The sequence below is a fragment of the Balaenoptera ricei genome, chromosome 3 (genome assembly GCF_028023285.1).
Source record: "Balaenoptera ricei isolate mBalRic1 chromosome 3, mBalRic1.hap2, whole genome shotgun sequence".
Lineage (NCBI taxonomy): Eukaryota > Metazoa > Chordata > Mammalia > Artiodactyla > Balaenopteridae > Balaenoptera > Balaenoptera ricei.
In genome coordinates, this window is record NC_082641.1 from 102,724,790 (window position 1) to 103,013,147 (window position 288,358).

At 36.2% G+C, this 288,358-nt stretch overlaps 1 protein-coding gene and 2 non-coding genes across 8 annotated transcripts; 1 reads left to right on the top strand and 2 right to left on the bottom strand.

Moving 5' to 3' along the window:
• The first annotated feature begins 5,312 nt into the window (after window positions 1-5,312).
• Window positions 5,313-138,188, top strand: CSNK1G3 (casein kinase 1 gamma 3). 6 transcript variants are annotated; one of them, XM_059916959.1, is made up of 14 exons: window positions 5,313-5,761; window positions 43,275-43,700; window positions 52,242-52,282; window positions 63,152-63,221; window positions 87,276-87,424; window positions 88,957-89,191; window positions 105,975-106,060; window positions 106,178-106,262; window positions 108,811-108,959; window positions 111,897-111,992; window positions 115,730-115,825; window positions 125,500-125,606; window positions 126,141-126,164; window positions 136,182-138,188. In XM_059916959.1, exons 2-14 carry the CDS (start codon window positions 43,523-43,525, stop codon window positions 136,234-136,236), a joined length of 1,371 nt encoding a protein of 456 aa, XP_059772942.1. In that variant the 5' UTR covers window positions 5,313-5,761; window positions 43,275-43,522; the 3' UTR covers window positions 136,237-138,188. The 6 variants fall into 6 exon arrangements, with proteins under 6 accessions (XP_059772942.1, XP_059772944.1, XP_059772943.1 ...); XM_059916961.1 differs by having other exon boundaries at window positions 108,814-108,959; XM_059916960.1 differs by having other exon boundaries at window positions 5,313-5,531.
• On the bottom strand, window positions 74,198-74,304 carry LOC132364241 (U6 spliceosomal RNA). The gene has a single exon (XR_009502780.1). It is a non-coding gene; the product is annotated as a U6 spliceosomal RNA (small nuclear RNA).
• Window positions 138,189-187,731: 49,543 nt separating the features above from the next.
• On the bottom strand, window positions 187,732-187,838 carry LOC132364240 (U6 spliceosomal RNA). The gene has a single exon (XR_009502779.1). It is a non-coding gene; the product is annotated as a U6 spliceosomal RNA (small nuclear RNA).
• Between the last annotated feature and the right edge of the window lie 100,520 nt (window positions 187,839-288,358).

Here is a 288,358-nt window from a genome sequence, read left to right on the forward strand (position 1 = left end):
CCCATGAGCTAGGATGGGCTCTTGAGGAAGATATTGGGAAATATAATTATGGAAAGCAAAAGGAGACCAGGGGAAGGAAAATGGAACAGGGACCAATGATTATGGCCATCTCTAAACCTTAGATTCATATACGATCCAGAATTCAAACTGTTCTTGAAAACATTACCAAAAAAAAAAATCACAGCTTTAGCTAACTCTTCCATTTATCACAAAACACCATCTTTCAAACAGCCAAACTTGCATAAAAGCAGCCAAACTTCAGGTCTGTTAATGGAAAAAAACCAAAAATTAAATTGCCTACTTAGAGATTTAACCACTTTTTTTGGCAAGACACTTTTACACTTTTTCATGGTGTTTGTAGCTTTTCTCTATAGACAGTTTTCTTTATTGAAGTTCTTTCTCTTAAGGATGTATTCTTTTCCTCTACGAGGTTTTAATGTTATGTTATTTACAATTGTCTTTCCTTATTTTTATCCTGTCTAACCTCTAGCTTCTCTTTCATTTATAGATGACATACTCTCTACATAGAAAGTATTCCTTTGAGGAATGCTATGGACTGAATTGTGTCCCCCCAAAATTCATATGTTAACACCCTAGCCCCTAATGTGATAGCATTTTGAGATGAGGCCTTTTGGAGATAATTAGGTTGAGATGAGCTCATGAGGGTGGGGCTCTCGTGATGGGATTGGTGCCCTTTTAGAAAGAGGAAGAGAGAGAGAGATCATATACATTGAGGAAAGGTCATATGAGTACACAATGAGAAGGCAGCTGGCCATCAGAAAGCCAGGAAGAGAGCTCACACCAGAATCTGACCATGCTAGCACCCTGATCTCAGACTTCTAGCCTCCAAAACTGTGAGTAAATAAATTTCTGTTGTTTAAGCCACCCAGTCTATGATATTTTATGTCAGCCTGAGCTAAGACAAGGAGTCTTAAAGATGCGATTATAAAATACAATACTGGAGATTATGATAATAAAATACGATAAATCCTCTCAGAAAAGTTCTGTGATTCTTCTACTTTCATTTTTGCCAACTACAGAATACTTAAAATCATCCTTCCTGGGATGTATAAAACAGTGTCTTGACCCTTTCTGGCTTTACTCATGTAACAATCTGAAGGAAAGCTTGCTAAGTGACAGCTTTCCCCAAACCTGACCTAGCTGCTGTCTGTGACTGGCTTTCTCCCAGAATCCTTCCTTTGCCTCTCCTGACTGCAGGCTTGACTGGGGAAGAGGTTATTTTCCTAGTCTGAGTAAAATATGCTGCTTTGCTCCCAGGCTCTGGCTACTGTTACAGTGTCTCATTTTGCACTCTTCCTGTTTCTACTTGACTATCTACTTCTTCTTTTCCTCTTATTATTATTATTTTTTTAATGTTTAAAAAAATAAAATTTTTTGAGGGCACATACCTTAAAATTTTTTTCTCTTCCAGTTTTATTGATATATAATTGACATAGGGCACTGTATAACATTGTGTACAGCATAATAATCTGACTTACATATACATCATGAAATGATTACCACAATAAGATTAGTGAATATCCATCATCTCATATAGACACAAAATAAAAAGAAAAAAATATTTTTCCATGAGATGAGAACTCTTAGGATTTACTCTCTTAACTTTCATATATAACATACAGCAGTGTTAATTGTATTAATCATGTTGTACATTACCTCCCTAGCAGTTATTTATCCTATAACTTCCAGTTGTAAGATCATTTACTTTTTCCTAATTACATCTGTCCTCCAGGTGAATGAACGTTTCCTCTGTTTTTATTTTGAAAAGTTTTGGTAAAGATTTTAATCACATAATTTTGTATTTTACATTTAACAGGTTATCACTTATATCATCTTGGGCAAGTCAGTTCATCACTTTGAGACCATCCTTCCTCTTTCCTAACAGGGAAAAAATAATAATGGCTGCTATATTACTTCATAGGTTGTTGTCAGAATCAGACAGAAGCATATAAATCAGAGTTTGTGCAAATGTTGGTTGTTACATTGTTAGTTGGGAAATATCTGCCTGTATTTAACTCAGCCAGATTGGCCACATAGTTGAGTGTAGATTAGTCTTTGGTGCTTATTTGTATTTTTAGGGTATTTCTTGACCAATCTGTGCAAAACAAGTTTGGCTTAGGAGAGTATTTTAATGGTATGAATGAGGGGTGGAGGGGAAAATGATTATAACACAAATCTATGTGTTAGTGCTCATAATCTTTAATGGTACCCTGGAAACTTATATTTATCAAATTTCTCTTTTGACAAATGCTTTCTTTTCATGTCCTACAAGTGCTTTGCTTGAGAGAGAGATTGGTAGGTATATTTTGCGGAAAGTAAAGCTGGTCTTTTTTTCTTTTTTGGTAAGCAGTAAGATTTCAAGGGCTTCCCTGGTGGCACAGTGGTTAAGAATCCATCTGCCAATGCAGGGGACACGGGTTTGAGCCCTGGTTCGGGAAGAGCCCACATGCCGCGGAGCAACTAAACCTGCGCACCACAACTACTGAGCCTGTGCTCTAGAGCCCGTGAGCCACAACTACTGAAGCCTGTACACCTAAAGCCTGTGCTCTGCAACAAGAGAAGCCACCACAATGAGAAGCCCGCGCACTGCAACTAGAGAAAGCCCGCACGAAGCAACGAAGACCCAGTGCAGCCAAAAATAAATAAATAAAATAAATAAATTTATTTTAAAAAAAAGATTTCAACTGGGAGAAAGAAAGAAATGGAATAGTTTTCCTGCTCTAATTGAAGATCTTATTCCTACAGTCTCTCCACTCTGTTTGTATGGGTGTGTCTATGTGTGTATGTTGGCATGGCTGGGCAACCACAGTGAGTGTGCAGAAGGGTGAGAAGAAGAGAAATAGTAACAGAAGTAAAGAATCAAAAGATGTAAGGGAGATATTGGAACACTTACACTATCTCAGATATGAAATTAAAGGCACCCAGAAATTTTACTTTCTTTTTCTTCCCTTTTCAAATTCCCACTTGATAAATTGTTTTTTCCTAAGGAATTCATGATAGTTTTAGACTGAAGTTATTTTGAAGTAACTCTCCCACCCCCGCTTGTTTTAATAGAAATATATTAGTAAAGCTTCTTTTGCTTTTATCCTGTTTTTCATAGTAATCATAACAGTTGTTGCATGCCCAAATGTTGGGACAAATATTTACTTATATGTATAGAGATATAAATTCAACAGAATAAAGTTCTGGGTAATAAAAAATATGACACTGCTTTGGGAAACATGAAAACATATTAATAGTATATAAACACTTGAAGAGTAGCAAATGCTAGGAAATATGGGGGTGACACAAAAAATTAACTATATCTGATGTACAATATAGCAGATGGAAATTATGATCTGTCTGCTTATGCTGAGACATCACGCTACAGAACAAAGAGTTTTGATTGAGATGCAAGTAATTTGGTCTTTCCCTCTTTAACACAGGCTGTTTTCATATTGCCAGTTTTTTCCTTACAAGTTAATAGAATGACATGAAATTTTTTTGGCTTCCTACCTAGGCTACCTGCGAATTTTAATCTATAGGAGCTTCTAGGTCAAATTTTAACAAAAAGCAGTCTTTACTGAGGTGTTTAAAAACATAAATATTTATTCCTATCCATATATAATTTAAAAATGTGATTTGATGATCTATTTATATGCTTGTATTTCTTAAACATTTATCAGAACTTTGAGGGGTCAGTAGAGGTGTTCTTGATCTAAACTGAGGTTTTTGAGGTGTAGAGTATAAAATGGTTTGTTGGTCATTGATGACAATATTTAGAGTTCCCAGTATTGCAGACATTTCTTCTCCATTTAGTGAGATAGGGTTAACTTTGTTTCTTGTCTAGTATCGGGTCCTGGGATATATCAGAAAAGTGGAGATGTTTTATTTATTAGGCAAATTATTCTCAAGCCTGAGCATGCACAAATCTTAGTTGCTTTTGAGTCTCTAACAGAAAGATGGTAGTGTGGTAAACACAGAAGCAGTCTTTACTATCACTTTCCTCTAAGATGGGTGATACCAGTCACTTCATAACCTCCAGTTTGAGAAAGCATGAGAGTAGAGAGTTAAAAAAAAGGCACTGTTGTATTACAAAAACAAAAATGGCATCTTTCCATACTAACTACCCCCTGCAGATTACACATCGACCCTATCATCAGTCTGCTAAAGTAGAAATGGAGAATGAGATAAATCCTCAATTATTTTAAAGTGCATTTGTTTCACTGGAGCCTTTCAAATTTTTCATGTGTGTGTGTGTATGTGTGTGTGTGTGAGAGAGAGAGAGAGAGAGAGAGAGAGGGAAAGAGATAGAGGGAGAGAGAAGAGACTGAAGACTTCCTTGATGCAGCAAGTGTATTGAAAATATAAAAATATGTTTGATAAATAAAAATTTAAACATAGCACCAGACTATGATTTTTCTTCAGGCACATCTTTATGTCTGACTTTTGAAAAGTCTTTAGACACAATTTTAAAAAAATGATAGTTTCAGAGTCTTCTACAATGCCTTCATGGTGGATCGATTTCCATACAGGTCTTCCATAGTAACACATCTTCATCCCAGTTAACCAACCATAAGAGAAAGAATGTAATCTTCTGCCTCCCCTCTGTGGGCAGAGTGGACTGGAGAGTAGAGTCAGAAAACATCGGTTCCAATTTGTGTCTACAATTTGATGACTTGAGTGATGCTTGGCCTCTAGGAACTTTAGGAGGTTCACTAGAAAAACCGAGATAATAGCTACCACATTATATAGTCGAGAGGGTTACCTCACAAACGAAGTTCTCTATAGACAGCAAACGGAATGCAAACGTGAGCCACAGTTTATATTTCTAAGCAGCTGAATCGCTGATACAGCCCTGGATTTACAAGAAAGTGGGGGAAAACGTCAACCCAGTGAGGTCACTCCCTCTGGCCGGGCCCTAAAATTCTTTGGCACCTGAAGGGCTGTGCTCTGCACACCCGGAAAAGCCTCGGCACCCTGACTTGGCACAATGGCGCCCTTAGGCTCTCTGCTCATTCAAGCAGCGGGGAACTTTCCGTAGCTCCTCTAAACCATGGGAGCGTTTTCTCCCAGCTGTCTCCACAGACCTCGCCAACTGTCTCCTCCCAAGGCCTCACCCAGGGAGACATCGCGCATCCACAATTACTCCACGCTCCCTACGTTCACCGCCGGTGCGGAGGTGGGGAGGGAGGCGTGGCTTCGCCTTTATAAGCCTTGCCAGCCAATGAGCGTGCTGCCTTTCTTCCGGTCGGCGAGCCAACCAATCCGAGCAAGTCGGTGTAACCTTCGGCTCTACTCGGCTCTTTTCGCTGATGCGGGCAGCTCGAGTGGCCGCCGCCGCTAGAAAGACGCTTTCCTTTTTAATTTTTTTTCCAAGCGTTCACTTCCGGGTCCGGCGCCGATCCGGATGCCCGAGGCAGAAGGATGTTTGACCTCCGGATAAGCGAGGCGCCGCTGTGCATTCATTCCCGGCTGCATTGGTGGCGACAGCCGCGGCCCGGGCGGCGACTCTCCGGCCAGAGGCGGCGGTAGGACGCACCGGCAGTAGTGCGGGGACCGAGTCCGAGCTGCGTTATCTCCCTCGCTCGTTCCTTCCCCCCTACCTCGCTCGCTCCCTCCCTGCGTGCCTCGCTTTCCTCCTCCGGCCGCCGGCGGGTGCGATGTGCCGCCGCCGCTGCCCCAGCCGCCGCTGACCGACGGACCGGGGGGCGCCGCCCGCGCCCGGGACCGACCCGCCACTTGCGGCCGCGCCTTTGAGGTAAAGCCCCGTTCGCGTTGGCGCCTGGCCGGGAGGCCCCGGCCCGGCGGCTGCCTCGGCGCGGCCGCGGCGCCCTCCTGCCCGGGTGGGGCTGGGCGGGCTGGGGTCCCGGGCTGGGTGGGGTGGGGTGCGGCGGGGGCGGCGCCGCCGGCGCGGGCCCCGGAGAGGGGTGGGCGAGGACCCGGGCGGGCGGCGCGGAGGCGCGGGCTGGAGACGGCCGCGGCCGGGGGGCGAGGGCGTCTCGGGCTCGCTGGGCAGGGAGGGGTCCGCGGGCGGCGGGCCGGGCTGGCAGTAGAAGTTGCCCGAGTGGTGCGGAGCGAGTGGGGACGGCGGGGAGGTGGGCGAGCTGGGAAAAGGCAGAGGCTTTGGGGGGGAGGGTTGAGAGGTCGGGAGTGCAGCCACCAGCGCCCCGCGATTGTGTCCAGACAATTCCCTTCGGAGCGGGGATTTTAGGCAGGCCCTTCAGAGTGGGGATTTTAGGCAGGAGGGAGGGAGCCGTCGGTCGGCTGGAGGAGGTGTCAGGGGCCAGCATTCATTTCTGGGAGAAACTTCCCGATGGGGTGTTTGTTTTAAGGGGGGGTGGGTAGGGATTTACCTATTCGATAGAGCTTTTGACTTAGCTCAGAACTTATCCAAGGCATTAGTCGGGGGCTCAGAATTACTCTGATGGTTACTGTTAGGGTGCTGCTTTGTTTCTCCCACTTGCAGAGGGGAAGTGACCCACAGGAGCGTCGGCTCTCTTGGTCCACAGCCCCCGCGTTTCTTTTCTGCGGGGTGGTGATGGAGATGTGTGTTTGCTCCTGGGGTGGATAGTTAGGCCTGTGTTACGATCATTCCAGTTCTCCCAGGGAAGGAGGGAAAGTTAATGGGTGGGAGTGTGTGTGGGAGATGGCTACTGTTGCTACACTGTGCGAATTAGTTTTAACTCTGTTGTAATGAGTACCAAGGCTGGTCAGCAAGTGACCCTTTTTTAACCTTTGGTTTTAGAACATCGACTTTAATTGGACAATTAAAAACCTACTTATTTTTAATAAGTTAAGGAAAGAAGTTAGTACTTATTTCTTTTACGTTTGCAATTACTTCTTGTGATAGGAATGACATTTGCCCACAGATAGTAAAAGAGGTTAGACTATATCTGAGTTGGAATACTTTTTAAAATTAAAAATATCTAATTAGTAAAGCCATGTATATATTTTTGAAGAATATTTGCTTTTCCTGTAAATAAGCAGATTGTGAAAGAAAAATATCACAAAAGTTATAAGATGTGAGGCCAATTTAAGAAAACATTTCCCACCAAAAATCAGATCTGGTTTGTGACATTCTTAATAACTTTTTTGGCAGAGGAGAGTGGAGAGTTGTGTTTAGTGTATTTTGTAATTATTCCCAAACTTTGCTCCAACTATATTCTGAGCTAAGATCAATTATTTTCTTATTTTATATACATTAGCCTTTATAGTTGCACAAAAGATGAAAATCATATTTATGGGAATTGGAAGAAAGGTGTAATAAAATAAATTGCATGGCTTTGGTATAGATTTGTAGCAGAGTGTATAGACACTTTTGCATTCAGGGTGCTTGCATTTCTGGATATGCCTCAGGTATAAGGAGTAAGTAGTTCTTATTAGAATGGGGGACAGAAAGTTTAATTTTAATGTTGATATGTATGAGACTTTTGGGGGAATCTTGGAAAATGATTATCTTTTCTGATGGCTTATTGTGCTCACTGACCTCTTGTGCCATTCATCAACTTAAAAACTAATGCATTATATAATTATTGACATTTTCATTGTTAGATTTGCAAGCATTAACTATTAACAAAATCTTCAGCACACAGAAGTCACTTATTCCTTCAAATAAAAGAACTAGGATTAGAACAAAGGAATAGTTTAGATCAACCTGAACCTTTACTTTGTGCAGGTGACTTTTACTGTGTGGTGAGGATGGAGGAGTGGTAGAAACATGAGGAGGACTAAGACCCAGTAGCTACCTTTAAGGGAGAAGCAGACACGCACAGAAGTAATTGCAACACAGGACTCCTGTGGGGTTTATTAGAAATGTATGGAAGCATGCGTGCGTGTGTGTGTGTGTGTGTGTGTGTGTGTGTGTGTGTGTGTGTGAGATACCAATTTTGACTGGGGAATTATAAACGAGTTTAGAGCTAGTAATACCCCATTTGGGGCTTAAAATATTTTAATGGTCAAAATGGGTCTGTGTGTGTGTGGGGTGGTGTGGGTAGTTTTGTAGGTGAAGGGAGCAGTTGAGAACCGGCATGCTGGTTTGGTATGATGGGGCCTGTTGAGCTGGACCTAAGGCTGCTGTGCCAGGAGGTCTCTGTGGGAATTGAAGCTGTAAAATTAGGTGGAGATCAGTCCATGGACATCTAGAATGCTTTGTATTTAAAAGTGAGTCAGTTTAAAGTATGAAGGTCCAAGTGTATAGATTCTATGCTGATAGCAAGTAGGTAGGCAAATAAGGCTAGTAAGTTTAAAGGAAACAAATTAGAATAGTCAGTTTGTTATCATTCATGCTAATGGAGGAAAGCAGAAGAGTATATAATCTAAAACAGTTCCTGCATGGCTTTGTCATATTTCTTTGCTTGCATTTGGATATGAGTGTGTGGTAACCTGGTAATTGGTTTTATATGAAATAAATCTAGATTTTAAACATATGACTTGGGAAGAAATGGGAATCTTTCCATTTTCTTCTCTGGGTCCCCTCTGTAATCGCCTTCATGCTGGGAATAGACCATCATTCTGGTGTGGTTTATTGGTTCAGATTTTTTCAGAATGGAACAAGTAGTTGTTTAGTTTCAAAGGGCTTCCCAAAAGGATGTATCAAACTAAATAGTGGGAATGCTGAAACAATAAATAACAAAATACAGGTCATTGGATAGTTATATTATTGTTAATACACTTTAAGGTGAGATTTGCTCTGGGTAAAGTGAAATGTGAAGAATCTACATAGGAAGAGAATTGACTATACCAGTAAGATGACAACATGAGAAACTTCCACAGTTATGGATAAATATATACAGGGATTTTAGTCATCTTAAATATTGACGACTCTAAAAAATTTAATCCCAAACTTAATCATTATCAAAGGAGTGCATAGAAAAATATCACCCTTATGACACCATTGTTTAATCATCCAGTCATGTAACAGGGGAGATTGTTTGATAGTTTTTTACTGACTATTCCCCTCTTAGTGTTCAATAAGGATTTACATTATAACTGAATTTGTATCTTGAACCTCCCGATAATAACAATACCTATTACAATTTATTAAGTGCCCACTTTGTCTAAGGACCATAAATGATAACTGTTAAGACGACTCTGTGAGTTAGGTGGTGTACGCCTTGCTTTTGACAGTAGGAGGCAGAGTTTTCTAGAATTTAAGCAACCTGTTTAAGATATATCTTGGAAGTAGTAGAGTGCATATTTAAATCTTTTTCTTTTTTTTTCTGACTTCACAGTCTTAGACCAATGATGTCCTCTCTAATCTTCCATCTTCTTCCTTTTTGTCTTTTCTCATGCAGGTGGCACTTAGTGGTATTGATTGGTGTTGTTAGTATGTGTTTGGGTGCTTGTTCTTTAAGATATAATTTCTTTGGAAATGGCGGTTTTGGGATATCTGTAGTTCTCTACTAGTAGTGAGTCTCTAGGAGCAGGAGATATGGTTCTAGTAATGTAAGCTACCTCAGAGTATCATTTTTGTGCTGATCTGTAGGAAAGAACCATACATGAGATTGTTAATGTGTGGAAATCAAGTGTGTATTGTCTATTAATGTGAAGTGACTTTGGAGAGCCTCTGAACTAGTCAGAAAACATGGAATGGGACAGATAAGCGGGGATGGGTAAGTTTTAGAGACACAGTGGAGACTGCTGTTAGCCATGTTTTTTCTAGCTCCCTTCTCAAAGCTGAGATTTAGGAACTATAAATGTTTGGGTTTCCTTCTATAATGGGACCTATGGAAGGTGCATAGTGATTTGTTCTTAAACTCTATTATATTATGTTCTCTCCTTCTACTCCCTGCCAATCATCCTAGTTCTGAGGAAGAATTCTTAACAGTGAACTTGAAGTGCTTGTGTATTTGGTAGATAAGACACACGTTTTGATCATTTTCTTTACTAATGATATATCACATAGTTATAATTTAATTAAATGAAAATCTATAGCTAAAATCTATGTCCACATGACTATATCACGTCCACATTTTTTATAGCTTTTACTGTAATTAGTAAAATCTCATGATGTATATAATCTTTTTCTTAAACACAAATTTCTAATGCTTTCTTCTTCAGTGAGGTAATGCAGATTTTAACTGTATTCAAATTTATTACATATATTTAGTTGATTTTGTGTTGAACTACTTTCCTTAGCTGATAGCTATGTTAGAAAAACAAGGGGGCGGGGGAGAGGGTTTCTCTGCCATTATATTCTTCATCACGATTGAGAAAATTTATATAAAGTGCCATGATGTGATGCCTGGCACATAGCAGGCACTATGCAAATCTCTCTTAAATTTAGGAGTTGCTGATCTATATGAGTTGTCAGAGTGTTGATTGGTGCGTAGAATGAGCAAAGACTTTTGGGGATAGCCTATTACAGGAGAATCTCTGAGCTCACCTCTCTTTAACCCACTCAAAAGATTAAGTTATTACTCTTCATTCATTTACTACTTGATGTCCATGCTACATTAAATGGCAGTAGACTATCCTCTAGTTTGTTCTTGAACTTTTATTCCCACCGGTTATTGTATACCGTGTATACCTACCAAGAATCATTTGTCTGTGTACCCAACAAATTGTTAATGGCAGTTGTACTTGTTGTAATTACATAGTTTAATGAGATGTTATTCAGTGAACTATGAAGGCGAAAAGGTGTTTGTATGAGAGCCAGTGGCTGCTTTGGAAACAGGTGAGTAGCTGAAGTCACTTACAGTTAAAATCGGTGTAGGTGAAATTAAATGACTAGGGAAAAAACCCTAAAAGTTGTAGATTTTGCAATAAGATTCTGCAATAAAATTGCTTATAAGTGTTTGTGAGATGTCTTTCCATGTTTAAGAAACAAACTGGAAATCACAGGTGATGTACTATGGGTGTGGTTTTTGCAAGAAAGATAAAGTAGAACTATAATCCGTGGACTCATGCTTGAAGGAAAGGCCTTGGCCCTGCATTAAAAGACTGTTTTGTGATTGTATATTTTTGTGTTTTAGTTGCATTAAAATGTTTAAGGTAGATTCTTTTATGATTCCCCTTTTTAACTAAGTTATGAACTTTTGGTTAATAATAATATATTAAAGGGGTATCTACTTCTAAAGTAACACCTAGTTTATACTCTCTCATAGAGATTTGTTTAACAGCATCCTCTTTTAAAAAAGAGAAATACTGGTATTCCTGAACATATAGTCATTCATACGTTAGGGTGAATTGTTTAATTATCAGGTCACATGGTTCCCACATGTTTCCTGATAGGATCCCTCGTCTGATTTCGTATGTTACCTTTCAGCTTTTATTACAGCATCAGGGTTGGAGAGAGCCTTCTTGTAATTCCACCATCTCCTCAACCTGAGTAGGGACTGCAGGAGTGAATTGGTAGAGGAAATTGTCCTTTGGAAGAGGAAATGCCATACCCAGGAGCAGTTGAGCTTGGTGCAAAGGGTGCTGGTCTAACAGCTTACAGTAACTACTTGCCTTTCTTGTCTAGCTCAGCCCAAAGGCAAAGGAAAGCTTATAGGTGTTGAAAAAGGAGGTCGAAGTTGGAGAAGGAAAGGTAAATGGGGTATACTATTTATCTTGGTGTCACCACATTACAACGCCTGAAATGCAGTAGCTCCTGAAATGGAATGCTGAAGTACGAAGGCAGGGTTCGTTTTTCAGAGCTTTGGTTAGCCTCTGTGAAATTTACTTGGCTCTGCTTTCCCATGTGTGTTGGATTCATCCTCAGACTGGTAGCAAGATCCTGGTGCACTGGCCAGGACATCTTTTGCGCAAGCCTACCAGCATATTTTCCCCTTCATGTTTTATTGACCAGAATTAGGTCACGTACACTTCCAAACCAGTTATGACAAGGGGGACAGGGTTATCATAGTGAGTTTCTACCAATCAGGATACATACCCTTGCAATTGGCGACGGGGTCACATTTCCCTGAGTTACATGGTGGAGGGAGGATATTTTAAAAAATTGTGGGAAGGAGGAATATGGGGGAAACGGATGTTAGAGAGGCAATCAATAGTGACCACCACATCTACACAGCTACTTGTTTTAAGGATGAAAATAAATAATGCATCTAAATGCACTTTGAACTTTAAAGTGTTGTACAATGTAACGGATGAAAGATTAGAAGGCTGCTTCTATGTGACTCTCTTAAATATGCTCAGGTATGAATATTTTAGGAACTGAAATCACTGCTGGTTTTCTTATTGACTAACTTTGAGTCAGTAAAATCAGTTAAAGATTATACTTTTTTTCATGGAACTCATAAAGCTATTTTAACTTTAAATTAAACATTTGTACTTGTAAACTTATTTAATTTTTTTCTGTGTTGCTACCCTCCTTCTTGGACAAAACTTGTCCACATCTTTGATCTCATCAGATTTCTTTGTCATACCTGGAGGAGAATAGATGCCTTGAGGAAATGGGAATTTATCAGTCAGAGAAATGGTTTATGTTGAATCAAGGAATCTGATTGAGGTAGGAGGGAAAGATAGGTGTTACATATCTTGAATACAGCAAAAAAATAAATAAAAATTGTGGGGGAATAGGGGCAGGGGAGAATCACAGACTTTTAGAATTGAAATGAATTGTGGGACGGTTGAGTGAAATGCTTAAGTTACACACCTGGTTGGTAGAACTCTCCTATCCTCATTGATAGTGTAGTGTTCTTTCTGACCAAAAGGTGGGAGGCCATGAAAAGTTTTGTCTACTTTGCAGTTTTGCTCAGGACCATGGGCTAGTTACGTAAAGCAGTCGGCCAAGTACCTTTAATACAGATATCTGGGTTCTCAGGGTTTGGAAAATTGTAGCCAGAGTTGGTGTGTGTGTGTGTCTGTGTGTGTGCGTGTTTAAGTAAAACAAGCAAACAGACAAATCTTTTAATCTTCTCGCAAGCAGTCGACAAAAACAGCGTGCGTACACACACACAGACACAGACACACACACACACACAAAGTAACCTCAAACCTGGACTGCTGAAATGAAAATGCAGAAGCAGAATGAGTGCTTGGAACAATTCATATATTTTTATTTTCAAGAAAGTTGTTATCTTAAAGATTTCTTTGTTTTCAGTATATGTAAAAGAAAATTGTGTGTGTGTGTGTGTGTGTATGGGGACATACATGGAGATACATGTATGCATAAATACATAATTAATATACAGAATTAATTGTTGTAATTCTAATTGTTGCAGTGTTGTTATAAATATACAGAGTAAATCCATCCATGCCCTGAAAGGATATTTACGTTAATGACAGATATTTATAGATTTGGAATGATTTTTATTTTTATACTTCTCTGTAGTGTTTGGATTTTCAGGTATGATTGTGCATTATTTTTACCATTGGAAAAAAATATTACTTTTTTTTTTTTGAGGGAAGAAAATAAAATTCTGGGGTGGGATGTTTTCTACCAACCTAGAATTTAACATATAATTCTGCTTTCATTGTATATTACCTTGAATAGAGTGTGCCTTGAATGCATTGATACTTTGTAATAGTATTTATTTTAAAAATTGGACTTACTACAAATTATATATCTTAAAATTTTAAGTTGAAATTGGCCGTATGATACCATTTGATATAAGTATATTTTATAAAAGTAGTGGACTTCTGAATTTTTCTAATTATTAATTGTGTTATCTATTTTTTTAACTTGTTTGGTTTTGACTTCAAGTGGTACACTTGGCAAGGTATCAGTATGATATATTGGAGTCAAAGTTATAGTCAGAGTTTCCTATAGTAAAAAGGGAAGTGAAAATGTTATTTTCCCCTTACACCCAGTCTGTGTTATGTTTATTTTCTATTTCTGTGAAATACTTATTATATATTCTAGCAATGAATACTTTCAAATGGCAGGCAAATATAGTAGGTAATGTTATAGGGAGAGAAAATTCCCGTAAGACTATTCCACTAGTCTTACAGTGTACACATGGCTATAAGGCCTTTTCATAAAATCCTAATCTGGTGTGCAAAAATAACCTAGCATTGTTTTGGAGGTGAAACTAGTAGGTATCAGTTGTTGGTGACATTTGAAAAAGAAACTGGTATTTGTAGATGCATATTTTTGTAAAACATTATTTTATTTTCTCCTTTTGTTCCAAGGATCTGAAAACAACATGAACACTGCCCCCCCCCCCCCAAAAAAGTGTAAATCTTAAAGATGTGGAATCTTGTAATGCCAGTTTTTATTTTAAAAAGTGGTAGATTATTTACTGAGTTCTTTTTCTATCATATTAGAGTCAGGGCATATTATGGCTAATATTTCTTTATATATTTGAGATTCTGAAAATATTTGTAGTTAAAGTATCAAAATGTAATCAGCTCTTTAAACTCATTCCCTTGAGTATTTTCTGATAGTCTGTTGAAAGTTGATAACTGGAATGTGTATTGTGTGTTTATTGTATACTGTTAATCTAAATACTCTACTAATGAAGGTTGTTTTTTGAAGGCTGATTGAAAAATAAAATCCTGAGCACTGGGAATGAGAATTTCAAATAAGTTAAAATAAATTTTACCGTACCCACTTTAAAAAAAATCTTCCAACTGAAAATTAGTAAATTTTTTTCTGTGACAGAGTAAACGAGAGAACAAAATAGGGCAATTTTAAAGACAGTGCTTTCAGTCCTTGCTGTAGGGCTGGGAGTGCTAACTTACTAGTAGATGAGAGAAAAGGATTTGTGGAGAAGGCAGCTTGGACCAGTGGTTCTCAGCCCTGACTTCACATTAACATTTTCTGGGGAGCTTGAAAAAATTACAGATATTGGGATTCTACCCATGCTACTTTATATTTGAATCTGGGGATGGGGCCAAGGCATTGATCTATTTTAGGATTTCTACAGGTGATTCCAGTGTGCTTCAGGGTTGAAAATGACTGATTTCTCCTTCTTTTTATACACATCTGTTAGCTTTTTTTTGAAAAAGCGTTTTCCTTATACTTTCAAATTCTCTTTTTAATCGGAGATGGAGGTGTGAAGATGAGATAGAAATGCATAGAAAATATATGCAAGAGGACCAGGTTAATGAAATGACTTCTCTTCAGGGTTTCATACTCAGAATGCTTAGTGAAGCTACTATATTCCTTGTTCATTAGCAGCTTTTGAATAGTATAGCACCAAAATTAGAGGAGTTTTGAAGTTTGGAAAATTTGTTAAAGGGAAATTTATCTAGAATAAATTAAGGTACCAATTCAGATGCTCCTAGGAATCTTAAGAAACCTAAGTGATGAAAGCAATCCTATCTTTAAAGTTAGTATAAGAATGTTGCTCATCAAAATTTGATTAGTTTTAGTTATCATATTTTATTAGTTATATTTATCATATTTGCAGTATCATTGAGTTGTATTTTTCATGGAACGTAAGGATGGAAGGGGCCTTAATGGTTATTTAGTATAACTGTACTTCTACCGCTTTACTCTCTTTTATACCGTTGTTGATGAGGTACTGTCTCTGTTTTTCCCCTCGGTAGAAATAGTTTAGTACTTCAGTTATAGTATATTGTGCGTGTAGTATATTGTTTATATTGTATGAAGTCAGTAAATGTATACATATAAATGCACTATGATAATAGGGTTTTATGATTATTGTATCTTATCATTTATGGCAAATCAGGGTCCATGGTAACTCATTTGCTACTGCTTCCTAGGTCAGGAACACTCTTACCAGTTTTAGCATTTTTCTTGTGACAACATAAGAGCAAGCCATTTTATGAGTTCAATACATTAAATTCCATTCAATGAACATTTTTTGCATGGTGGCAAAATTGGATTTGCATTTCTTCTATAAATTTCAAGGGTTAGATTTCTGTAAACTGCCCTGATAGGAGAATTTGTGTTAGAGAAATTTAAGGGTGGATAGAGTGTAGAGGGCATATTATGTGTGAACCATTGGGAGACTTTTAGAATTATTTTGAGTTCATCAAAATACTACAATGAAAGCACATGATAAAGAGGTTACCAGTTACATTTTGCACATATAATTAGTAATAGAGTAATGGGTACTGTTCTGTAGGACCACAATTCCTTATCAACAATTCTGACATCTAAAATGTTCTGAAAACCAAAATTCTTTTTTTGTATGTTTGGCACAAATTGGTTTTCTTCACAAAACCTGTTGTGAACTGTTTGTCTTTATTTCATGTATTTGTAGGTTTCACTGCAAAAATAGTAAATGTTTAATCATAGTGTGCTGTCCCAGACTTCTCTGTGCCATTACAGCTTTCTCTATGGGTGTTCAAAAGTATATGGTGTTTACACACTGTATCACCTGTCAAAAATGCCCTGAAATTCTGAATTCCAAAATGTTTAACTGCAGGAACTTTGGAAAAGGAACTGTGGAACTGCATTAATTTGCTTCTACCATTTATTTCTTGATAGAAACTACTCAGCATCTTAGTACTGTGAGATGGAGTTTGAGTAAGATCCTGGTAAATTTCTTTTGCTTTTTACTCTTGTAAATATGTATATACCAAGAGGCACTTTATTTTAATCTGTGATTATTTCTTTAGCAGTTGAAAGTTTTTCTGGTTTTTTGACACTATGTCTTGTGTGGCCCACTGTGGTCCCAGAAGCATTGTGTAATTAGGATTCTTGAGATGGAAAATGTTTCGGGTAACTTTGGAATAGCTGAGTATTCATCACACTCTCTTTAGTCCTTGGGGTTATGTAATTTTACCTCTGTACATGGTAACTTCATGCCACAACACCTGCAGGCAGCCCTCTTTTTACGTATCTTGGCTTCCTTTTTCATAACAGAAAGAAGGGGTGTGGTTGCAGTGCCTCTATTTTAGTTTCCTTAAACTTCCTTAATTTGTTTTTAAGAGTTCACTGCAAAAATCTTTATACCTACTCTGGCTTCTTTTTTTTTTCCCCATCCTGTCTGTTTCTTTTTCTCTTTTTCTTTTCTTTATTACTTCCCTGCCCCCACCCCTTTTAAAATAATATTCCTCAGCCAGAGAAGTTCATACTTATGGTATTCTGTATCAGAAAAATACAGAAAAATGTTTGCTGGAAAGGTGACAGAAGTAAATCTGCATATTCTGGTATTTCCGTAAAGAGGACCTTTTGTAGGGGAGTGATTATTGTACTGCTTGTTCAGTGATAGTGTTCTGTGTATATGGTTTTTGCCTTCTTTCCATCTTTAAATACTGAAGGGTAATGGGTCGTGAGCACTGTGGTACATGTATTTTTGTGTTTACCAAGATTCCAGGCACTTTAAGGTATAGATCCTGATGGGAAATTTAGACTTTATATGGTTAGGTTATGTGCACTTGCTATGTGCTCTGAAAGCACTATAATTCTCTTGTAGGACAAATTATACCTTGTATTATTGTTTGTTTAAGCTATGTGATGTCAGGGATTACAATGGTCTTATTTGCCATTTGTATTTCCTGTGTTTGGTACATAATAGGCCTCTAATGATTACTAATTTGTTGAATGAATAGATTAATCATTTCATCTCTGTTAGGGAGAATTTTAACATGGAAGAACCTTGATTAAATGCCTCCTGAGGCACCATGCTCATCCCAGACCAATTTAGTTGGCATCATCACAGCTGTATGAGACAAATTTCAAACAAATAAATTGGGCCTAATTTAAATAAAAGGATAAACACAAGCCTGTGACTTATTTACTCAGGCTTAAAAGTAGAGAAACACATTATAGAAAGATTTCTGAAATGAAATGCATTCATGGGCTATCCAGAAAATTTAGTTAGAGGAAATATTCTGTTTTTTTGAGCGTTTCAGTTAACTGTGATTGTGTTGTAAGATATTTTTTATATTAAAGTTTTTCTCTTTTTTCTGTTTTTCACACAGGAAAATTCATTCCCCCTCACAATCAAATTAGAAAACAATTTCATCACCTTAAAATATTCCCTCATGCTGCTCCTTTGTAGCCAACCCCTTTTCCCACTCTAGCCCCTAACAACCACTACTCTATTCTTATAATTTTGCCAGATATCATATAACTTATAGGAATAATGAATCATGAATATAATATAAATTATAGGAATCATGTGGTATGTAGCCTTTTGAATCTGTCTTCTTCCACTTTGCAGAATGCATTTGAGATTCATCCATGCTGTAGTGTGTGTCAGTACTTTCTTTTTGCTGCTGAGCAGTATTCCATTATATGGATGTACTTCAGCATGTTTATCCATTCACCAGTTGAAGTATTTGTTTCTAGTTTTTGTGATAATGAATAAAGCTGCCACAAACCTTTGTGTGCAGTTTTTGTTTTGTGTGTGAATCTAAGTTTTCATTTCTCTTGGGTAAGTTTCTAGGGGAATTGTTAGGTCATATGGCAAGTGTATGTTTAACTTTATAACAAACTGTCAAACTGTTTTCTAAAGCAGGTATACCATTTTGCATTCCCACCACTAATGTGGGAGAGTTCTAGTAATAAGCAGTTCATAAAATTTAAATTGGCTATATTGAATTACTTTTTAGTAATTCGTTGGTTTGATTGCACACCAGAATATCTTGACAATAATACTAGTTCTGAACATGATGTTTTTATAGCTGTAGATCTGTCAGACAGAGATGTAATTTAGGGGAACCTCACTTTTCAGTGAATACAGTCTTCCATATGCTTTGGTACTGTTCTTTCCTGCTGAGATCATGCAGCCCTGATCTTTGTAAGAAAAACTAGGCCTTAACTAACCCTGGTTCATATTGGGGATTAAGGTGCCTTTGGATCAATTCTGTGTTATCTGTCTTCAGGTTTACAGCACTTACTTTGGATTCTTGTCGTTTGGACTGGGCAGAAGGAAATCCTTCCTGTGGAGAAGTGGTTGTACTTTCAGCTTATTTTTGTCACCTGTTGCATGTTTCATTCCACAGTTTTGTAGAAGTCAACTTGCTTATTCATGGTTTACTGTCAGTCATACTATTCAGTCCTTTCTGTGTTGAGAGTTGACAATATTAGCTTCATAACTGAAATTTCCAAATGCTAATACCCTTGAATGACTGTTTTAAGTCTGTGGCCTTTGCCTATACTAGACTGTTGTTTGTAATTATATATTTTTATAAATTAAGAAATAAGCATTGTAGTTAAGAAGAAAGGATATAACTTTGTTATGAGAACCATGCATGAAACAGCTACTGAGGTTCCTGAAGTATTTTCTCATTTATCTGGCATTATTAGGGAAAAACCTGTTAGATAAATTTAGAGCTTGAATTTATACTTAAATATTTTCTTATTTAAATTTTTTTAAATGGTAAACTTTACACGGTAGTACTGTTTTCTCAGTATTTTCTAAACATATCAGATCTTGCTGATGCAGGGCTCTCATTCTGAACATCACTTATAAAGTATGCTATTATGCATAGATGTCTATGAATTTATTGAGGTCTATAAGGTTGTTTTCTTCCTGTTCTCTCATGTTTTTACTATTCACCTCATATTTTCTCTTTTAAGTTTGATTTCCAATGTAAACTTGTTAGAATTATATTAAAATTAAAATGGAGTTTAGGGGCTCTTATTTAATGAACAGAATATGCCTTTTGTGACCTCCTGTAGTGAATTTTTTTTCTTCTGATTCATAGCTCTTGGAGAGTTGAAATTACAGTATAAATGACCTTTGATTTGTGAGGTGGTATTCCACTTGCTTGTAGTATCTCTCAGACCTATAAATTGCTGCCTGCCTGCCCATACCTTTTTCTTTCCTTCTTTATTTGGAAAAGAGATGATCATATAAATTAACATTCTTAAACTTCTAAGACAGTTCATTTGTTCCTTCATTCATTTACTTGTTTCTTCAACAAAGTTTTAACCAATGTCTGCTGTGTGCTATGTATTATAACAGATAATGGGGAGACAGAGTCGAATAAATTATGATCCCTGTCCTTGAGGACATCAGATTAAAAAATGGGCTATCTTAAAACTAAAGAGTAAAAACATTGTCCCCTGTCTTCCCTGTAAATTGGTTGTGAGATGTAGAGATTTGATCAGATTCAGTTTCAATTTTTTTCTTCCATCAGGAAGATCAAAGGTTGTTTTTTTTTTTTGTGATGTTAGTGGCAATTGATGATCCTTGCCTAGTTCCATTAATTCATTAGGAGTTGCATAATGATGAGATTTGAATTCTATCATTTCTTACTTTATTAGACTGGAATACATTTAAAGAAAAAAATTCCCTTCATCAATTAGCATTGATTGGTATTATTCCCAGATTCCATATTTGCACATTTGTCTACTTGCTAAAATTTATTTGTAACCCCCAAATCAGTATCCCTTGTGCTTTGCCATTCATTAATGGACATGAGCTTGGGTAGAGTGGCAAAAACTTTGAGTCACTGGAGGGGCATGTTCCCAGCTGAAGTCAAACTAGGTGCTCTGCTGTCTTGTTTTGTTTTTTAAGGCCTATTTAGTGCTTTTTGGGTGATTTTACTGTTTAAATTGGCCCCCAAGTGTAGTGCTGCACTGCTGTCTAGTGTTCCTAAACCCAAAAAGGCTGTGATATGCCTTATGGAGAAAATACATTAGATGAGCTTAGTTCAGGCATGAGTTACAGTGCTGTTGGCTGTGAGTTCAGTGTTAATGACTCAACAATATGCAGTTGACCCTTGAACAACAGGGGTATGAACCATGTGGGTCCACTTACATACTGGGATTATTTTCAGTATTAGTACTACAGTACTATACGATGTCCAGTTGGTTGAATCTGCAGGTGCGGAACCACGGATCGGGTGAGGGAGGGACTGTGTATATGGAGGGCCACCCACGAGTTATATGTGAATTTTCAACTGCGTGAAGGGTAGGTGCCCCAACTCCTGTGTTGTTCAAGGGTCAGCTGTATATTAAATAAGGTGTCTTTAAACAGAATCACACATAAAACAAGGATATGTATTGATCAGTTGATGAAAATGTTGTGACCAGAGGATTGTAGGAACCTAACCCTGTATTTTTCGTAGGAGCAATGGTTCAGCGTTTGCAACCTTTATAAAACGTTAACAACTATGAATCAACTGTTTTTGGTTTTGCTGAGGTACAGAAGAATATCCTTTTTTAACTGATGTAAAAAATATACTACAGAAAGTTGGAAGTCATGGAAGTAGAGAGTCATTAAGAGGCTTGGTGAGACCTTTTCTGGGGAAGTTCATTGCTTCTTGGGTTATTTCTGTGCCTGGTACAGGGTAAATACTCAATAACTATTTGTTGGATGTAAGTAAGTGCGGCCAGATAGAACATGATTTTCTTTGACAGCTTGGAGTTTAAATTTAATATCATTCCTGTGATTGGGATTTGCAGTCAAGTTTGTGCTTAGAGGTAGTGAGATACCTACTCTTAGAGATTGATATTGGGAGTATTTCAGTAATGTAAATTTAGTATGATGTCTACTTGATATTTGATTTCCATCACGTAGGAGATGCGGGTGATCTATGCTTCTCTCGTATTTATAATAAGTGCTTAAGGGGCTGGACATTTTCAAATTAAACATTCCCTTCTCTTCCAAATATTGAGACTCATTAGCTATGATAAGGGATATTACCAATGGGAGTATAAATTCACCTGGAAATTGAAAAGAGGAGGCACAAAAAGACATTTTGAGGCCCAATGAAACAGTCATATCCTAGTTACTAGAGAATAGTCAGACCTGGATAATTAGAAAATTTACTTAATTAGACTTTCAGTAATATTTATGTATGTTAAGAAAGTTTAGCTTTTAATACAATTTCCTATTCAAAATTGACTTAGTTATAACTGATTATAATATAGTATGTTTTGCTATTCCTTTGCTATTATGTATTATACAGTAGCTTTCAAACTTAGAAATATTTTTGACTACAACTCATCGAAATATATTTACCACAACTTACAGAAATATATTTTACATTGTGACCTAGTGATACTTATGTATTCATATAAAGAACCAAAACACAATCTCACTAAACAAAACTATTCTTACTACATTTATGCACTCCATTTTCTTTCTTTTTTTGATACTATTTTATTTAAAAAATTGTTGCTTAAGACCCATTAAGTTGGTTTAAAGACCCAATAATGGATCATAGTCCACAGTTTGGAGAACACTGCTCTCTTAGTAGGAATATACAAGGGACATCACTGAAATCAGGTTTCAAAAATGTAAAGTGTTGTAGATGATAGTTACTAAACATTTCTGAGACAAAATAAGTTTCCCTAGTATGTAATTAGAAAAATTGATCTCCATTTTTGACATTACAGTTAATGATTTAGCTTTTAAAAATAAGTGTTTAGTCTTTTCTTAGACAACCACAGTTGAGCTCATGCCAGAAACCAGTAACTGGGACACTTGCTGCTAATAGAAGCATGTGATGTAACGGCTAGCCGTCACATCACAAATATCCTTACTCATTTAAATTTTGGAGAAGCTTGTAGACATGTATTGTAGTGTCATTTTTATAGAGACTGAAACACTGAGTGGCTCCTTTCGTGTATTAAAAATGGATTTTTTAATTTAAGATAACAAAGCAGTGAGAAATCAATGCTGTGACAAGTAACTTGTGAAAAAAATTAATTTAAAAATTTCCATTCCTTGTGATTTTTTATTTACAAAGGACACTGAATAGCATGCTGAACATGAAAAGATACCTGTAGAAACTTTTAATATTTAATATCACAGGTACATGAAACAATTCTATATTGATTGCAATAATATTTTGGAAGATAGGTAGAGTACTAATAATTATTTTTAAAAATTTAGAACTGCTCATTAATGTTTACTTGAAAGCTTTAGCTAGCTGTGGTGGAAGTAGAACATACATACTAATATGTTCTCAGACTACTTTGATTTATCTAGTTGCAACTTCAAGGAGGTCAGTTGGCTCTGTAATGTCCTAAATTATTGGGCCATGCAGATTAAAGAATCTGATTTTCTGTTTTCTGTTTTGAAGATTCATCAGTGATCATCAAATTAGAAGTATGCCTGTGGCCTACATTTCTACTCATATAATCAGATTATATCTAATGTTTTCTGTATTTAGCAGCTCATTTTTATCTTTATTAGTGGATGATACTCCATCAAAATTGTAATTGTTTATGAAAGCAAAGTAATTGATTATTCATCTATTCTCGAGGATAATTTGAAAATTCATCCTTTTGATCAATTCCATCTTTTTAATATAGATATTTAAGTAAGTCAGTGTGCTGAGAATTATGATAGAATCAAACATAATTTTAAATATTTTGTTACCATTTGTGTGCATTCATGTCAATTTAATCACATTAAATACATGTTTATTCTTTTTGGTTTTATAATGTTTAAGGTTTCAGTTAAAGAGGTAATATCTCTTATAAAAATTAAAATATCCTTAAGCCCTGTAAATCACTACTTTATGTTATCAGAAGTTTTAAGCCAGGCATATTTCTATGAAACTGTCTTTTCTCAGTAGTTTTTATTTCTATGGTTGTCTAATTTTTAAGTTTTCAAGCTGTATTTTTCTATTCTCTTCCTTGTAATTTTTGAATTTAAAGCTTCTGAGAGACATTTTCAGTTATTACTATTGACTGAATCTGTAGATATAATACAATACTAAGATTAATTGTGGGCTTTTTATCAACTGGTATAATTTTAATGGACACTCTGAATCTTACCTACTCATATTTCTGTTTTTGCTTGTCTACTAGAAAGTGGAAAAATTAAGTATGGGTGCTGAACTGCATGTTATCCATTTCCTGTTAGTATTACATAGTTTTATTTCTAATATTATTTTACTTCCCTCCTGATTTCTTTACTTAAAACTGTTCTCAGTCTTTTGGTAGTGTGTGTGTATTGTGAACTGCCCTATATACTTTTCTATAACAAGGTTGGCTTTTAAATTAAGTACAAATGTTATTTAATTTTAGGATAAATTGTTTCTAAGAATATATTTATAAAGTAATACAGTGAGAAAATAACAGTGTACTTTTCAGTGGTTCTTAACTTTTTTAGCGTCATACAATCTGTTGAAAGCTGTGGATTCTCTATTGAGAAAATGCTTAGGGAGGTCCATGGATTTCAGGTTAAGAACTCTGCACCTGTCTTTAGTATTGGTGGACTCTATTATCATGCAAAGCAAAAGCAGGGCAAACCAAATCAAAACAAAAACTATAATTTATAGAAGGGCTTAATACTTTACTATTCAGTTATTTGAAATATTCTTATCAAGTTCTGACAGTATGTTTTAGTTATTTATTTTAGGATGAAAGTTACCTGTTCATAGTAGAGTTAATCTTTTTATTAAGTTAATGCCTATATATGGTAGAATATTAAAATAATACAGAAAGATGTATAATTAATAGTCTCTTGCCTCATGTCTTTGAATTTTTCAGTAGATGAAACCACTTTTTTTTTTCTTGAGGAAATATTAAAAGCCTGTCATTAGATGATAAAAGAAGAAAAGAACACTACTTTGAATAGGACCATTTAATCAGGATCCTAGACAGAAGAAAATTTGATGTTTAAAGGATGGGTCATTTTGATATTTTTCAGAGTACTCTAAAGTGAAAAGGAATTTATTGTTTTCACAAACTTTAATATTTAAGTATATAGATTGTAAACTCTCCCGTGTCTTGTTCTAGATTCCTTCCTGTCTCCCAAACTCCATATCTAAACTGTCTCTAAGACTGAGCATGTTTGAAACCACTTTTAATTACTTCACTTTTTTTTTTTTTTAATTTTTTATTTATTTATGGCTGTGTTGGGTCTTCGTTTCTGTGCGAGGGCTTCCTCTAGTTGTGGCAAGCGGGGGCCACTCTTCATCGCGGTGCACGGGCCTCTCATTATCGCGGCCTCTCTTGTTGCGGAGCACAGGCTCCAGACGCGCAGGCTCAGTAGTTGTGGCTCACGGGCCTAGTTGCTCCACGGCACGTGGGATCCTCCCAGACCAGGGCTCGAACCCGTGTCCCCTGCATTGGCAGGCAGACTCTCAACCACCGCGCCACCAGGGAAGCCCCCTAATTACTTCACTTTTAAATGCTTCAGGTGGTTACTGACATAACTTAAAATAATGTGCATACAGTTTTCTCTTTGATTCTGTGTTAAGTTTTGCATTCTTTTTTTTAAACTAATTTTAACTTTATTTTTCCAGCTTTTTTGAGGCAAATAAAATTGTATCTATTTAAAGTGTACACTGTGATGTTTTGGTGTATGTATGCATTGTGAAATCATTATCAATATCAAGTTAATTAGCACGTCCATTATGTCACATGGTTACCTTTTTTTTCCCCCCCATGGTTAGAACAGTTAAGATCTACTCTGTTAGCAAGTTTAAAGTATACAATACAGTATTATTTACTATAGTCATCAGGCCGAACATTAGATCCTCAGAACTTATTGTTTTTATAACTGAATGTTTGTATCCTTTGATCAGCGTCTTCCCTTTCTCCAAGCCCCTGGCAACCACCCTTTCTACTCTCTGTTACGATGAGTTTGACTTTTTTTTTTTTTTTAAGATTCCACAAACAAGTGATATCATACAATATCTGTCTTTCTCTGGCTTATTTCACTTAGCATAATGCCTTCCAGGTTCATCCATGTTGTTACAGTGGCAGGACTTCCTTCTTTTTTATGACTGAATAATATTCTGTTGAATAGACCATATTGTCTTTATTCATTCATCCTTTTTCATCATTGCTTTGGCTATTTGGGGTCTTTTGTGTTTCTATCTGAATTTTTTTGATTTTTTTCTATTTCTGTGAAAAAAAGCCATTGGAGTTTTAAGGATTTCATTGAATCTGTTGATCACTTCTTGTAGTATAGACATTTTAACAATATTAGTTCGTCGAATCCAAGAACATGGGATATCTTTTGATGTAGTTGTGCCTTTTTCAGTTTCTTTCATTAATGTCTTACAGTTTTCAATGTAAAGGTCTTTCACTCTTTGATTAAATTTATTCCTAAGTATTTTATTCTTTTTGATATGATTGTAAATGGGATTACTTTCATAATTTCTCTTTCAGAGAATTCATTGTTAGTGTATGGAAATGCGACAGTTTTGTATGTTGATTGTGTATCCTATAACCTTTACTGAATTTGTGTATTATATCTAATAGTTTTTTGGTAGAGTCTTTGGAAACATATTGTACCAAAACTTATGGGATGAAGCAAAAGCAGTTCCAAGAGGGACATTTATAGTGATATATGCCTACATTAAGAAAAAAAACAAAGGCCTCAAATAAAACAAACCTAACTTTACACCTCAAGGAACAAGAAAAAGAAGAACAAACTAAGCCAAAAGTTAGAAGGAAGGAAGGAAATAACAAAGATCAGAGCAAAAATAAATGAAATAGAGCCTAGAAAAACAATAGAAAAGTTGAATGAAACTGAGTTTTTTTTAAAAAGATAAAATTGTCAAACTCTTAGCTAGACTAAGGAAAAAGAGAGAAGACTCAAATAAAATCAGAAATAAAAGAGGAGATATTACACCTTGATGCCACAGAAATACAAAGAATCCTAAGAGACTACTGTGAGTAATTAGATGCCAACAAATTGGATAATCTGGAAGAAATAGATAAAGTCCTAGAAACATACAACCTACCAAGACTGAATCAGGAAGAAACAAAATCTGAATAGACCTGTAATTGCTAAGGAGATTGAAACAGTAATCAAAAATCTTCTAACTAACAAAAGCCCAGGACCAGATGGTTTTACTGGTGAATTCTACCAAACATTTAAAGAAGAAGTAACATCAGTTTTACTCAGACTCTTCCAAAAAATTGAAGAGGAGGGAACACTTTCAGACTTACTTCTGGAGGCCAGTATTACCCTGATACCATAGCCAGATAAGGGCATTACAAGAAGAGAATATTACAGGCCAATATCCCTGATGAATATATATGCAGAAATTCTCAATAAAGTATAAACAAAGTGAATTTAACAGAACATCTGAAAGATTATACACCATGATCAAGTGGGATTTATCCCTGGGATGCAAGGATGATTCAACATACACAAATCAATAAATGTTATACATGACATTAACATAATAAAGGATAAAAATTGTGTGAACATCTTAATAGGTGCATAAAAAGCATTTGACAAAATTCAGCATCCCTTTATGATAGAACTCTTAACAAATTAGGTATAGAAGGAATGTGTCTCAACATAATAAAGGCCACATGTGACAAGTCTACAGCTAACATCTTACTTAATGGTGACAGGTTGAAAGCTTTTCCTCTAAGATCAGGAACATACAAGGATTTCCACTCTCACCACTTCTGTTGAACATAATACGGGGGGTCCTAGCTAGTGCAATTCGGCAAGAAAAAGAAAGGTACCCAAATTGGAAAGGAAAAAGTAAAATTGTCTGTGTTTGCAGATGCATTATCTTTTGTCTACTGAGTGATGAGATTTTAGCTCACATACTACCTCTTCCCCTTCTGTGTTTAAATGTTTGGATAGTTATTATGTTTATTTCATCTTTTGCTCACCTTTTTTTGTTGTTGTTCTAGCAAATTTTACATTATCTCTTTAATCTGAATTTAGTAAGGTGCAGATGTTCATATCCCTGTCTTTCCCTCTACCTCTTCTACTCCCCCTTAACAGCTGAGCATCTGTCAGTTGTAGTGTTATTTTAACACTGTTAAGGTTGGAAAAATTTATATTTTCTTCAATAACATTTATCTTGCTTTTTGGGGGGATAAGATTGATTCTAAAAGCTGAAAATCAATTAAGCTTGCTTACACTTTTAGGACTTACAGTAGAATGCCAGGGTTAGTTTTCTTTCTTGATTAGCCCTCTGGGCCGTTTTTGCTATAGCTCAGGAAAAATTTCTTTTTCTTAACTTCCTCTGTCCTTCATATTAATTTCTCTTATTTGGAAGTTGGAGGTATTGGATTGCTTCTTTCTGTCTCTTTTCCTTTATTTTTTGTTTCTTTATATTTTTGTTTCACATAATAGGATCGTTCTCCCACCTTGTCTTTGATCATTCCATATAATATAGCATGATTTTCTTATTCTGTGTATATATTATTGTCCTTCTCAAAAGTGTCTGAGGATTTTTTTTTTTTTAGTTTTCATATTTTTTAAAATTTGCTTTTTTGGGGGTATTTTTCTTTCATATTGTTACATTTCTTCATAAATCTAGCGATTCTTGATTGTCAGTTCATATTTGTGAAGGAGTGATAGGTTAATATTTCTGCGTAAATGGCTTGGGTTTTCTTTGTCGTTCTGTTTGCTGCTTTTTTCTTTATCAATCTCTTGGCTCTTGTTTACACAGATGGGGCTTACTGATTGGCACATTCCACATCAGGTATGCACTCAGGGAATTAGTCTTTAGGCAAAGAGTTCTTTAAAATGCCAGATGGGGGTGGAGAAGAAGATGGCGGAAGAGTAAGACGCGGAGATCACCTTCCTTCCCACAGATACATTAAAATGCCAGATGGGGACAGGTTTTATTCTGTGATGCCAGCAAATACTCCCCCCTCCCCACTTCTTTGGAACGTCCTTTGATTTCTTTAGAGATTTATTTTTCTTTTTGTTTTGTGTTGTTCTTTTACATAGGAGACAGTAACAATAGTTAGTAGCAATTATCCACCTCCCCCCATTTTGTCCCTGCCTCCCTTCCCTTTTTCACTCCTGCTTATTACCTTTTCACCTAACTTCCTTTAGGAAGACTTTTGGAAGTCTGTCTGGCAGATCAGCTCCTTACTCTGCTGTGGTCTTCTCCAGTACTTAGTTTGGGCATTAGCTTCCTTCATTGCTTCATCTGTCAGTATATGCTTCTGGGCTTCCCTGGTGGTCCGGTGGTTAAGAATCTGCCTGCTAATGCAGGGGACACAGGTTCGAGCCCTGGTCCGGGAAGATCCCACATGCTGCGGAGCAACTAAGCCCGTGCCCCACAACTACCGAGCCTGTGCTCTAGAGCCCGCGAGCCACAACTACTGAGCCTGCGTGCCACAACTACTGAAGCCCGCGCACCTAGAGCCCATGCTCAGCAACAAGAGAAGCCACTGCAGTGAGAAGCCCGTGCACCGCAGCAAAGAGTAGCCCCTGCTCACCGCAACTAGAGAAAGCCTGTGTGCAGCAACGAAGACCCAGTGCGACCAAAAAAATAAATAAATTAATTAATTTATTAAAAAAAAAAATATATATGCTTCTTTTCTTCCCATCTTCCAAAAGTTTTTTAATATTTCTTGTCTCCCTTTAAGCCTTCTTATTGATAGGGAAATACAAAGTTGCAGTTGTTAACTCAAAAAAATCTAATATCACCACAGGAGGGTGTATCATAGTAAGGAAACACATTGCAGTTTTGTGGGTTAACGTTTCTTTTGCTGTTGTGTATATATATTGTCTTTTTGTTCATAAATGTCTCAGAGCCCTGTGCACATGCACGGGGCTTATTGACTGGTGAGTACCCCCTCCCATCTCCTATGTTGGCTCAAATTAGGATCTGGCGACGTTGAGGTATTGTAGGGAGAGACAGTATAGGTTGGCAAGAAGGGACAGAGCGACGGTGCTGATCCAGAGAGAAAGGCACAGTTCAGACTTCGGGAGGTCAGAGAATTAGCAAAAACATCACCAGAGGTAAAGTGGGTAAGAATATGAACTCAGGAGTCTGACTCTTTGTAGTCATATTCTCACTATACCATTTACTGACTTTATGATGCTGGTCAAGTTGTGTAACTTCTCTAAATTTTAGTTTCCTTATTGGTAAAAATAGGGATTGAAATAGTATCTTATAACTGTGAGAACTGGTGAGTTAATCTATTTAAAATACTTAGCACAGTAAGTGCTCAGCAAATAGCAACTAGAGAGATTTTATGTAAAATCCAGGTTTCTGGATTTTCTTCAAAAATTTGAACATCTGATGTTCCTGAATGGCAGCAATTGTTTACAGCTGAGTAGTAGGTGCCTTTTTTAATTGGGGTATTTGCTTTCCAGTTTGCCATACCCCTAGTACTCCTTATGGTCTCATACTCAGTTTGATTCACTCTGTTTATGTTACCTTCCTCGTCTCTGGGCATTTGGATTTGTGACTTCTGATGTACTGGTATTAGCTGTAGCTGAAAGAATATCTGCAGTTTTCAGAGCTGATTTTTCTTTGGTGTTGGGATGAATCAGTACCGAAGGCACAAACATAGACCGTATTAGAAGAGTAATTCAGGCAAGGGAATGCTGTCACCTACAGGAAATTCTTGGGAGTACTTGGGAGTATTACACTGGTTGGTGAGGTTCAGCGATGTGCTTCAGGTGAATGAAGAGACTGATGTTAGGGGGTGTGGTGATATGTAACTGAGAGAGCTCTAGGTGGGAATCACGCAACTAAAACCTAGAAATGTTTAGAGATAGAAAAAACTCATTTCTTAATGTATAATATCTATTGACTGTCCTAGGTGCCTGGCAGTGTGCTAGGTTCAGAGATCACCAAGTTACATATAACAAGAGTCCTTGTCATCAAATGCAACAGGCAGTTATAATATTGTGTATAATACAAAAATATCCTCAGAAATCTCCTAGTCTAATCCTCGTATTTTATAATTATTAAAATAAGCTTAGACAGATTAAGCCTTGCCTAAGGCTTCACAAGTAGTTGGGACTCTTAAGACTTCTTTTTTCTAATCCAGTGCTCTTTCTAGTACATAGACAGGCAGGCAGCATCAAAGAGGTTTGGAAGCAGATGGCAGGGATTCCAAGACCTGGGAGAACTGGTGTATTGGAGCAGGGTACAAACATTGGGATTTAGCTGTGAGAGAAGGTTATGTTGCCTTATTTAAGACTTACTCTTAAAAGATTGGAGCTAGAGATTTTTCTTAGGGGCATGAAGAAGTAAGTGGCCATGTTGGAGAAGTCCATGTGGCAAGGAACTGTAGGCAGCTTCTAGGAACTGTAGATACCATGTAGGACTTGAGGGTGGCCTGTGAGAGCCAGCAAAAAGCTGACGCCCTCAGTTATACACTGCAAGGATATGAATTCTGCCCGCAATCTGAAGGAGCTTGGAAGAAGATTCTTCCCCCCTTTCGCCTCCAGATAAGAATGTAGTCTAGCTGATACTTTGAATGAAGCCTGTGAAACCCTGAGCAAATGACTCAGCTGAGCCGTGCCCAGACTTCTGATCCACGGAAACTGTGAACTAATAAATGTACTGCTATAAGCTGCTAAGTTTTGGGTAATTTGTTACACAGCAATAGAAAACTAATACTTTTGGTCATGTCCAAGTATATTATATTCTTTAGTGTAGTTTCGTTACATAATAAACACAGTGCTTTGCCATCTATTATAATTGGAAATACATAATCCAGACTTCACTGTGCCTTAAAAGCATGAAAATCACTGCAGTTTGTGATGCTCTGGGCAGCACTGTGAAATGATAAGAGTGCCACATATGGTCTCAAAACTACTTTTCTCTGGTAGTATGAAGCAGCTGTAACAATGCATAAATGAGTTAGCATGGATTCATTCTTATGAAAGTTTATTTATGAACACCAAAATTTGAATTTCATATAATTTTTATGAGTCACAAAATATTATTTTAATTTTTTCCCCAAATATGTAAAAATATAAAGACGATTCTTAGTTTGCAGACTGTACATAATAGACAATAGGCTGAATTTAGCCTGCAGGCTGGAGTTTGCTGACCATGGCTATAGACAAACTTGTCGATACTAATACCGTTTGATAGGTGCAACAACAGGGAAAGTACTAGCACTCTTTGAGATCCTTAATAAAAAATATTTTAATAAAAAATCCAATTTGTTAAATATATTTTAAAAACTAAAAAAATCTAGTATGACAAGTTTTTGAACAGTTTCTTGAATGTGGTAAAAAGGATGGAGTAAAATACGAAACAGCCTCATTTCTCACTAACCACTACTTCTATACTTCGATTATTCTTTTTTCCCCCACTCATAAATGATATCCTGGTCAGTTTCCATTGATTCTTGCCACATATTTATAGGAATAAGTTCAGTTTTGGCAAGATTTATTTTGGGGTGTTAAAAATACTTGGGCCATTTTTTTTTTTTTTGGCATTAAAAAAAATTTTTTTTAACATCTTTATTGGAGTATAATTGCTTTACAATGGTGTGTTAGTTTCTGCTGTATAACAAAGTGAATCAGCTCTACATATACATACATTCCCATATCTCCTCCCTCTTGCATCTGCCTCCCTCCCACCCTCCCTATCCCACCCCTCTAGGTGGTCACAAAGCACCAAGCTGATCTCCCTGTGCTATGCGGCTGCTTCCCACTAGCTATCTAGTTTACATTTGGTAGTGTATATATGTCAATGTCACTCTCTCACTTCGTCACAGCTTACCCTTCCCCCTCCCCGTGTCCTCAAGTGCATACTCTACGTCTGCACCTTTATTCCTGTCCTGCCCCAAGTTTCTTCAGAACCTTTTGTTTTTTTTTAAAGATTCCATATATATGTGTTAGCGTACGGTATTTGTTTTTCTCTGTCTGACTTACTTCACTCTGTATGACAGACTCTAGGTCCATCCACCTCACTACAAATAACTCAATTTCTTTTCTTTTTAGGGCTGAGTAATAGTCCATTGTATATATGTGCCACATCTTTTTTATCCATTCATCTGTTGATGGACAATTAGGTTGCTTCCATGTCCACAATGAACATTGTGGTACATGACTCTTTTTGAATTATGGTTTTCTCAGGGTATATGCCCAGTAGTGGGATTGCTGGGTCATATGGTAGTTCTATTTTTAGTTTTTTAAGGAACCTCCATACTGTTCTCCATAGTGCCTGTATCAATTAACATTCCCACCAACAGTGCAAGAGCGTTCCCTTTACTCCACACCCTCTCCAGCATTAACTGTAGATTTTTTGATAATGGCCATTCTGACCGGTGTGAGGTGATACTTCATTGTAGTCTTGATTTGCATTTCTCTAATGATTAGTGATGTTGAGCATCCTTTCATGTGTTTGTTGGCAATCTGTATATCTTCTTTGGAGAAATGTCTATTTAGGTCTTCTGCCCATTTTTGGATTGGGTTGTTTTTTTGATGTTGAGCTGCATGAGCTGCTTGTATATTTTGGAGATTAATCCTTTGTCAGTTGCTTCTTTAGCAAATATTTTCTCCCATTCTGAGGGTTGTCTCTTCGTCTTGTCTGATATGAGAATTGCTACTCCATCTCTCTTTTGATTTCCATTTGCATGGAATATCTTTTTCCATCCCTTCACTTTCAGTCTGTATGTGTCCCTGGGTCTGAAGTGGGTCTCTTGTAGACAGCATATGTATGGGTCTTGTTTTGGTATCCATTCAGCCAGTCTTTGTCTTTTGGTTAGAGCATCTAATCCACTTACATTTAAGGTAGTTATTGATATGTATGTTCCTGTTACCATTTTCTTAATTGTTTTGGGTTTGTTATTGTAAGTCTTTTCCTTCTCTTGTGTTTCTTGCCTAGAGAAGTTCCTTTAGCATTTGTTGTAGAGCTGGTTTGGTGGTGCTGAATTCTCTTAGCTTTTGCTTGTCTGGAAAGGTTTTAATTTCTCTGTCGAATCTGAATGAGATCCTTGCTGGGTAGAGTAATCTTGGTTGTAGGTTTTTCCCTTTCATTACTTTAAATATGTCCTGCCACGTGCTGCTGTCTTGCAGATTTCTGCTGAAAGATCAGCTGTTAACCTTATAGGGTTTCCCTTGTATGTTAATTGTTGCTTTTCCCTTGCTGCTTTTAATATTTTTTCTTTGTATTTAATTTTTGATAGTTTCATTAATGTGTGTCTTGGCGTGTTTCTCCTCGGATTTATCCTGTATGGGAGTCTCTGCGCTTCCTGCACTTGATTGACCATTTCCTTACCCATATTGAGGAAGTTTTTAACTATAATCTCTTCAAATATTTTTCTCAGTCCCTTTCTTTTTCTCTTCTTCTTCTGGGACCCCTATAATTCGAATGTTGGTGTGTTTAATGTTGTACCAGAGGTCTCTGAGATTGTCCTCAATTCTTTCCATTCTTTTTTCTTTATTCTGCTCTGCGGTAGTTATTTCCACTATTTTATCTTCCAGGTCACTTATCTGTTCTTCTGCCTCAGTTATTCTGCTATTGATTCCTTCTAGAGAATTTTTAATTTCATTTATTGTGTTGTTCATAATTGTTTGCTCTTCAGTTCTTCTAGGTCCTTGTTAAATGTTTCTTGTATTTTCTTCATTCTGTTTCCAAGATTTTGGATCATCTTTACTATCATTACTCTGCCTCTTTTTCATGTAGAGTACCTATTTCCTCTTCATTTGTTTGGTCTGGTGGGTTTTTACCTTGCTCCTTCATCTGCTCTGTGTTTCTCTGTCTTCTCATTTTGTTTAACTTACTGTGTTTGGGGTGTCCATTTCGCAGGCTGCAGGTTCGTAGTTCCCATTGTTTTTGGTGTCTGCTCCCAGTGGGTAAGGTTGGTTCACTGGGTTGTGTAGGCTTCCTGGTGGAGAGGACTGGTGCCTGTGTTCTGGTGGATGAGGCTGGAGCTTGTCGTTCTGGTGGGCAGGACCACGTCCGGTGGTGTGTATTGGGGTGTCAGTGAACTTATTATAATTTTAGGTAGCCTCTCTGCTAATGGGTGGGTTTGTGTTCCTGTCTTGCTAGTTGTCTGGCATAGAGTGTCCAGCACTGTAGCTTGCTGGTCGTTGAGTGAAGCTGGGTCTTAGCGTTGAGATGGAGATCTCTGGAAGAGCTTTTGCCATTTGATATTACTTGGGGTTGGGAGGTCTCTGGTGGACCAATGTCCTGAACTTGGCTCTCCCACCTCAGAGGCTCAGGCCTGACACCTGGCCAGAGCACCAAGAGCTTGTTATCCACACGGCTCAGAAGAAAAGGGAGAAAAAGGAAGGAAGGAAAGAAGGAAGGAAGGATGGAAGGAAGGAAGAAAATAAAGTTATTAAAATAGAAAAAATTATTAAGAGCCTGAGGCGCAGTGTGTTCTCCAGGGGAAATTGTCCCTGGATCACGGGACCCTGGCAGTGGCAGGCTGCACAGGCTCCCGGGAGGGGCGGTGTGGATAGTGACCTGTGCTTGCACACAGGCTTCTTGGTGGCTGCAGCAGCAGCCTTAGTGTTTCATGCCCGTCTCTGGTGTCCGCGCTGATAGCCGTCACTCGCGTCTGTCTCTGGAGCTCGTCTAGGCGATGCTCTTAATTCCCGCTCCTCGTGCACCCCGGAACAATGGTCTCTTAACTCTTAGGCAGTTCCGGAGTTTTTCCCGGATTCCCTCCCGGCTAGCTGTGGTGCACTAGCCCCTTCAGGCTGTGTTCACGCAGCCAACCCCAGTCCTCTCCCTGGGGTCTGACCTCCGAAGCCCAAGCCTCAGCTCCCAGCCCGCGCCCGCCCCGGCGGGTGAGCAGACAAGCCTCCCGGGCTGGTGAGTGCTGGTCAGCACCTATCCTCTGTGCAGGAATCTCTCCGCTTTGCCCTCCGCACCCCTGTTGCTGCGCTCTTCTCCGTGGCTCTGAAGCTCCCCGCCTCCGCCACCCGCAGTCTCTGCCTGCGAAGTGGCTTCCTAGTGTGTGGAAACCTTTCCTCCTTCACAGCTCCCTCCCAGAGGTGCAGGTCCCATCCTTATTCTTTTGTCTCTGTTTTTTCTTTTTTCTTTTGCCCTACCCAGGTACATGGGGAGTTTCTTGCCTTTTGGGAGGTCTGAGGTCTTCTGCCAGCATTCAGTAGGTGTTCTGTAGGAGTTGTTCCACCTGTAGATGTATTTCTGATGCATTTGTGTGGAGGAAGGTGATCTACACGTCTTACTCCTCCACCATCTTGAAGGCATGCCCCACTTGTGCCATATTTGAAGTTCAATTTTAAGCTAATTGATCACTTCTTTCTGCTTCTGTTTTCCCACCTCCTAGTTTCAGGCTTGGCCACTGGTTCTGGGATTTCTCTTGGGGAAGGAATTTGGCATTGTCTCTTGACTTTTCTTCCTGCCTCCTCAGCCATTCATTATGCTGGCCCTTGCTCCTCCAGGGTTCATGTGGAGTGGTGGGTTATGAAAGGGAAAAGGCAAAAGTTTTTCAATGATATGCTTTCAAATGCTGTTTCTTTTGTAAGGAAGTTTTGGTTCTTCAGAGGCTTTACACTGACCTCTTCTGTAAAACAAACAAGCAGACTTACAAATACTGCTGTACATAAATATATTACAAAAAAGGTCTGGACCATACAAACAAATGGAAAATAATGTTTACCTCTGCGTAGAGCAAGCGGAATGAGGGACAAGGGGTATGGGCATCTCAAGGGTGTTTTTACTTTGTATTATTTGAATTCTTATAACATGTAGAATGTATTTTGGATATTTGGTAAACAAAAAGCTATGTATTGAAAATAACATGAAACATTGCAAATGGGAAATTACTTCTAAATAGAAAAAGTGTAGAAGGGCCATTTTAAAGAAAACAGTCTAAAATAAAATATGTGTATGTTCATTAACTTTAAAAAACTGTAGTGTTTTCAGGTGAGTTTTATGATAAAGTTATAATAGGGAAAAAACATGAACTTAGAGATATAGCTTTGATTTATTTTTGGTGTGGGTTATTTCTAAAAATCATGTTTTAAAGCATCATCTACATATAATATAACACATAGATTTTTAGTATAGTTTGAAGAGTTTAGACAAATGTATACACCTGTGTAATCCCCTCCCAATCAAGATATAGAACATTCCTTTCCCACCATAAAGTTCCCTTATACCACTTTCCAAACTTCCCACCACCCTAGGCAACACCTGATCTGATTTCTGTCACCACAGCTTATTTTTGCTGATTCTGGAACTTCATATAACAAGAGTCATATAATATGTACTCATTTGTGCCTGACTTACCTCAATCTCATATCTGAGAGATTCATCCATGTTGTTACATGTATCAGCAGTTCTTTCCTTTTTATTTACTGAGTAGTATTCCATTGAATGAATATATCAGTTTATATATCTATTCTCCTGTTAATAGACATTAGGATTGTTTCCAGTTTTTGGCTGTTATGAATAAGCTGCTATAAATACTGGTGTACAAGTCTTTCTCTAAACATATGTTTTCAGTTCTCTTGAGTAAATACCTAAGAGTGGTATTGTTAGGTCATAGGATAGGTATATATTTTAATTACAATAAACTATCAAACTTTTCCCCAAAGTTGTACTATTTTATGTTTCCATCAGGAATTGTGAATTCTATTTATTCCTCAGTCTTGCCTGGAGTTTTCTTTGTTGGGAGGTTTTTGACTACTGATTCAATATCCTTACTTGCTATTGTTCTGTTGAGATTTTTCTTTTTTTTTTTCTTTAATGATTCCCACAGATTCCCTCAGTAATCCTGATGAGGCGAGATCTGAGTGGGCCTCCCAGGAAGCATCCAGCCATACCTGGGGAGCTGGATGTCCGTCTTGGACTCTTGTTTTCCTGCTGGAGAAACCATAGGCTTGGGGGGCCCTGTAGGTGTGGTGCTATGCCAGGCTTGGGGGAGGGACAGTGTGGTCAGAGTGTAGCCACTCCTCTTACCCTTCTCTGTCTCTCTGGTCCAGGAGGGTGCTTTAGCCTTACCCCCGGGTTCTGGGATTTTTTTTTTTAGTGTTGTCGGTGGATAGTTGCTAGTTGGTCTTCTTGTGAGGGGGACTGAAGTTTGGAATGACCTGTGTTGCTTTCTTGATGACGTCACCCTTTAAGGTTTTCTGCACACACAATCATGATGTCTTTGAATAACAACAGTTTTTGCCTTTTCCTCTCCAGTTTTCATGCCTTTTGCATCTTTTCTTGCCTTATTGTACAGGCTAGTTCTTCTGTACAATGTTGAATAGAAGATCTGAGAGCAAACATTCTTGTGTTTTCTCCTAGTCTTGGTGAAGAGTTCAGTGTTTCACCATTTAAGTGTGATATTGGCTGTAGTTTTTTTTGTAGGAAAAACCCTTTTATTAGGTTGAAGTTTGATTCTCTTTCTGGATTACTGAGAGGTTTTAATCATTAACGGGTTGAATTTTGTCAAATGTATTTTCTTGTCGAGATATTTTCTTTTCCTACTAATTTGGTGAATATTTCAAATATTAAGTCTTACATTTCTAGTATTAAACCCTGTTTGATTATTATTTATTAAACTTTTTATATATTTGCTTATATTTTGTGAAGAACTTTTTGTATCTATTCTTATGAGAAACACTGGTCTAATTTTCTTTGCTTCGAGTGTTAGCCAGGCTTTTTATCAGTGTTTTGCTGATCTCACAAAGTAAATTGACAGGTATTCCTTATTCTTGTTTTTTCTGAAAGTTTTTGTAAGAATAGTCTTATTTTTTTCCTTAAATATTTGATAGATTCACCGGTGATACTGTCTTTATGGGAAGATTTTTTTTTAAAGAAATTCAATTTAGATTCAGAACTATTGATATTTTCTGTTTCATCTTGTATCCCTATGGTGGATTTTTCAAGGAATTTTTTCATTTCATCTAAGTTATCAAATTTATTGTCATAAAGTTGCTTATAATAGTTCTTTATTCTTAAAGTATTTATAAGATCTTTAGTAATATCCCTCCTTTCATTCTTGTTATTGGTTATTTGTATATTTTCTCTTTTTATTCTTGATCATTTTTACTAGGCAGTACCAATTTTATTGACTGTGTTCAGAGAGTAAACTTTGGCTTTATTTTCTCTGTTGTATTGATTTTGCTCCCTGGATAATTTCTTTAGATCTCCTTTCAGGTCTGTTGATACCTTCTGCTTTATCCAGTCTACTTTTGAGTGTATCCAATGATGTTTTTCATTTCAGATATGATCCTTTTTATTCTAGCATTTCTGTTATTTGTTTGTTTTGTTTTGTTTCTTTGATATTCTCCTGTTTATCTGCGGAGAATTCCAATGTTTTCACTTGTTAAGACTATGTTTTCATATAAGCCTATGGAATATTAACAATAGCGCTATTAAAGTACTTCCTCAAGTTATGTCTAATTTTTCTGACATTGTAAGGAGAAAATCTAGATCATTGATTAAAAACTTCTTTTCTAATGTAGGCATTTAAAGTTTCTAATTTTGTTCTGAGCATTGCTTTAGTTGCAACCTACAAAATTTAATGGTTATATTTCCTTATTATTCTGTGAAAAATTTTTTCTAGTTTCCCATCTGACTTATTTTTCAACTCCTGAGTTACTTAAAGGTGTGTTTAAATTTCAAATATTTGGGGATTTTCTAGATATCATATAATTATTGTTTCCTCATCTAATTCTGTTTTGATCAGAGAGTATACTCTAATGTTTGAGTTATTTGAGACTTAAATAATGACAGCATATGATCTTTCTTGATGAACATTGAAAGGGAATATTATTCTTCAGTTTTGGATATTGTATTTTATAAATGTCAGTTAGTTCAGGGTAATCGATGGTATTATTTAGATCTCCTGTGTCAGTATACATACTGATATTTTTGTCTTCTACTTTATCAGTTATTGAAACAACAGTGTTAACATTTCAACTATGATGGTCTTTTTCAAACAATCATTTCAAACAAATCATTGTTTTTTAAAGTCTTTGCTTCATTTTGCTCATTTTTATGTCATTTTAATGATTTTTATGTCTTTCTGTTGCATTGATATTTTTGTCATTATGAAGTGGACCTCTGTATCTTCGGAGATACTCCCTTGTTTTGGTGTTTACTTTGTATGATAATATAGCCTCTCAAGCTTATTATACTTGATGTTTGCATAGTATCTCTTTTTCTATTCTTTCTTTTTTTTAAAAAATAAATTTATTTTATTTATTTTATTTTTGGCTGCCTTGGGTCTTCATTGCTGTGCGCAGGTTTTCTCTAGTTGTGGTGAGCGGGGGCTATTCTTTGTTGCATTGCGCGGACTTCTCATTGTGGTGGCTTCTCGTTGCAGAGCACGGGCTCTAGGTATGTGGGCTTCATTTGTTGTGGCGCACGGGCTCAGTAGTTGTGGCTCGCAGGCTCCAGAGCACAGGCTCAGTAGTTGTGGCGCAGGGGCTTAGTTGCTCCGTGGCATGTGGGATCTTCCCAGACCAGGCCTCGAACCCATGTCCTCTGCATTGGCAGGAGGATTCCTAACCACTGCGCCACCAAGAAAGCCCTCTTTTTCTATTCTTTCACTTTCAGTCTATCTGTGTCTTTGTATTTAAAGTTGTTTCTTAGAGACAGCATATAGTTGGATCTTGATTTTTTAATATAGCCTTTTGCCTTTTATTAGGAAAATATGATCCATTTTCATTATATGTGTGTGTTTTTTTGTTTGTTTGTTTTTAAAAATTAATTAATTAATTTATTTTTGGCTGTGTTGGGTATTGGTTTCTATGCGAGGGCTTTCTCCAGTTGCGGCGAGTGGGGGCCACTCCTCATCGCGGTGCGCGGGCCTCTCACTGTCGCGGCCTCTCCCGTTGCAGAGCACAGGCTCCAGACGCGCAGGCTCAGTTGGTGTGGCTCACGGGCTTAGTTGCTCCGTGGCATGTGGGATCTTCCCAGACCAGGGCACGAACCTGTGTCCCCTGCATTGGCAGGCAGATTCTTAACCACTGCGCCACCAGGGAAGCCCTATATGTGTGTTTTTAAGTCTATTCTCTTGCTGTTTTCCTTTTTGTCTCATATCTCTTATTGCTCTTCTTTTGTTTTAATCAAATGTTTGTCATTCCACTTTATTTCTTGTGTTAACTTTTTAGATATTTCTGTTGTAATTAATTTTTAGTATTTGGTCTAGGTATCACAATATGCATTTTTAACTTGTCATGGGCTACTTAAAATTAATACTGAACCACTTCATTCTTAACAAATATAAGACTTTTAAAATAATATAATTCCATTTACTACCTGTCCCTGCCATTTCTGTTGTTATACATATATTTTATTTCCACATATGTTATAAGTGACACTAAGAAATTATTTGTGCTTTAAAGAGTAATTTATCTTTTAAGGAAATGAATACACATGCATTTCCCATTTCTAGTGTTCCTCATTTCTTCTTAAAGTTTCAGATTTCTATCTGGTATCATGTGATTTAATTAAGCCTAATGCACTATTTAAAAAGTATTTCTTGTTGTGCAAGTGTGCTGGTGACTAATTCTTAGCTTCCTTCATCTGAAAATGGCTTTCTTTCACTTTCAGTTTTAAAGACTAATTTTTATTGGATGTCATGTTCTGGGTTGAGAGTTCTTTTCCTCCTTTCATTGCTTTGAACGTATTCTCCCATTTTCTTTTGGGTCTCCATTGTTTCTGATAAGAAGTTAGAAGTTCACCTGTATGTCGTGTAGTTTTTCTCTGTCTGCTTTCAAGATTTTCCCTTTATTTTGGGGTTTTTGCACTTTGATGTACCTAGGTTTAATTTTCTTTGTACCTATCCTTTATGGGATTGCTGAGTTTCCTCATTTTGTAGGTTAATGTTTTTCAGTAAATTTGGGAAATTTTCAACCACTATTTCTTCAAATATTTTTTTCTGCTTCAGTCTCTTTCTTTAATGTAATAGGACTTTAACAGCTATTTAGTAATTTTGAAGTCCTGTCTTCTAATTTCAATATCAGGGTAATTTTGGAGTCTGTTTCCTTTGATGGCTTTGTTTCCTGGCTGCATGTCACATTTACTGCTCATTTTCATGTCTGGACATTATGAATTCAACATTGTTGGAAGTCTGATTTTGGGGGTTTTTTTTCCTCTGTTTTTTTAAGCATGTCAAGTTTCATTCTGGAATGTAGTTAGTGTAATTGGAGGTATTCTTGATCCTATCTAGGCTTGGTTTTAGGCTTTAGTTGGGCCAGTGTATAGTAGTCCTTACTCTAGGGTATGGTCCTTATTCTAAAGACGTGGTCTTTCTGGTATTTCAGCTGAATTCTGGGATATTAATGAGGTTCCTCCACCATGACTAGATAGGAACTTTAAGATATTCTAGCACTGCACAGCCTTTAGTATCTCCATTCTTTATTTAACCCCATAGTAGCCTTTGTCTGCTAGCCTAGCTTCTGCCCTGTCACCTCCTATCCCTAAAACTGTACAACTGCCTCACCTTCAGTACTGTGAGTTCCTGCAAATTCCACTAGCTTCAACAGTCCCAAACTCTGATCTATGATCACTGTGCACTGCCTGAGCCTCCATTTCCCTGTGCTGTAGTCAGAAAATTGTCCCTAGCTGGAGATCTTGGGTGATGGTGGAAATCACCTTCTGTGTTTCTGTTTTCTCTTATACTGCCTATTATCCAGTCCCTGAAAACAGGTGCTTCATATGTTTTGTCCAGTTTCATAATTATTTATAGCAAGAGGGGAAGTTCAGTATTAGTTACTCTATTATAGCTGGAAAGAGAGCAAACAGTATATGTAAAAATGATTCGATTTTACTTATACCAAACAGATGCTTATAGTTTCATCTGCAATACTGAGTATAGCAAATATAATAAGAAACTTTATAAATAGATTAGGTGTTAGGAATAATTGCATATTTGGTGGGTTGCTAAAAGCTGATCAGAAAATACTATTTATTTCAACCCTTGTTATGATTGCTCCATTCCCATATATAGTTATGGATAATATATACTTAATGGGTAATAAATATTTGAATAAATGAAAACCAAATTAGAATGTATGTTTGAAAAGCCTTTGAAAATTATTAAGTGTATGAATATGTGGAAGATATTTTTATTAAGATCTTTTACTAATTTGCGAAATATATTCTCTTTTTTTGCTTTAATTTAAATTGAAAATCTTATATTGACTTACTGGAATTCTTTGAGTATTTTTTTTTTAATTGAAATGATTTTAAGTTGGAAGGACTTGGTTAGTGAATGTATATTGGCTTATGAAACACTCAATACATTTTTTTTTAAACAGTGATTTTATTTATTTTTCTTTTTTCTTTTTTTTTGACCATGTTGGGTCTTAGCTGTGGCATGCGAGATCTTTCGTTGTGACACGGGCTCTTCGTTGTGGTGCGCAGGCTTCTCTCTAGTTGCGGCGTGTGGGTTTTCTCTCTCTAGTTGTGGTGCACTGGCTCCAGAGCGCATGGGCTCTGTAGTTTGCGGCATGCGGGCTCTCTTGTTGAGGCGTGTGAGCTGAGTAGTTGTGGCACGCGGGCTTAGTTGCCCTGTGGCATGCAGGATCTTAGTTCCCCAACCAGGGATTGAACCTGCGTCCCCTGCGTTGGAGGGTGGATTCTTTACCACTGGACCGCCAGGGAAGTCCCTCTCAATACATTTTTGTTACTTTTATTTATTTTTAAGAAGTAACCAAATCCCTGATTTCTTTGTTTGGTTTTAAAACGTTTTTGTGATCCCTTTGGTATTAAAGTATAGGAATAAAGGGTAATGACTAAGAGTCTACTGAGGTTTGATTTCAGTGGGCATCAACAAATAGTAATAGTCCATTGCCTAAACTTTGGTTATGTTATTAATTTCCCAAACATATGTTTTTTAATTCTCTAAGTTGACTGATTTTCTTTTCTTACTATTCTAGGTCACTATCAATATTAGCTCACATCATTGAAAAGATAATTTTGAAGACATGTTTTGCTGAAAAGAAAACTGAGAAAAATTTTACGAATGGGATGAACACGCACCAGTTAATTGACTACCTACTGCAATTTGAATGTTAACATTACCCACCTGGTACAGTTACTTAGTGATGTACCTATTCTCACGATACCCTATTTCAGTGTGCTCGTCTTGATTAAAGAATTCAAAGTGGAGTACCGCAAACTTGATATGGATAATAAAAAGAAAGACAAGGACAAATCAGATGATAGAATGGCACGACCCAGTGGTCGGTCAGGACACAACACTCGAGGAACTGGTTCTTCATCCTCTGGAGTTTTAATGGTTGGACCTAACTTTAGAGTCGGAAAAAAAATTGGATGTGGGAATTTTGGAGAATTACGATTAGGTAAGACTATTTTGTTTATTCCATAAAGTTGGGAGCATTTTTTAAAATGAAAGATACTTTTTAATGAAATGATTTAGTTACTTAATTGTTTAGTTGTTTAATTGTGGTAATTTTAAAGAATATAGATATTAGGAATTTCTAATATACTTCTGTTTTCATTTGTCAGTAATTCCCTAGTATAACAATGTCTGTTTACTTGAGATAAAGCGTCCAGAATATGAGAAAAAAGAAAATAAATTTAAAAGCCCCAGCAGGCTGAAATAGATACCAGGAAAGCCTTTGCAATGTATTTCTTAGGAATGATATTTAGGCTACCTTTTCTGATTTGAAAACATTTAGTAACTGGTTACTTTAGGAGGATATGTATGGCTTAAAGTCAAGGTAATATGCTGAAACTGCATCAAAAATCAGTGAAATTTACAGTGTTGTAATCTATTCTCCCATTCCCCCAAGTATATCCAGGGTAGTTTAAGAATCTATATTCTTAATAAGGGACACAAAGTACTGACTCAGTTTATTCTTATAATCAGGTAAGTTTGGGAAGAAACACTGGTCTAATTTAAACCTCCTAACTCTACATTTAAGGCATTTGAAACTCAGTGAGGGAAGGTTTCTTGCCAAATGTCACACAGCAATTTAAGATGGACTCGTGATCCAAATCTACATTTTTAACTCCTAGTGCAATAAAGATGTGGCTATCTTCACTGAAGAGAAACAAGAAGGAGGGTAGCACAGTTTTATGGGAGTCAGTATTGAGGTACCCTGAGGGCTTTTTGGTCAATGCAAGAGTGTAAACTTCGGAAATAAAAAGAAAAAACTTGGCTTCACAATTTTCATTAGATTCAACCCTGGTGTTAGAAATATACACAATTGTATGTTCATCTACTCGACTTCTTCTCCTTTTTCATCTCGTAAAACACTCTAATTTGTAGTTATTCCTTCATTTTATTACTGTTTTATGTAGCTAATGTACATTAAATCTTTGAATGAAGCAAGGCAATAAAAGGCAATGACATATTTTGTACATTGCTGTTAAATGATGTGTCTGACAGACTCTTCTGCATTTTAGAAGGGACACAAATATTTGTAAGGGTGAATGTTTTACATTTTATTTTTTGAAGGATATTGAATTAGATATTTTGAAATTCTTAAATTGTTTCTCATTTTGGCATTAGAAAAAAAACTGGGTTGTTTACTTATCCAACCTTGAACTATTATACATCCATCTATCCATTCAAAATTTATCGCATGTCTACAGTATTATGTATGAGGCATGATTAGGCACTGATGATACACTAGAAAAATATAAAATTTGTCTCTGCCATTATGGAATACATAAGTCATTTAACTATGTGGGGCTTCAGATTTCTCAACTTTAAAATGGGATTATTTCCACTTCCTAAATTATTGTGAAGATTAAATTTAGATAATAGTGTAAAAGGACCAGCACTGTACTTGCCTGTTTTAGGAAAACAATGATTGTTCTGCTCCATTAAAAGATATCAAGATATTTGTTTTTAATTAAAATTATAGCATGTTATATGTATATTTATTTAAATTTATTTATATAAATTTGTTTTATAGCTATATATTTTGTCTTATATAAATATTTGTACTTCACCTGTCACTCTCTCTCTCTTTGTGTATATGACTATAGTACCGTAGTACTTCGGCCTTTTTTTATTCAAAATTGGTTTCATGTAATTTATTTCAAAATAACTATGTATATATACATCTGTGTGTGTGCATGTATGTATATATGTGTGTGTGTATGTGTGTGTATACACACAAAGCAATCTAGTGGAGCATTTTAACTAGGGCAATATGAGAAACTATGTGTACCCATATATACTGAAACTATATATGCTGTGTACTGAAAAAACAGCAAAATAACCCTTTCTTTTGCAGTCTGTGACTGAGCAGGAATAGGCATAAGATGACTTACTAGTCCATCCATCCATCCATCCATCCATCATCTATTTATCTATCTCTCTGTACCTAATCTATCTATGGGTTTTTATTATATATTTGTGTACATCTATTTATTTAAATGTATTATCTATACATGTAACTGTGTTTTATGTGTACTTATGATACATGTAACATATACACTTGCAGAACTAATTTAATCATATTTTTCTTTCTTGATAGACTACTAAATAAAGGGACGTTTTATTCCTTTTTCTAAAGGTCCCAAGTGATTTCTCTGTACAGAAAAAGTTGTGATAAGTATCATTCTTTCTGTACCTGGATAAGCATGCTAATGTTAAAAGCTGGTTTGAATTCTTAAGGTGCTTTCTTTAAAACCATGTTAATAGACATTTGATTTTTGGCACTGAAATTTTTGTGCTTAGTATTGGGTAAGAAAGAATATAAGGTATATATGTTACAGGTAAGTGATTTTCAACAAAGATGCTATTAGCACCTTGGGCTGGACAGTTTGTTGTTGTTGTTGTTTTTTGTAGAGGACTGTCCAGTGCACTGCATGGTGTTTAGAACTTCAGACTTCTTGGGCACTAAATAGGAGTTGCATCTCCACATACAACCCCAAATGCCCTTCCCCCAACCTCCACTGCCATTTCTAAATGCCCCAAGGAGAGACACTATTACCCTCTGTTGAAAGTACAGGAAAAAAAAAGAAAGCTGGACATAAAAATTGGCCTTGAGATTAAAAAAAAATTGTTGAACTTTTGAAGTAATCTAAAATTAAATTTAAGTAAATGTATTTACTATCATTTTTATCTGTATTTTTAATTGTTAAATGATGAATTGATATATTTTTGGTTTTATTTTATCTTTGTATTGTGGTAAGGCTTGCATCCTGCTGCATGTTAGATGTATTTCTAGCTTAGACAGTCAACCAAAACCCCTAGAAATGCTTTTAACAGGCACTGAATGAGACAAAACAAAGCTAGCTAAAATGTGGGGTTATACTGTATATATTTTTTATTTTCCCATGATGCTTTAACATCTTAAAAAAACCTTTCTGGTCAACCATATTTCAATTTAAAAAAAAAAAAAAAACCTGAGGTGAGACCTCCTACTGCAGATGTATTCCAGAATATATAGAATACCTTTCTGCTTTACAGTTCAGCCAACATAACATTGCTTTAATAACAAAAACAAAAAAACCTCAAAACCTTTTTAGCTGTGGAGAGACTGCTCCTCTACAGGCTAGCCAGTTCTTAAAGATAGCAAAGGACTCAACTGGGAGCATGCCTTGATCTGCAAACTAACCAATCCGGAGCCATACCTCCTCTCTGGCCCATACACTCCAGGAGGCAATTTTCCTCTTCCTTAACTCATCCCATGGCCAAGTACAAGACAACTAGAGCCTGCCCACCAAAGGCTAACAGAATTATTCAAATTACCCAGTCCTAAGCTGTTTACCCTGCCCTGCCTTGCCTTTCCTGCAGAAACACCAATAAAGGCCTTGGCCTAAGCTCTTCCCTTGCTCTTGTCTTCTACCACCTGACCAAAACATGATGCTTCTTCTGTGACCCCCTTTCTAGGAACTGGAGTATAATAAACTTTGTTTTCCTGAGCTTCTTCTGTGTCCCCTCTTGTGGCTACACCTGACTGACCATGACGCAAAGGAACACAGAACAAGGGTGTTATATATTTGTCTATGAATTCCCATTATCTGAAATAAGATATTGTAAATTTTGATATAATTAAGTAGACCACAGGAGTTTTTATAACTTCTTTTATTTTTGTTTTTTCTCCTCTTGTTCCTGTATAGCTTATAACTCTTCTTAATTTATTGTTTATATTTAAGAATTGTTTTGTTGAAAATTCTGCAGGCCTTACAGTATATATCAAGTAAATATACAGATTTGAGTGGATTCATCATTTTTATGAATGTTTATTGATTTTCTACTTTTACTAACTGAAGCTTAAAACTTACCTGAAAAATGTAATAATAAGGAATAGACTATGATGCTATGACAAAGAGAACCTAGAATATAGTGGTGTTAGGCAAAATCGTTTCTTTCTTTTTCACATAACACAGACCAGAAGGACAGCACCCAGAGCTGTCAGGGTATCTCTGCATCCTCAGTATGTGGCTTCAGTCTCTCTTCCAGCCAGCCAGCCAGCAAGAAGAAGAAAAAGGGCCAGAAGAGCACATGTTCATTCTTGGAAGTGGGGAGCGACATACCTTAACATCGACTCATATCCAGAACTTGATCACATGGCCGTACCAAGCTGAGAAAGAGGCTAGAAATTTAGTCTAGCTGGACAACCATTTTAAAACTTGGGCATTCTATTATTAGGGAAGGGGCACAGGTATATTTTGGTTAATTAGTAATCCCTGATATAAACATATATGTAGTTTCTGTAGAACATAGTTTTATAATAATGACCACCCAAATGCCACAGAATTGGTAAAACCATCTTTTCAAGTTCAGTGTGGCACAAAGCTCTATTGGAAATGTCTTTTGAAATTGGATTTAAAACATCAGTTAACTGGAACCAGTCTACTTGCAGCCTTCTCTTAACTGCATTCCCTCTATACATACACTGCCTCTCTTTCGCTCGTATTTTACCCACAAACACATATTCTGTGCAGTGTTAGTTCATATATATAACAAATATCGATTGAAAGCCAATTATTTAAGGCTGTGCCTATGCAAGGTGACAAAAATGCATTGGTAGTGTTGTTCAATCTATGTTCATCTTTATAAATATAACCCTCAAAGTTCAGCAAAATCTCTTATGTTCAAAAAAGGTGACGCTTTTAGGATTTTGTACTTTCTGCTGCGACTTAAAAGTAGACATTTGACCATGTAAATGCCAACAAAAACAGTACTTTTAGAAGTATATGGTTTATTTTGATTCTGTGGAATTTGTGTTTAACCTAACTTCTTGTCCTATGAATATTTTTCCCTGTGCACTTGCGAATAAATATCATATACAGGATAATTATGAAAAGATGATAATGTCTTGAGGAAATATAAATTCCATATTTAGACTCAAAACACAATTGTTCCTTTGTTAGACACCAGTTCCTCAAGATTAAGTTTTTCATTGTACCATTAAATTATTCACCTCAAGCTTACTAGAGGAAGACTACAATTTTATACATAACGCATTCTTGAAATTATATATGAAGGCACATCTAAATGCTGAACTTACTGGCTAAAAATATGGTATGTTTTCTAAAATTTGTTTATATTTATGGGCTCAGTGAGTACCTCACTATAGCTTAGCATTCACCACTTTGGGTACTCCTATTTGAGCTCCATCTTTATGATAAGGGTGATGGGTTTATGAGACTCATGCTGTTTAGCATTAGAATGAATGCTTTTTTTTTTCACTAATTTTTATAAAATAAGGACAAAACTCAAAAAAGCATTATAATATTTATACGAACAAACACTGCTGTACAGTGGTGGCAACGGTTCTAGGTATTTTCACCATAAGTCTTTGCTGCAAGCAGTTTTACTGTTTGGCCATACAACTCATTGGCCATAAGGCAGTTTTGCTGTAAAGGGTGAAATAAATGATTGACAATTTGGTTTCAATGCTGTAAAAGATAAAATAACTGGTTGACATTTTGGTTTGACAGTTTGGTTTTGACTGGTTGACAGTTTGGTTTCACTTCTCCACTGATGCAGTGCTTTCATTTTTTTTAAAAAATTTTTATTTTATATTGTAGTATACTTGATTTACAGTGTTATGTTTCAGGTGTACAGCAATGTGATTTAGTTATATGTATATCTATTCTTTTTCAGATTCTTTTCCCATATAGGTTATTACAGAGTATTGAGTAGAGTTCCCTGTGCTATATAGTAGGTCCTTGTTGATTATCTATTTTATATATAGTAGTGTGTCTATCCCAACCTCCTAACCTCCTTATATTTTTATTTTATATAAAGCTTAGGCCTCATAATGGTCTAAATAGCAACGAGTAGCGTGGTGGTCTTAAAATAGTGAATAAAACAACTACATATATTGACTTGATAGAAAATAAAATGATAAGAAAACTTACTAGAGGTATGACATAAGAGAGTGAAAAGCCAGATTGCATACAATACTAGAAAATGAGAACATCACTTTGCAGATCCTTCAGGGAACGCAGTCATCCCTGCCACACCTCAAACCAAAAGCTTACCAAGCTATAGCAAATATAAAGAAGCAGCTAGTAACTCACAACAGTCATCCAGAGCATTGTCAATTCTTTGGCTAATTTAGATACAACAGCTTGCGCTCTAATGCTGTCTTTATCAGATTTATCATGCAATATTAGAAGTTGGAGGCAAAAGAAGAATCAAGCTCTTCCTATCCCCCGTAAAGAAATGGTTACGTGATTCCTGATGAGTGTAAGTTTCTTGAAAATGGTGAAAATTTTTGCTCTTTGATAGTGGAGAACATTATGGAGACAGAATTTTTGTATTTGGTACAGAATCTGGCTTAGATGATTTGATAAAACATAAAGACTGGTCATGTGATGGAACATTTAAATGTAGTCTAGAGATTTACTACCAGTTATATAGGTTACATATATTGATAATAAATAGGAACATCCCTCGATTGTTCATTTTATTTCCAGGGATATCTGTGGAGACTTAGAGTTAGTTTTTTTTTTTTTTTAATTTATTTTTATATTTATTTTTGGCTGTGTTGGGTCTTTGTTTCTGTGCGAGGGCTTTCTCTAGTTGCGGCAAGCGGGGGCCACCCTTCATCGCGGTGCGCAGGCCTCTCTCTTTCGCGGCCTCTCTTGTTGCAGAGCACAGGCTCCAGACGTGCAGGCTCAGTAGTTGTGGCTCACGGGCCCAGTTGCTCCGTGGCATGTGGAATCTTCCCAGACCAGGGCTCGAACCCGTGTCCCCTGCATTGGCAGGCAGATTCTCAACCACTGCGCCACCAGGGAAGACCGAGTTAGATTTTTTATGTCGTAGGGAACTTAGGTCCAACATGAGATTCTGAATCCTTAATGATTGACTTTGACAAAGGAAGTGTCACCTTTTCTCAGATATACCATAATACAACTATAATCATGAATCTATACACGTTTTAAATGTATTCAGATATTTTTTGTATTTTCATTTTGCACAGTAGAATCTTTAAAATATTTTATTACTAGTCTTTCATGTGTCATTGTGTCCTTTTTAATGTTCATTTTAAATTTTATTTTCATTGTTTTATCTTTTCCAGCAAAATTGCCTCATGGGCAATTAGCTGTGCTGCGATACTGCTTGTGGCAAAGATTCTTATGGTGAAAATACTGCTCACTGTGGCAGCATATCCAAGACTGAAATTTTGTCTAGAAGTTTTACTGCCATTTATTAGCTGTTGTATAAAATGAAGTTAGGAGTATTATGTTAGAAAAATCCCATGTGTGAAAGTTGATGATTACCTATTTTGTGTTAAGTAGCCAGTGTGACCAGGGCCAGTTACTATCACAGTTAAAAACAACAATGATCAGTGTTCTGTTTTTCTTACTATAAAAATAGTACATGCTTATTGAAAAAATACTGGAAATCCAGAAATCAAATATTGTTCTGTTTTTTATTCTTTGAACTGTACTTGTAAAGAAGCACATTAATTTCTGTATCAGATTTTCTTCATATACTTAATTCTCCATAGTATTTTACTTGAACTACAGATGTTGACCCCTTGGAATTTTCTAGATTATTTTCAACTTGCTGGTGTCAATGATTACTGTAATTCATTTGAATTCTTTACATATTAATTATATTAAATCTTTATTCTGATTTGTCTTTCACCTGTTCTTTGTATATAATAGTTTTTTTCAACTTACAAAAGTTTAAAATATTTTAAGCTATCAAATCTGTATAAAATCTTCTGATCTTTTAATCTTTTTCCATTTATTTTTAATGCTCAAAAAGGCTTCTATATACTGGCCTGATAAGTATTTTTTCTTGTTTTATGGGTTATATCTAACTCTTAAAATACCTGGAATTTAATTTGGTTATAAGGCAAGTTATTAATAACCCTTCTTCCCCTCAGAGTAATTAACTAGTTTGTCAAAGCCAATTATTGAATAATACTTTTAAAATTTTATTTTATTTTAAAGGTATTCCAGATTTTTTCTATATATTTGATCTATTTACTAGATTGCATATGAGCCCTATTAAGATCACATCCCATAATAATGAAGGATTTAAAACGAGGTGGTGATCGAGAAAGGAATTTTGTACTCCTGTTTCTATATAGGGTTCTAGTTTTGAAATTTAGTTTAGCATGTGTTTGCCTACTGCTTACTTTGTAAATTGTATGCAGTATTCCAACAAAACAAGAATTTTTCTTTTTTTTTTTAATAAATGGACTAAAGTATTTATTAGTATTGCTTTCTACTCTGAATCCAGGTGAAATACTAAATATGTTATGGAGTTGATCATAAATTTAAATATTTCCTTGTTATTGAGACTTCTGCTAAACAGTTGGAAGCAAAAACCCATGTTTCATTTAAATGTGTTATGTGCTTCCCCCGACCCCCCCAGAGTACAGTTTTACATAAGGTATCTTTAAAAATTCATTGCTGGTAGAATCTGACATTTTTCTTTTTTTTTCAAGGGAAAAATTTATACACAAATGAATATGTGGCAATTAAACTGGTAAGTTCATGTTTCTTATTTTTCTTTAATTATTTTCTTGTTATTTCTTTAATGATTAAGTTGCATTTTCACTACATTTTTTTCATATCATTTTAACTTGAGTGTTTATTGGGAAAGTGGTAAGTGTAACTGATCTTTTGTTATTAAGCTCCTAACATCATCATGCCCCTCAAGTGTATGATAATGTATATATAAGATATCTGTGTCTTTGTGTGTTACAAAAACTTAATCCCTTTACTTTGGCAGCATTATAGAACTGAATTTTAAAAAGTTTGAATTTAAGGAAGCTGGCGTATTGGCATTTTTAATTAGATAAAAGTTAGAATGCAAGATTTTTCTTCCTGATTCAAGCATTTGGACAAAGGTGTCCTTAGTATTCAGGATTACATTATTTGAAAATGTATTTGAGGTACCTTCCAAAATCTCGTTTTCTGTTGATGTTTTTATATTTGGTAAAACTTGGCTATTGCTTGACCTTCTAGGATTCAGAAATTCTTGATGTGGGTGGATACTCAGGCAAGCAAACTCCCCTGGGACTGTTTTGAAGTCCCAAATGTGCCTGGTATGACAGCTATAAGGCAGCTTTTTTTTTGAATAGTTGGGATCTGGGAATTTTCATAAGATATAACTTTGTCCTGGCACATCTGTTCTATCTGGTTTGCCAGCCATGTTTCCCTGAGGTTGAGCATGGCTTGGTTTTCCCAGCCTGCCTGCTAGTCTCAATCTTGTCTCTGCCAATATAACCACTGTTATTAGAGTAATGTGCTTTAATATAGAAGGAGAGACTACTTGAGGAAGAGGCAAGTGGGAGAAATTTAAAAAATTAAAAAAAAAACTTTTGGGATGAGATAGAAAACTGTGCTACTTAATTTTAAGTGTCCTGTGAGTGTAAACCAAGTTTCACTGCAACAAATGCTGTTTACTTTTACTGGTAAATAAAAATGTACAGAAGGGTTGTGGTGCCAACAGGAGAGACTAGCTGGCTGACATGTGAGTTGGGACTGGCATTTACCTGGCATGAGTTCACCTAGGTTTAAGTTCTGGTCCTTGACTTTATGACAGAAAATCTGGTTAGGTTGTCTCATTAAGATTGTCACTGTTAATCAGAAGTGGATTCACAGTATTAATTCATGCAATCAGTCAAGCTCTCAGAGGTGTAAATATTTAGGAAGAGTTAATTTCTAACTTACAGTGAGGTATTTTACTATTATGGGTCCGGAATGCCGACATCAGTATAAATAATATGCTTTCTTTCTGTAGGCTGATATACATAGAATGCTAAGTTAAAATTACAAGGTTCCCTCATGAGTGTGAAATCAGGACGAGGGGAGTTAGTTTGTGTGAATCACAGTAGGGAGGCCCAGGATGCAGGGAATGGGCACTGCTGACTTTTTCTTTGGATTTCTTTCTTTTCCCATGTTCTAGGCCAGTGGTCTGGGATCTAGATGTTGTACGGTGTTGGGAGTTGGGGAGGCACACCAGAATGGAAGTGTGGCAACACCCATATTCTGTGTTATTGATGGCCCGTAGTGAGTAGCTTCAGATATTTAACTGATATGTTAGGGCAAATAAGCCGTTGTGTCAAAATAGGAGCCCCTCTAGGCTGACCTTTACTTGTCCATTTCAGTCATTAACTGGTGACCCTTAGGTCCTGTTATTTTCAGATTTGGAACTTGTTTACCCTGTTGACATCTTTGATGCCTTAGTAAACACGTATTATGTCATCTTTTAGCCTTCTTATGTATACACACATAAGTCACTTTTTTAAGTTTACCTTCATGCCATATCACTATCCCCTTATTTTTCTTCTTTTTTTGGCGGGCGGACATTCTTTTTCTGCTCTGATTTATCCCTTTTTAAAGCACAGTGATCAGGACTACATATAATAATTATGGTTATTCGGTATTCTTTGGGAGAACTGGGAATATTTTTGGATCTCTTTGTGGTACTTTGAGGTTGAAGTATGGTATAGAGTCATGCTTGCCTCAGACTCATCCAAAAAATATATTGGCAGGGCAAAAAATTTTTCACATAAACTGTTGGACCAGGGTTTGGTACTTAGTTTACTAAATATTTGTGTGTGTGTCTGCATGTGTGTATGGGTATGTATTATATATATATAAAGTGTCCTTATATATTTTTTTGTATCTTATGTTATCTGTTTGTATCTATTGTCTCTGTTTATTGAAGATAATGTAATTTTGTTCCGAACCTCCCTAAAAAGTAACCACTTGAAAATGTTATGTCTGTATACCTTCAGTGCTATCTTATTTTTGTACGTTGGTACAAATAAAGGCATTATTTGTTGACAGTGGTGTTCAGAGAGCAAACTTCAGTGACTACTTTTAGCTCTGTTATCTCCTATAAAGGTTTTCACATTTATTTAATGTTACCCTAGTTCGTATTGATAGTATGTTTCAAGGTAATTTGTTAAATTTGACCTCAGCCACCACCCTCATATCTTGTTGTTTGTAGTTATATAGTAACCCGTCGTTCATGAATAATGAAAAATTCATCCTGTGGTGAGGTGACTTTTGTTATATGGTGGCACAATAAAATTTTACTGCTAGTAAAGTATTGGAATCAAGTTGAACTGACTCAACTAAGTTAGATCTGAGTTTCTGTTTTTACCTACGGAATATTAGTGATTGAATAAGTTATTTTTTTTTAAATTTTATTTTATTTATTTATTTTTGGTTGTGTTGGGTCTTCGTTTCTGCGCGTGGGCTTTCTCTAGTTGCGGCAAGTGGGGGCCACTCGCGCGGGCCTCTCACTATCGCAGCCTCTCTTGTTGCGGAGCACAGGCTCCAGACGCGCAGGCTCAGTAGTTGTGGCTCACGGGTCTAGTTGCTCCGCGGCATGTGGGATCCTCCCAGACCAGGGCTCGAACCCGCGCCCCCCGCACTAGCAGGCAGACTCTCAACCACTGCGCCACCAGGGAAGCCCAGTTATGTATTTAATTTTACTTGTGATTTCCTGAGTGGGCATCTTTTATTATATCTTATGGTTATATACTTTTATATAGTTAACTGAAGAATTCCACTATGTGGAAGGAGCTATTTTAAGTCATATATATGTGTATATAAACAAAATGAGAAAGAATATTCTATCCCTCTTTCGTAGATGAGGGAACTGAAAAGTACAAAAAGATTAAGTAACTTGCCAAAGTCTCTACAACAGCTAGTAAGTAGTGAATTTAGAATTCAAACCCAATACAATTTAGTTTCAGTGCCTGTGCTTTTAACTAGAGTTGTACCCTACCATTCTGCCTCTCAAGAACTAAGCTGATTGTTTTCTCTTATAATAATCTTTATGATTATAATTGTTCCACTGGGATTTTACAGGTTCTTTATCTGAAGTCTTTGTCGTTGGTTCTTTCACTACGATATATCTTAGTATAAATGTTTTAGTTATTCTGTTTGGGATTCACATTCCTCTTGAATCTCTGGTTTATCTTTCATCAGTTCTTGCATTTATTTCTTCAGTTATTCCCTCTGCTCACATTTCTCTCGAGACAATTATCAAATGCATATTAGACCTTCTCATTATATTGTCCAGAACTCTAATCTTTTTCCTATATTTTCTATTTTTCTTCCTTCATAATGTATTTTGTATACTTTATATAGATGCAGTCTACAAAATTTTCTCATTCTTTAGACATTTTTCTATCTCCCAGTTTCCAAATTCTCTTTTCTGTTGTGTTAATGTGCTGGTAGATTAGTTTTAAATTTTGTTATTGTAGTTTTTTTGTACTTCTTGAAGTTTTGTTGGTTTTGTTTAAATTTTGTTAGCTTGCTGTACTTTCCTGTTGAATCTTGTTCAATGTTCCTGTGTTATTACTTGGTTATAGTTTTGTTTCCTGCAAATATTTTCACACATTTATTATTTCTTATATGTTAAATCTATTTTGCTTCTGTTTATGTTCTCTGTGTGTGTGTGTGCGTGTGTGTGTAAAAATCTCAAAAACATTATGTTGAATGAAAAAAGCCAGACACATACATATAAAACATATATTGTATAATGTCATTTGTATGAAATCCAACAACGGACAAAACAAATCCAAAGGTGATAGAAGTCCAAAAGTGATTATCTCTGAGAGAAGGGTGATTGAAATGCTCTAAACTTTAGAGGCTAAAGGTTTTTTGAGATGGTGGTTGCAGGGATATATACAATTTACAAAGCTCATGGGCCTAATACTTAGGAACTGTGTGTTTTATTGTAAGCTGTACTCCAGCTAAAAATTAAAAAAATATATATTGTTGCTACTATCAGAATTTTCCTATCTCTGTCTTTGTTCTTTCTTACTTTTTTGTAATTTCTTACTTCTCTTTACATTAGAAATGTATAGTTTAGAGGTGAATTCCTGGGAACAGGAGAAATAGAATCAGGGCCACCATTCTAGTCATGAATGTTCACAGTATACTCTTCTTCAGGGTCAAAGAGTCAAACACAGATTTCCCTAATGCTTGATCTAATAGCCACTTAACCTTGTGTACATTTATGGCATTAATTTATTTTACACTGCGCTTAAAGTTGACTATCTGGATTTAACCTTAGGGAGACAAAGATGGCTAACAGAGTATTACATTACATAAGAGTTGAGAGTCCCTCCCATCATGAAAACTGCACAAGCCTCTTAGATAGCCTCATCTACCAGAGGACAGAGAGCAGAAGCAAGAAAAACTACAATCCTGCAGCCTGTGGAACAAAAACCATATTCACAGAAAGATAGACAAGATGAAAAGGCAGAGGGCTATGTACCAGATGAAGGAACAAGATAAAACCCCAGAAAAACAACTAAATGAAGTGGAGATAGGCAACCTTCCAGAAAAAGAATTCAGAATAATGATAGTGAAGATGATCCAGGACCTTGGAAAAAGAATGGAGGCAAAGATCGAGAAGATGCAAGAAATGTTTAACAAAGACCTAGAAGAATTAAAGAACAAACAAACAGAGATGAACAATACAATAACTGAAATGAAAAATACACTAGAAGGAATCAATAGCAGAATAACTGAGGCAGAAGAACACATAAGTGACCTGGAAGACAGAATGGTGGAATTCACTGCTGTGGAACAGAATAAAGAAAAAAGAATGAAAAGAAATGAAGACAGCCTAAGAGACCTCTGAGACAACATTAAACACAACAACATTCGCATTGTAGGGGTCCCAGAAGGAGAAGAGAGAGAGAAAGGACCTGAGAAAATATTTGAAGAGATTATAGTCGAAAACTTCCCTAACATGGGAAAGGAAATAGCCACCCAAGTCCACGAAGCGCAGCGAGTCCCATACAGGATAAACCCAAGGAGAAACATGCCGAGGCACATAGTATTCAAATTGGCAAAAATTAAAGACAAAGAAAAATTATTGAAAGCAGCAAGGGAAAAACGACAAATAACATACAAGGGAACTCCCATAAGGTTAACAGCTGATTTCTCAGCAGAAACTCTACAAGCCAGAAGGGAGTGGCATGATATACTTAAAGTGATGAAAGGGAAGAACCTACAACCAAGACTGCTCTACCTGGCAAGGATCTCATTCAGATTCGATGGAGAAATCAAAAGTTTACAGACAAACAAAAGCTAAAAGAATTCAGCACCACCAAACCAGCTCTACAACAAATGGTAAAGAAACTTCTCTAAGTGGGAAACACAAGGGAAGAAAAGGACCTACAAAAATAAACCCAAAACAATTAAGAAAATGGTCATAGGAACATACATATCGATAATTACCTTAAACGTGAATGGATTAAATGCTCCAACCAAAAGACACAGGCTTGATGAATGGATACAGAAACAAGACCCATATATATGCTGCCTTCAAGAGACCCACTTCAGACCTAGGGACACATACAGACTGAAAGTGAGGGGATGGAAAAAGATATTCCATGCAAATGGAAATCAAAAGAAAGCTGGAGTGGCAATACTCATATCAGATAAAATAGACTTTAAAATAAAGACTGTTACAAGAGACAAGGAAGGACACTACATAATGATCAAGGGATCAATCCAAGAAGAAGATATAACAATTATAAATATATACGCACCCAACATAGGAGCACCTCAATACATAAGGCAACTGTTAACAGCTATAAAAGAGGAAATCGACAGTAACACAATAACAGTGGGGGACTTTAACACCTCACTTACACCAATGGACAGATCATCCAAAATGAAAGTAAATAAGGAAACAGAAGCTTTAAATGACACAATAGACCAGATAGATCTAATTGATATTCATAGGACATTCCATCCGAAAACAGCAGATTACACTTTCTTCTCAAGTGCGCACGGAACATTCTTCCAGGATAAATCGCATCTTGGGTCACAAATCAAGCCTCAGTAAATTTAAGAAAATTGAAATCATATCAAGCATCTTTTCTGACCACAATGCTATGAGATTAGAAATGAATTACAGGGGAAAAAACGTAAAAAACACAAATACATGGAGGCTAAACATTATGATACTAAATAACCAAGAGATCACTGAAAAAGTCAAAGAGGAAATCAAAAAATACCTAGAGACAAATGACAATGAAAACATGACAATCCAAAACCTATGGGATGAGCAAAAGCAGTTCTAAGAGGGAAGTTTATAGCTATACAAGCCTACCTGAAAAAACAAGAAAAATCTCAAATAAATAATCTAACCTTACACCTAAAGGAACTAGAGAAAGAAGAACAAACAAAACCCAAAGTTAGCAGAAGGAAAGAAATCATAAAGATCAGAGCAGAAATAAATGAAATAGAAACAAAGAAAACAATAACAAACATCAATAAAACTAAAAGCTGGTTCTTTGAGAAGATAAACAAAATTGATAAACCATTAGCCAGACTCATCAAGAGAAAAAGAGAGAGGACTCAAATCAATAAAATTAGAAATGAAAAAGGAGAAGTTACAACAGACACTGCAGAAACATAAAGCATCCTGAGACTACTACAAGCAACTCTATGCCAATAAAATGGACAACCTGGAAGAAATGGACAAATTCTTAGAAAGGTATAACCTTCCAAGACTGAAACAGGAAGAAATAGAAAATATGAACAGACCAATCACAAGCACTGAAATTGAAACTGTGATTAAAAATCTTCCAACAAACAAAAGCCCAGGACCAGATGGCTTCACAGGTGAATTCTATCAAACATTTAGAGAATAGCTAACACCTATCCTTCTCAAACTCTTCCAAAAAATTGCGGACGGAGGAACACTCCCAAACTCATTCTATGAGGCCACCAACAACCTGATACCAAAACCAGACAAAGATACTACAAAAAAAGAAAATTACAGACCAATATCACTAATGAATATAGATGCAAAAATCCTCAACAAAATACTAGCAAACAGAATCCAGCAACACATTAAAAGGATCATACACCATGATCAAGTGGGGTTTATCCCAGGAATGCAAGGATTCTTCAATGTACGCAAATCAATCAATGTGATACACCATATTAACAAACTGAAGAATAAAAACCATATGATCATCTCAATAGATGCAGAAAAGGCTTTTGACAAAATTCAACACCCATTTATGATAAAAACTCTCCAGAAAATGGGCATAGAAGGGAACCTACCTCAACATAATAAAGACCATATACGACAGACCCACAACAAACCTCATTCTCAATGGTGAAGAACTGAAAGCATTTCCTCTAAGATCAGGAACAAGACAAGGATGTCCACTCTCACCGCTATTATTCAACATAGTTTTGGAAGTCCTAGCCTCGGCAGGCAGAGAAGAAAAAGAAATAAAAGGAATCCAAATTGGAAAAGAAGAAGTAAAACTGTCACTGTTTGCAGATGACATGATACTATACATAGAGAATCCTAAAGATGCCACCAGAAAACTCCTAGAGCTAATCAATGAATTTGGTAAAGTAGCAGGATACAAAATTAATGCACAGAAATCTCTTGCATTCCTATACACTAATGATGAAAAATCTGAAAGTGAAATTAAGAAAACACTCCCATTTACCATTGCAATGAAAAGAATAAAATACCTAGGAATAAACCTACCTAGGGAGACAAAAGACCTGTATGCAGAAAACTATAAGACACTGATGAAAGAAATTAAAGATGATACCAACAGGTGGAGAGATATGCCATGTTCTTGGATTGGAAGAATCAATATTGTGAAAATGACTATACTACCCAAAGCAATCTACAGATTCAATGCAATCCCTATCAGATTACAAATGGCATGTTTTACAGAGCTAGAACAAAAAATCTTAATATTTGTATGGAGACACAGAAGACCCCGAATAGCCAAAGCAGTCTTGAGGGGAAAAAATGGAGCTGGAGGAATCAGACTCCCTGTCTTCAGACTATACTACAAAGCTACAGTAATCAAGACAATATGGTACTGGCACAAAAACAGAAACATAGATCAATGGAACAAGACAGAAAGCCCAGAGGTAAACCCACGCACCTATGGTCAACTAATCTATGACAAAGGAGGCAAGGATATACAATGGAGAGAAGATAGTGTCTTGAATAAGTGGTGCTGGGAAAACTGGACAGCTACATGTAAAAGAAAGAAATTAGAACACTCCCTAACACCATACACCAAAATAAACTCAAAATGGATTTGAGAACTGAATGTATGACCGGACACTATAAAAGTCTTAGAGGAAAACATAGGAAAAACACTCTTTGACATAGATCACAGCAAGATCTTTTTTGATCCACCTCCTAGAGTAATGGAAATAAAAACAAAAATAAACAAATTGGACCTAATGAAACTTCAAAGCTTTTGCACAGCAAAGGAAACCATAAACAAGACGAAAAGACAACCCTCAGAATTTGAGAAAATATTTGCAAATGAATCAACGGACGGAGGATTAATCTCCAAAATATATAAACAGCTCATGCAGCTTGATATTAAAAAAGCAAACAACCCAATCCAAAAATGGCAGAAGACCTAAATAGACATTTTTCCAAAGAAGACATACAGATGGCCAAGAAGCACATATGTAAGGCTGCTCAACATCACTAATTGTTAGAAAAATGCAAATCAAAACTACAATGAGGTATCACCTCACACCAGTTAGAATGGGCTTCATCAGAAAATCTACAAACAACAAATGGTGGAGAGGGTGTGGAGAAAAGGGAACCCTCTTGCACTGTTGGTGGGAATGTAAATTGATACAGCCACTATGGAGAACAGTATGGAGGTTCCTTAGAAACTAAAAATAGAGCTACCATACGACCCAGCAATCCCACTACTGGGCATATACCCTGAGAAAACCATAATTCAAAAATAGTCATGTACCACAATGTTCATTGCAGCTCTATTTACCAGGACATGTAAGCAACCCAAGTGTCCATCAACAGATGAATGGATAAAGAAGATGTGACATATATATACAATGGAATATTACTTAGCCATAAAAAGGAACGAAACTGAGTTATTTGTAGTGAGGTGGATGGACCTAGAGACTGTCATACAGAGTGAAGTAAGTCAGACAGAGAAAAACAAATACCGTATGCTAATACATATGTATGGAATCTAAAACAAAAAAGAAAAAAAAAATGGTCAGAAGAACCTAGGGGCAAGACGGGAATAAAGATGCAGACCTACTAGAGAATGGACTTGAGGATACGGGGAGGGGGAAGGGTAAGCTGGGACAAAGTGAGAGAGTGGCATGGACATATATACACTACCAAACGTAAAATAGATAGCTAGTGGGAAGCAGCCGCATAGCACAGGGAGATCAGCTTGGTGCTTTGTGGCCACCTAGAGGGGTGGGATAGGGAGGGTAGGAGGGCAGGAGATGCAAGAGGGAAGAGATATGGGGACATATGTATATGTATAACTGATTCACTTTGTTATAAAGCAGAAACTGACACACCATTGTAAAGCAGTTATACCCTAATAAAGATGTTAAAAAAAAAAGTGAAAAAAAAAAAAAGGCACATGCACCCCAATGTTCATTGCAGCACTATTTACAATAGCTAGGTCATGGAAGCAACCTAAATGCCCATCGACAGATGAATGGATAAAGAGGATGTGGTATATATATACAATGGAATATTACTCAGCCATAAAAAGGAACGAAATTGGGTCATTTGTTGAGACCTGGATGGATCTAGAGACTGTCATACAGAGTGAAGTAAGTCAGAAAGAGAAAAACAAATATCGTATATTAACGCATATATGTGGAACCTAGAAAAATGGTACAGATGAACCGGTTTTCAGGGCAGAAATTGAGACACAGATATAGAGAACAAACGTATGGGCACCAAGGGGGGAAAGCAGCGGGGGGGTGGTGGTGGTGGTGTGATGAATTGGGTGATTGGGATTGTCATGTATACACTGATGTGTATAAAATGGTTGACTAATGAGAACCTGCTGTATATAAGAAAAATGATCAAATGTATTCTATTGGAACGAAGCAAAAATAGACCATATGTATTGTCTAAAAATATATATATATATATATATATATATTTGATCTTTAAAAAAAATCAACAGAAATTAAAACTTCACCTTTGACCTTACTCAAACCTAGATTCCTCTCCTGAGTTAACTACTGGTTTATTATGTAGCTTTTAAAGACCTTTTCTAATGCATTCATATGCTTCTGAATGTTTGAAATATTAAATATTATTTTGCTTTATTGAGGTGGGTCTTTTCATATGTATGGATACTATATGTATTTCTGGAAATTGTTGAACACCGTTTTACTCTGTCTCAGATTGTATTTTAATCAAGGCAAAAAGTTGAAATATAAGGAACAATGCTTGGAATACCAAAAAAAAAAAAAAAAAAAAGAGTTGACACCAAGATTTATAAATTCAGAATTAGGGCCTAGTGATGTTTTAATAACTTAAATATTTTTTGTTGTTGCTTTTTTTTTTTTAAATTAGGAGCCCATGAAATCCAGAGCACCACAGCTACATTTGGAATACAGATTCTACAAGCAGTTAGGATCTGGAGGTAAAGTCTTATATTAATTTTTAAATTTGTAATAAAATGGATTGTCATGATAATAACTCTGTAGTTTCAAAGAATAGTATGTTAAATTTAGTTAATATTAATCACTTCTTAAGGCAATGCTTAGTAGATATTTTCTTACTAGAGTCTTCCCTTTTTATTCTAAACATGACATTTTTGGAGCTTTTTGTGTTGGTACTAATATAAGTAGAGAACATTGTAAAAAAATTTAATTTGAGAATATAAGGTGCATATAGTTTCCAGATGCTTAGCCTTTTTGGTGGTATTATAGTTATTGAAATGACTTACTACGTGGTGGTAGGCTGAAAAATGGCTGCATAAAAAATATCCATATCATAATCCCTGGAATCTGTAAATGTTAACTTATAGAAAGACTTCACAGGTATGATTAAGTTAAGGATCTTGAGATCAGGAGGTTATTCTGGGTTATCTGGGTGGCCCCTAAATGCAGTCACAAATGTCTTTGTAAAAGAGAGTCAGAGGAACCATTTACATACACAGAAGAGGAGCAGGCAAAGTGCCTACAGAGGCCAAGATTGGAGTGATATAGCCATAAGCCAAGGAATGCTGGCAGCCATGGAAACCTGGTATAGGATTGTCCTATAGAACCTCCTTGATTCAGCCTGTTGAAACTGATTTCAAATGTTTGGCCTCCAGAACTGTGAGAAAATAAATTTTTGTTATTTTAAGCCACAGGTGTGTAGTAATTACAGTGGCTGTAGGAAATTAATACAGATATATTTTTACATAAACTCTAAATCTAAATGAGAATGGATATTTTGTGCCATTGGAAAAAACTAATGAGAAAATTTCCCAGTTTACATTGCATTTACTTTATGTTAACGTTTCTCTCAGCTCCACTTTTTCTGTTCACTACTATTCTAACTGTAATGATTTTATACATACAGTTTCTTATCAAGTAGGGATATTTTGTTTCCCCAGATTTAATAAAATGGAATTGTTTCATGTGTTTTTTTTGTAAGCACATGTTTACATTCTACTTGTTAGAGTTGTACATTTTTAAATACATTATCAATTTTGCATTCTTTTTTTTTCTAAGAGCATACTTTCCGAATGAGTAGTCATTGTGGAGACAATAAGTTGACATTTTGTAATAATGTTTTTATCATTATAAATGTTCTATAGTGCATGTTTAAGTCTGATACAGACAGGCCTCCAGGACTTATCAAAATTATCACTGACAACTGAGATGTAAATGATAAGGGGACACAACTAATTATATGTGAAACCATACATATTAGTTAGGACTGGCAAGTGACAGAAAGCCCTGAGAAGCTAAGTGGAAAAAAAAAAAAAGGAGTTTATTGACTCATGTACTGTAAATTCAGGGAAAGGACTTATCTATAAGACATTGCAATACTGTCATCAGGGACATTCTTGAGTTTGTCTTTATGCTCTGCCTTTTTGTGTGTGTGTAAGCTTTGTTCTCTGATTGGCCCTTCTTTTTTTTTTTTTAATTTTATTTATTTATTTATTTATGGCTGTGTTGGGTCTTCGTTTCTGTGTGAGGGCTTTCTCTAGTTGCGGCAAGTGGGGGCCACTCTTCATCGCGGTGTGCAGGCCTCTCACTATCGTGGCCTCTCCCGTTGCGGAGCACAGGCTCCAGACGCGCAGGCTCAGCAATTGTGGCTCACGGGCTTAGTCGCTCCGCGGCATGTGGGATCTTCCCAGACCAGGGCTCGAACCCGTGTCTCCTGCATTGGCAGGCAGACTCTCAACCACTGTGCCACCAGGGAAGCCCTGATTGGCCCTTCTTATGAGACGGCAGAGGTGCTTACCAACAGCCCAGCTTAGCAGTTTTAAAAGTATCTGTTAACTAAAAATTTCAGCAAAAGTTCTAGGACTGAATCTTACTGTCTTATTTTGTGTCTAATGATTTAATCACTGAATTTGATTGCCCAGACTTACTCATCTCAGGCACTACCTGTGAAGTTCAGGGACTGAGAATGGGGAGAGGTGTTGTCTAATGGGAAATTGAGGTGTTACCAGAAGAAGGAAGATTGGATGCTGGGGAGATGAAAATAAGAGATCTATCTACTTAAGTAGTAAAACTATCATTTGGAAAAATAGGATTGAATACTTTAATTGGATAAGAATGAATAAGTTAATTTAGAGTTTAGGGAGTCATTGAATTGAATACCATGGTGCACTTTTATTATTATATTCTTTACTTTTTTTAACTTTAAAATTTATGTCAGGGATAGTAATAATAAAGTGGAACATACATCTGTTAGCACTTGAATGCCAAAGGTCTGTTGTGCCCCACGACTCCAGGGACCGCCATTTAGTCTGCATATATAAGGGTGCTCCCCTGTACTCCAGGGCATAGCACTTACATAAATTGAAATTATGTTTTCCTCTAAGAGTTTGATAGTGTCTGGCCTTACACTTAGGTCTTTAATCCATTTTGAGTTTATTTTTGTGCAGGTGTCAGGGAGTGTTCTAATTTCATACTTTTACATGTATCTGTCCAATTTTCCCAGCACCACTTATTGAAGAGGCTGTCTTTTCTCCACTATATATGCTTGCCTCCTTTATCAAAGATAAGGTGACCATATGTGCGTGGGTTTATCTCTGGGCTTTCTATCCTGTTCCATTGATCTATATTTCTGTTTTTGTGCCAGTACCAAACTGTCTTGATTACTGTAGCTTTGTAATATACTCTGAAGTCAGGGAGCCTGATTCCGCCAGCTCCATTTTTCGTTCTCAAGATTGCTTTGGCTATTCGGGGTCGTTTGTGTTTCCATACAAATTGTGAAATTTTTTGTTCTAGTTCTGTGAAAAATGCCAGTGGTAGTTTGATAGGGATTGCATTGAATCTGTATATTGCTTTGGGTAGTAGAGTCATTTTCACAATGTTGATTCTTCCAATCCAGGAACATGGTATATCTCTCCATCTATTTGTATCATCTTTAATTTCTTTCATCAGTGTCTTATAATTTTCTGCATACAGGTCTTTTGTCTCCTTAGGTAGGTTTATTCCTAGATATTTTATTCTTTTTGTTGCAATGGTAAACGGGAGTGTTTTATTAATTTCACTTTCAGATTTTTTTGTTATTAGTGTATAGAAATGCAAGAGATTTCTGTGCATTAATTTTGTATCCTGCTACTTTACCAAATTCATTGATTAGCTCTAGGAGTTTTCTGGTAGCATCTTTAGGATTCTCTATGTATAGTATCATGTCATCTGCAAATAGTGACAGCTTTACTTCTTCTTTTCCGATTTGGATTCCTTTTATTTCTTTGTCTTCTCTGATTGCTGTGGCTAACACTTCCAAAACTATGTTGAATAATAGTGGTGAGAGTGGGCAACCTTGTCTTGTTCCTGATCTTAGTGGAAATGGTTTCAGTTTTTCACCATTGAGGACAATGTTGGCTGTGGGTTTGTCATATATGGCCTTTATTATGTTGAGGAAAGTTCCCTCTATGCCTACTTTCTGCAGGGCTTTTATCATAAATGGGTGTTGAATTTTGTCGAAAGCTTTCTCTGCATCTATTGAGATGATCATATGGTTTTTCTCCTTCAATTTGTTAATATGGTGTATCACATTGATTGATTTACGTATATTGAAGAATCCTTGCATTCCTGGGATAAACCCCACTTGATCATGGTGTGTGATCCTTTTAATGTGCTGTTGGATTCTGTTTGCTAGTATTTTGTTGAGGATTTTTGCATCAATGTTCATCAGTGATATTGGCCTGTAGTTTTCTTTCTTTGTGACCTCTTTGTCTGGTTTTGGTATCAGGGTGATGGTGGCCTCGTAGAATGAGTTTGGGAGTGTTCCTCCCTCTGCAATATTTTGGAAGAGTTTGAGAAGGATAGGTGTTAGCTCTTCTCTAAATGTTTGATAGAATTCACCTGTGAAGCCATCTGGTCCTGGGCTTTTGTTTGTTGGAAGGTTTTTAATCACAGTTTCAATTTCAGTGCTTGTGATTGGTCTGTTCATATTTTCTATTTCTTCCTGGTTCAGTCTCGGCAGTTTGTGCATTTCTAAGAATCTGTCCATTTCTTCCAGGTTGTCCATTTTATTGGCATAGAGTTGCTTGTAGTAATCTCTCATGATCTTTTGTATTTCTGCAGTGTCAGTGGTTACTTCTCCTTTTTCATTTGTAATTCTATTGATTTGAGTCTTCTCCCTTTTTCTCTTGATGAGTCTGGCTAATGGTTTATCAATTTTGTTTATCTTCTCAAAGAACCAGCTTTTAGTTTCATTGATTTTTGCTGTTGTTTCCTTCATTTCTTTTTCATTTATTTCTGACCTGATCTTTATGATTTCTTTCCTTCCACTATCAAACTCTTAGAGGAAAACATAGGCAGAACACTCTATGACATACATCACAGCAAGATTCTTTTTGACCCAGCTCCCAGAGAAATGAAAATAAGAACACAAATAAACAAATGGGACCTAATGAAACTTAAAAGCTTTTGCACAGCAAAGGAAACCATAAACAAGACCAAAAGACAACCATCAGAATGGGAGAAAATATTTGCAAATGAAGCAACTGACAAAGGATTAATCTCCAAGATTTACAAGCAGCTCATGCAGCTCAATAACAAAAAAACGAACAACCCAATTCCAAAATGGGCAGAAGACCTAAATAGACATTTCTCCAAAGAAGATATACAGATGGCCAACAGACACATGAAAGAATGCTCAACATCATTAATCATTAGAGAAATGCAAATCAAAACTACAATGAGATATCATCTCACACCGGTCAGAATGGCCATCATCAAAAAATCTAGAAACAATAAATGCTGGATAGGGTGTGGAGGAAAGGGAACACTCTTGCACTGTTGGTGGGAATGTAAATTGATACAGCCACTATGGAGAACAGTATGGAAGTTCCTTAAAAAACTACAAATAGAACTACCATACGACCCAGCAATCTCACTACTGGGCATATACCCTGAGAAAACCATAGTTCAAAAAGAGTCATGTACCAAAATGTTCATTGCAGCTCTATTTACAATAGCCAGGACATGGAAGCAACCTAAATGTTCATCGACAGATGAATGGATAAAGAAGATGTGGCACATATATACAATGGAATATTACTCAGCCATAAAAAGAAATGAAATGGAGGTATTTGTAATGAGGTGGATGGAGTTAGAGTCTGTCATACAGAGTGAAGTAAGTCAGAAAAAGAAAAACAAATACAGTATGCTAACACATATATATGGAATCTAAGGAAAAAAAAAAAAAAAGGCCATGAAGAACCTAGTGGCAAGACGGGAATAAAGACACAGGCCTACTAGAGAATGGACTTGAGGATATGGGGAGGGGGTGGGGTGAGATGTGACAGGGTGAGAGAGTGTCATGGACATATATACACTACCAAATGTAAAATAGATAGCTAGTGGGAAGCAGCCGCATAGCACAGGGAGATCAGCTCGGTGCTTTGTGACCACCTAGAGGGGTGGGATGGGGAGGGTGGGAGGGAGGGAGGTGCAAGAGGGAAGAGATATGGGAACATATTGTATATGTATAACTGATTCACTTTGTTATAAAGCAGAAGCTAACACACCATTGTAAGGCAATTATACTTCAATAAAGATGTTTAAAAAAAAAAAGAAAAGAAAAAAAATTGAAATTATGAGTGTTATTGCTTGAAGGTGTGTGTTATGGTGGCTCTGAAACTCTGACAGGTGTGTGTAGTTTTGAGTGTTTCATGTGAATCATGTGAATTTTAGTTACTTGTTAGTGTTTTTATCAATCATGAATTTTAAAAACATTTTTGAGTACTCATATGAGCTTTATAGAAAAACAAGAGTGTTTAATTGTTTTGAGGAAAGACTGATGACTTAAAAATGATTTGATTTTGGAGTTGCTACTTGAAAGGATTGTATTTTCAGACTGCTCTTAATCATAAGTGGGGCATTCATAGTAATTTAATCTATAATTCTTTTATGATATTGTAAGTTTCATTTAAGTAGCAACTTGCTTGTTAGTGTTCTCTTTAAAAATAGATATACTGGGCTTCCCTGGTGGCACAGTGGTTAAGAATCCACCTGCCAGTGCAGGGGACATGGGTTTGAGCCCTGGTCCGGGAAGATGCCACATGCTGCGGAGCAACTAAGCCCATGCGCCACTACTACGGAGCCTGCGCTCTAGAGCCCTTGCTCCGCAACAAGAGAAGTGACCGCAATGAGAAGCCCGCGCAGCACAACAAAGACTAGTCCCCGCTCTCCGCAACTAAAGAAAGCCCGCGCACAGCAATGAAGACCCAGTGCAGCCAAAAATAAATAAATTTTTAAAAATAGATATATTTTATCAATATTCAGAATATATAAAGAAGTCCTAAAACTCAACAAGAAAAATACAAACAATCCAACTTTAAAGTGGGCACAGAACTTGAATAGACATTTTTCTAAAGAAGATAGATATACAGATGGCCAATAAGCACATGAAAGGTTGCTGAATATCAGTAATCATTAGGAAAATGTAAGTCAAAACCACAAAGACATACCACTTCACACCCATTAGGGTGGCTGTTATTAACTAAATAAAGGAAAAGCAAACCAAAAACCAGTGAACAACTAGTGTTGGTGTGAATGTGGAGAAACTGGAATCTTTGTGCATTACTGGTGGGGATGTGGATTGCTGCAGCTGCTGTGGAAAACAATACGAGTGTTCCTCAAAAATTAAACATAGAATTACCATTTGATCCAGCAATTCCACTTCTAATTATACGCATAAAAGAACTGAAAGCAGGGACTTAAACAGATAGTTGTACACCCATGTTCATAGTGTGATTTGCAATAGCCAAAAGGTGGAAACAACTTTGAGTGGATATACAAAGTGTGGTTATATACATAGAAGGGAATATTATTCAGCCCTAAAAAGGAAGGAAATTCTGACACGTGCTACAATATAGATGAACCTTGAGAACGTTATGCTAAATGAAGTAAGCTAGTCACAAAGGGACAAATGCTGTGCGATTCCACTTTTTGAGGTATCCAGAGTAGTCAGATTCATAGAGACGGAATGCAGAATGGTGGTTGCCAGGGGCTGAGAGGAGAGGGAAGTGGGAAAATATTGTTTAATGGTTATAGAGTTTCAGTCTGGGATGATGAAAAAGTTCTGGAGGTGGATAGTGGTGGTGGTTGCACAACAATGTGACTATACCTGATGCCACTGAACTGTACATTTAAAAATGGTTAAAATGATAAATTTTCTATTTATATTTTGCCACAGCAAAAACAAAATAGATTTATTTAGAATTATTTACTGAGATATCTGTGAAATAATATACAGTTTATCTAATTCTACTCTCTAGGTTTTGATTCTCCTGTAAGTCTTTCTCCTTATCTAACCTCCCTGGCAGTATCTCACTTTTCTCTCTTATTTGTTCACTGAATCTGTTACATATATACAGTAGGACTGTACCGCTTTACTGCAGTGTGCATATGAGGGTTGACTCTTTATATTATTTATAGCTTTCCATAGGATTAGAATATTGTTTTATACCATTATCACTTTCTCTGATAGCAAAAATTTAATGTTTCAAATGGTCTTGTTTTGTAATATCCACTCAGCATTTATTGAGTAAAATGAAGATCTAGATTTGGGAGTCATCAACACATAGGTGGTTTTTAAAGCTAAGGGAATGGATGAGGTCTCCCATAGGAGAGTGTAGAGAGTGTCAAGAGAAGAGGAACACAGGCAAAACCATGATGACCACTGGATTGGGTAGGAATAAATTTGACTGTCAGTATCAAAAATCATGACAGCAGTAGCTTAAACAAGTAAAGCAATGTTATGTGAGGAAAAATAAACAAGGAGTCCTGAAGCAGACAATTGTAGGATTGATATGGCTACACAGAAGTAAGCCATCAGGCTCACTCTAGCTTCTTCCTTCTGTTTTTAGTATGTGGCTTTCATTTTTATGATCCTGGATTTTTTTGTAACAGGAGGGAGGAAGGAAAGGATGAAATTACTATCTATATAAGGATAATTTCCCATTCTTTATGCTAGCCTTCATTCTTAAAATCTAGTCATACATGTATGTCCCTACTAGAATCAGAAATTCTATATACCCAGAATTTCTCTCCCTATCTTCTTTCCCCTTACTTTTCCAATGATTTCTCTCTCTTCCAAAAGACCTGTTTGTTTTTCTGGATTATCTTGTTCCCTTAGTGCCTCACCCATTCGAGCTGAAAGTGTTAGGTGCCTTTAATTTTGACTTTTTGGGATAATCATCAAAAAGGTACGTCAGTTATGTCTCTTAAGAGATCTCTTGACTTCATTCTCTTCTCCCAGTCTTCATTGTCACCTTTTTTTTGAATTGGGCTTCTTTTTGTGCATCTCACTTCCTTCTTCCCTCCATTCCTCTTAGAGACTTGTCATTTAGTATAAAGTCCACATTTCTTTCTCTTTCTACTTGACCCATTTTTTAGTTGCTCTAAACTTAGTGTTCTCTGAATAGATCTTATTATTTTCATATATCTGTATTCTTTCTGGCATGTCTTTCTTTCTCAATGAATTTCTTCTTTCTTCAGTCCCCAGCTAAAGTGTCTCCTCTTTTGCAATGCATTTTCTGGTATCTGTTTCGTTCCAGACAAAGCTTCTTCTTTGACCTGAAATTATTTTGAATATATCTTCATTTTTCTTTCATCATACCATATTATATTTCTATTTGCTTATGTCTCTCTCCTCCATTAAAATTTGAACTCTTTGAGGGCAGTGAGAATCATATTTTTATCCTTGAAACTGAGCAGAATGATTGACGATTGTGGGCCCTTGGTAAATGGTTGAAATGGTAAATTCTTTAATGAGAATAGTAGACTGTTTTCTATCATCAGATGTGAAGTTGCAGTACATAATCTCCAATATTTCCTATAGCTTTTTAACTTTTGTGATCGTATGTTTAAAGTTTGATATATTAATATTATGTAAAATCATATTATTACATTTTGAGTTTATTCCACTTCTGACAAATAGACATAACCATGTAATTTCAAAAACTTATTTATTTTAATTAATATCATTTGTATCACCCTATGATTAGGTAAATTTAATTTTAGAGGTCCAGAAATAGAAGGAAAAAAAGTCAGTGATGAGTAATTTTTAAATGATCAGAAACGATAAACCAAGGACATATGCAGGTAGTTATTTAATTAACTGACTGTACAATTCAGGTGCCTAAAAATAATCACTTTCTAGAGAAGCATAGGTTTTAATTATTAGAATTAATTCAGTTTTTTTTTATTTACTTGAAAAAAAGTTTAGTTGAATTGTTGATATGACACTTCATGAAAATGCATGGGACAGATTTTGCAATTTATGGGGAAAATTTTTTTGAAGATCTGTGATTCCGAATAATGCTTCTGTGTCTTAAATTATTTCCTTGACATCAGATGGTTTATATAGGCCATATTGACCTAATTTGCAATCATTTATTCCTTGGAATTTCTTTATCAGCTGATACTTCATCACAGAAAGTCAAATAACCTTTTTTTTTTTCCTGTCATAAATTACTATTCTTGGAAGATCTCTAACTATGGAAATGATATTAAATATACTATTTGAGACCGTGCATATGTTAAATTGTTAAATAATTGTTTCTCAAGTGAGTGGCTTGATTTTTTTTTAAATTTATTTTTAACATCTTTATTGAAGTATAATAGCTTTACAATGGTGTGTTAGTTTCTGCTTTATAACAAAGTGAATCAGTTATACATATACATATGTCCCCATATCTCTTCCCTCTTGCATCTCCCGCCCTCCCACCCTCCCTATCCCACCCCTCTAGGTGGCCACAAAGCACCAAGCTGATCTCCCTGTGCTATGCGGCTGCTTCCCACTAGCTATCTATTTTACGTTTGGTAGTATATATATGTCCATGCCACTCTCTCACTTTGTCCCAGCTTACCCTTCCCCCTCCCCGTATCCTCAAGTGCATTCTCTAGTAGGTCTGCATCTTTATTCCCGTCTTGCCCCTAGGTTCTTCTGACCATTTTTTTTCTTTTTTGTTTTAGATTCCATATATATGTGTTAGCATATGGTATTTGTTTTTCTCTTTCTGACTTAACTTCACTCTGTATGACAGCCTCTAGGTCCATCCACCTCACTACAAATAACTCAGTTTCGTTCCTTTTTATGGCTGAGTAATATTCCATCATATATATGTGCCACATCTTCTTTATCCATTCATCTGTTGATGGACACTTAGGTTGCTTCCATGTCCTGGCTATTGTAAATAGAGATGCAATGAACATTTTGGTACGTGACTCTTTTTGAATTATGGTTTTCTCAGGGTATATGCCCAGTAGTGGGATTGCTGGGTCGTATGGTAGCTCTATTTTTAGTTTTTTAAGGAACCTCCATACTGTTCTCCATGGTGGCTGTATCAATTTACATTCCCACCAACAGTGCAAGAGGGTTCCCTTTTCTCCACACCCTCTCCAGCATTTATTGTTTGTAGATTTTTTGATGATGGCCATTCTTACCAGTGTGAGGCGATACCTCATTGTAGTTTTGATTTGCATTTCTCTAATGATTAATGATGTTGAGCATTCTTTCATGTGTTTGTTGGCCATCTGTATATCTTCTTTGGAGAAATGTCTATTTAGGTCTTCTGCCCATTTTTGGATTGGTTTGTTTGTTTTTTTGATATCGAGCTGCATGAGTTACTTGTATGTTTTAGAGATTAATCCTTTGTCAGTTGCTTCATTTGCAAATATTTTCTCAAATTCTGATGGTTGTCTTTTGGTCTTGTTTATGGTTTCCTTTGCTGTGCAAAAGCTTTTAAATTTCATTAGGTCTCATTTGTTTATTTTTGTTTTTATTTCCATTTCTCTAGGAGGTGGGTCAAAAAGGATCTTGCTGTGATTTATGTCATAGAGTGTTCTGCCTATGTTTTCCTCTAAGAGTTTGATAGTGTCTGGTCTTACATTTAGGTCTTTAATCCATTTTGAGTTTATTTTTGTGTATAAAAATATGGAACGCTTCATGAATTTGCGTGTCATCCTTGCACAGGGGCCATGCTAATCTTCTCTGTATCGTTCCAATTTTAGTATATGTGCTGCCGAAGCGAGCACGGCTTGACTTTTTGATGTTGCCTGAACTATGTAGTTCTAAAGAATAATTTTGTACTTCTAAAGAATAATTTGATAATAGCAGCAGTGGCTGTTTCTAAAATTAACACTCGTCATAGTATTGTCTTCAAAGAATTAGAAAAACTTCTCTTCATTCTTCATACTGACCCTTCTGGCTTCTTGGTTTATGTCTTGTTTATTGCTTTATTTAGCCCTGTCTCCTAGCTAAGTGGGCTTTGGTGATTCCATATTGTATGAACACTTTATCATACTGTTCACTTTGGAGAAAGGTTGTAGGTAATAGTATAAGCCTTTTAAACGTGGGTATATGCATTAAATAATTTCTAAAATTTCTTTTATTCATTAAGTTGCCAGATTAGAGTTTCTCTGACCATGTTTTAAGAATTTAAGAAATTCTGCTCTTTCTGTATATCTTATAAGTGTCTTTTTGAGAAAAAAGAAAGAAAATATTGTCAAAACCATGAAAGTTAAGTGAATAAAATAATTAGAACATTACCTATTATATTTTGGTATTAACAAAAATAATGAAGAATACTATACAGGTGAGGTGGTAGTTAGTGTAGACTTATTTCAGCCTAAATAACCAACAGTTTATGTAGCAGCTTCTTAGACTTCCTTTTTCTGTATTAGCTTAATTGCATTTAGAAGACATCTTAAGTATATGTAATATTTCTGTCTCTTTATAGAGGCCTTTCTGTATGGGAATTTCTATAAGTTATGCATTGCTAAACTTTTACTAATTTATATGTGAATATGTATATTGGTACTGTTGGATAGAAGTGTACAAAGTTTTTCTGTTAAATTTGTAGTTTATGGAGAATGTGTGTGTTTAAAGAATGCTATGCATTATCAATATAAGAAGGAAAGGTTAACAGATAGTGGTTTCAATTTGGTTTATATGGTCCAGGTATTAGGATAGTTTATGTTGTGTGGTAATTATACTATTAATATTTTCAGTGATTAATTAATCACACAATAATCTTACATAAAAAACAGACCTTATTTTTGAATAGGGTATAACTAAATGGTGATGAAGGACTTAATATTCTGAAATACAGCATCATTTTTGTAATTCCCTATGTAATCATAAGAAGTATAAAGCCTTGAAAAATAATATGATTTCATGTTTTATTTTTATTTTTGATTTAAATATAAAGAAGCATATTGTGAGAAGAACAGATTTGTAAGCTTGCAGATTGAGGGTAAAAGTGGTAAGAGAGAATCCATTTTTTCTTAACTGTTTATGCCTAAAGAGGATAGTAACTGAATAGTATATAATATATAATATTTATTCAATATTCCATATATTGTAATAAACATTACTTGTTTGTAGGTGATGTTATTTTTAATGTTCTTTGAAATTAAGACTAATTTTTAAATGTGTAAATATAGAATTATCACTGAAAGGACTCTTTTCTTCTGTTTTACAGTGGGGTGGCTTTTCCTTTTATTTGGGGTTAATTGCTAGAATATTACTACTAAATGTGGGTGATATGGTGTTTTAATGGAATGACTGTTACCAAGTCTGGAACTCATTGCACCTATTTGTTCATATTAGGGCTTCCTAATCAGACAGAACAGTAATTCTCAAACTTTTGGGTCTCATGATCCTTTTAGACTCCTAAAACTTTTTGAGGATCCCAGAGGGCTTTTGTTATTGTGGGTTATAGCTATTGATATTTACCATATGAGAAACTAAAACAAATATAAAAATATTGCTATATTAATTCATTTTAAAATAACAACAATAGTATTTTAAAATCACAACTGATGCTATTTTCCAAATTTAAAAAAATGTGAGAAAAGTGGCCTTGTTTTACATGTTTTGCACATCTCTTTAATGTATGGCTTAATAAAAAACAATGGATTCTGCCTTCAATCCATTGCCATGTCACATTCACATAGCCTCTGGAAAACTTGACTTTCACTTGTGAGAGAATGAGAGTGAAAAAGGTAAATAACATCTTGGTGTTATTATAAAAATAATTTTGATGTCACTGCCCTCCTGAAAGAGTCTCATGGACCACCTACCCCTGTCCCTAAGTGTCTCCAGACCATGTGTTGAGAACTGCTGAGCTAGAAGTATAAGCATTTGTTCTAAAGGTTAAGAATGCCTGAAAGCAAAACTTCCTTGGAAAAGAATATAGCCTATGTGATAATTCTGTACTTAGTTATTTCTAATCAGATTTTAGTTTTTCTTTCTTTCTTTTTTTAATGGTCTTAGTTGCAGCACATGGGGTCTTTTGTTGCGGTGTGCAGGCTTCTCTCTAGTTGTGGCACATGGGCTCCGGAGCACATGGGCTCTGTAGTGTGGAACTTGGGCTCTCTATTTGTGGCGTACAGGCTTAGTTGCCCCGCAGCATGTGGGATCTTCGTTCCCCGACCAGGGATCGAACCAGCGTCCCCTACATTGCAAGATGGATTCTTAACCACTGGACCACCAGGGAAGTCCCAGATTTTAGTTTTTCTTGACCAAATCTGTAGAGTTTAAATTTCCTTTTAAGAATGTTAATACTGTTGTTCTAATCCTTCCTACATGAACAATACTGGACCTGAAAATGGAAAGAAACATCATGATAATATTTCTTTTAATAACATGCTTAACTGTTGCCCACCTATAAGGAACTGAAGTACCAAGCAGTATTGAGAGTATTAGACCTCCAAGTGTTATTTTGTGACTTTAATTAATTAATGTTGTTTTGTCACTTAAGTGGAATGCTGAAATATAAAATGAAGTGTTCAATTAAATTAATTTTGGGAGAGTGATGGTGACATTGTATTTTCATACAATATGTGAATTTTGTATTCTTGCCAATTCTTGAGCTTTTCTTGGGAAAAAATATACTTGTCTTGAATATTGGGGATGCTGATAAGCATCACTGAAAATTAGTGGTGTTTGAAGCTATCAGACTAACTTTCATCACCTCACCATCAATGACTTTTTATAGTAGTCTCAAAAATACTCTTAGAACAATTGGAATTGGGTGGAGTATAAGTTTATAGTTGAAAATTCACTGGGTGTAAGAACAAATAAAAAAGCTTGCTTTTGCCCATGCGTTGGATTGCATTCGTGCAGTTCAGTAGCCAAAAACTTTGATCAAGAGACACAGCTAGTAACTTAAAACCTTCATTACTCTTTGTCCTCAGCCTTCTTTCTGAGCCTCTCTCTTCTTTCTTGCCCTCTTGTCCTTCACCTCTCCCACTTTCAAAAACCCTCTTTCTTGTGTATCATATTTATATTGGTGTGGTTGTTTTGTTTGGTGTTTGCTTAGGGTACTCCTCAGCCCCTGTTTGTTAGTTGCAACTTTTCCTAACTCATAACAGTTTAATTTGTTTGCTCAGTGTTAGAAAACTGCCTAGCCTTGTCCTGGGAAATGAAATTTTAGTTTGATCTTTACAGTGTTTGCTTTATATTCTTGATTTTTAAAAAAATATGACTCTTGATCCTATACTTCAATGACAAAATATGTGTTGAAATACATTAGTAGTTATATAAGAAGTTTTTGCATTCATTGACTCATAAAACAGTATGTATCTCAAAGAATCAGAGTGAGATCGTCTTTTTTTTCACCAAAGATCTGTGCTGAGTCATGTTTTAAGGTAAAATTATGTTGCGTGATAAAGCTGAGGTACTTTTATTCGGATTGGAGACTAAATGTCTGTTTAATTTACTCAGTGAAATGTAATGCTGTTTATGGAATTTAGCCATCTTGGGTAAGGTAGAGATAAATATTTTTGAGACACTTTGAAACCATTAAAGAAAGGAAGTTTTGGAGAAAATTGAAGCAGTTCTCATTTGTCCCTTTATTGATCTTTTTCTTGGTGTTATTTTAGAAACCCAAAGTTATATTATGTGTATAGCTTGATTGAATGTACATGTTAGGTACACAGTAATTCTCTCAACAATGAGTTGGCTTATATGAAATACAGCAGAGCAGATTTACTTATGCTTATATCTCTTCAACTCTGAGAAATTCTGTGTGAATAATTATGAATTTTGAGTCATGCTTAATCGACAAGTTTGAGAAGAGGAGACTTGAAGGTTGGGTAAAAGGAAAAGTTGGCAATTTGGATAGCAGAACTGTGGTAGAAAATTTTGAAATGCAGCCTTAGAAAAGCTCAAACAGTAAGGCAGAGTAAATCTGAGCCCTAGGATTGATCCATTTCTTCTGTTAAGGAGGTATGGTAGGAAGGGAGAGGAAGCCAAAATTATTTTATAGGGCGACAGAGTCTGAATAGTACACAGTTGACCTTTGAACAATGTGGGTTTGAACAGTGTGGGTCCACTTATACATGGATTTTTTTCAATAGTAAATACTACAGTACTATACAATATAAGGTTGGTTGAATCCAAGGATCTGGAACCACAGACACAGGTGAACTGAAATATGTATATGGAGGGCCGACTATAGGTTATACATGGATTTTTGACTGCATGGAGGGTCAGTGCCCCTAACTCCTGTGTTTTTCAAGGGTCAACTCTACTTTGCTTAATTCTGAGTAGCTCCAAAATGAAGTTAATAGTTAAGAGTAGAAGTAAGGCTCTGTAACTTTAAATATTAGGGAGAGTGTTTGAGAAATACTTGCTCAGTTATAGTTAATACTTGGATTAAATAAATGTGGTCTAAATCTTTTTCCAATTCAAGTTTTTCTTTGTAGTCCCAGAATAATATTTTTAAGTTATGTAAGTTTCAGGTGTGCAGCATTATAATTTGACATCTCTACAGGCATACCTTGTTTCATTGTGCTTTGCTTTATTGTGCTTCACACATTTTTTTTTTTTTTTTTTTTTACAAATTGAAAGTTTGTGGCAACCCTACAATGAGCAAGTCTTCAATGTCATTTTTCCAACAGAATCTGCTCACACCTTGTCTCTGTGTCACATTTTGGTAATCTTCACAGTATTTCAAACTTTTCCATCATTATTATATTTGTTATGGTGATCTGTGATCAGTGATCTTTGATGTTACTACTATGACTCACTGAAGGGTCAGATGATGGTTAGCATTTTTAGCCATAAAGTGTTTTTAAGGTATTAAGGTATGTACATGGTATTTTTAGACAATGCTACTGTACACTTAATAGACTACAGTATAGTGTAAACATAACTTTTGTATGCACCAGGAAACCAAAAAATTCGTGTGACTTTATTTCGGTATTCTCTTTATTGTGGTGGTCTGGAACTGAACCCAAAATATCCCCTAAATATGCCTGTACACACTACAACGTGATCATCAGCACATTTCTAGTTACCATCCATCACCATACAGCTGACGCCCTTTACCCATTTCACCCATTCCCCCCAACTCCCTTTCCCTTTGGTAAACACTAATCTGATCTCTGTATCTATGAGTTTGTTTTTGTTTTATTTTGTTTGTTCATTTGTTTTTTTACGTTCCACACATGAGTGAAATTTTACGGTATTTGTCTTTCTTTGCTTAACTTATGTCACTTAACATAAAACTTTCAGGGTCCATCCATGTTGTCGCAAACGGCAGGATTGGATTTAATTCTTTTTTGTGGTGGGGTAATTTTCCTTTGTGTATATGTACCTCATTTTCTTTATCCATTCACGCACCCATGGACACTTAGGTTATTTCCATATCTTGGCCATTGTAAATAATGCTGCAATAAACGTAGGGGTTCATATATCTTTTCAAATTGTTTTTGTGTTCTTCAGATAATACCTAGAAGGAGAATAGCTGGGTCAGATGGTAGTTCTATTCTTAATTTTTTGAGGAATCTCTATACTGTTTTCCATGGTGGCTGCACCAATTTTCAGTCCCACCAACAGTGTACAAGGGTTTCCTTTTCTCCACATCTTCTCCAATATTTATAATTTTTTTCTTTTTGCTAATAGCCATTCTGACAGGTGTGAGGTGATCTCTCATTGTGGTTTTGATTTGCATTTCCCTCATAATTAGTGATGTTGAACATCTTTTCATGTACCTTTTGGCCATCTGTATGTCTTCTTTAGAAAAATGTCTATTCATTAAAAAATGTCCATTTTTTAATCACCTTGTTTGTTTTTGAGTTGTATGGGTTCTTTATATATTTTGGATAATAATCTCTTATTGGATTTGCAAATATCTTCTCCCATTCAGTAGGTTGCCTTTTCGTTTTGATGATGGTTTCCTTCACTGTGCAGAAACTTTTTAGTTTGATGTAGTCCCATTTGTTCATTTTTGCTTTTGTTTCCCTTGCTTTTGGAATTAGATCCACAAAAATATCTCTAAGACTCATATAAATGAAGTTACCTCCTATGTTTTCTTCTAGGTGTTTTATGGTTTCAGGTCTTACATTCAGGTCTTTAATCCATTTTGAGTTAATTTTTGTGTGTGGTGTGAGATAGTGGTCTAGTTTGATTCTTTTGGCTGTAGCTGTCCAGTCTTCCCAGCACCATTTATTGAAGAGACTATTCTTTCTCCACGTATGTTCTTTGCTCCTATGTTGTCAATTAATTGCCCATATATTTGTGGTTTTATTTCTGGACTCTCAGTTCTGTTCCATTGATCTGTGTGTCTGTTTTTGTGTGAGTTCCATACTGTTTTGATTACTGTAGCTTTGTAGTGTACAGTTGACCCTTGAACATTATGGAGGTTAGGGTTGCCACTCTCTATGCAGTTGCAAATTCATGTATAACTTATAGTTGTCCCTTGTATACACAGTTCCTCCATATCCATGGTTCTGCATCCTTGGATTAAACCAACCTCAGATTGTGTAGTACTCTATCTAGTATTTATTATTGAAAAAAATCCTTGGGTAAGTGCAGTTCAAACATGTGCTTTTTTTTTTTTTTTTTAATTAATTAATTTATTTATTTATTTTGGCTGTGTTGGGTCTTCGTTTCTGTGCGAGGGCTTTCTTTAGTTGTGGCAAGTGGGGGCCACTCTTCATCGCGGTGCGCGGGCCTCTCACTATCGCGGCCTCCCTTGTTGCGGAGCACAGGCTCCAGACGCGCAGGCTCAGCAGTTGTGGCTCACAGGCCTAGTTGCTCCGCGGCATGTGGGATCTTCCCAGACCAGGGCTCGAACCCGTGTCCCCTGCATTAGCAGGCAGATTCTTAACCACTGCGCCACCAGGGAAGCCCCAAACATGTGCTTTTTAAAGGTTTGCTGTAGTTTGAAATCAGGGAGCATGATAACCTCCAGCTTTGTTCTTCTTTCTCAAGATTGTTTTGGCTATTTGGTGTCTTTTGTGGTTCCATACAAATTTTAAGATTGTTTGTTTTAATCATGTGAAATATGCCATTGGAATTTTCATAGGGATTGCACTGAATCTATAGATTGCTTTGGGTAGTATAGACATTCTAACAGTATAAATTCTTTCAGTCCATAAGCATGAAATATCTTTCCATTCATTTGTGTCTTCTTCGATTTCTTTCGTCAGTGTCTTGAAGTTTTCAGTGTATAGGTCTTTCACCTCCTTGGTTAAATTTATTGCTAGGTATTTTATTCTTTTTTATGTAGTGGTAAATGGGATTTTCTTAATTTCTCTTTCTGATAGTTCATTCTTAGTGTATAGAAAAACCACAGACTTAAGTATATTGATTTTGTATCCTGTGACTTTACTGAATTCATTTATTGGTTTGAACAGGTTTTATTTGTGGCATCATTAGAACTTTGTATGTATAGTATCATGTCATCTGCATATAGTGACAGTTTTACTTCATTCTTTCTGATTTGGATCACTTTTATTAATTTTTCTTGCCTAATTGCTACGGCTAGGATTTCCAGTAGTGTGTTGAATAGAAGTGGTGAGAGTGGGTATCCTCTTATTCTTGATCATCATTGAGTATGATGTTAGCTGTGGCTTTGTCATATATGGCCTTTATTAGGTTGAGGTATGTTCACTCCATACCCACTTGGTTGAGAATTTTTATGATAAATGGATGTTGAATTTTGTCAAATGCTTTTTCTGCATCTATTGAGATGATCATGTGATTTTTATCCTTCATTTTGTTAATATATGGTATCATGTTGATTGATTTGCGGATGTTGAACATTCTTGCATCCTTGGAATAAATCCCACTTGATCATGGTGTATGATTCTTTTAATGTCTTGCTTGATTTGGTTTGCTCATATTTTGTTGAGGGTTTTTACATCTTTGTTCATCAAGGATGTTGGCCTGTAATTTCCTTTTATGGTGTCCTTGTCTGGTTTTGGTATCAGGGTAATGCTGGCTTCATAAGATGTGTTTGGAAGGTTTTCTTCCTCTTTAATTTTTTGGAAGAGTTTGAGAAGGAGTTTGACAAGGATTGGTATTCTTTGAATGTTTTATATAATTTGCCAGTGAAGCCATCTGATCCTAGACTTCTGTTTGTTGGGAGCTTTTGATTACAGTTTCAGTCTCCTTACTAGTAATTGTTCTACTCAAATTTTCTATTTCTTCATGATTCAGTCTTGGAAGCTTGGATGTTTCTAGGAATTTTCCATTTTTTCTAGGTTGTCTAATTTGTTGGCGTATAATTGTTCATAGTAATCCCTTATGATATTTTGTATTTCTGTGGTATCAGTTGTAATTTCTCCTCTTTCATTCTGATTTTATTTGTTTGAGTCCCCTCTTTTTCTTTTTTTTGGGGGGTTAGTCTAGCTAAAGATTTGTCAATTTTGGTTATCTTTTCAAAGAACTAGCTCTTAGTTTCATTGATCTTTTCTGTTGTTTTTTAAATGTCCATTTCATTTATTTCTGCTCAGATCTTTATTATTTCCTTTCTTCGAATGTGGAGCTTCATTTATTCTTTTTATGTTTCCTTTATGTGTAAATTTAGATTATTTATTTTGGATTTGTCTCGTTTCTTGAGGTAGGCCTATATTGCTATGGTCTTTCTTCTTTGAACCGCTTTTGCTGCATCTCATGGATTTTGGTACGTTGTATCTCTGCTTTCATTTGTGTCTAGGTATTTTTTTGATTTCTTTAGTGACCTATTGGTTGTTTGGTAGCATGTTGTTTGATTTCCACGTTTCTGTGGTTTTTACTATTTTCTTTTTGTGATTGATATTTAGTTTCATAGTATTGTGGCCAGAGAATATGCTTGATATGATTTCAGCCTTTCTGAATTTATATTGAGACTTTTTTTGTGACCTAATATATGATCTATCCTGGAGAATGTTTCATGTGCACTTGAGAAGAATGTATATTTTGGTGCTTTTGGATGGAATGTTCTATATGTTAAGTCCACGTGATCTAATGTGTGATTTAAGTTTGATGTTTTCTTTTTGATTTTTTTTCTGGATGATCTATCCATTGATGTAAGTAGGGTGTTAAAGTCCTCTGTTATTATTGTTTTGCTTTCAATTTCTCCCTTTAAGTCTGTTAATATTTGTGTTGTATATCTTAGTGCTCCTCTACTGGATGCATATACATTTATAAATGTTATATCTTCTTGCTGGATTGACACCTTCATCATTATGTTTGCCCTTCTTTGTCTTTTAATATAGTCTTTGTTTTAAAGTCTGTTTTGTCTGATATGAGTATAGCTACTCCACCTTTCTTTTTATTTACATTTGCATTGAAATTTTTTCCATTCCTTCACTTTCAGTCTGTGTGAGTCCTTTCTCCTGAAGTAAGTCTTGTGTAGGCAGCATACAGATGGATCTGGTTTTTTTTTTTTTTTTTTAATTCAAACAGTCCCTCACTGTCTTTTTCTTGGCTATTTTAGTCCATTTGAAGTAGTTATTGATAAGTATGTACTTGTCATTTTGTTAATTGTTTTCTGGTTGTTTTTGTAGTTCCTCTCTGTTCCTTTCTTCTCTTTCCCTCTTCCTTTGTGTTTTGGTGGTTTTCTTCAGTGTTATATTTAAAATTCTTTCCATTTTCTTTTGTGTATTTACTGTAAGTTTTTTTCCCTGTGGTTACTGTGAGGTTCATATATAACATCCTATGTAAGTAGTAGCCTGTTTTAAGCTGGTAGCAAATTAAATTTGAACACATTCCAAAGCTTTATCTTTTTACTACTCCAGCCCCCTGCCCCAATGTTTTATACTTTTGATGACACATTTTACTTCTTTATTTTATGCATCCCTTAACTAACTATTGGAATTTAATTTAAATTTACTACTTCTTGTCTTTAAACCATCATGTTTGCTTTATAAGTGATTGATCCACTACCTTTATTATATATTTACCTTTTCCAGAAAGATTTTTTACTTGCATATGTTTTCTTATTATTAATTAGTACTTTTTCTTTTCAGCTTAAGAAATCTCTTAAATATTTCTTGTAGGGCCAGTTTTGTGGTGATGAACTCTTAAAAGCTTTTGTTTATCTGGGAAATTCTTGATCCCTTCTTCAATTCTGAATGATAAATTTGCTAGGTGGAGAATTCTTTGTTGGGAGTTTTTTTCCTTTTAGCACTTTGAATAGGTTATGCCACTCACTCCCGGCCTGTAAAGTTTCTGCTGAAAAATGTGTTGAGAGTCTTATGGAGTTTACTTTGTATGTAACAAGTTGGTTTTCTCTCACTGCTTTTAGGATCCTCTCTTTATCCTTAACTTATACCATTTTAATTATAATGTGTCTTGGTGTATGTCTATTTGGGTTAATCTTTTTTGGAACTCTCTGGGATTCCTGGACCTGGATATTTGTTTCCTTCCCCAGATTAGAGAAATTTTTGGCCATATTTCTTCAGATAGTTTTTCTGCCCCTTTTCTCTCTCTTCTTCTTCTGAGATCCATATAACGCAAATGTTATTTTGCTTGATGCTGTCTCAATGGTTTCTTAAATTAATTTCACTTTTTAAAATTCTCCTTTTCATTTTGCTTCTCTGTCTGGATGAGTTCAGTTGTTTTGTCTTGCAGCTCACTGATTCATTACTTCATCCAGTCTACTGTTGAACTCCTCTAGTATATTTTTCAGTTGAAATATTTCAATTGAAATATTTACCAACCTCTTTGGTACTTTCCTATATTTCAGTCCCTGTTGAAGCTCTCACTGTGTTCATCCATTCTCCTCCTGAGTTCGGTGAACATCTTTATGACCAAGAAGCAACAAACTAAAGAGTGGAAATGGGTTATTAAGAGATTGCTAAATTAAGAGCATAAAAGTTAGCACTTTCAGTGGAATAGAGGGGGGAAAGAGCATTGTAGAAATATTTTTTAAAACTTAGTAGCTGAGAGCTGTTGGTAAGTCTTAATTGCATCTCTAGGCTCTTGATGTATATAGCATACTAAAATCAGTATTTCAGAGTTGAATAAATGTTAAGAGTCTCTCATCCACTATTTCTAAGCCTTTTATCTGTTTTTACTCATAATGGGGGTAGATATGACTCAAATATGATATGAGTGGCTCTAGTAAGAGAGGCTTATGCTAAGATAATGATTCTCAGTGGCAGGGGGAAGTGTGTGTGTGTGTGTGTGTGTGTGTGTGTGTGTGTGTGTGGTGATGTGTACACATGGGGGTGTATGAGAATCTATATTTTGGGGGAGGGGACCATGTACACAATTTGAACTTGTCTCCTTCCCCTACCCCTATCATGATTATATTATCTTACCTTCCTATCTTCAGCTGTTCTGCTGCCTTTTTCATACTCACATTTTAGAAAAACTGGTCTTATCTAAACTACTAATATAGGTAAACTGAAGTCTGTTTGAGAGGTTGAATAGTTAGTATTAAGCCAAACTAAGAACCTAGTTATCCTGGCTTCTAGTTCAATGTTTTGTTTTGCCCATGCAATAATTATTATGCAAAATGATAAAATAAACAACAGAGTGAAATTATGTTTTCCATACTCTTTATTTTAAAAAGGATGGGAAGGTTTTAGTATATTTTAGAAAGTTTTTTTCCGTTCTAAAATCATTACACAAAACAAAACAAAAAATACTTGTAAGTAAAACTGAGACATTTAAGATGGAAGTTGTTCATTTCCTCATAACAAATAAATAGATACAATGTTAAGATAAAATGACCCCCTATTATATGTTAGTTTATTGGGAGTCTGTTAGTTTTAAAAATAAAATACAGGTGATTTCTGTGTATTTAGACTTTATATTTGGAGTTTGTATTATTTTGTGTTGTTGCATAATGACTTATTTAGTAATTAGTGACATAGAATAAGAGACTTTATTATCTCCCAATTTCTATTCGTCGTGAGTCCAGGCATAGCTTAGCTTTGTCCTTTGTTGAGGGTCTTTCCAGGCTTAAATCAAGGTGTAAGCTTGGACTGAAATCTTTTCTGAGCCTCTGAGTCCTTTTCCGAGCTCACTGGTTATTTCTAGAATTCAGTTCCTCATGGCTGTGTGATGAGGCTCTCAGTTCCTAGGGCCTGCCCACCATTCCCTGGCATGTGGCCCTCTTCCACAACATAGTAGTTTGTGTCTTTAAGGTCAACAGGAGAACTACTCTGCTGCTTTGATTATCTCTGACTTCTAGACTTGCTTTTTAAACATCTTACCTGATTAAGTCATGCCCAACAGAATAATCTCCCTTTTGATTAATTTAACCTCCACTAACAGGGATCTTAATTTTGTTACCTTTGCCGTATAACATAATCTAATGACAAGAGTGAAGTCTGGGAATCTTGCCCACACTTGGGGGGAAAGGATTATATGGGTTGTGTACACCAGAGGATGGCAGTCTTGGGGGTTGAACTTAGCATTATGCCTACCACAGGGTTAAGAAAGAGTGCAGTAATTCCTTTGTTCAATAAAAATAAGATCTTTCCTATGTGCCAAGCATTTCTGTACGCCATGGAAATACAAGGCTCAAGGGCACAGTTCCTTTCTATAGTGAGGTTGGTGGAGACCAACAATGAAGCACTGTTTATAATGTACTTCAGTAATGCAGGTTCAGTAGAAGTGTAACCAGGCTACTCTGTGAACATGAAGGAGAAGGTATAGGGAGGGAGGAGGCTGGGTCAGGAGTTTATTGTTTGTATGGAAAAAATAAAAATACTGCTGCAGTTCTTAAAGCTACAAAATTATTAAAAAATTGTTTATTGTTATTCTTTTCCTCCAGATGGTATACCTCAAGTTTACTATTTTGGCCCTTGTGGGAAATACAACGCTATGGTGCTGGAACTACTGGGACCTAGTTTGGAAGATTTGTTTGATTTGTGTGACAGAACATTTTCTCTTAAAACAGTTCTCATGATAGCTATCCAACTGGTAAGTAAAGCAGGATGTTTTGAAGCTGTTTGAACAATTTTGTGGTTCGTTTGGTCACTAATTTACACTGAAAGTTTAAAGTTTTGTGACATTATCTTCCACAGCATTTGACCTAATAAAAATGTCTGCTTTTCATATCATTGTCCTTTTAGGATGACTGTAACTTAAAGTAACTGAATCAGGTGTATTTTATTTGTATGAAAAAATTAATATCTTACTACTTTAAGGTCAGAATGCTCAGTTTGAGAATTAAGTTGTTTCCAGCACTCTTTTCATGTCGAAAATGAATACTTAGAGAAGAGAACCCTCAGAAACATGGGTTTTTAATCTTGGTAATAAATTAAAATGGTCTAGAAAAAGAAGAAATAAACTAATGAGAAAGTCATATAAATCATTTAAATTTCAGGGAGCCTATGGGGAAGTAACTTAGAGGATAATTTTAAGACAGTTTTGAAATAAATGCCAATAAGTGTATGCTGCAGAAGTCTTAAAATTGTTTTTATCTGTTGACTCATTACTTCTACTTCTATAGATTTATCCAATGGAAGTATTCAGATGTACTTAAAGCCTTTTGTGCAAAGACGTCTATAATAAAGTGGGAAACAACCCGAATGCACAGAAATAACAGTGTTAGTTGGATAAATTATTAATAGCCATAAAATAATATGCAGCCACTAAAAAGTATATATTAAAAGAATGTTTCATGACCTGGAAAATGCTCATAATATATTGTTAATGAGAAGTATAGGTCATAGAATAGTATATGTTATATGATCCAAAATTTGTTAACAAACTAAAATGGCTTGAGTGACTGTGTTCACTTACATTGTATTATCAACCATGAATATCATTAAATGAAGCACTTTTATTTTTTGTAATGTTGTATTTTCTGACAGTTTATACAATGAACATTATTTGAGAATGTGTAAAGCAATGAATAAAAATGTCTTATATTATTATTAGAGTTGAATTCCAAAGTTTTCTAGTCTCAAGATCTTTTTAAATGTTTAATACCTAAGGAAAAAAGTAAACAAGTTATAAAAAAGATAACAAAGTGCTCTGTTAATTCTTTTTATTTAACAGTTTAGATTCTTTAAGTTTCTTTAGTGTAATTGTAAAACTTTCTCCATTATTGAACTGATAAGGAAGAATAAATTGCAACTTTGTGAATATATCTGTTTATATTTTTGAGTTCAAGATTTTGTACTAGTAAAGCTTTTTAATTCTATAAGGTAGCATCATCTGAAAGTGTTGATTGAATCAGGCTTCCTGATAAGAAAGGAATTCATAAAATTCAAGTACTTTCCTTTATAAGTGACCAAAATAGTAAAAAGCAAAGATATTTAATCATAATTGGACATATATTTAAGAAACTATAGAGTGATATCATGTTGCTTTTAAAGGGTTGAAACAATTTCTGATTTTTTCTTCTTAATGTTGTTTTCATTGTAAAAATTGTCTTGCCTCTATCATACTATTTTATGCTAGTCAAAGCCTAAAATAAAATGTATCTTTTTTTTTTCTGAATCAAGATTTCTCGCATGGAGTATGTCCATTCAAAGAACTTGATATACAGAGATGTAAAGCCTGAGAACTTCTTAATAGGACGACCAGGAAACAAAACCCAGCAAGTTATTCATATTATAGATTTTGGTTTGGCAAAGGAATATATTGATCCAGAGACAAAGAAACACATACCATACAGAGAACATAAGAGCCTTACAGGAACAGCTAGATACATGAGCATAAACACACATTTAGGAAAAGGTATGTGTACCTTTTGTAAGTATGGAAGTTTGAACTCAGTACGCTAATAGTGTGGGTTTTTATTTGTTATTATGGTTCAGTTTTTGCAGGTTACAATCGCTTGTATTGTAATTTTTATTTTACACATCTAACTAGAGTTTACTTTCATTTACATTTAATAAGTCTTTTAAAGTAAGTGGCTTTAAAATAAATGAATGACAGATATCCTTATAGTCACTATATCTTTTTTATTTTACTTGAAATGTTCAACTTTGATACACTTAGGGTGATCCATTTGATTATTTCTGTTAAAGAATGTGATAGAGTACTTAATTTTAACTGAATTTAATGTATGTAAAGATTTTTGATTGAGACTATAACTCTTTGATACAGCTGGCCAGGGTGGTAGCCACCTGCCTAATACATTGAATACTGAGAATACATATCTTACAGGTACTGTTTACTTTGTACTAGCTATTATTCAACCTTTTTAAGAGGGTTCCTTATTTGTAAAAAGGGTAAAATATCAACTGCACAGGGTTTCTTATAGCTTTTTTTTTTTCCTGGTCCAGGATCCAATCCAGGATCACATATTTCACCTAATCATCCTATCTCTTTAGTTTCCTTTCATCTGGGACAGTTCCTTGCCTTCTTTATGGTTAATGAACTTAATATTTTTGTAGAGTATGGGTTGTTTTGTAGCATGTCCTGTGTTTGAAGCTGTCTGATATTTCTTAATGTTTATATTTGGGTATCCAGTTTTAGCACAAGTATCATAGAAGTGATGTGTTCTCAGTGCATCATGTCAGAAGGCACATGTCACTTGGTTCCAAGTAGCTTTGATCACTTGCTTAGGGTAGTGACTGCTAAGTTTCTCCACTTAAAAGTTTCTTATTTTCCCTTTGTAGTTAGAAAATATTTTCTAAGTCAGTTTTTGAGATTATGTAAATGTGTTGTTTCTCATCAAATTTTTACCCACTAGATTTAATATCAATTGATGATTTTCTAACTCCATCGTTCCTTATGAATTTACTAGTTTCATTCTAGTGTAGGCAAAAGCTTTCCCTTATTTATTAACTTACATCAGTATGGACTCATGGACTCATGGATTCTTAATTGGATGTATTATAGTCCATTACTATCATTATTTATTTTGATGCTCAGATTGTCCCAGATTTGGCTACTGGTTGCTCCATCAAGCTGGTTCGGCTGTTCCTTTGGCATGTTCTCATGATTCTTTGAAAACTTCTCTCTTTTCTTGTGCAACAAGTTGTTCCAGGCTCATCTTACAGTTTCTTGGCTCTAGCCCAGATACAACATTTTTCTAAGAAGCCCTGGTTCCTTTTATTGGATAATGGTATGTAGAAACCAAGATTTTGGAACACTAGGTGTATTTATTGCTCCTAGTATGTTACTGTTTCTAAGGCCTTTCTGTAGCAGAACTAGGAAATGTGTATATGTCTGTGTGTGTGAACATACACATATATACTCATTTGTGTGTATATACAACACACATTTATGTACACGTACAAATATGCCTACACATGTGTATGCACTTATATGCATATATTAATATCTATCTATTAAAAACTATGAGTTTATACTGACACTTCTAATTTCAGTCTAACAGCACAAAGTAGGATCCCCTCCTTTTCATATTTGTAATTCCCTTCCCTTTTCTATATTTATATCTTCCTTTGCCAACATTGAGAAATCTGGCTACCACTACTCTAGTATATTTACTCATTTTTAGAAGCCTAGGATACTCAGATTGTAGTTTCAGAATTGGTAACTGATAACACTGTGTTAATGCAAGCTTACTAGAATTGCGATGTTTGTAATTCTTATTTTATTGAAGAGTCCTTTTTAAAATTGACTCAGGTAGGACTTCCATGGTGTTACAGTGGTTAGGAATCCACCTGCCAATGCAGGGGACAGAGGTTCGAGCCCTGGTCTGGGAAGATCCCACATGCCGCGGAGCAACTAAGCCCGTGCGCCACAGCTACTGAGCCTGCTCTCTAGAGCACACAAGCCACAACTACTGAGCCTGCGTGCCACAACTACTGAAGCCCACGCACCTAGAGCCCGTGCTCCACAGCAAGAGAAGCCACTGCAATGAGAAGCCCGTGCACCTCAATGAAGAGTAGCCCTCGCTTGCCGCAACTAGAGAAAGCCTGCGTACAGCAATGAAGACCCAACACAGCCAAAAATATAAATAAAGAAATAAAGAAATAAAATTGACTCAAGTAAAATATACATTGAGTACACAACGTTTGAGTGTATAACTTATGAGTATTAATAAATGTATACACCTATATAACCCACAAGTCTACCAAGATTTAGAACAGTATTCATCACTCCTTAGACTTCCCTCTTGCTGTTCCTCGGTCAGTCTACAAAAGCAACTGTCGATCTGATTTCTATCACCATAGGTTAGTTTTGCTGACTCTAATTCTTATAAATGAAATCATATGACTTCTTTTGTTCAGTCTAATATGTATGAGATTCATCTAAGTTGATTAGGGTTTGTTCCTATGCAACGGAGTAGTATTCCATTACATAAATATGAATATACCACAAATTGTTTATCCATCCTAACGTTGATGAGCATTTTGATTATTAACAGTATTTTGCTATTATGAATAAAACTGCTATGGCATCCTTGCAAATCTTCCAGCACACATATGTTTTCAGTTCTTTTGGGTAAATACCTAAGATTGGAATTGTTGGGTCATATTGTAGGTATTAACTTTATAGGAACCTGTCAATCAGTTCCCCAAAACATTCATACCATTTTCTGTTTCTACCAGCAGTGAATGAGAGTTCTGTTTGTTTCACATTCTTGACAACATTTGGTGTTGTCAGTCTTTTTCATTCTAGCCATTCTGGTGAATTTGTGTAGTGGTATTGTATTTTACTGTGACTAATGATTGTGAGCGCTTTTTGTGTGCTTATTGACCACTTGTATGTCTTCTTTTGTGTTGTGCACATTGTTTTATTGTTGATTTGTAGGAATTCTTTATATATTCTGGATATAAGTCCTTTGGCAAATACATGCTCTGTGGACATTGTCTTCTAGTCTGTGGCTTGTCTAGTCATTTTCCTAGTGTTGACAATTGATGAGCAGAAGTTGTAAATATTTATGAAGTCTAATTTATCAAATTTTTCTTTTATGATTACTACTTTTTAAATCCTAAGAAATCTTTACCCCTTGTAATGAGAACATTTTGTGTTTTCTTCTGCCATCTAGAATTCATTTTTTTGTATGGTGTGAGATAGGGATTGAGATATTCTTTTTATGATATCATATTCTTTCCCATCAAATTACTTTTGTGTGTTCCTAAAAAAAATCAGTTCTAGGTTGTGTTTACAATAGGTTATTCCTAAGTCTTAAGCCACGGTTGGTTTTTATATCACAGGAAGTCTAATAACTTAATTTTCTGCTTTTAGATTCTATATCTAACATCTCACTTACAAGGGAGAATAGACAGGAATGTAAACTGATCAGTACTTATCCACTGTCACTGCTCAGGTGTACCTTACAGTACAATCACAATTTGTCCAGAACCTTAGAAGTCATCTAATCCAACCTATAACTCCTAGTCTTAGCTTCTTCTCTAACCATTCTCCCCAGGCCTATCTGCTGCCCACTGTGTTTCCCTGCTTCTGCATCTCAATCAGAACTAAATAGCACTTGGCATCTTCCCCTGATGGCTTACCTGATAGTAGGCTCATGGTATTTTTTCAGGTGTTTGAAATACCTGAAAATGTAGGTTTGCCTTTCTTTAAGAAAAGTCAGTAGTATTTACATTTCAGGTGGCATTTGGGCAAGTGCGTTTCAATAGGAAACTTTCCTGATAGATTTAAAATATGATTGGGTAGATATACAACTTTCAGGATTGTCTCTTCTGTTAAAACCAGGCATATCTGTGTTTATATGAACAGTGTCTGAGAAATTTTCATTTCATGGTAGTTGTTAAGACTGTTTTATAACAACTAACAAAGGTTCACCACCATTTTATTGTGAGCCATGAAGTCACGACTTCCATCTGGCCTGGTGTTCTTTATCTGAACAATGGTAAATATAACAGCATTCTATTTGTAGAAAGGGCAAAATAAGTCTGATATGTTTGTCCTTGTTAGGAAAAGCCTTCAGAGCTTGGGAAATGGCATTTAACTATTGTAATAATCTCTTTTTACTCTTCTTTCAGGAAGAAAACAAAAAATTATTTCTTTGGCAAGTACTGCAAAGAACAAAAGCTTTAATCCTTACTTTCTCTCATTTGTAAAAGCCCTGCTTCTCAGTTTTGATGTAGAACTTGGGAGTAGATGGGTAAAAATAGAAAATTTGACAGATTACATGATTTCCCTTTTTCTAAAATTAAGAGTAAACTAATGTACAGTGAGTTTGAGTGCTAAAGAGTTAAAGTATTCTGTAAGTTTGAACATGAAATATTTAGTGGTGTTTTGAGCTTAGAGCACTTGGCTTTGTGAGGAATCAGGAAGAGATTAAGAAAGAAGAACAGTGAAAACGTGACCTTTTAGTGCTGATTTTAATTTGTGTATGTATAATTTCTTCCTTTCCTGCTTCACCTGAACTTTGGTTGTTACTTTTAAAGCCTTCTTATTCATTCATTCACTCTTTGTGCATTCAAGGACTTCCTACTCACATGAACTTTTCAAAATAGAGAATTTGGTCAGAGGAACATTTGTGCAGGTTTATATGTACTTTTCCTTTGTGGAGATGGACACTGTATCAGATTCGAAAAGGAAAGAGTTGTCCCTTAACATAATAATAAGGAGGAATAGTGTAAAATCACATTGTAGAATTTAGCATCTTTATTCCTGTGGTGTGTGTCTATTGATCTTAATTAGGTGATTTCTGTTCAGAAGGCAGATGTAGTGATTCATTTGTACACCTTTCGTATATACCTCCTGAAGTCACTGATCAAGATGAAATCTCAATAAAGCTGCATGTGACAGATGTGGATTTCCTTGGTCTGCTTTAATGGAAGCATTCTTTAGTACTGTTAGGTTGAATTGTTATTTTTAATTGTGTCTCATCAAGTATCTTCTTTTTAATATCTTTTTAAAGGCTTTTTTTTTTTGTCAAGTGCTTTCAACCTCATTTTATAATCTTCCTTTGGATTACTTTTTTTTCTTTTATGTCTTAATTGAAGTGATTTGAAATTAAGTAAATAAGAGAAATGTATTTCTCTTTAGTGTCTTGAAATAAAATGGTCTTTTATTTTTAAATATTATTGAGTATTCATGAATAAAAAGACTAGGATTTGAGGAATAAGTTGCCAGTTGCTTTGTAAGTGTCAAGAAAAATCTGTGTTCCATAGAAGAATGACATTTCAAGCCCCTAAGTGGTAAGCTTTCAGAGTGGGAGAGAAGTAATCACAGAATTATGGTGTTACAAAAATGCCTTCTTTCTGTGCTATCATTCTGTGATGTGTTTCATATAATTTCCAGCTAATTGCTCCAATACTGAGGCCTACTCTTTAAGCCTCCCAAACAGCTTTTTAACAGTTTAAAACCATGTATTTACATTTTATGATTACATTTTAACAGTTTAAAAATGTATTACACAATTCCTTGCTTTTTGAAATAAAGTATGATAAATCTAATTGATGTTTTCTTGGTATTTCAGTGTTATAGTTTTTGTATGATTACTATTATATAGTGATACCTTCAAGGTCATTTGGAGAGTGTTAGTATGTATATTTTAAAAAGTTTAGAGAAAAATGCATTTGAATAGTAGTGTATTTTTTAAAATAACATTATTTTTAGAGCTGTTTTAAATTCACAGCAAAATTAAGCAGAAGGTACAGAGGTTTCTCCCCTGTCCCCACACGTGCTCACTATCATACTATCACGCCAGAGTGGTACATTTGTTATAATTGATGAACCTACACTGACACATCATTATTGCCTAGAGTCCATAGTTTAAGGTTCACTCTTGGTGTTGTATATTATCTGGGTTTGGACAAATTTATAATGACATGTATTTACCATTATAGTGTTCTACAGAGTAGTTTCACTTTCTAAGCATCCTCTATGCTTTACCTAAGCCCTCCCTCTCTCCAGCCCCTGACAACCACTGGTCTTTTTCCTGTCTCCATAGTTCTGCCTTTTCCAGATGCCATATAGTTGGAATCATGCAGTATGTAGCCTTTTCAGATTGGCTTCTTTCACTTAGTAATATGCAGTTAAGTTTCCTCCATGTTTTTTAATTGCTTGATAGCTCATTTCTTTTAGTGCTGAGTAATATTCCATTGTCTGGAGATAACACAGATTGTTTATCCATTCACCTACTGTAGGTCCTCTTCATTGCTTCCAGGTTTTGGCAATTATGACTAAAGCTGCTATAAACAACCTTGTGTAGTTTTTGTATAAACATAAGTTTTCAACTCTGTGTAAATACCAAGGAGCTCTGTTGCTGGATCATGTGGTATGAGTGTGTTTGGTTTTGTAAGAAGCCCCCAAATTGTCTTCCAAAATGCTATACCATTTTGCATTCCCACTACCAATGAATGAGAATTCTTGTTGCTCAACATTCTCATCAACATTTGGTATTGTTAGTGTTCTGGATTTATACCATTCTAATAGGTGTGTAGTGTTACCTCGTTTTAATTTGAATTTCCTGATGACATATGATATGGAGCATCTTTTCATATGCTTATTTGTCATCTGCATATCTTCTTTGGTGAGGTGTCTACTAAGGTCTTTGGCCCATTTTAATCAATTTGTTTGTTTTCTTATTGTTGTATTTTAAGAGTTCTTTGTCTATTTTGGATAACAGTTTTTTATGAGATGTGTCTTTTGCAAATATATTCTCCCAGCCTGTGGCTTATCTTTTTATTCTCTCGATGGTGTCTTTTGCAGAGTGGAAGTTTTTTTTTTTTTTTAAGTATTTGGTTTTTTTTTTTTTTTAATTTTTATTTATTTATGGCTGTGTTGGGTCCCCGTTTCTGTACGAGGGCTCTCTCCAGTTGCGGCAAGTGGGGGCCACTCTTCATCGCGGTGCGCGGGCCTCTCACTATCGCGGCCTCTCTTGTTTCGGAGCACAGGCTCCAGATGCGCAGGCTCAGCAATTGTGGCTCACGGGCCCAGCCGCTCCATGGCACGTGGGATCTTCCCAGACCAGGGCTCGAACCCGTGTCCCCTGCATTGGCAGGCAGACTCTCAACCACTGCGCCACCAGGGAAGCCCCAGAGTGGAAGTTTTAATGAAGTCCAACTCATCAATTATTTCTTTCACGTATTGTGCTTATGGTATTATATCTAAAAAGTCATTGCCAAACCCAGGATCATCTAGATTTTCTCCTATGTTATCTTCTAGGAACTTTGTAATTTTGTGTTTTACGTTCAGGTGTCTTATCCATTTTGGTTAATTTTTGAACAGTGAATGGTGTAAGTTCTGTGTCTAGATTAACTTTTTTACATGTGGATGTTCAGTTGTTTTAGCACCATTTGTTAAAAAGACTTATCTTTGCTCCCTTGTATTGCCTTTGCTTCTTTGTCAGAGATCAGCTGACTATATTTATGTGGGTCTATTTCTGGGCTCTCTATTCTGTTCATTGATCTATTTGTCTGTTCCTTAGCCAATACCATACTATCTTGAGTGCTGCAGCTTTTCAGTAAGTCTTGAAGTAGTGTATTTTTTAACAGATTTTTTTCCATTCAACTGTATTTTTGCTTACTTTTTGTTATTACTGCTGGCAGCACTTTCTCATCCTTTGATTTGCTTCTTCTGACCTGATAGACAAACTTACTGGAATTATATCTAAATTAAGAGAACTAGATTTCAAGAGGACTTCTTGAGGAATCAGATGAATGCATGTTCTGAGTTCCATTGCTCAGAAATGTATTTTTTCTTTCTGAGTTCTTGATATTGCTAGATTAGGTATCTGGATTATTGGGTTATTGCTGTGAATTGTCTTCCATAATAGTGCTTTTTTCTTTTGGGTTTGTGTTCTCACTTCTAAAAGACTCAAATTATGTCATTTTGAAAAATGTAAATGAGCTCAGTGAATCTTGTGGAAAAAAATTTTTTTTTCTTTTGTGAGGTGCCAAGGAAATGTACCTTTTAACATTTTAGAAGGAAATATAAAGTGAAACTTCTATTTGCTTATAGTAATTTTTGTTTTTATTGTTTTGGTTACATATAAAGATTTAAACCTTCTTCAGTGAGAATTTTTGTTGTTCAACTCTCTTGTCATGCCTGTATTTAGTTAACTAACATGTCTTTTGGCCTCATTTTTTATTTTTGCAGGGAAATGCAGTAGTAAATTTATTTTTGCTAGTATACACTTGTATATTAGAAAGTTTCCCACTTTTAAGTGAGGCTTTTGATCTTTTGGGGGGCGGAGAGGTAAATTTTAGCTCATTTAAAACAATATTTTTCTGTTGTTGAAAATTGAATAGAAATTCAGTTGAAATGGAAACAGTGCTAGGTAAATGAGGTATAAAATCAGTTTTAAAAAGAGAAAAATAGGGCTTCCCTGGTGGTGCAGTGGTTGAGAGTCTGCCTGCCGATGCAGGAGACATGGGTTTGAGCCCTGGTCCGGGAGGATCCCACATGCCGCAGAGCAACTAAGCCTGTGCACCACAACTACTGAGCCTGCGCGTCTGGAGTCTGTGCTCCGCAACGAGAGGCTGCGACAGTGAGAGTCCCGCGCACCGCGATGAAGAGTGGCCCCCGCTCGCCACAACTGGAGAAAGCCCTCGCACAGAAACGAAGAACCAACACAGCCAAAAATAAATAAATAAATAAATAAATAAATTTATTTTAAAAAAAGAGAAAAATAATGTTGAGAAGCAAGAGTAGAATTTTTAAATAGAAAAGGATTGCAGAGGTTTGTAATAAACATTTGATTAATTGATTGGTTCTACCTTGTTTTCCGAAATGGAAAAAATTCCAGATACGTGGTCTGAAATCCTGCATAGTTTTGAGCTAGTCACAACCATTCTGAGCCTTAGTTTCTTTATTGGGTTATTACTGACACTTTGAGTATAGCTACAGTGTTTTTTTGTTTTTTTTTTTTTTGATCCTCAGCCCCAGTCAAACCTTCAGATGACTGGAGCTCCATCTTTTTTTTTTTAATTTTTTTATTATTATTATTTTTTTTACAATGGTGTGTTAGTTTCTGCTTTATAACAAAATGAATCAGCTATACATATACATATATCCTCATATCCCCTCCCTCTTGCATCTCACTCCCACCGTCCCTATCCCACCCCTCTAGGTGGTCACAAAGCACCGAGCTGATCTCCCTGTGCTATGCGGCTGCTTCCCACTAGCTAGCAGTTTTACATTTGGTAGTATACACATGTCCATGCCACTCTCTCACTTTGTCCCAGCTTACGCTTCCCCCTCCCTGTGTCCTCAAGTCCATTCTCTAGTAGGTCTGCGTCTTTATTCCCATCCTGCCCCTAGGTTCTTTATGACAATTTTTTTTTTTTTTAGATTCCATATATATTTGTTAGCATACGGAATTTGTTTTTCTCTTTCAACTTACTTCACTCTGTATGACAAAGTCTAGGTGCATCCACCTCACTACAAATAACTCAATTTCATTTCTTTTTATGGCTCAGTAATATTCCATTGTATATATGTGCCACATCTTCTTTATCCATTCATCTGCCCATGGACACTTAGGTTGCTTCCATGTTCTGGCTATTGTAAATAGAGCTGCAGTGAACATTGTGGTACATGACTCTTTTTGAATTATGGTTTTCTCAGGGTATATGTTCAGTAGTGGGATTGCTGGGTCGTATGGTAGTTCTATTTTTAGTTTTTTAAGGAACCTCCATATTGTTCTCTGTAGTGGCTGTATCAATTTACATTCCCACCAACAGTGCAAGAGGGTTCCCTTTTCCCCACACCCTCTCCAGCATTTGTTTCTAGATTTTTTGATGATGGCCATTCTGACTGGTGTGAGGTGACATCTCATTGTAGTTTTGATTTGCATTTCTCTAATGATTAATGATGTTGAGCATTCTTTCATGTGTTTGTTGGCAATCTGTATATCTTCTTTGGAGAAATGTCTATTTAGGGCTTCTGCCTATTTTTGGATTGGGTTGTTTGTTTTTTTGATATTGCGCTCCATGAGCTGCTTGTAAATTTTGGAGATTAATTCTTTGCCAGTTGCTTCATTTGCAAATATTTTCTCCCATTCTGAGGGTTGTCTTTTCATCTTGTTTATGGTTTCCTTTGCTGTGCAAAAGCTTTTAAGTTTCATTAGGCCCCATTTTTTAATTTTTGTTTTTATTTCCATTTCTCTAGGAGGTGGGTCAAAAAGGATCTTGCTGTGATTTATGTCATAGAGTGTTCTGCCTATGTTTTCCTCTAAGAGTTTGATAGTGTCTGGCCTTACATTTAGGTCTTTAATCCATTTTGAGTTTATTTTTGTGTATGGTGTTAGGGAGTGTTCTAATTTCGTTGTTTTACATGTACCTGTCCAGTTTTCCCAGCACCACTTATTGAAGAGGCTGTCTTTTCTCCATTGTACATCCTTGCCTCCTTTATCAAAAATAAGGTGACCATATGTGTGTGGGTTTATCTCTGGGCTTTCTATCCTGTTCCATTGATCTATATTTCTGTTTTTGTGCCAGTACCATACTGTCTTGATTACTGTAGCTTGGTAGTATAGTCTGAAGTCATGGAATAGCTACAGTTTTAAAAGATCATCTGTATGAAGCACTGACACATACTAGGCTATTAATATGTGTTGGTTGTATATTTTATGTGATACATATATTCCTGAGGAGCAAAATTTTAATTGACTCTTTACATAACTTTAAAATTTATTGGAGAACCTATTTAAAATAATCTTTAATGGTACCCGTTGTAAAGAAAATTGTCACGTTTTAATGTTTTAGTTGCTTAAAGCAAGGGTTCCTATGATAAGGATTTTTGCCTTTGGGAAAAACATCCATTTTCAAACAGACCTTTGTAGTTAAGTGCTTTAAAAATGTGAACAGGGTTTACTAAGGGCCAAATTACCTTTGGGAGAATGTTTTTCATCTAACACAACTGTTAAAAACCAGAAGGATGTATTCTTTAGTTACTGTGTTTCAAAGAGAAAGCCTTCCTCGTGACTTATATTTCTTGGCAAAATTTACCTCCAAATTTGTCAGTTGGTGATAGAACACAAAGAAGGGAATTATGAGGGTAAGGAGCATTAGCAGACTGAGTTTCAGTAGTACATTTATTTTACTAGCTCATAGTTGTGGCTTGAATTTTTACGTTCTGTGTAGGTTATGAGACTAATACTGTTCTCTGAGACAAGCATGTAGGCAAGATCACCTTATGATCATGGCTTATTGTCACTGTGGTAACTAAAGCCCCCCCTTGGATTGAATTCAAAGAATTGCCTTTATGGTGAATTCTTTTCCTTAATAAAGAATCCTACTGTAGGGCTCAGTACACTTGTCCCTCGGTATCCACGAATTGGTTCCAGGACCCCCTGAGGATACCAAAATCCGGGGGTGCTCGAGCCCTTAATATAAAATCGCATAGTATTTGCATATAACCTACACACATTCTCCCGTATACTTTAAATCATCTCTCGATTATTTATAATAACTAATACAATGTAAACGCTTTGTAAATAGCTGTCAGCCCATGGCAAGTTCAAGTTTTGCTTTTTGGAGCTTTCTGGAATTATTTTTTCATGGATATTTTCAGTCTGTGGTTGGTTGAATCCACAGATGTAAAACCCATAGATATGGTGGGCTCACTATATTTATATATCACTTAGCATTTAGCTTTAAAACCATATGCTATAATATACAGATCTTGCTTGTAATTGATAAATCTGTCCCCACATGTTTCATGTTTTTTGATGCTGTTGTAAATTTTATTGCTGTTCAAATTCATTTTCCAATTGTTCATTGCTAGTATAGAAATACAATTAATTTTTATATGTTGACCTTGTATCCTATATTCTTGCTAAAACTCATTTACTACCTCTAATAGATTTTTTTTTTTTTAGGATTTTTTTACATAAAAGATCATGTTGTCTGCAAAGAAGGATAGGTTCATTTCTTTTTTTTTTTTTTTTAAAGATTTATTTATTGATTGATTAATTAATTGACTGATTGATTGCTATGTTGGGTCTTCGTTTCTGTGCTAGGGCTTTCTCTAGTTGCGGCAAGCGGGGGCCACTCTTCATCGCGATGCGCGGGCCTGTCACTATCGTGGCCTCTCTTGTTGCGGAGCACAGGCTCCAGATGCGCAGGCTCAGTAGTTGTGGCTCACGGGCCTAGCCGCTCCGCGGCATGTGGGATCCTCCCAGACCAGGGCTCAAACCCGCGTCCCCTGCACTAGCAGGCAGACTCTCAACCACTGCGCCACCAGGGAAGCCCTCATTTCTTCATTTACAATCTGAATATCTTTTAATTTTTTTTCTTGCTTTTTTTGTACTGACAAGAACTTCCAGTACAACATTGAATAGAAAATGTGAGAGTGAACACCCTTGCTTTGTTTCTGATCTTAGGGGTGCCTTTCCTCATGTAAGAATTATATCGGTTGAAGGTTTTTCATAGAAGGCCTTTGTCAGAATGAAGAAGTTTCCTTCTTTTCCTCATTTGATGAGAGTTTTTATCATAAATGCATGTTAGATTTTCTCAAGTACTTTTTCTATGTTTTTTGAGATGATCTTATGATTTATATCTTTTCTTCTTTAATTATGGAGAATTACGTTGATTGCTTTTTGAAAGTTAAACCAACCTTAAAGTCATAGGATGAACCCCACTTAGTCATAGTGTACTGTCTTTTTAAGTATTTTGCATCTGTGTTGATGAGAGATATTTCCTGTAGTTTTCTTTGCTTATAATGCCTTTGTCTGGCTTTGGTAACGGTGTAATGAATTAACTTGGGAAGGGTTTCCTTCTCTTCTATTTCCTGAAAGAGTTTGTGTAGAAATAGTATTGTTCCTTAAATGTTTAATAGAATTCACCAGTGATGGCATCTGGGCTTAGGGTTATATTATGGGGAGATCAGAAATTAGAAATTAAATTTTGTTTAATTGGTATAGAGCTATTCACATTTTCTTCTTGAGGCAGTTTTGGTAATTTGTAGCTTTCAAGATATTTGTCCATTTCATCTAAGTTGTTGAATGTATTGGCATAATGTTAGTTTGTAATACTCCTTTATTATCCTTTTAATGTCTGTAGGCTCTGTCCTGATGTCCCCTTGTTGCCCCTGATATTAGTAATTTGTGTTTTCTTTCCTGTATCCTAATGAGAGGATTAATTTTATTGAACTTTTCAAATAACCAGCATTTGATTTCAAAATTTTTTCTACTGGTTGTCCATTTTCTGATTATTGGTTTTCTGATTTGTCATTATTTTCTCCTTCTACTTATTTTGGATGGTCTTAGCATCAACATAGATAAGTGAATCATAATACAGTCTTGAAATAGACCCATACATAGATGCTCAATTGATTTTTGAGGATGGTGCAAAAGTTATTCAAGGGGAAAAGATAGCCTTGTCAAGAAACTGTGTGAGAAAACTAGGCATCAATATGGAAAAAAAGGAATCTAAACCCTTACCCCACAACAAAAGCAAACAAAAAAAAAATACTTCAAATGATTCATAGATTTAAATGTTAGAACCAAAACTATAGGATTTCTTGAAGGAAAAATAGGAGAAAATATTTGTGACCTTAGGTTAGTCAAAGATTTTCTGGTTAAGACATAAAAAAGCATAAACAATAAAACAACAACGGAAAACCCCAAAAAATGGGTTTCATCTAAGTGTAAACTTCTGTTCTTTGAAAGATACTGTTAAGAAAATGAAAACAAGCTACAGTGTGAGAGAAAGTATTTGCAAAACTTATATCTTAAAATGACTTACATCCAAAATATACAAACAGCTCTTACAGATTTATTATAAGACAAATAGTACAATTTTTTAAAAAATGGGTAAAATGTTTGGATATGCGACAAAAAGATATATGAATGACCAGTAACGCACATGAAACAACATTCAAAAAAGGTCACCAGTGAAATTCAAATTAAATCACAGTGAGCTAACACTTCATGGCCATTAGCATGGCTAAATTTGAAAGAGTGACCATACTAAATGTTTGACAGGCTCTGGAGCAACTGGAAGTCTCATGTATTGCTGGTGGAAATATAAAATGGCACAACCCCTTTGGAAAACAGTATAGAAGTTTCTTTTCTTTCTTTTTTTAAAAAATAAATTTATTTATTTATTTTTGGCTGCATTGGGTCTTTGTTGCTGTGCATGGGTTTTCTGTAGTTGTGGCGAGCGGGGGCTACTCTTCATTGTGGTGCACGGGCTTCTTATTGCTTGGCTTCTCTTGTCGCAGAGCACGGGCTCTAGGCGCATGGGCTTCAGTAGTTGTGGCATGTGGGCTCAGTAGTTGTGGCTCGCGGGCTCTAGAGTGCAGGCTCAGTAGGTGTGGTGCAGGGGCTTAGCTGCTGCTCCGCAGCATGTGGGATCTTCCCGTACCAGGGCTCGAACCCATGTCCCCTGCATTGGCAGGCAGATTCCTAACCACTGTGCCACCAGGGAAGTCCCTAGAAGTTTCTTATAAAGTTAAACCTACACTTTCCATATGACGCAGTAATCCCACTCCTGGATATTTACCCAGAGAAATGAAAACATATGTCCACACAAAGACTTGTACAAGAACGTTCCTAACAGCCTTATTCACATTAAGTCAAAACTGGAAGTTACTCAAAGGTCCATCAATAAGCGAATGGATAAATAATTGTGGCAGTTAAAAGTAATGAGGTACTAATGCATACAACAACAGGAATGAAGCAAAAGAATCCGCACACTAGGGTCCATACTGTATGATCCTATTCATGTGAAACTCTGTAAAAAATCAAATTTGCTATAGAGTGACAGAAAACAGGTGAGTGGTTGAGACCAGAGGAGGGGGAGAATAACAGGCAAGGGGTAAAAGGGAATCTTTTGGAGTGTTGGAAATAATTCTTGATTGTGGCAGTACTTAGTTGTGTGTATTGTCAAAATTTATCAAACTGTACCCTTTAATAAGTGTATTTTATTATATGTAAAATTATACTAAAGTAAAAGAAGTTTCTTGTTTAGTGATTATCAAATCTGGTTGTATTTCAGAATCATCTGCTAAGCTTTTTAAAGTGTACATTTTTCTACCCTATGTCATACCCAAAGAATCAATGTTCAGCATTAGGCCTGCTCATTTGAGGTTCTTAAGAGTTTCAGAGGTGATTCTGATTCTCAGTGGGACTTCAAAAATAATTTTTTTTCTTTCCATGACTTTTCATTCTTAAGACTCCTAGGACCTAATAAAGTGAAATTTTAGTTATAAAAGGCATTACTGATTTTTTTCATGTTTTTCACATCCTGCTTTCAGTAATGGCTTTTAGAAGAACTTTATATTACTTATTTTGAAAGTTTGCTATTTTTAATAGCATATGCTTACATTGTTAAAATATGAAATATAAGAAAAATTCCCATTATATCACATTTTTGAGTATATGAAATGAGCTATTGAAATGTCCTGTCTAGTCCTCCAGTCTCATACCCCTAATTACTAATGATTTGATGCATATTTTTCTAGATATTTCCCTATGCTTATAGAAAAGAGATATATTCTAATCTAGTTTTATATGTTTTTAAATAGTCATTTATATATTTAAGTAGTATGCGTTGAGTGCCTGCTCTGTGGGAGCCGTTACACTAGGCCCTGAGGCTATTGAGCCAAAGAGATACCTGCTCTCCTGTGATGTTGTCAGATGGGAGGATAGATGTTGATTAAATAAAAACACAAACATATATATTAAAACTGTAGCAAGTGTTACAGAAGACAATTATAGAATGTTGTAAGATTACATAGTAAAAATTAAAACCTTTTTTGACCCTTTTACCCTAGTTCAGTTCCATCCTTTGAAAAGTGTGCTTTTTCTAAAGTATTTAGTACTGCTTGGGTAGTATGAGTATTCATTTGGATGAAACAACTTGCACATGAACATCCCCATATTAAAGTATTATTTTCTCCTCTTATTGTTAGCATTTTTATATTATTTTAAAATACTAAGAAAACTTAAATATTTAACTTAAGTGACAAAAAATTGAAAAAAGATTCACTCAGCAAATATTTATAAGTACCTCCCTGAGTCTTGGTCTGTGATTATCATTCAGTTATATGCTATACAACATTTTGTTACTAGAACAACAATAGCAACTAGAAAATGGCAGTTTGTTCTGGCGGCATATTTTTGGTGCTGTCAGAGGAGTTATTAACTGTTGGAATGTGTCAAACACAGTGCTTTTAAAAATATGTTACACAATATACTAATTGTATTTGATATTAATAGAGAGTATGTGGGGTGGAATTTTTGTGCTCATACAAGTTTAGGAAATGGAGAGCTAAAGTTAAACATTTTTAGCTCTAGGTATTTTCAAAACTTTTAATATGTTACATTCTGAATCTTTTAAGATGGAGCTGTAGTACACAGTGACTCTCTTTTTGATCATGGAACCCTTTCCTCCTTGCCTTATAGTTCTATGAATAGATATTTAAGGAAAGAAAGAAATCTCCAGTAGTATCTAAAAAAATCATAGTGGCATGTTTTAAAGATGCATGATAAATTTAATGTAAAACATTATTGTTTAAACATGATTTTTCTCTCTCGTAAGCACCAGATCTGTATTTTATATTTATATGCTGAGCTTTGGGGAATTAATTTACATATAAGGAAAGAATCATTTCTCCATTCTTGCATCCTAAACTGGGAAAGGAAAATGAAATTTATGTTTCTCTTATATTTCAGAACAAAGTAGAAGAGATGACTTAGAAGCTTTAGGTCATATGTTCATGTATTTTCTGAGAGGCAGTCTTCCTTGGCAAGGTTTAAAGGTAATTGTTTTTGTGTTTCCTTATTGAATTTCATAAATTGTTAATATATTAAGATACTCGCTTCCACATATTTAATTTTAAAATTATGTCTCAAGATTCTTTTTCTTTCTGTTTTAGGCTGACACATTAAAAGAGAGGTATCAGAAAATTGGAGATACAAAACGAGCCACACCAATAGAAGTGTTATGTGAAAATTTTCCAGGTAATGAATAATGCTGCTTGATACATGTGCGTATTATACACAGAAAACTAGAACTGTTCATTTTCATTGCTTAAGTTGATAAGTACCTTTTTCATGCTTAAAAAATATGATTCAAAAGATGTCAGCAGGACTTCCCTGGTGGCACAGTGGTTGGGAGTCCGCCTGCCAATGCAGGGGACATGGGTTTGATCCCTGGTCCGGGAAGATCCCACATACCGTGGAGCAGCTAGGCCCATGCACCACAACTACTGAGCCTGAGCTCTGGAGCCTGTGAGCCACAACTGCTGAGCCTATGTGCTACAACTGCTGAAGCCTGTGTGCCTAGAGCCCATGCTCCACAGCAAGAGAGGCCGCTGCAATGAGAAGCCCGTGCACCACAACAAGTGGCCCCTGCTCGCCACAGAGAGGGCCTGCATGAAGCAACGAAGACCCAAAGCAGCCAAAAATAAATAAATAAATTAATTAATTAAAAAAAGAAAAAAAAAGATGTCAGCATTTGATACACAGACCACAGGGCAATGTGTATATTTGCTTTTGTAAAATGGTATTAATGGAAGAAAATTCATCTTTTAATAGTGTTGACCAGTACCAGCTAAATTAATATTTTCTTCAATAGAATACTTTTAATAAGTTGAAATATTTGCTTAGAAATACTAACTAAAGTTTTGGTATCCAATATTAGTCATTTGAGTCTCAATGTCAAGCTCAAAGGAGATATGTGATGTATGATTTAGTCTAGTTTTCCAAGTGCAGTAAAATCTTACTAACCTTACTACTTTTAGGCTAATTTTGTATTGGGGAGCTTTATGAAGATAGCTTTGCTCTCATGTAGATTTTTGGCAACTCACGTGAAATCAACAAAAATTTATTTAAGATTCCTAAATCAATTAAGGGATAAGAATAATGTGTCCCTAATGTGTTAAAATACCTGTTGTGATTTATGCAATAACATTAAATGAGAACCAAACTTGAAGATAGAAGATGGAGCTTATATCTCACTTCAGTATTTACAGGTTCTCCTGTACAGGGCTGGCATTATTATTGTATTGTATTGTATTGTAGTATCAGCAGCATAATCTCAGGTAGCCCTTTTTCAAGTTTGCTTTTATTATTCATTGACAGTAAACTTTAATTATGTATTTTGCTTTCTTGCTATAACATCTAGAACTGGAAGATTAAAAGAAAAAATCGGTTGATAGTACTAACAGTTTAGGTGTAGGCAGATTGACTATACCTTATTAAGAAGCTTATACAAATTTCTACAGGAAAAATAAGGGTGCCAAAGTAAATTAGCCAGGTGATTAGCTAGAAGGTGGAATAGTGGGAGAGTCACCATGTGACTGGGTCACTGGATGCTACTTTCATGCCTGTTAGGCTATGGGTGATCCTTTTCTTATTAGCTGCCATGAATAAATGGGATCAAAAAAGCAGCTAGGTGTAACCTACCATCTCTTATGATAGTGCTTTTATGTGCTCTGACGGTTAAACACTGTTTTACTAATTGCTGACCATTTTGCTTATTGATTTTTATGGCTTTTGCTTTCTTTTACTTCTGGAAAATATGACCTTTAAAAAAATACATATCTCTAATATATTTGGGAATTATAATAGCATGCAAAGGTTTACGTATTACGAAATAATTGTTACATTTATGACCAGAAATTAAGAGAAAAATTAAACCGTCCTCCTGAATCTGTTTTAGCTTTATGTTGCTAGGTCAGTTGATTAGAATACCATTTAGCCAAGGTTAAGAATTTGAATCTTCTATTGGTCAGTTAGTGTTACTGATTCTAAAGGAAATCCAGCAAGGTAGTGCAAATGCTTTCATGTATAAATCAATTCCTATGAGTATTTAAAATAATTTTTTAAAAATATGAGCTTAGGGGCTTCCCTGGTGGCGCAGTGGTTGAGAGTCTGCCTGCCAATGCAGGGGACATGGGTTCGGGCCCTGGTCTGGGAAGATCCCACGTGCCACGGAGTAACGGGCCCCGCCCGTGAGCCACAATTGCTGAGCCTGCGCGTCTGGAGCCTGTGCTCCGCAACAAGAGAGGCCGCGATAGTGAGAGGCCCGCGCACCGCGATGAAGAGGGGCCCCCGCTTGCCGCAACTAGAGAAAGCCCTCGCACAGAAACGAAGACCCAACACAGCCAAAAATAAATGAATTAATTTAAAAAAAAAAAAATATGAGCTTAGTATGGTGTTTTGTGATTAAATAATTATGCATTATTAAGTTTCTATTTCAACCTTGAATACTGTCCAAGGTTTCTATTAAAAATAATGTAAAATAAAAATTTTAGCCTTTCCTAATGAATTGAAGCAAAAATAATGTTTGTTAAATCTCTGATTTATCTTTTGTCCCTATTTCCTTTCTTCCCTTCTTTCCCGCTTTTAATTTCATTGTTATTAAGTTCATAATATTTTAAATTTTAGTAGAATTTTGTTACTTTTTCATGTTTTTATAATATCCTGTGCTTTTAGATATTTATAATTTTATTATTAATGAGTATTAGAAAAGTTTAATGAGAGAAAATTTTTATTTCCTTTCTAGAAGAAATGGCAACATATCTTCGTTATGTAAGAAGGCTAGATTTTTTTGAAAAACCAGACTATGACTACCTAAGAAAACTTTTTACTGACTTGTTTGATCGAAAAGGGTATATGTTTGATTATGAATATGACTGGATTGGTAAGCAGTTGGTGAGTAGTCTAGGCTATATAATAAAAATAAAAGATTATTTGTAGTACTTAACCTTCTTTTTCATAGTACAGATCCTTTATTTGAAAAGAGTTGAGAACAAATAATTTTTTATTTTGAAGTATAGTTGATTTACAATATTATACTAGTTTTAGGTGTACAACATAATGATTCAATATTTTTATAGATTATACTCCATTTAAAGTTATTACAAAATAAAAGCTATATTTTTCTGCGCTGTACAGTATATCCTTATTGCTGATTTATTTCATACATAGTAGTTTGTCTCTTAATCCCATACTCCTGTCTTGCCCCTCCCCCCTTCTTTCTCCTCACTGGTAACCACTAGTTTGTTCTCTATATGTGTAAGTCTGTTCCTATTTTGTTATGTACATTTGGTGGTTTTATTTTTTTAGATTCTACATATCAGTGATAACAGAGTATTTGTCTTTCTCTGTCTGACTTATTTCACTAAGCATAGTACTCTAGGTCCATCGACATTGTTGCAGATAGCAGAATTTCATTCTTTTTTTTATGGCTGAGTAATATTCATATATGTGTGTGTGGGGGGGGGTGTGTGTGTATATCTATATCTATACCTATATCTGTATCATCTCCATATCTTCTTTATCCATTCATCCGTTGGGCACTTAGGTTGCTTCCATATCTTCAGTATTTTGGCTATTGTGAATAATGCTGTTATGAACATTGGGATGCATTACTGTTTTCATTTTCTTTGGATATATACCCAGCAGTGGAATTGCTGGATCATATGGTAGTTCTGCTTTTAGTTTTTTGAGGAATCTCCATACTGTTTACCATAGTGGCTGCACCAATTTAAATTCCAACCAATAATGCACAAGGGTTCCATTTTTTCCATATCCTCACCAACACTTGTTATGTCTTGTCTTTTTTATAATGGCCATTCTGACAAGTGTGAGGTGATATCTCATTATGGTTTTGATTTGCATTTCCCTGATGATTCGCAGTGTTGAGCATTTTTTAATGTACCTGTTAGCCATCTGTATGTTTTCTTTGGAAAAATATTTATCCAGGTCATCTGCCTATTTTTTAAGTGGGTCCTTTGTTTTTCTTGGTATTGTGTGAGCTGTTTATAAATTTTGGATATTAACCTCTTGTAGGTTGTATCATTTGCAAATATTTTTTCCCATTCAGTAGGTTGTCTTTTCATTTTGTTGATGGTTTTCTTTGCTGTGCAAAAGCTTTTAAGTTTAATTAGGTCCCATTTGTTTATTTTTGCTTTTGTTTCTCTGCCTTAAGAGACAGATCTAAAAAATATTGCTACAATTTATGTCAAAGAGTGTTCTGCTTATGTTCTCTTCTAGGAATTTTATGGTTTCATAGATAAAGGTCTTTAATCCATTTTGAGTTTATTTTTGTATATAGTGTTAGGAAATGTTCTAATCTCATTCATTTACATGTAGCTGTCCAGTTTTCCTATCACCACTTATTGAAGAGACTGCCTTTTCTTCACTGTATATTCTTGCTTCCTCTTTCATAGATTAATTGACCATAAGTGTGTGGGTTTATTTCTGGGCTGTCTGTTCTACTCCATTGACTTATGTGTCTGTTGTTGTGCCAGTACCATGCTGATTTGATTACTGTAGCTTTGTAGTATAGTCTGAAATCAGGGAGTGTGATACCTCCAGCTTTGTTCTTTTTTCTCAAGATTGCCTTGGCATTTCAGGGTCTTTTGTGGTTCCATATACATTTTAGGATTGAGAATAAATAATATTTAAAGGGTTCATTTTATTTCTTTTTTATGGATGTTTCAGGTAGCATAATATAAAAATTATTCTTTGAATTTTGTAAAAACCTTACATTTGGAGTCTACTTTTTAGAGTGATGAGTTATTTTGAACTTTTTACTTCTGATTTAGTTCTTAATGTCAAATATACTTTTTAAAAATATAATATTCTAGTGATTACTTTTAAAAGATCAGCTAGTTTTTTTCCTTTAGTCATCTTTCAAAACATTTGTAATTTTAAGATATGTTTTAATTATTCTAGCAGTTTTAGGTTATCTTGGAATAGACTGATACTTATATATTGGAGCATGTTTAGGTTTTTAAAACTGTACCAAGTTTTCATAGTTAAAAAAAAAATTGTCTTGATCATAACTGTGGGATGGGTGTCATTACTTAAATGAAATTATCATTAAATTCTTTCTTTGAAGAGACAACTTCCAGAAAATCAAATATGTATTCTCACTAGTCTTTTTTTTTTAAATAAGTAAGAATGCCTTACAAAATTTTCTATAATTATGGCTCACTGTTAGCAAATTTTTTTCCAAATTTGGAACTGCGGAACTCTCAGATTCAAGTATTTTTGAACAACTGACTTACTTAAGCATTTAATCTGTATTTTTCTTAACTCCAAAGTGATTTGAATATATATGGTATCTAAAATGCAAATCTGAATATACTTTGATTAAAGTATTTATATGAAGTTTTGAATTATACTTGAAAATTTAAATTTTTATATAAGCCTCTTCTGAGTTAAAATATTGACAGTAAACAATTTTATTAGCTTATTTAAAAAATTATTCCCTTAATTTTCTTAAAATAATTTTTTCTGTTTATATATTGGCTTTGGAAATGAGAAACATAAACAAATACACTTTCATTTTTTGATATGAAAAAGTAACCTAAAAGTAATGACAGTATTAGAGGGTCGTTTGTTGATATAAAAATAAATACTTGATAAAGTATTTAAATATTTTGAAAATACTTTAAAAAGTAGCTATAATCTCTTTGTTGTATTTAACAACATATTTTAGGAAAGATATCTTTTCTTAAGGCCTTACTTTATTTAACAGTGTCTTTTATTTTTTTTCCTTGATTATGTTAAGTAGCTAAATAATTTTAAATAAGAGTTCTGAAATAGAATGCATTGATTTTAATTGTTATTGTATTGTAGCCTACTCCAGTGGGTGCAGTTCAGCAAGATCCTGCTCTGTCATCAAACAGAGAAGCACATCAACACAGAGATAAGATACAACAATCCAAAAATCAGGTTTGCTGCCCTTTTAGATATGAAATGTCTTAATTTGCTTCTGTATTACCTTCTCACAGTTTATAAATATATTTGGTGTTTTATCATGCACAGGTGACAGCTTTATATGTGTATGTATTTGCGTGTGCATATGTGTCTATACATACTTGTATATACGTATTGAAGGATTGAAACACATATTTTTTATTTTATAAAGCAGACTATATACACACATAATAAGGATAGAAAATGCATATATTTTCAATAGCTAGACTATTTCCCCTAATGTTCACATTAAAAATGTTTAATCATAAATCCAAATTAGTGGTGTAAGTTAGTATAATAAACTTTGAGCAATGTTTGATATTCTGTTAGAATGGAAGTATGTGGATACCCTGTTGGAATGAATTGTAATAGCGGTTGGTCTTTCTAACTATAGTGTAGTTTAGTGTACTAAATTATTTACTGAGTTCCTGTTATTTGAAAGCTACTATTCTCCACATTGCAGAAATTCAGAAGTAAGGAAAACATATAACCTGTAAGAAATGATTTTGTAATCAGTGGCTAAGACCTCTCTCAGCCTCTGGAATCAGTCATACCTGGATATGGCTTGACCCTGGGCGGTTTACTCATTCACTCAAAGCCTCAGTTCTCATCTATAAAATAGAAATAATGCATTTAATTCCTAGCATATAGTAAGCTTTCATTAAGTCTCAACTCTTGTGGCTGGTATTACTGTTATCATTATTACAATAAATTCACAAGTAACTACATTACAATGCAGAATAAACTCTACCACAGGAAATACATTAATAAAGTGCCAAGGAGGATCATTGGAATATGTAGGATCTATAAAGATTTTATGGCAAAGGTGGCTTTTGAGATGAGCCTGAAGAATGAATGGAATTTTTAAAGGCAGGTGAAGGAATAAGAGCATTTTGGGGAGAGTGAACAGTAAAAAATATAAAGCAGAAGTTTAAAAATGTAGAATATGTTTGAGGAGAAATAAGCAGTTGGCTTGGAGCAGAGAGTAGGTTCAAGACAAGGCATAGAAGATTCATTGAAGAGTTTGTATTTCCTGGGTAAGGTATATTGGAAGCTGTTGAAACTTTTGAGCAACGTTTTCACTCTTCTCATTTTTGTATAAAGAAGCTTTATTGAATCCTTTTGACATAAAAAGTTTTGCTGTCACCCTGAGTTAAACAGGGCCTTTAGAATTTTTGGTTATAACCCTTTTTGGAGAAGGATAGTGTGTTATCCTTTTTGTATCCCATCAGGGTTCAGGTGAGGGTTAAATAAGAAATGAAATTAAAGAAAAAGCACAACTTATTAAAAATAATAGCCAAATAAAATGCTGCATTTAAGAAATATTTAACAACATTATGCTTTAAAGTATAGAGAATTTAAAAAGATTAGTTTTATAATTTCACCTTAGAAAAATTGGGACAGTAAAGGGTCTTATATATAAATTACTTCCAATATAAATTACAACTTGTTGATAGCTTGAGTACTCTGATAAGATGCTGTATATAGAGAGAAATGGGAGAAATCAAAACTTGGGAGTTTGTGTTTTATAAATAAGTTAATTTCTCAAATGTATATGGAAGAAGATCAGTAATTCATGTTCTGTGAAGATCTCCACTTGAGCTGTTAGGTATTGTAATAAGTGAAACTCTTCTTTTATTGTTGAATTAAATTTTTGTTGAAATAGATTTAAATGTTTTAAAGTTTAACTTTCTACATGTTTCAGATATATCTTGCTAGCTCGATTGCCAGCTCACTGAGGGTGGGAACCATATTTTGTTGATGTAGTCCTTGTTGCACTAAATGTAGGGAGTCAGTTTTTTTCTCAGGAAATCCTTTAGGATAGCTTATATATTGAATTTGAAACCAGGACATGCAGATTCTTACCATGATAGAAACATTGTATATCTAGAAAAAATTTCTTAACTATCTGTGATGCAGTAAACAGCTTAAGTTGTGTGATAAACCCATAGTTCACAATCCCAAAAGAAGAAAGGTTAATTCTTTAAATGTCTGAAACCTTCATAATGTCCCTAGATAAACAATTGTAACTTAGAGTCAGTGGTTGAAGTACAATGGTTTATCCCCAGATAAACAATTGTAACTTAGAGAGTCAATGGTTGAAGTTCAGGGAATCTGGAAATTTTACAGAAAATGTTGGGTGCGTGCAAATGTTTATCCTGAGGCGAGGTTGCAAAGCTCTTACTGTCTTCTTAAAAGATCCATGGTTCCCAAATGTTGCCTGCTGTCCTAGGCAACATTTAGATCTTTGTCTCTCTTTTAGTATGATTTTCATTCTTTCATCTTGTTAAGATTTGGCCTTGTCTAATTTATTTCACTTTAACCTACAAATCTGCTCAGTTCTGGTGATAAATTTGGAGGATTTAATGAAAAGATATTATAGAACTGTCATAATTGTTTTGATGACATATTTCATGCCACAGAATGTAGTTTTTCATTGTACAGTTTAATTTAGGAAGTTTAGTGCTGGAACATTTATTCTTTGTGTCTACTTGATTTCAACATCTCTTCCCCTAAAGGGTTACTCTGGCTCCTGATATGCTTAGGCTCCGAATAGCCCAGTGTACTTGGCACTTTGTGGCAAGATTTTCCTTACTTTGGTTGAAAAAGAAAGAAAAGAGCCCTGAAGTCTTTAGAACATAATGTAATTGTGATAAGGAGCTAGGTAGTAATATTGGAAGAGCAGTAGGCTCTCAGTTTGAATCCTTTGTGTACTCTTTGCTACCTCTATGACCTTAGAGAAGTATTTGTTTCAGTGTCTTCATCACTAAAATGAGGGTGATACTATCTATCTCAAAAATGAGATAACACATATAAAGCAGCTAATGCAGAACCAAACATGTAATAGAAACTTAAATATTGTATACCTTCCCCCTCTTCTTATTAGTGCTGTCCACATTTTCCTGAAACATAGAAATTGACCCCTATTAAGCAGTTAACTCCTAATTCTGTTAGTAGATTATTATTAGTTCGTGGTTATTGCCATACAAGTTTGCCAAGTCATCTAAAAGCTTCAAGAATTATCAGCCTATTTCATGGAAATGGGTTTCTTAATTTGAACCAGATAAAAAGATCAAGGAGGCAAAGAGATTCGTATATGTAAGATTGTCACTTAAAAAAATTGTTTACCATATCCTCTTGGTATTCTATATAGCACTTCTCGCTTTTTGAAGAATTTTTCTGTTTTCTTGTATTATCTTCACAATCAGAAACAGGGTACTAAGCAAGAAGAGAAAAGTTTTCTGGGACCTAAGTATGGCTATTTGAGTACTATCTTTTTTTTCACCTTGCTAGAAGTAGTTCCTCATCAGAAAACTAATGGGGACCTCTACTGTAAGAAAATATAGTGGATGGCTTTTTAAAACATTTCATGGTTTATTTGGAGTACTTTCTTGACCATGTCATTTTTACCTCTCTAGTTTTTGTTAACTTTATAAAGTTAGCGAGTGGAGTCTATGATATCTAAAGTCCTTTCTCTTCTAAAATTCTGTGATTCTATTTTATTTTTGTGGTTGATCATTACATTATTGTAACATTTTAACTGAAATCTCTCCATGTTCAGTATGCAAAGATAACTGCATCTGTGACTCAGAATAGTAAGGGTATTTTAAATTTCCTTTTATACGTTTGTTTTCTATATTATAAGGATGAGATGTTTAACATTTTGGGTTTCTCTTCTTCCATGCATGCCACATGCATTAAATAAATGGCAGTCGGCAGACCACAGGGCAGCTTGGGACTCCCAGCAGGCAAATCCCCATCATTTGAGAGCTCACCTTGCAGCAGACAGACATGGTGGCTCGGTACAGGTATTTTCTGATTTTTGCATGAGTGATTATTTCCCAAATTTATACAACTAACCCTTTTTGGAACTCATGGCATGATTTCATATCCTAATGAAAAACTTGTTGCTGAACCTCCATAATTCTATTCCTTTGTATTTAACCAAAAAACAGAATTAACATGGTCTAGCAAGACCACCAGGGATACTAAGATTTTGCCTTTGTTCATTTTTGCAAGCATATGCAACAGTATTTAAGTTAAGTTATACTCACAATAGGTTAGAAAAACAAAATGTATTACTTGAAATATGTGTTAAACTTGATTTTCCAATAATAAGCTCAGTCTTTTTTCATGCTTTAAGTAATAGAACATTTTTTATATCTTTTCCCTTTCATTGATTTTGCCTCCTTCAAACTTAGTTAAGTAGATATCTAACTTTTTCATCCTCAGTCCTTAGAATGTACTTTCTGATTAATTGGTCAAATAAACATGACCCTACATTTATCATGATATGTTTTGTTTGTACTTGGAGAAAATAGCACATGGAGAAAATAATTTCAAGGACAAGTATTTATTAAATATTTCCCTGGGCTTCCCTGGTGGCGCAGTGGTTGAGAATCTGCCTGCCAGTGCAGGGGACACGGGTTCGAGCCCTGGTCTGGGAAGATCCCACGTGCTGCGGAGCGGCTGGGCCCATGGGCCACAGTTACTGAGCCTGCGCGTCTGGAGCCTGTGCTCCGCAACAAGAGAGGCCGCAATGGTGAGAGGCCCGCGCACCGCGATGAAGAGTGGCCCCCGCTTGCCACAACTAGAGAAAGCCCTCACACAGAAACGAAGACCCAACACAGCCATAAATAAATAAATAAAAACAAATACTTTAAAAAAAAAAAAAAGATCCACACATAATCCTCAAGGTGAAATAAGCATTTCCATTTAAAAAAAAATATTTCCCTCAATTTTCTGGATATTTACAAAAATTTAATGCTGTCCCTTATTCTTTTTGATGTGTTCCTTTTTTTCCCCCTTTTCTATATATTTAGAGATAGCTACTATATTCTGCCCTCACATGCCCCCCTAAATCTTAACCTTTTGTATGTATTATAAAAATAGAAAAAGATTACTGAGTCTCTTATTTCTTTTAAAAATGTCAGTTTAAGGTAAACTGAATGCTGGTTTAAAGTAATTGAGATGATAAATGTTATCTCAATCCATTTCAATCTAGAACCTAGATTTGATTTTTTTTCCTCCACATATTTCCACTTGAACAATTTTCTATTATGTTTTACCAAATCTGCATTTTTCTTAGTATGTATATATACATATACATACATATATATATATATATACACACACATACACACACACACATATACATAATCTGAATCTATGCTTGGGTTTTATTCTTTCTTGATTTGAATTCTAAAAGATCAGTTCTTACTAGTTATCATGTTTTTCCCATCTTTAACTTTTAGAGGTAATTTAAATTGTGAAACCAAATATTTTTAAAGAACTTCGTAGTCTATGGAACTTTCAGTCGTGTGTAACAGAAGTATTTGAATAGTGCTGTCAAAGTCTAGAGTGAGGGATTCAGAGGCAAGGGTGCCTAAATTGTAAAATTTTTTGTGACCCAAATTCATATCACTGGAAAGTTAATTGAGAAAATTATGTTTAATTCCCATAAACACAAACTGGATTGTGTATGTATCTGTATACGTTTACATGTTTCTAAGTGTTGTATGTTTTTATATCAGATGTCTTGCTCAGTGTTCAGGGAAATCTGTAACAATGAAGGCACTATTAGAAAGCTTTCCTACCACTTCTGTACCATTACCACAAATTTACCTTTAGTTTTTTCTTAAGTTTTGGAATTCCCAGAGATGGCTCATGGGATCTCTTTGGACTATCAAAGGGTGAATGAGTTTGATTATTGGCTCATCACTCAAAAACTTTGTTCTATTTTTTCACATGTTCTCAAAGATATATTTCAACTCTGCTATCTCTCATCATCTCTTTAAAACTTTTCTGCCTTGTAGAGATTACATCTGGCTTCATTATAATATTCTGTAAGTGATCAGTTTACTTACTAGAATTCTGGTAATACATAAGTAAGACAAAAAATTTTACACTATTTTTCATTTACTTCCTGAATTAACTAACTTGATGTGATGAACATTAAGGTAGTTTTACTGTCATGAAGAATTTGCTAGCAGCCTAAGTAAAGATCATGCCTGAATCTTGCCCCACTCCAAAATGTTGAATTTATTTAAAATTTTTATCCTACCCACTTTCAAAATTTGAAAAGTTATAATATGACACTGGTATAATTGGACTAATGAAATTGTAATTTAAAAATTAATAATAGAGGAAATAAAAGTGCCTTAAATCTGAGCTAATATTATTACGATAATTGAATACTATATTTGACTTTGAATGAAGGAAGAAAGGAAAACAATGTGTTCTTTCTTTCTCATTATCTGAAAGAGAAAAATCTTATTGCTAATACAAAAGTATGAGTAGAATTTGCCTTGAGGTTCTTTGTTCTATGGTTCTTAATCCACCTGTTGGACGAAGTTTCAAGTATTAGCTTTGCAAGAAATATAAAGACTTTAAATGGCAATTGAAAAAAATTATCCTCAACAAATACTAAGGGCATGTCATCAAATAGTTTCTCAGGAAAGACATTTCCAAAATAAGTAGGTTGGTATCTGTTAATAAAATGTATACCAGCACCTCTTGCCTTTTTGACTGGACCTACAGAAAAATCCTCGGATACTCATTATTTCACATGTTCTTTTAATAGGAACTGCACGTTGGAGTCTACATTTGAACTCCTTATCTTTTCACAATTATTATGTGTATTATTACAGATCAGACATATAGGTTACCAAGTTGATTTAATTGTGGTGAGCAGCATAAGTTCAAATTCTGTACCTTAGATTATTCATCAGTGACATGGAGATAATAATAGCTCTACCTCATGGTTTTGTTGTGAGAATTTTTTAAAGTATTTAGCATAGAGGCTGAGGCTTAGGAAGTACTAAATAGTAGAATCTATTGCTTTTGCAAATTAAGAAACTTGACTAGTATTTTTATCCACCTCTGAGAAGTGAAGTATAGAGATACAGCCAAACGAATGCATTGTGAAATGGGATTTATCTAATTTTATTCTGTCTCTTTAGTGAAATCATGTTAATTTACTAACCAGAAGGATAATGCTATACATTTGATAAACTTTTCCCACTTAAGAGACTACGAATAATATTCAAATACCTTAAAGAGTTTATTTTGAATCTGTTCTTGGCTTTTATGTGTTTTGGAAAAGCTCTTCAGGGAACAAGTATGCCCCCTCCTGCTCCCCTTAGAATCACTGGTAATAAATATGGCTGAGAAGCTTAGACCTACCACTTTCAGTTTCTTGGCTATTCATTATTCAGCAAATATATATAAATGTCTACTAGGTGCTCGGCACTGTGCTAGGTTCTTTGAATAAAAGGGAGAATAACAAATATGGTGCCTGTCCCCGTGGAGCTTTCAGTTAATGGGCAAGGCTAATAAACAGACAGTGTGATAAGTGGAGAAAGTACAAGGTGCTATGAGAATGTATAGTAGAAGCACCTAACTTGGGTTTAGTGGGTTAAGTTTTCCTGGAAAAAATGGTATTATTTATATTCTATTTTTTCATACATTTTCAATGAAGAATCAGTAGGGCTTAGCAGTCGAAGAAGGTAGAAGGGGTTAAGAAAGGAGTGTACCAGGCAGAGAAAACAACATACCTAAGACTGTGGAGGAGAGATTGACAGATTGAGGAATTAAATGCAATTTGGTCAAGCTGGTACGTATTGAGAAATGAGACTGACAGGTAGGCAGGAGGCAAATCGTGAAGGACCTAAAAGGTCTTGTTATTAAACTTGGACTTTGGTCTTGAGGGTATTGGGTAGCCATAAAGAGAATTAGATAGAGAACTAACTTGATTAGGTTAGTATTTACAAAGCTTACTTTTGCTGGAGACTAGATTGAAGGGAGACAAGTCTAAGGCAAGGACACAACTCTCAAAAGTCCACAGCTGAGGAGAGATGATGGGTAGTGGAGATGAAGAGAAATAAAAGGACTTGAAAGATAATTAGAAGATAGAATTTAGTTGGGTATGGGGGTTGAGGGAAAGGGAGGGGTCAGTACCTGGCAAATCAGGATTTCCAAAATTAGGTTTTAAAATGTACCGCTGGCAGCAGATAGTACTAGTCTCTAATTCCACTGTGTCGAGCCTTTCACTGTAACACAGTCCATGGAGCTCGATGCTAACTAAAAATCTGATCCAAAAAAAGCTGAGAGGGCATGGCAAGCAGAGGGAAGAAGACAGCTGTTAAGGGCACTACTATTTTACATGGTATGGGATACCTTCTGATTGTTTGGAAAATCCTCTGCTTTGCATCTAAGGAACAATGTGACGCTGGGGGAAAAAGGACAGAATCACAAGTGGTGCAGATGTGTTATGCAGCCAGAATAACATTATGAAATATAAGAATAACATTAATTGTTGTAATAAGCAGTCTGATATTTTAGTCGGTGTCACTTCAGAAATACAGATACAGGTGATGATAACAGAAAAAAGAATTAGACAAATGTATCATGAAACGTAAGAAAACATATGTGATTAAAAGTCAGAGGAGTAATAGATGTCATATCTGAGTCAGTTCTCCATCATGCTAATTGTTAATGCAGACCTTTCTAAAATGTTTCAGATAACCAGTTTCAGTTTTCTTTATCAAATCTTTGAAAATACTGAGGTACTAACAAGAAAAAGAATTGAGTGACTAGAACAGTCATATCTTTCTATTCATTGTTTTCAGGGGTACTGAAGTCTGAATACGAGAGGGAGGTTGTGGAAGGGGAGTAGTTACTGCCTTTATTACATAAATAATTTCCAGTTCATCTTTTTTATTTAGTTTAGGGAATTCCTTGTCTAGTTATAATTGGGGTAAATCAGCATTACGCATTTGTTTCGATATTTTTTTTTTTTCTGGCAGTAAAGAAAGATTTTAATAACTACTATAGTAGGGAAAAGAATATAGTGTAAACTGAGCTTGCTTTTCCCAAAACAAAAGGCAGGAGACTTTTTAAATGCTGGGGTTTTGTCGACTAAAAATATATATTCACAACCTAAAAGTTGAGAGTTATGTTTAATTCGGCAGGAAGTTTTAGGATGTCAGGCCCAGAAGGCAGCATGTCAAGTAACCCTTAGAGAACTGCTCCGAGGAGGTGATGGGGGGAGCTAGGATAAATAGGAGTTTTGCAACAAAGGGCAGGTAGTGTTAACATCAGAAGATTATTGTTAATTAAAGAAAACCAGATATCTCAAGTTAAGGAATTTAGCACTTTGCCTGTAACAGTTACAGTAACATCTCTGAAGACTGAAATACTCAAAGAATAGAGTGCTCTGCTTAATACTTCTGTAAGTGAACATTAGATTGAGAATCCGTTTTGGTTTCTCTTTGCTGAAAGTCAGTGAGTGTGTCACTGGGCCTTTGGATTATCAGTTGGAATATCAAGAATATTAATTGTAACTCTATAGCTTTTAGAATATGTTGGAAAGTTGGTTTCATATAGTTATGTGAACCCTAGCACAGGTCCAATAAACTCTTTGGAAGTTACTCTTTTAACTATATCTTATTTACTAGTGTGCTTTCTTATAGATGACTTTTAGAAAAAGCTGAGTGGGTAAGTAAAATAGATAATCTTTTAATGTTTCTAATATATTTATTGGATAGATGAAGATCTGGTTAATTAATATATTGTGCCTCTACTGAGCGCTTGGTAACATGCTTACAAGACTCCAAATTAGGAAGATAGTAGTATAACTAATTTGAATTCATTATATTTGGAAACTGTATTAATTGGCTGTTTGACATGGTTGATCACAAAGATACCATGTGTTATCTTTGTACTCAAGTCCTTGAGAATGACTTCTTTTGGAATTAGATTGGGCAGGCAGCCATTAAATGGACCATTGTTTTTCTCCCACGCTTAGCTGCACGCTGTTTCCCCACTGCCTCCCCTTCAACTCTGATACAGTGATAGTAAAACTGTGGCCTAGTTGCCTTTTTTATAAACCTCTTAAAACAAGAATTGCACTAAGTTTCTTATCAAGTGGGAATAACAGAAATTTTCTTTAAGAACAAGAACAGCAGCAATAAAACCCCTGAATTTTCTTTTGAAATGTCAGACCTCAAGGCATCTGTGATTTTTAGATATACTTTCGTTAAGGAGCCTGATAAACACTAATATTTCAGAGACTCTTATGTTCTAGTGTGAGTTATAATTCTAGAAATGTTACCTAAATGGAATCATTCTTCAAAATTTGGCTTACAAAAATAAGCCAAATTTTGGTTTCCAGGAAGATATTGACACATTATTTATAATATTATGTCTTTGTTTCTTCCTCTAAAATCTGTTTGCAAAAAGACCACTAGTTTTCTTAAGTGGAAACAATTTTAATGCTGTGATACATTCTCACATCACTACTTTTAAGTGGGTCAGCTTCACAGAAATCCGTCACCACATTGCTTCTCTTCTGACCCTGGGATATTGGCCTTTACTCAGAGGGTTAGGGAGTCTGGGAAGCCCAGGGAAAATTACATTAAAAAAATTCATAAAGTCAGATGTTACTTCCTTTTGATCTGGTTCTGATCAGCCAGGAAGAATGAAACTTGAAACATTTCACTAAAATAAAGACTATTAAAGTCACTTATTACTGTGTGTGAAGTGACATAAATCAGATTTTATAATTATAATGCATATATAATTACTGTTGCTGGAAATTTAGAGTACTTGAGTTTCAAATTCTCATTTGTGCTGCTTAAGTAGGGGAAGACACTTTTGGGGAGCTGCCTGTAAGTCTCCCTCCACCTATTTAGGGCCATTGAACAAAAGTGGGAAAAGAAACCCATTGAATAATTATGTTAAGGAAAGAACAATGGAAATTGTTCAGTGAACTGTTTCGATTATCCACTACATGCGAGGCACTCTGCTAGTTAAAGGTGGTGGAGAATACAAAAGTATAGGATAAGAATTCTGCTTTCTAATTCCTTTCCAGTTCATTGCAGAGGCTCTGACATTTTAAAAATTAAGAATAAAGAGCCCAATTATATTCAGTAATTAGAACAAATAAGTATTTTTTAATGTGTTCAGAAAGAGGGAGAATTTTAAGAGAAAAAAATTGACACAGAGCCACAGAGATCAATAGAATGACAGAAAGGAGGAAGCAGGTGCCACAGAAGCAGAGAGGGCGACTTAGACATAGGAGTATTCCTCCATTGGATTGCCTCTAAAGATGATCAAGGCAGTTTTATATTTTCAGCTGTAGGCACAAATGCATTTCTATGTACTTGTTCCATATAGGATATATATAAATCATGACTTAATCTAGATACATTGATTAATTTCTGGTTATTTTTCTTGAGTTGATGGAGAGAGAGCATATTTCTCCAAACTAGACTATTAAGTCCACAAGGGCAGGGATGTTTGTCTCTCTGTTTACTATGGTATTCCAAGTTCCTAGAGCAGTGCCTGACGTGTTGTAGCCTCTTAGAACTTAAGTTTTAGAAATATGGGCTTCTGTAAATGGAAGTCTTAAGTCTAGTAGTCACCTGTCAACTCTGATGCTTAGGCCCTTGTTACATTATAAAGAGATCAGGTAGAGAAAGCATCAAAAATGATTCTTAGATTTTGAGCCTGGAGGTCTGGGAAGAAGCTAGGGCTTTAATAGAAATAGGAACTATAGGGAAAGTAACAGATTTAAAAGGGAGTATGATAAATTTGGTTTTAGAAATACTGAGTGAGGTGCCAAACTTGGTCTAGCTAACTGGCCATGTGGGTGAGTGGTTAGGCTCAGGGAATCCTTTACATAGAGATGACAGTTGAAGCCACACTTTAGGTCAGACTGACAGTAATAATGATGGCCACCATTTGTTGAACTCTTACTATATGCCAGTCACTGCACTTTATATACTCATTTCATCCTGATATCAACCTTATTAAATGGATACTTCTGTTTCCAATTTCATAGTTGAGAACACTGAGGTTTAGCAAGGTAAGATGTCTTTCCAGGGTCACATAGCTGGTAAGTGGTAGAACTAGGTTTTGAATCTAGATTCGTCTTACTCCAAAGTTATTAGCTGGTGCCAAGTCATAAGGGAGATGTACAGGCAAATGAAGACTGAACAAAGACTATTAACATATTTTCTAGGAATCGTTGGCAACCTTCAAATAAACTCTTGTTTGAGTTCTGATATAGGGACAGAGTGTAGATTGGGAGGAGTTAAGGAATAAATGGAGAATTTTATAAAAATGGAAGTGGTAAATTAAGACAATAGTTTTCAAGAAGTTTGGAGGAAAACAAGAGATAAGACAGTAAGGTGACTTTGTAGGACCAAGAGAATTTGGGAGTTTTGTTATGGTTTTTATCTTGCTTTAAGATTTCATACATGCATGCATGTATTCATTTATTTCAACAAATATTTATTGAGTGCCTATTCTGTGCCAGATAGAGTGGGGAGATCTCTTGGGGAACAACACAAGGCTCTTGCTGTTACGGAGCTTAATTTTAATGGAGATGGGGGTGGGTATCAAGAAACACATCAATCAGTCAATCAGAAAAACATCGACATGGATAAATGCTATACAAAGAGTTAAAAGTGAAGTATAACATGTAAGAGTGTGTCTGCATGGAAGTTCTAGATTGTATGTTGGAAAAGTCCTGTTTTAGAGATGTTCTCTGAGAATCTGAAAGGTAAGAAGACAGACAATAATCAAGAAGAGAATTCCAGGGAGTGAGAATAGATAGTGCCAAGGCCTTAAGGTGGAAATAACCTTGACATTGGATGGAGGCTAGTGAGTAAAGGGAAAGTGTTATGAGATCAGAGAGGTAGGCAGGATTCAGATCTTGTGGGGCTTTGTAAATTGGAGTAAAGAGTATGGATGTTTATTTTAAATGAAACCAGGAAGTTGACATTAGAAGAGCTTTAAGCAGAGAATTATGTGTTATCTAATTTACATCTTAAAAGGAGCACCTTGGTTGTTGTGTAGACAATCCATTAATGGGAGGTGGACACGGGTAAAAGCAGACCAGTTAATAGGTTTTTGCTCTTCTTCACTCAAGAGATAATGGTGGCCTGGACTGCAGATCTGGTAGTCATAGAGTGGGGAGGACCAATTAGGTTTGGGGTGTGTGTCAGGGGAGGATTTAACAGGATCTGCTGATGGTTTAAGTCAGAGTGGAATCACGGTAACTTCTGGATTTGGAGCTTGAACAACTGGGTGAATGAATGGGCAACATGAGAGTGAGACCTGAGCATGATTACAGATTGAAATGAAGGATCCATTGGAAGGAACAATATTGAAGTTTCCAAAGGAAGTAATTCATGATGTAGCAAGGTACCAAAAGATATTGGCACACAAGAGGGAACTGATTGCATTAGCCTTAAAAACCAAATGACAGATTTCAAGATGAAAAGGAAGCAAGTTGCAAAGCAAATAATGAGTGACCTTATCATTAATAAAATGTAGACCTATTAGTATATTCAGTTATGAACAACTGCATACTAATTGTTTTGTGTTCCTCATATTAACTTTCTAATTTAAATACTTTATCATTGTATAACCTATTACTTTGTGTGTGTGTATGTGTATTTTTTCTTTTTTGCAGGTTGTAAGTTCTACAAATGGAGAATTAAACACAGATGACCCTACTGCAGGACGTTCAAATGCACCTATCACAGCCCCTACGGAAGTAGAAGTGATGGATGAAACCAAGTATGTATTGGTTTTGCCTGATCTAGTAACTTTTTTTTCTTAAACTGTGCATGTTTGAGATTTATAGTCATTACAGTTATTTAAGGAAATTTTTTTCAAGGAATAGATGCATGCAAAACAAGTGGTATGTTTATTTTAATCACTAAGTTTAAAATAGCGCTATTTCAGTAGATGTTTTAATAATACAAAAATAGTTATTTAAGAACTATGCTCAAATTCTTATTTAGAGTTAACAGCATATTTTTAGCTTTTTATTTTTAGGAATGTTGATGCATGAAAGTTATTGCTACACTATATAGATGCTCATTTTTTTCTGTAAACATAAGAATAAATAACTATTAATTTTGTAGTATGCTGCATGTATTAGTATTAGTTTTAAGTTACTTTTTTTTTGTTAAAGTAAATTATAATAATTCTGCTTGGAAAAAAATTAAGCGTGAAAAACAATGTGATAATTTCAATGTGGGCAGTTTCTGATGATCTCTCTCTCTCTCTCTCTCTCTCTCTTTTTCCTTGTATTTTTTTTGTGTTTAGCTGCCAGAAAGTGTTGAACATGTGGTGAGTTCTCAAGTGTAGGCAGGCAGAAATAGCTCCGTTGACTGTTATTTCAAAGATTTAGCACCATTTTGTGTTTTTTAAAAACAAACTTTTCAACATAGAAATTATAATTGGTAAAAGTTGTCCAAAAGTATTTGATGTCATTTACATTAGCTCTGAAAAGCAAGAAATAATTGAGGAGCTCTTTTGCCTGCTGCAACTTTTTTGCTTCAAGTGACATAGATTTGGGGGCACTTTTTTATTGAGTAGATGATACACCAACCTTGCTTGCGCTTATGCATTTGTTTTGTAACACAAGGCTTTATTTGCTATTTTAAATAGAAAGGCAAGTTTTTGAGTTAAGCTTTCTTTTTTTCCTGTTTGTAATTGTTAAATACACATAGCAATAGTATCACTAAACCAGTATTTCATTTACTAATTATATTGCCATTGAATACACATGGTATACATTGATAAATTTCATGATAAACTATAGTGAGAGAGTGTTATGAAAAATCCTCATCTAAATAGTTCCTGCTAATTACAGATATTATGAAAAATAATATTCTTATCTGTTGCAATAATGTTGAATTTAAACTATTTTCCTGCCCTTGCCTTTAGTCATAATGCTGTGTTTAAAATGCTTCTCTCAATTTCAGGACAAATTTTGAGTCAGCCTTGGAGTGAATAAAGAAAGTTGTTTAAATTAGTAAATTTTGGAACATTTACTCATCTACTCATATCCAAAGGGAACCTTACATAAATGCTCATTTGCTGGCTGCAAGATGAGGAAACTTTTGTGGATATTTCTTTTTAAAGAGTAATGATCAAATGTCCATTTTAACCAGTTTGACTGTGGAATTAATTCATAGTCAGTATGACTTAGTTTGGTGGATTTCAGGATATAATTAGTCAGCTACATACTTTTGTATTTTTACGTCAAAAATAAAAGCAACAGTATATATGTGCTTGTGCAATCCTAAGCACGGTTATAAAGGTGGGTGGCATGTGGCAGATAAGAATGCACATGGCCTTTGCAATTAAACATAGGTTGTAGAATCCTACTTCTGCCACTGTTTGTTTCCTTCAAGCTTGTTTCTTTTCCTGTAAAATGAGGCTAATAATATCTGCCTCATAGGTTGTTGAGAATATTAAATGTGATAAAGCACAGGTATTTTGTCTGGCACATGGCAAGTGCTCAGTTGCCATTATCACCCCTATCTGTTTCTCCGCTTCTGGCTGCCAGTGACCTCTCATCTGTGCTCTTCCCAGGCTTGTGCCTCTTCCGTCAGTATTCTGTGTTTTTACCTCCACACCACTCTTCACTGAAACTGGCTCTTCTGTGTTCGCATCCTCCGAGAGACCTGCTTTCCACCAAATCTATTACATTTTTCCATGTATTCATTCAACAGTTACACTGCTTGGATTTCAGAAATATCTGATAGTATCCTTGCCCTTAAGTAGATCATACTCCAGTGGGGGTGATTGCAGTTGTATTAGCATTTATCAATGTATGATAAATACTATGAAAAAGGTATGAAAAATCCATTAGAGCTTGTAAAGAAAAAGAGTGTTTACTGACAAGATGATCAGAGAATGCTTTTTGGAGGGGGCTTTGAAGAATGAGTAGTAATTTATTTAGCTGAGATGGGCGTGAGTGTGTATATTTATGGTTTGGGTTTTTATCTGTAGGTGTTGGAAGATGAGAAAAAGGAAAATGGTGGGAAGACTCTTCCTGAAGTGAGGTTCTCTTTTGCATAGAGTGTCAAGTCTAGATCACTTGGCAAGGCACCCTTCATGCCTTTCATGGTCTGGCTCCTGCCTGTCTTTCCCAGCCTCATTTTCCATTCTGAAGTCTATGTTCCGTCAGTTCCTTAAGTCTGCCATTGATATATGTTATTCTCTTTATCTATCTCCCACTTCTTGAAACTTCTTGGATTTCTTAAAAACAAGGTCTTTTTTATCTTAAGATCCCCAAGACCTCAACAAATTATTACTAAATAATTGACTACATAATGTAGTCTATCCATACAATGGGCTATCAGTTAACAATATAAAAAATGAAATTGAAAACACGATGCTAAGTGACACAAGCCAGACATAAAAGGCCACGTATTATATGATCCATTTACATTAAATATGCAGAATAAGCAAATATATAGAGACAGAAAATAGACAGTGATTGCCTAGGGCAGCTTTGAGGAAGATGGGAGTGACTGCTGATAGGTTATATGGTTTCTTTATGGAGTGAAGAAAATGTTTTGAAGTTAAGTAGCGGTGAGGGCTGCAAAACTCTTTGAATACATTAAAAACCACTGAATTATACACTTTAAAAAGGTGAATTTAATGATGTGTGAATTATATCTGAAAAAAGCAGTTATTTAGAAAAATGGATAGCAATCCATGATTTCAGGGAAGCTTTATTCCAGATGGGCTACAGAGATCCTCAGATCTTCCCCAACTCTTCACTAGTTAAAAACTCCTTTAAAACACACAGCATTTTGTCTTGTCTTTAATCAGGGTTATTCTGACATTCCTACAGGCTTATTATTGCATTCCTTGTATCCTCTTCGTCTGTGATTAAGAAATGTGAGCGTGATTTCTTTTTCTAAATTGCGTCTAATGCTTCTCTTCTCTCTTCCACCATTTTATGGGTAGCTAGAGACCTGCTTAGAATTCTTTTTCAGAATTTGTTTCCTACTTCCTTCTTTTCTTCTTACCTCTGATTGGCAGAGATCCCTCTCACCCCATCTCATTACTAGAATGTATTCTACAACGGATATTTTAGAGTCTCATGTTTCCTAGAATAGTACCTCATGGGGTAAATGTATGATTTCCAAGTGATGGAAAATAGTCTCTTCCCCCAAGATAAAGTGGCTCCTTCATTAGTAATGAGATTTTGCCTTACCTTTTTTTACTGTAGCGGAGAAATTTTTTTTTAAGGCAGGTGATACAAATGATAGCACCCTCATCATTTCTTCCAGGAATTTAGGAGAACAAGGCTTCTTTTAAGTTTAGTTATTGAGTTTTTAAGTACTGTGAAGTCATCTTTTTTCCTTTGTTTCTCTGTTTCTCTGTTTTTCCCCCTTTCCATCATTTACTGAATAGTTATTGTGTGTTTGGTAATACGATGATTATGAAGATAAGTCAGGGCCCTTTTGTTCCATTAGAGAAGATAGTACGTACACCAGTGAATTTTACATAGTGGTTCTCATCCTGGCTTCATATCACAATCATCTGGGGAGTTTTAAAAATATGCCAGTACATAAGCTGTACTTTCTGAGTTGTAGGGTCTGGTTACCAGTATTTTTTAAATGCCTTTAAGCCGATTCTAAGGAGCAACCAGGATTGAGAATCACTGGTCTAAAGCAAGGTATTATAGGATTAGCAGTATGGAGTTCAGAGACTGGAGTATGCACTGCTAGCTGAAGATCAGGAAGTCTTTGTGGGTAAGGATACATTTGCACTAGTTCTCAAAGATGAGTATGATTTGGCAAGGGAATGGGGGTCAGAGAGAAGAAGAGGTTGAGCAACAATGTGGAGGAAGGAAAGAATGGGTTAGTTTGAGTAGTAACCTGTGCACATAGAGAGTGTGAATATATTGGGAACTGAGATAGGCTAAGTGCCCAATCTTCAAGGGCCTTTAGTAGCAAGGTAAAATATAAATAAATTGGACATTATCTTTCTTAGCACAAGAAAGCATGCTGTGGGTTTTAAGCCAAGAAATGGTATAATCAGATTGAATCTTAAGAAAATTAATTCAGCAGCAGTTTGAGACTTATGTTGCTTCCTGGGGTTCCTCAGATTGCAGAAAATCTCCATTCCCTCTTTCCCTCCCTCCCTTCCTCCCTCCTTTCCTTCCTTCCTCCTAAAGTACAGGCTGCCTGGTAAGGAAGGCTGATGGAGGATGAGACTGAGAGGAGAATAGAAATAGGTTGGAACCAAATTTTAAAAGCTGTGTGGACTTAATGCCTCAGACAGTGAAGAACCATTGCTGAGATTTAAGAGGAAAAGGGCATGGCCATATTATGATGGGGGAAGTTTGGATGGCAGATTGGAGAGAGGAGGGTCTTAGGCTAGAAGTTAGTTAAAAGGCTCTTAATGGTGGAGGCAAGAAGTTATGAACTAAGCCAGCATGAGAGGGTGGGGAGATTTTAAAAGTCATTTCAGACTTGAGGAACTAATTGCACGTGGATGGAGAGGAAGAAATTGAAGGTGAGGATGGGTCTGCAGGTTCTTAGTTAGAGTAGTTATGTGGTCTTGCTCTCTGATCTAAACTTACTTGCCTAACCAAACAGTTTCTCATTTTTATAATCAAGAGACCTAGAGAAATGAAATTACATTTCAAGTATAAGTTTTCAGGGGAAAAATCCTTTGTCAATGTACTAAAGTTTAGATGTCATAAAAGATATTTTCTGTATACTCATCAACCAGACGAGGAGAGGCTAGGTTCTGGAGTCCTAAGTGGGTGGGGTCTGGCAGGTACCAACAGTCCCTCAACCGGCAGATGAGCCAGTGAGTCATTGTAGGGACAGATAAGAACTTCAGATCCAATAAACCCACACACATATGGTCACCTTATTTTTGATAAAGGAGGCAAGGATGTACAATGGAGAAAAAGACAGCCTCTTCAATAAGTGGTGCTGGGAAAACTGGACAGCTACATGTAAAACAATGAAATTAGAACACTCCCTAACACCATACACAAAAATAAACTCAAAATGGATTAAAGACCTAAATGTAAGGCCAGACACTATCAAACTCTTAGAGGAAAACATAGGCAGAACACCCTATGACATAAATCACAGCAAGATCCTTTTTGACCCACCTCCTAGAGAAATGGAAATAAAAACAAAAATTAAAAAATGGGACCTAATGAAACTTAAAAGCTTTTACACAGCAAAGGAAACCATAAACAAGACGAAAAGACAACCCTCAGAATGGGAGAAAATATTTGCAAATGAAGCAACTGGCAAAGGATTAATCTCCAAAATTTACAAGCAGCTCATGCAGCTCAACGTCAAAATAACAAACAACCCAATCCAAAAACGGGCAGAAAATCTAAATAGACATTTCTCCAAGAAGATATACCAATTGCCAACAAACACATGAAACGATGCTCAACATCACTAATCATTAGAGAAATGCAAATCAAAACTACAATGAGATATCATCTCACACCAGTCAGAATGGCCATCATCAAAAAATCTACAAACAATAAATGCTGGAGAGGGTGTGGAGAAAAGGGAACCCTATTGCACTGTTAGTGGGAATGTGAATGGATACAGCCACTATGGAGAACAGTATGGAGGTTCCTTAAAAAACTAAAAATAGAACTACCATACAACCCAGCAATCCCACTACTGGGCATATACCCTGAGAAAACCATAATTCAAAAACAGTCATGTACCACAATGTTCATTGCAGCTCTATTTACAATAGCCAGGACATGGAAGCAACCTAAGTGTCCATCAACAGATGCATGGATAAAGAAGATGTGGCACATACATACAATGGAATATTACTCAGCCATAAAAAGGAACGAAACTGAGTTATTTGTAGTGAGGTGGAGGGACCTAGAGACTGTCATACAGAGTGAAGTAAGTCAGAAAGAGAAAAACAATTACCATATGCTAACACATATATATGGAATCTTAAAAAAAGAAAATGGTTCTGAAGAATCTAGGGGCAGGGCAGGAATAAAGACGCAGACGTAGAGAGTGGGAGAATGAACTTGAGGACACGGGGAGGGGGAAGGGTAAGCTGGGACAAAGTGAGAGAGTGGCATGGACTTACATATACTACCAAATGTAAAATAGATAGCTAGTGGGAAGCAGGGAGATCAGCTTGGTGCTTTGTGACCACCTAGAGGGGTGGGATAGGGAGGGTGGGAGGGAGACGCAAGAGGAAGGAGATATGGGGATATATGTATATGTATAGTTGATTCACTTTGTTATAAAGCAGACACTAACACATCATTGGAAAGCAATTATACTGCAGTAAAAATGTTAAAAAAAAATGTAAAATCAAGAAAAAACTTTATTTTAAATTAAAAAAAAAAAAAAGAACTTCAGATCCAGACAGAGGAACATGCTTCAGTTTCTGGGTAGACTTTTGAGAAGAAAGTATATGACGTAAATCCAGGAAGACAAGCCATATTCTCCAAGAAGAAAAGGGCAATCAATAACGGGAAATGGTGGTGTGATGTCAATAGGAAAACCTTGGCTATTATCATCTATGTTTTCTACAGAGTTTAGGACATTGACCCATTATGATTTCTTATTTCCTACCTAAACAGTATTTCAAGCAACAGCCTTAATGTTCATCAGAAGCAGAACTTAACATTTATTCCCAAAGGATTTAAGACTAGAGATGTGGCTTCAAAGCTTCTAGGCTAGCCACCAAATGATCAGGTCAGAAGCATGAACCTGACTTGTGAGGGCCTACTGGCTCACTGGAACCACACAAGGAATAATCAAGAAAGAGCCAAGAAAAAGAGAATCATTGACAAGAACATGATTTAAATGTCTGGTCAGCTTATTCTTTCCCCAAGGTAGTTGTCAATAGCCTAGATCTGAGGAGACCCCACATGAGGTATGAACTAGTGGATAAGAAAATGTAGCCACTGAGCAGCAAGGAGAGAAAATATCCTTGAAAATTGTAAAGGTGTGAGTTATTTTCTAAGACCAGATAATTGAATTTATTGATAAAATAACTTGCTCACGTCATCTGGGAAAACTTCTGTATGTGCTGATTCCCGGAATCTCTGCTGTTATTTGCAGTTATTGTTTCCAATACCACCCGCCCCCCAACTGTACCAAGTTAAAATTACATGGTTTCTTTTTATGCATTTGCCTGCTCTCGTGTGAACTGATGACATGGTGTCCACTCAGTATCTCCAGGGGTCAGCTTATTGCATCCAGGACGAGGCCTCATTGAAATGGAGACTCAGAAGGGTGACCTGGCAGTTGGATATAGAAAGCAGTGCTCCTTGCAATTCAGAGTCCTTTAATAATTTGGTGCAAATCATCTCTCTCCAGAAAAGCTTCCACGGGCACTAAAATCTGTATTTTGTAAGGTTTCACTAGGGTCTGTGGCCCAAGGGTAAGAACTTTAGCTTTAGAACATGCTTTAGAGTTTTGACCAGGTTCTTACTCTAGAAGTTAGTTGCATTTATGAGGCAAATCATTCATTAATTCAATAGGTATTAAATGAGTACCAACTTTGTGCCCATTTGTGGGATGTATCTGTGAGCAAGACCTTAGGAAACTTACATTCTATGTGGAGATAGATAGTAAGTAAATAAATAAAATAAATTCAGATTAGTACTATGTACTGAGGAAAATAACACAGTCGTGTGTCAGAGTGGCCATATGCGAGAAACAGTGTTTTAGACTCAGTGCTCAGGGCAATTGAGATGAGACCTAATTCATTAATCACTAAGACTATAAATCAGCTGTTTTGATAATGACTTTTAAGAAGTCAGCCGCAAGGTTAATGTCAATTTCCTTCTTAACTGCTGTGAGTATATCATATTTTGAGAGCATCTCTGTTCTCTGTACTTGGATGCATTCATATCGCATAAAGTAATGCTGTCCTCTAGTGGTAGTCAGTTTAATAGCATGCCAGCTCTACTTAGGCAAATGGCAAATCTATTTCAAGGGTGTACTCTATTCAGTGGGATTTATTTCTAAAAAATAGATGTCTGTTTTAGATTGCTTTTGATTTTAAAAGGTCTCTACAATTTTAATGCATTTGAAGATCTTATTTAATCTTAAATAAATGCTTGGAGTAGTTTTCTGTGTTCAACAATACTTACACAATGGAAGGAAAGATTACCTAGGAAATAGGAAGCACTCAACTCTCAGAACTGAAAGCAGATTAATGGTAAAAAATAAATCAGACAAGGTGAAGTACTAATTCAAGTGTGGTAAAGCTGAGATTTGAACTTGTTCATCAAAACATCTATTATATTCAATTCCCCATTCCAAAAGGCTTATGTATACCTTACAACACTTTTTTAGTAGAAAACTTTTTAAAAGAATATACTTAGGAATTTGAAAAGACAAATGACATTATTTAGGAACAGTGAACATTGTTAATAAAACTTTATATTAAACAATAAATTTCCATTGATATATGACCATATTCTTAAATTTAATATTCTAATTATTTGGTCTTTCTTTTAAATACCAATTTTTTAATTTTTTTTTTTTACAATATGGACATTTTCTAACTCTTTTCTAAGTTTTTAATTGAAAGGTTCTTTTTAGAATAATGATTTTTATCTCCTAGTAGTTTTTTGTTTTGCTTTTTTATTTTAGAAAATATATATAACAGATTTGAGAAAGTATTAGGTACCTAACAGTTAGAAAAATTTGACTTACTTCTCTAAGTCTAGGAAAAATGTATTGTGCCTAGAGTCTTCTTTTACAGTGGTGTCTCTTTTTAAGGCCCTTGATTGGGTAATTTATTTCCATTCTTTCTGGTAGTTACCTCAGTAAGAGTAAAACCCATCAGGATTGATAATGGCACATATTTCTAGTTGAATCTTTATCAGCTGATATATACAATTTTGAATTATTCACATTCCATGGTCTAGTCATTATGTACTACTTGAATGCAATTTAAAAATGCGATTGTGTAATTTGGTTTTGAATGCCCCATAGTGATTTCATAATTATGGCATAAATCACAATAAATGGTCTGAAATTATTTTTGACTAAAGATAATGTGAGTGGAGAGAGTATGTAATTTAACTGGACAGTGTGGATTTTTGTTTACATTTATTTCACAGAAATAACGATATCTAGCCTTTATTTCATCTTCCATGATCTTTTGCTGGATAGGACACCTGAAGCTACATGGTCTCTTTTATTTTACGCTTAGCTTGAAAATGTTGAGTTAATATTGTTTTATGAAGGTGGGCTGGTAAGAATTAAAGGAACGTCTTTGTAAGGACTTCAGTGGGGAAAAAAAAAGGAGCCTCTCTATATGTGGTACCTGTCATCTTGATATTCTGATAGATTGACTTTCTTTTAGGTATGGAAGGGGAAAATGGCCAGACCTTTATTTGAAGGAATGCTAGACTTTTAGAATATATATACATGTGTGTGTATTTGTTTTGTTAGTTGCTGATCAGTGATTCTCATTTAACTTTCAGTTCCTACCAACCTCAGCATTGCTCTACATGTGTTGCATTTTCTCATGACTAGGAGAATTTACTGTGAGAAAAACTAGTTCTCTCAGGGATCATGTCTACGTTTTTTCCGCCTAGGAGTAAAAACCAGATATTTCTTAAATAGACTACAAAAACTGAATCAGTTTTCAATTGCAAAACTGAATCATCTTGATTATGCTATTTTAAATGTTAAGCATATTTTTACCTTAATTAAAATAACTTATGATCAGCTTGACCTTCTTTAACCTCTAAAGAATTAAAAGTGCCAATCTTAGCATTCTTATTCTCTTTAATGTATTTTCTCTCTTCCACTTCGTAAATATGATGGAAAATGTTTGTTGAAGAGTGTTTTGGGGATTTATCTTTTTAGTTTTGGAATCTAAACTAATTCTTAGTGAAAATAAAATCCCCAAATTAGGCTCATTATTGCTTTTCTAACAATGGCTTCAACAATCATATATGAATACCAGGAAAAAAGGGAAAGAATACATAAGATGTACTTTATATAACAGCATGCCATTGCCAGAAATTAGTATCTAAAATAGAATGTGATGGGTCAGTTGGGGTTCAGAACTTTATGGCTTTTTAGTTAGTCTTCGTGCAGAGCCTTTTCAGTTTAGTGGCTCCTTTTAATGTTGCATAGAATGTCTTGCTATTCTAAAAAGGCACACTGATGAAATGATAGTAACAACTCTGCCATCGTTTCACTAATATATATGCTTCATTAGTATGTTCACTGTTTATGTTGCACTAGCCCGTGGCTTTCTATGACATTTAAGTTAATATGATAGATTCAGCCTTACTTTGAAACATTTTAGTATTTTTATAATAAAAGGAGTATTTCCCTCCATCTGCAGGTGCTGCTGTTTTTTCAAACGAAGGAAAAGGAAAACCATACAGCGCCACAAATGACTCTGGACACAGACAGATCATGGGGAGTTACTTACGTGTTCATCTGCTGTCTTGTGATTAAAATCATCTCTGTAGTGACCACATATATTTTCAAGGACTCACTGTTAGAAACAAAAATGTCATACTTTCATACTTCATTTTGTGGTTGTCTTACATTCGTATTTTTTTCTAATTTAACTTTTATGGAAGCTTTAAAGTTTTGTCAAAACATGAGTGCTTTGCCCATCATTGAATGGAATGGACCAATGAGGTGGTATTGATGAATTACTGTTCCGTAGAACATTTTTCAGAAGCTCTCCTCCTGTTGTAGAAAGCAGTACAGTATCTTAAATGTCAACCAGTTATATACCTAATCTGGTTTTTATAACTTCTGTAAGAGAATAATCAAAGAGGAATTTTCTCCCCAGTGGATAATGCAACAGAGAAAACAGAGTTGCCCAAATATTTAAAAGAAGTTATCCCTTGAGAAGATCATTATCTGTGTGACATCTGCATTGATTTCACTGTTACTGACGGTACTGCTATTCATGAGTCATATTAACATTCTCTCTGTGAAATCATGGTACAGTTACTGCCCAGAGGTACTGAGGAAAAAGCTCTATGGGTTTGGTAGATGGTAGTGGTAAAATGAATCACAAGTAGTGTGGTAAATATGAGCTCTGCTTTTGTTGCACCACTATGTGAAGTACAGTGTTGCCGAAGTGGCAAAAGCGCTTATTTTTTAAAAATGCAAAATATTTGTATAATGTAACTTTATGCTTCCAGTTAATAATGTATGTTAGACAGCAAGAAATGAATACTTTGAGAAATGAGATATGTTGGAGTTTTTTGAAAAATACACTAAGGAGAAGGAATAAATGTGAATCTCACCGCATCATATGAGGCTGAAGTCTAAGGAGATCCCACTGAAACCTGCTGCTGAACGATTACATTCTCCTTAAGCAGAAAACTTTGGATGTGCCACACAATGGTGTCTGTTTATTAATTATTTGCCCTTTGATTTTAAAAAAAGACCCTCAGCAATAAAAACGGGGTCACTCTATTGCCCTCTGTGCACATTAGTCTCTTGTATTCAACTTTGCTGGTTCTCTGGAATTTTCCTACTTTTTAGCATAATTTTGATGATTGAAAACTATTTTGGAGAGGATGGGTCAGGTGCTTTGTCCCCATAGTCTTTTGAAGTGCCTGCATATGAACAAAGTAATGGTTCTGTAAAAAAAGGAAACCCATTCCACTTTTCAAGTATGCTTTGTTTTAAGCCATGAAGACACAGGTATACATTTGTCACATTCTACTAGCCAGAATTTGCAAGGAGAGTTAAGACAAAAACACTGGCTAGAAAGATAATTATGTTGTTCAAATCTCACATTCACCTTTCATTTATGAACTTGTTGCTTACTCCTTCCACTCAGCCCCTTCTTTTTGTCTTTAAGTGTGTGCCTCCGGGCATGCTTATTTATTTTTATTGTCTCAAGGTAACATTTAAAATATGTAATTAAAGTAAATAAATCTACATTTTTGACTTCATTATTGCATTTACAGGAATTTAACTGTACTTTGTAATTTATTTTTCTTATTAGCCAAAAGTTCAATGCATTGTTTTTGATGAATTAGGCACCCATATGAATACCGCAAATCAGGACATTATCATTGTTGCTCTGAATCCTATGAATGATCTTTATAAGTTCTTGATTTTAAAGACCTACACTCAGCCTAGAAAACACTTGTATAATTTGGTCAACCGTTTCCATTTTATCTATTTGTATACTGTCATGATGTCTTAAAACTACAGGAGTTACATACTGAGTTTTTATTTTTGTTTGCTTTGAGCAGGGTAGATGGATGTTTTGGCCATTATAATGTGAAACCACTTCTTTCTTTACAGTATTTGACCAAATTTGTGTGTCTATGATATTTGTAAATACATGCGATATCTGTATTTCTTATCATAAGCCTGTTTAGTTTTATTCTCAGTAGGGTTTTTGGACTGTACAGTGTTTATATGATCTGAACTCCTTATACATAAGAAGGTGTGTATATTAATCCAATTATGGACTTAAAATATTTTAAAACTATAAATACCCTTATTTGCTGCAAAGACCAGTGTGTAGACATTTGCTTTTTAGCAATATTTTTAAGTGCTCCATTTTAATGCCAAGGAATAAGTCTTTTGGCAACACAAACTGGTCAATAATAGGTAATGCAGGTATGTTCAGGTTAAGCCAACAATGTTTTGCATTTTTATGCTTCTTTTCTGTCAACACTAATGAAGTCAACATTGCCTGAATGTCTGAATAATGAAACACATCCCTGTTTAAAAGTATGTAACTGAAAAAGAAATAAAAAATAAAGGTAGTTTTTTTAAACTTGCTCTTTCCCCTTTCCTCTAATATGGGTAAAATAATGCCACTCACTAATTGAAGATAGGAATTTTAAAAATTCAGTTTATTTAATTTACTAATTTCAAAAATGAAGTCATATTATGATGTTCACAGAAATGAAATATTATTAAATCCAATTTTAAGTGAATGACTTTAATATCATTCCAGATGAAGAGCGTATATCTGTGACAGTATCTCACAGTTCATCATTGTGCTAGGTGCTTTAATGGGTTTTACAAAATGGTGCTCTGTTTACTGAAAGATGCCAAAGGTAAGATAAGTCAAAGCAGCACACACTAAGCCCATGTGTGTCCATTAAGCACCACCATTCAGAAACAATAAGATCTAGAGATGAAACATAACAGGTTAAGCATGGGTTAAAAGGCCCTGTCTAGAAGTATCTGACATAAGATTAGAGTTCAATCTGAATGACTATAGTTGCATTAGCACCCTTTGCTTTTGCAAGTGACAGAAACTTAACATGGCTTCAGCAATAGGCATGCACATTATTACATTTAACTGAAAAGTCCAGTGATAGGAGTAGCTTCAGGCATGCTTGATCCTGGTGCAAAGTTCAGGAGTCTGTTTTTCTCTTTATCTCTGTTTTGCTTCCTACCCTGCTGTTTTCATTGTCAGGGAGATTCTTCATGTGTGATGGTAAAGTGACCACCCAGCAGCTTCAGACTTCTGCCATAATCTCAGCCAAAACAAAGGACAGTTTCTCTCAACAGTTCCAACAAAATCCTAAGACTGACATTTACTCCTTCATTGGTTCACATGCCCACCCTCGAGCCAACTACCGTGACCCAGGGAATGTTGTTCTCCCATCTTCAGAGGACACACTGAACTGAGAAATAAGGTAGAAGGGTGTTCCCCAAAAGGAAATGATATTGTTATCAGAAGGAGAGTGAATGGATTCTGCGCAGGCAATCTAGATATCTGCAGTCATGGTGAGAAAAACAAAATAGAGTATAAAGGCAAACTTAATTGTTTTAAATTAGAAAACATTGTTATTACTGAGACTTTTATTAATGTGAATATATTATTGGAAATCACTAATATAGTGAATGAATACATTTGAAAAATGTTTTGGACTCAGGTAAAAACAGAGGTCATAAGTACCCTATTTGATGTGCTTTTGTTTAAAGGTTTTTGTGATAGAATTGGATTAGTAGAGTTAAAAGCTAACCTTTCTTCTAGAAGAGAAATAAATGGAATTATAAAGCTTTGCTGATGTTTGGGATAACTGGTTTCTTCTCTGACCATCTCTAATACAGACCCACATATTATTTTCTTAGGAAATTTACTTCATAAGAATGCATGGATCGTAACCAAGGAAAGAACTACATATAGAAGTATTCTCAGGTAATACTGCTGGGATATGAAAATGGTTTTAGAAGGAACAGTTGTTCACAGCAGTGTTTACCATACTGTGATTTTATTCAAATTGAAGAACACTCCTGCACTGCTCTAGACTAAGGGTTGGCAAACTTTTTTGTAAAGTTTAGGATTTATGGGCCAAAAGGCAAAATTGAGGCTTTTATATATTTGTGTAATGAGAAAGAAAACAAATTTCCACTACTTTTTTATTGATGAAATTAAAAATATATATGAACACTTGAGTACAAATTTTTTGTAATACAGGTCTAATGGTAAAAATTAAGTTATTTTGAGAGGATAATATTTCACTTAATTGGGGTTTGAAATCGATTGCAAATGTTCATCTGTTATGCTGATCTGTAATGTGATTTTACGTATTTCATCTTTGAAAATGTCTTCATACAGGTAGATACTACCAAATACTGTTGTCAGTCCACAAGTGTGTGGATGTTAATTGAGCATACTCACCATTTGGAAGGTGCTTATAGAATTCCATTAGATTCTGCTCTTGATATTTGCCTTTGACATATCATTACACCGCAGATTAATTACTTCCTTTTAAAGGTTAGATGGATGCTCCTTATTTATACAGTTAAGTGGATTTTGAAATATGGAAATTTCCTGTGCACTTAGATTGAGATCCAAAAATGTAGCTGGAACTGCAGTTGAGTTTGGAAAACACATCCACTGCAAATTTGTGTGGGAATGGATATCTTGCTGCTCGTTTTAACTAGACAGCATGGGAAGTATATAAAGCAGCTTGACATAACTTGCAATTTAAACAGCATTAGTTGTCATCATAATGACTTTGTTGCAGTATAAATTTCACATATAAGTGCTGTTTTGCCTTGTAATTTTTAAGTTGAAGTTATTAAGAAACATTATCAAATCTGCAGCAAAAGCTAATTTTCAAATCCATTCAGTGTTCGTTAATAATAGGTGAGGGTGATACTCATTCAGAAAAAATTCACGTTTGGTCCTGAGCTCAAAAAATTGCAATAAAACTTTATTACTGCTATCAAACTGCTGTGTAGTTGGGCAAGTCAGGATATTCAGTTTCTGTTTCTAATAAAAATGGAAGTAATGATAGTTAAGACTGCGAGAGTGAATGAAATTCACCATTGACTTTACTAGTTCATTAACATGACATTCAAATAGTTCCCACAAAATACCTGCTGATGAATAATATAAAGCATAAACATTGACTTTAAACATTTTACATTTTCACAAGCTTTGTAAATTTGCCCAGTAAACCTTTTTCTGCTCCACATGTCTTTACCACCATTAAGTTACTTCACATCTTAGCAGATTCTACTTTAATTAGCACTGATGTTTTCTCAAGTTGTTTAAAAATATTCTTTCTTGTAGTTGTTCCATGGAGACTGTTCACAGAGGGTACTTCTTGAGGCACTTCAAACTCAGTATTGACTTCCCTAGTAATCAATAGCTGGCAGTATTGGTAACATCTATTGACTCATCAAAAGCCAAATCATTTTGCCTTGTCTTTTAGCTGGCAATTGAAGTCTTCAAGCAACTGTCCTTGCTAAAAAGCTAGTGGTCTTCAACATGTTTTTCTCCTCTGGACACACTTTTTAGCTGCTGCAGTCAAACACAATTAACTTGAACTCACCATCAATAAAGAGCATTCTTTGCTTGGCTAACAAATGAGCCACTTGGAAAGTAAGTGGCTTGCACCCTCATTCTCATTTTTTTTGTGTTTGAATAAATTCTATTGTGATGAGATATTCTGTTTTAAAGTTTTCTAATTGTTCTTACTGTTGCTTTTCTGTGAGTTGGGGATATTGTGATGAGTGCTTAGTCTGGTAATGTGAAAATAAATTGTATTCTTTTAACACAGCTGAAGTGTCATTGCATAATAAACATGATGCTTTGCCATATAATTGTATAACAAAATAATCCACATTCAACTGTGCCTTAAAAGCGTAACACTCAAAGTTCACTTTACTTTTTTTTTACATGATTAATATTCATTAGTAATAAAAATAATAAAATGTCTGTATGACGGTATGTGTGGCACTTGAGATGCTGTCAAATTATAACTGCATCACTGAGATTTGTAGTGTGTTGAACAGCAGTGTAAAGCAGTGAGAGCACCACATATGGTCTCTGTCACAACTATTCAACTCTGCCTTTGTAGCATGAAAGCAGCCATAGACAATATGTAAATGAATGAGTATGGCTGTGTTCCAATAAAATTTTATTTATGGACACTGAAATTTGAATTTCATATAGTTTTTATGTGTCACGAAGTATTCTTTTGATTTTTTTTTAACCCATTTAAAAATGTAAGTACCATTCTTAGCTCGTGGGCCAAATAATAACAGGAGGTGGGCTGGATTTGACTTGTAGACTGTATTTTGCCAACCTCTGTTCTAGACCACGTTGGAAATATTTGGATGTTGGAGGTTAATTTTTTTTAACCTAATTGAGTGACACAACTTATCAAAAGATAACTTTTCTTCACTTTATAAAAGGAAGGGTCATTTTGAAGTAACATCAAGAATTATGATAATGTTAAAGAAAATGCATCATAGCACATTTGGGAGTTAGAAATAAATGAGATAATTCCAGCTCCCATATGAACTTAGATGTTGAAGCAGTGCATGGTCTTGGAAAGAGCACGAATTTGGGGACCAAACAAATTTAATTTGATTCTCAGCTTCTTCACTTTCCTTGTGAGAACGGTGGCAAGTTATTTGACCTCTTAGCATCAGTTTCCTCACCTCGGATTGGAGTAATGCCTTCTTTGCAGCATGTCTCTGAAGTTTAGCAATGATATTTATAATAGCTCTCCATGCAAGCTGCCATTTACCATTACTTTCGTGATAAACTAACACTGAAAACTGAGCAGCACCTTTATTTCTCACACAGAGTGTATGCTTCTGCTCCTTGAGACAAGAATAAGGTCTGGTATTTATTAAACTGTGTCTTAGATTGAAGCTGTCATTCCTATCTGTTTAAAAATATTTGCACCCTAATTCTGTCGTGTTGCACAATTGACTATTTTGACTCAATTAATGGCATTGATAAATTCAAAATCATTAATTCTATACCTTTTTTGATAAAAATAACAAACAGCAGAGGGCAAGGGCAAAACCCTATATCAAGTCACTCTAATCCTGCCCTAAGGTGAATATCAATCCACTGAACGCATAACACGATACCTAAGTGGTCTCTCTAATCCTTCTCCACCACTTGACTACCATTAGCTATTTATGTTTTTCTGAAATCTAGGTGAACCATTTAGTCCATTTCTTTGCCCTCCCATTCTCATTATCCCATCTGAAAAAGGAACTGGATTTAGTTTGCAATGTCTTTTCCTAGTGAATCCATGTTTACTTCTAAAGATCACCATTTCTAATATTACAAATTGCCTTTTAACTAATTCAGTCTAATCTTACTTGGAATCAACATTATTTACCAACCTGTAGCTGTATAATCTACCCTTTTCTTTTTTTAAAATAGGAATTTCATTTCCAGTCTAGTCTTTTTGACTTGCTCCATTTACCACCTGCCAAGTCTCTCAGGATGGCTTTTGTCCAGATCTGGAGACTTAGTTGTTCTTTGAAAATATTTGTACCTGTGATGGGCTTCATTTCCTTCTTGCTTTTCCCCCTCATCCCCCACTTAACTTTCTAGACTGAAGATTATTCTTGATTAAAAAAAAGATGGTAAAAGAAAATTTTTAAAGAAGCTAAGTCTTACATTCTTTTTGTCATTCCTCAACCCTTTCCTTACATTTGGCTCTACACGTAGTTTATAAAACCCTTTTTTATTGACTTTAGCTTTTTTTTTTTCCTTTTAAGAAATCATCAGCTAATTGGGGGGGGCGGTGCTTAAAGATTTTACCATTTTTTATATTCATTTCCTATGCACACTATTTATTTCCAGTCTTTTAAGAGTCAAACTTGTCAGAAGAGACATTTTTTGCAGGCTTGCTCCTTTTTTCCCCCCTTATCAGAGCCGTTTTTAATTGCAGAACTGGAATCACAGTCTTGAGTTCCCTTCACTAGGTATCACCAGTCTTAAGATGAGATGATCACATTCTCTCAAGATTCCTGACCCTACCACTTTATCAATCACTTCCTTCTTGCTGGTCATTTTGGTGGTCCAGAGTAGTAACTTCAATTTTTGCTACCTCTGTTTTCTGGAAGACTAGTTTTTTTGGCATATAAAGAATTGTCAGATGCTCTGGTTATGTTAAAATAAGAGTTGGAGCTGTTGTTTGGACAATTGGAGCTCTCTATAATGACTAAATTTTGTTTCCCAATTCTGGGCTTTTTAAATTAAGGTTTATGTATTCAACTACTTTTTTTTTTAACACCTTGTTTCAGGCAATGGGCTGTGTGCTTAAATCTGATTTTCTTTTTCTGGCCTGGCATTCTGTAATGTATTTTCATAATTGTATCCTGATGTTTTCCTCTCTTCTTTTCCCACATATTTTCCACAGTGCATTTTACCTTGGGTGTCCAAGTTTCAGTGTTATAAGTCCAGGATACTTCCCTATACCTCTCTTCTCATTTGTGTGTATTCCAATCAGGAATCTCGCCATACCCAGTATCAGTAACTCCTGTGTCATATCTACCATGCCCTGTTTTTATCTAAGTCTTGTTGTTTATAGCTCTTGTCTGTACATTAGTGTGAAGACTGCTGGGTGTTGTTTTCAAACTTCCTGCTTAAGTTCTCTTCTTGAGTGAATCACTTGGCCATCTCTAACCTGATGGTGTATATAACAGCCACTTTCTTGTTTTTTATCTATCTTTTCACCCGCCTCCTCATTCAGTTAAAAAAATCTCTTTAACAAGTCAAATATACTCATACCAATATCTCATGAGATGACATTCTACCCATTTTAAATTGTGCCTTGGAAATTAAAGTCTCATTTAAAAATATCATATGGGCAAGAAAATCACTTACTTCCTTCTTGTACTTTGTATTTTGTCCTGAATCCCATACTGACTTTGTCAGGATGCCCTAAATATTCTATAGTCAGCTTTTTTTGGAATTTAATATTATAAATTGTGTATAAATATGTATATATATAAAATGAATTATAAAAATTTGGCAATTAGAGCTATTTTTCCTCCACAGTAATTGGTTCTTAAGTTACTTAAATGGCAACAACAGCTGAAAATAGTACGTTGACAAATTAACATCCGGACAATACCGTATGGTCTCTTCTACAGGTTTGGCTGGTAGAAGACCGAAAGAGAGGACTAAGAATTGAAAGTACTTATTTTTCATATTCAAGAAAGGTTTAAGACTATTCTTTAGTCAAAGTCCCAAGTTGCGAACAAGCAACCACTGTTAATCAAGATAACTTCCAATCAATTCACAAGCGCTGACAGTGAATCAGTGACAGTATCACTGCAGTGGCCCTGCTTCTGAAAATGAGCAAGTCGACAGCAACCTGACTCCAGCTTTCTGAAGCGGAGCAAATCAGTGCCAGCCCCACGTTTGCGGACAACAGCTGAGCAGAAGTGCCTCACTCCAGGGGCCACACTGCTGAAAGGCAGCTGGCCAGCAGCAGCCTTCCTCCCGTGACACACCCCAGGGGTTTTAGCAGCCTTTTTGGTTTCCCTAAACCCTGCTGCACCATTGTAAATAGTTCATTTTTTACATTTTTCTCTATTACTCTGTGTTCTCTCTCTCCTTCTGTGAAGCTGACTGATACATTGAGGTACTAGGAAAAAAATTTTTTTGAGTAGTGGATTTTAATGTAAAAAAATATTTGGAAAGTACTGCCCTAAATCATCGGGGAATATTATATTCATTCCTTATGTGGTACTTAAGAAAACAGAAAACTATATATTCTATATATTAATAGTATATAGGAAGATTTCTATCCTAATGTATTAAACAAGATCTGACACCTGGATCAACAAAGCTTTCATGGTCAAGACTATCTACTTGTGCTGACTCATTTCTCAAGAAGGCCTGCTTGGCAAAGTAGATTAAGCCTCCTTTGTGCACATCTTAAGAGAAACAGCTCTGAGTTTTAGGTCTCTCACAGAAGGATCAACTATTATCAGTGGTGTTGGGCAGCTAGAGTCTCAGCTACTGGGGGGATATGGGACCCTGAAGGAAAGGTAGCAATGAGAAACTGGGCACCGTTAGGGCATAGGGTGCTGTGGTTGAAGGTTTGGACTTTATAGTTGGATAAACCTGTGTTTAAGTCATGGTTCTGACACTGGATGGCTCTATGACCTTGGGTAAACTGCTTAACCTCTCTAAACCTCAGTTGCCTCATTTCAAGAAGGAAATTAATAACACTGATTTTACTAAGTTTTGGTGAGGAAGATGTGATATGTTAATTGTAGCCAAGTTTGGCTCATAGTAGGTGCTCAATGAATAGTAGCTGTTATTGGCTATTATTTAAGCAGTACCGGGCAGAAAATTACCAAGGAAAAGATGATGTGATGGAAACCTCGATTGTACACTTAGCATGAAACTGAGGCATATGTTTGTACTAATTCAAATATTTGTGAATGATGCGTTTGTGGCAAGGAACAAATCAATGGGGAAATAAAATTTGGTTTGGAGATAACAGAAAAAAAGACTACTGAGAGAGATGGTAGTGATTCCAGTGACTAAGTGTCATATGTTCCCTCGCTCTCTTCTCTTCTCTTCCACCTCAGCAGAGACACATTGGCTTCAGAGAAGGAGGACTGGAATAGGAAATTAGAAATGTGTTCTGTTCAGGAATTAACCCCTAACTAGCTTTGTCAATCTTTCTGGGTATCCATTTCATCTCTAAGGGTACTGTTAGGGACTGAAAGTTTGTGTCCCCTCAAAATTCATATGTTGAAACCGTAACACCCAGTGTGATGGTTTTAGGAGGTGAGGCCTTTGAGAGGTAATTAGATGAAGTCATGAGGGTAGGGCCCCCACTATGGGGTTAGTGTCCTTATAAGAAGAGGAAGAGAGACCTGAGTTCTCTTTCTCTCTCTCTCTCTCTCTGCCACGTGAGGGCACAGCGAGAAGGTAGCCCTCTGCAAGCAAGGAAGAGGACTCTCACCAGGTACCAAATCTGCCATTCCAGCACCTTGATCCTGGACTTCCCAGCCTCCAAAACTGTTGTTTAAGAAACCCAGTCTATGGTATTTTGTTTTGCCAGCTTAAGCAGACTAACACAGATTTTGATACCAAAAAATGGAATGCTCTTGTAACAAATACCTAAAACTGTAAAAGTGGCTTTGGAATTGGGCAAGGGGTAGAAGTTGGAAAAATGTTGAGGTACATGCTAGATAAAACTGAGATTGCCGTGATGGGACTATTAAAGGTGATTCTAGTGAGGACTCAGAAAGAAAAGAGGAGAGCCGTAGAGAAAGCCTCCATCTCCTTGGAGAGTAAGAATACATAAATTATGCCAGCAAAAAATGTTGGTAGAAAAATTGATAGTAAAGGCTGTTCTAGTGAGGTCTCAGACCGATATGAGGAAAAGGCTATTGGACAATGGAAAATAGGTGATTCGTGTTACAAAGTGGCAGTGAACTTGGCTGAACTGTCTTATAGTGTTTTGTGGAAGGTAGGACTTGTAAGTGATGAAATTGGATATTTAGTTGAGCAGATTTCTAAGCAAAGTGTTGAAGGAGGAGCTTGGTTCCTCCTGACTGCTTAGAGTAAAATGTGAGAGGACAGAGATGAATTGAAGAAGGAATTGCTAAGCAAAATGGAACCAGAACTTAAAGATTTGGAAAATTCTCAGCCTATCCATATTGCAAAAACTGGAACAGCTTGTTCTGAGAAGAACATTAAGAGTGTGGCTGAACAACCATTTGATAAGGAGATTAATATGGGTGTGAACCACAGACAAAATCAACTACCCCAGGAGAAACACTGCCACTTTGAACTGAAGGGAACAGAGTTGGGATGAAGTGAAAGAAGGCTGTCAGATTTCTTAGATCCTACAGGACTGGATCATACAGCTATCCAGCTGTGAACATGTGCTATTCTTTTTTTTTTTTTTAATTTATTTTATGGAAGTATAGTTGATTTACAATGTTGTGTTAATTTCTACTGTACAGCAAAGTGATTCAGTTATACAGATATATACATTCTTTTTCGTATTCTTTTCCATTATGGTTTATCACAGGATACTGAATATAGTTCCCTGTGCTATACAGAAACCTTGTTGTTTATCCACTCTCTATATAATTGTTTGCATCTGCTAATCCCAAACGCCCTATCCATCACTCCTTCACCCCCCAACCCCCTTGGCAATCACAAGTCTGTTCTCTATGTCTGTGAGTCTGTTTCGTGGATAAGTTCATTTGTGTCATATTTTAGACTCCACATATAAGTCATAATCATATGGTATTTGTCTCTCTCTTTCTGACTTTCTTCACTTAGTATGATAATCTCTAGGTCCATTCATGTTGCTGCAAATGGAATTATTTCATTCTTTTTTAGAACATATGCTATTCTTCAAGACAAGGAAAGAATGATCTAGAAGGCAATTCAGAGATCATAAGAGCTGCCTGCATATTTTCTAAGGTTGGGGCCATCACCTCAGTTTCAACAGGTCAGACAGTGGCTGCCTGGAGCCTTGCGGGTGGGGCTGCCCAGAGCCTAAGGATTGTGACCCATCAGGCAGAGCTACAGGTGAGATTGCTGTGCCAGTGGCCTTAAGGCAGAGCATTGAACCAAAGGGGATTATTCCTGAGCTTTAAGATCTAATCATATTTGCCTTGCTAGGTTTTGGACTTGCTTGGGACCCGTCGCCCCTTTTTTCCTTCCAGTTTGCCTTTTGTAATGGGCATGTCTATCCTATGCCTGGCCCACCATTGTGTTTTGAAAGCACATAACTTATCTGGTTCCACAGGTTCATAGCTGGAGAGGAATTTTGCCTCAGGATGAATCATACCTCAAGTCTCTTATCTGATTTGTATGATATTTTGATGAGACTCTGGATTTTGGACTTTAGAATTCATGCTGGAACGAGTTAAGACTTGTGGGGCTGTTAGGATGGAATGAATATATTTTGCCTATAAGAGTGACATGAGTTCTGGGGATGAAATGTTATGGACTGAATGTTTGTGTCCCCCTAGAATTCGTATGTCGAAGCCTCTAACCCCCAATGTGATGGTATTTGGAAGTGGGGCCTTTGGGAGGTATTTAGATTTAGATGAAGTCATGGCTGGGGGAGGGGGGGCGCTATGATGAGATTAGTGTCCTTATAAGAAGAGGAAGAGAAACTGGAGCTCTCTCTCTGCCCCCCACCACTGAGGACACAGTGAGAAGGCAGCTATTTGCAAGCCAGAAAGAGAGCTCTCACCAGGAACTGAATTTGCTGGTACCTTGATCTTGAACTTCCCAGCTTCTAAAACTGTGAGAAATAAATGTCTATTGTTTAAGCCACCCAATCCACGGTATTTTGTTATAGCAGCCTGAGATGACTAATACAGAAACTGGTTGAGAAAACTAACAAAGTTTCCATGAAGATGATTCTATTAGCCTTTGACATCTTCACAAGAATGTGATAATCAAATGAAATAATACATTGGGAAGACACTGTGATCTCTAAAGTGGGGATTTCCACACCTAGCTGGAAGTCAGAGTCACTTATAGATAGTACTTTTTTCTTGTTTTTTTTTTTCAAAGAAGATTCTTGGGCCCTACTCCTAGGCATTGTGATGGAGGAAAAGAGAAACTATTCTTAAAGAACTCCTCTAAAAATTCTCATGTATCACCAGTTTTGGGATGCATTACTCTGAAACAACCTTCCTAAGTTGTCCTTGAAGGTGGTGACTTAAATAAGGTAAACTCTGAGAGTTGGCTACTGAGATGTCTCTTTAAAATACCCTCTTCCCTGGTATGGTACTCTTAGTGCTGTTCGGCAAGTATTTCTGGTTCTCCCCTTGTCCAGTCACATGATAGTGCTATACTTCCTGCTCGCTTGTGGTTGGGTAAGGCCCTGTGACTCACAGCCTAGACCATTGTTTTCTGAGTCCACTCAGTGTTTTAGCTCCTGACTGGCCTCCCTCCACAGACCTGGGCCAACACTTGCCCCTTTTCCTGTTAGATTCTTCCCTCAGTAAACAGTCAAGCCCCTCCAACCCCAAAGACACAAACAAAACACTCTCCGTTGATCATGCTCCCCCATCCAGTTATTCTTCTATTTTTCTTCTTTTCGCTCAGCCAAGCGTCTTGAAAGAAGAGTTACAATATTGTCCTATAATATTCCAGTGCCTGAATCAATGTGTAACATTACCACTGTGTGACCCTCCCAGGCCCAGCCTCTATGTGGTCTGCTTTGAGGTCCAGGACTGTAATGGTAAAAGCTATAGTATTTACTTCATTTGAAATACTTTTTTTTTTTTTGGTTTTGTGAGCATCCATAGCTAAGTATGTACAGATGTAAGGAAAAATTTAAAAACTGTTAGAAGTCAGGTGGTGTGACATTTAGGGGGATTTTTGGCTAAAACCCTTCTCCTGACCAGGTCCCAGGTTAATTAATAGATTCTTTTCGTAAGACAGTGAGTGAAAGGTCCAGAACACCAAGGGACAGATTCTATCTCTTCAGCAAAGACCCATTTATTTTCCACTTAATATAAAGTGGTTATTAGATATTGTCCTCACCAGTTTCTCAGTTCTCTCCTGATGTAGCTTCTTTCCTTGAATTATTCAAAAAGCCTAAAGAGTGAAAACAGCCAAATGAGAGGTGTGTCTGTGGTTAAGCTCCATGATGTAATCTGGTCATTCCTCCCTTTTTAACACACCAAAGAACATCAACAATAATGATATTCAAGCCCAATTTAACCTTTCACAAGACAATGAGAAGTAGATTTCCTCTCTTCTCAAATAGAAATATTCAAAAATGAAAATATTCAAAAGTTCTCGTGCCACAGAGAAAGATAAAATGATTAAAAATGATTGCTTGGGGTTGTTTCCTCCCCTGGTTAAAAGCTATATAAATTACTCCTGGGGAACAAAAGAGCATGTTTTGTGTTACACTGATATCCAGGAGATGGCTCATTTTTATCCCAGAGGAAGGAAGAATGGCCATTTGGCCAGAGGCCAAGAAACCTTGGCCGAGTTTTCTAGAAGCCCCCTGACAAAGATAGGCCTAGATGAAGAGGGGAAACTTTCATTTATTAACTTAAATAATTTTTCTTTAAAAGTGGTGAGATTGTGAGTGAATTTAATGTTTTAGATTTTTTTTCCAGTGTTTTGCAAATGAAAATTTAAAACCAATGAAATGAGTGGAAAGATGAGGAAACAGAAACTTTGGATACAGGCGCTTCTTTCAGGAAGCTTGGCTGAGAGAAAAGGAGAGAGGAATAACTGGATGTTTTGCTTGTGTTTTTATGATTGGAGCAGCTTGAATGTGTTTGTTTACTGGGGGAAGAATCTATCAGTGAAGATGAGGTAAAAGCTGCTGGAGAGAATGATGTGGAGGAAAGGAAATCCCTGGGGGAATGAGCTAGGATTCCAAAGAAAGGGGAAAGTGGAAAAGAGAAAGGGCTAGTTGGGCTTTGTAGAGATGATATGTGTGAGGGAAGTGAGAAAGTCATTCAAGTGGTTGGCTATAGCGTCTTTGTTGACTTGAGATATACGTGAGCCTGAGAGGAGGCTGCCTGCCCGTGGGTTGCTGTTTATCTGGAAGAAAATGGAACCATTAAGACACTGGGGGTGGTTCTGAAAAAAGTCAGAGAGCAAGCACAATTATTTCAAACTTAATTTTGTTATAATATTTGCTACCCATGACCTTCAGTTTTTCTTTAGGCAATGTATAGTTAATGACATAAAAATTATTGAATAATAATATAGTAGTTAAAAATGAAAGAAAGCCTTCACCTGCTGCTATGATAATAATCTACTTTTTAAAAGACCTTTTCATATAAGTAGTGTTTCATAAGCAAGTTGCTCTTTTAAGGAGTCCTTGGTAATATCAGTTGTATTATGCATTTAGTTGACATTTTATGAATGTTTCATATTAATCAGACTACGTTGTTCTTGGTATAGATATAGAAATCTAGTTAGCTCAAGATCTAAAAATTCAGTATTAATGCAACTCAACGTTTTACTTTCAGATATGTATAGACCATAAATTATAATCTTTATATATTTACGTGGGGTATGATATACAAAGGATAAAGTTTTCCCAAGTCAGATTGGTTAAAAATATAAATTTAAATTCTATTTCAGAACAAAATAAAGTTTTAACCAGCTACGGTCTGAGTCTTTATGATGATTTAGACATAAATATGTAAGTTCTATTTGCAGTTATGTCTATATATCAATTCACCTAAGACATTTCTTCCTCTAGCAGGAAAAATTAGATTTTACTTATCTCTTTCCATCCTTTGTGCTTTCACAATATAGGTACAGTGAATAAATTGTGTGTGTTGCTAAATAAAGATTAGGGGCCAAAAAGAATATGAATGCAGATCAGCAACATTCTCAACTGCTAATCTAAAAGTGTTCTTTCCTAGTAGGCATGTTATCATTGAAAAGATATTATTCCCTAATTAAAAAAAATTAAAACCCTCAAAATAAGCAAACTCTTGTGTGTTTTCACTACGTGTAAGCACAGATGGAGAATTCTTTCTATCTAACTTCTATCTAACATTGAGATCAAGTTCCCATAAAAATTCACTATTTTAACTATGTACAATTCAGTGGCATTAAGTACATCATGCAACCAATACCACTATCTAATTCTAGAACATTTTCATCACTCTCAAAAGAAACCCTGTACCCATTAAGCAGGCACTTCCCATTCCCCCTCAACACCCCAGCCTCTGGCAGCCTCTAATCTACTTTCAGTCTCTATTGATTTGCCTATACTGAACATTTCATCTAAATCCAATTACACAGTATATGGCCTTTTGAAACTGGCTTCTCTCATTTAACCTAAAGTTTTCAAGGTTTATCCAACTATATCATGTAAGAGTACTTCCTTCCTTTTTTTGGCTGAATAATATTCTGTTGTATGTATGTACCATTTTTGTTTATCCATGTGTGTACCATTTTTGTTTATCCATTCATCAGTTAAGGGACATTTGGATTGTTTCTGCCTTTTGTCTATTATGAATAGTGATGCTATTAATATTGGTGTACAAGTTTTTGTGTAGACTTAGGCTCTCAAATTTCTAAGATAGAATTTCGGGGCCACGTGGTAACTCTATGTTTAACATTTTGTGGAACTGTCAAACTTTTCCACAGCGATCGTACTTTTCTCATTCCCCCCAGCAGCAATATATGAAGATTCCAGTTTCTCCACATCCTTGTCAACACTTGTTACTTTTCATTTTTCAGAATAATTTTTTAAAGTAGAGCCATCCTAGTGGGTATGAAGTGGTATCTCATTGTGGTTTTGGTTTGAATTTCTCTAATGACTAATGGTCTTGAGCGTCTTTTCATGTGTTTATTGACCATTTGTATGTATATTGGAGAAATGTATGTTTGAGTCCTTTGCTCATTTTTTATTGAGTCATTTCTCTTTTTGTTGTTGAGTTGTAAGAGTTTTTTATATATTCTGGATACTAGACCCTTATCAGTTATATATTCTTGAATATTTTCTCTCATTCTGGGTTCTATTTTATTTTATTTATAATGTTTTTGATGCACAAAAGTTTTAAATTTTGATGTTCAATTTATCTATTTTTTCTTTTGTTCCTTGTGCTTTTGCTAAACCATTGTCTAACTCAAGGTGAAGAAGATTTTCACCTGTGTATCTTTCTGAAAGTTTTACAGTAGTACCTCTTACATTTAGGTCTTTGATCCATTTTGATTTAATTTTTGTATGTGGAGTGAGGGTCCAAATTAATTTTACATGTGGATCTCTAATTGTCGAAACCTGTTTTTGTCTTGTGGCTGCCTAGCCTTCTTTTTAGGGTGGCCAGGCAGGAGGCCATTTTTTCTCTAGGTGTTGACCTAGAACAAATAGACTACCAGTTATTTCTCCAGCAAAAATGGATTTATTTAGGATCAGCAGAGAATTGCAGTTCTGGGTCTGCTGTCATGGTGAACCACATGGAAATTCCCACTCAGCAAGGGAAAGAGAGCACTTTTATAGAGGGGAGAAGGAAGTTGTGTGACTATAATAAACAAAGAGTCCATGGCTTTTCATTGGTTGAGTTCTTGCCAGGAAAGAAGAGGAGTCTTTCTTCTTCCTGTTGGGCTCTGCTATTGTTGCAGGGCATGAGAGCTTCCCCTGCTGGTCTCCTAACTCTATTTGAATTAGGTTTCTGTTTATTAATTTCTTTACATTTCCCCCTTTTGATCAAGATCTTTCCCTAAAAGCATCATGAGTAAGAGTCAGGTTTTCCAGTGTTAGAGGCTTCTGAGTATTGAGGGACACCTCAATACCAGGAAGGACCTTTCCTGGGTGTAGTGTCTCATATGGATGGGTAAGTGGTCAGATTGGAAACCTAATGAGGTCACATTCAAGTAACAAGGAGGGTTAAGAGGGAAAACTCTCAGACACTTTTATCTAAAGTCCACATGTTGTCAAGATTATAGACATTGGAGATCATCTGAAGTGTTATGTCATCATCAGAGTTTGGGCAATAATCTTCCAGCGGCCCTGGTCTGGATATTTTGAGAAAGCCATTTCATCAATTATTGTCTGCTTTGATTCCAGGAAATCTCTATTTTCAGGTCACCAGATGATGTGCAGTTGCAGTCTAGTTTGGTGCTTACTTTAGGTGTGTTACATGAATCCAAGAGTCTGTTCCCTGGAGTTTGGTAGTACCAGGGTTGGTTAGCAATACCTGATAAGGGCCGTTCTGATAAGGTTGAAAGGAGTCTCTCTGGAGGTGTCTTTTCCAATAAAGGAAATCTCCAGGTTGCAAGGTGTGATGCTTAAGTCTCCCAAGAGTGCACTGTGAAAAGATTGCTCTACCAAAACTTGGTGTGTTTTTTTTTTTTGGCCACACTACACACCATACAGGATCTTAGTTCCCTAACCAGGGATCAAATCTCTACCCCCTGCAGTGGAAGCACAGAGTCTTAACCACTGGAGTGCCAGGGAAGTCCCAAAACATGGTTATTTTTAATAGAAGCAGTTAGGCCTTTGCTATATTGGATTATCTCTTTTTTTGTCAATTGTGGGTCAAAAGAGGCAAGAGTCAAGTGCATTGGGCATCCTGTGACTATTAGAAAGGGTTGAGAGTTTATAGTTTCAAAAGGGGTGGATCTAAGTTTTAGAAGCAATGCTTTTGGTCAAAGTATTTAGAGGGCCTCTACAAATTTTACCAAATGAGTCTTAATAATGCCATTAGTGTGTTCTACTAAACCAGAAGATTGAGGGTGGTAAATGAAGTGAAAGTGTTGTAAAACCAGCCAAACAGCACAGACTTGTACCTAGCCAGTAAAATGGGTTCCTCAATCACTAGGAAGTTTGAGAGGAGTTACCCAGGTAGTGATAATATTTTTTCAAAAGGACTTTAGCCACAGAAGAGGCAGTAACCTGTCTGCAAGGGAAGGCTTCAGTCCAATGTGGAAATATACAGACCATGACTAAAATATATTTATATCCATTAGGGGAGGAGTTTGTATGACATCTATGTGCCAGGCCCTAAATTGTCCATTAGGCAGTTTAAAATGTCCAGGAACTGTACGAACAGGCTTCCCTGGGTTGTAATTCAAACAAGTGGGACAAGTGAGGTAGGGACTTTTTGTTAATGTTTTCCCAACCAATACTGATTCATGACTGCAATCATTTTTTCAGTAGACCAATGGCTTAATGCATGTACAGTGGTGAGGAGTGGTAAGAGTCTCTGGTAGGACTGAGTTGTTGTTTGGCCTAAACCAGAGCTTTTTCTTTTTATCAAACCAGCAATTGTTGAATTTTCAGTCTTATTTTTCCTTTTCTAGGGCCAATTATTGGGTTCTCTAACCAGTTTTTCTAAGTTATCATTTGGGGAAATATCCCTTTGGACCATGACAGAGACATGGTGCCTGTTGGTTCCTTTAAAGGCATCATTCCTTGCAGAAATGGTAGCAAGGTGAATTCCTGTAACTTCCAGAGAGTCAAATTTAGAATGCCCCAGAATCTTAGCAATAGCTAAAGTTAAAGGTAAACGTATTGTATCCAGTAATTCCTGAACATAAGGGCCATTTAAAATTTTATTTCTGCTGGAAATAAGAAAGCCACATTGCTTCCGCAACATTCCAAAATCATGAGCTACTCCAAAAGCATATATGTTTTCAGTATAAATATTGGCAGTTTTGCCCTTGGCTAAAGTGCAAGCGCAAGTAAGAGCATATATTTCAGCCTGTTGGACCAAAGTAATCATAGGTCCTCAACAACATCAAAAGGAGTTACAATAGCATACTTAGCATGGTGTTTGCCATTGTCACCTTTTAAATAAGAACCATCAGTGAACCATGAGAAGTCAGTGTTACTCAAAGGATTTCCTGCAGATCATCCCGAGGAGTCAGAAGGTTATCCATCAGTGTTAAGCAGTCGTGAGGGACTTCGTTAATGATGGGGGAGAAGAATAGCAGGGTTAAGGTTATTACACTGTAAAAGAGTTATGTGAGGAGCATTTAACAGAAGGACTTCATAGGAGGTGAGGTGGCTGACTGAGAAATGTTGAGTATGATGAGAGTTCAGGAGGGCTTCTACTTGCATGAGGTACAAAAATGGTTAAAGGGGATCCCACAATGATTTTCCTGATGGCCTTAACCAAAAGGGCAGTGTCAGTAATGGCTCTAATGCAAGGGGAATATCCCCATGCCACGGGGTCCAGTTGCTGGCTATACTACCCTATGGGTTGATGGTGATCCCGCTGTGTTTCAGTGAGCACAACAGGAGCATTCCTTTCCTTTTCATAAACGAAAAGGTAAAACAGAGTCTGATAATTGGGATGTCCAAGGGAAGTTGTATACATCAAACTCTCCTTCAAGGCCTGAAAGTCTGTGTCATCCAGTTCGTACCATAAGATTGAGTTGAGGTTGTTTTTCTTTAGTAAAACATACAGAGCTTTGGCCATAAGAGAGAAATTTGGAATCCATTTTTCAATATTAACCAGCTAGCTCAAGAAAACCTTGCAGTTGGCGCTTAGTTTTGGATTTGGGGAAACCTAGGGCACCTGAAGCCCATCTGGATCTAGGTGTTGCCCTTGTTCTGATATCAGAGGCCATAAATATCAAACCTGAGTTTGGTCAGACTGCAATTTTTCTTTGGTGACTTTATGTCCCTTTAAGGCTAAAAGTTACAGCAAGTGGATACTCTCTTCCTATGAAGAGGTTTGAAATGGAGAGCAAAGAAGCAAATCATCCACATCCTGCAACAAGTAGAACCCCTAGGGGATTTTATATCACCCATATCAGCCTTCAGGTTTTGTGAGAAATACGAAGGACTCTCAGTAAAACCCTGAGACATTACTGTGGAGGTGAATTGTTTTTTCTTCCCAAGTGAAGGCAAAAGGGTGTTTGCTAGATTCATCAACTGGAACACTAAAAAATGCATGTAATAAATCAATTACAGTAGAGAATTTGCTTCTGGGTGAACGGATGTTAGTAAAGTATGAGGGTTAGAAATGATAGGGTGTTGAATGATAACAGTGTTGTTTATTGCTTGGAAGTCCTGGACCAACCTCCAGGCTTGGCTCTTAGGTTTTCTCACTGGTAAAATAGGATTATTACAGGGACTAGTACAAGGGATAATAAGGCCTTGAGCCTTGTAATATACTTTGAGCTTTATGTCTTGAAGGGCTTCTTTACTTATAGAATATTGGTTAATTCTGGGAAGAGTTTTTAAAGGATCTGTTTGAATCTTGATCTGAAAAATCTTGCTTTGAATTTTGCCAAAAATAGTTGGAGATTTTGCCCATAAGGAGGATGGTGGCTGATGCAATAGGGACAAATGACCAGTGTTTGCAGCTTCAACTCTAGTACCATCAGGGATGGAACAAATAAAAGATGTTAAATTGTCACATGATTCACCTGGTTGGTTACTTGATGACTACTGTCAAATTCTAGAGTTATTTCTCCCTTTTGGGAGAAAGAATTTTGACATGATACTTTTAACAAGTCTCAGCCTAATAAATGGATGGGGTGGAGGAAGAAAGGAGGAAAGGGTGGGTATCTACAAAGGACCTAAACAAAAGGGAATAGGTTCAGAGACAGGAACCTCAAGGCTCATCAGAGATCTCCACTGTTTGAAATGTTTTAGTATTCCGAGGCAGGGACTGTTTTATAGTAGTGGGGCTGAGCACCAAGACTGTGGCTCTGGTGTCAAGACTGGAAGATATTCGTCCCCAGTTTGCAGAGATACTTCTTCAAGCTGACTAAGAGGGAGGATTGGGAAAAGCCCCTGTTGTTTCTTGGAGACCTGTCATTAAGAATTGGGAGGACGTTGGAAAGGCTGGTTAGAGGGGTGAAGGCACCTGAAGTGCTTGAATTTGTAACACTCTCTTTTCCAGTGTCCTGGCTCTTTGTAATAGTAGCAGAAACTAGGAGGGTTTTTGTTTTTGTTTAGGAGCCTTCATTTGCTGGAGTTAAAGATTAAGAATTTTCACGGCCTTCCTAGGAGGTGGCTCATCTAGAGTATGAGAGAGCTGGTTTGCCAGATGAACTAAATCTGGAGTGGACATAGTTTCCCATTCCATCCTGGTACTTTTTACTAGAAGAGAAAGGTTTCATTCAGCCCAGTGATAAACAGAGTTAAAAGCTACCCAGGTGGAATCAACATCTGAAGGGAGACCAGACTTTCTTTTTTTTAAATTAATTAATTAATTAATTAATTAATTTATGGCTGTGTTGGGTCTTTGTTGCTGCACACGGGCTTTTCTCTAGTTGTGGCGAGCGGGGGCTACTCTTCGCTGCGGTGCACGGGCTTCTCATTGTGGTGGCTTCTCTTGTTGTGGAGCATGGGCTGTAGGCACACAGATGTCAGTAGTTGTGGCCCAGCGGACTCTAGAGCTCAGGCTCAGTAGTTGTGGCTCGCGGGCTTTGTTGCTCCACAGCATGTGGGATCTTCCCAGACCAGGGCTCAAACCCATGTCCCCTGCTTTGGCAGGCAGATTCTTAACCAATGTGCCACCAGGGAAGTGCCCGGAATTTTCTTTAAAAGCAATCTGAAGTCAATTGTGATAGTAGTCATGAACAAGCTCATCAGCTTTTTGTGTGCAAGCCTGATTTTGGATCCAATCAACAGGCTTTGGAAAAGCCGTAGGTATTGCCCTGTGAAGTGGCCTAGTGATTGCCCAAGCCTGATCATGTAATAAGTTAGCAGGCTGTTCTCCCTGTTGTAATTTTAGAGACCTTTCCCAGTTAGTGGTTTTCACCCAATTCTGGACCAGGCCTTCACCAACAAGCATATGCACTAGTTGATGTAAGTCAGAGAAACCACATTGATACATTTGAATGGCTGGATTAAATTCCTCAGCACACCTGTGAGGGTCTTCCGTTACTTTGGGAAAATCTTTGACTATGTCTGGCAGTTCATCTCTAGTCCAGAGAATATTAGAATTTAATAAGAGTTTAGCCTCTGGACCCTCAGAAGGCTTAATTTTGAAGGGACAGTTCTGCTAAGTTCAGAGGAAAAGGGAGTGGGGAGAGTTCCACGGAGAAGGGGAGGCTGGGTGGGAGAATTAGTATGGGGCCACTGAGGGCACAGAGGAGGTGCAGGTGGCGTAGAAGGGAAGCAGGAAGATGGTGCCAGAGGTGGACGGAGCCTGAGCCTGAGAAGCTGAGGGAGGCAGACAAGAAGGTGCTGGAAGCAGAGCCTGAGACAGAGGCCAGGGAAGAAGAGCCTGAGGCTTTGGGAGCCATTTTATCTTTCTTTATTTGCCTCAGTTAATCTTAAAATCTTATTTTGCAGAGAGGCAATTTTAGGCTCCTGATTACATGTGGAAGTCTCAAAATACCAGTCAAGATAGGCATTCCATTCCGTTTTAGAAAGTTTGGAGCTATCATAGTTCAATTTGATTTTAAGAAAATTGGGGATTTCAAAAGTTCCCTGTAATGGCCATTGATATTCTAAATTGCCTTTGGTCAGGCCAATCCATTTGGTTAGACATGCGCATGAGGAAGGACCACAGTTTTGAAATATGACATAAGCTGCAGTCCCTGTAGGGCAGGCGGGGCACCCTCAAAATATTTAGATAACTGGGATCTCCTTTCTCAGAGATTTTTCTCTAGAGTAAAAGAATACTTTTTAAAAGCTCAAACAGCTTGAAATTCAAACAGCTTAAACAGCTCCAACAGCTCAACTTGCAGGCTTTTCTAAGGGAACAGCTTGGTCCCGGAGGAGCCAGGCTGAAGGCTTCTCTTTCAGTTCCCATAGAACAGCCCCTATTCCAAAGGAATGGGCTGAAGGCTGAAAACCAGTGCAGTTATATCAAAACACCCCCTGTTCCTGAAGGAATGGACTGAAGGTTTCTTGGCCAGTTTCAGCTGAAACACTCTGATCCCAAATCAGACTGAAGTGCCGAATGAATACTCGTATACAGAACAAGACCTTAACGAGAAAGGACAAAAACCTTAAAATAGATCCTGAATATAGCCTGGAGAGCTTCAAATGCAAAGAGGGCAGAAGCTCAGATCCCAGAGAAAGATGTACCTTCAAACTCCAGGGTTGGCAAGAAAAGCCTTTTAAGTGAGTGACTTTTAAGTGGACTCAATTGTGGACATCTCACTTGTTTGCTCACTAGCCCCGGAGCCATCAGGAGTCTTCCCTGGTCCCCCTAAAGGCCACCAAAATATTGACCTAAAACAAATAGACTGCCAGTTCTTTGAGATTAGCAGAGAATTGCAAGTTGGGGTTGGTTACCGTAGTGAGCCACCTGCAAGTCCCAACAGGGCAAAGGGAAGGAGAGTGCTCTTATTGAGAGGAAAAGGAAGTTGGGAGGACTAGAGTAAACAAAGAGTCCATGGCTTTTCATTGACTGAGCTCTTGCTGGGAAAGAAGAGGAGTCTTTCTTCCTTTTGGGCTCTGCTATTGTTGCAGGGCATGAGAGCTCCCTCTTCTGGTCTCCTGACTCTATTTAATTGAGGTTTCTGTTTATTAGTTTTTTGTTTGTTTTGTTTTGTTTGTTTTTACGTAGGGAATTCTTCCTTATTGGCATGTGAATGTCTTCTGAGATTGTTTAATATCTATTGAGAAGATTTCATCTCTCCCACAGAAGTGTACTTGCCTAGCTCCTAGTGTTGTATGTTTGGTGGTGAGGGAGGTGACATCTCTTCCTTACATTAACTTATAAACCATTTCCCTGTTTTTAATTCATGTCTCACCCATGAGTCCTCTTCCTGGTATCTCCAAGACACCAGCTTCTTAAGGGTTTTGCAGTATAAAACGGTTCTCATATTGTCTATATATCTTTATTTGGTTACTTGAGGCTAAGGACCACTCTGATAAATTTAATTTTAAGTAACATTATATAGTAGACCTAGTACTATTTAGTGAAATGCTTTTTAATTTCTGTTAATTTTATAGCATCTAACCCCTAGAATCTCTATACTAAATGCATTTCTGAAGCTATTGACTTCTCTCTCCATTTTGTAAGGATAGTAAATGAAACCTGTAGTTCAGTTAGGAAATGACAGGTTGTTAACTTGTGACAGGTTTTCAGGAGCCCTCTTGATGGATTAACTACATCTAAATTGCAATGATACCCTGAAGTCCTCTTTACTTACCTTTCACAGAGTTGAATGTACCATCATCACATACCTTAAAAATGTACTCTTCAACTGTAAAATGTTTTCAGAACAAAATGGCATGAGTAAGTGAGTATGTCATTCTCATGTGAGCTACTCTGTGGGCTTTTCTTTCTTTCTGGCTCAAATAAATTTCATGTGAAATTATGGGCATAAGTCCACTTTTGGAATGCTGAAACTGAAGGAGTTATTACCAAGAATTTGACAAAGCTCTGCCTTTTAACTTAGATCTTTTTCCATGCAGCATCTGTAAACTGATTAGAAAAATATAGATAAAATTTCCATATTAAACTGGCTCACAAAAGAATTATTTTGACTGTGACCCTCAGATTTGTGGTCCTCAAACATCACCAGATATTTTTTATAGTTTTTTCTAGTGATGCCTTGAAATCCAAGTATCTGCCCTCAAGTAAAGGAGACCAGATTTGATATTAATTTCCATAATTTCTTAAACCATATTTAGTTTTTCTAGAATATATGTAATGAATATAACTTTTCTATCTTCACAACCAAGTATTAAGATATTAGGCCAGTGATTCTAGAATTAACTCTTTGAATAAATGATATACTATAGCTGTATAATATTGATTCTGACTCCATTCATCTTTTATAATTAATCAAGTATTTTATAACTTGCAGCAATATTGCCTGTAACTTGTGCAGTAAGTCCATTGTTACTGGGATACCTGGGTCCTGGGAAGTACAGTTCCGTGCAGAGCTTCTCTGACTACTTCTGCTACCTGGAGCTTTAAAATATCTTTTTATTCATCCAAAGAGCAATATATGCCAATGATAGAAATCCAAATGATATAGATGGTTATGCAAGGAAAGGAAAGTCTCCTCCTGATGCCAGATATGCAATCCACCAATCCCTCCTCCCCAAAGGCAACTGTTAAGTTTCTTGAATATATTGTCTAGAAATGTTCTGTGCATGTGTAAACTTCACATATATAAAATATATATATTTATATATAAATGTTAAATTTTAAAATATACATGTATACACATGTACACAATGTTAAATGTTAAATATACACATATATATATCATACAGTGTAATGCTGTGTAAGTACAAACATACTGGACATGCTGTTTTATAACTTGCTTCTTTGTTTAAAAATAGATCTTAGAAATTATTCCATATTAACACTAGTATTACTTATTAGCAAATATAAAAATTGGATATATCCCTAGAATTGGAATTGCTTGTTCAAAGAACATGTGTATTTACAACTTTTAAAAACTTTTGGTCTGCTTGGAATTTATTTTGATAGGAGTAAGGTAGGGATCTAGCTTGATCCATTTCCAGATGGCTGCTAGCTTTCCCCAACATTCTTTGCTGACCAATCAATCTCTCTCTACTACTCCAACATACATAGTTTTTATCATATACTAAATTCCATATATATGGAATTCCATATATATATATATATATATATTCCATATGTATATATATATTTAGACTTTATTCTCTATTCTGTCAGTCAACTAATCTATTCATCTTTTTAATTACCATAGCTTTTATATTAATATCAGAATAGGCTGGTCACCTACATTTGTATGTTTGCTTTTTGATCTAATCCTTAAAATTCGTTTTTTTTTAAGTTTAAAAAGAAATCCTCAAACAGTTTGGATTGATTTATGGAGATTTAAAATCATTAAGTGTCTCCTTATGTAATAAAAGGGCATGCATATTATTTTAGTTTACATGGTTTTACTATTATTTGTATATCTTTAAGTGTTTCCATTTATATTCTAAAATAAGATTATCTCCATTGCTTGATTTGTCAGCTCTAAACAATATCTAGTGATAATCTGCCTTGCAAAATTAGAAAAATCAGTGTGCTTATATTCTTTATACCATATTCTTTCCTTTGTTCTTCCTCTCAATATGTATTAATTAGATTGTTTTTCAACATATTTATTATTTACAGCATTTATATTCTATTCTTTCACCAAATTCTACTCTTAAATAATTTCCATGGCTTTTTTATTCAAGTAGAATCAATTTACTCCATTAGTCCTTTATTATTTTTGCAATTATTTTTGAGTTCCCTCATGTTTGAGATGTTATTTTCCTTTATTTGTGAAGAATATCTGGCTGGGAATGAAATTTCTACATCACCCTTTTACCACCTGGATCCTCTAGACCTGCTTTACTGTTACCTGGCAATGAAAGTTCTCATGGAAAGTGAACTCAGGTTCTTATGCACCACACACCAATAGGTGACTTGATTGATTTTTTGGCTTGGGCGCTCATAATATCTTTTAAGTCCATCTTTGAAATTCTGGGGTTGATTGTTTTATATCAATTTTGGAGGGGAAAATTTATCTTTCAATCTTTTATTTCAGGAAAGTTTTCTTCTATTATATCTTTTAGCAAACTTCTGTCTCATTTGTTTTGTTTCCTTTTTCAGCAATGTCAGTTATGCCTATTTTGGAACTCTTTTGTCTGTCATATTCTTTCATTTTCTGTCTACTATTTGTGAAGTATTTTCTCTTTTTCATTTTATTTTGCTCAGTTTTATCAATGTTGTTCTCCATATTCATGGCCTTGCTTTCAGTAGTATCAGTGCCCCTTTTTTGATGCTTCTAATGTTTCATTCATTTAAATCATGATTTTATTTTTCTGTTTATTTTATTTCATTAGTTTTATGTAAAAGCTCCTTATGACCTTCATCTGCTTTCTTTATATGTTTTGTGATATAGTTTTCCTGGTGTAATTTTTGGCTGTCTTCATTTTTTTCTTCAAGTATTTCTTTATATATTTTGGTGGGTTTTTTCCTTTGGTGTATCTTTTTACATATTTCATGATGGTTCATTTATAGTTATTACTCATCTTAGAATTAAGGCTTTTAAAAAAGGGGGAGGGAAAGCTGAGTCATTTGTCGAAATAACAGAAGATATGATCCTTTGAAATAAGAGCACTGAGAAGAGATGAAAAAGCACAAAAGACAAAGGACAAAGGATAAGACAGCAGAAAGAAATGAATAGTGAACTGTGGAGCTCAAAAAGAAATGGGAGGGAAAAACAAAATTGTAACAGAAATGAAGACAACATTAGATGCTGCAAAAGATAAAATAGACAGCATGAAAACATAGTCAATGATGAGTAGAATAGGCTTGGAAAGCCATTTTTTAGTGGACCAGCTTTTTTTTTTTTTTTTTTTTGAAGATAAAGTATAGCGGAAGAGCTTCAAGAGTGAACTGGATTAATTAATTGTCTTTGTAGGCTTTATAAATTAAGAGAAAACCTCATCTGTGGGTTGGATTCTGCTGTTACCTAGTAGAACTTCTTATTGGGTCATGTTGAAAATTCCTGTGTTTCAGGATTTCTTGTGTACTGATTTAGTGTTTAGCTCTTACCTTGCCAAGAACTGGTGACTGTCCTCCATCTCTCTTCTCACCTCTCACCCAACAGGTGAATTTTTCTTTCAGTATGTCAGTTTTCCCTTTCTTGGCTTCATTGCTCTCAAGTGCTCTGCCACGCACCCAGATCTTACCTTTGCAAGTAAGGAGTTGTGGATTTCACTCCTTATCTGGTGCCCTCTAGTAATCCAGAGATATGCATAATCCACTCTCAGCTTTCTTTCTTAATGAGGTCTAATACTCACCATGCTTGGCAAACTTCTTTTTTTTAAATACATATTTTTTAATTGAGGTAGAGTTGATTTACAATGCTGTGCCAATCTCTGCTGTACAGCAAAGTGACTCAGTTATCCACATGCAGACATTCTTTGACAAATTTCTTAAAGTATGGTTCCTCATTGTGGCTGCATACACATACACATTTATATTTCATATTTCTAGTTCTATTTCATATTTCCCATTTTTCTTCACATTGTAGTTTTGTCTGTTTCAAAGAAGAGAGCCTAGGCTTTGCCATATTAACTAGACTTCTTGAAATGGTCATATGAGAAAGCCATTCCTCTGGACTAAGCATTGCTCTCTCACTGTCAATCACCTTCTAGAATGAAGACACTGAGTTAATGACATGGTGACACTTTAAGTCAGAAACACTGGAGTCTAAATTTATTTTTATCATGTTTTGAAGGGCATGGGAAAGTGCTGGAGAAGCATGAGTGGCAGCTGCCTAAAGGGTGAAGAAATTGACGAGGGCAGAAGTGTTGCCTTGTTGCTCCAGGCACTGACTTTCACAGTGACAGCCACTGGCATTCTCCTAATGACTCTGTACTTCCTTGGTTCCTGAGACAGTTCTGAACAAGGCAAGATGTTAACAGTCCCAGATTCATTGGTTGGTAAGACCTGGAATTAGCAGTGCTGTCCACAGATCAAGGGTAAGCCCAAGGTGTTCAATATTTCCAAATTGCTCCCAGCTTATATTTTATGATTGGACTATACCCATCAAATTCTGGCCCTCCATAAAATAACTGCTGAATGAATGAATGCTTTGATTCCCTTCTAGGACTGGAGTCAGGCTTCAAATCTGGCTATTCATCTGGGGCCCTGTTGCAGTTCCTCTGTATTCACATGGCCTTCTACTCTATGCCTTTGTCTTCTTTTCTATCTGAAACAAAGACTCTGTCATTGGATTTAGAGCCCATCTGGTTAATCAGGATGATCTCATCTTGAGATCCTTAATTACATCTGCAAAGCCCCCCCCCCTTTTTTTTTTCCAATAAAGTCATATTCACAGGTTCTGGGTGGATATATATTTTGGGAGCAGTCATTCAACCCTCTACACTTACAAAACATGTATTGGAGAACATTCTCATGTATGACAGACATAGTCCATCAGTAATAAATTGATATATAGGAAAATTGTAAGCTGTGATTTATGTGAGATTCTCAAGGAGGTAGCTACAACCCCACCTCCTTCCTGCCTGCTCACCTCTAACATAACAGTGAACTATTGCAGTGGTAGTTGAAAATCAGTGGATGATTATAAGGCCACTTATATGCCTGTCTTTGTGTATAGCCAGGATTTTACTTTTTGCTATGCCTCACGCACAAGGTTGAACTCCCCTGACATTGACACGTGTCCCAACCTCATCTACACTTGCTCTGTTCTTTTTGCGTTTTATTTTGCTGACCCTATGTGGGCCCACACTTTGACACACTGCCTGGTTCTGTAGAACTTCCCCTTCCACTCTCAGCCATATTGTGAGGGTCCTGGCATGATTTCAGTGCATACTGCATTTTCAATGAAGAAAATGCCTGCAAATTCTGTCATTGTACTTAAGCTCATTTTGCTGTAGTTCTGTAAGCAAGGAGTAGTAATAATAGAACAGTGGGCACCCAATTTGTTGAATGCAAAACAAAGGAAGCTAGGCAACCTACCTAGGTTCACACAGCAGGTTACTGGTAGAACTAAGTTTCACATCCAGGTCTTTCTAACTCCAGAGTCCAAGCATGTAGCCACTATGCTGTAAGGTTCCATTGGAAAGCAGCCACTTGAACCAGGGATGGGCTTATGTCACCACTGTGGGCAAGTTTAACAGAACCCCACAACAGGCAATCTCTGTGAGATCATCTGACTCCTCAAAATACTGTAGAGAATGAAATACATTACTTTATCCAGAGGATTAATTACTTGATTAAAGAATATAATATAAGCATATATAAGAATATAATATAAGCAAGAATATAATTCTTCTTGCTCTCTGGTAACAAAGGTTGCTTTTAAGTTAAATTTTCAATGCTGTGCATGATACACAATTCCTATAGGTGGTAGAATGTTAGAAATAACCTTGCTCATTTAAAACGGCATGAGAGAGAGGGCAGGGTATAACTATGGTGATCACAGTAAAATGAGGAACAGTCGAAGGCTCTACCATAAACAGCAAGAAAAGCATTGAAATTATACAGCCTAAAGACACAAAACATTTCATTTCCCTTTGCATGAAACTGGTCTGACCTTCACCGTCCTGAAATAACAGGAAATATTATTTCTCTGGTAACCGTACTGCATTTTAGGCAAGTAGTTAAGCAGAATGCTCAGCATGAATAAATACAGTTAGAAATTGTTAGGGCAGATCTCTATGAAGAGTGCATGTTAAGCAGTAATAGAAATGTAAGAGCTTACAACAAAATGAAATTCGTATTGTAAAGGTCAGACTTGCCTAAGAGAGACTTTTAGGTAAACTATTGGGTTGAAAACCCGATACCTATTTTGTTTTAATAGTTAGTAACATATGGTGGCTGTGGTGATGTGTTTCAGTTGAGTGAATCTTGTTGCTTTATCCTGTGCTTGATTCAGCAGAGCTGTGGATGATTTTTGCAGGACTATGAAAAATGGCTGAATTCTCTCTTCCTCCAATCTGAAATTAATGACTAGAAACATTACCAACATGGTAGGTTTTCAAAAAAATAGCGTTAAGTACTTTATCTAGAAATGGTGTGTTTTCCCTGAGATAAACATGCAAGATATTATGGGATAGTTTAGGAAGGCAAATTTATGTAATTTTGAATTCAGCAACATTAGCTAAAAACAACTAATTTTAACAATATTAGCTAAAAACAACTGGAGGTAAGAATCAGAGATATATATATATATCTATATTAATCTCTGCCTGATTCCTGGATTTGAGGTATACTGCCTAGGCTCATTCCCTAGTGAGAAGACTGGAGGGGGCCGTAAGAACTTGTAGGAGGACCAGAAGATCCCTAATATCACACCTGAACTGATGGATGAGCCATCAACGTTGCCTCAGCCCTTGGGGAATTTCATACTTACTTAATCTTTAAATTTATCAGACATTAATTGAACCCCAACTATATACCAGCTGCTCTTCTAGAGATGTCAGTGAAGCATAGTTACTGCCTTCAACGCTGTTTCGAGAGGGTGGGCATGGTGATCAAGCATGTACGCTAGTTACGGTTCAGAGTGCTAAGGAAATGCTGAAGTTGAGAGAGCGCCCAGCTGATACCACTCCGTCTGATTAGAGGACGGGCAGGAATTCAGGAAAAACTTCTTGAAAGAGGTGTGGTTTGACGGGAGTGCAGAAGTTATTTCATCTCTGGGCCTGTTTCTTCTTCTGTAAAATATTGAGAAATGATAGGACCACCTATCTTTCTGGGTTGCTGTGAGGATTACATGAGAGAGTGTGTGAGAAGCCTGGCACTTGTAGGTACTGTAAGTAAGTATTCATTATGATCACTTTTGGCCACTTTCCTTAGGATTTAAAAACAAAAGCTTCTTAACTCTTTCCTGAGGTCAGGGAAGTCCTGAAACCTATGAACGTGAAATCCAGCTAGCCTTCTCATTTTTGTGTGATGAGCTGCATGAAATTAAGATATAGGTATTTTCGCAAACAGGTGATTCTACTAAGAGAGTTAATGGCTTAAGAGTGAATGGTTGGTGGGACTTCCCTGGTCGTCCAGTGGTAAAGAATCTGCCTTGCATTGCAGGGGACGAGGATTCGATCCCTGGTCAGGGAACTAAGATCCCACATGCCATGGGGCAACTAAGTCTGCATGCCACAACTACTGAGCTCACACGCCTCAACTAGAGAGCCTGCATACTGCAAACTACAGAGCCCAAACGCTCTGGAACCCGCGTGCCACAACTACAGAGGCCACGTGCCCTGGAGCCTGCGTGCCACAACTAGAGAAGAGAAAACCCACACGCCACAACTAGAGAAAAACCCGCGCACCACCACAAAGAGCCTGCACGCTGCAATGAAAGATCCCGCATGCCTCAATAAAGATCCTACATGCCGCAACTAAGACCCGCCGCAGCTGAAAAAAAAAAAAGTGAATTGTTGGCCCCATGCACATCTAGACTATAAGGAAAAGTAAAGTGTTAATCCAGTGTTGAGCTTTTTGTTCTTTCCTGTCTCTGCCTTACTCGCTCTGCAGCCACCTTCCTCCGTAAGTACACTGCTTATGTCAGTTGTTCCAGAGACAAGGGCCGCCAGGTTTCCAGCTAATCTCATACATGATAACACCCAAGATGTGCATTTTAAAAGTTTGTTTAGATATGATTGATCACCTCAGGAAAGTCGTGTGATTACTAGGTAATAATCTTATTAGAAGAACCTAAGAAAGCAGCTTTCTTGGTGATTTACCCTTGTTTCATTGGCTCAAGCACTGATCTCAAACCTGGTTGATCCATTTTAGTGAAAAGGTTAAAGTGAATCCACTTTCAAATGTTATAGCTTAACTAGAAATAATTTTAAGAGCTCACAATCAGGTATCTGTAAACTTTAATATTTATTTACTTATTGATTTAAATCAACTGAGGTTATGTACTCCTCTCTTTGGGCACGTATGGTGCATATTGGTATTTGGTATTCTCTGCTAAGGATTCCTTTCTTCACTAGTATGTCCAACCCTGTGATAGTCACAGTGTCTTTTAAACTTGCCACCTCCCTGTGAAAATTTCCTTGCTCATATCTTAGTGGCTTCCTCTTTTGACCTAGATTGTCATCTCTATTTCTCACCTCCTCTGTTGGTGGAGAATGAGATCGCTGTCTCTGATTGTCCTGTGATTCTCTTAGTGTCAGGAACAGCTAATAGTTTCCATGAGTGTTACAGTTCTTCTAAGCTGCTTGGAATAAAGTGGGGGTATCATTTCCTAGAGGACGACGACACAGCTTTCTGGGGCTGTCAAGCCACTTTAATTCATTGAGAAGAAGCATTTGACGCATATTGTGAGAGTTATGCATACATGAAGAGAAGACTGTCGAACTCAATGGGTTAACATCATCTTTCAGATAAACTTCATTTTTCTCTCCTCTCTTTTGGCCCTTGTGCCAGTGAAATGAAAGATATTTTTTAAAAAAACACAACATGAAAAGAGGGAAGTATTGTTTTTGTAAAAGCAACCCTAAAACACAGCTATTGAAAGAAGCAATGTTTAAAAAATTTAGAATAGACCCATCTAAATTCTCAGTTTAAAATGACTTACTAATACAAATACCTAAAAGGCTTTTAAAAATTGTTAATGCTGTTGAATAAATATTGAATGAGATAAGTGAGGTGTCTTGAAATGGGGCTATGATTCATTATAATTATTTGTGGAATTTTGGTTTCCCATTTTAAATGGTATACCTCCTGCAGGCAGGAATGGGCTTCATTGTCCTCGTCATGGATGAGGGAAGAGTAAAATCCCCTGTCTTTACAAGGAAACTTGTTGGATTTCCGGCTCCTCCTTGACCAGCAGTTTCAGGTCTGTTTGTTTATTGGTTTATCTTTGCCTTTTCTTTTTCTTCAGGCCTTTCGGAATCACCCTTTTATATAGCAGACGGTTTTTTTCTTTTTAATATAATCTGAAGGTTTTAGATATAGAACTATAGGGGATTTTTTTGCTCATTTGTATTTAATTTGTTGGCAACCATTTTTGTTTTAAACCTGTCACTCTTTATGATATACTTTTAGTTTTTAATCATTTTTATTTGCTATATGATCTGAGATATTCATATTTTTCCAAGTGTTTATATAATTAAGTCATGATTTAATGAGTTATCCCTTTAAGATTCAATATCTATTTGACTCCTCTTCTAGGAGATACAGATATGAGTATGCTTTCTCTTTAACCTACTTCCCCTTCTCTTCTATCACCAGAGGCAGATTATATTATTATTTCTAAATTACTGTGGTCTATAACATTTACATTCTGTTCTACTTATAACTCTCACAGTTGAGTAGTGTCTTTACAGTGATTTCTCCACTTAACCTCTAAGTTTATAGGATACCGTACTATAATAGTTGTTTTAAAGAAGAGCTCAAAGGTGGTGTGTTCCTGATTTCTTGCATGTTTCGTATGATCTGTCAATTACTTTTATACTTGAAATGATAACTGGTTTAGATTTAACATTTTTGGTTTATATTTCCCTTTCCCAAAGATGTGGTAGATATTGCTCTATTGCCTTCTACAGTAATTTCTTTTTTTTTTTAATTAATTAATTAATTTATTTATTTTTGGCTGTGTTGGGTCCTCGTTTCTGTGAGAGGGCTTTCTCCAGTTGCGGCGAGTGGGGGCCACTCTTCATCATGGTGCGCGGGCCTCTCACTGTCGTGGCCTCTCTTGTTGCGGAGCACAGGCTCCAGACGCGCAGGCTCAGTAGTTGTGGCTCACGGGCTCAGCCGCTCCGCGGCATGTGGGATCCTCCCAGACCAGGGCTCGAACCCGTGTCCCCTGCATCGGCAGGCAGATTCCCAACCACTGTGCCACCAAGGAAGCCCTCTACAGTAATTTTTAAGTCTGAGGTCAACCAAATTTTTTTCTTTCTTATGGGAGAATAGATTCTTTCTTGCCCCCCCACAGAATGCTCTATCATTAAACTCCAGAAAGTTTCTCAGGTTATGTGCTGATCATTCTATAGCAACTTTTCCTGGTATACAATGTACTCATTTTACCTATATGCTTGACTTTTCCTTTATTTCAAAGAAATGTTCTTTTATTATATCTTTGGATCTTTTTTATATTTCTTCTTTAGAAATGTCAACTATATACACATTGGATCTCCTTTGGCTCTATAACAGTAATGTTCTTTCAAATACTTAAGTCTTTGTTCTTCTATATTTATGTGTTTTTAGAAATGGCTTGTTTTTTCCTTCTGATACCTTTAATGTGACCTTTAATAATGTAATAGTTTCATTTTCTCTTCTATTTTTTGACTCTGACACAGCGGTTTTCATTACATTTATTTTCTGTTCTTTTTCCTTGAGTCCTACTATGTCTTATCTGGATTCTTGTTTCAGAGGGGTTGTGATTTTTAAAATAATTTTTAATTTAAGGAATACTATATTTTTCATAATTTTGGGCCTGATTTCTGTTATAGTCTTATAATTTTTTATCTGCCTTCTGCTTGCTATATTCTTTTCCTTAGACTTTTAGTACTATTTTTACATATGTCCCAGCTGATTTTTTCTATTTTTCATCTATAATACATACCTGAATCAGCTATTCAGTGATGGATAATATAGAGGAGAGTTAGGTAGAATGCAGCAGGAAGTTTGAATTTTAGACCATGGCTTTTGAACACATTCCCATGAATATTCTACCCAAGGTATATAGTAAACCAATTCTGTGTTACCTAGAAGTCTTTCTGGCACCTAGTGAAGCCACAGTTTCTTTCTTTCTTTCTCTTTCTTTCTTTCTTCCTTCCTTCCTTCCTTCCTTCCTTCCTCTTTCTCTCTTTCTCTCTTTTTCTCTTTCTTTCTTTTCTTTCTTTCTTTCTTTCTTTCTTTCTTTCTTTCTCTCTCTTTCTTTCTTTCCCTCTCCTCTCTCTTCCCCTCCCCTCCCCTTTCCTTTCTCTCTCCCTCTCTCTCTCCCCCCCCCTCCCTTTTTCCCTCCTCCCCACTTCCTTTCTTCCTTTTATTCCTGCTTGTCTGCAGGACTATTTCCACTGATAATTTCTCTACCACCATGTTTCACCCACAGCAACTCTTTTGGGAAGATGACATGTCTGTATGCTTTCATATTCAGCTTGGCAATATCTGCCACTCTGTGGTACAAAGTAAGATTTACTGAGGTTTCCACAGCTCCTGCATGAAACCCAGTTGGCCATTCAAGTGAAGAGAGATTCTTTTTTGTCTTGGTATATCCCACCTACTGTGGTGAATGCCTCACTGTACTCAGGGCCTGTAGTGGCTTCTGTCTCTTGTGGAGCCCTCCTCTGTCTTTGTATTATTTTCACTGTACCTGGCAGCCATTGTGCTTTAGCATTGTGGTTGTTTCTTCATATGTTACGGTTTGTGGTTATGGTTGTTTCTTAGTGTATTAGTTATCTATTATTATGTAACAAAGCACCTCAAAACTTAGTGACTTCAGTCAACTGCAATGTATTACTTCTCCCAATTCTGTTGGTGACTGGGCAGTTCTGCCAATCTTATCTGGGTTCATTTACCTGGCTTCAGTCAGCTGGTGGCTCATCTGCAATGGCTGAGACAGCTGGGATGTCTGGGCCTCTCTCTCCACATGGTTTCATCCTGGCTACCTTCATGGCATGATGATTTCAGGGTTCCAGGAGGGTAGGAAGCTTCAAAACCTCTCATGGCAGAGACTAGAAAGTCTCAAAGCAACACTTCTGCTGCATTCCATTAATCGAAGCAAGTCAGAAGACCAATCCAGTTTCAAGAGGTGGCAAAGTCACATTGTAATTGTCATCCAGTTATAGAAGGAACTTAGCTCTTTGAGCAAACAATCTAAAACGTTGTGGTTCGTTTTTTGATTTATGTTTCTTGACCATGTTTTCATTTGGTTTAATGGTAAAGGAAGGGACAGAGACAGTTTTACACTGTTGCCTTTATAGGAAGTCAGCTATTATTAGTTTTAATGGTAATTAATAATAATATACCTTCTTTATAATAATATAGCACCTTTTATTTTTTACTTATTAAAGACCATAGGCTGTAACTTAAGAAGTGACTCTCCTGTATGTAGTTAATAGCTCCCAATCATAGTGCAAGGATTTTGAGACCTGAAATGGGAAAGCTTTTTCCAGTTTATATAGTAAAGGATAATGAATTTTAGACTGGAGGGCAGGAAGACAGTCTTCTATTTCTGCTTCTAATCCTAGTTTTGTGATCTTAAGAAGATGAGTTTACTTTTGTCTCTCATTTACTAAAATGAAGAAGTTCTTAAACTTTAAGGTCATAGAAGTTACCTATGAGATGTTAAACATTCAAATCCTGTCTCTTTCTCCCTTGAAATTCTGACTCAGTAGGTCCAAGATCTAAGAACCTGATTTTTTAATAAGTATCTTATATGATTCTGTTGCGGGTGGTCTCTTGACCATGCTTTGAGAAATACTTAATACCATAGGTTTTGTATTAGAACTTTGAAAACCTCAGAACCAGCTCCCATTTGCAAAATTCTATTGATTATGAAATGTATATTTAAAATGTGTTTGTTATTTGAGCAATGATAAACTATTTAATTACCTGCATCACTTAAAATGTCTTTGAGAATAAACATCCTAACTTGGGCTCAGTGCTTTCACATCTGCCATTATGGAAATGAAAGAAAAAATCAGCTTCTCATGTGCATCATTAAAATCTGTTGATTAAAAAAATTGTATGTTTAAAAAGTTCTCATCTTTATATCATACTTTTCTTCCCTGCCATGCAAAATGGAAATAAGTTAACATTGTAATTATTCATACAGATGTGGGGGCCAATCTTTGATAAGTTAAAAACCTGTACCTCCCACTGCCCAATATGTGAAAGTATCATGCTGTGTTCTAGGGAAGCCATTTCTCATTTCTCAGACATACCCTATCTACTTCAAAGTTAATTCTAAGCAATGAACAGTAGAAATTATTAAAATAAAGTTTGCATGTATTAAGGTCCTAAGATTATTAGATAAAATATATTTTTTTAAATGTGAGAAAATAGAGTTCAATGACTTTTAACATTAAATAGTTCAAGTTCAATGTCACTAACATATAAATCATCATAGATAGGCTTTGGGGTAAGGAAATATGATTTAGTAACAAGCTACCCAAACTAAAGAATATTCACTTGCAGAGCATTGTAATTTTTTTTCAGACTTTGTGGGCCACAGTTTTATCTTGAGGGCTGTACAGAAATATACCATGGGCACATCTGGCCCACGGTAGTAGTTTTAAAACCCCTCTTTATGATAAAAATGCTTGTCAAACTCTAAGTAAGATTGATTCCAGGTTTTAAACCTTGTGTTAGTAATTTAGTTGACAGCTTTATTTTTTGTTAGAGCAACTCTCTATTGAGCCACTTGATGGCAGCATTTACTATGTGTTAACATTGAACTTCTTTTTTTCTCTCTAGGTTGTTCAGCCTCGTTTAACATTGGTAGTGGAAAAGATTGATAGCAATGCAAATGTATTTATAACCAAGAGAGATAGTCACCTTCCACCCCAATTAGCCTTTGCATTGATTTACTGAGGAAAAACATCTATTACTGAAAAAAGTCTTACAGATTAGTGTTGCATTATTTTGTTACAGTTGAAATATGTAGGGAAAGTGATCTCAGAGAAGATACACTTTAATCTAACCAAAAATATACTTTCCCAATAATTTTTTTTAAAAAAGATACATCATTGAGAATGCAGCTCTGGTTCAGAATACTGTACCACAATTTTTCCCCCTTATATCTATGTACTTAGTTATTTGGATATTTTCTAATAATGAGCTTGTGTCACATCTTAGATCTTTAAAAAGAGATTTATTCATGAGCTGTTGCTTGGATAAAGCCATTGATCTACCAAAAAAGAAAATCCCATTTCTCAATTTCTTTGTGAGAATATAATTATGGTTGGAACTAAAGTCTTTTTTTTTTTTTTTAATGAAAAGGCTTACTGCCTCCTGAAATATGTTTTTGTACCCCATAAAGATTGGAACTGCAGCCGTGACTTTTTTCCTGCAGAGAAAAACCTACCAGTAATGATTGTATAAACATGCCGGCAGGTACTTTCTAGGGGAGGGTTCACTAAGAGAACTCCCATTTGAGATTTACATGGAACACAAATTGGTAGAGATTTACAAGGCAGTTACGATTTAGTGCTTTTGGCTAGAAAGAAAGGAATAGTATTTTTGTTTTTTGTTTTTGTTTTTTTTAACCATCCCCTGTTTTCCCCTGGTCCCTTATTTCTCTTAAAAAAAAACCATGGCATGTGGAAAAGTTTGGTGGGCTTTTGTTTTTTGAGCTTTTACCAGAGAAGATTCCCCATATTATAATTCCCTGTCAGTTGAATTTATATGTCAGAGTAAGGTTAAGGTACTCAATATAGGGTTGTAAAGAGGCTCTGCTGGACCATCAGGGCTGCATAAATGGCAAGAAAGTAACGTGGGAAGTCTTGGACTGATGGCGAGTTTATATAAATATCTTTGTGGGTGTATATAAATATTCTGGGGAGGCGATTCCAGCTTTGCTATTTTCACAAGCTCAACTCTATTTTCCTGAGCTCTATGTATGTTTACTTACATACAATTGTACATTTCCTTTTGTTTATATATGCTTGGGTATTCTGAGTCTATAAAAGGAGACTTATGTTCCGTATACATTCTTCTTGTAACTAATCTTATGCTAGTTTAAAATTTAAAAAAAGATTCTATAATAAAAGTAATGCAAGATTACTGTAATGCAAGATTACTTATAAAATATAGGTACGTGAAAAGTAAATAAAAACATATAATATCTTACCATGCCATTATTTGAGTGTTATAGTCATATATATGTGTATATATATATATACGTATATATATATATTGCAAATAAATACGAAAATATTATAGGAATTGGGTCACACATTAGTCTTGTACAGGTTTTCACAACCGAGCCAGACACAATTTCTATTGCTACACAATTCACTTATATTCCTTTTCTTTTTAACATAAGTACATAATCCTCATTTTTATATTTATCATTATGAGACATGCTACCTGGTTTGGACCCCTGGAAAAAGAACATTTAAGTGATACCACTCTAGTCAGACCCACCAGGTCTGATTGCATACATATGGAAATTCATAAAGAAGACCCAACTCCAGATGGCCTGATGTCAACAGGGACACTTTCAAAATTGTATAGGAAGTTACGGTCTAGATCTGACAGGCATAATTGCTGTGATCTTCAGTCTCAGATGAAATCAATGCAGAAAAGAAAAAGAAAATAATAACCCTGACAGCTTTCCCAATCTGCAGGCTTTGCTGTATGTAAAGTGCTGTTCAGTTCTAGCCAGCGGTTTAGAAAGGAAGGAAGCGCTTAAGTGGCTGCACTAGAAAGGGGCTGGTTGTCTTTCAGGAGAGCCTTGTTTTCACTTTGCCAGTGCTCTGAACTGCTGAGTGCCCCAGCACAGTGCTGTCTCCCTCATTGGTGATGGAAGGTGCTCTGAACTGCCTGCCCAGAAATACCAACTGGAAGTCAGAGCAGTCTCAACTGCAGCCCTCTCACCAATTACTCTGTGTGTGTGTGTGTGTGTGTGTGTGTGTGTGTGTTCTTGCACGCATGAATGTGTGTTCAAACTTGCATGCTGAGTTTTCTAGTTAGCATAGTTCAGTCAAAGCCTGGCCACAGGAACCTGGGTCAGTGTTTGAGGGGTAACCCATCTCAAACAGTGTGAGGTCTCTGAATACAGGTACCCAGCTTGACTACAGTGAGGGCGGCTCCATTATGCTCAGCTGTGTCTCATTTAAAGCAGAACAAAAGGGTTTCAGAAAAGAGAAGGAAGCGGACTGTGCTGGTTTAGTCTGAGGGTAAGAGTGGAGAAATGGCTGAAGTGATTGAGGGGCTCCTACCTGCCATAACCTTGTAGGAATCTCCCTGAACTATGAAGCAAACTTAGATCTTGCAAGTTTGCTTAAAGGGCTTGGTAAGCCCTGTAGCCAAATACCATTTCTGGGTTTAGAACAATTGAGTTCTGTGTCAAATTTGTTTATTTGTTGTCTTGCTGTTTGCAAATGTTTGGCCCCTGTGAAATTTTTGTATGTTCAGTAAAAAATTACCCAGAGAGTTGAAATTGGCATTGATTTTTAATTTATACAGAAGTTATTACAAATATATTTGTATTACAAATATATTTGTCAGTGTCAAAACAGTTTCATTGCTTACAACATATAGGAAATCAAATTTCATAATTGCATTTACCATGTGGGCAGTAACACTGGTTTCAGAGTTTAAAGGTCATTGATGACTAGGCTCTGAGTTTAAATTAAATTGCAATATGTTTTTTCCTCTTCCTCCTAGATTGCAAATGTGACAGGAAATACTGGCACAACTTAGCATTTTCTACTAAAAGAAACACTGATGTCTGCTTTCTGTTTGCCTTCTTTCTTGTTGCCCCATCCTTCATAACTGCAAAGATAACTTACAGGTAAATATTCAGTCATTGTTTGAACAGTGAGAACACTAATACCAATTTGAGTAACAAAACACAAATGGGACCTTTGGCTTTGATTTACAGAAGTGACATGAATAAAAAGGTCAATTCTCATTTATTAGCAAATGGTAACTTAATTAGTGTTCTCAAATTCATCTGTCCTCATTAAAGTTGCTTTGTAGGACTCTTCCCTAAGTTCTGTTTCCCCTCTTGCACTTCCCATTCTCCATCCTCCCTTCATCATGATCAAGTTTGTAGTTCCTGGGAATTTCGCTCCTTTTCTAGCATATTGCAGTAAGGGAAAAAATTCATTTCATTATCAGGTTGTAGTCATTGATTTGACTGAGTTCTGGTTTTCACATGTCATCTAGGATATGTCAATTCTCCAGGCCAAGACTTCTTCACCTGCAAAATGAGGATGATAAACGGTTTGACTGCTATGGTCATGTTTAATTTTAAAATCCTGTGGTTCTTAGTTTCAGTTCCCCTATGGAAAAACTCAGAAAGAGTTCGCTTTGCTTTCTACCTTTTTTAAAAAAGTAATCGCAGGGCCTTCTCCCACAGCATGCATTTTTATCAATGTAAGTGGAGATGACTTTTTTGTTTTCTTAGGAAGCAGGATTTATATTATGGAAGATGCAATTTGTCATGATGTGGTAACTGCTGGAGTAAAGCTGTTGCCTGAGCAACTCAGGTGCTTTGAGTGTTCTAGTGATTTGTTCATCATGACAATGGGTGTTACGGATGATAAGATTCAGGTGATAAGTGCAGGAGGGCTAGACAAGTGAAAATACTGGTCATAATCGGAAAAAAACATTGATTTTGAGCAGTATCTAGATGTAAATAAATTCTTGATTTGCTTTATGATATTTTGAATTTATAGCTGTAGAAAACATCTTTATAGCCAAAATGCCTGGAAGACATTAATTTTATTATTTTGTGTCTAAAGTTCTTCAGTACAGAACAAAATCAAGAGCTGGTTTGAAAGCTTTATGACAGACAAACCTCTACCAAGACTGACCTACACTAGACAAGAAGAGAGAAGACAAAAATAAAGAAAAAACTTGCTATCATTACTGGTAGCAAAGGATTTAAAATAATAAAAATATTATGAAACAGTATATGCATACAGTTGAAAGCATAGATGAAATGGGTGAATTCTGAAAATGCCAAAATTCATATGAGGAAAAGGGAGAACATGAGTGGACCAATAATCACTAAAAATAACCCAGCAATGGCGATCAAAGACCTCTTGCCAGTAAAGTCTCAGACCCAGAATATTTTATAGGAGAATTTTACCAAACATTTAAGTAATAGAATCTCTCTGTATTATACAGATTGTTCTAGAAATTAGAAAAATATTAAAGCCACCCAACTCATTTAGAAGCTGCTATAACCTTGGTTACAAAGCCAAATAAAAAGTGTAAGAAATAAAATTATAAACCCATTTCACTTATAAGCCTAGGTGATAAATTCTAAGTAAAATATTAATGAAAATAATTTAACTGACATTATGTCTGTCTAAATAGAATTAAAACCTTCATACTACAAAATATCCTGAAATGTTGGAAAAAGTATAACGAATCACCTTAAATGTATAACTGAACTCTAAGAAAGTAAAGGAAATCAGTAGTGATCCAAAATGGGGGGGTGGGGGGGGTGGGGTAGGAATGTTGAACACCAAAAAAATAAAGATGAGTTGATATTGTGGTTGTCTTAGAGATTGGATACTAGTTTCACTAACCAACGGACTTGGTCTTGGTGGTCAAACAAAACAGGCTATAGGAGGTAGGAAATTTGAACTCAGAGATGCTGAAATTAAACCCTCAAAGAACTATACACTGTGTGCAAAATCAACCAGAAAAATTCTGGCATTTTCCCAGTCTTTTTTAATCTCATCAGCGTAGAAGGAAAAAAATTCTTTTTTCATAGTAGAAAAAATTCTTCTCAAATAACTTTTAATTGTGGGTATGCCCTAATGCATCTATACATTTTTAGTTGACATAAAAATCAGTCCTAAGATAATACTATCCCTTGAGTGCTTGAGAAGAAAATGTAAAATCACACAAACAGCATAAATCAGGTTATGTTGAGTTCCTGCTAATAATGTGTCACTAAAGAGATCATAACCTCCAAAATATAAAACACACATGGAAATAATCAAGCATGTGTAAGAATTAGTGGCCAGTAAAATTTGACCCTCAAGAAGTTCAGATATAATTCATGTGAAATTTATACTATAAAAGTAGCATATTTTAGATTCTTAAGGACTTAAATGTCAAGAAAATGAGAAAAAGAATGAGATTAAACAAATATAATGTGAGAATACCTAATAACTAAGTTCAACAATGTTGCAGGATACAAGATAAACATATAAAAATCAATTCTATGTATATATACTAGTAATGAACACATGGACACTGAAATTAAAATATCATTTACGATCGCTCAAAAAATGAAATACTTCAGTGTAGATCTAGCAAAACTTGTACAGGACTTGTATGCTGAAAAGTATACAATACTGATGAAAGAAATTAAATATCTATGTAAATAGAAATATCTGATTATATATTGGAAGACTCAACATCTCAATTCTCCCAAATTGATGAACACGCTTAATACATATCCAAGCAATATTTTTTATGGATACAGACAAGATTATTCTAAAATTTACATGGAAAGAAAAAGGAACTAGAGTAGCTAGAACTATTTTGAAAAAGATGAATAAAGTGGGAGGGAATCCATCTTTCCAACTTCAAGAGTTATTATAGCTAAAATAATCATAACTATGTGGTAATGGTGGTGGGATAGACATATAGACATTGGAACAGAATAGAGAACCCAGAAATACACACAAACATGCCTGATTTTTGACAGATGTGAAAAAGCAATTTAATAGAGTTAAGATAGAATTTTAAACAAATGGTGCTGGAACAATTGGAAATCCATATGTTAAAAAAATATACCTTAAACCTAATCCTCACACTTTATACAAAAGTTAAAACGAATCACAGGCTTAAATGTAAAACATAAGACCATAAACTTTTAGAAGAAAACAGAAGAGAAAAATGTCAGGATCTAGGACTTGGCAAATGTTCCTAGATTTGACACCAAAGAACAACATACAAAAGGAAAAATTGCTAAATTGGACTTTATTAAAATTTTCAAAATTGCTCTGTGAAAGACCCTGTTAAGAAGATAAAAAGACAAGCTCCAGAATGGGAAGAAACACATGTTTCTGACAAAGGAGTAGCAAGCCACACATTAAACAAAAGACTAGTATCTAGGATATATAAAGAACTCTGAAAATTCAACAGTAAAAAGCAAACAATCCAATTAGCACATGGGCAAAAGGCATAGACATTTCACTGAAGATATACAGATGGCAAATTAAACACTTGAAAAGATGTTCAACATCAGTAGACAACAGGGGAATTCAAACTAACACCACCATGATAATATCACTATACACCTATCAGAATGGATAAAATAAAAAATAGTGACAACACCAAATCCTGGAGAGAATACAGAGAAACTAGATCAATCATACATTGCTGACAGGAATGAAAGATGGTACAGCCAGTCTGGAAAATAGTTTGGCAGTTTCTTTAAAAAACTAAACATGCAACTACCATATGACATAACAATTACACTCCTGGAGACTTAAACCTCATAAATGAAGACTTACGTTCACATGAAAACCTGTACACAAACGTTTATAGTAGTTTTATTCATAATAGCCCTAAACTAGAAATAACAGGTGAATGGCTAAACAAACTGTGGAATATCAATACCAAGGAATGCTACTCTACAGTAAAAACGAAAAACTACTAATACACTACAACCTGGATGCACCTCCAGAGAATTGTCCCGATCTGAAAAAGCCAATCCCAATAGGTTACATACTGTATGATTCCACTTATATAACGTTCTTAAAATGAAAAAATTATGAAAATGAAGAACAGATTAGTGATTGCCAGGCATTGGGACAGGAGGGAAGTAGATATGTTTATAAAAGTCAGCATAAGGAATCCTTGTGATGGAAATGTTCTGTACCTTGACTGTATCAATGTCAATATCCTGGTTGCGATATTGCTATAGTTTTACAAAGCGTTACCAATAGGGGAAACTGGGTAAAGAGTACATGGGATATTGCTGTATTATTTCTTACAGTTGCATGTTAATCCAAAATTACATCAAAACAAAAAGCTTAATTAAAAAACATAAACAACAAATCACAGAGTGGGTCAAATAAAAAGAAAAATGTGGTTACCCTGGGTTGGATTGCCCAGTGGATAAGAGTCAGTAGTGGCAGGGATACATTTAGTATGTGCCTTTTTCTTGACATAGGAAAATTCACAAATCATAAATTTATGTCTTGATGACTTATCACAAAATGTACCCACCCACATATCTACCACTCAGATTAAGAACTAGGATATGACCCGACCCCAGAAACTCCCTTTGTGCCCCTTCCTTTCACTACTCCCTGTCACTCTTCCAAAGATAACCTTGAGTTTAAGTACCATAGATTAGTTTTGCCTGTTTTCAAATTTTATAAAAATGGAATCATACAGAAATCATTCTTTTGTGTCTGGCTATTGTAAATCAACATTACATTAATGAGGTTCATCCATGATGGTGCATGTAGCAATAATTTGTCTAGTTTTGTTGCTGTGTAATATCCTATCATATAAACTGTAATTTATCCATTCTATTCTTTATGGACATTTGATTTTTTTCCCCAAATTTTATGAATAATATTGCCATGAAAATTCTTTTTTTCCTGTGTGATTTTTTTTTTTTTTTTTTGGTGCACGTAGGTACAAATTTTCCTTGGATGACTAAATGAAAATGAAATTGCATTTCTTGTAAGGCAAGTCTGGTGATGATGAATTCTCTCAGCTTTGTTTCTCCTCCATTTTTGAAGCACAATTTTGCTGGATGTAGTATTCTTGGTTGACAGTTTTCTTTCAGCACTCAGTCAGAATTTTGGACACATGTTCCACTCCTCTCCTTCCCCTGAGGGAGAGGTGTGGAGCTATATCAGCCTCCCTCTGTATGCTGTTCCTCAGGCCCTCTGGGGCAGCAGCGAGCTGCCAAGCTCTTTTCTGTTGTTCAGCAACCCCCGGACATCTAGAGTATACCACGTCCCATCAGTGCTCTGAGACAGAAGACAGATACCCATCCTCAGGCAGCCCACAGAAAAGACAGAATGCTGGATATATGTTCCAACTCTTTTCCTCCCCAGGGAGAAGTAGAGAATTGGGGGTTTTCTCCTACTTGATCCACTGAGCTGGGGAAGGGTCTATGGCGAGTGAGTGCTCCAAAATGTTGCTTTTGTTCTCAGTGGCTTCCAATCTGGTGCTCTTTCTTGTCAGTGCTTAGATTAAGGCAAGACAGAAACCAGTCCTTCAGGCAGCCACCCCTGTCCCCCTGCCACCCAAAGTCTAAATGTTAGACATATGTTTCAATCTTCTCTTTCTCTCACTAGGGAGAAGCTAAGATCTGGGAATTTTCTCCTGATTGTGCCACGGTGAGTAGGGGGAGGAATTATGGTGAGTGCTGTGAGTTTTCCTACCCACTTTGATGTGGCTGATTTTGTGCTCATCTGGGGTACAGGGGTTTCTAGGTTTCTCACAAAGGGAATTGGTTCCTGTATTGTTGTGTCAGTATGTCATGGGGGGAAAGAGGGTATGGGGCTTCCTGTTCTGCCACCTTGCTCTCTATTCTCTATTGTTATCTTGGCTTTGTCTGTTTTTGTACCAATGCATCCCTGTCTTAATTAAAGTAGTTTTATATCCAGTAGTGGAAGTTTTCCAATTTGTTTTTTTTCAAGAGGTCAGAGCTATTGACCTTTTAAATTTCCATATAGCTTTTAAGTTAACCAGTTTTCATGCATACACACACACACACACACACACACAACCCTGCTGGAATTTTGTTTGGAATTTCATTGGATCTATAAGATGAATCATGAAAACTAACATCTTTACAATTTTAACTCACAGTATGTGAACATACTACATCTCACTGTTTATTTAGTTCTTATTTAATTTCTCTTAGTAATATTTTATAGAGTTTTTACATAGTTTTCATTAGATTTATTCTAAGCTATTAGGTGTTTTTAAAATCTTATTATAAATGTTCTTTAAATTTAAATTTTTAAAATTTAAATTCTATTTGTTAGTTACTAGTATCTAGACATAAAATAGATTTTAAATATTGTGATTGTTCTGAATTCACGTATTAATTCTAATAGTTAATCTGTAGAATTTTTTGGATTTTTTGAATACTTATTATACTATCTGGAAAAATGACAGTTTTGTTTTTTTCTTCCAATCTTTTTCTTATGTTTTTCTTGCCTTGCCTTATTGCAATAGCTAGGACAGTGGTGATTAGAATTGGTAACAGCAGACATTCATATCTTGTCCTTATTCTTGGAGTTAAAGCTTTCATTATTCTACCATTCAGTATGATTTTTTTTCAGTAGGATTCACAGATACGTTTTTCTGCAATAAGCTGGTCCCATGTATTTCTACTATAGTAGCAATTTTTATCATGAATAGATGCTTAATTTAATAAAATCATTTTCCTGCATCTACTGAGATGATCATGTGATTTTTCTAATTTAATCTTTTGATGTAGTGAATTACATTGATTTTCAGATCTTAAATCAGCCTTGTATTACTAGAATAAACCAAATTTGATCTTGATATATTGTCCTTTTCAAATATCTTTGCACTTTGCTAATATTTTATATAGTATTTTTACATCTTGAATCCTTATCTTACTGTTTGCTTCTGGGCAAACCTAGTATCAGACAGAGAATGTATAATACAGGATAAATATAGCATCAAGTCATAAAAAATCTTGGCCATGCTTAAACAAATAGTGATTTACTTTTCTCACACAACAAAAATTATGGTGCTTAAATTTGATAGAATTAATTCACTTGCTTAGTGATGCCAGCAGAAACCTAGCTTTTTTCTAACTTCTCTTCCGTCTTTAGTATTGCCTTTTTATCTTCATGGTTGTTACCTCATGCTATAACTTAGAGCCTCACAATCTCAAGATTTGCAAGGAAAGGAAGAGGATTGGGCGAGGCTTTCCCTAAGTGAGGCTATTTATATATGGGGAAGGAGAGCTCCCAAGCATGTGTCCTATGATGTTTCTTTGGCCAGAAGTGTGTCACACACAGATACAGAGAGAAATCACTGGTAGAGGAGAGCGAAATTCCTATGTCTGGATTAAATCAATCATGATTCATCTTCTAGGTCAGAGAGAGACCTATTTTTCCTTGAAATCAGAGATCTATGTGTGCTACAGTATCTATGTTCTTTTAGCCAGGAAAAAATAGGGGAATCATATCTGCTACAAATAGTTCAAGAAAGAATAATTTTATGTGACTCTTAGAATTATAGGTACCAAAATTCTTACCCAAATGTAAGTTGAATCCAGCAAGTAAAAAAACGTGATGAAGTAGTTGAGTTATTTCAGAAAAATGTAAGTAAATCCTGAAACAGAAGATTACTACAAAGCTATAGAAATGAGACAGACAATATGGTGCAGAAACATAAATAGATCAGTGGAACAGAATCGAGTCCTCAAAAACAAGTCCATGTTTACGTGGGAACCTGATAGATGTAGAAATGGACCTAATAGAAAAGGATGGTTTCTTCATTAGATGACAGTGGAAAAACAAGCCGCTATATCGGGAAAAATAAAGTTAGTTCTCAAAAGCACAATTTAGATTAATCACAGGCTTAAGAATGAAAGGTAAAACTACAAAGTGAATAAAAATACATCAGAAAAATATACTGCAGAAAAATTATTGAATAAGACCCCAAAAGTACAAGGCATAAGATAAAAAATGATGAATTTGACTACATAAAAAACTGTGAATTTCTATTCAGTGAAGGGAACCATCAGTAAAGTCAACTGACAGGGAATAGGCTGAGAGAAGTTATCTGAGAGCTCAAAAACTGACAAGGGGGGGCTTCCCTGGTGGCACAGTGGTTGAGAGTCTGCCTGCCAATGCAGGGGACACGGGTTCGAGCCCTGGTCTGGGAAGATTCCACATGCTGCAGAGCAACTGGGCCCATGAGCCACAACTACTGAGCCTGAGCGTCTGGAGCCTGTGCTCCGCAACAAGAGAGGCCGCGACAGTGAGAGGCCCGTGCACCGCGATGGAGTGGCCCCTGCTCGCCTTAACTAGAGAAAGCCCTCGCACAGAAACGAAGACCCAACACGGCCAAAAAATAAATTAATTAATTAATTAATTTTTTTTTTTTTTTAAACTGACAAGGGATAATATCTAGAATATTTAAGAAACGCTTATTAAAAAAAGAGGAAACAGATCAATGGGTAAAGCAGAATCTATTATAGACTCCAACAGCTAATCTGGAAAACAGTCTGGAGATACTTAGTTTAATTTCATATGCATAGGTCCCAGGACCCATCCAGTCCACTCCAGGGGAACTTGTGGTTTCTAAGGAGGCATGTGTAAGAATGCTTGATTACACATCATTTGTAGAGCAGGACATTGTAGACAACATAGGTATCTAATTCTAGGGGAGCAGATGGGTGAAATTTTGTGGATATTCACAGAGGTAACAAATTAAAGATAGAGTTACGTGGAGAAGTCTTTCAAACATAGTGTTGAGAGGAAAAAGTAAGATAACAAAAGATCTGTAACATGATTTACCTGGCAAATTTAAAACATAAACACACAACAAAACAGTACCTCTTTTCAAATATACCCGCATGTTCAGGAAAGGTGCTAAACATATTAGAGTAATTTCCTACAGGTGGAGGAGTGGATTGGGAGTGGAGATTGAGGATAAGAAGAAAAATAAAGCAATGAAGCCTTGCATGGACAGTCGATGACTGTGTCATGAACTTGGAGTACAACCAACTCAGTTCTCTGCATTCTAGATTATATGTTTACTTTCTAAGTCCTATGAAGATTCTAGCTTGCATGCTAGCTCCTAGTTAAGCATACCCACTATTTTAAATATTGGTTGCTAAGAAATAAATTTTACATAGAGACTTTGCAGTAATTATTTAATTTGTAGAAGCCACTGTATACCAATATAAGCCCTCACTGTAAACAAATGAGTATCTTCTTCCAAAATCACACTTTTAAATTATTGATGAGGATATGTTGTCTTTTTCATTATGTCTCAAAGGCTTTAGTTTCTAAAAAACCACAGACAACTTCATCTGTAATTTTACTCAATGTAAGTTCCATTTTGCTCTCTACTTCCTTACTCCTTTTTTTTTTTTAACATCTTTATTGGAGTATAATTGCTTTACAATGGTGTGTTAGTTTAAAAATATGGAACGCGTCACGAATTTGCATGTCATCCTTGTGCAGGGGCCATGCTAATCTTCTCTGTATCGTTCCAATTTTAGTATATGTGCTGCCGAAGTGAGCACTTACTCCTTTTTAAAATCAACAACAATGTTAAAATTTTAAAACTCCTCTGTAATAGTGATCAGGTTTTCAGTGTTTTTCCATTTCTCATGAGAATGAAGTTCATGAAGAAATTTGGAAAAATTATACCTTGATCTGAAGACATTTTATAACTGAAGATTTAGCTGGTGAATTTAAGCCATGGTTCAAAGCTGACCATACTATATTCACTTGGTAGAAAGTTCTGAAATTCATTCTGAGATATGGGAATGAGAAGAGTTTTCATGTAACTCTTTTCTTTAGTTACTAGGTAAATTTAGGTAAATTACCTAAAATTTACTAGGTAAATTTTCTTTCTGATGAAATTATGATTTGATTTTTTTAAATTGATTGCTTATTGTGTGCCAAGACATATATGTTATTTTATTAACCATGGATAAGTTTGCCTGACCCATGAAGTTCACTGAGATTCTAATGATGGTAAGACCAATTAGTTGATGCTGATTAGGAAACTGCTACTCAAAATGTGGTCTAAGCCAACAGAATTACCTGGGAGATTCTCAGACATGTGGAAACTCAGGCTCAATCACATACCTAGTGAATCAAAACTTGTATTATAACAAGATCCCCAGGTGATTCTTAAGTTCTTAAAGTTTGAGACATACTGGGAATCATCCCTTGGCATCTAGACAATGACGTCAGGTTGAAGAATAGCTGTTTTAAAATTTAACCTATTTTTACATGGTTATCCTTGCTTTTCTGATTATTTCTATCATTCATTCATTCAATAAGCATTTAGTGAGTACTTTACTGTATTTCAGGCTCTATATTGAGAGTATACAAAAGCAAATAAGACATCCTAAGGAATTCCTGTGGGTTTTTTTGAATGCAGAAATAAATGTAGGAGCTCCCCTGGTGGCACAGTGGTTAAGAATCCGCCTGCCAATGCGGGGAACACGGGTTCGAGCCCTGGTCTGGGAAGATCCCACATGCCGTGGAGCAACTAAGCCCATGCACCACAACTACTGAGCCTGTGCTCCAGAGCCCACGAACCACAACTACTGAGCCCACGTGCCACAAATACTGAAGCCCACGTGCCTAGAGCCCCTACTCCACAGCAAGAGAAGCCACTGCAGTGAGAAGCCGGCACACGGCAACGAAGAGTAGCCCCCACTCGTCACAACTAGAGAAAACCCATGCGCAGCAACAAAGACCCAACACAACCAAAAATAAACAAAATAAATAAATTTTAAAAAAAGAAGAAGAAGAAGAAAGAAATGTAGAAGTAGCTGGAGTGAAATCTGCTTTTGGCTGTCTGGGAAAAAGTTCCCAGCTCATCAGTCTGACAATGGCTACACAAGTTATGGAGACAACCATGCAGAATTTGTTCAGTGGTACTGTCTGTGCCCTGGAAACTCTCAGCAAAGCAACCAGCCTGAAATTAGGCACTGCTTGGCTGGGGGGACCTTGGTTTCTGGGCTCCCAGTTGAGCCTGGGCCAACTCTAGCTCTCCAACTCACAGCTGATGGCTGGCACCCAGACCTGCCTCCTCAGCTTCAGGGATGGCTTGTTGGTCAAAGAACCAGAGAATGAAATTTCCATGACAGGGTGGGGCAGGGTTTGTCCAGCATAGGGTATCTTCTATAATCCTGTGTGGTCTGATTCAGGTGCTGTGAGCAAAAGTTTTTCAGAACTGTGAAGGAGTAGAAATGATTGAGTGGATTCTAATGGAGAACATTGAAAATCAATGAATCTAGGCCTAGTCCCAAGGGATGGCAGGCAAATGAAGTTCTTTTATATTAAGTTTTATGGCACACCAAAATCACATTGCATTAGAATTTTTAAAGTAATGTGTATATTGATTTCATAATTCTTGCTTCAGAACTAAGAGTTGAAGAATATCTGATAGCCACTCCTTTTTATGTGAATTAGGCACATAGTGAATTAGTCTGGGAAGGAGACATGAGAAATGTCTAATTTATAGAAACTACTGTCTAGTCCAGGTTCACACACATAGATTTTTTCTTTTTCTTCCTTCCTTTTTTTTTTTTTCCTATTCAGTGTCTCTTGCCACAAAGTTGGAAATTTTGTTAAGAAAAAGGCAAGGAAAGCAAACGCTAGTTATGGGAAGAAAATCTCAGCTTTGGTGAGATGAATTTTCTTCTTTCCTTCCCACCCATAGTGCAAAGAGCAACCCTTAGTATCTCTCTATGTGGTATCTGACTGCCAAATGGGTGAGGAAGGAAGAAAACACTTGAAGTAACTGATTATTCATTGGTGATAATTTGTGAAATGCTACTTGGCTCTAGATATGGCTTTATCATATTTGTGAGGTTCAGTTGCCTTACCTGTAAAATGAAGATAATTAGACTACACCAAGATTAAATGAAATAATGTTTATTTTGCTTAATTAGGGCAGGTTTTTAAAAATTGAAGTATAGTTGATTTACAATGTTGTGTTAATTCCTGCTGTGCAGCAAAGTGATTCAGTTATACATATATATAATTCTTTTTTTTAATATTCTTTTCCATTATGGTTTATCATAGCATATTGAATATGTTCTCTGTGCTATATGGTAGGACCTTGTTGTTTATCCATTCTATATATAAAAGCTTACATTTGCTAAACCCAACCTCCCACTCCATCCTTCCCCCAACCCCGTCACCCTTGGCAACCACCAGTCTGTTCTCTATGTCCGTGATTCTGTTTCTCTTTTATAGGTAGGTTCATTTGTGTCATATTTTAGATTCCACATATAAGTGATATCATATGATATTTGTCTTTCTCCTTCTGACTTACTTCACTTTGTGTGATAATCTCTAGTTGTATGCATGTTGCTGCAAATGGCATTATTTCATTCTTTTTTATGGCTGAGTAGTATTCCATTGTATATATGTACATCTTCTTTATCCATTCATCTGTTGATGGACATTTAGGTTGTTTCCATGTCTTGGCTATTGTGAATAGTGCTGCTATGAACATTGGGGTACATGTATCTTTTTGAATTATAGTGTTGTTAATTAGGGCAGGTTTTGATACATGGCAAGCATTCAATAAATTCTAGCTATTACAGTAGGGTCAAAATTTACACCTAGGTACTAAAGTGAGATAATGGCATGGGAAAACCCTGAACTCACCTCTTCCCATAAACATAACAGATATACAACTACATATGAAACAGTTCCCTCTGAAAGGAACCTAAATACTAGCTGAATACCTGCCCTACAATAAAAGATAAAAGGGTCGCATTGAAATGGATAGAAGGAGCAGGGACAGGCTATTACCAGAAAAAACCTCACCCCCAGCATGGTGACTGACAATTGATATGGATCTCAGAATAATAATAATAGTAATAATAATAAAAAGACATTCTCCCTGAGGAACAAGGGGTTTGCACTCCAGTTTGTGTCTAGTTACCAGGTCACAATACAAAGTTAATACAATATTGTTATGTACAGCTCTCCTCTGTCAGGGAAGAGTCAGCCAGATTCTTTTGGGCTATTCACATATGAATAAACCGCCTTGTTTTCTAGCATTTAGGAAAAGCATCTTTTTTTTCCCTGAAAGCCTGATCTTGTAATGCATTTACCCCACAGCATAGATTCTCTTTGAGGAGGAAAGACCTTATTTGGTTCGCTGAATGAAGTGGCTTGGCTGCTCTTTGCATCTTGGTGTGCAGAGGCAAATATTCTAGTATTGAATTATCCAACCTCCTGAAATGCAGCCATTGTGCTTTCTTGGACCTATTTGATCCCGCTCATGTCTGTTCCCATATGATTTTCTTACATTTAGTGTATTCATCATTGCAGTGTGGGAAGAGGAGCTGGGTAATGGTGCTGTTCAGTGAAAGAAGAACCAAAGACTATGCAGAAAAGAGTTGCAAGTACATTTGTTCTAAAAAAATGTGGGAACACCTTTTTAGAAATACAATACATGTTTTTCAATGGGCAGTTCTTCCATCCTATGGTTGAGGCCCCCTCTCAATGTAAATGGATACCCTTCAGAGTCTGCTTTCCTACAACAAAGAGGTGCTTTATCTACTCCAGAAGCTAGGGTTCCAAAATTGTTAAATACAAGACTTTTTTTTTAGAAACATAGTACAATACTAAAGAGATGAAAATAACAAAATACATTTGTCAAACTTCAGATTTATCAGGCCTAAGAACTTGCACAACTTAATGACATAGATGATGCCTGATGCTTTCTTGCCTGTTACAGGATTTAGCAATCTGGTTCTATCCTCTTGATTTGTCATGTGGGTTATTTTGATGTGTGGAAATCACCTAGAGAAAAAAGTTCTACCATATAGAGGGGATTCTCTGGTTTAATTCATGTCCTACAAATCCTGGGAATGGATAACAAGGGTTTTTTGGTTTTGTTTCATTTTGTTTGCTCCTTTTTGCTTGTTACTTGTGATGCTGCTTTTCTGATGCTTGAATTTCATGTTAGGTCTCTTTACTGTGTTTGACATCAATACCATGCAATCTGAGACCAAATCTGACAAAGTAAAAACAAGTGAAGAATTGGAGTTATGATCTTGGCCACTCAGGCAAAGGAAAAATTGCTTTAACCTTTGAAAGTAAAGACTCAGTTTCAAGGATACATGATTATTTCTGGCTAGTTGTATGCATTGCTTTTTGTCCCTTTTGCTTAAATCTCCATTTTAAGGTTGACCTGCACTCATTCTGGCTTTCTGACATTGTACTCATGTCTGAGGAACTCTTAATGGAATAAAATTCCAAGGCATAGAGTGAAATGAGAGATTGTGGGTTAGACTAGCGGACTAAGTAATATGTAATCAGAATTTAGAGTATCTATTAACCTCCAAATCAAAACAGATCTGTTTAGCATACAATGAAATTTAGTTTTCAGTACCTTAATGGACTTAATGTCATCTGGATAAAACATTTCTGCTTGGAGCCTTGGTTTTTCTACTCAAATACTGATATACTCTGGGCTGTTACACAAATATTTGAGGATTAGTCCTTAAGTGATATTTTACCTACCCAGCACTCACGTATTGGCATTACACCTGAAAGCTAGATATAACCAAGTATTTGATAAATAACCAAATTAAGGAATAACACCTTGCACTTTTTCCTTTATTATGTATAGGTGTACAATGTAGTGATTCACAATTCTTTCTTTTTTTTTTTAACATCTTTATTGGAGTATAATTGCTTTAAAATGGTGTGTTAGTTTCTGCTTTATAACAAAGTGAACCAGCTATACATATATCCCCATATCTCCTCCTTCTTGCATCTCCCTCCCACCCTCCCTATTCCACCCCTCTAGGTGGTCACAAAGCACCAAGCTGATCTCCCTGTGCTATGCAGCTGCTTCCCACTAGCTATCTATTTTACATTTGGTAGTGTATATATGTCCATGCCACTCTCTCACTTCGTCCCAGCTTACCCTTCCCCTCCCCATGTCCTCAAGTCCATTCTCTATGTCTGCATCTTTATTCCTGTCCTGCCCCTAGGTTCTTCAGAACCTTTTTATTTTTATTTTTTTGAGATTCCATATATATGTGTTAGCACACGGTATTTGTTTTTCTCTTTCTGACTTACTTCACTCTGTATGACAGACCCTAGGTCCATCCACCTCACTACAAATAACTCAATTTCATTAATTTTTATGGCTGAGTAATATTCCATTTTATATATGTGCCACATCTGCTTTATCCATTCATCTGTCAATGGGCACTTAGGTTACTTCCATTTCCTGGCTATTGTAAATAGAGCTGCAATGAACATTATGGTACATGACTCTTTCTGAATTATGGTTTTCTCAGGGTATATGCTCAGTAGTGGGACTGCTGGGTCGTATGGTAGTTCTATTTTTAGTTTTTTAAGGAACCTCCATACTGTTCTCCATAGTGGCTGTATCAATTTACATTCCCACCAACAGTGCAAGAGGGTTCCCTTTTCTCCACACCCTCTCCAGCATTGATTGTGTGTAGATTTTTTGATGATGGCCATTCTGACTGGTGTGAGGTGATACCTCATTGTAGTTTTGATTTTCATTTCTCTAATGATTAGTTGAGGATTCTTTCATGTGTGTGTTGGCAATTGGTATATCATCTTTGGAGAAATGTCTATTTAGGTCTTCTGCCCATTTGTGGACTGGGTTTTTGTTTTTTTGATATTGAGCTGCATGAGCTGCTTGTATTTTTTGGAGATTAATCCTTTGTCACTTGCTTCGTTTGCAAATATTTTCTCCCATTCTGAGAGTTGTCTTTTCGTCTTGTTTATGTTTTCCTTTGCTGTGCAAAAGCTTTTAAATTTCATTAGGTCCCATTTGTTTATTTTTGTTTTTATTTCCATTCCTCTAGGAGGTGGGTCAAAAAGGATCTTGCTGTGATTTATGTCATAGAGTGTTCTGCCTATGTTTTCCTCTAAGAGTTTGATAGTGTCTGGCCTTACATTTAGGTCTTTAATCCATTTTGAGTTTATTTTTGTGTATGGTGTTAACGGAGTGTTCTAATTTCATTCTTTTACGTGTAGCTGTCCAGTTTTCCCAGCACCACTTATTGAAGAGGCTGTCTTTTTTCCATTGAATATTCTTGCCTCTTTTATCAAAGATAAGGTGACCATACGTACGTGGGTTTATATCTGGGCTTTCTATCCTGTTCCATTGATCTATATTTCTGTTTTTGTGCCAGTACCATACTGTCTTGATTATTGTAGGTTTGTAGTCTAGTCTGAAGTCCAGGAGCCTGATTCCTCCAGCTCTGTTTTTTTACTCAAGCTTGCTTTGGGTCTTTTGTGTTTCCATACAAATTGTGAAATTTTATGTTCTATTTCTGTGAAAAATGCCATTGTTACTTTGATAGGGATTGCACTGAATCTGTAGATTGCTTTGGATAATATAGTCATTTTCACAATGTTGATTCTTTCACTCCAAGAACATGGTATATCTGTCCATCTGCTTGTATCATCTTTAATTTCTTTCATCAGTGTCTTATAGTTTTCTGCATACAGGACTTTTGTCTCCTTAGGTAGGTTTATTCCTAGGTATTTTATTCTTTTTGTTGCAGTGGTAAATGGGAGTGTTTCTTTAATTTCTCTTTCAGATTTTTCGTCGTTAGTGTATAGGAATGCAAGAGATTTCTGTGCATTAATTTTGTATCCTGCTACTTTACCAGATTCATTGATTAGCTCTAGTAGTTTTCTGGTAACATCTTTAGGATTCTCTATGTATAATATCATGTCATCTGCAAACAGTGACAGTTTTACCTCTTCTTTTCCAGTTTGGATTACTTTTATTTCTTTTTCTTCTTTGATTGCTGTGACTAAAACTTTCAAAACTATGTGGAATAATAGTGGTGAGAGTGGGCAACCTTGTCTTGTTCCTGATCTTAGTGGAAATGGTTTCAGTTTTTCACCATTGAGAATGATGTTTGCTGTGGATTTGTCATATATGGCCTTTATTATGTTGAGGTAAGTTCCCTCTATGCCTACTTTCTGGAGGGTTTTTATCATAAATGGGTGTTGAATTTTGTCGAAAGCTTTTTCTGCCTCTATTGAGATGATCGTATGGTTTTTCTCCTTCAATTTGTTAATATGGTTTATCACATTGATTGATTTGTGTATATTGAAGAATCCTTGCATTCCTGGGATAAACTCCACTTGATCATGATGTATGATCCTTTTAATGTGCTGTTGGATTCTGTTTGCTAGTATTTTGTTGAGGATTTTTGCATCTATGTTCATCAGTGATATTGGCCTGTAGTTGTCTTTCTTTGTGACCTCTTTGTCTGGTTTTGGTATCAGGGTGATGGTGGACTTGTAGAATGAGTTTGGGAGTGCTCCTCCCTCTGCTATATTTTGGAAGTGTTTGAGAAGGGTAGGTGTTAACTCTTCTCTAAATGTTTGATAGAATTCGGCTGGGAAGCCATCTGGTCCTGGGCTTTTGTTTGTTGGAAGATTTTTTATCACTGTCTCAATTTCAGTGCTTGTGATTGGTCTGTTTATATTTTCTATTTATTCCTGGTTCAGTCTCGGAAGGTTGTGCTTTTATAAGAATTTGTCCATTTCTTCCAGGTTGTGCATTTTATTGGCATATAGTTGCTTGTAGTAATCTCTCATGATCCTTTGTATTTCTATAGTGTCAGTTGTTACTTCTCCTTTTTCATTTCTAATTGTATTGATTTGAGTCTTCTTCCTTTTTTCCTTGTTGAGTCTGGCTAATGGTTTATCAAATTTGTTTATCTTCTCAAAGAACAAGCTTTTAGTTTTATTGATCTATGCTATTGTTTCCTTCATTTCTTTTTCATTTATTTCTGATCTGATCTTTATGATTTCTTTCCTTCTGCTAACTTTAGGGGTTTTTTTGTTCTTCTTTCTCTAATTGCTTTAGGTGTAAGGTTAGCTTGTTTATTTGAGATGTTTCTTGTTTCTTGAAGTAGGATTGTATTGCTATAAACTTCCCTCTTAGAACTTCTTTTGCTGCATCCCATAGGTTTTGGGTCGTCGTATTTTCATTGTCTTTTGCTTCTAGGTATTTTTTGATTTCCTCTTTGATTTCTTCGGTGATCTCTTGGTTATTTAGTAGCATATTGTTTAGCCTCCGTGTGTTTGTATTTTTTAGTTTTTTTCCCTGTAATTGATATCTAGTCTTATAGTATTGTGTTTGGAAAAGATACTTGATACGATTTCAATTTTCTTAAATTTACCAAGGCTTGATTTGTAACCCAAGATGTGATCTATCCTTAAGAATGTTCCTTGAGCAGTTGAGAAGAAAGTGTATTCTGTTGTTTTTGGAAAGGAATGTCCTATAAATATCAATTAAGTCCATCCTGTTTAATGTGTCATTTAAAGCTTGTGTTTCCTTATTTATTTTCATTTTGGATGATCTGTCCATTGGTGAAAGTGGGGTGTTAAAGTCTCCTACTATTATTGTGTTACTGTCAATTTCCCCTTTTATGGCTGTTAGCATTTGCCTTATGTATTCAGGTGCTCCTATGTTGGGTGCATAAATATTTATAATTATTATATCTTCTTCTTAGATTGATCCCTTGATCACTATGTTGTGTCCTTTGTCTCTTGCAGTAGTCTTTATTTTAAAGTCTATTTCGTCTGATATGAGAATTGCTACTCCAGCTTTCTTTTGATTTCCATTTGCACTGGATATCTTTTTCCATCCCCTCACTTTCATTCTGTATGTGTCGGTAGGTCTGAAGTAGGTCTCTTGTAGACAGCATATATATGGGTCTTGTTTTTGTATCCATTCAACCAGTCTATGTCTTTTAGTTGGAGTATTTAATCCATTTACATTTAAGGTACTTATGGATATGTATGTTCCTATTACCATTTTCTTAATTGTTTTGGGTTTGTTTTTGTAGGTCTTTTCCTTCTCTTGTGCTTCCTGCCTAGGGAAGTTCCTTTAACATTTGTTTTAAAGCTGGTTTGGTGGTGCTGAATTCTCTTAACTTTTGCTTGTCTGTAAAGGTTTTAATTTCTCCATCGAATCTGAATGAGATCCTTGCTGGGTAGAGTAATCTTGGTTGTAGTTTTTCCCTTTCATAACTTTAAACATGTCCTGCCACTCCATTCTGGCTTTCAGAGTTTCTGCTGAAAGATCAGCTGTTAACCTTATGGGGATTCCCTTGTATGTTATTTGTTGCTTTTCCCTTGCTGCTTTTAATATTTTTTCTTTGTATTTAATTTTTGATAGGTTTATTAATATGTATCTTGGCGTGTTTCTCCTTTGATTTATCCTGTATGGGACTCTCTGCGCCTCCTGGACTTGATTGACTATTTCCTTCCCCATATTAAGGAAGTTTTCAACTCTAATCTCTTCAAATATTTTCTCAGTCCCTTTCTTTTTCTCTTCTTCTTCTGAGACCCCTATAATGCGAATGTTGGTGGGTTTAATGTTGTCCCAGAGGTCTCTGAGACTGTCCTCAATTCTTTTCATCTTCTTCCTTTATTCTGCTCTGTGGTAGTTATTTTCAGTATTTTATCTTCCAGGTCACTTATCCGTTCTTCTGCCTCAGTTATTCTGCTATTGATTCCTTCTAGAGAATTTTTAATTTCATATTGCATTTTTCATCATTGTCTGTTTTCTCTTTAGTTGTTCTAGGTCCTTGTTAAATGTTTCTTGTATTTTCTCCATTCTATTTCCAAGATTTTGGATCATCTTTACTGTCATTACTCTGTACTCTTTTTCAGGTAGACTGCCTATTTCCTCTTCATTTGTTTGGTCTGGTGGGTTTTCACCTTGCTCCTTCATCTGCTGTGTGTTTCTCTGTCTTCTCATTTTGCTTAACTTACTGTGTTTGGGATCTCCTTTTCACAGGCTACAGGTTCGTAGTTCCCCTTGTTTTTGGTGTCTGCCCCAAGTGGCTAAGGTTTATTCAGTGGGTTGTGTAGGCTTCCTGGTGGAGGGGATTGGTGCCTATATTCTGGTGGATGAGGCTGCATCTTGTCTTTCTGGTGGGCAGAACCGCTTCCAGTGGTGTGGTTTGGGGTGTCTGTGACCTTATTATGATTTTAAGCAGCCTCTCTGCTATGGGTGTGGTTGTTTTCCTGTTTTGCTAGTTGTTTGGCATAGGGTGTCCAGCACTGTAGTTTGCTGGTCGTTGAGTGGAGCTGGGTCTTGGTGTTGAGATGGAGATCTCGCCGTTTGATATTACCTGGAGCCAAGAAGTCTCTGGTGAACCCATGTCTTGAACTTGGCTCTCCCACCTCAGAGGCACAGGCCTGACACCTGGCTGGAGCACCAATAAATACCCTGTCATCCACACGGCCAGGTACATGGGGAGGTTCTTGCCTTTTGAGAAGTCTGAGGTCTTCTGCCAGCGTTCAGTAGGTGTTCTGTAGGAGTTTTTCCACATGTAGATGTATTTCTGATGTATTCGTGGGAAGGAAGGTGATCTCCATGTCTTACTCCTCCACCATCTTGAAGGTCTCTCCCACATTTCTTAAAGGTTATACTTCAACTACAGTTATTATAGAATATTGGCTGCATTCCCTGTGTCATATAATACATCCTAGTAACTTATTTTATACCCCGTAGTTTGTAGGTCTTAATCCCCTACCTGTATATTGTTATTCCCCCTTCCCTCTCACCACTGGTAACCACTAGTTTGTTCTCTACATCTGTGAGTCTGCTGCTTTTTTGTTATATTCACTAATTTCTTGTATTTTTTAGATTCCACATATAAGTGATATCATGTGGTATTTTTCTTTCTCTGTCTAACTTATTTTACTTAGCATAATGCCCTCCACTTCCATCCCTTTTCCTGCAAATGGCAAAATTTCTTTCTTTTTTTATGGCTGAGTAGTGTTCCATTGTACCTTGCACTTTTCATATGAACATCTTTAAGCTTCTCCTGTGAGACCTCTACATTACCACTTAGAATAAGATGGCTTCTGTTTTCTAAGCTCTGGTCAATTAGGAGGGTGCAGATTTCTGGTTGATAGAAGAGCTCCTGCAGTCAGATACATTGGCTACAGGGAGTTTCAAAGCAAGAGAAGCCTTCAGTGTGAGAGCTGTAGGGGAGGAAAGGGACAAGAACAAGATAGAAAGTAAATATGAACTCAGAAAGAACATGTGTCTGGGGTGAGTACATAAATTGATATTCATCCTGATTGTCCTGAATTTACCAAGAAGATGTCCAACTTTGATTGCTATCTTTTGATTAAGAACATGAAATCAATTTTGGAAAGTTTGTCAACCAAATAAGTAAATAAAATTTAAAACCTTTTGATATACAAAGCTTTATATTCTCCTTTATCTGCAAAACTTAGCTTCCTGAGCAGCTTTTTCTTCTTAAGAAGGAGATTGGAAACTGTAACTCATGGGCCATATTTGATCTACAGATGTGTGGATTCATTGGAGTGGAAGCTTTGAGTTTGTCACTCTCTCCAACTCCAGCCCAGACCTGTGCCAGTGGGGCAAGAAGACAGCTTTAGGATCACACATGAAAAGAGGAATGGAAGTTTTCTATATATTCACAAACAAATAGCTAGATAAAAACCCAAACCACCCCAGTTTCTTTCCTCATTCAGTTAGCTAGAATTTCATTTTCTGTAAAAGCTAAGAAAAATTATTGGGTTTTACTTTCAGTTTTATTTAAGACATTTACTCAACACTAAAGTAGCTATACCTTCAAGAGAAAATGGGTGGAAGGTAACTAAAACAGTTGCAAGAGTATAGATTTGAAATGATCCAAAGATTTTTTTTAAAAAAGGATTGCTTCTAATAATTAGGATTAGAAGCATGGAAAATTCCAGAATTAAAAAAATTCCAGGTCCTCAATTCAACTAGAATGAGAGAAGCATCATACTCAGAAGTTCTTTACCAAAGAACCTCTTCCTTCATCTGGGGCCTGCTCTCTTTGACCAGGCGTGCAGTGTGAGGAGAATGTGAGTGGTGAGGGTGGGAGATGGCTGGTCACGCCAGCCAGCTGCACAGATCCTGCTACGCAGATTGATGGGGTGGAAGACAGTGTGGCTTGTTGCTTATCTGTCCGGAATAAGAAAGTGGGCTGTTTGTTAAACATTTCATTTAAATACAAAATTTGTAAGAACTGAAAAATATTCCAGTTTTATTAAGTATGTGCAGTGAATTCTTTCTGAGTAAATGGCTTCATGTCACTTAGAGGGACGTTTGCTATCTGAGCCTCTGTGACTTCTGGCCCTCCCCTCTGCCTTCCATATTGATCTGTTTCCCCCTGAGTTAGCTGCTGCCTTCATGCTGTCTCTCCACTTTCTGTAATTAAATGTGTTCTCAGGAAGGGACCTGGAAGCTATTTATGCTAAAGGCTAAAACTAAAGAAATGAGTAAACATTCAGTCATCCGCCAGGAGGTAGAGGAAGGATGTGGAACTTTCTAACCACCTCGTCCTCACTTTATATGATATAGACTCATACAGACCATTTGTTTCCAAAGTGAGGGAGGTGCGTGAGCATTTCAGGAGGTACTCAAGATAATCTATATTAGAACATGCATACACATGCACACACACACTCAAACTCATATTTTAAATTCACATTTCTGTGTATGGTTTTATAATACACATAATATGCTAGCACTTATTACATGTATATAATATACAAATAAACATATAGGGATTTTTGATGGATGTATGTGTCAACTAGACTGGGCTAAGGGATGCCCAGATAACTGGCAAAATATTATTTTGGGGTGTGTCTGTGAGAGTGTTTCCAGAAGAGGTTAACATTTGTATTGTTAGATTGAGTAAAGAAGATGCTGTCACCAGTGTGGGTGGGCATCTTCAAGCCTCTGAGGGCCTGAATAGAATACAGAGGCAGAAAAAGGATCAATTTGCTCTCCGCTGGAGCTGGAACATCCGTGCTATCCTGCCATTGGACATTGGTGCTCCTAGTTCTTGGGACTTCAGACTTGGACCAGGACTGGGAGACCATTGGCCCCCCAGTTCTCAGGCCTTAGGGTTTGGGCTGGAGTTACACTCCTGGCTTTCCTGGGCCTCCAGCTTGTAGATGGCAGGTTGTATCATTTCTCAGCCTCCATAGTTGCATAAGCCAATCCCTCATAATAAATCTCTTTCTATATATCTGTATATATCCTATTTGTTCTGTTTCCTTGGAAAACCCTGACAAACACAGATATCATGATCAACAGTTGTTTTTTTCCTGATCAAACTATAATGGCAAATATTTTGGAGATTACTTATTTAGATGATCATCTGTACACTTGCCCATAAAGCTGTCCTTGTTTTTCAAATGTTTGGTATAGTACTTACGTAATGAAATTATTTGTCTTTATAATTCCTCTTTTTGCTGTCTCTTTTCTCACACTTTATCGTAGTCAAGTGTGTTCTGCTATGTCAGACGGCGGGGGGTAGTTGGCAAATGATTCTTAGTTCAAGTCTAGGGTTTTGACCTCTGGAGACTTCCCTTACTTTTTTCACATCTCAACTATCCCTGCAAAAGAATGTAAGTTATATTTAATCCAGTATTTCCAGGAGGTTTTGAAAAAATGTATCATATATACTATAATTCCAGAAATGGAGTTATTACATTTCAATCAGGGAAAATGCTTTCTTATTACCTTCCTATTTTGGTTTACTATGCAGCTGAATAAATTCCTCCTTATTACTCATTTTTTCTTAATTCTTAACTGTTACTGTCTGTTCATTCTTTCAAGGAAATTTACTATTAATTTTGTCAAGTTCAAAAGAAAGTGCCACTGAGAATTTCATTATGTGTGGATTAGTACTATAATTGCTACACACTTTAAGGAGATGTCTTCCAGCCATTTCCCCTACAGAGCTACTCTTTCTAACATAAATAAAAATTTCAAAGCCATCATTTCCTCCAGGTCTGGCGTATATATTTATAAGATGGGACTACTATAAACATTTTCTATTTTACAGAAAATTTACAGAAAAGTTGAAAAATATTTGAGGATGACCGCCATGTGTCACCCTCCTCACCTCAAACATTCTATTATACTTGCTTTATCATGTATCTATTAATCCTTCTGCAATCCATATCTTATATTTTGCATTTCAAAGTAAATTTCAGATATCAGCATTCTTCCTTAAGAAAACTTAAGCATGCATATCAATCATTAACTAGAGTTCAATATTTGTTCTTTTATTCTTTTAGTTAAAATTTAGATATAATTAAATGCACAAACAACTGTGTACATTTACTGAGTTTTGAAGAATGCTTGCTTGAACCTCTACCAAGATACTGAACATTACCACTCCTATCAAGATATTAAATATTACCACCACCCTATAAATTTTCCCTATATGAGAGGGGGCTCTTTTTGTATGTCTGATTTACAAAGTCATAGTGCACAAAGCAACTCTATAGGTAAGTACTGCTTTTGGCTGCAAATAACAGAAAACCTGACACACAGTAAATATCAAGTAGAGTTAAATTTTGTCACATAATGTGTCCGGAGGGAGGAAGCTGTTGGTATTAATTCAGTGACACAATGATATCAAGGATGATGTCTCTGGAATTCTCCTGATTTTACCTTTAAGTTTCAAGTGGCTGTTGTAACTCCTGGCATCATTCAACAATATTTATTTATTCAATAAATATTTATGTATATTGCAGGTACTGTTCTTTTTTTGTTTTTTAATTTTTTATTTATTTATTTTTACTTTATTTTTTATTGAAATATAGTTGGTTTACAATGTCATGTTAATTTTTGCTCTACAGCAGAGTGACTCAGTTATACATACATGTATACATACACATACATTTATATATATATTCTTTTTATATTCTTTTCCATTATGGTTTATCCCAGGACATTGAATATAGCTCCCTGTGCTATAGAGTAGGACCTTGTTGTCCATCCATTCTATGTGTAATAGTTTGCATCTACTAACCCCAAACTCAACAGTCCATTCCTCACCAGCCCCCCACCCCCACCCTCTGGCAACCACCAGTTTGTCCTCTATGTCTGTGAGTCTGTTTCTGTTTTGTAGATAGGTTCATTTGTGTCATATTTTAGATTCCACATATAGGTGATATCATATGGTATTTGTCTGTGTCTGACTTACTTCACTCAGTATGACAATCTCCAAGTCCATCCACGTTGCTGCAAATGGCATTATTTCGTTCTTTTGTATGGCTGAGTAATATTCCATTGTATATAGGTACCACATCTTCTTTTTCCATTCATCTGTTGATGGACATTTAGGTTGTTTCCATGTCTTGGCTATTGTGAGTAGTGCTGCTGTGAACATAGGGGTGCATGTATCTTTTTGAATTATAATTTTGTCCAGATATATGCCCAGGAGTGGGATTGCTGGATCTTATGGTAACTCTATTTTTAGTTTTCTGAGTAAACTCCATACTGTTTTCCATAGTGCCTGAAACAAATTACATTCCCACCAACAGTATAGGAGGGTTCCCTTTTCTCCACACCCCCTCCAGCATTTGTTATTTGTAGACTTTTTAATTATAGCCATTCTGACCAGTGTGTGGTGGTGACTCATGGTAGTTTTGATTTGCATTTCTCTAATAATTAGCGATTTTGAGCATCTTTTCATGTGCCTACTGGCCATCTGTACGTCTTCTTTGAAGAAATGTCTATTTAGGTCTTCTGCCCATTTTTCGATTGGGTTGTTTGTTTTTTTGTTGTTGCGTTGTATTAGCTGTTTGTATATTTTGGAAATTAAGCCCTTGTCAGTCGCATCATTTGCAAATATTTTTTCCCTTCTGTAAGTTGTCTTTTCATTTTGTTTAAGGTTTCCTTTGCTGTGCAAAAGCTTGTAAGTTTGATGTCCCATTTGTTTATTTTTGGTTTTATTTCTATTGCCTTGGGAAACTGACCTAAAAGACATTGGTACGACTTATGTCAGAGAATGTTTGGCCTCTGCTCTCTTCTAGGAGTTTTATGGTGTCTTGTCTTATATTTAAGTCTTTAAGCCATTTTGAGTTTATTTTTGTATATGGTGTGAGGGAGTGTTCTAACTTCATTGATTTACATGTGGCTGTCCACCTTTCCCAGCACCACTTGCTGAAGAGACTGTCTTTTTCCCATATTATATTCTTGTCTCCTTTGCTGAAGATTAATTGACCATAGGTGTGTGGGTTTATTTCTGGGCTTTCTATTCTGTTCCATTGATTTATATGTCTGTTTTGGTGCCAATACCATGCTGTTTTGATTACTGTAGCTTTGTAATATAGTCTGAAGTCAGGGAGGGTTCTGCCTCCTGCTTTGTTCTTTTTCCTCAGGATTGCTTTGGCAATTCTGGGTCTTTTATGGTTCCATATAAATTTTAGATTATTTGTTCTAGTTCTGTGAAAACAGGCACTGTTCTTATTGAGATAGAGCAGCAAACAAAAAAGTTCTTGTTCCCCAGGTAGGAATAAAAAGGAAGATACAACCTAGGTCTTACTGTCCACTTATCATGAAGGCAAAATCTTTCTCAGAAAACCTTTTGTCTCTTTGGCAGAGTTCTTGTTTCTCATTGGATGCTAGGGGGAAAATTGAATATTTATATGTTTTAATCTCACTCTTGTGAGAAGATTTGAAATAACTGTGGAGTCAACCAATCACCGTTGCCTGCCAGAGGAACATTGGGAGCTAAGTTATGGTCCACTTTGTCTCCTTGCAGCAATAAATTGTATCTGCACTTACACTAGCATTCAGATGGTAGTGTGATGGGTTTTCATCACCAGAGAGATTGGGTTCATTTTCATTTCCTAGAGTGATGAGTTCTACAATTAACTTCTCCCTAATGCTGACAATAAGAAAGTTATCAAGGACCTTCAGTCACTGGTATGTAGCCTTGTGTAGGAAAAGAGTCGTGAATTGGGAGTCAAGTGACCTGGTTTCTAAGTCTGTCTTTGGTTTGCCTACTGTGAAAATGTAGGTGAATTATATCACCTCTTTGGACCTCAGTTTTTAAACTGTGAAATGAGTGGCTTTCATGCTTCAACTTTGGGCTTCAACCACACATACACAGGATAGAGGGATTGATCGTTATAAATTATGTACTTTAGTTTTAGAATGACAATGTGCCAGTGCTTTTTTTGAGAACAAGTGGACTTGTAAAAATGTTTTGCATACTCTTTGACCTTTCTCTGTTACTCCCTCCTCTTCTGCAGTAGGCAGAATAATGGCCCTCCGAAAATGTGCATGTCTTAATCCCTGATATTTGGGAATATGTTATGTCACATAGCAAGGGGGGATTAAGGTGCAGATAGAACTAAGGCTGCTGACCAAATGACTCTGAGATGGGGAGATTATCTTGGTTTATCCTGATGGGGCCAGTGTAATCACAGGGGTCCTTATATGTGAGAGAGGGAGCCAAGGGAATCATTGTTAGAGAGATATGAGGTGAGAAAGACTTGACTGGTCTTTGATGACTTTGAAGAGGGAGGATCCAAATAATGCAGACACCCTCTAGAAGCTGGAAAAATAAGGAACAATTCTCCCTTAGAGCATCCAGAAAGAATTCAGCCATGCTGACACCTCAGTCTTAGCCCAGTGAGACCAATTCAGACTTCTGATGTCCAGAACTGTAAGATAATGAACTTGTATTGTTTAAGTCACTAAATTTGTGGTAGTTTGTTACAGCAACAGTAGGAAACTAATATACCTTCCCACATTACTAGGTCAGATAAACTAAGCTTAACAAAGCTAAGCAGAAGGGGGCACAAGTGGGATCAAATAAGCCAAGGCAAGCATAATACTGCATTTCAGCAGGATAGATAATGCAATATTAGAATGTATGTTTTTATATATCAAAATGCAAAGGAAAGTCAAACCATCACCTCTAGAGAATCAAATATGTTTTTTCCTCCTCAAAGAGATACTATGTTGTGGAGTAAATTCATTAACAGACCAGGGTTTTAGGAAGAAAAAGAATGCTTTTCCTAAGTGCTAGAAAACAGGTGATTTAGACATATGTGAACAGCCCAGAAGAACTTGGCTGACTCTTGACAGAGAAGGAGAGCCACAAAAAAGGTGATAAGATCCCAAATTTATGGAGTCAGAATGGAAATGTGTGCCTTTCCATCATGGGTTATTGTGGGGATGACTTCAAACTGAGTTCCCACACCACTAAAAGGACACATAATGGAGACTTGGAATCATAGTATTTTCATTTTCTAATCTTTCAATCTCATGTGTGCTGTTATATTCCTGCTCTTTGCTTTGGGTATTTCCCTCCCCACCCCACTTCAATCTTGAGAAATACTCCCTTACAATAAGTTTTCTTTTAGGCTGTTGAATATTTGTTTTGATAAGAATAATTGAAGGCAGGAGAAACCCTTCATTACATTGCAGAGTGCCTTAAATAGAGTACACACTCCATAAATATTTGTTGAATCGAACAATGTTTAATCAACATCTGTTTAAGGCATATCAATGGGAAAATTATTCATTGGTGTCCAAGCCACTTCTTTTGTTTGTCTTTGAATGAGAGAGACTCATGCTGTAGCCCAAAAGAGAAATTGTGTTCAGGAATAATATCGTCTTATAAGTCTTACCTTAACAGAAAAGAAAATCTCTAAAAACAGGTAATTATTCAAATAATTCAACATTTTCAAATACTAAAACAAATGCTAAATTATGACATGTATTGGAGTTTTTAAAGTCATTCTTTCCTTTCTGTTGAGTTTGAAGGTGTAAAGGGTAGGGTTTGGGCTGCATGATTCCTGGAGTGTGCTGGGGCTGGCTTACACCAGCTGGTGAGAGTCAATCGAGCACATCTCTTTACGGATCTGTGTTCAGTGATATCACACTGGTAGCTTGAAATTGGCCATGGTGGGAGTAAGTTCACAATGTAAACAAGCAAATGCTATAAATCAGGACTTGGAGAGCCAGCTGTGAAACATTTACCTGCACACAATTGTTAATAGACCATGGGCTAAAAAATGGACCAAAGAGGGTTAATATTCTTGGCAGAGAGATGAGTATAGCAAATCATTTTGATCTTAGAAATGGCTGTTTGTTAGGGCTCAAGTTTTTTCCCTTAATCCTAAGGTTGGTCCTTAGACCTTGAGTGCAGTTCTCCAAATACGCAGAAATTCCAGCCCTTCTCACTTGGCTAGGACCTTGAACTCCAACCCCTGTCTCCCTAGCACCAGCAGGCTGCTCACTTCTATGCTTAGCTTTCTAGCCTCCTAGCTGCTGTCTTTGTTTGTGGGTTTGTTTTTGTGTGTGTACTACAATCCTGTGCACATAGAGCCTTGCTGTCAGCTGACTACCAAAAAGGAATTTGTTGGCAAATCTTTTAGAAGAACTGTGGTTCCTTGCTCTCTGAGACTTTGCCCCTTACATTTTAGCCTCTTTGGCTGCCCAGACTTGGACCTCTGCCTTGCCAGCCCAGCAGGACCACTGTTTTTGTTTAGGTTTGCTTCATTCCTGAGCTCTGTAAATTGGGAAATATTCTTAGGGAAAAAAAGCCAAGGTGATTGTAAAGTTCATTTCCTCTGTTTCCCTTTTCTGAAGAAACACAAAGCCTCTTATATACTGCTTGCATTGGCTTCTCTATATGCCTTCAACTATTTGCAAAGTATGTTGTCCAGCTTTCATAACAATGTTAAGCAGGAGGTTTAGTCCGGTACCATCTACATTGTCATGGCCAGAGCTAGAAATCTGAAGGAAAGCTTTTAAGTCTAGAAACATTATTGAGTCTTCAGCAAAACTAATTTCAAAAGCCATTCAGTGTTGGATAATCATAGTTGAAGGCAATTCTTCTCATTCAGAAAAATTTCAATCTTGGCCTTGAGCTCAAAAAATAGCAATAAAACTTTATCTTGCTAAGCCATGGAACTGCTGTATGATATGACAAGTGAGTATATTCAGCTTCTATTCTGACAAAATGCCAAGAACTGAAAATAATTTCATATAGTTTTCATGTGTTATGAAATATTCTTCTTCAAATTTTTATAACATTTAAAAATTTAAGAATCATTCTCAACTCATAGGTCATACAAAAACAGGCCATGGGCTGATATTTCCCAAGTCCTGGTATATACCGTGAAGTTTAAATATTCATTTTGAAACTCAGTAGCCAAGAATTGAGTCCTTTCTCTGACTTCAGCCTATCTCTGGATGCCAGACTTTGAAGTTTCATTCCCATCTCTCAGTTATAAGTTCTGCGACCTTGGGCAAATTACCTAACTTCCCTGTGATTTAGTTCCGTAACTCATTAATTGGAACTAATAATAGTACTTATAGCTTAGGGTTGTTGTGATAATGAAATGATTTCATAAGGATAAGGTGATGAATTCAGAATGGCCTGGTTACCTTGAGGAATGGGTGGTGGGAAACCCAAGGAGAAAGTAAAAACTAAGAACAATCCAAGGATTAATATTTCATAAATATTAACGTAGTTATTTTTCTTCAACATAGGAATTTACAGTTATAAATTTACCTCTAAGAACTGTTTTGCCTATATCCTATAAGTTTTTGTACATTATAGTTTTGTTTTAAGTCATCTCAAAATATTTTCTAATTTCTATTGTGATTTCTTCTTTAATACATTGGTTATTTAGGAGTATGTTGTTTCAATATATTTGTGAATTCTCCCAATTTTCTTCTGCTGTTGATTTATATTTAATTCCATTTTGATCAGGGAATCTACTTTGTATAATTTCAATCCTTTTAAATTTATTTAAACTTGTTTTATGACCTAGCACATGATCTATCTTAGAGAATGTTCCACAGGTACTTGAGAAGAATGTGTATTCTGCTGTTTTTGGGTGAAGTGGTCTAGAGATGTCTGTTAGGTCTAATTGGCTTATAGTGTTTTTCAACTATTTAATAGCCTTATTGATATTCTGATCAGTTGTTCTATCTATTATTGAAAGTGGGGTATGAAGTCTTCAACTATTATTCTTGAACTCTGTTTGTCCTTTCAATTCTGTCGGTTTTGCTTCATATAGTTTGAGTTTCTTTTGTAAGGTGCATGTGTATTTATTATTGTTACATTTTACCATTGGATGGTAAATGGATTGACCATTTTATCATTATAAATGTTGTTCTTTGTTAACAATTTTTGTCTTAAAGTATATTTTGTCTGATATTAGTATAGCCACTCTAGTTCTCTTTTGGTTCCTGTTTGCATGGTATTATTTCCCACCACTTTACTTTCAACTTTTTGTGTCTTTTAAGTCTAAAGTGTGTTGCATATAGAGACTATTTTTAAAATCCATTCTACAATTTCTGACCTTGCTATTTCTTTTAATATATTTTTTGCATTTTTAAGTGGTTGTCCTAGGATTAAAATTAATATCCTAACTGAAAACAATCTAGTTTACCTTAGTACCAACTTAATTTTAGTAGAACACAAAATTTTGCTCTAGCATAATTTCATTCTCTCCCCACTCCTTTGTGTGATTACTGGTAAAGAAACTACATCTTCAGCATATTGTAAGTGCTTCAACATGGTTTCATAATTATTACTTTATGAGGTTTTCTTATAAATCAGATAGGCGAAGTGTTACAAAAAAATACAGTTGTACTTCTTGTATTTATCTATATAATTATCTTTATCAGTGTTTCTTTATTTCTTCACCTGGATTCAAGTACTCTCCTGTGTTTTTTCATTTAACTTGAATGAATCCCTTTACTATTTCTTATAGGGCAGGTCTGTTAGTGATGAATTCTTTCAGTTTTTTGTTTATTTGGGAATGTCTTATTTCTCCTTCATTTTTGAAGGATAGTTTTTCAGGATATAGAATTCTTGGTTAAAATCTTTTTATTAGCATGTTATTTATGTCAACCCAATGTCTTGAGGTCTCCCTGATTTCTGGTAGAAATCAGCTGTTGATCGCAATTGGAATGTTCATTTTCTCATTGTTGAGTTTTAAATGTTCTTTGTATATTTTGGATATATTCCTTTATCAGATATATATTTCCTTTATCAGATATGTCTTTTGTAAATATTTTCTCCTAGTCTTTGGTTTGTATTCTCTTGATCATTCTTTATACTGGGATTAAAATTTTTTGAACTACTTATAATAATTAATAATAATAATAATAAAAGGTTTCATAAAATAAGTCCAACATTTGGTGCCCTTCAGATAAATTTCTGATGACTGCTATTTTTCTTGTGTACAGGCCATACTTTTCTGCTTCACTGCAAGCCTTACTATTTTTGTTGTTGTCCTTGTTGTTAAAAACTGGATATTTTAGATAATATAATGTGGTAACTCTGGAAATCAGATCCCCATTCCCACCCACTGCCACCCCAAGGGTTTTTCTTGCTGTTTGTTTGGGGTTTTTTTGAATTTTATTTTATTTATTTTTTTATACAGCAGGTTCTTAATAGTTATCCATTTTATACATATTACTGTATATATGTCAATCCCAATCTCCCAATTCATCACAGCACCACCACCACCCCCTGTCGACTTCCCCCCTTGGTGTCCATACGTTTGTTCTCTACATCTGTGTCTCAATTTCTGCCCTGCAAATCAGTTCATCTGTACCATTTTTCTAGGTTCCACATATATGTGTTAATGTACGATACTTGTTTTTCTCTTTCTGACTTACTTCACTCTGTATGACAGTCTCTAGATTCATCCACATCTCTACAAATGACCCAATTTTGTTCCTTTTTATGGCTGAGTAATATTCCATTGTATACATGTACCACATCTTCTTTATCCATTCATCTGTCGATGGCAATTTAGGTTGCTTCCATGACCTGGCTATTCTAAATGATTCTGCAGTGAACATTGGGGTGCATGTGTCTTTTTGAATTATGGTTTTCTCTGGGTATATGTCCAGTAGTGGGATTGCTGGGTCATATGGTAATTCTATTTTTAGTTTTTTAAGGAACCGCCATACTGTTCTCCATAGTGACTATCAATTTACATTCCCACCAATAGTGCAAGAGGGTTCCTTTTCTCCACACCCTCTCCAGCATTTGTTGTTTGTAGATTTTCTGATGAGGCACATTCTAACTGGTGTGAGGTGATACCTCATTGTAGTATTGATTTGCATTTCTCTAATAATTAGTGATGCTGAGCAGCTTTTCATGTGCTTCTTGGCCATCTGTATGTCTTCTTTGGAGAAATGTCTATTCAGGTCTTCTGCCCATTTTTGGATTGGGTTCTTTGTTTTTTTAATATTGAGCTGCATGAGCTGTTTATATATTTTGGAGATTAATCCTTTCTCTGTTGATTTGTTTGCAAATATTTTCTCCCATTCTGAGGGTTGTCTTTTCTTCTTGTTTGTAGTTTCCTTTGCTTTGCAAAAGCTTTTAAGTTTCATTAGGTCCCATTTTTTTATTTTTGTTTTTATTTCCATTACTCTAGGAGGTGGATCAAAAAAGATCTTGCTGGGATTTATGTCAAAGAGTATTCTTCCTAAGTTTTCCTCTAAGAGTTTTATACTGTCCGGTCTTACATTGAGGTCTCTAATCCATTTTGACTTTATTTTTGTGTATGGTGTTAGGAAGTGTTCTAATTTCATTCTTTTAAATGTAGTTGTCCAATTTTCCCAGCACCACGTATTGAAGAGACTGTCTTTTATCCACTGTATATCCTTGCTTCCTTTGTCATAGATTAGTTGGCCATAGGTGCATGGGTTTATTTCTGGGATTTCTATCCTGTTCCATTAATCTATATCTCTGTTTTTGTGCCAGTACCATATTGTCTTGATTACTGTAACTTTGTAGTATAGTCTGAAGTCAGGGAGTCTGATTCCTCCAGCTCCATTTTTTTCCCTAAGACTGCTTTGGCTATTCAGGGTCTTTTGTGTCTCCATAAAAATTAAAAAATTTTTTTTGTTCTAGTTCTGTAAAAAATGCCATTGGTAATTTGATAGGGATTGCATTCAATCTGTAGATTGCTTTGGGTAGTATAGTCATTTTCACAATATTGATTCTTCCAATCCAAGAACATGGTATATCTTTCCATCTGTTGGTATCACCTTTAATTTCTTTCATCAGTGTCTTATAGTTTTCTGCATACAGGTCTTTTGTCTCCCTAGATAGGTTTATTCCTAGGTATTTTATTCTTTTTGTTTCAATGGTAAATGGGAGTGTTTCCTTAAATTCTCTTTCTGATTTTTCATCATTAGTGTATAGAAATGCAAGAGATTTCTGTGCATTAATTTTTTATCCTGCAACTTTACCAAATTCATTGATTAGCTCTAGTAGTTTTCTGGTGGCATCTTTAGGATTCTCTATGTATAGTATCATGTCATCTGCAAACAGTGACAGTTTTACTTCTTCTTTTCCGATTTGAATTCCTTTTATTTCTTTTTCTTCTCTGATTGCCATGGCTAGGACTTCCAAAACTATGTTGAATAATAGTGGTGAGAGTGGACATCCTTGCCTTGTTCCTGATCTTAGAGGAAATGCTTTCAGTTTTTCACCATTGAGAATGATGTTTGCTGTGAGTTTGTTGTATATGGCCTTTATTATGTTGCGGTAGGTTCCCTCTATGCCCACTTTCTGGAGAGATTTTTTATCATAAATGGGTGTTGAATTTTGCCGAAAGCTTTTTCTGCATCTATTGAGATGATCATATGGTTTTTATTCTTCAGTTTGTTAATATGGTGTATCACATTGATTGATTTGCATATATTGAAGAATCCTTGCATCCCTGGGATAAATCCCACTTGATCATGGTGTATGATCCTTTTAATATGTTGTTGGATTCTGTTTGCTAGTATTTTGTTGAGGATTTTTGCATCTATATTCATCAGTGATATTGGTCTGTAATTTTCTTTTTTTGTAGTATCTTTGTCTGGTTTTGGTATCAGGGTGATGGTGGCCTCGTAGAATGAGTTTGGGAGTGTTCCTTCCTCTGCAATTTTTTGGACGAGTTTAAGAAGGATGAGTGTTAGCTCGTCTCTAAATGTTTGATAGAATTCACCTGTGAAGCCATCTGGTCCTGGACTTCTGTTTGTTGGAAGATTTTTAATCACAGTTTCAATTTCATTACTTGTGATTGGTCTGTTCATATTTTCTGTTTCTTCCTGGTTCAGTCTTGGAACGTTATATCTTTCTAAGAATTTGTCGATTTCTTCCAGGTTGTCCATTTTATTGGCATAGAGTTGCTTGTAGTAGTCTCTTATGATGCTTTGTATTTCTGCAGTGTCTGTTGTAATTTTTCCTTTTTCATTTCTAATTTTATTGATTTGAGTCTTCTGCCTCTTTTTCTTGATGAGTCTGGTTAAGGTTTATCAAGTTTGTTTATCTTCTCAAGGAACCAGCCTTTAGTTTTATTGATCTTTGCTATTGTTTTCTTTGTTTCTATTTCATTTATTTATCCTCTGATCTTTATGATTTCTTTCTTTCTACTAACTCTGGGTTTTGTTTGTTCTTCTTTCTCTAGTTCCTTTAGGTTTGCAGTTATATTGTTTATTTGAGATTTTTCTTGTTTCTTGGGGTAGGCTTGTATTGCTGTAAATTTCCCTCTTAGAACTGCTTTTACTGCATCCCATTAGTACTGGATTGTCGTGTTTTCATTGTAATTTTTCTCTAGGTATTTTTTGATTTCCTTTTTGATTTCTTCAGTGATCTCTTGGTTATTTAGTAACATATTGTTTAGCCTCCATGTGTTTGTGTTTTTTACGGTTTTTTCCCTGTAATTGATTTCTAATCTCATAACATTGTGGTCAGAAAAGATGCTTGATATGATTTCAATTTTCTTAAGTTTACTGAGGCTTGATTTGTGACCCAAGATGTGATCTATCCTGGAGAATGTTCTGTGCGCACTTGAGAAGAAAGTGTAATCTGCTGTTTTTGGATGGAATGTCCTATAAATATCAATTAAAGCTGTCTGGTCTGTTGTGTCATTTAAAGCTTGTGTTTCCTTGGTAATTTTCTGTTTGGATGATCTGTCCATTGGTGTAAGTGAGGTGTTAAAGTCCCCCACTATTATGTGTTACTGTCGATTTCCTCTTTTACAGCTCTTAACAGTTGCCTTATGTATTGAGGTGCTCGTATGTTGGGAGCATATATATTTATAATTGTTATATCTTCTTCTCAGATTGATCCTTTGATCATTATGTAGTGTCCTTCTTTGTCTCTTGTAACATTCTTTATTTAAAGTCTATTTTATCTGATATGAGTATTGCTACTCCAGCTTTCTTTTGATTTCCATTTGCATGGAATATCTTTTTCCATCCCCTCACTTTCAGTCTGTATGTGTCTCTAGGTCTGAAGTGGGTCTCTTGTAGACAGCATATATATGGGTCTTGTTTTTGTATCCATTCAGCGAACCTGTGTCTTTTGGTTGGAGCGTTTAATCCATTCACGTTTAAGGTAATTATCGATATGTATTTTCCTATTACTCTTTTCTTATTTGTTTTGGGTTTGTTTTTGTAGGTCCTTTTCTTCTCTTGTGTTTCCCACTTAGAGAAGTTCCTTTAGCATTTGTTGTAGAGCTGGTTTGGTGGTGCTGAATTCTCTTAGCTTTTGCTTGTCTGTAAAGCTTTTAATTTCTCCATCGAATCTGAATGAAATACTTGAGGGGTAGAGTAATCTTGGTTGTAGGTTCTTCCCTTTCATCACTTTAAGTATGTCATGCCACTCCCTTCTGACTTGTAGAGTTTCTGCTGAGAAATCAGCTGTTATCCTTATGGGAGTTCCCGTGTATGTTATTTGTTGTTTTTCCCTTGCTGTTTTTAATAATTTTTCTTTGTCTTTAATTTTTGCCAATTTGATTACTATGTGTCTCGGAGTGTTTCTCCTTGGGTTTATCCTGTATGGGACTCTGGGTTTCCTGCACTTGGGTGGCTATTTCCTTTCCCATGTTAGGGAAGTTTTCAACTATAATCTCTTCAAATGTTTTCTCGGGTCCTTTCTCTCTCTCTTCTCCTTCTGGGACCCCTATAATGTGAATGTTGTTATGTTTAATGTTGTCTCAGAGGTCTCTTCGGCTGTCTTCATTTCTTTTCATTCTTTTTTCTTTATTCTGTTCCTCAGCAGTGAATTCCACCATTCTGTCTTCCAGGTCACTTATGCGTTCTTCTGCCTCAGTTATTCTGCTATTGATTCCTTCTAGTGTAGTTTTCATTTCAGTTATTGTATTATTCATCTCTGTTTGTTTGTTCTCTGATTCTTCTAGGTCTTTGTTAAACATTTCTTGCATCTTCTCGATCTTTGCCTCCATTCTTATTCCGAGGTCCTGGATCATCTTCACTATCATTATTCTGAATTCTTTTTCTGGAAGGTTTCCTATCTCCACTTCATTTAGTTGTTTTTCTGGGGTTTTATCTTGTTCCTTCATCTGGTACATAACCCTCTGCCTTTTCATCTTGTCTGTCTTTCTGTGAATTTGTTTTTTGTTCCACAGGCTGCAGGATTGTAGTTCTTCTTGCTTCTGCTGTCTGCCCTCTGGTCCTTGCTGTTTGTTTTTTGTTGTTGCTTATATGTTTGTTCAGTGACTTTCTTAGACTAATTCTGTAAAATATGTACTCCCTATTTTATGCAAGTGCTGAAGTCTTTGCTTGGTTAACTTAGTAATCAGGTAATGATTGGTTAGAGATTTCCTTAAATGGCTTAGAGCAGTAAGTCTTCCACCCTTTGCTGAGGTGTTCTATGTGTGTTGGACCACACCATCAGCCTTATTCAACTTACAACTCTCACCCTAGCCTTCATTTTCTGCTTACAGAGGCCTCAAGGTCAACCAGAGGCAAGAGATAGGTGCATGAACAGGTCTTTCCTGGGCTTGTGCATAGTCCTGCACATGACTTGGTTCTTCTAAATCCTCAGAAATATATCAGAGCCTTTTTGTGCCTCCCCTCTGGACATCTCATTCCCAAGATCTTCTTTTTAAAATTTTGGCCAGGCTCTTGGTTGCCCAAAGTGGTATCAGAGCCTCAGGAAGCTGTGATAGTAAACAGTTGTCACTGATTGTTTTTGACAGACACTATCAGGATAGACCTTTTTATTTGGAATGAACTCCTAATTAGGTCAAATAATTTAAAAATACTGCAACTTGGCACTTTTTCAACTTGCTGTGCAATAGGTCAAATAGTGTCAATGCTCTGGGGCTGTAGCTTTTTGAGGCTCTTCAAACCTAGTGTTCCTTCTCTTGTTTTTGTAAGGCTATTGTTGGCTCTTGGTGGTTGAAAGACTGCTGGTCTTCAAGGCTCCCATGGAGCTGGGGAAGGGGGTTGGGAGTAGGTCAAGTTAAAATGCCAAAAGTTCTTACTGAGATTCTGCATTATTTCTTTAATGAAGATTCCCAAGATTGTTGAGAACCTTTGGTTAAATTTTAGAGTTCTGAATTTATTATTATTTTCTAATTCTTGAATTAATTCAACTAAATTTTGCTAGGTTGTTACTGCATTTATGTAGGAACAGATTTTTAGAGGTCCTCACTCCATCATTCCCTCCACCTGTTTCTGAGCCTCAGTAGGAGCTGGTTCTGTGATTGGAATTTTAAATATTTGATTATGATTATGATAATAATGAAATAAAAACAATAGATCTATTATCTATTTTAAGAAGTAGAACATTCAAGAACTTTAAATGTATGTGTATTCATTTCCCCAAGAAGTAGAAGTAAACTGAATTTTGTTGTATTCCTCTTTTGTTTGTTTCTCATGAGCTATCTATATCCATACCTATCTATATATATAGATAGATAGATATGTATAGATATATGTATATATATACACATATCCCTCAAACAACATATTATTTACTTTTGCTTGTTTTTACAGAAATAGTATTATAGTGAAGGTATTATTTTATAAAATGCCTTCCTCTCCCTCAACCTTGTTTCTAAAATTCATTGATATGGACAAGTTTAGCCATAGTTCTTTCATTTTCATTGTTGTAAAGTATTCCATTGTATAAATGTCAGTTACATCAAGTTGGTTGATAGTGTTCAAGTCATTGTATCCTTACTATTTTTCTATCTAGTTCTACCAGTTATTGAAAGTGGGGTATTAAAATCTCCAACTATAACTGATGAAATAAGTAGGTATTGAGAATAAAGGAGATGATCCAATTTAAGGAAAATAAAAATTCTTGATAAATAAATGTAAGAATATAGGGTAAATGTCATAATCAGAGATGAAGAAAATTTTTTTTCACAAGCTTGGAAAACTTCTTAATTTCCAATTAAAAGTGCTTACTTTTTTTTTTTTAACCAAATTAAATATAAATACAAATACATCTAGACTTTTTCTTGGCAAAAGTTTGAACTTATGGGATATTGAAAATCTCCTGCAAACTTCCTGGCATGAAAAAAATTGTTCCTGTATTTCAAGGGGCTGAAATAAGGTGAAACTCAATATTCCCTGAAATGAGAAGTGTTGGAAGATAGTAGAGCATCTAGCAAAGAGATTTGTGAGAAATGTCTGTGTTTCAAGTATTCTCTTCCTAGTGAAGATGTTATTCACATGTATAGACAATAGAAAAACATTCTCAAATATGCTAAGACACAGAAAAAGTACTACTCATACAACATTGAAAAATTTTCTTGAGCTCTTTGCTAATCAAAGGTAGTGCATCAGCATCACCTGGGAGCTTGTTAGTAATGCAGAGTCTCAAGCCCCTCCCCAGAACTACAGAAGTTAGAACCTGCATTTTAACAAGATCCCTAGGTGATTGATATGCACATTAAAGTTTGGAAAGCACAGCTCTTACTGATCAAAATTCAAAAACAAGAAGTAAAAAAATGAGAAAGTCTGACTATAAAAAGACTATATTATCCATTTATACAATTTAAACATATAGAGCTGTCTAGATAATCCTTAAGCATTAAAAATCATCTTTGAAATATATGATCTATAATGTAAAAGTGTAATAAAACAATTTATGTTTAAACCCTTAGGTTATATTGGCTAAGATCAGTATAATGTGGGAAATAAGGTTGTGCTAAATTCTTTGCCTCTGTGAGGATGGGGTCATTTCACAAAGGAAGCAGTGTGAAGTGCCTAAAACAAGATGACAGAAGAATTTATTAGCTATGGAAATTACAAGTGAATAAATTAAACCATTGTTTTAAGAAAACCTTTAAGATAGGGTTTAAAAACATCCCTGAGAGGAAGAAGTTGGGGGAATAATAATTTAATATTATTACTTTGTGTTTCTATTCTATGGCCTGCCAAAATTAGTGATGTCTATTCTCTCTGGACAAAATCACACTTTGATTCTTTTTTTTTTTTTAATTGCAAAAAGGTGGAAATTAAAAAAGATACCAAAAGGTGGAAATTGATCAATGAATTTTGTCAGTTTATTCCCTATTGATTGCAAGGCTGAGTATTTCCTGTCCTGCTTCCAGACTCTTCCTGGAGGTGGGCTTCTCCACAGCTTCAAATAATCCTAGGGTGTGACTTATGGGGGCAATGGCAAAGGGATTTTGCATACAATTGGCAGCCAGCAGCCAACCACTGCAGGGACAGCTAGGTCCCTTTGTCACTTTGGAGGGGGGGAAGGGGGAAGCGGAAAATGGCAGGAGCATGGCCCCATTCTTTAAATTTTTTTTTTTTTCAGAGAAGATAGTGTGAGCCCATGGTCTCAAATCCTTTTTGCCTGAATTAGGTACAAAGGAACAAATTTCATCTAATTTTATTTTATTTTTTTCTCTTATTTAAAAATCAGCAGTTATTATGAAATATTTTACATTTGTAGATAATTGTAGAGGTTAATGTTGTGAACACTTACATGTCTATCCATCACATTTATTAAATCATAAGATTTTTGCCATCTTCACTGGACATATTAAAAAAAATTAGTTAGAGTTGAGGGTACAGTATCCACCTCCCTAACTCTATTCCCCTGCCCCTGCTCCAAAAATAACTACCATCATGAATTTAATGTCTTTCATGTTGATGGTTTTTAAAATACTTTCTGTACAAATCTAAACCTCCATAAACGTTTAACAAATACTTGTGGATTTTGAAACTATGTATTATTATACTGTGTGTTTCCTTCTGCAACTCATTTTTTTCTTTCAACGTTCTTTCTGAAGACTCTCTATGTTAATTATATGTGGCCCCAGTGCATTCATTTTAATAGCTGCAGTTTTCCATTGTTGAATATGCTGCAATCTATCTAGTCCCCTGTAATGGGCCATGGAATTTGTTTCTGAACTTTTGCTCTTGCACATGGTAGTATGAGGAACATTCTCATGCAGGTCTCCTTGTGCAAGCATGCAAGCTAAGTTTCCTAGGTATTACCAAGTTGCTCTATAATGCATGAGTACCAAACTCCTCTCTCCTCAGCAGTGGATGAGAAGTCCTAGTGCTACACTACTTCATCAACACCTGGTATTGTTTGACTTTAAAATATTTGCTACTTTAATGGGCATAAAATTGTATCTCATTGATATTTTAATTTGCATTTTCCTTGTAACTTTAGGGGTTGAACAGCTTTCATTAGTTTATTGGCTATCCAGATTTTCCCTTCTATGAATTGCTGGTCATATTCTTCACCCATTTTTAAAACTAGGCTTTCAATCTTTGTTTCCCATCAATTTGTTGGAATGCTCTGTGAATCCTGGGTACAAATTCTTTCCTGGTTGTGTGCCTTCTCCCAAACTGTGGCTTCATTTTTGTTGTTTGCAGAAGCTTTTACTTATTATATAACCAAATATAACAAAATGGATTTTACTTTGTGTCCTGTTTATGAAATTCTTTTCTGCTTTAAGTTCCTACTGATGTTTTTTTGTATTTTATTCTAAATATTTCTATTATTGATTTTCATGTCCAGTGTGAGCTAGAGATCTAGTTTTATTTTATTCCAAATGGATGCACAATGGTCCCAACACTACTGACAGGTTTATCCATTCTTCTCTTTGTAATGCCACTTTTATCCTAAACCCAGTATCACTCTGCTAGAATGTAAGATCTATGATGGCAAAGATCTTGGTCATTTTTGTTCACTGATGTATCCTAAACATCTAGGACAGTGCCTGGCACATAGTAGCTATTTAAATTTATTGGTAAATGAATGAATATTCAAATGGCATTTCTGGTGTAGAACATAAGCAAGCATGATTTCTCAACAAAGGGAATTTAATTAGGGGATTTAAGAGCGTTTTAGTGTTTTCCTCTCTTCTTTCTGAGAGGCAGCCCAGCCCATGTCTCTGAACGGTCTCAGATACTTTATAGTACCTCATTTGAAAACAATAACCTTATGAATCTTTTCTAGTCAAAAGAAAAAATTGTTCCACTTCAGTAATAGATACCAGAGGAACTATTACATAGACCATTAAATATAAGTATTATGTGATAACATTCAAGTGTGAATGGGAGAGGAGAAAGAAAGGATGAAATTTGATTGGTTGAGTATGTCATGTGACTTTTACTCCCACCTCCTGTTTCATTTTTTAAGGAATGTAATTGATCATAATACTACAGGGGTTGTCTTGGAAGGGAGTGATTGGCAGGTGGGGAGGGAAGTGTAGGGTGATGAGTGTGCTCCATGGCAGCAGTCATAATCCTATAGGTCACGGACATTGTCCTTCGGGATTTCATTCAGGTCTAGAACTGAAGGTTTTTTTGAGTTACACTCTGCTGCTCATGATTTGATAAGGGCTTCTTTGACTGGTGTAAAATCATAGGGAGGAACGGAAAGTAATGATGGGTTCAGATAATGCCATTCATCTAGGAGAGTCAAAAAGAAAGTTTTGGCATAAATAACTTAAACAATAACTTCAGTTGGAAGGAGTTGCTTTCATTGAACATCTCTACCCTGTGAGATTACTGCTGTGATGTCTGAGAAATCAGCATCTCATGAGGAGTCTAATGCCTGCAGCATCATAGTCTCAGTGGCATTTTGGGTTGGCCAATAGAACCCTCCATTTCCCTGAGTTCACATAGATGTACATCCTCCATGTACACTGTGGCATAAAAGGAGGCACCTTATTACAAGGTGACCACACATGGTGATGCACCTGTTTGAGGGGCCACCTAGTAGGAAGAGCACAGATTAGGATGGATTATCCTGTTCCCAGGCAATCTGATCATGTTATAGTGTTAAAGTGTTCACAAGTTTTAAGTCAACAATGAGCGATTTATCTATCTGTTGTAACAAATGACATCAGTTGATCCCCTTATCAATTTTCTGAGGCCAGAACCTTCACTTATCACATGACTGAGAAGTGTGAGTTCCTCTGTGCTTGAGACTTCTTTAAATCTTCATACCATTCCAGGGTCATCTGGAGGAAGAGTCAGGTTTCTTGCCTCTCTCCATCCCTATCTACTCAGATGCTTCTTTCTTAGTACCCTTATTATGAATTATGTAAAGGTTTGTGTTTTATCTCCTCTGTTAGTAAATGGAGAGGTCTTTGAGAATAAGGAGTTTGTGTTATTCACTCTTGTAGCTGTGGGCCTAGGACAATGTCTGGAGCTTCAAGGGAGCAGAGAGTGTGGGGTGAAATGAGATAGAATAGAGGCTTGCCTCGGTCTAGTGAATCAGCTGGGCTACACCAACTTTCTCATGATCCAGACTAGTGTTCTATGATTCATCAACTTCCTTTCACTTCAATTTGTATGTGTAGGATTTTTTTATGTTTTTTAAAAATTGGGATATAGTTGACTTACAATGTTATGTTAGTTTCAGGTGTACAGCAAAGTGATTCAGTTATATATATATATATATATATATATAATATATATTCTTTTTCAGATTCTTTTCCATTATAGGTTATTACAAGAAAATGAAGTTAGTTCCCTGTGCTATACAGTAAGTCCTTGTTCTTTATCTATTTTATATATAGTAGTGTGTTTCTGTTAATCCCAGATTCCTAATTTATCACTCCTCCCCACCTTTTCCCCTTTGGTAACCATAAGTTTGTTTTCTATATCTGTGGATTTATTTCTGTTTTGTAAATAATTTCATTTGTATCCTTTTTTCAGACTCCACATATAAGTGATATCATATGATATTTGTCTTTGTCTGGTTTACCTCACTTTGTGTAATTTTTCATTTTGGTTTATCTGCTTCAGAATTTTGAATTTTTATAGAAATTGGTAGATTTAGGTATATATGTCAGTTTTAAAGAGTGACAATTTATTTAAGGCTCTTTCTAGCTCTGGCCTGGTCTGAGTCATTGGCTAAGAGTAACAGGACATTTTATAACATTAAAACAAGTGTTAAATTACTAGTGATATCAAATGACATGGTGAAAACTGTAAATTTACCAATATATCAGAACTTGTGACCAGAGCTAAAACCCACCTTAACAACTTGAATTTTTATGTCCATCTCTCTTAGTGCATTTTTCTTTGATCAGTTTTCTAAAAGCAAAATGTCCAGGGATGAACTCTGTTGTGAAGCTGGTCATCAGAATTGGTAGAATTTGAGACCCTGACTCAGCAACATTTTACTGAGTCATTCACTGGGATGAGCACGAATAGTTTGGCTGAGTAATAATTTTTCTGACAGGCTGCTGGATATTAGACATATATTTGTGTATAGGATGCTGTAAAAGAAACAGTAAATAAGAAGGCATCTAATTCTTTTTTTTTTTTTTTTTTGCTTATGTCATATTTTTGTTGATGGATAATATTTCTAGGAGAAAGGAGGTTTCTAGATAAGTAGTACCATTCTTTCAAACTGAAAAATATGAAATGTGTTAAGAGTTCCTAGGGACTTGACTGAATAATCAGTTCTAGGAGCTTTGTCTGTCTCTAAGATCCAAATTTGCTTCCTTGCAAGAGTGTATTAGTCCTTGGGGCCTACGGGAAGCACATGTTGACAGCAGCTCTTAAATCAGTGTGCTGTTCTTTACTGCAGGCATTTTCACCTTGTAGAGACATCATAGTCATGCTGTTGTATACTTTTTCCCCTCATTGTAGATTACCTTTTCCAGGTGAATACAACTTGAAGCCCTCAGATGATATAGCATCCCTGTGAGAAATTATGTAGCTAGTATAGAGACCTATTCCCAAACAATTACCAAATAAAGCAGCCTTCAGAGGCTGCCATTATACTACTGTTACACTCAGTCAGGTACTGCCATCCATATCATTTCCTAGGCAGGAAGCACATCATTTTAAGTGGCATACTGTCGCCCCTCATGTCAGATAGACTTTGGGTGTTGAGCCGAAAAGGTCTTATTTGCTATTTTAGCAGCAACTCATCTTTTCAATGCCAAACTGCTTTTAATGAGGGGACTGTGGTTAATATGCGCTTTCCCTCCTTTCTTTAGTATTTATAAAGCCAAAAACCCTGTAAAAGTTTGCTTTTGTGAGCACACATTGGGATACATATTTTGGTAAGTGCTGACACCTTTTTTTCTTCCAGAGGAATCAGCTGTCTCTTTTTTGCTTACCGTGCTACACTTTCATTTTTACTACTCTGGTCACTCTTTCAAATGCCTCAGGGAAGTAAGTTGATGGTTCGGTGTGAATGGGAAGAGGAAGAAATATACAGAAATGTTTTCTGGGTTGTATTATTTATACATTTGTTGGTGGTATTTATTATCTTCCTAATATGTGAAGAGTTTCAATATTTTAACTGTCATTCTGATATTTCATTCTAAGCACCAAGCTTAAATCAGTCAGAGTTTTGTGAAGAAGGAACACTTGAAAAAAACTCTCCAAAATAGAACGTTAAGGAGCCTAGCACTAATTCACTGACATGTATATTTCTGTATAAATCATAAAGTAAAAATCATAAAAGCTTAGCTCATTTGATCCAAATTATATTTGTTTAATAGCAATTTCTTTTCTTTCAACATTCCCAGACAATTTACCCAATTAGTTACTTAAAAGACATAAATATTAATTTGGTCGCAAAGACTTGAGTCCTCACTAAGTGAATGATTTTGTTCATCTCTTTGGTAATTCAGAGTTATAATTCATTAATGTAGTAATCTGAGATGCTGCTTAGTACCTGTGAAACTTTCCCAGTATGGCAGACACTGCTGGTGCCCTCGTTTTGAAGAAAGTATGCCACATTGTGGAAAGACACAATCATACAAAAGGAAAACAATAGGAAGAAGTAGGCCTTCTGAGCAACCTCATGTACAGGGTCAATGTGTTATGTGCTTTACTGTGTAGACATCTCATTTGAGCCTCAAATGTCCTAAGCAAAGTGTTATTGTCCCCATTTTACAGATGAGGAAATTGAGGCTCAACAAAGGTAAATCATTGGCTGAAGAATAGGAAGATGAAAAGAAAAGAATTATGTTTTTCTGATGCCATCATGTTTCCAGAACAAATTCCGTAAGTGGAGGGGGAGAACTGCTGTTCAAGAAACACACTATTTTGCATTTAGAATTCATTTCTGGTGATGTGATGGATGTCGCTCCTTACTCCTCTGGATTTAAGTTGAGGGTTCCATAGGAAAGGAGGGAGGAAGAAGTTTTCACAAATATTTTCTAGGCTGTATTATTTATAAATCTGTTTATTGGCTTCATTATCTTCCCAATGTGTGGAGAGCTTCAATATCTCAGTTGCTAGTTTAAATTTTCTAGGGAAAAAGACACTTGAAATGATCCTCAATCTTAAACTAGGACTCTAGCCTTAATTAAATAATTTAATATTCTCCTATAAAACAGAATTCATCCAAAACATGTCCTTTCAGCCTTTGTGTTTGATGATATGAGTTTCTTCAGTTTGTTAATTAATATGGCACTTAATTTTGGTATGATTCCTCTGTCTTTCCAGCCTGATTATGCACTGAATCTTATTAAAATGAATCAACATTTCTCTGAGCTGACATTAGGTCTGAAGGGTCCCAAGTAGAACTGGGCCTGGGTGATTAAATAGTACGTTAGATGCTATCTGGTCTCTTTATGCTTTTAATGCGTGTATTGACTTATCATCTGTACTGTCAATGACCTTCAGGAAAAGAATGTAAAATGCACCAAGAAATTATGGTTATTTGAGAAATAGTAAGTGAAGTAGTGACAGATGGATAATGAATAAATGGTAAGTGCCAAGGGATCACTTTTCTTTTTTAAAAGAAGACTTTGAAGCATCCTTATTTTGTTGTAAACCAGAAAACTGTGACTGTGTCTTTTGTCTCCTAGGTATCTGTTAATCTTAACATGTTTGCAGTTACATCACATTTATTTTTAATATGAACACTAAATAAAGATGATTAGTTTTAGCTGGAAGTTAAGAAGAGCTTTTAAAATTTATAACTATCAGATGTCAGATTCCCAAACCTCCTTCACATCCATTTACTTTTTCTAAATATGCTCCTCCTCCTCCCCCTCCTCCAATCCAAATTTTAGAATCCAAATAGTTTTAAAATCTGTAGATAAGAAAACTAGGCTCTAAATCTGAATGCAAGCATGAGAACAGTGAAATTTTAAATGCAACTGATCTCTAAATTCAGTGCAGTGTCAGCAGGTAATATTATAGTAAGACTGACATATTGAATCTCTCTGCATTCAGAGATTTAAACTCATGTCAGGACCTACTCTATTCATTTCAGGCTGTACACAAACTTAAGTCAACTTTTAATATGTTGTAATGTAATCCAATATAGGTAGAAGCTGCAGGAAATTTACAAAGAGAAAGGTAATGGTAAACCTCCATGGACTTGGTTCTTTGCAGGTCATTTGGTAATTTTGTCTTCTCCAAATCTTCACAGTCATGCTTATTGGTGTCAATTTATCCACTCCCTGTGGGAATTCCAGGATCCCAAGGAACATGTCAAATGATCTCCAGAGTCAGGAATTAGAAGAAGAAAGATTAAATCTTTGTATAAGACACCTCACTAAAAATCTGTCATTGGTTATTGTTGTCTCTTTAATCTGACTCAGTACTTTTCGGAACATTTTATAAGTAATAGAGATTGTTTGACAACCTATTTGATTGAATGTTGTGTCAGAGGCATTTCTCTTAAAGCTTGGCATTAAGTTGGTATCCTATGATAGTGTATTAGTTTTAGCATAAGTATAATAGTATTGGTGCATAGAAACTTCTGTGGGAAGGTAACCTTCAGAATGTCTAAGTATGGCTTGTTAACTGTTTTTTATAACTTTGCTTCACCTGTGTATTCATTCTAGTTTCTTGAATGTATATAAAAGGAAATCCCATAGTAGTAGATTTGTATGCCATATACAAATACAATGAGTAAGACCCACATGGCCTCACATTTTTGAGGTAGTCAGATACAACTCTGGATAGAATACTATTGAGCTGTATTATTGGAAAGGCATCAGAAACAGAAGTATCAGCTCATCCTCAAAGGAGTTTTCAATCTGGTGGGTGAGGTAGAATATAAGTAGATGTGAGTTACTGGAACTTTATGGTTCACCCTGCAAACAAGTGGAGACCCAGTGCGCCAGGCTAAGGAAGCTCACAGAAAAGCGGTATTCAATAGTATACTGCTCCATTAAGGAAGGTTTCCTAGAGGTGGTAAACCTTTTTGAAAAATTTTTTAAAAAGCTTAAAAAACTAATACATGATTGCAAGTGCTCTGAAAGTTTAAATAATTCAGAATTACATACAGTGCTGGATATAACTTTTCCTTCATAGCCTTCCTCCAACACACAAGTCCACTAACTTATCTAAAGATAACTTCTGTTAGCATTTACTATGTAATGCCCTATTTATCTCTTCAGATATCTCTTTATCTATCATCTACGTTTGTGTGATATACCGTATACATTATTTTGAATCTTGCTTTTAACTTGTCAATATGTATTAGAGATCTTTTCATGTTAGCATATATATATGTGTGTCTTATCCTTTTGAAAATTTTTACATAGCAAGGATGTATCATAATTTAAACTTTCATTTACTGATATATTTTTTTTCTGTCACAAACAGAACTGCAATGAAAATCCTTATAGATAATTCATTCATTTATTTACCCGATATTTATTATGATTACTACATGTCAGATACTGCCTTAGGTGTGGCAAAAATGAACACAAAACACAAAATAAACAATAATAAAAATATATAGTTCCTGCCAGATTTGGAACCAGGATGAGGTGAGTGAGCCACTTACTTTAGGCACAAAATTTAAGACAATACCAAAAAGCTGAGTAACCAGGATAAATAATATTTTAATATAATTTTTAAAAAATAAAAATTAATTTTAAAATTCCATGATGAATAAAATATGAACATTTTAAGCAAAAGCAGACATAACTAAGACTGTGCTTAGCTTACAGTCTAGTTATGGAGATAGTAATAATCACAAAATTATTATTATTACTGTTATTTACAAATTGTGATAAAAAATAGAGTATTACAAGAGATGATTTTGTGCTAATTTATATTTAGGTTTCAGAGACTGTCACAGATTGGGTTGCTTGAGAAGCCATTTCAAAGATTAGCATTTAGGGGATTTATTAAGGCATGTTCTTGGGATGAACACCCAAGAAGGAAGGAAAAGAAGTGGGGTTTGGCAGAGTGAGAGGTTGCAATGCTGTCTCAGTGGAAACCTCAGGTTATCCTTTGGGGAATTCTGAAGATGGGATGACTCCTCAAAGCTCCACTAAGTTTGGTTGCGGGGTCTGGGTTTTTAAGTCCCCACGTCAACAAGTCACTTGATGTAGACTGCTCTGGGAGGGGTGTGTGTTCTTGGACCAGGTGGCTCTCTTCATTTAAGGCAGTTTCCAAGGGGGTTGACAGTGGAGTGCTGGCTGCTGGCAGCACTCCCAATGCTGGAGTAATAAGTCCTTCATTCTTGAAGGGGGGCCTGAGAGACACATCACAGAGATGACAGGGTCCATCACAGACATTTCCCAGAGGAAATGAGGCCTGCTGGCGAAATCATAATGTGAAATTCATTCAACAAGTATTTTATGAAGCTCCTATGATATAACGGGCACTGTCTTAAGTTCTGGGAAATACAGCAGAGAATGAAGAAAAGTTTTTTAATTGAAAGCTTATGTGGTGCCATGCCAATTCACATGAATTATTTGATTCTTTCCAATGAACTTGTAAACTAGATCCTATTATTATTTCTATTTTGTAGATGAGAAAATAGAGGTTCAGAGATTTGGCATCTTGCTCAGAGTCCCACAGCTAACAAGAGTTGGAAGTAGGATTTGAACCTAAAATTTTCATACTGCAGGTCCTTGGGTATAATTGACCTCAATTTAATAATCCCTCCTTATTGTGTACATGTTAAACTATCAATATTTCTGTATTATTGATTCCTGGAAGTATCATAGTTGGCTCAAAGTGCATACACATTTTAAAATGTTTGTAGACACTACCAAACTAATCTTTTTTTTTAATATATTTTTAAAATTTTATTTTATGTTATTTTATTTATTTTTTTGGCTGAGTTGGGTCTTAGTTGTGGTACGTGGGATCTTTCGTTGCAGCACTTGGGATCTTTTGTTGCAGCATGCAGGCTCCAGAGAGTATGGGCTCTGTAGTTGCAGCATGTGGGCTCTCTAGTTGTGGTGTGCGAGCTCAGCAGTTGTGGTGCATGGGCTTAGTTGCCCTGTGGCATGTGGGATCTTAATTCCCTGACCAGGGATCGAACTCACGTCCCCTGCATTGGAAGGAGGCTTCTTTACCACTGGACCACCAGAGAAGTCCCCCAGATTAATCTTTAAACAGTACCAACTTATGTCTTCACTCAGGGTCTATGGAAATGCCCATTTGCTCACACCCTTATTAGATAAATTTTTAAAAAGTTAAGTAGTCAAAGCTCTCTCTTTCCTTTAAATTTTCTAGATTTTATGTGTTGCTTACAAAAACTTTTACTACCACAAGAATATTAAAACACTTTGTATTTTCATATATTAAATTACTTATAAATAATATATTCATTATAATTATAATATATAAAATATCACATATTTTATAAATAATATATATTTAGATAATATTTATATATAATTCAATATATAATATATGTGAATTCATTATATTATTTTCATATGTATGTATATAATTCATTGTTAAGTGATCTATTTGTAATTTATTTTTGTGAATAATGTGAGATAGAAATTTAATGTAATTCTTTTTCAAGTGGATAACTCAAAATCTATTGAGTTTTTCTGACATTTTAAATGTTTTTATGTACCATTAATACTAGCTCTGTTTCTACACTCTAGTTTTATTATTTTATTTTTCCATTCCTGAGCCAATTTCATGCTGTTTTCATTACTACAATATTGTCATAATTACAGTATCTGGTACGGCAAGTTTCTTTTCATTCCTCCTCTTGATGAACTTTAGGATCGATGTATCAAGTCCTATAAAATATTCTTGTGGGATTATGATTGGGCTTGCACTGAGCTGTAGAAATTTGGATGAAAACTAGCAGTTTTGGAAGGCTGAGATTTGAAGTCTAAAATATAGTTACCAATTTAATCAGTTTTTACTTCATGAACTTCCATAAATTGTTACAGTTTTCCGTATATATTTTATAATTTTCTTCACATATTTCTAGCATTTAGGGTTAAATCATGATACAGTATTTGTTGGCATTGTACAGTGTAGCTTTCTTCATAATATCTTTGAATTGTTGATTCCTTGGGCTAACACTCAGAAGAAAATAGCTAACACTCAGATAGACTTCACCATATGCCAGGCATAGTTCTTAACACATATTAAAACATTTAATCCTCAAACCAACTCTGAGGTGGGTGCCATTATTAATCCCATTTTATAGATGAAGATACTGAGGCATAGAGAAGGTAAATAACTATACCACAGCTATAATAGATCCAGGAAGAAGTGGAACCAGTTTAAACCAAGACCAAGACTTTCTCCACGGTCTGTGCTCTTGAACCACTATACTATTAAGCTGTGCAATGGTCATGTCCCTGGGCATCTTCCTAAATCCTTTTAGAACTTCTAATCATTTTTTTAAAGTTGTTTGTCTTGGGTTAACCAGGTAGAAACCACATAATATGCTAATCACAGCAATATTTATTCTTCCGTTGAAAATCTTTATTCTGCTGTGTCTTTGGTTTTCATATTGCTTCAGGGCATTGTGCTTGCTGTTCCGTCCTAGAACACTTTCCACCAGCCTCTTCCAGAAGTCTCGTCTCATCCTTTAGATCTCACTTCAGGTTTCACTTTCTCAGAGACTGTCTTCTGGGTTACTCAGGCAGTAGCACTGCCCTTCTTCCTCTCTCTCATCCTGTTCATCTCTTGCACTCCATTCTACTTCCTTCAGGGTGCTATCACTTAGCATGATTATTCCGTATTTCATTCATGCGATTATTGGGAGATTACTTAGAATTTTCTATATAGATAACATGTTATTTGCTAAGAAAGATAATTTTACTTGTTTCCTTTCCTATCCATGCATATTATTTCTTTTTTCTGGCCTTATTATCTTGTTGAGACCTCTAATAAAATATGGACACCTTTCTTTTTAGGGGCAAATAGTTCAATATTTCACCATCATGTGTGATGTTCACTCTAAATTTTCAGTAGTTACTCTTTATCAGGTTGAAAAAGTTCCCATCTATTCCTAATTTTTGGAGGGTTTTTATCCTGAATGAATTTTGAATTTTGTCAAATGCTTTTCATGCATTTAGATTATCACATAATTTTTGTTTTGATTTGTTAATATGGTGAGCCACATTGATTAACTTTATTTAGTTAAACCAACTCTACATTCCCATGATAAATCTCATTTGGTTATGATTTCTTATTATTTTTATATACTGTTGAATTCAACTTACGAAGTTTTTGTTAAGAATAATTGTTTCTGGGCTTCCCTGGTGGCGCAGTGGTTGAGAATCTGCCTGCCAATGCAGGGGACACGGGTTCGAGCCCTGGTCTGGGAAGATCCCACATGCCGCAGAGCAACTAGGCCCGTGAGCCACAACTACTGAGCCTGCGCGTCTGGAGCCTGTGCTCTGCAACAAGAGAGGCCGCGATAGTGAGAGGCCCATGCACCGCGATGAAGAGTGGCCCCCGCTTGCCACAACTAGAGAAAGCCCTCGCACAGAAACGAAGACCCAACACAGCCAAAAATAATAAATAAATAAATAAATAAATTTATTAAAAAAAAAAAAGAATAATTGTTTCTATGTTCATGAGGGTTATTGCTCAGTAACTGTCCTTTCTTTTAATATTGTTGTCTGGTTTTAGTAATAAAGTATTGCTGGACTCACACAATGAGTTGGAAAGTGTTACCTCCTCTTATTTTTCTAAGAGTTTACAAAAAATTGATATTATTTCTTCGTTAAAATTTGGTAGACTGTATCAGTGAAGCCACCTAAGCCTGGGATTTTCTTTGTAAGATGTTCTTAACTACAAATTGATTTTAAAAAATACACATAGGACTATTTGACTTATCTATTCTTTTTTAAGTGAGCTTTCATAGTTTTTGTTTTCAGTGAATTTGTACATTTTATGTAGATTGTCAAATTTAGTGACAAAGTTCTTTATAGTATTCCTTTATTACCTTTTTAATGTCAGTAGATATGTCCCCTCTCTCTTCCTGCTATAGATAGTTTTTGCTTTCTCTCTTTTTTTTTTCCTGATCAGCCTGGCTAAAGGTTTATTAATTCTATTTATTTTCTCAAAGAAACAGCTCTTTGTTTCATTCATTTTTCTCTATTATGTTTTTGTTTTCTAATTCATTCATTTTTGCCTTTATCTTTGTAATTTCCATTTTCCTGCTTACATTGTGTTGCATTTATTCTTCTTTATTTTCTTAAAGTAGTTTACTTTATTTCTGATAAAAGCATTTATGTCTATAAGTTACTTTTTTAAAAAATATTTTATTTATTTATTTGGTTGTGCCGGGTCTTAGTTGCAGCAGGAGGGCTCCTTAGTTGCGGCTCACGGTCTCCTTAGTTGCGGCTCACCTGCTCCTTAATTGCAGCACATGTGCTCCTTAGTTGCTGCTGGCAGGCTCCTTAGTTGTGGCTCATGGGTTCCTTAGTTGTGGCTCACAGGCTCCTTAGTTGTGGCTCGTGGGCTCCTTAGTTGCAGCCCACTGGCTACTTAGTTGTGGCAGGAGGGCTCCTTAGTTGTGGCTCACAGGCTCCTTAGTTGCAGCTCACCAGCTCCTTAGCTGTGGCATGCAAACTCTTAGTTGCAGCACGCATATGGGATCTAGTTTCCTGACCAGGGGTCGAACCTGGGCCCCCTGCATTGGGAGCGTGGAGTCTGTGCCACCAGAGAAGTCCCTATAAACTACTTTTTAAGCACTGCTGTAGTTGCAGTATACAAATTTTGATATGTTGTGTTTTCATTTTCATTCAGTTAAAGATACTTTTCAATTTCCCTTGTGATTTCTTTTTTGACACATGGATTATCTAGCAATGTGTCATTACATTTCCAGATATTTTGGAATTTCTTCTTATCAATTTCTAATATAATTCCATGTTGCCAGAAAACATACTTTGTATGACTTGAATCCTTTTAAATTTTTGAGACTCATTTTGTGGTCTAGAATATGGTCTATCTTAATAAATATTCTGTGTGCAATTGGTTACTATGTATATTCTGCTGCTATTAGGTGAAAGGTTCCTTAAATATCAGTTAGTTTGAGTTTATTGATAGTCGTATTCAGGTCTCCTATATCCTTACTGATTTTCTGTCTACTTATTCTAGCAGTCATTGAGAAAAAGGTGTTGAGATCTCTGTCTATAGTTTTGAATTTTTCTATTTTTCCTTTCATTTCTATGTATGTTTGCTCATATATTTTGAATCTCTGTTATCAGGGACATGAAAATTTAGGATTGTTATTCCTCTTGATTTTTGTCTACTTTATCTTTTGAAATGATGTTTTTTATCCCTGGTAATACCCTTTGCTCTGAAATTTATTTTGTCTAATATTACTACTCTAGCTTTGTTTTTTAGTAAAGTTTGATGTATTTATTTCCATTGTTTTATTTTTAATCATTCTATAACTTTATTTAATGTCATCTTTTTAAATAGACTGTATATAATTGGCTATGACTTTTCATCTGTGCTTCATTTGGATAATTAGCAATGCCATGTTTTCAAGTTTCCTGATATTTTCTTTTGTAGTGTCTAAATTGCTGCTAATTTTATCTACTAAAGTTTTTATTTCAGGTATCATCCTTTTTACTTGTACTAGCTTCATTTAGTCATTTTATTTTATAGTTTCTATTTTCTCTTCATATATTCTTATATTCCTTTAAATCCTTGAACGTATTTATTCTAGCTGTTTTAAAGTCCTTGTCTGATAATTCTGTAATGTCTACCACTTTGGTCCTATTTTTATTGAACATCTTTTCCCCTGGTTATTTGTCACATGTTTCTTCTTCATATGTACAGTAATTTTTTATTGGATATTAGAAATTTTGTTGAGGTTGTTGGTTTTCTTGTTTTCCTTTAAAAAGTATGGAATTTTGTTTTCATCCTGATCTTTTCCAGGCTTAGTTTATGCTTTGTTATTATGGGCCTGCAGTAGTCTTTATTTAGCTGATTTGGCTCTGCTATTCAAGTACAACCCTTCTGAGATCTTTCTTCAATATCCTGGGCTCTCAATAAGGTCTCTTTACTATAACTTTTCAGAACGTGTGTATCTTTCAGCTCTGTGTGAACTTGGGGACTGTTTAGATTAGAATTCACCTACAGTACTTTGCCGCCTGGCTTTGTAGAGGTTCCAATTACTCATTAACTGTGATTTGCTTGGATTCCCACTCTCTGAACTATGACTCAAAAAAAATACCTTCAGGTAGAAAGACAGTATGACCATAGGGCTTGCTTCAGTTGTTTCCCTCTCTTCAGGGATCACATGCTGCCTGGTACCCAATGTCTGAAAACAGTTGCTTCTTGTAATATATCCAGTTTTCTATTTATTTATGGTGGTGAGAACAGGTCTGGTACCATTTATTCCTTCATTGCAGAAGTGGAAATTCTCTTCGTAGTTTTTAATTCTGTTGATGTATTGAATTTCATTACTCATAGTTACATTGATATTATTTTTTTGAATTTTTGAATTTTATTTTATTTATTTATTTTATACAGCAGGTTCTTATTAGTTATTCATTTTATACATATTAGTGTATATACGTCAGTCCCAATCTCCCATTTCTTCAAACATTGATATTTAAAATCCTATTTTATATTACTCATTTAATACATTTTTGGATAATTTTTACTAATATTTTAATTAGGAATTTTGTATTTGTACTCAAGTGAGGTTGGCTTATAATGTTTTAATCTTTTTTTTTTTTTTACCTTTATCAACATCTTGTCTTTTTTTTTTAATAGGTCTTTATTGGAGTATAATTGCTTCACAATACCATGTTAGTTTCAGCTGCACAACAAAGTGAATCAGCCATATGCATACATATGTCCCCTATCTATTCCCTCTTGAGCCTCCCCCCCATCCTCCTTATCCCACCCCTCTAGGTCATCGCAAAGCACCGAGCCGATCTCCCTGTGCTATGCTGCTTCTTCCCACCAGCCAACTATTTTAAATTTCGTAGTGTATATATGTCGATGTTACTCTCACTTTGCCCCAGCTTCACCCTCCCACCCCATGTCATCAAGTCCATTCTCTATGTCTACCTCTTTATTCCTGCCCTGCAACTACATTCATCAGTACCTTTTTTTTTTTTTTTAGATTCCATATATATGCGTTAGCATACGGTATTTGTTTTTCTCTTTCTGACTTACTTCACTCGTGTATGACAGACTCTAGGTCCATCACCTCACAAAATAACTCAATTTCATTTCTTTTTATGGCTGAGTAATATTCCATTGTATATATGTGCCACATCTTCTTTATCCATTCATCTATGGATGGACACTTAGGTTGCTTCCAAGTCCTGGCTATTGTAAATAGAGCTGCAATGAACATTGTGGTACATATCTCTTTTGGAATTATGGTTTTCTCAGGCTTTATGCCCAGTAGTGGGATTGCTGGGTCATATGGTAGTTCTATTTTTAGTTTTTTAAGGAACCTCCATACTGTTTTCCATAGTAGTTGTATCAATTTACATTCCCACCAACGGTGCAGGAGGGTTCCCTTTTCACCACACCCTTTCCAGCATTTATTGTTTCTAGCTTTTTTGATAATGGCCATTCTGACTGGCGTGAGGTGATACCTCGTTGTAGTTTTGATTTGCATTTCTCTAATAATTAGTGATGTTGAGCATGTTTGCATGTGCCTCTTGGCCATCTGTATGTCTTCTTTGGTGAAATGTCTATTTAGGTCTTCCGCCCATTTTTAACAGGATTGTTTGTTTGTTTGATATTGAGCTCTATGAGCTGTTTGTATATTTTGGAGATTAATCCTTTGTCAGATGCTTTGTTTGCAAATATTTTCTCCCATTCTGAGGGTTGTCTTTTCATCTTGTTAATAGTTTCCTTTGCTGTGCAAAAGCTTTTAAGTTTAATTAAGTCCATTTGTTTAGTTTTGCTTTTATTTCTGTTACTCTAGGAGGTGGGTCAAAAAAGATCTTGCTGTGGTTAATGTCAAAGAGTGTTTTTCCTGTGTTCTTCTCTAAGAATTTTATAGTATCTGGTCTTACGTTTAAGTCTTTAATCCATTTTGAGTTTATTTTTGTGTATGGTGTTAGGTAGTGTTCTAATTTCATTTTTTTTACATGTAGTTGTCCAGTTTTCCCAGCACCACTTATTGAAGAGGCTGTCTTTTCTCCATTGTATGTTCTTGCCTCCTTCATCATAAATTAGGTGCACATATGTGCATGGGTTTATCTCTGGGCATTCTATCCTGTACCATTGATCTATATTTCTGTTTTTGTGCCAGTACCATACTATCTTTTTTTTTTTTTCTAGATTTTACTTTTTTCCAATGGAGGGAAGTTTATGAAAAAGACCTTGATTGGCGAAGCCTGTATCTGGCTAGACAAAGTGGATCTCAAAAAAGAATAGTCAACTGGCACAAACTTTTGGTCAGTCCTACTCAAACCCAGTGAAGAAATGTGTCTGCTCAGGGTATAGAAAGTGCTTTAAACAGTCTTAAATCAAGACTATAGTCGAATACTATGGTTCTAAGCTATGTTTTCAGGGGTAACCATGAGAAGAGGAACAAAAGCCAAAAACATACTCAAAGGCTTGCAAATGTATTGTTGTGGAACATAGAAAAAACACTCAAATGAAAAAGTTCATATATTGAAGACAAGAAAAAAAGTTCTGAAACCTTGGATTTCTTGTGGCTGTCAAGAAAAACAGTACCATACTATCTTGATTACTGTAGCTTTGTAGTATATTTTGAAGTCAGGGAACCTGATTCCTCCAACTCTGTTTTTCTTTCTCAAGATTGCTTTGGCTATTTGCGGCCTTTTGTGTTTCCATACAAATTGTAAGATCTTTTGTTCTAATTCTGTAAAGAATGCCATTGGTAGTTTGATAGGCATTGAATTGAATCTGTAGATTGCTTTGGGTAGTATAGTCATTTTCACAATATTGATTCTTCCAATCCAAGAACATGGTCTATTTCTCCATCTGTTTATGTCATCTTTGATTTCTTTCATCAGTGTTTTATATTTTTCTGAGTACAAGTTTTTCTCCTCCTTAGGCAGGTTTATTCCTAGGTATTTTATTCTTTTTTTTTGCAATGGTAAATGGGAGTGTTTCCTTAATTTCTCTTTCTGAATTTTTATTGTTGGTGTATAGGAATGCCAGATATTTCTGTGCATTAATTTGTATCCTGCAACCTTACCAAATTCATTGATTAGTGCTAGTAGTTTTCTGGTGGCATCTTTAGGATTTTCTATGTATAGTATCATGTCATCGGCAAATAGTGACAGCTTTACTTCTTCCTTTCCAATTCCTTTTCCTTTTCTTTCTTTTTCTTCTCTGATTGCTGTGGCTAGGACTTCCAAAACTATGTTGAATAAGAGTGGCAAGAGTGGACATCCTTGTCTTGTTCCTGATCCTAGTGGAAATGCTTTCAGTCTTTCACCATTGAGTATGATGCTTGCTGTGGATTTGTCATATATGGCCTTTATTATGTTGAGTTAGGTTCCCTCTATGCCCAATTTCTGGAGAGTTTTTATCATAAATGGGTGTTGAGTTTTGTCAAAGGCTTTTTCTGCATCTATTGAGATGATCATATGGTTTTTATCTTCAGTTTGTTAATATGGTGTATCACATTGATTGATTTGCATATATTAAAGAATCCTTGCATCCCTGGGATAAATCCCACTTGATCATGGTGTATGATCCTTTTAATGTGCTGTTGGATTCTGTTTGCTAGTATTTTGTTCAAGATTTTTGCACCTATGTTTATCAGTGATATTGGTCTATAATTTTCTTTTTTTGTTATATCTTTTTCTGGTTTTGGTATCAGGGTGATGGTGGCTTTGTAGAATGAATTTGGGAATGTTTCTCCCTCTGCAATATTTTGGAAGAGTTTGAGAAGGATTGTTGTTAGCTCTTCTCTAAATGTTTGATAGAATTCGCCTGTGAAGCCACCTGGTCCTGGACTTTTGTTTTTTGGAAGATTTTAAATAATGGTTTCAATTTCATTTCTTGTGATAGGTCTGTTTATATTTTCTAATTCTTCCTGGTTCAGTCTTGGAAAATTGTACCTTTCCAAGAATTTGTCCATTTCTTCATGGTTGTCCATTTTATTGGCATATAGTTGTTTGTACTAGTCTCTTATTTATTTATTTAGTTTTGCTTGTGTTGGGTCTTCGTTTCTGTGCAAGGGCTTTCTCTAGTTGCGGCAAGTGGGGGCCACTCTTCATCATGGTGTGTGGGCCTTTCACTATCGCGGCCTCTCTTGTTGCAGAGCACAGGCTCCAGACGCGCAGGCTCAGTAATTGTGGCTCACGGGCCCAGTTGCTCCGCGCCATGTGGGATCTTCCCAGACCAGGGCTTGAACCCATGTCCCCTGCATTGGCAGGCAGATTCTCAACCACTGCGCCACCAGGGAAGCCCTGTACTAGTCTCTTATAATCCTTTGTATTTCTGCAGTGTCAGTTGTGAGTTCTCCTTTTTCATTTCTAATTTTATTGATTTGTGTCCTCTCCCTTTTTTTCTTGATGAGTCTGGCCAAGGGTTGATCAATTTTGTTTATCTTCTCAAAAAACCAGCTTTTAGTTTTATTGATCTTTGCTATTGTTTTCTTTGTTTCTATATCATTTATTTCTGCACTGATCTTTATGATTTCTTTCCTTCTACTGACTTTGGGTTTTCTTTGTTCTTTCTTCTCTTGTTCTTTTAAGTGTAGGGTTAAATTGTTTACTTGAGATTTTTCTTGTTTCTTGAGGTGAGATTTAATTGCTATAAACTTTCCTCTTAGAACTGCTTTTGTGAGTCCCATAGGTTTCAGGTCATTGTGTTTTCATTGTCATTTGTTTCTATGTATTTTTTAATTTGTTCTTTGATTTCTTCAGTGATCTCTTGGTTATTTAGTAGCACACTGTTTAGCCTCCATGTATTTGTGTTTTTTACAGTTTTTTTTTTCTGTAATTGATTTCCAATCTCATAGTGCTGTGGTCAGAAAAGATGCTTGATATGATTTCAATTTTTAAAAATTTTCCGAGCCTTGATTTGTGACCCGAGATGTGATCTATCCTGGAGAATGTTACATGTGCACTTGAGAAGAAAGTGTATTCTGCCACTTTCAGGTGGAATGTTCTATAAATATCAATTAGATCTATCTGGCCTAAGGTGTCATTTAAAGCTTGTGTGTCCTTATTTATTTTCTGTTTGGATGATCTGTCCATTGGTGTAAGTGGGATGTTAGCCTTATGTATTGAGGTGCTCCTCTGTTTGGTGCATAAACATTTATAATTGTTTTATCTTCTTCTTGGATTGATTCTTTGATCATTATGCAGTGTCGCTCCTTATTTCTTGTAACAGTCTTTATTTTAAAATTTTATCTGATATGAGTATTGCTACTCCAGCTTTCTTTTGATTTCCATTTGCATGGAATATCTTTTTCCATCCCCTCACTTTCAGTCTGTATGTGTCCCTAAGTCTGAAGTGGGTCTCCTGTAGACAGCATATATATTGGTCTTGTTTTTGTATCCATTCCGCCAGTCTGTGTCTTTTGGTGGGGGCGTTTAATCCGTTTATATTCAAGGTTCTTATCAATATGTATGTTCCTATTACCATTTTCTTAATTTCTTTGGGTTTGTCTTTGTGGGTCTTTTTCTTCTCTTGTGTTTCCCTCTTAGAGAAGTTTCTTTAGCATTTGTTGTAAAGCTCATTTGGTGGTGCTGAATTCTCTTAGCTTTTACTTGCCTGAAAATCTTTTGACCTCTCCATCAAATCTGAATGAGATCCTTGCCGGGTAGAGTGATCTTGGTTGTAGGTTTTTCTCTTTCATCACTTTAAGTATATTGTCACTCCCTTCTGGTCTGCTGAGTTTCCACTGAGAAATCAGCTGATAACCTTATGGGGAGTCCTTTGTATGTTATTTTTTGTTTTTCCCTTGCTGCTTTAATATTTTTTCTTTGAATTTAGTTTTTGTTAGTTTGATTAATATGTGTCTTTGTGTGTTTTTCCTATGGTTTATCCTGTATGGGACTCTGTGTGCTTCATGGACTTGGCTGACTATTTCCTTTCCCATGTTAGGGAAGTTTTCCACTATAATCTCATCAAATATTTTCTCAGACCCTTTCTTTTTCTCTTCTTCTTTTGGGACCCCTATAATTCGAATGTTGGTGCGTTTAGTGTTGTCCCAGAAGTCTCTGAGATTGTCTTCAATTCTTTTCATTCTTTTTTCTTTATTCTGCTCCTCAGCAGTTATTTCCACCATTTTGTCTTCCTGCTTATTTATTCGTTCTTCTGCCTCAGTTATTCTGTTATTGATTCCTTCTATTTTTCAATTCAGTTATTGTGTTGTTCATCTCTGTTTGTTTGTTCTTTATTTCTTCTAGATCTTTGTTAAATATTTCTTGTATTTTCTCAATCTGTGCTTCCATTCTATTTCTTAGATTCTGGATCATCTTTACTATCATTTCTCTGAATTCTTTTACAGGAAGATTGCCTATTTCCTCTTCATTTATTTGATTTTGTAGGTTTTTACCTTGCTCCTTCATCTGTGACATATTTTTTTGACATCTCATTTTTTTTTGTTGTTATGAGTCGAATTGTGTTCCTGTTTTACTGGTTCTTTGTCCTGAGGCTTCCAACACTGGAGTTTGTAGGCTATTGGGTAGAGCTGGGTCTTGGTGCTGAGATGAGAAACTCTGTGAGTCCTCACTCTGATGAATATTCCTGGGGGTCTGAGGTTCTCTGTTAGTCCAGTGGTTCGGACTTGGAGCTCCCACCACAGGAGCTTCCATCCAACACTGGGCTTGCGAATCAAGATCTTGCAAGCTGTTCACGCTGGGGTTCCTCCTGTCTCCTTGGGGGTCAGAGTCCCCCAACAGTGGCTGGGAGGCGCCCTAGTTGTGGGGAGATGGTAACTCCATGTCTTCCCACACTGCCATCTTGAATCCTCCTTTAATCCTTTTTTACTTTGACTTTAGTATCAGTTCTGGTAATTTGCAAATGTATTTAGGACGTATAATTTTTTTTCCATGCTCTTGAGTAGTTTTAAAAACATTGAATTTATAATTGTATCTTAAGTTCCCAAGAAAATATCTGTACCAGATGCTTTTTTTAGGAGGTTGAGAGAGGGGGTTTGATATTTTGGATTGACTTAAAAAAATTTTTTTTAATTTGAAGTATAGTTAATTTACAATGTTTTGTTAGTTTCTGGTATACAGCAAAGTGATTCTATTATATATATATATTCTTTTTCATATTGAACTACTTTTTAAATATATTATTTTATTATTATGATATTTGGACTTTCTAGCTTCTTTTTAAGTTTTATTTTACTAAATATTTTCCATTTCATCTATATTTTAAAGCATACTCATTATGTATTTATATCTATAATTTCCTCTCATTTGGAAAATTTCCCCACTTCTCATTTATGATCCTTTCTCATTTCTAATGTTTTAAAATTTAACTTTTTTTGTTACATTTGCTGAATTTTTGCCTATTTTGTCTTTATATAATACATTTTGATATTTTCAAAGTAGGTGAGTATTTTTAGTGAAAGTTAGGAAAATGAGAGGGCTGAGGGAAGAAGATGGCATTATATGCAGAGAGGGACAACACATGCAAAAACATGCTGGCAAGAATAGGAAGTTGTGTGGGATAATGAGATAGAAAGAGTTGAGGTGAAAAATTTTGAGAAACATCTTAAAGATTAGGCAAGAAACTTCTGAGTTGAAACAGTATATGATGAGAAACAATGCAATGTTTATAAGCTTCAGAGCGTATAGAATAACTAGACTCTGAAGAAAAATTTTTTTTATCAGCTTTGTGTATATTGACATGTGCAGATATTGAAGACAGAGACGTCTTCTTGGAGTGTTGCTGCAGAACGTCCTGTGAGACATTGTCTGCTGCGTTGTTTTGAAGATGGAATAACAGACCCAAAATGATTATTGAGAGGCATATGGTGCATATATGTGTGAATATATGTGTGTGGTTTTAGTGGTGGGGAAGAGAAATTTTAAAAAGGAGAATACTACAAAGTGGTAAGACTTTGAGAACTGGAAAGTGGTATAATTAATAGTGATAATGAAATTGGGTAGAGGTGCCTAATGGATGTTGTGAGGGGCTGGATGGAACCAGCTCAGGATGCATAGTCAGTGTGACATATTTAAGTGTAGAAGTTCTACAGATGTTCTAGAGACATGGATAAAATATTGGACCATGATCAGGGTCACCAATGACCTCAGGAGTCTGGCTACCCTAGGCTTCAGAAAACACTTTCAGGTGATAGCTTTCTCGGCTTCTTTCAACCCTGAAATTAGAGTGAGTCCTGTTGTTTACAGGAGATTCTTACCATGTGAGTGGGAGAAAGGTCAGGTAAATAAAAATTGTTTAATATGCTGGGAGATTAATATGCTTTACTTAGGGGTATCTGAGAATAAAGGACATCTTTATGAGGGAAAACTCTGGGGCAAGAGAATAATGATATAGCTCTTGAATTCCTTTTGTTTTTTGATAATCAACAGTAACACTCAATTTTGAAGGGAGGGCACCATGATGGTCCTTTCTTGTATTCCCTGCCCTTGGTCTAGGAAGGCCAGAGACTATCACTGTGTAGCAGCTGTAAATGTAAACATTAAGGTCCACTCCGAGGCTGTGCCATTATAACACTCTGACCTCCCTGTTTTAAGCCTAGTAAGAGCTGTTGTTTTAAAACAGCATTTAACAGCAGTTGTTTTCCAAATAATGTAACATGTTTTCCCCTACTCTAATAGCTTATTTAAAGAGCTATTTTCCCAAGTTACCCAGGGATGTTGGAAATAATTTCTGCATTTCCCCTGGCTTATATTCTAGTTGTCAAAAAGTCAAAACACAAACACTAACTGAACAGACTCAGTTACATCTCAACATGGTAATTGTTAAATCACTCAGTAGGAAGAAAACCAAAAAAAAAAAAAAAAAAGTCACACAAGGAGTTATTGTTATGCATATGCATTTTTAATGTCTGTTTCTCTGTATAACCTTAAATTACAATGCAGGTTAAATTTCCCTGGCTGATTTATAAGCATAATGTAAACTCTAGACACAGTTAATGATATTGCCATGTAAAACTGTTCTGTTGCAAACTAAAAACCTTGCTTAGCACTGCAAAGCTCTGGGCTCATTTCAATGTGATCATTGAGGCACTATGCAGAGATTATGCATTTATTGTATTTTTTTCATGAATACATGAATGAATAATAAGTTCAACAAACAAGAGTTTCCTACTGGGAATGTCAAACAAATCATTCTGCAAAGTGCTCTGAATTTCAATCAATCACTCTCCATAACACTTGTCCCGCTGAGGTCTTCAGTTTCAGCAGAGTCAGCACTTGGAAACACTACAAACAGTCATGGTAGGAGACACAGGGTCCAAGAGTGCAAAAGACAGCACACCATCAGGCTGTCCTGTTGTTTTTATCCCGGCTGGGCCTCCTTGCTGAGGTCCCTACTGGTTACCTCTGTATTGGTAGAGACCTAGAGCATTGGTGAATCATATTCCTATAATCTTGCTTCCACCATACCCCCACTGTTACCCAGAAGCTGGAATCTAGAAACTTTAATGGATAGCTTAGTGGAGGGGAAGTGTCCACTTGAGGTGAATGGACAAGACAGAGCAACATTACTTACATGTGGAATCTAAAATATGATACAAATTAACTTATTTACAAAACAGAAACAGACTTACAGACATAGAAAACAAACTTATGATTACCAAAGGGGAAAGAGGAGGGGCAGGGATAAATTAGCATTTTGGGATTAGCAGACACAAACTTCTATACATAAAATAGATAAACAACAAGCACCTATAGCACAGGGAACTATATTCAATATCTTATAATGGAAAAGAATATGAAAAATAATATATATGATAATAATAATTATTAATATATATTAATAATAAATTAATATTAATATTAATTAATTATTATTAATAATATATATTCATATATATATATGAATCACTTTGCTATACACCAGAAACTAATGCAACATTGTAAATCAAGTATACTTCATTTTTTTTTAAAGTGAAAAAAAAAGAGAGAAATGGTATTGCAACATTGTCACACTTTTAAGACCCAGATGAAGATGAATGGTGAGATTGGGTTATTGAGTGTGAAGACACCGCAAAAGATTTGTTCAGAGAGCATGGAGTCTTTATTTTAGGACGTATCACTTGAAGTTCTGAAGTTGGATTTTGGTGCCTCTGTCTTGTGGAATCCTTATTTTTATTTTAAAGGGTTCACCACTACTCTTCTGGGGTCTTGATTTATATTGACATGGGGGAAGGAGAGGCTTAAAGAAGAGGACAATCCTTTATTTGGAATTGTTTGTCCAAGGGTAGTTTTAGGACAGATAACTCTTTATATGGAGCTGTTTCCTCTTTCTGTCCTTTTGCCTACATTGTGACCTGAGGCAAATTCTCCTGCTGAAGTTGAGAACCTCCTGGGTGGGGCATGCCAGTCTGAGGTAGGGCTCCTATAGCTTGAGGTAGGATGCTCAGTTTGAAGAAACTTGCCCATGTACCAAGGAAGCTTGCTCTTCATCACTACCAGATCAATTAATACCAACAAATTCTGAGTGAATTCCAAAGGCTGTGGTAGTCAGAGTTCTACTTCAACATCAAGGTTCATCTTAGCTCCCTCTTGCCCATTGAATGTTGCTAAACAGTACAATTGCTTATGTTTTATTTATAGCTTCTAAAATAAGAATCTTATTCTTACTAACTATTATTATTCTGGCCACAGGGCCCATCCTGTATCTGTGTGGATCAGATGTTGCTTGTCAATTTTCATAGTGTGTGGAGTGCCAAGCATAGTGATTACTTAATAAAAGTTGGTTCTGTTCTTCTCTTCCCTATTCTTTTACATTCATCGTACAAACAAATACCACCAGTTGCAAATTTATCAAGTTTTGTTACAAAGATGCCTTCCCCACTAGGAATCTGATATGAATAAATAACGTGATTCAGTGCATTTTCTGTAGAGGAAGGTGACTGAATGAAATATGATCAGCATTTCAACCTTCAGGGAAGGCTCTGGATCATTCATTTGGGGTTGGAGAGTGTTGCCCATTGAAACAGGCTCTCAGATTCCTATAATGGGCTGATTGCCTGACTGGCTGTATAGTATAAAATAGGTGACATCACCTTTGTAAGCCTCAGTTTTCTCATCTGTAAAATGCAAAAGTTGAACAGATTTGTTCCAAGGACACTTTGATAATATAGTATAGTTTTTAGAGCAAAGATTCTGCTTGATGTTCAGATTCTTGGAACCGTGACTTACCCACTCTGTGCCTCAGAGTTCTCATCTGTGATAAGGTCATTCTAAGGATCAAAAGCGCTGGTCTGTACAGTATACAGTACTCTGCCAGGATGAATTCTGTAAATGTAAACTATTATTATTTTGATTCTGCCTTCTGTGGCTTTAATAATAATTAACAATATTTAACAATAATATCTATTGATGTTTGAGTAGTTAAAATGGGCTGAATATTATTTACATTATCTTGTGAAAATATCGCAATAAATCTACAACGAACGTACCATAATCATGTCCATTTTACAAGTGAGGAAATGAGGCTGAGGGCTGAGCTAGTTCCCTATGGTCTGGCAGTTAGTTAGGAGCTGGACAGGACCCCAGGCCAGCTCTGCATGCCCGCCGTCCTTCCACTGTTGATTCTCACCCGACCCTCTCTCTCAGGGCTCTGCTGGAAGCAGACCAGCCTGCAAGGTTTGCTGGAAGACAAAGGCAGACGGAGTGAGGAGGGAGGCTCCTTTGCTTAGCCTGATGTCAGACTCTGAGAAATACTCTGTTGAATTGATTTCCACCAGTTTCATTGCTGACTTTGGCATTTGTTTCACGTTTAGTCAGTGTTTATCTAAATGGGTTCCAGTTCCTTTCTTCTTCTACATTAATCCATGTTGACCTTGCTTCTGAATTAATTACAGTTCAGGTTGCCAGTATTGCTACATTCCTTCTTTTCTCACACGCTTTCACAGCACTGTTTGTTACCTTTTCAACCTGCTTTTCTTCTCTTATCTCTCTTCACTGTCTCTGCTCCTTCTCAGGAATAAAAGATGAAAGCAGCTAACTCTGGCTTACGTTGTACCCTCAGAATTTCCCATTGTACCCTCAGAATTTCCCGTGGTTCCCCTCTTTATTGTGTGTGTGTGTGTGTGTGTGTGTGTGTGTGTGTGTAAGAGAGAGAGAGACTGGGGGGAGGGGGAGAGAGAGAGAGAGAGAGAGACTGCACTGTCCTTTCTTTAGATTACCCACCAGAAATATACTCAGTGCTTCTGTGGTGAGTGACAACATATCCATTTCTTACTTGGGAATCCAAGCAGGCCCTGAATGATGGTAAGCAAGAGATAAAATCATGGCATAGTTCACAAAGTCCACTTAAGCCATTTATTTCTAACAAGTCTTTGAAGTCAGGATTTGATGTCTAAGGAGAGTGCATTACACTCTCTGAGGAGCGGGGAGTCCAGTGCTGCTTCAACCAGAGGCAAGCATATTTAGATAGTTGATTTATAAAGGCAAACACACTCTCGATCACTGATTATAGTGCTAGTTTTAAATTAAAATGTACATTTAATGCTTTATCAGCTCTAGTCCTCTGCCATACTTTTAATTATTCACCATAAGATTGTGACTAAAGAGGCAATTAGCAGCTAGAAAGAACATCAGGTTTATCTAAAGTGGGTTTACCTTTGAATCTCCAAATCCAATAGGTAAATTATTCTAATATTCTGCTCTCCTATCATAGCTACATAGTGAGGGAGAAGTTCATGTCTGGACCAGAGATGGAAGGGATTCCTATCTCACTTCACTTTGCAGTTCTCTCCCATTTCTCCTTCAGTAATTGATATGCACTGAGGTCCATGTGTGTTTAATGTTCATAGGGACATATGGCCATCAATATAGTGAGAGCTAACGAACAGGGCACTTTATTGGGGAACAAGAGTTTGAGGTATTCTGAACATGTTTTATCACTTATAAAAACATGTAAGGGTGAGACACATTGCAATTATTACCACTTAAGTCTAGAAATTACAAAACCACAGATCTCTATCAAACTGATTATAGATATATGAAAACCTCTCTATAAACCCCTCTTTATATCCATGAAACATTTTTTTGTTCTATTACGGTTTGTTGAGTAGTTACTTGCTGCCGCTGCAATTGTCCCTATACTTCCAATTTTGTCTCCTCTGTCTCCCCTGTTTTAATGATCCATAGTTTTTTGTTTTTAAATTTTATTTTTTTATTTTTTTTATTTTATTTTTGGCTGTGTTGGGTCTTCGTTTCTGTGCGAGGGCTTTCTCTAGTTGCGGCAAGTGGGGGCCACTCTTCATCGCGGTGCGCGGGCCTCTCACTATCACGGCTTCTCTTGTTGCGGAGCACAGGCTCCAGACGCGCAGGCTCAGTAGTTGTGGCTCACGGGCCTAGTCGCTCTGCGGCATGTGGGATCTTCCCAGACCAGGGCTCGAACCCGTGTGCCCTGCATTGGCAAGCAGATTCTCAACCACTGCGCCACCAGGGAAGCCCTTTTTTGTTTTTAGAATTAAAATAATCCATGCTGATTGCACCTCTAAATGTTCTTTCTGAAGTGTCTGCGCACATACACTATCATCAGAAGTCTCTCCTTGGATGTGTATGTCCTTCAAAATGTCAGCACATTCCATTTTGATACTAGGGGTTTACTAGTTTGCCCTTAATCTGTCATCTTGTCCAAAGAACAGATTCTCATTCCTTCCTGTCAGTTGGTGTCACCACTTAGATATCCTCAGACCTCTCAAGCCCAATAAACTCGAAGTAAACCTCATGATCTCTTTCCTTTCCTTGTTCCAAACTCACTCCTCCCACTATGTTGCCTCTCTCAGTTAAAAGCCTCATCGCTTTTAACAACTGTCCTACTAGACACTTTGGACTTGGTCACACTTCTGTCTATTTCTCCCCCGCCCCCACCCCCAGGCACACTCACGCTTCCCTTAGTTTTGAAGTCATACCAGTTCTGTCTGTGCTCTCTTCTACCATTTCAGGTTCTTATCATCTCTTCACTGGATGACCTCAGTATTCTCCTAACAGGAGCCCCTGTGTTCAGCCCCTTCTCTCTTAAATCCATCCTTCCAATCGATGGCAGGGAAGTAGTTCTGAAATTCATTGCTCATGTCATTCCCATTCCCAACCCTTGTGATGGCTCCCCTTTGCTTCAGTCCAAACTCTAAAACAAAGCATATAGCTCTTCTCATGTCATGTTCTATTCCCAGCATATCCACATGTCCGCCCCTACACTGAACAAACTGCTCACTCTCACTGTTCTTTAAAATTAGCTTGAAATTTTATATGTCTGTGTTACTTTTTGACTAAAATGCTCTTCCACTTATCCATAGGAAACTGAAGTAAAGAGACCATGTCTGTTTTGTCCAGTGTTGACTCCCAAGAACCCACCACAGTGTTGAGCGTAGAATGAATACAGAGATGTAAACTCATTTACCGAAGGACACACAAACACAGGCAAGAAAGACCGAGTGTTTGGATCTGTTGACTCCCATCCTTCTATTTTTTTGTTCCAAAATATTTGATGATTGAAAGATTTGAGAAATCATGTTTCCCAAGTGGGGTCAAGGAGATTCATTGGCCTTTACTTGTTTAGCCCTGAGACTTTATACAGTATATATCAAATGCAAGTTGACATTTTCCGTGGGCTACAGAAAAGACATATAGGGAATACATTGGGTTTGATTCTTCTCTATGGTTCTAATATCATAAACATAACTATATTAGTGCTTCTCAGAATTTAATGTCCATCTAAATCCCCTGAGGATCTTGTTAAAATATGGATTCTGCTCTAAGAGGTCCAGTGACATCTGAGGGTCTGCATTTCTAACATATTCCCAGTGATGGCCACAGTGCTGATCCCTGGACACACACTTCAAGTAGCAAGGAGCTAGATAATTATATACAGCCCACCCGGGTTAACTAGTATTTTTCTCTTTTGCTAAGAAATTTGTTGAATAAAAAAAAATTCTCTTCTCTATATTCCATGATAGTCTACAGAAATAAAAGTTCGATTATTATAACGATATGCAGAATGAATTATCTCGAGGCAATATGATGTCAATCAAACCATAGTAGAGATTGATGATAAACATGATGGGTGGGAATCAATGTTCATCTACAACAGCTCTCTTCTTGGATCTTATTTCAGAGGAGGTTTCTAAACTGCCAATTCTCCGTGCCGAGGCAGTAATCATTGGTCAATACTTCTTCAAGGAAATCCTTAGTATCGTTAATCTGAAGGAGCGTCAAAACTAATCTGGAGAATGCACTGTGAAGATATTTGTAACCACATTTTAATGAAAGCATGGTTCTCTCCCATTCCCCAGGTGTCTGACTCCAAGAAGTAGCTCCATCAGGGATGATGTCATCTACACTGCTTGACCTGCTCTACTCAGAGTGGCTAAATGCAGACCTTTAGTTGCCCTGTTACCTTATGGACTTTGATTCTAAAGAATCCAGAGTGTGACTAACCATATACAAAATCAAAAATAGATGTAACAGCTATCAGTAGTCAGTGAAACCTTTGGACCTAGACTGCAGTGACTTTTGGCAGTGCCACTGTCGTGTAAGCTGATCTCTCATTACTAATGAGTAATGTTAAATTTGTTTTGTGTAGCTATTGCACTGTTAGTGAGTAAGGTGAGTACATATTTTAGTCATATAATTGCTACACCTCCAGGTTTATTGTTTTTTTTTAAGGAAACTGATGATAAAAGACAACATGGATAGTAAATAGTTTGTTTCATAAAGCTATTTCCATGTACTGCATTTACTCTATTTAAAAATAAGTTTTATGGAAAGTTAAAATAACACACAGTAATTTCTACTATAACTGGATTGATGCAAGGGTGAGGGTTTATTGAGCCTGGGAAGGAAGTAGTGTGATTAACTTGGGAGGAGAGTTCTATCATGTCTGGTTAATGACAGTGCTCAGAACCTTATGAACAATGTTGGATATTGAATTATTAAATTTGATGGTTGGGGAAAGATTTTAAAACTTAACAAGTCTTCTTAAGTCTTATAAGGGATCCCCAATTTCTGCAACCCATAAAAGACCAAGTACTTCCGTGATTGACATAAAAATGGTCTGTTTTGGTAATGTCTTAAAAATTAACTCCCCCCCCCCATATATACACTGGAGGTTTTCTGGCATGATTGTTCAAGTGTGTTGTGTTGGAACTCACTGAATTCCTGTTATAATCCTGGTTTTGAGGGAATGGTCTAGGCTGGAGCTGTGTTTGCCTGGAAGTGAAAAAGATGATGTTCAGGAAGAAACAGTTATTGCACTGTTTTTTGTTTGTTTGTTTGTTTTTTGTTTTTTTGCACTGTTTTAATTTACTAAGAATCTGTCTGGATGTTTGATATTTCGGTGTTAAGACATTTCCCAAGGTTCTGTTGGGGAAAATAGTGGATGCTGAGTGATTGACCACATCTCCTTACAGCTGGTATTTTATATCTAGGTATACTTCTGGAAGTTCACTTGAGTGATTTGGTTGAACACTTTTCCTGGGTGGTGAGGTCTGGGGGAGGCTATTCTCTGCTGTGCCTGAAGGAGATAGGCTGTAGAGGGAGGTGGGGTGGAAAGCTGTGTAATGCTGAAGTGTGCAGTTGGGGGCCACATATTCTGCTTTAATTTTCAGGCTTTTTCTCTGCCTTCCAGTTCTGGCTGATGGCAGTGGGGGAGGAAGTTTGACACACGTTTGGTGTGCTTCCTAAAGCATTCTGGAGGAAGAGTAAAACATCCCCTTGAAGGCATTCTCTGCAGAGCGCATTTCAGAATTAAACAATTTGAGGCTCTGTTATGACTTTCATGGAGCTATGTCTGTTTTTCTACTGAGGTCAGCATCTCCTTCTGTTCCCCAGCAAATCCAAGGGAAGTATGAGTCATCGTCAATGAAATCACTCTGGGAATAGAACAGTGTTGCCCTGTCAGACCCCAGAGTTGGGTGTTCCTGCAGATGATGTGCTGGACAACCAGATGAGCCTATGCAGATTTACAAATATATATGTGTTTTGAGTAAATATGAACGAATTAGGGTAGCTTTCATTTGGGGCCAGGCCTGAGAGCCAGGAGACCTGGAAGTCTGCCATTAATGGACTTTGTAATCTTGGGTGAGCAACTTAACGTTTTGAGGTTTCAAGTTTTCCATTTAAAAATAAGATTACGTGATCTCTAAGGTCCCTTTTGGCAAACTGGTTCTATAATTCTCCTTTAATTTACCACAAAGAGTGCTCGGCTGGAATATTCTCTGAAAACTTGTTTTTAACTTAAGATCAATCTGATGAATATCACCAATGTGAAAAATAAATCATTAACAGGTGCATATGGTATTTGTAGTGTTATTTGTTTCTTAAAGGCTAATCTTCAGTAAATTGCTTGATCATTTGCTATGCAGCATGCTCTCAGTGTATTACATACTGTATTTGTATTTTATATTTGGAAGTGCCATTGAGCATTGCATATGGTTGTTCTGAATTTGTCAATAATGTTCTGTGTGCATTCCATATGCGAACAGTCATGCGATCCTTATATGGTACAATCAATGCACACATATTTCCTAGTCTTGCACCTTCCCAAATTATACTTTTAAGATGGAAATGATGATTAGAAGAGTTCTGTATAGTAAAAAGGCTAACTTTATTTATTTATTTATTTATGTAGTTAATTGACTCTAAGGAGTATTTTTCAGCGGAAAATCTGTAATAATGTTATTAACTTTTAAGAATGTTTTTGGCTAGCAAAATGTTTAGCAAAATCATATGTATTTAACTTGTATATTATTAAATCTTATTTAAATATGACTCTTCAAATCTTATTTCAATTCTTCAAATCTCACATTTTCACAAGGGCAAATTTTTCTAATTGTGAACACAGTTATTTACACATTTTGCATATTAATACCATTTTCATTATGAAGGCTTTAAAAAGATTAAAGATAAATAATAATTCATATTCTTTTGACTTAAATGTATATGTTTTAATTTTTGTGGCATATACTAGGAAGAGCTCTATGCTGTGTGAGAAAGCATCAAGTTTTATTGTTATGAATTAGCTATGAAGTGGTCTCATTTTCAAAGAGATATTTGGGACATATGCTGGCACATTCTGTTACCAGCTAGTGATCCAAATGGAGAAAAAATTTCCATGAGAAAGGCAAGTTGTATAATGAAAAGGACCCTAATAATCCAGAGGAGACCACTAAAAACATCCCAGATCATCCAGGTTGACGATATGCATTTTGAAATGTTTTAAATCAGAAGTCTTCTCTTTGCTGTTGATCGCTGTGTTCAGTTAATGACTTCACGATTTCATTTTCTTTAGTAAAATCCTCCCTGTTCTGAAAAGCATGTTTATTTAAGACAGAGAGGTCCTTCTCCCTTGCTGTCGGTTAAAGCGCGTATCCTGTGTGTTCTGCTGTTACACTCGTTTTCCGGACTCATCTTCAGGTTCAAAAAATTACGTATTTGTTTGGTAGTTTGAAAAAACGTTCCAGTATTTTTTTTTTCTCATGTCTGAAATGGTTCATATTAAAGTTTTCATAATACCCTTCAGTTTCTGTGTTAAATTGATGTTTAAATTGGAAAGAAAGTGGGAGCTTTGGCAGTTGAGATAATTCACTTCATCTGGTGGCCAGCTCTGTTAACAATCACATCATATGCCAGCACTTAGACCAGATGAAAGGAGCCCTCGGGGCACTAAAACTACGTGTTAGGAGCGGAGGGAAAATACAGTTAGAGTTCTTTGTTTCATCATTTTATTCTCTAAAATGGGAAATTATTTTGACCGGAAATTTAAAGTGTTCAAAGAACAATTTAAAGGTTATGTGGTGGCTTCGCCTTGGAAGCTGAATGCAGATTTTTTGATCAGTATGCTGGACAGAAAGTGTTGCACCCCATGTCAGCAAATGACGTCTTTTATTCCCTGTGTATTGAGTGCCGTGAGGAAATGGTGATATTGTTAGCATATGAATAGTATCAAAGCCCTCCACTGGAAGATAAACCTCCATCTTCTGAAATAGATGCACGGCCTCCCCTCCTGCATTGAAGTGCCTCTCTTTCCAACAGTGTGCTCCCTGTAACCCCAGAGCGGTTTCTTCCAGAACAGGCACGTTGATATTCAGCACCCAGCTGAGCTGCTGGTGCATGACTGTACATTCCATCACTTAGGAGAAAACATTTTCACACCATATTGCCTTTCTACAGAAAGGGGAAGAAGGCTATTAGTTAAAAAAATTTTTGCTTCAGTTTATGGCGGGGTGGAATTGACATTTTCTTTACGATTTTTCTTATTATTTGTCCTAAAAATGAGAGACTGATCTAAGCCGTTGACAAGAAATAAGAGTGGATAACTGGCTCTTCGTGTCTGAAGGCAGACATGACTCTTTTCACTGTTGCTGAATTCTTCAATCAGTCCTGACATGCTGGCCAGACACAATTTAAAAATAATGCATCCATCCTGTCGTTCTCTTGTGTGCATATTATTAGAGGGTGATAAGTCCTTCTCATCAAGCCCCTTCTCTTTCCACCTGTCCTGTTGATCAACAAATCCTGTGGCTACTCAAAATGGAATTTTAGTTCTGCAGCAGAATTACTGGGGCTTTTAAGAACGCCAGCCAGTCAAATAGGCCCTGAGATGATAAACTGTATGACAGCCCATAACAGGGCAAGTAATTCCAGATGCCTTGGATGTTTAGTCTGTTAGCTTATGGGGACATGTAAGGAATAGTCAGTTTCCATTAATGTTCAATTTATTATTGGCCAAGATGCTTAGGGTATGATGCTGCTAGTCATTTCCTATAACAACTTTATTTATAGAGGAAGTCTTTTCTGAAACGTACATGGCTGGAACTTCATTTCTGAGCTCATATGTTATGCTGACCAAAAACGTCTGTCAAAACTTAGATCAATGTCATGGGCTATATTTTCATTTTCATTACTCTTGGAGTCCTTTTTTAAGAAAGCATGTTGCCAGCTGTTATATTAACATTCAGTGAAGTTTAGGTTAGCTCAATTCCAGCCTATGGTTTAGAAATAAGCAGAGCATAATGTTGACAAAATTGATTTCCAGTTCCTCATTCTGTGTGGTTTCTCTTGCGTGTTTAAAGACATAACTGTGTACAAAAGCAAAGAAACAACACATTTGTTTTATAAAGAGCTAAATGTACTCTTGATGGAGAGCTGTTTTGTATGTCATTGTAATAGAAGACCTTTTCTTACTTTTTGTCTCTCACTCATACACCAAGTAATTGTTCCCATAGTCTCCCTGACTGATATACATTGAGAAAGTGAATCTTGGTGAGTCAAGCTTGTCTTATTGTTAGATTCTGGATTGCTTCCAAATGGGTGGTTGGAATCGAAAGAATGAACACAAAGCCTTCTGGGACATGTTAGGAATACCAAGTGCTATCTCCAGATTTTCTAATTAGTTTTCAAGACAAATGCTCAGGAAATTACAACAATGTACCTGATTCAGCTCAAATTTTAAACATAGTGGATTTTAATACGAATTAGTATTCCTACTTTTAGGTGATTCCATTTCAGGCTTCAGCTTATTTAGTTATATTTGAAGGTTCAGGTGCTTTCTTTCTTTTTTTTTTTTTTTAAGCCACATATTGATGAGCAAATGTCATTGTCTAAAATAGATTTTCCTCTCTGAAGAAGAGGCTGCTTCATATAAAGCTAATCCAAGAAGGTGACAAGACTCAATACTTAATTCAAAAATGGGTAAGTCATGGCATGGCAGAGCATAAGAGTCTGCTTGTTCTTCTAATTATTTGTTCATAATATCCCATGGTAATAATTTATACATTTTAAATAATACTTCATGCAGAACTTGGGAGGGCAGAGCTTGGAAAGAACCAAGTGATTTCACTGATAAAAAGAATAATCTTAATGATGTCAGAGTTGGATGAACTGATGGTTTTACAAGTCAGAGATTTCAAGGCATCTAAATTACCCTGAAGTTATTGTCAGCTATCCTGATTGTTTGGGATAATTGTTTGGGATTAATCCCCAGGCTGGCAAAAAAGATGATTAGAGTGGCCTGTAAAAATAAGAACTATCACACTAGCAGATTTAAAAAGATCAGTTGGCCAAGTATTGTTTTGAGACTAAATAGAGTACAGGAAAACTTCCCACCAGTGCAATTTAGAGCATCTGCCCCTCCCTTTTCTGTGAATAATGATTGAATAAGGTCATATTTGTGTACTGGAATCAGGACTTTAGTGATTTCATAATTTGCCAGCAAGTCTAGTGACTAACTTTGCAGCCTGATTAAGCTCTGAAAGCATCTCTATATGTTTCATCCTGTAATATTATTAATAATCTCAACTCCCCAAATCCACCCTTCTCCTTGGTTTGGCAAGAATTCTTTTTCAAGGTCACAGAGAAATTTCAGTTTTCAAATTATGAACCTTAAAAAGTTACAGAGAGAGCGAGAGTGAGAGTGAGAGAGAGATTTTCTATGTGATGTATGTGCCTGTGGGGAGGAGCAGGATATAGTTTAATAATTTCGAAGCCACCTTCAAAGTAAATTTTTATTCAGAAGTCTACTGAGTTATTTCTAGTTCTATTATAAAGTATTTCCTTTCTATTCTTGTAAAGCATTACTATTTAACAAGGACTTAAGGATAATTTTATTTCAAAACAAGATAGCAGCCTATATATACTACCTACAATTCTTCAGGAGCAGCTGTTTTATTTATCACAACATTTAAAAAATCAGATCAATATATTTTTTGCTTTATTAAAATTGTGTATTCATTGGTCAAATGAATTATTTGGGGAAATTAATGATTAGGAAAAGGGTGCAGAAACATCTATGTACTTAAGTAAATATTTTAATGTCACATATATGGCTCAAAAATATACTATCATGATTTAAAATATACATCTTATCAATTAAGTAGAAATTTCCCTTTGTAAAAGGGAAACATTTCAAGTACTGAAGAAATGCTTTATAACAAAAATTATTTTTCTTTATTAAATAACTAGGAGGGTAGCGAGCATGGAGGATGCCAACTAGATTTCAGTGACTCAAAATCAGGCATTCATCCATTCATTCATTCACTGTAATAAACAGTTATCGAGGGTAGCAGGTATAGAGCTGAGGACAAGGTATGAAATGGCAAAAGCCCATTGATTAAGGTGAGAAATGATAAAGGATTGGATGATGATAAGGGCAAAGGAGAGGAGAAGTAAGGGGCTTCAAGAGCTGTCTAGGAAGAAGAGTGTAAGTGTAAGTCAAACTACAGAAGCCCCAACTCGGATCTGCTTGAATGTTAGAAACACTTATCTGAGATTTGTCCCATAGCTATTTATGAGGCTAGGATATTACATTATATGTGCTCAAGCAGAGGCTCCGTGGGGCTTAGCTTGGGCCTGCTCGTCACACTATTTCATTGCCCCCTGCGACTGACATTCCACTAAACACAGAGGTTGTTTGCCAGTCTCTACTGCTATCACCGTCTTTCTGGTATGAGTGAGGTGACACTGTTGGACAAAGAGATATTCCTTCCCAAAGTACGGGCAAAAGTATTTTCGTAATTCCCCATGGTACAAAAGTCTTAATTAAAATACTAAAATAATGCATATTATGAGACATAGGAAAAATTCCAACTGTCTAGCTCCCCATTCCTTCCTACTCCCACAGCCATGCTCCCAGAGGTAGCCATTAAAGCTCAAGAAAGTATGTTAGATTCTCAAGAGAGTAGGTTAAGGCAGGAGAGTATATTAAAAGATATTAATATTCCCTCTTCTTTTGCTGTTCTGTGTACATGGACTTTTCTCTGGTTAACTTGAAGCATCACTTTGCTTTAAGGAGTAGGGTTAGAATTTTTACAGTAGCAATGCAAAGAGTCTATATTCAGCTTCTGATACTTACAAGGGATGCTTGAGTTCAAAGCAAAGTGATAGACGTGGAATCTAGCGATCTCTGAGAGAGACAGAAACTTCCCAAATTCCTTCACTTACCTCTCTAACACATCAAAAGGCAGGCTTAGTGGATAAGACCATAGCAAATTATATACCTAAAGTAGTGCAAAGGAGGACCAGAGCAGAGAGAGCAAATGTTCCAAACCTGCTCCTCTTCTTCCTGTGGGGTGGTTGCTGGATACAGGAGACCAAAGTGGCAGATGTGACTTGATCCGTACTCTCTGGGCTTTCCACTGCAGTGCGGAGATCATGCTGAATAGGTTAAGGGGAATGCTTGTTCCTTGACTGGGGCAGTAGAAGAAGGTGTTTGTAAGCCTCGTGAACCAATTTGGGTAATGGTGACACCAAGATAAATTCAGTGGCCCAGCCTGGTTAGGAAGAAGAAGTCAGAGTTTATTTTCCAAGCACCCCTGAGTTCCCAGAAGAGATACGGAAGCTGGTTGAGCTGAAAGGCAGTGGGCTCTGGCCTATTGTGGCAAGTGGGGAGGTGCCCCAGCAGCAGAAGCCATGGTGTTCAGAAGCTACGATGGCCAGGACCCAAGTGGGGCACAAAGAAGAGGATCAGAGAGTTCCTCATGCCATTTAACAACTGGGGTAAGGCCACACTAGTCAGGAGCACCAGCAGGGCTGGCCCTCATCCAGCCAAAAGATACCAGGCACAGACAATGGGAGCAGATTCTAGAACACCTGGAGACAGAAAGAGGTGATCTACTGCAATTAGGAGTCCCAGGCTTTCCCAACCCTGGTACTCAGTAGTTGAGATGAACAAGAGGAGAATGCTGGTGGATCCAAGGACTCTATTTTGCCCTCCATCACATTGCCTTGAAGTACAGATGACACACTTTTCTTTTCCCTAACTGCCTGCCATCTTGGAGAAGCAGAGGAAAGGAGAGGAAATCAAAAGGGTGAAGTTTTACTAAAGGAGCTTTAAAATTATTGCACTGGGTTGAATTTACTGTTTTGGACTAATATACAGGTTCTGCCGCTGACCAGGTGGGGATGCAGGAGGATCATGGGATTACCTATCTATAAGAAATAAAGAAGCTGCTTTGAGCATCTGAATGCACTTTGAGTAAACTAACTGGATGTTGGATTGAATCCTGAATTGATTCTGTGTCTTCTAAATGCTTTTTCTCATATATCCCATTTTTGCGTTTTTATTCTACACCCTGGGACATTTACTTAAATTTTTCTTCTATAATTTCTGTCAATTTTTTATTTTGAAGGTAATATTTTTGATTTTGAGGACTATTTTCTTGTTCTCTGGTATTTCCTATCATAGCAGCTTCTGCTTTTATTTTATTTCATTTGTAATGGATATAATGTTCTCTCAAATCCCTGCTGTTCCCAATGAGAGTTTTTAAACAATTCTCTTTTGTACTGTGAACTGTCTTTGGTTCTTCTGAGGTCACTTGTTCTCTTTGTTCATCCTGGCCCTTCTCTCTTCTAATGTTTACAGATCCAGGTAGAAGACATCAAAAAACCTAGATTTAGCTTCTGAACCTCCAGTTGGGCCCCTTTAATTAATTTCTCATCAAGCGTTAGAGCTCTCAGCCCAGCTGTTTGATCAGTCTATGGCTATGTTCTTACAGTTGGATGTGAAAGAGGTAAATACAGGAGAGGAGGGGCTCAATGATCAAACTCATGTCTCCAATTGTTTTCTATACTCTCATGATTTCCAAAATTATATTTCAGTCCAAATCTCTCTGCTGAGATTCTGATGTATATATCAATTGTGTACTGGACATTTCCACTTGGGTGGAGAGACCTTAAATTTAACATGCCCAGACTTAATTAATCATCAGCCCACCTCTCCCAGTCTCCTTCTCTTCTTCCTCCCATATATGTTATCTCAGTGCGTGGCCTGACCATCCACTTGGTGTTCCAAGCCAAAAACCTGGGTGTCATTCTCAACTCTTTTCTCTTCATTCAATCAGCCATCCAGTTCTATCAATTCAGCTTCCTGAATACCTCTTGAATCTGTCCACTTCTTTTATCTCCATTTCCCATAAGACATGTGTACATCCTGACCACTATAATTACCCATTTGAATGATCACAGCATCTCTTTACCTGGTCTTCCTCCTTCCAGTCTTTATATACTCAGTTCTTTCTCCAGAGTGACCTTCTAAAATGAAAAATCTCATTTATCATTCCAAACTTATCATCACCCATTTCAATGACTGTCTATTGATCTGAGGGTAAAACTTGAGCATCTTACTCTGGCTTGTAAACCCCTTTATGATCTGACCCCTCGTCACCTATCCGGTTGATCTTTCACTATACCCTACCTCACCTTCTGTAATCTAGTCGTACCGAGCCTCTTGCAGGACTCAGAATGCATTTTGCTCTCTCTTACTCTGATACCATTATTCAAGAGCTGTACAGTGGAAGTGGGGCTTATGAAATTGAAAAGAAAAGCCCAAAGTTACAAGAGGAAGTTGAAGAGAGAGTTTCAAAATAGGGTAGAGGGATCATGAGCGCCAAATGAAGCAGAGAGGGCAAGTAAGATAAGGATGAAAAAGTGCCAGTTAGTTTTTACAAGAAGAAACCCACTGTGAAATAAGAAATTGTCTTTACTTGTTAAACTGGAACCACTGATCAGTAACTCTTTCATTTTCAAATTAATTGTTAGAGTCTCTGTTTGAAATAGAAAATTACTAAATGGTATTCACTAACTGTAAAATTAAAAGATGGTCATTTTGTGAACTTATTGAAATCAATTTTGTGAAAGCAATGATAATGGAAGCAGATTGGTATGGATTAAAAAGAGGATGTAAGGTGAGGAGGTGGAGATAGCTTTTGTAGACAACTCTTCTAATGTATAGGACTCTGGTGAGAAGAAATGAAACAAGATGGTGATTAAAGTCCAGATAGAGTGTTTATTGTGTATGTGTATCTGTGTGTGTGTGTGTGTGTGTGTGTTAAGGCGGTATAGATGTGTTTATATGCTGACAAGAAGTCAAAGGCATGCTAGATCCTCAGATTGACTCCTTTATGCCTGTATTCCCAGTTTTCCAGACACACCCAGAGACTTCTCAAGTCCAGGGAGAGGCATAGTGTAGGTTCTTGTTGGGACCTTCTTCTCCCCTAACATCGCTTACATTTCTGCTGACTTAATGGACCTCAGCTCTGGATGGCAGGATGTAGCCTCCTCCTCCTCTTCATGCACTCCCTGCAGGAGTCAAATTCCTGTTGTCCATGTGGGAAGTGAGGGATTGTCTTCCATCTGGTCATCACTTGCTTTACTCCGTTACCTTTCCCACTCTCCTGGATTCATCACTTGGGTCTCAGCTTGCTTTGCCAGTGCCCCTACTTAAAATAGATTTTAGCTAAAGGTTTGGGGATAGTAGAGAGTCCATACCCCATAGATAGCAAACATCTATTAACATTATTCTTGGAAATGTATCTACAGTTCCTGCAAGACCATGCCCTGCTGTGTAATCTGGCTCTGCCATGTTGTTGGGTTCCCTCTTTCTTGACACTTCTTCCAGTTTCCCTTTCAGGGTCCCAATTCCTTTCCTAAAGCACTGGTGGATACCTCCAAATGCTCTACTACATCACACAGAGTAACTTAAGTCTTCCTTTTCTAAACTTCTTCCATCTGCATAGCAGGCCCATATTTCAGATGCTAATAGTCTATTAATGTAGTTTCCTAAAGAAAAGTAGTTGTCTCTCTTAGAGGAATACCATAGTCTTTCTCAGCCAATTGATTCAGAAAAGTAGTTGTCTCTCTTAGAGGAATACCATAGTCTTTCTCAGCCAATTGATTCAAATGACAGCCATAGTTAATAATAACATTTTTGTATCTATACATATATTTCTTTCTATCTATCTATCCATCCATCTACCGATCTTGGAAATATTAGGTAAGGATACCAAAGAAGAAAGTCATCCTTGTTGTGTACTTACTATTAAAATTTACTTTAATTAATACAGATCAGCTGGGACAACATTATTATTAGAATCTTTAAAAGCACATGCATATAATTTCACTATTTAATTTTAGAAGTATTACATAATTACCTGACTTCCTCAAATTAAAAAAAATTCCAGATGTGGCTATTCATTATTTTCTCATATATATTTTCAAAATAAAATGGTAAGTTAACCCTTCTCCCATCCCTAATAATGCCACATTAAACTTAAAGAAATAAGAGACTTTATACGATCAAAGTCTGAAATTTCATTTCAGAGGAAAGGCATGTTGAAAGTTCTCTAAACTAGAAAACTCCCTATTGTCACAAAGTGTCCAAAAACAATTCGGAACCTGGAGGATTATTTTAGGAAATTTGAATATAGGAATTACCTGTAGAAGAAAGGGGTGTTAAAATGGGAAAAATTGTTATAACTCAAGTCAGGGCACAGTGAATGTTGTTACGTGGCAAAGTGATACTGGCCCTCTGGCAGAGTTTTCCAATAACAGAAGAGGGTTAGAATTCCAGCTTCTCTGACCTTTAGTCTTCTCACTGCTCCATACCTTCTGCTTGACAAAGCAGATGAGAAATAAGCACAGGGGAATTTGTTCAAATACCTGACCATTTTTATGGGAGGAAAGTTCCATTTGATTATACTTCTGTTTGAATGATGTTTTTAAACAAAACAAAGACACAATCTTATAAACAACGAAAATAACTGTGTATAAGTTAACAATCTTTATGTTTTACAGATTCGACCAAGAAGAAACTTAAACTGTTCTGTGCATCTCTTATTTATTCAAAAATGAAGGCTTCCCTTTCAATCCAATTGCTTGGTATTTGGAATTGAATGAGCCATGAGAAATTTCAGTGAAGCAGACTGATTTTGACTAAATAATAAAAACGATTTTGTTGAAAGAATATCAGAGTATGCTCTGGCATTGGACCCATCATTTTAAAACAATCTCATATTGATATCTATTTTTATTTTTTTAATTAAAGAAATTAATTGAAGTATAGTTGATTTACAATGTTGTGTTAGTTTCAGGTGTATAGCAAAGTGATTCAGTTTTACACATATATGTATCTATTCTTTTTCAGATTCTTTTCCCTTATAGGTTAATTCAAAATATTGAGTATAGTTCCCTGTGCTATACAGTAGGTTCTTGTTGGTTATCTATTTTATATACAGTAGTGTGTATATGCTAATGCCAAACTCCTAATTTATCTCTCCCCCATATCTATTTTTAAAGGGACATGTTTTTGGTATGTTCTTGGATTATAACAAAATTGTTCGCATGAGTAGAAGTTACATAGATATGTTGATTAAACCAGGTGGGTTCTAAGGTTCCCTGAACTGTTACTGGCTAAGTTTTAAATTTTTTGATAATGTGTTGCCATTTTCTTCTTGACATAGTTCTAACACTGTTTTATTTCCTAGCTTTGACTCTTTTTGTTATCAGAGCCTGGGAACGTAGAGAGGAAAGCAAAGGAGTTAACGCATTATAAGCTGTGAGTTTAATCATACACTGCCTGACTCACCATCCAACTATTCCTCTCCCAAGAGGGATTTATTGCTATTACAGTCAGTACTAAAACAAGTTGGGGTTTCAGATGCTTTGGTATCCACATATCTAAATAATAGTAATTATTTTGCTTCTAGCTTTCTCTAATGTTATTTGGTTTTGAGAGCTAATGGTATTTCTATTTTATTCCACAGTAAACATCAGTTTCACCAAATCGTTAGGGTTGTGTCCTAGAGTTATAAAAGTATTGATTTTTATGTAAACCAGCAGAAAATGCTAACAAATCATATAAAATGGTTGATAGTTTATTGGGGCTTTTCTGATAGCCACTTTACTTTCCGGCAGGCAGCATAGAGATTGGAGATATCGGGTTAGGGGTGGGTTGAAAGAGCAACTGGGAGGGAAGGAGTGATGATAAATGCCTTGACATTCTTTCACACTAAATAAGAAGTTATGTCATATTCACAATGCTAAAGGGTGACAGAAATATTGTGCAGCTTAAATGATTAGTCAGGGGCTTGTGTTCCTAGATTATATGATTTAGTAGCCATGCATTGGGTTTTACTACACACAATGTACTTTGAAAAGTCAACCAATAAAAAGAAAACGTAGAATAACTGACACTTTTGGCTATAGCTTCTATTTCATTATGCCTAGTAACTTTAAAAATACAGAAGCACAAGTGTTAAAGAGAAGAAGTTAATATATATGGGGAACGCTGAAATAGTCCTACTATTTTAGAAAATTAAGTTCAGAGTATCTACTGTGGGAATTCAATAAAACTTTTGGCTTTCAATATAAGAAAGACCATAAATCAATGAAGTTTAAATAGTTCTGCTCTCTTGAACACCTGCTTATCTGTCTTGAGAAAATTCTGTAGTGTTTTAACCATCATTTTATGACATTAAAAAGTAATGCTCACTATTGCAGTACTTGGAAAGGCTATTAAAGTTAAGGGTATGTCAGCCATTCCATTATAAACCCTGATTTCCAGGAGTTTAATATAACCCAGACATCGCATGTAATAAACCTTAATGCAGGAATCTGAAACTTGGATCATTATTTTCTCTGTTTAAAGGCCAATTGCCCCACAAAGACTGTCTCTAGCCATGGCAAATATCTTTAAGATAAGTTATAATTTTAAAAATTCACCAAATGCTATTTTTTTCCTTCCTGTGATAGTTTAGCTCTAATTTAAGATAAGCACTCAGAAAGGAAGGCTGTGTGTAAAATAGCTTTTGAATGAAGTTAATGTACGTGCTTGCAGAGAAGCCCCGCCCCCTACCCCCAACAGAATTCTGTGCTTCTTCCCACAGAGAAGAACATTTTGGTCCATAAATATGGTACATTTTCTACAGTTGCTGTAACAAATTACCACAAACTTAGTTGCTTACAACACGATAAATTTGTTCTCTTGAGGTTCTGGAAGTCGGAAGTCTGAAATCAGTTTCACTGGGCTAATGTCAAAAGTGTCAGCAGGGCTGGTTCCTTCTGGAGGCTCTGAGGGGAGAATAGGTTTCCTTGCCTTTTTCAGCTCCTAGTAGCTGCCTCTGTTCCTTGGCTTAAGGTCCCTTCCTGCATCTCCAAAGCACATCAATCCAATCTCTGCTTCCATTAGAGGATAATGGAGTAATAAGCATTTCATAGGGAGATAGTATGAAAAATATCTTTAATTGACTAGGGTATGAACTCTTACGGATCCTGAGTGATAATGCTGGAGGAGAATGAAAGGGAAACTTCAGAAGTTGGCATGCCTCAAAAGCTGGACATGGACTTCAGTTTTCTTCAGCATTGTGAATTAGTTGCAAGAAAAACCCTCAGAGGGAATGTATATGTACTATATAAATATTTAAATTGGAGTATAGTTGATTTACAATGTTGTATTAGTTTCAGGTGTACAGCAAAGTGATTCAGTTATACATATACATATATTCATTGTTTTTCAGATTCTTTTCCCATATAGGTTATTACAGAATATTGAGGAGAATTCCCTGTGCTATACAGTAGGTCCTTGTTGGTTATCTATTTTATATATAGTAGTGTGTGTATGTTAATCCCAAGCTCCTAATTTATCTCTACCCCCCCCCCCCCATGTTTCCCCTTTGGTAACCATAAGTTTGTTTTTGAAGTCTGTGAATCTGTTTTATAAATAAGTACATTTGTATCATTTTTAAAAATTAGATTCCACATATAAGTGATATCATATGATATTTATCTTTCTCTGTTTGACTTACTTCACTTAGTATGATAATCTCTAGGTCTATCTATGTTGCTGCCAATGGCATTATTTCGTTCTTTTTTATGGCTGAATAATATTCCATTGTATGTATATTTTTAAATTTTTTAATTAATTTTTATTGGAGTATGGTTGCTTTGTAATGTTGTGTTAGCCTCCACTGCACAACAAAATAAATCAGCCATACACATACAGATATCCCCTCCCTTTTGGACTTCCCTCCCATTTAGGTTACCACAGTGCATTAGGTAGAGTTCCCTGTGCTATACAGTATGTTCCCATCAGTTGTCTATTTTATACATAGTATCAATTATGTATATGTGTCAATCCCAGTCTCCCAATTCCTCCCTCCCCCTCCCCTTTCCCCCTTGGTATCCATGCATTTGTTCTCTATGTCTATGTCTCTATTTCTGCTTTGCAAATAAGATCATCTATATCATTTTTCTAGATTCCACATATATGTGTTATTATACGATATTTGCTTTTCTCTTTCTGACTTCCTTCACTCTCTATGACACTCTCTAGGTCCATCCATGTCTCTACAAATGACCCAATTTTGTTCCTTTTTATGGCTGAGTAATATTCCATTGTATATATGTACTACATCTTCTTTATCCATTCCTCTGTTGATGGACACTTAGGTTGCTTCCATGTCCTGGCTATTGTAAATAGTGCTGCTATGAAAACTGGGGTGCATGTGTTTTTTTGAATATGGTTTTCTCTGGGTGTATGCCCAGTAGTGGGATTGTTGGGTCATATGGTAATTCTATTTTTAGTTTTTTAAGGAACCTCCATACTGTTTTCCATAGTGGCTGTATCAATTTACATTCCCACCAACAGCATATGAGGGTTCCCTTTTCTCCACACCCTCTCCAGCATTTATTGTTTCTAGATTTTTTGATGATGGCCATTCTGACCAGTGTGAGGTGATACCTCATTGTAGTTTTGATTTGCATTTCTCTAATAATTAGTGATGTTGAGCATCTTTTCATGTGTTTGTTGGCCATCTGTATGTCTTCTTTGAAGAAATGTCTATTTAGGTCTTATGCCCATTATTTGATTAGGTTGTTTGTTGTTTTGATATTGAGCTGTATGAGCTGCTTGTATATTTTGAAGATTAATCCTTTGTCCGTCGCCTCATTTGCAAATATTTTCTCCCATTCTGAGGATTGTCTTTTTGTCTTGTTTATGGTTTCCTTTGCTGTGCATTGTATATATATTTTGAAATTAAGTTGAGCTTGACATGCATTTCAAAGTAAATCTGAGTTTCACATATCTGACCTACACATAGAAATGACTGACCTAGGCCCACCTGGAACTGGGAAGCAAGGAGTATGTTTTGGAGGCATGAAGAAGAAGAAGGATGTAGAGAAACAGTTCTGTTTCTTGCTGGCTGATCATCTGTGATGTTGGGCAGGCTAATATGTGGTGGTCAGCAGCCTTAATGGGTGGCATCAGAGTCCTCCTCCAAAAGTGAGAGAGTTATTTTTTGATGGATGCTGGGTGGCTAATAGTTACTAGATTTGTAATGGGAGGAGGTGCGTGGAGATAAGTGTTCTTTGACCTGTTGTATTCCTTTCTCCCTCTCTGTTACAGGATGTATTTTCCCAAAGAAATCATGTTATAAAGAAGATTAAAAAAAGGAGCTTAGGGCCCCAGACCAGCTTGCCAACATTGCATTGTTAATCCCTGGTGTAGCCAAAACATATTTTTTTTAGGGAACAAAGTGTAAGAAGTGTAAGAACATAAGTGGTAAAAGGCAAGTGGATCAGTTCAAAAAATAAGTGTGTACTAAATTAATTTCTACTTCATGATGATTTAAATGTTTTTCTTTTTCTACTGAAAAATCAACCACTCTGTATTGTTGTTTCTTTGAGTAAAATATTTTCTAAAGAATGAGTAACCAATTAAAGAACAAACTTTTGGAGGGCTATAGACCTCCAAAAGTTTGGAGTCTCAGGACCAGCCTCATGCTCGATGACTCACTAGGACTCACAGGACTCAGAAAGGCTGTTATACTCATAGTTGTGATGTATTACAGAGAAAAGATACAGATCAAAATCAGCAAAGGGGAAAAGCACATGGATGATGTCCAGGAGAAACCAGGCACAAGCTTCCAGGTGTCCCCTCCTAGTGGAGTTGCATAGGGACATGCTTGATTCTCCCAGCAATGATGTGTGACAACATGTGTGAAGTGTTGCTAATTGGGGAAGCTCACCTAAGCCTTGGTGTCCAGGTATTTTATTGGGGGTCAATCACATAGGCATGTAGCACCTGTGTGACTTACCTTAGCTACTTAGTCCTCCTGCCCCCATTCCTCCCTCCCACACCCCCAGGTCAAACTGATATAGCATGGCCTAGGGCCTCAAGCCCAGAGAAAGAGGCATTCACATTTTAGTATAAACTATCTGGTTAACTGATACAGTGGGGTCCAAGACCTCAGGCACACTTCTTTTAGATAAGCTATGTTTGGTGTCATTTTCCTTTTGGAAGCATCTGTATACCAATCAAATAAGGCATTCCATTGTGTCCGAGGGGTTTAAGATCTTCTCTTTTCATGGGTGCTCCTTAAGGTAGGTTTATCTAAGTCAAAGTTTCCCCAAAGTGGCTGCTGCAATTCCAAATGATCCAAAAGTTTACCCATTTTCCAAGAAAACACAATATCCTGGTCCTTAGTGGCTATACCTATAGGAAGCAGGAGCTTTTGAGGGAGGTGGAGAAAGAGTTTTTGACCAGGTGGAACCCATTTTGCCTTTAGAATTCCCTAAGACGTCTTAACTATAAGGGGCCCAGTTTTCCAACAGCTGTTCCCAACCACAGGGAATCACATGTTTTCTCCTCTTTTGAACAGAATAGGATGACTTACCAAGAAGTATCACCAAACAAAATATGGGAATTTACAATAAAGTCAGAGAGCTCAAAACACAAAGACAGAGAGGACCTTCAAGATGGCGGAGGAGTAAGATGTGGAGATCACTTCCTCCCCACAAGTACATCAAATATACATCTACAGGTGGAACAACTCCTACAGAACACCTACTGAATGCTGGCAGAAGACCTCAGACCTCCCAAAAGGCAAGAAACTCCCCATGTACCTGGGTAGGGCAAAAGAAAAAAGGAAAAACAGAGACAAAAGAATAGGGATGGGACCTGCACCTCTGGGAGGGAGCTGTGAAGGAGGAAAAGTTTCCACACACTAGGAAGCCCCTTCACTGGTGGAGATGGGGGATGGGCTGGGGGGTGAAGCTTCAGAGCCACGGAGGAGAGCGCAGCAACAGGGGTGTAGAGGGCAAAGCGGAGAGATTCCCACACAGAGGATCGGTGCCAACCAGCACTCACCAGCCTGAGAGGCTTGTCTGATCACCTGCTGGGACGGATGGAGGCTGGGAGTTGAGGCTTCAGCTTCAGAGGTAGGATCCCAGGGAGAGGACTGGGGTTGGCTGTGTGAACACAGCCTGAAGGGGGCTAGTGTGCCACAGCTAGCCAGGAGGGAGTCTGGGAAAAAGCCTGGAACTGCCTAAGAGTCAAGTGACCATTGTTTTGGGGTGTGCGAGGAGAGGGGATTCAGAGCACCGCATAACGAGCTACAGAGACAGTCGCGAGCCACGGCTATCAGCGCAGACACCAGAGACGGTCATGAAATGCTAACGCTGCTGCTGCAGCCACCAAGAATCTTGTGTGCAAGCACAGGTCACAGTCCACACCACCCCTCCTGGGGGTCTGTGCAGCCCGCCACGGCCAGCGTCCCATGATCCAGGGACAACTTCCCTGGGAGAACACACGGCATGCCTCAGGCTATTGCAACATCATGCTGACCTCTGCCGCCTCAGGCTTGCCCCGCATTCTGTACCCCTTCCTCCCCCCTTGCATGAGTGAACCAGAGCCCCCAAATCAGCCACTCCTTTAACCCCCTCCTGTCTGGGTGAAGAACAGATGCCAGAGGGTGACCTACATGCAGAGACGGGGCCAAATCCAAAGCTGAACCCCAGGAGCTGTGTGAACAAAGAAGAGAAAGGAAAATTTCTCTGTGAGCCTCAGGAGCAGCAGATTAAATCTCCACAATCAACTTGATGTACCCTGCATCTATGGAATAGCTGAATAGACAATGAATCATCCCAAAATTGAGGCGGTGTACTTTGGGAGCAACTGTAGACTAGGGGTTTGCTTTTTGCATCTAATTTGTTTCTAGTTTTATGTTTATCTCAGTTTAGTATTTAGAGCTTATTATCATTGGTAGATTTGTTTATTGATTTGGATGCTCTCTTCCTTTATATATATATATATATATTTATATATATTTTTTCCTTTTTCCTTTTTGTGAGTGTGTATATGTATGCTTCTTTGTGTGAGTTTGTCTGTATAGGTTTGTTTTTTACCATTTGTCCTAAGGTTCTGTCTGTCTGTATTTTTAGTACAGTTTTTAGTGCTTGTTATCATTGGTGGATTTCTTTATTGGTTTTGTTGCTCCCTCTCTTTTTTTTTAAGTTACTGTTTAATTTTTTTATTTTAATAATATTTTTTTATTTTTTATTTTAATAACATTATTTTATTATTTTTTTCTTTCTTTCATTTTTTTTCTTTTCACCCTTTTCTTCTGAGCCATGTGGCTGACAGGGTCTTGGTGCTCTGGCCAGGTGTCAGGCCTAAGTCTCTGAGGTGGGAGAGCCGAGTTCAGGACATTGGTCCACCAGAGAGCTCTGACCCCCTTGTAATATCAGTCGGTGAGAGCTCTCCCAGAGATCTCCATCTCAACACTAAGACACAGCTCCACTCAACAACCAGGAAGATACAGTGCTGGATACCCCATGCCAAACAACTAGCAAGACAGGAACACAACCCCACCCATTAGCAGAGAGGCTGCCTAAAATCATAATAAGGTCACAGACACACCAAAACACACCACTGGACGTGGTCCTACCCACCAAAAAGAAAAGATCCAACCTAATCCACCAGAACACAGGCACCCGCCACCAGGAAGCCTAAACAAGACACTGAACCAGCCTTACCCACTGGGGGCAGACACCAAAAGCAGCGGGAACTACGAACCTGCAGCCAGAGAAGAGGAGATCCCAAACACAGTAAGTAAAGCAAAATAAGACAGGGAAATATGCAGCAGATGAAGGAGCAAGGTAAAAACCCACCAGACCAAACAAATGAAGAGGAAATAGGCAGTCTACCTGAAAAATAATTCAGAGTAATGACAGTAAAGATGATCCAAAATCTTGGAAATAGAATGGAGAAAATAAAAGAAACATTTAACAAGGACCTGGAAGAACTAAAGAGCAACAAACAATGATGAACAACACAATAAATGAAATTAAAAATTCTCTAGAAGGAATTAATAGCAGAATAACTGAGGCAGAAGAACGGATAAGTGACCCGGAAGATAAGATAGTGGAAATAACTGCCGCAGAGCAGAATAAAGAAAAAAGAATGAAAAGAATTGAGAACAGTCTCAGAGACCTCTGGGACAACATTAAATGCACCAACATTCGAATTATAGGGGTCCCAGAAGAAGAAGAGAAAAAGAAAGGGACTGAGAAAATATTTGAAGAGATTATAGTTGAAAACTTCTCTAATATGGAAACGAAATAGTCAATCACGTCCAGGAAGCACAGGGAGTCCCATACAGGATAAATCCAAAGAGAAACACACCAAGACACATATTAATCAAACTATCAAAAATTAAATACAAAGGAAAAATTTTAAAAGCAGCAAGGGAAAAGCAACAAATAACATACAAGGGAATCCCCATAAGGTTAACAGCTGATTTTTCAGCAGAAACTCTGCAAGCCAGAAGGGAGTGGCAGGACATATTTAAAGTGATGAAAGAGAAAAACCTACAACCAGGATTACTCTACCCAGCAAGGAACTCATTCATATTTGATGGAGAAATTACAAACTTTACAGACAAGCAAAAGCTAACAGAATTCAGCACCACCAAACCACCATTACAACAAATGCTAAAGGAACTTCTCTAGGCAGGAAACACAAGAGAAGGAAAAGACCTACAAAAACAAACCCAAAACAATTGAGAAAATGGTAATAGGAACATACATATCGATAATTACCTTAAATGTAAATGGATTAAATGCTCCAACCAAAAGACATAGACTGGCTGAATGGATACAGAAACAAGACCCGTATATATGCTGTCTACAAGAGACCCACTTTAGACTTAGGGAGACATTCAGACGGAAAGTGAGAGGATGGAAAAAGATATTGCATGAAAATGGAAATCAAAAGAAAGCTGCAGTAGAAATTCTCATATCAGACAAAATAGACTTTAAAAGAAAGACTAATACAGGAGACAAAGAAGGACACTACATAATGATCAAGGGATCAATCCAAGAAGAAGACATAACAATTGTAAATATTTATGCACCCAACATAGGAGCACCTCAATACATAAGGCAAATGCTAACAGCCATAAAAGGGGAAATCAACAGTAGCACAATCATAGTAGGGGACTTTAACACCCCACTTTCACCAATGGACAGATCATCCAAAATGAAAATAAATAAGGAAACACAAGCTTTAAATGACACATTAAAAAAGATGGACTTAATATTATAGGACATTCCATCCAAAACCAACAGAATACACTTTCTTCTCAAGTGCTCATGGAACATTCTCCAGGATAGATCATATCTTGGGTCACAAATCAAGCCTTGGTAAATTTAAGAAAGTTGAAATCTTATCAAGTATCTTTTCCAACCACAGCACTATAAGACTAGATATCCATACAGGAAAAAAACTGTAAAAAATACAAACACATGGAGGCTAAACAATACAATACTAAATAACCAAGAGATCACTGAAGAAATCCAAGAGGAAATCAAAAAATACATAGAAACAAATGACAATGAAAACATGATGCCCCAAAACCTATGGGAATGCAGCAAAAGCAGTTCTAAGAGGGCAGTTTATAGCAAAAAAAATCCTACCTGAAGAAACAAAAAAATCTCAAATAAACAACCTAACCTTACACCTAAAGAAATTAGAGAAAGAAGAACAAAAACCCCCCAAAGTTAGCAGAAGGAAAGAAATCATAAAGATCAGATCAGAAATAAATGAAAAAGAAATGAAGGAAACAATAGCAAAGATCAATAAAACTAAAAGCTGGTTCTTTGAGAAGATAAACAAGATTGATAAACCATTAGCCAGACTCATCAAGAAAACAAGCGAGAAGACTCAAATCAACAGAATTAGAAATGAAAAAGGAGAAGTAACAACTGACACTGCAGAAATACAAAGGATCATGAGAGATTACTACAGGCAACTGTATGCCAATAAAATGGAAAACCTGGAAGAAATGGACAAATTCTTAGAAAAGCACAACCTTCTGAGACTGAACCAGAAAGAAATGGAAAGTATAAACAGACCAATCACAAGCACTGAAATTGAAACTGTGATTAAAAACCTTCCAACAAACAAAAGCCCAGGACCAGATGGCTTCCCAGGCGAATTCTATCAAACATTTAGAGAAGAGCTAACACCTCTCCTTCTCAAACTCTTCCAAAATATAGCAGCGGGAGGAACACTCCCAAACACATTCTACGAAGCCACCATCACCCTGATACCAAAACCAGACACAGATGTCACAGAAAAAGAAAGTTACAGGCCAATATCACTGATGAACATAGATGCAAAAATACTCAACAAAATACTAGCAAACATAACCCAACAACACATTAAGAGGATGATACACCATGATCAAGTGGGGTTTATCCCAGGAATGCAAGGATTCTTCAATATATGCAAATCAATCAATGTGATACACCATATTAACAAACTGAAGGAGAAAAACCATATGATGATCTCAATAGATGCAGAAAAAGCTCTTGACAAAATTCAACACCCATTTAAAAAAAACTCTCCAGAAAGAAGGCATAGAGGGATCTCACTTCAACATAATAAAGGCCATGTATGACAAACCCACAGCCAACATCATTGTCAAAGGTGAAAAACTGAAACCATTTCCACTAAGATCAGGAACAAGACAAGGTTGCCCACTCTCACCAATATTATTCAACATAGTTTTGGAAGTTTTAGCCACAGCAATCAGAGAAGAGAAAGAAATAAAAGGAGTCCAAATTGGAAAAGAAGAGGTAAAACTGTCAATGTTTGCAGATAACATGGTACAATACACAGAAAATGCTAAAGATGCTACCAGAAAACTACTAGAGCTAATCAATGAATTTGGTAAAGTAGCAGGATACAAAATTAATGCACAGAAATCCCTTGCATTCCTATACACTAATGATGAAAAATCTGAAAGAGAAATTAAGGAAACACTCCCATTTACCATTACAACAAAAAGAATAAAATACCTAGGAATAAACCTACATAAGGAGACAAAAGACCTGTATGCAGAAAACTATAAGATGCTGATGAAAGAAATTAAAGATGATACAAACAGATGGAGAGATACACCATATTCTTGGATTGGCAGAATCAACATTGTGAAAAAGGGTATACTTCCCAAAGCAATCTACAGATTCAATGCAATCCCTATGAAACTACCAATGGCATTTTTCACAGAACTAGAACATAAAATTTCACAATTTGTATGGAAACACAAAAGACCCTGAATAGCCAAAGCACTCTTGAGAAAAAAAACAGAGCTGGAGGAATCAGGCCCCAGACTTCAGACTATACTACAAAGCTACAGTAATCAAGACAGTATGGTACTGGCACAAAAACAGAAATATAGATCAATGGAACAGGATAGAAAGCCTAGAGATAAACCCACTCACGTATGGCCACCTTATCTTTCATGAAAGAGGCAAGAATATTCAATGGAGAAAAGATAGCCTCTTCAATAAGTGGTGCTGGGAAATGGACAGCTACATGTAAAAGAATGAAATTAGAACACTCCTTAACACCATACACAAAAATAAACTCAAAATGGATTAAAGACCTAAATGTAAGGCCAGACACTATAAATCTCTTAGAGGAAAACATAGGCAGACCACTCTATGATATAAATCATAGCAAGATCCTTTTTGACCCACCTCCTAGAGAAATGGAAATAAAAACAAAAATAAATAAATGGGACCTAATGAAACTTAAAAGCTTTTGCACAGCAAAGGAAACCATAAACAAGACGAAAAGACAATCCTCAGAATGGGAGAAAATATTTGCAAACTAAGAAACTGACAAAGGATTAATCTCCAAGATATACAAGCAGCTCATGCAGCTCAATATCAAGAAGACAAACAACCCAATCCAAAAATGGGCAGAAGATCTAAATAGACATTTCTCCAAAGAAGATATACCAATTGCCAACAAATACAACAAATTAGTGTCAATATCACTAATCATTAGATAAATGCAAATCAAAACTACAATGAGGTATCACCTCACACCAGTCAGAATGGCCATCAACAAAAAATCTACAAACAATAAATGCTGGAGAGGGTGTGGAGAGAAAAGGGAACCCTCTTGCACTGTTGGTGGGAATGTAAATTGATACAGCCACTATGGAGAACAGTATGGAGGTTCCTTAAAAAACTATAAATAGAACTACCATACAACCCAGCTATCCCACTACTTGGCATATACCCTGAGAAAACCATAATTCAAAAAGAGACATGTACCACAATGTTCATTGCTGCTCTATTTAGAGTAGCCAGGACATGGAAGCAACCTAAGTGTCCATCGACAGATGAATGGAAAAAGAAGATGTGGCACATATATACAATGGAATACTACTCAGCTATAAAAAGAAATGAAAGTGAGTTATTTGTAGTGAGGTGGATGGACCTAGAGTCTGTCATACAGAGTGAAGTAAGTCGGAAACTGAAAAACAAATACCATATGTTAACACATATATATGGAATGTAAAAAAAAAAAAGGTTCTGACGAACCTAGGGGCAGGACAGGAATAAAGACACAGTCATAGAGAATGGACCTGAGGACGGGCGGGTTGGTGGTGGGGGGGAAGGGTAAGCTGGGATGAAGTGAGAGAGTGGCATTGACATATATACAGTACGAAATGTAAAATAGATACCTAGTAGGAAGCAGCTGCATAGCACAGGGAGATCAGCTCAGTGTTTTGTGACCGCCTAGAGGGGTGGGATAGGGAGGGTGGGAGGGAGACTCAAAAGGGAGGGGAAATGGGGATATATGTATATGTATAGCTGACTCATTTTGTTATAAAGCAGAAACTAACACACCATTGTAAAGCAATTATACTCCAACAAAGATGTTAAATAAATAAATAAAAATGCAGTACAATACCCCTCCACCCCCCCCCCCCGAAAAAAACCCACAAAGACAGTGGAGCTCAGATCCAAGAGAGCCTCTAACTCCCGGGTCTGTGAGAAAGCAGTGAGTCAATGGGCTCATTGGGTACTGACACCTGGTTGTTGACTGGCCTCAGAATCGTTGGGAATTTCCTTCAGGTCCTCCTTCTGATGCCAGAAACTGTAAAAATACAGGAATAGCAAAATTAAACCCACCAAATCAATAAATAGTATTTAGTAAGAATTTATTGTCCATATAAGAAAATTTTGTAAACTGGGAGCCTTCAAATTCAAAGACTGATATGAAGCTCAGGGGCTTGAAGTAACAGGATGGTTTATAAAGTGAAAATGAGGAAGCTGTTTACCCTTTCCAATGATTGGTTATTACGACGAGGGTTTCCAGACAGCAGGGGATAGGTTAAAAGTGATTACCTCGAATCATTTTTAGGAAGATGACTTAAATTTCTTTTATGATTGTCAGAGACATTTATAAAAATAACCTAAGTTTCACTTATGTTCATGCAATAAGATAGGTTTAGTTTTGTTTACATGGGTTAAATGGTTTTGTCTGCTCCGGGAATTTTCAAGTCCGATCTCCATTTTGTATTTAATTGTAACATAGGGTATCTGGTCCCTGTTATTCCACGTTGGCCCAGAGCAGAAATGTCTGATAATGTTTTAAAGCATGTAAATGCTTCCATTTAAAAGAGTATTACATACAATTCAATGGCTTATTTAGCAATTATCCCAATTTATTTCTTTTTATAATTTACATTCTCTTAACTAATCTAATAATTCCATCTGAGAAAACATTATGTAGAAAGATTTTCTTTCCCTTTACATCAGGAAAACAAAGAATGCCCCCAAAGATTCAAGGCAGACATAGAATAACTAAACATTCTACCGTGGTTTAAAAAAAAAAAAAAAGAAAAGATTAAGGAAGACAATTTAGGTGATACAAAAATTTTTTATTTAACACTTCATGAAGTGGACAATCTTTTTTCAGAGAACTGCAAAATGGAGAGGAAAGCAGGAAACTTTTGCAGGATAAGGAATATAAAATAAGGAAGAGACAGATAGAAAATATCTGATTGGCTGGGACCACGTAGTCAACCTTGTTTGAAGTGAGAACGCCCAGAGTTGACTTGGCGTTTGGGGATTGGCTGAAGGCATACACTGCGTTTCCGGTCGCGTGAAGCGTTTACAAGCACAGGGAAGTGTTTGCTGACGCGGCACCACGGGCAGAAGCCGCTCCATCTTGGGCCTAGGAAGTTATTTCAACAACAGAAAAAGATTTGCTTGTGCTGCCCCTCGTGCTTCCTCCCTTCTCCTTTCTCCTCATCTCACCTGGTGCTTTATTGACTTGGAAAACAATGCTAGAAAGAGCCAGTTGAGCCTTTTCTGTGTGAACGGTGGAAGGACCAGCCTCCGCTCTCTCACGGAACATGGAAAAAAGTAGGTGAAATGATAAGAATATATTTATCAGGCATGTGAATTGTAATGTCTCGGTTTGGTAAGGAAGTAAGCGGATTAAACTTTGTTGCTCCTAAGGTAGGCTCTCGGATGGAAGACCCTCTGCTCTTAACTTGAAATTGGCTTGGTTTGGTGGGTAATTCAACCCCTCTGGCTTATGCTATTATTACAGGATTGGGTTAGTGTGTTACAGTGTAAGCCTAAGGGGTTATGTCTGTGATTGTACCCTAATGTCATGAGTTTAGAGTTGTTTGAAGTTCACGGCTTATTTTATTAGAAAAATACCTGGGCTTTGGGAGAGAGCCAGCATTTCTCAAGTTTCATGTGTTGTTGTAATGGACGCATTTTCTCCCTTGTAAATATCAGCGGCATAGATTTTATTGGTATTCACCAACTTTTCAATCCAGAGAGCCCTGGATTCAGCACAGATGTCTGGTTCTTATGACTGTCACGGGAGTGTACCAAGTGACACGGCATCATCCAGTTACCATGAGCCTTTAATACCTCACCCCGAAAGGAAACTTAGTACTGCAGTCTAAAAGTCTCCCAGCTACTGCATCTGGCACTCCTTAAGTCCTGTGGGCTTTTCCTTCTCGTCTCGAGGGAATTTGGCACTGAAATAGCTTCCATTCCATGCCAGACAGGAAAACACATCATTTTGGATCAGAATAACTTGCTTTCTTTTGTCAAGGATTATTATATATTTTTTAAATCACAAACATCTGTCAGCAATATGAAACCCGCAGAATTTATAAAAGGCATTTCCTTAAGGGCTGTTGTGTGTGATGACTCCTTATTGGTCTGACATAATTTAACCGAGGCATCTTTCTGCGTTTATTTACTTTTAAGTTTCAGTATATTGTGCATAGGCTATTTTTGGAGCCACTGTGAGGAAACTACGCATATGGAATGCATTTCTCAGGAAGACCATGTGTTTTCAGTGTTGAATCAAACAAAGCCTTGCCCCTTATGCTAATGAGGAAGGAGCCATCTCCCTCTGTCTCTCCAGACTCTCTCTCCACTCCTTGTATCCTGAGCCAGGGAGACAGCTGTTTTCTCCCGAACATGGGAGGAGAGGATGAATACTAAACTGTGGTATCTGGCTGCCTGTCAGAACAATAGGAAACTGCACACCTGTCAGCTCTTGGCAAGCAGGGCTGGTAAAATGACTAACGTTGTTTTCCTAGCTCTCTCTTCTTGACAAGCACACCACTGGCTACATTTCTCTCTCCTTCAGTTCACAAAGGCTTAGATTTCTCCCTTGAGGCACTGGGAGGAATTAAGCAGTTTTACTACTGCTTCTAATAAACAGCTTCCTTTAGACAAGGTGGATTTTCTTGCAGGATGTGGTTTATGGCCACCTCTCCACCCCCTTTCCCACACTGGTCCCCTCGCCCTCCCAGGAGCACTGATAACAAGGGTTCTTTCTCCCTTTGTAATTACTGCTTTGCATCTGTAAGCATTTTTCTTCTGCAGCCTCACTTGGCTTCCTAGAGGCAATACGAAAGCCCCTTCAGCTAATGGCTCATTTAGCAATCAATTTGTCAAATAATGTTCACAGATGTTTTTCTGATGGAGTAGCAGGCAGTACAGGTAATGACTGAGTGAGTGATCATTTATGAGGTGACGGGATCAAGGCATTGCCTTGCCAGGCTGCTCAGGAGTTGGGGGTTACTGGTCACCCAGAGAGAGAACATGCTCCTTTTTGTTTTTAAAACATTAAACCAGCCCTGTGATTCCATTGCCTCTGAGTCATGGGCTTGCAGCTTAAGTAGTTCTTTATATCCACAGCTGGAAGAGTCACACCGGTATGAGACCTAGAGGAATGTAAAAGTAGTGTTTCCCTTAACTCGGTGCTTCTTGATTTTTGAGCTTTGACCATAACTCTGGAGCTGGGAACATAAAAAGAGCAGAAAAACGTTACACATGTAATAATATCATAGTGGTTTGCAACTGTCTTCATACCTGTGGACATTTTCCAGAGTCAAACACAATTCAGAATCAGTCAAAAGAAACACTTATTTCATCAGAAATGTGGAAAACTTTGTAGCTATTAATGCGGAATGATCTGTCAAAGATCCAGAAGAATGGAATCCAACTGAACTTTAACTACCAAAGCCAAGACAGGACTGCTGAGCTGAGCAGTCTGAGATTCCCACAGCTGCACTAGCTATGCTTTCTTTCATGGTCCTGAATTGTTTCCATTACCCTGAAAAGGGTTATAAAACCTACAATCAATTTAGTTTCTGGGGCATTGTGTTTTGAATACCATTTAATAGGGTGTGACAAAAACACATAATTTCTCCACATGTTCTTACATTGCAAGCAGATCTTAGGTGGTGCTCGGCAGTGCACCAGATCATACAAGCAGTACCGGGAGCTTTGGAATTGGAAATAAAGGAAGAGCAACAGACAGCCAGAACGTTCAGTGTATGAGAATTTTAAATTTACTAGTTGACCACAATCACCAAAATCTTTATTCTCTGCTTTCAGCTCAGTTTGGCGTTAGCCAGAGGTAAACAAATTTAATTATTTCATACCTGAAAAGGAAAATCATGTTTCAGAATGGAAAAGATGAGCTTGAACACAGAGGGACAGAATACATTTAATAAGAACGTTAAGGAGAGATGGGTTGAATCTGATCTGCAGCTGTGGATGTTGGAGGATAAGGATTTCTGTTCCTTTTGATGAGCAGGAATTGAACTGCTCTTCCAACTCGATGCCCCAAACCTTTTCTTTTTCCTTCTCAAGTGAGCAGGCTCATTTATTTTAATGAGAGTTTTTGACTAAAGAGAGAGACCAGTGTAGCTCTGCCACTGCTCCTAATCCATTTAGGCACTGCCTGAATGTCTCTCTTTTATGGTTGTGTTGTCTTCTCACACTGCATCAGGTTACTGAGGAATAGGATCTGCTGGTACTTGTTAAAATTGCTAAATTTGCATACTCTGGAAATTTCATTATTTGGCATACTCGTGATGTGGGTATTTTAGGTGACTTACAGCATACAGGAACGCTCATTGCTCAGCTGTAATAGACAACCTATGGGAACAGGTGAGCCAAATACTTGTCAGAGTTGTTCCTCAGTGGCAGCAGCTCTGTTTCAGAGCAGGTGTATTGTACCCTTCCTTTTGTATATTTTGATCTGCATGTGGAGATCTTACTCCTACTGGGCAAGAAATAGCTGAGCCAGTATGTCCGTTACTTGACCTTTGTGTCTGTGATTCTAGGATGCTGGAAGTTTTTATAAACCTAGCTAGCTGTTCAAGTTTTATTTGGAAATTTGACTAGGATGTGTGAAAAGCTTTTCCAGGCAAATTGGTTTACTATTTACTAAACACTGTATTAGCACTTTATATAGATATCTAATTTATTGCTCAAAAGAGGAATACGTGTTAGGTGTTACTATCTCTATTTTATAAATGAAGAATCTGAAGGTTAGAGAGATTTTTAAAAATTGGCAACACAAGCTGTGATATGAACTTTTCCAAATTTCATGCTGTTACAGGCTTTCATTAAAAATATGTTGTAGGGCTTCCCTGGTGGCGCAGTGGTTGAGAATCTGCCTGCCAATGCAAGGGACACGGGTTCGAGCCCTGGTCTGGGAAGATCCCACATGCCGCGGAGCGACTGGGCCCGTGAGCCACAATTACTGAGCCTGCGTGTCTGGAGCCTGTGCTCCGCAACAAGAGAGGCCACGGTAATGAGAGGCCCGCACATGGCGATGAAGAGTGGCCCCCACTTGCCGCAAATAGAGAAAGCCCTCGCACAGAAACGAAGACCCAACACAGCCATAAATAAATAAATAAATAATCCCAAAAGTTAAAAAAAAAAATGTTGTAAAAATTTCAAACAATTCAAAAATGTCAAAGAGAGTTAATCTCCTGTATTTATGCTAATGAAATTTTAGTGACTGTGTTTTCAATTATCTAACCATGCATATATACACCTTATACTATTGGTCTGAAATTTCATATAAATGAGATCATAATAAACTTTGTAACTTGTTTTTTTAAGAAATAATATGTTATGGATATATTTTTCAGTAAATATCTATACCATCATTTAAAAAGCTGTGTAGGGACTTATCTGGTGGCACAGTGGTTAAGAATCCACCTGCCAATGCAGGGGACACGGGTTCGAGCCGTGGTCCCGGAAGATCCCACGTGCCGTGGAGCAACTAAGCCCGTGCGCCACAACTACTGAGCCTGCACTCTAGAGCCTGCGAGCCACAACTACTGAGCCCACGTGCCACAACTACTGAAGCCCATGGGCCTAAAGCCCATGCTCTGCAACTAGAGAAGCCACTGCAGTGAGAAGCCTGCACACTGCAACGAAGAGTAGCTCCTGCTCGCCACAACTAGAGAAAACCCACACGCAGCAACGAAGACCCAACGTAGCCAAAAATAAATTTTTAAAAAAAGAAAAAAAAAGCTGTGTAATATTACAATGTATATATCAACCAAATTTATGTAACCAATTCTAGGCTGATGGACATATAAGTTGTTTTCAAAGTTTCACTATTATATATAATGTTTAAATCAATATCTTTGTGCATACCTCTTCCCTTTTTCAGTTATGTTTTAACATCTCTCTCTCTCTTTTTTTTTTAGAATTTCTGTCACTGGGTTGAAGACTGCATGCATTCAAATGTTGAGGTAGGTTATAAATATATAATTAATGAAGATCATAGGCTCTGGAATCAGTCTGCCTGGGTTTGAATGTCAATTCTTTCACTTAATCGGTGTTAATTTAGTAAAATCCTTAATTCTCCATCTCAGTTTTGTCATTTTTAAAATAGGGAGGATAATAAACCAGTATTTTAAGTTTGTTGTGAGAATGAAATGACATGGATTCAGAGCAGGTAATGTAGTGCCCAGTGTCTGATGCATCATATAGAGTAAGTGGTTCATTACTGATCACTATTTTTTTGTTGTTGTTGGAAATATTTTGCAAAACTATTACCTAGAAAAGATTTACCAATTTATATTCCCACCAACAGTCTAAGACTGCCCATTTTCACATACTGTGTCTGTCACTGGGCTTATTTAACCTTTCAGATCTTTACTATGGTAATATCACCTCCTTCCTCCTCCCTGCAAAAAACAAACAAAAACAAAAACAAAACCTGGCAAATTGCATTCCTGGGATAAACTTTACTAGTTCATGGTTTATTATCCTTTTTATATGGTGCTGAATCGAATTTGCTAATATTAAGGATTTTTGTCTTTGTTCGTGAGGTAGTTTGGTCTGTAGTTTCCTTTCCCTACAAAATCAAATGCCTTTGATTTTGGTATCAAACTAGTACTGGCATATTCTTGCCGTGATGTTTTGAAAGATTGTGTGTATTATTGGTATTATTTCTTCTTTAAAATGTTTGATAGAACTCACCAGTGAAACCATCTTAGTGAATTTTCTTTGTGGGAAGATACAAATTTAATAGATATAGAAATACTCGTATTTTCAGTTCCTTCTGGATTAGTTTTGGTAAGTTGCTTTTACAAGGAACTAGTCCATCTCATAAATTAGCACTTACTATAATTTTTTCCTTTTAATATATGCTGGATCTTATGAGGTATCTTTATCAATCTAAACATTGGTATTCTGTGTTTTCCCCTTTTTTTTAATCAGTCTTTCTAGAGGACTATCATTTTATTAGTCATTTCAAAGAACCAATTTTGGCTTTGTTAATTTTTTTCTGTTTATTTCATTGATTTCTGCTCCACTTTATTTTTGTTCTTCTGCTTACATTAGCTTTAATTTGCTGTTCTTTTTCTTTCTTAAGGTAGGTCATTATTTCAAATTTTTCTTCTTTTTAAAACTATAAATTTTATTCAAAGCTCTATTTCAGCTGCATACCACAAATTGATATATAATATTTTCATTATTCACTTCAAAATATCTTCTGATTTTTCTTGTGATTTCTTCATTGACCCATTGGTTATTTAGAAATATGTATCTTAATTTCCAAATATTTGGGACTTTTCTAGAAATCATATTGCTACTGTTATTTTCTAATATACTTCCACATTGTTGATCATATGCTGCAAGATTTCAAATGATGTTTATTGGACTTTTTATGCCTAGCATGTGGTTTAACCTAGTGAATCTATCATGTGCACTTGAAAAGATGTTGTTGGGTGTCATGTTATATCAATGTCAATTAAGTTAAATTAGTCGATAGTGTTGTTCATATCTTTTATATCTTCTACACACTTTCTGATTAGTTTTCTCATCATTACTTGATAGAATGGTTTTAAATCTCCAGTTATAGTTGTGAAATTTTTGTGTTTCTTTTTATTTCTTTCATTCTTTGCTTCATGTAGTTTGAATCTCTGTTATTAGGTGCATATGTCTTTGGATTTATTATGTTTTCTTGATATATTGATATTCCTATATCAGTGAAATATTATTACTCACATATTAATATGTGAAATGCTCCTCTTTATCTCTAATAATACTCTTTGTTTTGAAGTCTACTTAATCAATGCTAAAATAGTCACACTAGCTTTCTTATGTTTCCTATTTGCATGGAATATGTTTTTCATAATTTTATTTAATAACTGTGTCTGTCTTTATATTTAAAGAATATTTCTTATGAATAGAATATAGGGGGTCTTGTTGACTTTTTATCCATTTTGATAACCTCTGTATTTAAATAGAATGTTTAGTTCAGTTACATTTAATATAATTAATGTTTGATTTTTTTCAATTTAGTTTTAATTTTATATTATAGTTGATTTACAGTGTTGTGTTTCAGGTATACAGAAAAGTGATTCAGTTATACATATACATATATCCATTCTTTTTCAGATTCTTTTCCCATATAGGTTATTACAGAATATTGAGTAGAGTTCCCTGTGCTATATAGTAGGTCCTTGTTGATTACCTATTCTATATATAGTAGTGTGTATATGTTAATCCCAAATTCCTAATTTATCCCTACCCCACCTTTTCTCTTTGGTAACCATAAGTTTGTTTTCGGAGTCTGTGAGTCTGTTTCTGTTTTGTAAATAAGTTCACTTGTATCATTTTTTTTAGATTCCACACACAAGTGATATCATATGATATTTGTCTTTGACTTACTTCACTTAGTATGATAATCTGTAGGTCCATCCATGTTGTTGCAGATGGCATTATTTCCTTCTTTTTTATGGCTGAGTAATATTCCATTGTATATATGTACCACATCTTCTTGATACATTTGATTTTAAATCTGTCATCTTGCTGTTTGGTTATTTGTTACATCTGTATTTTCTTTTTTAAAATTCTTCTCTCTCTCCTTTTCTGTTGTCTTATTAGTTAATTGACCACATTTCATTTCCTCTATTAACTTTTTAGCCATACTTCTAAGTTTTTATTGGTTGCTTTCAGGATTAACATATGCATAATTATTATAATCTACTTACAATTAATATTATACTCTTTTACTTAAAAAAGTAAGAAGCTTACAATTGCATAATGGTGTTTACATCCATCCATTATACAAACGATGAAATATATTTTAATTCTAAATCAGTTATGACCTCTCACAGTACAATATTATTATTTGTTTCAAACAGTTGCCTTTAATACAATTCGAAGAGGAAAAAAGAGAATATCTTTTGTATTTTCCTATATAGTTACCATTTCTAGTGCTCTTCATTCCTTCCCTTGGATCTGAATATCAACCTGGCATCATTTCTCTTCAGCCTGAAGAGGTTCCTTTAACTTTTCTTATAGTTTAGGTCTACCCATGAGAAACTCCCTCAGCTTTCATTTTAAAGTTGCCTTTGTTTTACCTTTATTTTTGAAGGTTATTTTTGCTATATGTACATTTCTGAGTTGACATATTTTCTTTTTTTCAGCACTTCAGTGTTACTACACTGTCTTCTGACCTCTGTTTTGATGACAAGTAGCATTCATTTGTGTATTATATTGCAAGTAATGTGTCTTATCTTTTTGGATTTTAATATTTTATCTTAAAAGTTAAAAAATTATGATGTGCCTATGTCTCATTTTGTTTTTTATTCTTTTTATAGCTTGATGAGATTCTTAAATTTGAAGGTTGATGTTTTTCATCACACTTTGCATATTCTCAATCATAATTTTCTCAGAGTCAAAGTTTATTGACTCTTCAATATGTGGTCTCTAATCTTCGGTTAAACCCATTTAGTTAATTTCACACCCATTTATTTCTTTTTTTATAGTTTCCATTTTCTGCTGATATTTCCCATCTATTCACTTAATATGTCTATCTTTTACTTTTAACTCTTTGACAATAATAGCTGTTAAGCCCCTTTCTACTAATTCCAACCTCTAGGCCTTCTTGGCGTCTGTTTCTATTGACTTTTCCCTCCTTTAATATAGAATTCATTTTTTAGAGAAGTTTTAGAAACAGAAAAAGTGAGCGGAAAGTACAAAGATTTTCCATGAAGCCCATGCCCCACACATTAACAGCCTCCCCAACTATGAATATTTCACATAAAAGTAGGACATTTGTTGCAGCTGATAAACCTACATTGGCACATCACTATCACCCAAAGTTCATAGTTTACATCAGGGTTAGTTTCTGGTGTCATACATTCTTTGGGTTTGGATAAATGTATAATGACATGTATCCACCATTATAGTATTATGCAGAATAGTTTCACTGCCTTAAAAAGCCTCTGTGCTCTACCTATTCAGCTTTCCCCCAGCAACCACTGAACATTTTACTGTCCCCACAGTTTTGCCTTTTCCAGAATGTCACATAGTTGGAATCCTGCTGTATGTAGCCTTTTCGAATTGGCTTTTTTTACTTAGTAATATTCATTTAAGATTCTTCCATGTGTTTTCATGGCTTGATAGTTCATTTCTTTTTAGAGATGAATAATATTCCATTGTCTGGATGTACCACAGTTTATTTATCCGTTCACCTACTGAAGAGCATCTTGATTGCTTCCAAGTTTAGGAAATGGTAAATAAAGCTGCTATAAACATTCATGGGCAGGCTTTGGTATGGACATAAGTTTTTATCTCATTTGCATAAATATCAAGGAGCACAGTTGCTGGATCATATGGTAAGAGTATATTTAACTTTGTAAGAAACCACCAAACTGCGTTCCAAAGTATCTGTACCATTTTGCATTTATACCGGCAATGAATGAAAGTTCTGTTGCTCCACATACTTGCCAGCATTTGGTGGTATCAGTGTTCTGGATTTTGGCCATTCTAATAGGCAGGAAGTGATATCTCATTTTAATATCCATTTCCCTCATGGCATATGATGTGGAACATCGTTTCATATGGTTGTTTGCCATCTGTATATCTTCAGATGTCTGTTAAGGTTTTGGTCAATTTAAAAAAAGTTTTTTTTTCTTAGTGTTGAGTTTTAAGGATTTTTTTGTATATTTTGGATGACAGCCCTGTATCAGTTGTGTCCTTTACAAATACTTTCTTCTAGTATGTGGTTTCTTTTCTCATTCTCTTGACATTGTCTTTTTTCTTATTTTTTTTTTTTTTTTGCTGTGCTGCACAGATTGTGGGATTTTAGTTCCCTGATCAGGAATTGAACCCGGGCCCTTGCAGAGAGTGCAGAGTCCTCTCCACTGGCCCACCAGGGAATTTCCTTGACATTGTCTTTTGCAAAGCTTATTAACTGTCTCTTTCATGGATCATGTTTTTGGTGTTGTATATAAAATGTCATAGCCATACCCAAGGTCATCTAGATTTTCTCCCATGTTTTCTTCTAGAAATTTTGTAGTTTTGCTTTTTACATTTAGGTCTCTCATCCATTTTCAGTTCATTTTTGTGGTATGTGTAAGGTCTGTGTCTACATTGATTTTTTTTTTTTGGCACGTGTATGTCTAGTTGGTCCAGCATCATTTGTTGAGAAGACTATCTTTGCTCCATTATAGTGCCTTTGCTCCTTGGGTCTATTTCTGGGCTCTCTATTCTGTTCCATTGGTCTATTTGTCTTTTCTTTTGCCAGTACTATGTTACAAAGTTACAGTCTTGAATACTGTAACTTTATAGTAAGTGTTGGATATTGTGGATCTTTTGCCTCTCCATGTAAACATTAGAAATAATTTGTTGATATCCACAAAATAACTTGATAGAATTTTGATTTAGATTGCATTGAATCTATAGATCATGTTATGAAGAACTGACATCTTGACAATTTTGAATTTTCCTACCCTTGGAATCCATGGTATTCCATTTCATAAAATGGAATATCTCTCCATTTATTCAGTTCTTTGATTTCTCTCATGAGAGTTTTGTAGTTTTCTTCATACAGATTTTGTACATATATTGTTAGATTTATACCTAAAGATTTCATTTTTGGTGGTGCTAATATAAACAGTATTGCATTTTTAATTTTAAATTTTACTTGGTCATTGCTTGTATAGGAAAATGAATGACTTTTGTATATTAACTTTTTATCCCAAAACTTTACTATAATCACTTATTAGCTCCAAAAGGGTTTTTTGTTGTTGTTTTGTTTTTTGGTCAATTATTTGAGATTTTCTACATTTATGATTATGTCATCTGTAAATAGAAACAGTTTTATTTCTTCCTTCTTTATATATATATATGCCTTTTATTTCCTTCTCTTGTCTTATTTCATTAGATAGGACTTCTAGTACAATGTTGAAGTTGAGTAATAAGATGGATATCCTTGCCTTGGTCCTGATATAAGTAGGAACTTCTAGTTTCTTAACATTAAGTATGATATTAGCTGTAGGTTTTTCGTAGATGCTCTTGATCAAGTTGAGGAAGTCCTCTCCTATTCCTAGCTTGCTGAGGGTTTTTATAATGAATGGGTATTGGATTTTTGAAATGCTTTTTCTGCATCTATTGATTTTGAACCAGGCTTGCATACATGGGATAAAACTTGGTTGTGGTATGTAATTCTTTTTGCACATTGTTGGATTCAATTTGGTAAATATTTTTCGAGGATTTTTACATGTATGTTCATGAGCAATACTGGTCTGTAGTTTTCTTTTTTTTAAATATCTTTGTCTGGTCTGGTATGAGGGTAATTTTGGCCTCATAGACTAAGTTAGGAAGTATTCTCTCTGCCAATCTTCTGAAAGAGATTGTAGAGAATTGATATAATTTCTTCCTTAAATATTTGGTAGAATTCATCTAGGCCTCATGCTTTCTCTTTTGGAAATAATAACCTTTTGGAAGGTTATTAATTATCTATTCAATATTTTTAACAGATATAGGCCTATTCGTATTATCTGTTTATTCTTGTGTCCATTTGGGAAGGTCGTATCTTTCAAGGAATAAGTCCGTTTCATCTAGCTTATCAAATTTGTGGACATAGAGTTGTCCATAGTATTCCTTTATTGTCTTTTTTATGTCATTGAGATCTGTAGTGATGTCCCATCTTTGATTTCTGATATTAGAATTTGTGTCATCTCTCTTTCTTCTTATGAACCTAGGTGAAGGCTTATCAATTTCATTGATCTTTCCAAAGAAACAGATTTTATTTCTTCTGCTTACTTTGAATTTAATTTGCTCTTCTTTTGCTAGTTGCCTAAGATGAGAGCTTAGATTATTGATTTTAGATCTTTCTTCTTTTCAAATATATGCACTCAATGCTATAAAATTTCTGCTAAGCACCACTTTCACTGAATTCCACAAATTTTGATAAATTTTATTTTTATTTTCATGTTTAGTGTTCTTAAATTTCATCTTCAACCCATTGTGTTATTTAGAGGTGTGTTGTTTAATCTCCAAGTATTTGGGGATTTTCCTGCTATCTTTCTATTATTGATTTATAGTTTAATTCCATTGTGCTCTGAGAACAGAGATAGTATAATTTTTTTTTTAAAGCTGTTATGATGTGTTTTATGGCCCACAATGTGGTCTCTCTTGGTGAACATTCCATGTGAGCTTGAGAAAAAGGTGTATTATGCTGATTCGGGAAGGAGTGGTGTACAAATGTCAGTTATATCCAGTTGATTGATCATCCTCTTAAGTTCAACTATGTCCTTAGTGATTTTCTGCCTACTATATCCATTTCTGATAGAGTGGTGTTGAAGTCCCCAGCTGTCATAGTGAACTAATTTATTTCTCCTTGCAGGTCTGTCAGTTTTTGCCTCATGTATTTTGACACTCAATTGCTAGACACATACACGTTAAGCATTATATCTTCTTGGAGAATTGACCATTTTATCATTATGTAGTGCTCTCTTTACCCTATAACTTTCTTCACTCTGAAATCTGCTATGTCTGAAATTAATATAGCTACTCCCACTTTCTCCCACATATATATATATATGTTCATTCCATCCCTTTACTTTTAATCTATATATGTGCTTTTAAGTGGGTTCTTGTAGACAGCATGTAATTGGGTCTCATTTTTTAATCCGCTCTGATAATCCCAATACAATTCTAATACCAATACAATTAATTGGTTTTTGTATCATTGATATTTTAA

What these genes read in the sequence shown, in the direction of transcription:
- CSNK1G3 (XM_059916959.1), top strand. Translation starts at nt 43,523, where the DNA reads ATGGATAATAAAAAGAAAGACAAGGACAAATCAGATGATAGAATGGCA. An exon ending in ACTGGATTGGTAAGCAGTTG is followed by an intron (nt 108,960 to 111,896) that starts GTGAGTAGTCTA and finishes ATTGTATTGTAG; the next exon opens with CCTACTCCAGTGGGTGCAGT. An exon ending in TACAACAATCCAAAAATCAG is followed by an intron (nt 111,993 to 115,729) that starts GTTTGCTGCCCT and finishes AATAAATGGCAG; the next exon opens with TCGGCAGACCACAGGGCAGC.